The 284351-nt window shown below is 52.0% G+C and overlaps 4 protein-coding genes, 2 long non-coding RNA genes and 2 pseudogenes across 10 annotated transcripts; 3 read left to right on the top strand and 5 right to left on the bottom strand.

Moving 5' to 3' along the window:
* Window positions 1–42409: 42409 nt before the first annotated feature.
* GHRHR (growth hormone releasing hormone receptor) lies at window positions 42410–54907 on the bottom strand. Of its 2 annotated transcripts, XM_044775483.2 has the most exons (13): window positions 54620–54907; window positions 52682–52784; window positions 52454–52561; window positions 51608–51705; window positions 50372–50469; window positions 49467–49599; window positions 47874–48027; window positions 47513–47573; window positions 46880–46949; window positions 46144–46235; window positions 45437–45566; window positions 44900–44941; window positions 42410–43104 (listed from the first exon to the last, which is right to left on the bottom strand). In XM_044775483.2, exons 1-13 carry the CDS (start codon window positions 54674–54676, stop codon window positions 42979–42981), a joined length of 1272 nt encoding a protein of 423 aa, XP_044631418.2. In that variant the 5' UTR covers window positions 54677–54907; the 3' UTR covers window positions 42410–42978. The 2 variants fall into 2 exon arrangements, with proteins under 2 accessions (XP_044631418.2, XP_070367565.1); XM_070511464.1 differs by lacking the exon at window positions 52454–52561 and having other exon boundaries at window positions 54620–54805.
* A 24002-nt stretch (window positions 54908–78909) lies between these two features.
* Window positions 78910–93136, bottom strand: AQP1 (aquaporin 1 (Colton blood group)). Its single transcript, XM_014841067.3, has 4 exons — window positions 92330–93136; window positions 82243–82407; window positions 81852–81932; window positions 78910–81026 (listed from the first exon to the last, which is right to left on the bottom strand). Exons 1-4 carry the CDS (start codon window positions 92717–92719, stop codon window positions 80847–80849), a joined length of 816 nt encoding a protein of 271 aa, XP_014696553.1. The 5' UTR covers window positions 92720–93136; the 3' UTR covers window positions 78910–80846.
* Window positions 93137–96927: 3791 nt separating this feature from the next.
* Window positions 96928–226759, bottom strand: MINDY4 (MINDY lysine 48 deubiquitinase 4). 4 transcript variants are annotated; one of them, XR_011503769.1, is made up of 20 exons: window positions 226547–226759; window positions 220315–220434; window positions 217049–217284; window positions 213323–213569; window positions 208170–208591; window positions 172432–172490; window positions 167015–167121; window positions 164413–164529; window positions 163023–163111; window positions 153852–153953; window positions 152100–152163; window positions 150993–151058; window positions 144564–144631; window positions 131471–131534; window positions 128297–128458; window positions 123364–123544; window positions 122740–122812; window positions 113417–113477; window positions 97323–97424; window positions 96928–97054 (listed from the first exon to the last, which is right to left on the bottom strand). XR_011503769.1 is itself a non-coding variant. In XM_070511462.1 (19 exons), the coding sequence occupies exons 3-19, from the start codon at window positions 220408–220410 to the stop codon at window positions 113429–113431; spliced, it is 2202 nt and encodes a 733-aa protein (XP_070367563.1). In that variant the 5' UTR covers window positions 220411–220434; window positions 225893–225969; window positions 226547–226675; the 3' UTR covers window positions 113017–113428. The 4 variants fall into 4 exon arrangements, 3 of the variants coding, with proteins under 3 accessions (XP_070367563.1, XP_014696549.1, XP_070367561.1); XM_070511462.1 differs by lacking the exons at window positions 96928–97054; window positions 97323–97424 and adding an exon at window positions 225893–225969 and having other exon boundaries at window positions 113017–113477; window positions 226547–226675; XM_014841063.3 differs by lacking the exons at window positions 96928–97054; window positions 97323–97424 and having other exon boundaries at window positions 113017–113477.
* Window positions 114321–116488, bottom strand: LOC106831067 (oxysterol-binding protein-related protein 9 pseudogene; annotated as a pseudogene).
* On the top strand, window positions 161505–165104 carry LOC139045466 (uncharacterized). Its single transcript, XR_011503797.1, has 3 exons — window positions 161505–161615; window positions 163058–163560; window positions 164153–165104. It is a non-coding gene; the product is annotated as an uncharacterized lncRNA (long non-coding RNA).
* A 13142-nt stretch (window positions 226760–239901) lies between the features above and the next one.
* LOC106831065 (indolethylamine N-methyltransferase) lies at window positions 239902–244380 on the bottom strand. The gene is made up of 3 exons (XM_014841062.3): window positions 244177–244380; window positions 242661–242868; window positions 239902–241639 (listed from the first exon to the last, which is right to left on the bottom strand). Exons 1-3 carry the CDS (start codon window positions 244328–244330, stop codon window positions 241210–241212), a joined length of 792 nt encoding a protein of 263 aa, XP_014696548.2. The 5' UTR covers window positions 244331–244380; the 3' UTR covers window positions 239902–241209.
* Window positions 244381–249143: 4763 nt separating this feature from the next.
* Window positions 249144–259713, top strand: LOC106830978 (indolethylamine N-methyltransferase-like; annotated as a pseudogene).
* Window positions 259714–264859: 5146 nt separating this feature from the next.
* LOC139045445 (uncharacterized) lies at window positions 264860–278010 on the top strand. The gene is made up of 4 exons (XR_011503767.1): window positions 264860–264983; window positions 265593–265849; window positions 267613–269026; window positions 276506–278010. It is a non-coding gene; the product is annotated as an uncharacterized lncRNA (long non-coding RNA).
* The last annotated feature ends 6341 nt before the right edge of the window (window positions 278011–284351 follow it).

Raw genomic sequence — 284351 nt, 5'->3', positions numbered from 1 at the left:
GAGGAGGAAAGCTGCTCCACACGGCTACCGAGGGCCAGATGGCTCGTGGCTCCAGAGATGCCTCTCCCAGGGGCCACAACCTCATATACACCTTGCAGGGGTGTCTCCCAGACACCCATAAGGCAGATGGGAAAACTGAGGTGCCAAGGAGTGGAAGGTGTGACTTGTTGACACACTGAGGGTCGGTGGCGAGGAACCAAGGACAGACACAGAGGCCCTGCCTCCCAGCCCTGGGCTCTGCTGACCTCCTGGACCTGCAACTCAGGAACACACAGCCAGGGGGCGTGCTGGTCTCCATGGCCAGGGCTCCCACCCCTGCCCCTCTGGAAAGACCTGAGGCTCTGTTAAAGGCCGCTACTAAACCTTGCTCTCTGGAGCAGCGGGATGTGTAGCCACAGTCTGAGGAAAACTCCCAGCTCTGGATGCATGCACTGCAAGTGAATAAGCCAACACTGAGAGTTGGAAGCTGGGCTCTTGGCTGGGATGCCATCAAGGAGCCAGAACAGGGTGCTGAGATTGGGTGGCTGGGCCTTGGAGTTGGGGAAGTCCACCGTCTTCCTTCCACACAAGAGGAAATCGAAGTGTGTGTTGGGTGGGGGGAGAGTGCCAGTCGTTCAGAAAGGCTGCCTGGCCCGGTTCCCCTCCTCGAAGCTGGGAGAAGCAGGTATGGGGCCTCCCTCACACCTCTAGAGACCCACAGGGTTGGGGGGACCCACTATCCTCAAGGTGGGTGTGGCTGTTTTGCTGAAGGTGATTCTAAAATAGCCATTCCTCAGCTCGCCCGGCCCTGTTCAGTACTCAAGCCTTCCAGCCAAGTGCTTAGAAATGCTGAGCAGGACAGCCCTGGGTGCTGACCCTGGAAGAGAAGAGGAGCTCACCTCTGGCCTGCCCTCGGAGACCCCAAGGCTGGTGGGTGCCTCCCCTCGCCCTCCAGTTCATGCGTTGGTGAAGAGCGCATACCTGGCCTGGGCTGGAGTTTGAGGCTGGACCTCTCAGGGTTGTGGGGGCTGGTGGGGATGGGGCCATCAGCTGGGGATGGGGAAGCCTGGAAGTCTTCCCAGAGAAGGGGAGGGAGAGGGGACAGTCGGGCCCCCTCCCATGGAAGGTCGGGAAATACCCAGCACAGCTCCAAGCACAGATCTTAATGGGTCTCTTCTCTGGGAGCAGGGACATGGCTGTAGGCTTCTCAGCACTGACATTCAGGCATAAATTAAACAGGGAGACAGCCAGGCGGCTCTCCAGGTTCACGTAACCGAGCTAAATTGCCCCACAGCGCTCTCCTCCGTGGCACAAACAGAAACCACCCCCCTGCTGGAGGTTGTCGCCAGGCGGCCCAGCAGCGTCTGCTCAGAGAGCTGCCTGCAGCCCCGGGGCCTCCCGCCCCCAGCCCCTGCCTGCTGCCTGAGCTGTCAGCCCGACTCCCAAACAGGCTGATTATCCCTACCGAGGGAAAACAAAACATGTCAGCAGGCCCTGAGAAGAGGCCTGTCTTCTTAGGCAGAAGTAATCTGAGGAAAACTCCCCGCTCTGATCTGCAATAGGAGGTGAATGAGCTGAGCGCACGCGGCTTTACCAGCCCCGCTTTCTCCTGGCACCGGGGCAGCCTCTGCCAACATCACCTCCTCCGAGAAGCCTTCCGGGCCTACACTGACCCTGCCCAGGCTCCCTGCAGGCCTCCCTGACCGTCCCAGGGCCTGCGGCGAGTTCTCAGTCACTATTCCCCTGTGTAGCCCTGGAGTTTTGTGGACTCTTGGCTGTACAGTTTGTTATTTTGTAGGAATTTTGGAAATGGTTGTGGGCTAGAAGACTTGCTGACTCCTCCAGGAAGAATTCTCTTCCTGGTTGAACGGGGTGCCGTTCAGGTGAGAGGAAGGATGCCACAGAGTTTCAGATCTAGCTGCCTCTGTTTGGGAAGAAAAAAATCATGACTGAGACCCTCGCTCGGCCCATTGGACACCCCTCATGATTTCCCGCCCCTGTACTTGCCCTTGGGTTCCCTCCACCTGGGATGCCCTTCAGCCAGTCCTCTATCACAGCTGACCTGCAAACTCAGCCAAACAAACCAGACAAAACCCCAACCCTCCCCAGCTTCAAGGGGTCTCGGCCCCCAGGCCAGACTTTGTACCTCCACCCTGCCTGGTGTTCATCTGAGCAGACATCTCCACTCGCTCTCCCTGGGCTGGGAGCTCCTGTGGGCAGGGGTCATGCCAGCCACGTCTGCCCAGGACCCAGACCGTGGACCAGACACAGCTCACGTCCAGGAAACATGCTGAGTGAATGAAAAGGAAAGTTTCCTCTTCCCAGCCCGGCTTCTCTACCTCTTCCATCTATGTGAGCTGCCCATGCTGCTGCTGCCATCTCCTCCCAAACTCTAAGGAGGGTCCTTGTGTGATATTTACCCAGGGCCCTCCTGCCTGTCCTCTTGGGGAGGGAACTAACATTCTCGGAATGTCTCCGATGTGCTGGGTAAAGTGATAAGCATTTTACGCATGGATCTGGTCTAGCCCTCACAGCCCCACTGTGCGTTTGGTGTATTGTGCCCGACCCTACAGATGCAGAAAGTGAGGATCAGAGAACATACAGACCTGCCCCAGAACCTGGGTGGTAGAGCAAGGATCTGAGTTTCAAGGCTCTTGCTTCCATGCCAGGGGCTCTTTCCTCTGCGATAGACAGTTACTCCATTCACCTAGGGTTCCCATGACCAAGCCTCAGGCAAGAAGCGCTGCCGCGGGGTGGGGGTGGGGGGGAGCTCACACTGCCCCCAGGAAGGCTCACACTGCAGCTCCCCATCCCAGGGTGGACGCTCCGTCTGAGCCCATTTCAACCCAGTTATATCATCATTATCCTCAGCTAACTGTTAACGGGCATTTACCATACATGCCAGGTGCAATGCTAAGCGTTTTTGCAAATTGATACATGATAAATTTCACAACAACTCTTTGAGGTTTGTCATTTATAATCTCTACATTGCAGGTGAGGAAACTGAGGCACAGAGAGATTAGCAAACTCACCTAAGGTCACGGCTATTAAGTAACAGAGTCCACGTTCTTAATAGCATTCAGGCCGGAGGCGTAGGAAATGTGGATCACGTGCCTCTGCCCTGCAGCTAGCCAGAATGACGTTCTGGGGGCATCTAGCATGTTGCCCACCCCACCCCCGACCACCAAGTGGCACACAGGGGGCTGGGGCTGCCAACTTTCCTCCCCAGCCTGCCTGTAGCTCCGGAGAGTGGGCCCAGAATCTGCCACCTCTCTCCCTGACCACTCACCCCAACTGTGAGCTCATCAAGGGCCGGGGCCAGATTCATCCTCTTTTATTTCCTCCCACAGGAGAGCAGAGACCAGAGCTGAACAAAAAGGGAGCATAATGATTTTACATACGCATTTACGATGTTTACTCTGCCTGCTTCCAAAGCAGATGTAAGGTGGTTTCGAATATTGAAATGCATAATTAGGACAATACAATTATTCTTTAAAACAGAGCTGTTGGAATCCAATCAGCAGTCAGGAAGATGGAGCTCTTTGGGCAGCTGGGAGGCCCCAGGCTGGGATGCAGGAACCTGGGTTCATGTCCCTGGCTTGGCCACAAACAGCCTTACGTAAGTCATTCATCCTTCTTGGGTCTCAGCGTACCTATCTGTAGAACAGGCAGGTGGAATATGTCATGCGGAGATTGAAGTTGGTGGACAGCTTTTCATTCTGTGCTACCTGGAGCCCTAGGGGTTAGTTAAGGACAGTCCAGTGGCTGCTGTGGGTGGACAGGGAGGTTAGGGGTCAGGAGATGGGCCCCAGCCTGCCACTCCCACCACAATCAGAGTGACTACTTTCATGTATTTTAATCATTGAGCTTCTGCTAAAAATGTTTGAAAAACCACACCGGACAAGACATTCTCTCAGTCTCTCAGTGTGAAAAGCCCTCTCCTTCTGTCCACGCTGCTGGCCCACCCACCCACACCAAGCTCCATTCTGGGCATAGCTGGGGTTTCTCTGATCTCAAAGGATGCTTGAGGCCAGGCAGGGAGACGTGGGTGCCCCCTTAAGGAAGGGACTACAGTTCGGGGGTTCACACTTGGCAGGGGTTTCTAAAACAGAAGCTAGGGCCCCTTCTCTCCCTAGACAGGAGCTCACCCTGGGCCTCTAAGACCCAAGCCCTGTGCGTTGGTCCGGGAGCCGTGCACGTCAGGGGCCCTCCCTCACCCTGCCTCAGCCCAGCTGTGCAGGGCCTCCGTGCTGCAGGCAGGTGCCCAGGACACGGTCTCCTCGAGGAGATCACACCAGACATAGGTGGGCAGGCGGGTGGCCCAGATAAGCTCCTGTCCACAGCGGGACTGGACGTTCCAGCCACCGCAGCTTTGGGGATGACTCAGCCGCTGCCCAGATGGCCAGGTGCCTCCTATGTGGACCTCAGAGTCTGTGCTATCAGCTCCCTGGCACCCCAGTGCCCACTGCCTCCCTCTGTCATTGGCATGGCTGTGGCCGCTGATCTTTGATCACTGTGGTGGGGTGGGTGGCATGGAGCCATGCACTCTCTCAGCCAGTGCCCCTATGGCCAACTTGCTGGTGTACTTTGTCACCTTAAAGTCTGGTCCCAGCCTGAGCCTCCCCCAGAAGTCTAATCCCTCCTAAGCCCAGCCATGAGCGATTCATGCAATGGGAGATCTGAACTGCAGCGCGGAATTCAGGTTCAGTGTGCGTGGTACTCCTGCACCCCTTGAAAGGGAGAGTCCTGTGTCCCGAGAGTGGGGTGCAGGAATAGGTGCCGCACTCAGGCCTGTGGTGATCAATCCTCCGGCTCTGTGGTGGGAGGAAGAGAGGAAAGGCGATAGGAGAGCCAAAAGGACAGATGGCCAAGGCCCAGGACAAACGGGCCAGGGGAGGGTAGAGATGCTGGGGCAGCAACTTCCCCATCCCATGAGCACAAGATAGAGGGCCTCCCTGGGGTCTGGGGGCCCAGAGTAGCGCACCCCTACATTCCTGCAGGACAGCCTGCAGACTCCAGTATACCCAATGTGTGCCAGCCACGGCGGGTCTGACTTGGCTTCTGGGATCTGGGCTTTTCCATCAGCCGACCCCATGCTGTGACTCGGAAGCCCCACAACCTCCTGCCAGCTTCATGCCTCACTGCACCTGCCTCTGCTGCATGGGACACCTATGACCATGCCCCTCAGCTTCCTTGACCCAACCATCATCACCCCTCCTCGGCCTCCCATTAAATGATGGTGGTCCCCAGAGCTTGGGTCCTGACCCTCTTCTCACTCTTAGTGGCAACTCTTAGGCAGCACTTAGTGGGCTCGCAGCACAATCTCTGTGGGAGGAGACAGAGATGTCACCCACAGGCTCTGATACTCCCACCATCTCCCCACACCCACCCAGCTGAGCACCAGTCTCTGTGCACCAGCTAATTGCCAGGAGACCCAAATCCCTCGTTTGAGCCCCACCCCTGTCTAGCCAACCATCTGCTGGACTTCTCCACAGTGATGCCTCACAGATGCTTTGCAGTCAGCCAGTCCAAAACCAAGCTCATCCCTGTCTTCTAGGTCTTTGTAAAAGGTACCACCATCTCCCCAACTGCCCAAACCACAAACCTAAGTAGGAATAAGCCTCTTCTGCAGAGATCACTCCCATCTCGAGCTGGTCTGCCCCAGCCTGTCCCTCATCCACAGTAGGAAGGCAGTTAGTCCCTCCTTTCCAACCACACGGAAGTGCCCAAGCCAGGACATCATTGCCTTTTACCAGTTACAATATCCTCCCAACTGGTCACCAGACCTCTGCTCTCACCCACTCTGCAGTTGGGATAGAGTGAGTTTTGCCACCTGCTAATGTGACTAAGCCATTTCTTTGTTCCAGAATCCTCAGTGGCTCCCTATGTCCCTTTGTATCATGTCTAACACCCTCAGCCGAACTCTCTACAATCGGCTTCCAGGTCTATGTTTTCTCCTTCCTGACTTGCTCTCCACTCCAGCCTTCCCTGACCCACCGGCAGAGTTTTCCTTCCCCTGCCCCATCCTGTCTCCGTTCATTTTTAACTCTGCCCCAGCCAGAGCAAGAAAATACTTCCACCGGAGGGCTCTTCTTCCTCAATCCCCATGTCCAGGTCATGAAGGACCAGCTCCATCCACCCTCTTACAGGGGTCTCCCCAACTGCCTCGGCCCCCACCCACCTCCCTTTTCTGAGCTCCCCTGCCCCAGCCGGCGAGCCCTATGCACACTCCAGCTCGGCTCTCACTGCAGCCTGATTCTTCTCTGGCTGACTTCGGGGGGAGGCTGGTCTCCCCACCAGCCAGGGGCTTCCCGAGGGCAGGAGTCAGGCCTCCTACGCCAGTCCTTCCAGTAGGCCAAGCAGTGAAGACCAGGACGCAGGGGAAGGAGTGCAGAGCCTGGGGCCTTCTTCAATATCTGGAGGGGCCGCTCACACTCTCCACTCTTACCTGATCTGAACAACTGCTTTTATTTTCCTCAGGGAAAAACTCTGGGACCTCAGGGGTTCTGGGTGAGTTTTGCACCCAATTTTCTTGGGGGGAGGGGTTGAGGAGCCTACAATTTGCAGGGGGAGTCCTGGGTCTAGGCCCCCTGACCCCTGTCATTTATCCCCTCCCCGGGCATCGACCTGGGCCTGGGATGCAGCACAACCATCCTCAGACTCAGACGCTGCTCTCGTCCTCCCTGCCCATCACGCTGCTCATAGCCCTCCCTTCTCCTGAACCGTAGGCTGAAAGCTCCAGGCCATTTTAGTCCAATTTTCTCCTCAAATAGACAAGTGATGTGGCATTAAGACCTGGTATCTGCTGTTCAGAATCAGCAAAGAGCAGAACATGGGACAAATAATGAGGACTGTTGGACAGAGCTACACAGGAGCACTTTCTCCTCCTGGCCCCACCCCTCCACACCCCCTAACCACCCCCAACACACACCCCAGAGTCTGAATGGAGAGGAGCCCTCCCTGGCACAGGGGGTCCCGGCTTCCCCAGCTGGGCATGGGACCCTGGGCCAGCCACCTCTCCTCCCAACCTCGCTCTCCTCATCTGTACAATGGGCATTGCTATCTTCCCCAGAGGACTAGAGGAAGGTGAGAAGTACTTTAAAAAAGCCAAAGAGGAGACCAGTACCTGGAAACTGTTGCTGTTCTCATCCACTATCAGCCTGCACTCTCTCTCCATCTTTGGCAGGCTGTCTGAGCCAGGATCATTCTACCCAGTTCAGTGGATAAGAACACAGGTGTGCAGCCGCTAAATGTTACCTATTGTCCCCACATCCATTCAGAGGCCTAAGGAAGAATAGCACGTATTTATGGACGGGGGCTCCACTTGGATTATCTTATTCGAACCTAACAACGCCACCATGAAATGGTCCCATTATTATCCCTGGTTTACAGATGGGCAAATTAAGGCAGAGATCGGTTAAAGCAACTGGCCCAAAGAGACATTTTGTGAGCAGCGGGCAGGGATTTGAACCCAGGCTATCTGGTCCCTCATACGCACCGTGCAACACTCCTTCACGACCAAGTCCCCGAGTCTAAGGACTGAGGGAGTGAGCCTGGACGGCTCGGGTCAGCCACAACCCAGGGGTTGGATCGGAGACCCCCCCGAGAGCCCACAGACTCAGGAACTCCCTTCCATAGTCCTCACCCATTTTCAGAGGAGGTGGGCCGGATGTGTGAACCAGGAAGTCGGTCCTGAGGGGGCTACAGAAGCAGGTAGATTCTGCTTGTCGGGCCAAGGGATGTGGGGGGAGAGGAAACCCCTCCTGGATTGCCCATGCCTGCTTCAGTCTTCCTCCCTCCTGGTCTCTGTCTTTTCTTCAGGTCTCTACCCCTGCCTTCCTCCCTCTCCCATCCTCTTCTACCTGGTCCAGCCTCTGGCTCTCCCACCAAATCTCTGCATGTCTACCTGCCCCTCCCCTCCCCAAAGCAGCTCCCCATCCCAGACAAGGGCAGAAAGAGAGAAGTGTAGGGTAAGCTGCTCCCAGGAGGTTGCAGGCAGCTGCGTGCCCCCATTCCAGCGGGCAGATCTTATCTTGAGCACCTCTACCCCGCTCCCCGTATTTCCTGCTGTGGCAGAAATGAGCCCAGCTGGCCAGAGCTGGCACTCATACCCAGGCTTTCCTCCGGTACCTCTACCCCTGCTCTCTCTCCTCCCCTCTTCCCATCCTCCCTTCCTCCTGGATACAGTCAGTCATTCACTCAACAAACTCTGGTGGGATGCCTATTCTTTGTCAGGTGCAAGGCCCAGTGTTTGGGTCCAGATGTGAAAAGGACACTGCCTGGGCTCTGGGCCTCAAAGGAGGAGGTGGACACAGCAACCATTTCCCCACAGTGTGCAAAGGGCTGTGCCAGGGGCCTCTGGGAGCCTAGCTAACGGGGCTATTCTATGGGAGTAGGGCACAGGGGTCAAGGGGGCATTCCTAGACATTTCCTGGTTAACCTGACCTGCCCCATCTCATCTGAAAATCGGTGTGACTTCCCAACCTGAATGACATAGGTGCTGAAGCCTGAGGGAAGAGCAGGGACTCCCGGTAATGAGCCCACCCTCTCCCCAGTCTCTGCCCCGCCCCCACAGCCCTGTCCCCAGCCAGCAGGGCAGACCCCGAGGAGGTCAGGGCCACAGACACAGGGGTGGAAAGGAGGCACAGGGTCCCCAGGGCCTGATCCTATTCTGAGCTGGGAGACCTCCACCCACTCCCCTCCCTCCCACAGCAAACTCTCCCCCACACAAGACCAGCACTAGGCTCCAGCTGGGCCCCCACCCTGCACCCCTCACCCCACATCAGAGCACTGACTGGGCCTTCTGGGGTCCTCCCCCCTCCACGGCCCACTCCCCATCAGCAGGGCCTTGTGCTGGGTGACAGGATGGGGTCAGGAGATGGAGGACAAGGAGGAGCAGAAAGTCCAGGGACCCACCATGCGTCAACTCGTCCCCCTTCCTCACATCCCCCAGGCCTCCCCACCCTCACCCCGCAGCCAGCTGCCCCCCTGACCCACCATTGGTGCCAGGGAGGAAGTGTGGGTGAGGGCAGGAACAGGGACATTCTGGCAGCCCTCCCTGTGCATGGAGGGTGGGGGAGAACTCAGGGATTGGGAGGGCGTCTCAGGCAGGCAGCCGGGACTCTAAAGGCTCTGGTGGGGACAGGAACTCAGGGTCCTCGAGCAGCTGGCGAGTGGCTTTGCTCTCTGCATGGGAACCAGGTAGGACCCAGGAGAAAAGGTTTCCTCTCTTGCCAGTGCCTCTCAGAGGACCTGCCTGCTCCCTCCAAGAGGAAGGCAGCCTTATACAAGGTATGTAACCTCTTTATTTTACAGATGAGGACAACTACGGCCAAGAGAGTTTACCCGAGGTCCTTAACAGGGTCACAGGGCAAGTAAGGAGTCCAGGCAGAAGGCATCTGACACAGATCAAGGTCCCCGGGATGATCCAGTCGACGCAGGGCCCCTGTGACTGGAGGGTGGGTTGTGGGGTGGCTATTGCTACCTGTGATGGGTGCCATCTCCTTCCCTAGTCCACAGAATAGAGGTGGTCCCCACCCAGGTATGCAGAAGAGGAGTGGCTTTACCCGCCTCCCGGGCTCAGAGTGTGCAGCCAGCTCATGATGGCGGCAGTTGCAGCAAGACTTTTCCTGCTCTCACGGGCCCTTCTCTCACCTTCCTCCTGCCCCTCCCACACCCAGGAGGGGTCAGAAACTGGCTCTCAAGCTGGACAGCGGCTGAAGGGGGGAAGAAGCAAACCATATCCCCCCTTCCCACAGCAGACCCGAGCAAGGTAGGGGAAAGTGCTGTTAAATCAATTTCAGAGTTTTAATTAATAGCTTCTCTGTGGGCTAAGAGTGGGCAGGAAAGATATGGGACCTGCCTGAGTTTTCCTCTAAGAAAGGAGGAGGAGACTTCCCCAATAGTACCTTTCAAGGGAGCTGTGGGATACAAAACTAAAATTGTGTTTTCAATAGACACAAGCCCAGCTTGTTCGACATATACATGTAATGCGCCAAGATTGGTTCCTGTCCCAATAAATGTGAGCTAAAATGACTGTCACCCCCAGGTTCTCTCAGTTCCATCTGACCTTGATGGGGCAAAGGGCTCATCATGTGGTCCTAGCAGCACAGGTGTTCTTGGGTTATCTTTCTGTTTATCTGCCCTGGGTACCTTCAGTGGCAGCCCTGCCACCAACCCCTTCAATGCTTTTGGCCAGGAAGGTCTCTGCCCTATCTGGGCCCCAGTTTCCCTCTCTGTAGCAGGATGAGGCAAACGAGATCCTTTATAAAAGATTGGCCCATTTTAACTATTTAGGTGATGGCAGGGGTCCCCTCTTCAGTGATCTTGAGAAGTCCTGGGTCTACATGGGCATAGGACTATAGCGAGGAAAAAGGTAAAATTCAGGAAATGTCACATAATCTTGATTTCTGAGTCCTCCTGAGCAATTCAGCCAGCATGTCTGCATGGCAACAGTCAACTTAAGTGGGGAGGAGCAGTGTCCATCATCCAGAAAAAAAATCTCTCCATTTGGCCACAGTCCCCACCACTCCCTATTGACCTCCATTCCTAATGCCAGCTGCCATTTATCACTGAGCATGTGCTGTTGTTTTAGTAGAAAACTATTTCTTTGTCATTATGTTGCCTCAAAAGTAGAAAATTGAACTAGAAGGATATATGTTTTAAGAAAAAAATAGCAAAGGGGGACTATTTCCTTGGAAAGATGTTTAACCATCAAATGTCTGATCCTGCTTTCTTATTTGACTTCCCAGCCCAAGGCATGTAGCAGTTGAGTTCATCTTCTCAGGCCACCCAGCAGACCCCCTGGCCCTGCCCTGACAGGACTAAGGGATCAGCACAAGTCCCCAGCCCCTGGACATTTCTCTGGGGGAGCTCTCCCTCCTCTTTCTTCACCCACACTAAGACATCCTTCTCTAGACCCAGAACCTCATGCGGCAACAGGCCCAAAATGGAGAAGGCTTGCATGGTGCAGAAGCCAGCTTGGAGCCAGGTGGGGCAGGGATATGGGGGCGCCCACAGCGCCATTGTCTGGACCCTCAGTCTCCATGCTCTGCAGATCCTCACTTGGAGAACCAGCTGACAGTGGAATAAATTCACCCCCCTCAGGCCCTCTCCCTCCTTCCCTCTGCTGGAGTTGCCATGACAACCAGAGTTCATCCTCTCTGCCAAAAACTCTGCAAAAACAACTCCGCCCTGGGCTAGGAGGGAAGGGGCAACGGCCAGGCATCAGGGTAACCACAAGGAAGGCACGTGGGTCGGTGTCCTACCGATGGCCCCCGAAAGAAGTGCTGAGCTGGGAACTGGGAATTTGCAACCGGTCAGAGGCAGAGTCAGGTGGCGTGATAATAGTCCAAAAGGATTTTTCATTGTCCTCCATTTTCCGCATACTCACAGCTTACATCTGGCCCCGCAGTTTCTCCACAGTCTCCATCTAATCTGCCTCCATTCTGGGGTGATGGGCAGAGGACAGAGGGGTGTGGTACAGGGGCCCAGAGAACCAGCTGTAGCCTTGGAACATAGATCCAGGAGACCAGGCTCTCTATCTCTGCCTGGCCCATGCCGTGTGACCTCAGACAAAGGCATTTCCCTCTCTGGTGACCTGAATCCTCAGGCTCCATTTCCTACATCCCCAACTCCCATCATTAAAAGCGAATTCAGGAAGGAGTCAGGGTCTCATTCACACTGGGGTCTATGTGACTGAGAAGGTGTGAGCGGACGTCTTCCCAGGGAATGAGTGTTTTAGCACGGCTTCACCCTTCTGATGGTAGCATTTCAGGCCTCAAAGAGGCGGGCTGGGTTGGGAGCATTTTCTACTCCTCTGAGCTCCCATGAGGTGAGGGGGCCCACACTACTCCCTTCTGGGGAGACTCAAGGACAACCATGTTAACCCCACAGCGCTCTCCCACAGCACGGCCAGCCACAGGAATGGTCACCATTGCAGCTTGAGGACATCCTGCCCTCAGTGCCGTCCCCTCAGGGTGGACCAGGTTGTGATGAGCAGTGGCTGGCCGCAGAAGGGGCCCTGAATGTCTGTGGAGGGAGGAAGGGTGGGGACCGGTGGGTGATGGGAGAAGAGCAGAGGCCTGCCTTAGAGACCTCGTATTTGTTCATATCTGATCAGAGCTCCCCCCTCAGCTCACAATGTGTCCTTTAGAAAATTGTTTCTCCGCCCTGGGCCTCAGCCTCCTGGTTCTGAACAATGGGGGCACTGGGCAGGACAGTCATGGAGAGCATAGTCTGTGTGATGTTCCACCACCCTGGGGGCTTGATGGGGCAGGACATCTCCCCTTCACCTCTGACCCCTAGACCCTCAATTTGGGGGTGTGAAAGGGAGGAAGGGCTAGGAAGATGGTGGGTATGGAGGTCGTGAGCAGAGGCAGGCATGGTCCAGTCTTCCCCAAGGTGGCCGGGGCCCCAGACACCTGGGGCAGGTGAAAGAGCTGCTTCTGCCTGTGGGATCTGGCTGTCCCTGCTGCCTGTGCTGGGGTGGGAAGGAAGTCACTGGCCTGGGCGTTTAGATTCCGCCCTGAAGCCAGAGTGGAGGAGACTCACAGGCGAGCAGACAATTCCAGTTCCATGCAGCATCTGTGAGGATGGAGGGCTCCTCAGGAAGCTCCTGGCGGGAGGAACAAAGTAGCTGAGTGTGAAGACGGGCACATCTATTCTGAGTGCGAGGTAGCCGGGCAGGAAAGTCTTTCTGGAGCAGGCAATAACAGAGCCAAGGCCAGCGTGAGGACTGCAGGGGGCAAAAAGCAGGGCCAGAAGCTTGCAGGCACAGAGAGCCCTGTGAGCAAAAGCCTGGAGAGTGGGACCAGCCTGGTGCATGGGGGCCACAGGAAGGGCGTGTGTCTGCGTGCGCATGTGCACCTGTGTGGACTTGCAGGGGCAGACAAGGAGGCCAGCCCCAGCCTTGGCCATCCTGGAGTACAGAGGGCAGAGGGCAGAGGGAGGGGGTTAGCGGGAGGCAGAGAGACCAGCAGGGAGGTTGCTGTTGTCCAGAGAGGAGAGGACAGCCTACTCTCCAGCAGCCCTGACATGATTCCACTCCGCCAACTTTCCCGAGCATCTACTTAGTGATAATGTGCAACACTTTTGTAAGGCTTGTGTGCGCTGGGCACTATTCCAAGCACTTGACACGTGTTGCCTGGTGTAATCTTACAGCAATCCAGTGAGCTGGGGTCACTTTCACACACACTCTACAGATGAGAAAAGTGAGGCACGTGCAGTGAAGGCCTCTGGTTTCCGTCTCCAGGCAGCCCAGCCCCAGAGTCTCTGCTCTTAACCATCCCTGCCCTGTGCCCACCAGGGAGGCAATGTGCCAGATGTTAGAGACAAATAAAATATGCTCCCCACAAGTCACCAGGCCAGAGGAGATGAAGCCCAGCCTGTGGCAGGCAGGGGTCGTGGGGGTAGAAAGCAGGGGGTGTGTTGGGAGATACTGGGAGGTGATGTTTAGTTTAGAGACTGTGACGGGGGAAGAGGAAGGAGTCAAGGCCCCACCTCTTCCCAGCTCCCGTCTCTTCTTGGAGCTTCCCCCTGAGGTGGAGGCAGAGGAGCTGGCACACACGTGGTGACAGCCACCCCCAACCACCCAGGCCTGGATCTGCTTCCCAGCCCCTCCTGGGTCTCAGCTAGAGCTGCAGTGGGAGGGCTGTGAGGCAGAGGAGCAGCCCCAGCACCGCCTCCCTGGGGAGGGGGCAGGGCTTTGCAGACCCCCTCTTCTCTTTGCCCAAACCCTGACGGGCTGGGTCCCGCTGCAGCAAACACAGGGTGATTTATAGGGACTTCTCCAGCGGTTTCTCATGAACCACAGGCTCCCGAAGACACCCGAGGTGGCTCTCCTCAGACTGAAGACTAAATTGATTGATTAAATAAATATTTAATTTATATAAATATATAATTTACATATAGCTATAAGTTAACTATAACAGTGATTTATTAATATAACCAATTCAGCACCTGGCTTTATTCCAGGCTCCCGGCTGGGCTCTGGAGACAGGGCAGATAGGTATGCCCTGGAACAGGTCAGCCATGACCCTGCTTTCACAGAGCTTACAGCCTGTTGGGGAGACAGGACAGGTGAACAAGTAGGGACTTGGCAGAAAAATGAAGAGCAGAGAGTAGGGGGCACCTAGTCGATTTTGGTGGGGTAGGATGGGTGCAGAGTCATGGAAGGCTTCCTGGAGGCAGTGACATTTAAGCTGAAAGCTGGTAAATAGAGATGGGGCAAAGGAGAAGAGGCAGGGAGGAGGCATGGCGTGCCATATTTGAAGTATGGAGTACTCAGGGTAAGAGCAAGGGCTGGGGCTGAGGAGGTGGGCAGAGGCCAGATAGCAAGACTCATGGCCAAGTGATAGGGTTGAGCTTCATTTCAAGGGCAATGAGAAACTCTCAGATGTGATCAGATTGGGAGAGGTCTCTGAGCCAGACTAGGGAGGAGGAGAGGCATGAGGGGGCAGTCACAGTCCAGGAGAGAAATGATGCACGGACTAGACTGTCCAAGCTGCTGATAGAGACACATGAGCGGACTCCAGAGGTGAGGAGGAAGTGGTGTTCACAGTGTGTGATGGTTGACCCTCTTGGTGGGATGCAGAAGGACCTGTGGACTGGTTCCCTGGACCGCAGGGCAGAGGGCAGGAGTATTCACCAAGGTAGCACGCAGGAGGAAGAGCAGGTTTGGAGGGAGCAATGATGAGTTCAGCTTGAGGTATGCTGAATTTGAGGGGCCTGTGGTCCACACCAGAGGACACTTCTGAACCCCTGGGTGTGGGCTCATGGGAGAGAGCAGGGCTGGAGAGCAGAGTCAGGGATCGTCAGCATGTAGATGTGCCAGGAGGTCAGTGCAGCCCTGGCAGATGCCTTCAAAGGTAAGCCCTGTGGCTTGGCCACAGCCACTTACATTCCCTTCCCCGACTCCTGCAAAGCCCCACTAAAATGACAGAAAAAGACAAAGATGGCCAGAGAGGAGACAACAGGACACGACAAAATTTTGGAAAATGGTAAATGAATGGAGGAGCAGTAACTGCCTTGGCGGAATTGAGAAAGCAGAAACCTAAGTGCCTGTGGAGGCGGAAGGCAGCAAGAAGCAGGCCGGATTCCACTCCGATGCCTGGAAAGACTCAGGAAGGAGAGCTGCCAGACTCCCCTGAAAGCAGGAGTGAGGCTGAAAACAGAGGAGCAGTGTGAAAGTCTCCTTTAAAAAGCGGTCAGACCCGCCCTCCCCATCCCCATGCAAATTCCTTTCCCACCCAGCTGAGGATGAAATAGATCTCAGGAGAGATTCGACCTTGGTGACACTGGGACTGTGAAGTGGGGGATGGGAGATGAGGAATCATGCTGAAATGGGGGGTTTCATGCTGGAATGGGGGATTTCATACAGAAGGGTGGACCTCCAGCCCCCATCTACTACTCCACTTGCAGAAGGCTCAAGACCCCAGTAGGAAATTAGAGATCTCTCTGGAAAAACTGCCCAGCTCAAGAGGAAAGATGTAGAGACAGTGGCATTTGGGCTCACCACCTGATCGCCTCCAGGAAAGCCTATCCGTGGACAAGCCCTGTCTGTGCATACAGAGCTTCCTGTCAGATTGGTGGTACTCTGTCTGAAACAAGGATTGCCACCCAGGGTCCGCAGACATGTTAGAAATGCCTCCAACATGAAAGACACAAGACAGGGACGGGGGAAGCAAAAAAGGGGTTTGGCAGACAGAGAAAGAAACTTAGAGCAAACAGAGATAAGCAGGGAGGAAAAAACTAAAAATAGCTAATCTCCTTAGAAAATTAATAAAATATATTGCATACTCGGGAAAAATGATCAGAATGTTATTTTTTAAAGGAACATTAAAAAAATAAGCAAAAGAACTTGGAAAGGAAAAGGAAAAATTTGATAGCTGAAATTAAATATTCAGTGGAAGGGCTGAAAGATTAAGTTGAAAACCTCTTTTGGAAAATAAAACAAAATGGCAAGTTAGAAAATAAGAGAGAAAAGATAAGAAAGTGGAGGTTCAAATCATAAAGTCTACTATCTTACTAATGGGCATCCTGGAAAGTGCGAACAGAGGGACCCAAGGGGAGAAATTTTTCAAACAGATGAAACAGAAAGATTTTCTAGAACCAAAGGATGTGAGTCTCTACTTTGAAAGGACTCATGAGTACCCAGCAGCAATGAACTGTAGAAGATGCATAGCAAGGCACATTATCACCAAATTCAGAGTATCAGAGACAAGAAAAAACTGAAAATTTTAGGGGAAAGGGGGAGGATGGGTCACATATAAAAGATAAAGACTTCGAATGACATCAGACTTCTCAGGAACAAAACTGGAAAATAGAAAACAACAGAGCACACAAAAGTCTCCTGAGATTTCAAAATCATTGAGAGAAATTTATTTGTAACCTACCATTCCATACCTAGCCAAACTATCCATCATGTAGGTAAAATAAAAGGTAAAATAAATGCATATTCAGACACGAAAGGAGTCACACAATTTACCTACTGTGTGCATTTTCTTAGGAAATTACTGGAGAATATGCTACACCAAAACAAGGAAGTTAGCCAAGAAATAGGAAGGCATTGGGTCCAGGACACAGTGGAATCAACTAATGAGCAAGAAGGAAATCCTCAGGAAGACGGAGAAAGAAGGTTCTAGAAGGACAGCTAGGGAAGAGACGTGGATAGTGGCCCCTTCAGGTGGGGACTAGAGGCTCTAAGGGGCATGTCTGCAAAACAGAAAAAAATTTGAATTTATAGATTATCTGAGGAGGCTGACAGAATCAAAAGCAGTTTTAGGCTTTGTTAGAGAGTTTGGAAAGAATTCACGGTAGGTACATGAAAACTAAGTAAGCAACAAAAAAAATAACTTCAGGAAAAAACAAGTCCTGTGGATGCCACTTCTGACATCTCTCAGGGGTTTCCCCTCCACTTCTCCTGGATTCCAGAAGGTCCACAGCCCCCACTCAGGCAAGATGGTGGATTCTTCTCAGGAGAACTGAACAAGCCCATAAAGAAAGAAGAGCAAAATCTGACATTTGGGCATCCCCCAACAAAAAGGCAGGCTTGCCATCTGCCCACCTCCAGTGGAGCCCCTCAGTAGCCCAGCCCCGCCCAGTCACACAGGCTGCCAATCAGCATCTGAGGGGCTCCCTCAGTACAAACGAGCAGCCAAGGACCACCAGACATTTGAGAAAATCCTCCAACATTAAAGACCAAGGTCCAAACAAAGAAAACATGTGGTCCGAACTACAAGAAAGAAACAAAGAGAAAACAGAGACAACGCAGGGAACAGAAGAAAACTTCAACACCAGCACTAATGGTAACATGCTTAATGAAAAGAAAAATCACATTCAGACACAAGGGAATTTTGAAAAAAGAACAGAGAACAAAAATGAGCTTTAGGAAATTAAAATAAAAAGAGTAATAAATTTGAAAAATCAACAGAAAAGTGGAAGGTGAAATAGAAGGGCTCTATCAGGAAAAGGCTTTTTAAAAAAAGGAACACAGGAAAAAAATATTACAAGAAAGAATTAGAGATACATTCTAGGAAGTCCAACATCTGGCTAAAGGGAATTCAAGAAAGTGAGGACAAAAAAACTGGAGAAGAAGAAATTACACACAAAAACTTACCGGAATTGGACATGAATTTCCAGAATAAAAAGGTCCACCCAGGGCCCAGCACAATGGATGAAAACAGATTCGTAAATGAGGATGAGGAAGCTTATAAAGAGCTCTTAGGAGCTTCCAGGTAATGAAGCTGCTGCCCGGAGACCAGGAGTCAGAACGGCATGGGTTGCTCTCCAGCAGCTCTGGAATTGAGAAGCCAACGGGCCATGCTTAACAGGGGAAGATATTTCCAACCTGGGAATCCATGCTCTGGGAAGCCATCAACCAAGCGTGAGGCTAGATTAAAGACATTTTCAGAATAAAAAGACTGAAAATTTTACCCCCCGTGTCCCCTTTCTCAGGAAGCAATTGCAGGATGTACATCACCAACAGGGGAACAAACCCAGGAAGGGAAAGAAAAGAGGTTCTGGAAATAAGGACGTGAAGACAGAAGCACCCTGGAGCTGCGTCTCAGCATGAGGACAGAGAGGGCCCTAAGAGCACAGGTTGAGTATCAGGCCCCGCAGGCAACAAGTCCGGGTTAAAACAAGAGAACAGAGGGAAAAATGAAACCGATGCGTTTGATTGAATGGAAACCCTATTAATAGGCAAGCGGCAGAGACGTGGAACACTTAGAAAAAATTGACAATACATACCAGACGTCAGGCGAATAAAAAAGGCGGTTATTAACTCTGGAAAAAAGAAGGGTTATATAAAGAAGAATGCAGGTACAATGTACAACTGGGCTCAGCAGTGCTTTTGTTCAATGAAAAATTAGCAAATAACCTTGTTGGGAGGATGAAGGGAAAGGAAGCAGAAAAGAAGGGAGATTTACATCTTCATTTACCAAGGCAGCAAGTCAGAAGCTAACACCCAAAAGTGACAAATCAAAAAATATTGTGGAAAAAAAATATATTGTGTATGCATATATTTAGAAAAATGGAGTTAAATACAAGACGAAACACCCAAAAGAATTAAGGGTGATTAGAGCATAGAGGTGATACTGAACTTGGAGACCAGTGGACTGGAGATTGCCGCTTTTCATTCTAAACCTTCTAGTACCATTTAACTTTAACTACACGCTGGTATTGTTTTGAATTCCCCAAGTACAATGTTATTCAATCCTTGTATGTCCATAATCCAGCCGGGCGTATAGTCGGTTCTCAAATGTGTGCGTATGAAATGAATAGAGGGAGACATCCTGGAACTGGAGGGGTTTCCCGGGAGAAACAACTGGGCCTAAAAGGCTGGGGCATAGGATCTGGATGAACAGAGAGAAGGACCCTGGTATCTGGAGTGGAAATGGTGGAGCAGAGGGTCCTCCAAGACTGAACAGGCTGATGAACGGTATGGCTCGGTCATTCTGGGAGCCTCTGAATTCTAAAAGAGAACCCACAGAGAAAGCCCCAAAGGAATGAGGGTGCAGAAGCAGAGTTTCAGTGTCCTTGGCAGATGCGCCACTATTTGTCTATTTGCACAAAACTCTAACACAGTTGCAGCCCCTCGATAAGGGGCCACTAGTAGCCCCTTCCTTCCCCTCTGCACCCCTCAGACCTGCGTTCGCTCCTTCTTTCAGAGCGGGAGTACGAAACCCTCTGCACAGCAGGATTCCCTGCGGAGCTTTCCCCAAATAGCACCTCTGTCAGACCCAGTCCCTAAGAGTCTGATGCTTCTGGTCTGGGAAGGGACCTGAGCTTCAGGGAGGGGACCAGTGTGAGGCGAGTGAGGCACTCCCTCTCGGGGTCCTGCAGGGGCAGGTCCTGTCTTGGTTTAAAAGTGTGATATTTTGTTTATCGTGGATTTTTAAATTAATTTTAATGTTTTCAACTATTACATTAAAATATTTTTATCTTGATTACTGAGCTTGGGATCCCTCTTGAATTTTGCACTCCCGTCGAGTGCCTCGCTCTCCGCCCTCTAGTTCTGGCCCTAGTGAGCGTTAGCGTTTTTGCTTAACGCCTTGCCAGGGCCTGACCGTGGGGCATATGCATTGCACCGAAGCCCCCTGCGCTGTACCCTGCTCTGGGGAGATGGGCTGTAGGTCAGGGCAGCCCTGGGCTTCTGGACCCTCCAGAGGAGAACCAGCAGCGTCCTGACTCTGGCGGCTCCCTCTGCTCCCTGGGGCAGCCTCGAGATGAGGGGAGGACTGTCACCCCTGCTCTGGGCTGGGAGACTTCTATGGAGGGAAAGGCGACATCTGTGCAACCTTCTTTTTCTAGAAAAGCCGTCCAAACAGTCCCCTGACGCAGACCCTTCAGTCTTCCGAGGGAGTAAATTAAATGCCTGCACGTCGCTTGCATAGCTAACGCTCATTGCGGTTCACTGCAGTTTTATGCACGTTTTCGATCCAGTGGAGCCGAATGTTGCCTGAGAGCTAATAACCACTTACCACGTGCCGGGTGCTCTGCTGGGGCTTTGAGTGGATCATCCTAGTGCATTCTCACGCCACCTCATGAGGTGGAAACCATTGTCTTCTCCATTTTACAGGTGAGGAAATTGATGCCAGAGAGGTCAGTTAACTTGCCGGAGGTCACACAGCTGGCAGAGGGTAAAGCTGGAAATGGCACTCTGTCATCCTGACTCCCATGCTCAGAAGCACCCCACCATTCTAACTCCACCAGCAGAAATGTCTAGAGTCCAGACTGGAGTCAGGAAGCCGGGGTCTCGGGATGGAGTCACTGTGAGCCGGCGCAAACACGTCCTCCCATTTGCTGTCTCTGGGCCTCAATTTCCTCATTTGAACAGAAGGATTGGGCAGCTGGCCCATTCTGGCCCTGGCATGCAGGGATCCTGTGACTAGACCATCTGGCCCTATGTTCCAGCAGTCATATGTCCTGCCAGTATCATGGCTAAAAATGCTGTGGAAGAGAGTGACCTGCAAGTCAGCAGGTCAGCAGGTCAGCAGGTCAGCAGGTCAGCAGGTGCGGCTCCAAATTCGGAAGGAAAGGATGGTGGGGTTCTGGGCTGGGGTTGGAAACCACTCTGATCACCTTCTTCAGGACCTCCTGGTCCGAGTGTTCAGCAGCTGCCCCAAGCCCCGGGGGTGCCCTCCCCTCACCGGAGAATCTCCTGGCTCCGCAGGTAGAGAGGGGGTAGGGGGCAGAGGCCAGGCTTGGGTGGGGGGGGGATGGAGCTGGGGTGGAGTGAGAGAGGCTTGGAGTGTCCGGGCCAGAAGTGGACGGAGCTCCACGAATCGCCCAGGGATTCAGGAGAGAGGAGCCTCAGAAACTGCTGGCTGTGCGCCTTGCTGTGAGGCAGGAAGGGAAAGAGGGGAAGACGGGGCCATCTGGGGTCCCACCTGCCTGTGACTGGGGGTGGCAGAGGGGAGGGGTTCGGGAGCTGAGGCACAGCGAAGCCTCTAACAGGGGAAGCAGGCCAGTCTAGAGAGTTCAGGTCCCCTGTGGTCAGGCACAAGGAGCTTGGAGCTGCTGGGAGCCAAGCAGGTGGCCAAGAGGAAGCAGCAGCCCTCCCCAGGGAGTAGATGCTCTGTCCTCCAGAGCCCAGGGATGCTCCACAAGCTGTGAGCTCGTGGGAAGCCACTGCCAGGGCTGGGCTGCCAGAGAGGTCAGTCCCTGGTGACCAGTGGTTCTTCCCGGGATGCTTCCCGCCTCCTTGTGACCAGGTGTGAAGTCGGTAACAGGCCGGGGCCCTGCCCCTGACCCACTGCCTAGCCCCACGGTCTCTGTCTGTCCTGCCTTTCCCTGTATACGTGTGGGGAAGGGGAGGGAATGCAGCAGACAGCAGACGGGCAGGTGCGACTTCAGGTGGCCTCTGCTGGGTGGATGGAAGAGGCCCCCGAGCCTGCTAATGATGGCTGCTGGGGTCTCACTGTGATACTGCGCCCTCTCCCAAAGGGAACACAGGACAGCCAACACATTCCACGCTGAGCTGGAAATCAAGAGGCCTGCGCTTTGTCACCAACTCTTCTTTGCCTTCCTGGGAGACCAGGTGTGGTCCCCAAACAAGGGCGCTGCACTCAGATGTCTCAAAGGGTCTCAGTGCATCAAAAGCCATGACTCTGTGGGGCTCCTTGTGACTCTGCACAGAGACTAAAGGGGACCTCTCTGTGATGAGATCACGAGGGCTTATCCGGACCACCCTTCCCTGCCCCCAACTCTAGGGGGGTCCCATGACCTCTCATACTCTTTACAGTGGGACAGCGCCCACCTTGGTCACTCGTGGTTCGGAAACATTCAATTCTCATGCAACGTCAGGATGCCAGTCACATGAGAGATTTTGGAGAGAAGTGACTGGCCCTGTAGAAAGGGACATCCTGATCAAGATGAGAACACAGGCCCCACTGCCTTTGATCTGTAACCTCCTGACCATGCCAAGTTCCCAGCCCCCGGCCCGCCTCTCTCTCCTCTCCTTCCTGGCCCCTTCCTTCCAGAGTGTCTTGGTCCCCAATTACTCAGAGCTGCAGGAGGCCTGCCAGGAAAGAAATTAGAGCTACACATCAGCTAGTCTATATTTACCACCTGACGGCCGAGAAGGATCTATCTTCTGCACAATTAAATGAAAAGAGTTTTAATATCGGCAGGCAAAGGACTCGAGCATCAACGGAGAATTAGGTTAAAGCCAGCAATTGGATTAGCGCCCAGCTGCAAGTGAAATGAGGACTCGGACACCGGAGCGTTGTTCTTCTCCTGGTGACAGGCCCTTCCTTGTTGGGGGGCAGGGAGGCTGGGCTCCTGAGATTGGCCTGACCCCCTGCCCTGAGGACCAAAGACTAGAGGGGCCAACTTTCCAAGAACCCTCTGTGAAAAGGAAGCCCTCAGCCAGGTGTGGTAGATGAGGGGAAGCAGGTCCCCACAGCCAGTCAACCTCCACACCCCCTACTGAGAAGCAGACCTCATCGTGTCCCCTCATTCGTCTCCTCTCTTGCCTAGCTCAGGCCCCCACCTCCTTCCCTTGACTGGCTGCAGCCACCCACGGCCTCTTCTCTCCCCATCCAACCTGCAAGCACACGCTAACCGGTCTTCCCTAAGCCAGTTGCCTTCCCTAACGTGTAGCAAATGGATGCAGGGGCATATGTGCCCCCTGGGGCAGTCGTTGAGGCCACATCAAAGACACTACTCAAATAATTGTCCCTTCCCTTTTTTTTTCAACTTCACACCGAATTACTTTCTTTAGATTTATTAAATGTGAAATGCATGAATGCACGCTGGCTTTGCTATGGGTTTATCTGGGAGCAAATTCCAGCACAGCCTAGGGAGAGACAGCACACGCGTGTCACTTTGTTTCCGGTCTCTATCTCCCTTCGTTGCCCTGATGAAGCAAACCCAAATCCTTCCCGGGAAACAAAGGCAAGTCCTTCCCATCGGCTCCCTGAAGGTGGGTGTCATGTCCACCCTTCCAAACAGAGCACTGGGAGGCACACAGTCCAGCCCCGACTCATGAGAACATGCAAGCCCCATCCCGGTTGTGTGGACCTTCGGAAGGGCAGACTCCGCAGCCAACTGCATCTCTTCTGGCCGCGTTCCTCCTTTCGCACCAACAGTAAGTTCTTCCTTCCTCTTTCCTAAGCCTCTCTGGGAGGAGTCCAAGTTTGCTGGCCTCATCTCAAGAAAAGACAGAAATCAGCCGGTGATGACCGGAGAACGCCAGGCCTCTTCCCCCAGACTCCCAAACCTAACAGCCCCGAGCAGAACTGGGGGTCCCGGATTGTCGCTTCCATTGCAGAGTGGAAAGCTGAGGCCCCAGGAAGTCAAATGGCCACCAGAGAACTAGGCATGGAATAGACCGCCCTGAGACTCCCGGATGCCGAGCTCAGCGAGCGAGGAGTACATGTCCTCACTGCCCACGACGTGCCCAGTCCTGTGCTGAGCTGGGGTTGGGAGTGTCAAGAACAGTGCAGGGTCTGAGACTTTACCCCATTTACAAAATCACGGGTTAGCCTGCAGTATGGTGGGTGCTGCCAAAGATACCAGACTCCCGGGGTCAGGGACAAAGGACTTAGCTACTCATGGCAAAAGCAGCAGCCAGAGCTTCATGGTGGCTTGCTGTGGTTCTCCTGGGCCACCCAAGTCCCACAAAGGCCATGGGAGGGGCCCATTATGGGCAGGCCTCTCAGCGGGTTGTGTTACAGGAGAGAACACTGAGTTTGGAGGTTCCCCACTTTTGTAGAAAGTGGAAGGAAACCTGCTCTTTGCCTGGTGGGAGATGCTACCTCATCTGTCAAGGTTGCTCGTGGCGAAAATGACCCTGAGGAGTGGCCCAGGTAGAGGGTGATCAGGACCTTGCATTCTTGGCATGTCCAGCGGGAATTTCCAGCAATGCCCATGGCACATGGTGAATTGTCTCTCTCAAGAGGGGGCAGATCTAGGAGAAGGGGTGGGCATTGTTCCTGCCCTCAGGGTGCCCCAGATCACCATACTCATGGGTGCTGCCTTTGTGCATGCACAGTGGGTATCTCCTTGGAGCTGCACATTTTCACCACAGAAACAACATCGTGAATAAGGGCTGGGGTGCCTGGGTATCTCACAGTAACAGCAAATAGCTAGAAAGCATTGTTGTGAAATGAGGTCCGAGTGAGACCATACTAGAACCCTGGAGAAATAGATCTAAATACATCTCAAGGTCCTGACTAAGACTGGACTCCAATTACCTCCTGAACGTGTCAGGTGGGAGGAAATAGGCCAGGCTGCAGTGACAAATAATTCCCCAAACCTCAGTGGTTTGAAACCACACAGTGTTTTCTTCTTATTCATGCCCCGTGGCCGTCACGGTTAGCAGGGGCTCTGCTGCAGGCCCCAGACTGATGGTCCAGCCCATATCTGGACCTCTGCCAGGGACTGAGGCTGAAGGAAAAGATCCTGTGGTGAAGATGTGCTGGCTCTTAAAGTCTCTGCCCAGCAGTGGCCCCAACACTTCCTACATTCTGCCGGTCCAGGTAAGACCTACGGCCGCAACTAACCTCACGCGGACATGCAAGGGCCATCCCACTCTGTGCACAGAAAGAAAGAGAGCCGGAGACTGTGTCCCCAGCCCTTATGACACCCCAACAAGGGTCTCCAGGGTCTCATTACTCTATAAAGAAACCAGAACAGGAGACCAAAGATGAGGCACCATGGTTGTGGTTTACGAAAAAACAATAGACGAATTGAAATTCCAGTCAGCGGACTCCTGCTCAAAGAAGAAGCTTTGGCAATACACCAAGAGTGGGTAATGGATATATGTTTTGTTAAGTTGTCCCCCAATGTTGAAGATACGCGCACCATTGTTTATGATGCTCCACTTTGACATTTCTTATTATCTCGTTAATAGTCTTGTAGGGCTTATCTTCAGCTTACATACTCTCTGGGCCCCGATGAAGAGTTAAGTAGTTCTTTGTTGAAGGGTTCCAGTAAGTGTCCCAAAGTCCCTCCAAACTGGGGGGCAAGACTCCGAGACCAGCCCATGTGGCTGCTCCCTTGTGCCCTGACCTCTCCCTTCTCTTCTCTTCAAGTCTCTCCTCCACCTGACGTTGTTGCTCTTCCCTCTTACCAGGCGTGAAATCTTTGCCAAATCATGTAATCTCTCTGTGCCTTAGTTTTCCCATATGTAAAATGGGGGTGCCAATAGGGTCTACCTCACAGGGTTTTCATGAGGATTGATTAAGATGACACATGTAACATGCTTAGAACATACAGCCTGTCACTAATGTCTGAGATAGAAAAGGGTTCAGTATTGTAATTGTTCCACGGACACACACCCTTCCCCCAAGATTCAGAAGTTTCGGCACCCCACTGCATCCTAGAATTTTGTACATTGAGCTGTCTCAGGCATTTGCTAGACGTTTACGAATTCTTCTTCTTTGTAGACTTCCTGCTGACTCCGGGTGGGGAGAAGGTCCTCTATCCCCTACACGTTCACGAGGAAGGCAATGGCTGCTCCTCCTGGCTGCTCTCTCTGTTCTGGCAATGCTGTGTCTGGTTTTCTCCTACATTCCTAGAAGCAAATATAACTCACAATGAGAACTGATTTCCTGCCTTGTCTCTATGAAGAATATCAACCTCTCCAGCTGCCCCAGTTTTGACTCTAATCCATGGGAAGTAATAAACCAGGAGTATGATCCCAAAGGTGTGTTTGTCTGTTTCCTGGCAGAGCGTCTGGACAACGGGATCTCCATGGGAACTGAAAGGGCCCATGCTCGAGACAAAGGCGGGGCCGTGTGCAAACAGCTTTCCACCTGCATTCCTTCGCTCAAGGTGCTGTAATCAGTATCACAGACAGGGTGAGTTAAACAGCAGAAACTTACTTCTTCATGATCCTGGAGGCCAGGAACACTAGATCGAGGGGTTGACAGTGTTGCTTTCTTCTGAGGCCTCTCTCCTTGGAGTGTAGATGGCTGTCTTCTCCATGTGTCTTCACGTGGTCTTCCCTCTGTGTGTGTCCGTCGTCTTATGAGGACACCGCTCAGCTGGTTTAGGGTCCACTCTAATGACCTCATTTTGACTTAACGACCCCTGTGATGGCTCTATCTCCAGATACAGTCACACCCCGAGGTCCTGGGGGTTACGGCTTCAGCATACGAATTTGGGAGGACCCCATTCAGCCCATAACACTTCCCCTCCTCAAGTTTCAAGCCCAGGAGCAGGGCTGGGGGTAAGTTTCCGTCCATCTCAGCTCTGTTGTCTCCGCCTCAGCCATGTCCTGCATTGCCCTCTCCTGTTCGAGCTCCTCCCAGCCCTGACTTCTCCTGCAAGAGGCCTCCTCCTGCTCCGGCCCACACTCTAATCTCCCACAGCCCCGTTCCCGACTGTCCCCAGGGACTGAGCTCCCATGGGCTCAGCGGGTGCCCCTGCCCCTCAGCCTGGAGCTCCTCCAGCAGAGGCAACACGCCCACTGGGCCCTGCAGAAGGGGGTGCCCAGTGGGACTCGCCCACTCGCAGAGGCCAGAAGTGGCTGGAGGAATGAGAAGGGTCTTGTGGGGAGGCTGGGGAGGGGCCAGGCCGCCCCAGCTCTGGAAGTGATATCTGGGACGTAGGAGCAGGAAGAGGCCTGTGGGGCCTCCCACTGGATCGACTTGTCCTCCGTGGGCCCACCCCTGGCCCACACGAGCCCTGGCCCCATCTCCCTCAGTGGGAGAGGATGGCTAACAGATGTTCCAGATGTTCCTAAGGGCTCCTCGGCTTCCGAGTCCAGAAGAGGGTCAAGGGGCAACTTTGTAATTTCTTGGCAGGGGAACCGTAGCTAACCACAGGAGCCGGTGGTTTGTAAAGTTTCCACGCACCTCGTCACACTTCCGTTCTGAATCCTTTTTCTGGGTGTCTGTCCCGCTATTGCCTGGATAGTCCGCCCTGCTGGCTGTCGGCCTCACATCTGCTCGAGGCTCCGTGATGGGGATGGGGGTCTGAGTCAGGGACTGTTCAAGTCTTTCTTTGGTCTGATATATATGGGCGTTTTCATTAGTGTATCCGCAGTGCCTGGAACAGGACCTGGTAGGTAGGAAAACACGTGCTCAATAAAAACGTTTGAACAGATGAATGACAAGGAAGAGCAAACCGCGCCTTGGAGCCTAGTGTGCTGGTTAGAGTAGAGGGGCGGTGGTGCTAGGAGGACAGAGGTCCCCTCTGAAAACACAGATAGACGAGAAGCATGTGAGCGTCCTTAGGAGCATGAGCTGGGAGGGGAAGGAGGGTCAAAAGCAGGGAACTTGAACTCTAAAGCCTGGGTTCAGAGGTCAGAAGAACAGAAAATGGAGAGAGACCAAGAGAAAGTACCTATTGGGAGTGAGTCTCCTGTCACTGGCGGCATTCAAGGCTTGCTAGACACCAGGAGACCAGGATGCTGCCCAGAGGTCCCAAAAGAGCAGATATTCTCAGACTTGATAGTGACACAGAACTCTGACTCTGGACCTGGCCCTGCTTTTGGCCCTCTGGGACCTGGGCAGGCTCTGGCCTTCTCTGGGCCTCAGTTTCCTCCTCTGTAGTATGGCAGGGAGAGGTATGACTTTGAATTTCACGGCAGCCCCTCCAGCCCTGAAGATCAGTGCTCTTGAGCCTTGGGACTGTGGTCCCCCTCAGGGCTGCTCTCCAGAGAGGGGGGAGCAGGGCACGGAGGGGAAGGGCAGTGGGGAGTCCTGCCCATGGCGTGCAAAGACCTCAGTGAGAACGAGCTATACCCGGACTCCCACGCCTCCAGCCAACCCCATAGGCCCTCAGCCCTGAGTTTAGTGGCCCCAGGGGTGCTGGAGGAGTAGATGAAGGTTTAGCAGGGTCAGGGGTCGTGGCCTCCTCTAGGGGAGCGAGGCCAGAGGCAGGGGCTCCAGAGAACACATGTCTGGCAATGGAAGGGCCTCGGGCTGGGAGGCAGGAGGCCTGGGTCCCAGCCCCTGCCCAAACGCTGATTCTCTGTGTGACCATGGGCAAGTCGCTCTCCCTCTCTGAACCCCAATACCCAAATTTACCAAGGCTAGGTCTGGGCTCTGCCAAGATCTGGGCAGGAAGGAGGCAAAATGAAGCAGACAGGGTCGCAGGCTTCAGGAGCCCTGGATGTGACTGAAATTTGGCAAAAGAGGAGGAAGGGACACACAGGAAAGGACAAACATGGTAAAATCAGTAAAATGTGTTTACTAATCTCTGCTCTGCCTTCTGGCCTCTTTGTGAAGAGCAAAACTAAAAACCTGTGTCAGCGAGTCACTCAGTGCTGCCGTGTCCCCCAGCTCGTTGATCTCAGGTTGACCCAGAAGCTCAGCGTCACTGCGAGGAGACAGGCTCTGGGAGGTAAGTGACCCATGCGAGCCATTCTCCGACTAGGACACTATCCCCTCCTGCAGCCCCTGGAGCTCCCTGCCATCTTCTGTCATGGCTGCCTGTCCCTTGTCAGCCTCCCCACCAGCCTGTGAGCTCCAGGAGCGCAGGGTGCTGTCTCTGGTTCACGTCCGTATTCATGGCGCCTTGAACGGGGCCTGGCACCCAGGAGGGCAAGGAATCAGAGCCGGATCCCACCCAAAGAAAGGCCTAGAACGACACAGGAAGGTCAAAGGAAGATTTCTTTAGATGACTTTGATTTCAGAGAATTTGACACGGAAGCTTCAGGGAAGTCACGGGAGAAATCAGAACTCTGGACCTATTTACGCATTTTAATTCCATTTCAATTCATTTATACAAACTTTTTCCTAATGCCTTCTCTGTGTCAGGCGCTGTTGAAAAAACTAAACAGAAACCCCGCCCCCATGGAGCTTACATTCTAATGGAGAGAGAGAGAGAGAATAAACAAGATAGATAGATAAGTCATGCAGGATTTTAGTAGTCGGTGCCCTAGAGAATGTGAAGTGAGAAGGTGGCATAAGACGTGCTGTGGGCTGCGGCTGGGGCGGAAGCTGCCAGTGGGTCAGGGCCCCTCACTGAGGTGAGGGGGTGAGCCACGGGGGTTTCTGAGGGAAGACTTCTCCAGGCAGAGAGGATAAGTGCAAAGGCCCTGGGGCAGGAATAACAAGGAAGCCAGCACAGCTTGAGCCGAGAGAGTGAAGGAAAGAAGAAAAGAGTCCAGAGAGGCAGAGAACACAGGCCTTTGTACTCCTGTGTCGGCCATGGGGCCCCTGGCGTTTTACTTTGAGGAAAATGAGGAGCAACTGGAGAGTTTGGCAAATATTTGTGTTTATTTTGGATTACAGTGTTTGGGGATTGGGGGTAGAATAGCCGTCATATTCTTCTGTGAATCCCACCCTGGCATGAACCCAGGTCCGACTAACTCCAAACCCAGTGCTCACTCTGGTACCCCTGCCTCTGAGAAGGGAGAGGCTGGGAATGGACAGGACATTCTAGTGTTGAGGGCCGAGCCCTGGGCGGGGGAGCTTGGGCCAGAGCAGAGGGAGGGAAGCCAGAGGCTCCAGAGGCAGCCTTGCTGGGCTCCCAGCAGCTCTGGGAAGGAGCGTGGCTCCAGTGAGATAATTTTTCCTCCGCAGCACAGGGAATGTGGCGTTTGCCCTGCACGGCCAGCTGTGGGTTGTTTGGGGAAGAGGAAAAGGGAGAAACGACAGCCTGGCTGGGCCCATGTGCAGGCCCGAGGATTGCTCAACAAGCTCAGTGGAGTGGAGTCCAGGCTCTCCTCCGCTTGGTCCCCTCCCCACGCCCCAGCAAGCCTCACCCTGCCCTGGGGTCACAGAAGTCAGAAGCTGCTTCCAATTAGACCCGCAGAATCCCACAGGCCCTCAGGGAACGGGTTCGCAGGAGCTTGACGTCACCACCATTTGGGGTCCAGAAGCGGGGAGGAGGTGACCCCGGAGTTGAGTGGGAGGATCAAGGCACATAGCAATCACTGCTTACCTGGGTCCCCAGGGCCCAGAGGCAGCGCCGCAAGCAGGTGTGGAGAGGGTCCTTCAGACACGGATTTGAACCCACTTAGGATGTGCATGAGCTGCACGACCTTGAGCAAGCAGATGAAGCTCCCTGAGCCTCGGTTTCCTCATCCGTGGAATGGAGAGAATGCGCTACTGACTTCACGAGGCTTAAAAGATGATGCACCCCCAGGGCCTGGCACACAGGCAGCACACGTTACACAGTGGCCCCTCTCCTCATCACTCAACCAGTGAGGCGACTTCTCTCCCTGCGTGTCCCCCCACCCCGAGCTGGGCTTGGCTCAGCAGTGGGGGAGCAGGGGGTCCTCTGGGCTCAGCCTAATGGGGGATCCTGGGCTGGCTGGGGTTGATGCAGGAACCCAAATAGGACGTGAAAAGAGAGAAAGGTGACCTAGGGGACTGTTTCTCAAACTTGTTTTTACTGCCCCCGCGGCGAGAAAGACATCTTGCCTTGTGATTCCACATAAACGTGCATATATGCGTAAAATGGAAACGAAAGTTCCGTGAAACAATACTCACTCTCACTGGGCGTGATGCAGTCTGTTTTCTGTTCTCTTTCATTTCACTAAAAATGTTAAGTGCCGCTCACAACCCAAACACAAAAAAGATAACCAGCTAACGTGAAGCGCCGGCCCCGGGGCTGGCCGGAATGCAGTCCATGGTTGGGCTCACAGAGGGTTCATTCTGGCCTTTTCGAGAACGGCTCAGGGAGGGGAAGACTGGCTGGTGAGGATGCCCATCGCCATGTGACTGTCCTCTTCAGGTCCTCACAGGGCCACCCAGAGGCCTGGCAAGGAGACCCAAGAGGCAGATGCTCCCGAGAGGCTGCTCTGACCCTCTCCAGGGGGACCCTCTCCAGGGGGACCTTCCTGCCCAGCAGAGCCACCCACAGGGGACCATGGAAGATCATATTCAGACAGAGACCAGATGGCCACTAAGCGGACAGCCTCACTGTGTGTATCTGGCCTGGGAAGGACCAAGGAACCTTGGGGACCCAAGAGAGGCAACATAGTATAGTGGTTAGCACAGAGTCTTTACTGCCAGGTTGCCTGGGTCCAAATCCTGCTTCCATTACCTCTCAGCTATACGGCCACGGGCAAACTACTTAACCTCTTTGTGCCTCAGTTTCCTCCTCTGTAAAATGGGGAGGATAATTCCTCAAAGGGTTCGCACGTGTCACCCAGAACAGTCCCAGGCACTACTGTCATTTTTATTGCTCAGTCAGATGAAGGCGCTTACTGGCTGGAGGCCAGCCGGGTGGGGTGCCAACATATCCCATACGGGAGCTGTGGGTTGAGCTTTCTCTCTCCCTGGCCCCCATGTCAGTGAACCAGGTTGTTCTTGAGACCTGTGGGCTGGGAGGGCTGCTGCTCACCCAGAGGGGCCCGCCCAGACAGTATGGACCACCGTCCACCTCACTGCTGGCCTCTGCAGGAGTTCCCTGCCCTGGAAACTTGCCCTGCCTGATGCCCCCAACACATGCTGGTCCAGGGGAGTAGGGGGGCAGTTCTTCCTTCTAACATCGCAGACAGGTCCTTCTGGGGCCGGGGGCCTGTGCGGGGCCCCAGGGTGCAGGAAAAGGTCCTGAGCTGGGAATACAAGTCCGTGCCTGGTGCTACTTTCCGCTATCTTCCTTCAGGCCCCCCATATGAGCACAGGGTAGACCAGCCCCCATGATGTCAGGGGCTGTGCTTGGGGGAGGGGCCACCCCGTACCTGGAATGGAGTCCCAAAGACTCACTGTTCATGTGCTCGATTCACTGTGTTTCTCCTTGGAGGGCTACGTGGATTCGCACAGGGCCACCGTCACCCTGAAGTGTTCATGGGTGTACTGCAGACCACGTGACAGGTGGGGTGGAGGAGTATTTATGGATGCAGGTGCTTCTTTCTAGTGTTCCCTACACCAAATGCCAAATACTAGAAACCGGAAACTCAAACCTCTTGCGGGACCCGCCCCTACTTCGCCCCAGGGCTCCCCTTTCCCTGCCCGCAGTCTGGCCCTGGGGTCAGCCAGCCCTGCGTGCAGACCCCGGCTCTGCTAGTGACCCGATTCCTGACCTGCAGTTCGTTACTGCACCTCTGTGCGGCCAGGCTGGGCGTCAGTACAACCGGGACAAGGGCTGCTGCGAGGATTAAATCAAGTGAAGCATGGAATCAACCAGCACAGTGCTTGACCCTCCGTGGGTCCGTGACAAATACAAGAGGCTGTCCTCCTCCCTCGGTGGCCTCCCTGCCAAGTCCCCACCTCTGTCCTCCCCACAAGTCGCAACTCCCGGCACAGCCTCCACCCAAGGCTCTTCCGGGCGCTCGGCTTTGTAAACAGGTCTCGTGGCAGCAGCAGCAGCCTTAATTTTAGTTCTGGGCTCGGTAATTGCCCGTGATTACAGGCCTGTCAGCGCAGCGAGCGCTGCAGCTGCTAGGAAGCTGGTGGGCCTCGGCAGGGCCGGGCTGCAGCACATGCTCACACACGTGCCTGCGCACGAGGGGACACGACGCTCGTGTGCACACACACGCACTGGTCCTCCAGGACCAGGACCCCGAGGACGGACCTCAGCCAAGCTGCACGCACTCTGTATGTGCCCGAGTCAGCTCCTCCAGGAGGGGGTTTAACAACACACGTGCACGCACAGCCTTCCCCGTGATGGATGACAGGCTGACAGTAAGCAGAGGAGGACAGGGAAACAGAAGGTTTTAGGACAAGGACTCTCACCTACCCGCTCTTTCCAGAATCTTCCTTCTCTCCTCTGCCTGTGGGCCCCAAGGGAGGAACACCAGAAAGAGATGCCCCATCTTTTCTGCTTTGAGACACGTGTGTGAGTGTGTGGGTATGTGGGGCAGGCACAGAGTGTGTGGATGTGAGGCGGGTCAGTCAGTCGATAAACATTCACGAGACATCTACGGTGACTCTTGACCTTGACCCTGTTTGATCTGGGGGCACAGCGGTGAATAAGACAAAGAGGATCTCGACAATAAACATGAAAATATCTCGTAACCTGCTGTTGATGCTCATTTGTTGCAGGTTCCGTACTCATGAATTTGCCTCCTAGCTGACATTTATTCGTACCCCACAGTCACCACTCAAAGTGCTTCTGCTGTCCTTCTCAGAGATGCACAGAGTGGAGAAGAGCTTCGTGGCCCGATGCACAGGTTCCCAGCTGAGGTCCAACAAGGCCACGCTCTGCCTTCCTGTGTCAGCTCTCAGACTGTAAGCAAGTGTCCTTTTGGAAGTCCACCCAGTGCCACGTTTTTAACTTTTCTGTGCTTTTCCTTGGCGATTTGGCAGTTTACAAGGGCCCCCGAGCGTAGTGCTGTGTAGTGTTCCTAGGGCAGAGAGGCTGTGACGTCCTCCGGGTGCTCGAGTAGCTTCCTTCTATTGTGGGTTCCAGCGCTGTTGGCCGTGAGCTCAACGTCAATGAATCAACGAGATACATTAAATAAAAGGTCTACAAACAGAAACACACAGAAAACAAGGTTCTGTGTCAGTCGTTGACTAAATGCTGTGACGAGAGCCTCACGGGAGCCTAACCCCGTATTTCTCGTAGGAGCTGGGGTTCCTTATCTGCTAACTCAGCGTTCATGGGGACTTCATAGAACATAACTACCGTGAATAATGAGAATGGACTGCAATTACCGCTCAGTACCACGAAGGAAATAAAACAAGGAAATGCAATAGGACAGTGTGAGACATCACCAGGTGGTCAGGACGGGCCTCCCGGAGGAGGTGACGTTGCCCTGAATGGGGACTAAGTGAAGATGGCAGCCCTGGGCGGCACTGGGGGAAGAGTGTCCCAGCAGGAATGGTGCTGAAGCTAGCACAGGCTCCAGGCTCTGGGGACCCGAGAAGGCGGGTGTGGCCAGGGCCAGGCACGGCAGAGGAGGGCAGAAGATGAGGCTGGCGGGTGGGCAGGTCCAGGCCACACAGGGCCTCATAGGCCGCAGAAGGGAACGTGAATTCTTTTTCTAAGTCAAGTTAGAAAGCGGGCAGTGCCAGGATTGGCTTTATCCCCACTGTGTGGACCGTGTCCCATAAAGGCTAACAAGGCAACAGCAACTGGTCTGTGGCAGGAGCCCTGGGGTCGTAGCAGAGACATGGTGACAAGAGGATGGATTCGGAGATGTTGGGGAGGCTGAGGCTTCAGAATATCCTAATGGGATCCGGTGGGAACTGCTGGGCAGATGGGGTAGACACACAGAACTGGGAGACCAGCAGGAGGAGCTGGCCTGCAGCCCTACTAATTGCGAGATGCCCACACACAGCGGTCGGTCGAGGAGGCAGCTGGACCAGGGGTCTGGGGTTGGGTGGGGGCACACGCGTGTGAGTCTCACGTGTGCCCTGTGAGATCTTCCCACCCAGGCTGTGTTGGGGCCTTGGCTTTCACTGGGAGCTTTCACTGGGCCCCGCTGGCCTTCCTTCACCCTCTCCCCAGGACACTTCCTGTGGTCAAGCAACGCAGAGCCAAACCCAGAGAAACCTCTTCACACACACACACACGGATGGTCTCTGTTTGAAAGATCTAACTCAATCAAACAGGTCATGTGCTCTGGGCCGCCCCAACTTCATGTCAGCTGTTCCTCGTCCCCGGATCTTTCCCTTCTTCAAATCTCACTCATCCTTGTGGGCCCAAACCACCACGCCTCTCCCAGGAAGACTTCTCTGACTGCTCTGACCCCCAACTGACCTCTGACATTTGAACCCCCACAGCCCTGCTGGCCTGAGTCCCATAAGCCCCTGTTCTCAGCAAGCATACCCACTGCCCAAAGCAGGGTTGAGGTCTCCTAATCTTCCCCTCCACGCTGTGAGACCCCTAGGGCACAGCCCTAGTGCTAGGGGGTGCAGGAGGTCAGAAGACTGAGGCTGAGGTCAAGGTCAAAGTCAAGATTCCTGCAGGGCTCAGGTTGAAGGCTGAGGCTGTGCTTAGTTAGATTCCAGCTGGGCCCAAGTTCAGGCGGAGGAAGAGGCTGCAGAAAGGACTCAGGCTGTGGGCAGCGTCAGGGCTTGGCCTGGGTCAAGGCGGGGCCTCGGAGTCAGGTCTGCCTGTGCCAGGCTGGCTGGCATGTGCGGCGCTGGCTCCCATGACCACCCCACACCCCACGGAGCTCCGGCTGCTGGGCTGCGAGGCTGAGGGCCCTTCGGCCTTCCCCAGAGGCGGGCCCTGGGCTGTTTGCCTCCCACCCGACTCGCAGGCTGCTGGATGCCTGGGAGGGGCCCTGCCTGGTGGATATCTGTCCAGCGAGAGCCCAGAGCTGCTCTGTGCCAGCACCACGCCCACTGAGCTGTGGGCCACGCTGGTGCCATGGCGATGCCACCACTGCCAGCCTTTCCCAGCCCCGTCACCATGGGAATGTGTGCAGGGCTGCAGCTGCTTATGCAACACCGCTGAGGCAGGGACTGCCTGCCCATCAACCCCATCCTGCCTGCTGGCCTAACCTGCTCCCAGGGACACCCGCAGGGAGGGTCTGTGAACTTGGGTTATGTTGTCCCATCTGTCATTCCCCAGACTCCCCCATATACATACACACACAGCACCCTGTCTCTGGAAGGGACACATGGGTTAGAAGGGCCATGTGGGTCTTGGGGAAGATGGGGAGGAAAGAGAAAGAGACGCGGATGTGGGGGATGGGCAGAGGGAACTACAGAGGAGAATTCTGACAGATGGGAGCAGCAGGCCATCTGGATGCAAGTGAAAAGCTCCAGCACCTCCGGCCAGCCCCAGGCCCCAGATGTCTACTGCCATAGAGACAGGCCAGCTGCCCGACAGGCTGTTCTGTCACTTACCACAGCTGGAAGCTGGGGCCCAGTAAAGAGAAAGAAAAAGACAGGGAGAAAGACAGAGACAGAGATAGAAACAGAGAAATAGAGAGACAGGGACAAAGAGACAGAGAGAGAGACAGAGAAAGAGAGACAGAGAGAGAAAGGAGACAGAGAAAGAGAGATAGAGACAGAGACAGAGAGAGACAGAGACACAGAGAGACACATACAGAGGGAGACACAGAGTGGGAGAGCTCCAGAAGAGAAATACACACACAAAGATTCACACAGATGAGAGAGACAGAACAGACTGTCAAAAAAAAGTCCCAAACATCTGCACTTTATAGTTTCCTGCTGGTTTTCAAAGCCTGGCTCTGCCTCTGAAGGCAGCCCTGTTCCTAACGGTTCCAGGGCCCGGGCCCCAGGCAGCCCCAAAGTTTGGAGGGTGAGGCCGTCACAGGCTTGCTGGGCTGGACACACCAGGGCAATCGAGGGCAGGGAAGGGCTGGGTCTCCTTACGCCCCCTGCCGCCCGCCCGGGGCCTCTCCCCCGTGGCCTTGTCATGCGTCCCTCTCCAGCTTGCCTGTCCTCCTCACCCAGCGTCACCCCAACGCCGCCTGAGCCCCCTCCTTGCAGTCTCCAGCCTTCCGCAGGCTTCCCCTATCACTGGAGACTCTGGCTCCAAGTCCTCCTTTCCATCAAGCCCAGCCCTCATCCTGGGTGACCAGTCACCTCAGTGCCCAGGCCAAGGCCTTGCAGTCCCTTCCTGTCCTTCTCTCAGGGCCTTCTCCTGGACGCCCAGCAGCCACTCCCTCCCGCTCCAGCACAGGGCCAAGGCCAAGGCTAGAAACCTCACCAGCAATGGCAGATCCCCACTGAGCCCCTGGCCACACTCGCCTATCCCGCCAGGCCCTGATGCTTCCACATCCCAACCCCTTCCATGGGCCCCTCTGGCCTTGATCCTGGGTGATCAGCACAAGCTCTCGTTTGCAAATATGGCGAGGTCTCAGGGCTGGCCCAGGTGCTTTGGCGGTCCTGGGTTCGCTGGTTTGGATCCTGGGTGGGGACCTACACTCTGCATATCAAGCCATGCTGTGTCAGGTGTCTGTGGTAGGCATCCCACACATAAAGTAGAGGAAGACAGGCACAGATGTTAACTCAGGGCTAATCTTACTAAAAAAAAAAATATAGTGAGGTGTGAGTGCCTCTGTCTTCTGGGCCAAACCTCACCCTGAATAAGCTCAATATGGCCTTCTCTGTGCTGGACACTCCTCGCCCACCCCAGGGAGGTCACTCCAATTCATGCTCTCTGGGTGAGCTGGCCCGTTGGCTCTGCCTGACTGCTTCACTATATTTCTCCTCCCACCTTCTGTGGCTACTGTCTCCGACCTTCTCCATTCTCCCCAAGACCCCCACGCACTCTCCACTCCCACCCTGGCAGACAGCCGGCCTTCCCAGTGAATGCAGGAGCCCACAGCCGGCCCCCAGTACCTGCCCAGCCCCAGGCCCCCATACCTGCCTGCATCCCCCACCACCCCCTGGGGCAGAGACCCCTTTCCCAGGCCAGGGTGCCCCCATGTGAGTTCTGGGCCCACGTTCTCATTCTCCCCATCTCCTTCTCAGGGACCTCGCTCCACGCCTTGCCCTCCCCGGATCCTTCAGCGACCACCCGACGTCCATCACATCAGCATTTATTCAGGTTGGCTTCTTACAACAAAACCATTCCCCACTAGACCCCACATTGCCCTCCTGACACCCTCTCATCTCCCCTCCCAGACAAGCCTCAGTGAAGGGAGTGTCTACACAGCCTGCCTCCACTCTCCCACGGCCACTCCTTTTTCAGCGCCCTCTAGTCCGGCTTCTGCCTCCACCTTCTGCCACAGCCGCTCTTGCTGTGGGCTCAGCGGCCAAGTCCAGAGGCCGCTTTGCGAGGCTCATCTCACGGGCTGCAGGGGGTGCTGCCGCCAGCCGCCAGGCTTTCCCTCCACCATGTATGTGGCTCCCAGGAGCCCAGGTTCATCGAGATTTCCTCCCACCTCTTTGCTGCTCCCCCTTTGCGGGTCCTTCTCCTCCATCGGACTTGGGGATGTTTCAGTCCCTCGGGGCTTCCTGCCTCACTAGCTCTCACGCTGGATGGTGGAACAGCAAGGATGCTCCAACTCACGAATCCCACTTCCAACCCAGGCCTCTCTTCTCAGCCCCACTTGATCCCTGGCATCCAACCGAATGTCTCCCTTGCACACCAAACTCATCGTGCCCACACTGATCGTCCACTCTTCCCCCTACAACGGGCTCCTCTCCACCACCGCCCACCCCAGGACTCTTCCTAGAAACCTCCATCTTTCCATCTCATGCACTGACTCATCATCTCGTCAGGCATCTTTTCACTCTGTTCTAATCTGTCCTACCACCATCCCCGTGGTCACGCCTCCATTTTCAGTCTCCCTTCTTCCAGGTGAGGTCTCTGCCTGAAATTCAGTCTTCACATACCAATCAGAGGGATAATTTTAAAAACATAAGGTTCACTTTATCACACACTTTCAACAATTCTTGGGATGCAAACTTAATATGGCTTTCCCATCCCTGCGTGACCTGGGTGCCACCTGCCCCCACCCTCGTCTCAGGCTTCCCCTTTTCTCCATACAATCCAGCCATAGCAGCTGACTTTCAACAACCCCCCCCCAAAATTGCCAACTCCTTCCTGCCTCAGGGCCTTTGCACCTGCTGTTTCCTCTACCTGGGATTTCTATCCACTTCTTTATGCAGCCAACTCATACTCTTGGTTCTAATCTCAAATTAGATGTCACCCCTCCAGGAAGCCTTTTTTGTTACACCCCAGACTAGAGTTGGTCCTCCAAATATTGTTCTTTCGGCAACCTACTTCGCCTTTGTACACCTATCACCATTATTATGCAATTGTTTGAGGGGCATGATTGTCTCCCTGTACTAAACATCTGTCATGTCTGTGGCCAGCCAGCATACTCTGAATGTCCTTTGTGTGTCTGAGGAACTTGTCGGAGCACGTGGGCCCTCTCCAAGGCAGAAGTCAGAGCTGGCTTTCCCAGACCCCAGTGTAGCTAGTGGACAGGGTCAGGACCAAGGCTGTGCTGTCCACAGCAGCCCTGTGAGACCCAGGTTTGGAAGACAGCAATGAGAGGAAGCCAGCGCCAGGTGGAATTGGGTTTTTGGCAAGTGTGGCAGTGGTGTTTGGCTTTTCAGGACAGCCATGTGGTGTGTCTGGCATCCCGTCCCCAGGGTTACTCGTGTGAGCAGCAGCGTCTGTGACCAAAAGCGGTGGAGTGGGGAATTCGCCACAGTGGTCCAAGGGGGCTCCCCGGGACAGAGAATGGGTCCCTCATTTTCATCCTCGCCTCCCCCTCCCCAAGGTGTAGAGGAGCACAGGCCGGCCGCAACGGAGGGAAGTCCAAGTTTCTTCCTTCCCTTTAGGAAACCTCCTTTCTATTGGCTGGGAGGAAGATGCTGCAGTGGATGATGGGAAATTCTGCTTTTCCTGCACAAAACCAGGGGCCCAGGGAAACCCCCTTCTGGTCTGAACCCTGGACAGAGACTTCAATGAGCACCAGTTCTCCTGTCTCTTTAGTTCTCACTCTTCTTATCAGCTTCTTCCTCCTCAAAACTGGGGTCTGGAGGGGTTTGGGGGTGTCCCATTCCTCCTCCCCTCCAGGAGCCTTCTGACCTCCTATGCTGACCAGACCAGAATCCCCTTCTTCCACCTGCCCCGTAGGCTCACTAGGCTAGGCCCTGGGTATCCTGTGTCCATCTCCAGCCTCATCCAGGGTCTCATCCAGGGAGCAGGGTCAGCCCAGCCAGGGTTCTTGGCTGCAATTATTCTGCCACCTGGTGGCCAAGGTGAGCATTGCTCATCTCAGCTCATCTCATTGCCTGCAGTCAAACGTCCCTTTTGAAGAGCCCTCAGATGTCACCTAATGACCCCCTCCTTCCTGGTACAGATGGGGATGCTGAGGCTCTGAGAAGGGAAGGGCTTGCCAGTCAAAGGATCTGCCCAGGAACCCTCACCGTAGCCCCAGCCCAGGGATCCTTGCAGGGGAAGAGACTAGAAAAGTGATAGGAATTTGAGGCTCCAGTTGAGACTGGAAGGCAGCAAGGAATAGACGTCCAGCCACAGATGCTCTAGGGGAGCAGTGGACAGTTCACAGAGCGAGCTTCTGCTCCGACCACTGCTACCGCCACGAACTCACTGCTCACAGGAGCTGCGGTCAACCACCAACACCAACGCCTAACTAACAGCCAACACTAACGGCTAACAGCACCACCAACAGCAGGCAAACGCCGAGAGGCCTCTCTGACTATCCGGCTGACAAAGATACTATTAACGACAATAATGATGCAGAGAAACTGTCACGCTCATGCTGCTTGTGCAAGAACGCACTGGATCGACTTTTCTGGGAGGCAATTTGCCAATAGGAATTAAAAGACTTATCATGGGCATTGCGCTGGCTCCCAAATTCTAGGTCTGGGAGTTTATTCAGATGTTTTTATCTCTTTGCGATGTACACAAAGAACTGTATGCAAGAAGTTTGTCATCAACATTATTTACCAAAAAACTGGGAGCAATCTTCGAGAGAAGATTTGCTAAATAATTATTGGCTGAATAAAGAATATTAGATAGACTTTACAAATTACATAGCAGAAAAGAGGTTTGCAGCAATGACTGATTTACCATTTTTAGTAATAAATTTAGAGATATAATTCACATGATAATTCACGCTTTTAAAGTGTACAATTCAGTGGCTTTTAGTATATTCACAGTGTGCAGCCATCACCACTATCCAGTTTTAGAACATTTCATCACCCCTAAAAGGAACCCCAAACCATCAGCAATCAGTCCCCATTTCCCCCTCCCCCAGCCCCTGGAAACCTCTACTCTACTTTGTCTCTGTGGATTCACCCATTCTGGACATTTCATACAAACAGAATCATACAATAATGTGCCTTTTGTGACTGGTGTCTTTCACTTAGCATGTTTCCCGGGTTCATCCACGTCGTATCATGTATCAGGACTTCATTCCTTTTTATTACAGGATAATATTCCATTGTATGGATATACTTCATTTTGTTTATCCATTCACCAATTGATGGACATTTGGGTTGTTTCCATCTTTTGGGCATTATAATAATGTTGCTATGAACATTCATGTACAAGTTGTTATACAGATGTAGGTTTGCAATTCTCTTGCCTGCATCCCTAGGACTGGATTTGCTGGGTTATATGGTAACTCGATGTTGGACATTTGGAGGAGCTGCTGGAATTTTTGCCAAAAAATGGTCAGAAAATAAATAAATAAATAAATAACTGCACCATTTTACATTCCCACCAATAATGTATGATGGTTCTAATTTCTCCACATCCTCGCCAATACTTATCATCTGTTTTTTTCATTTTAGCCATTCTAATGGGTGTGAAACAGTATCTCATTGTAGTTTTGATTTGCATTTTCCCAGTGATTAATGATACTGAGCATCTTTTCATGTGCCTATGGGCCAATTTATATTGTGTATGTTAACTTTACGCATAAGAAACAAAATACGAATTTATAAATATAGATATGATCTCAAAATGTTTCAAAAATGCAGAGAAAAAACAGGAAACATACAAAATACCAATGGTGATTGTTTTGGGCTAATGAAATTATGGCTGATGTTTATTTTATTTTTTAACCCCTTTTCTCTCTCCCAAATGCCCTGCAATGAGTTTGAATTACTTTTATGATCTGAGACTAAAGGAAAGAATGCCTGATAGGGTTTTTAGACTGGGGCCACACCTTGACGTTTGTCTGACCAGGAGGGTGCTGGGCAGCAGGGCATTATGGCCAACAGTGTGACCATGGGTTTCCTATGGCTGCATTTCCTTTCACTGGACGCACTGAGTGCAAGGGAGGAGGGTGTCCACCAGAGAAGGAAGGGCGGGAAGGCTGGAGGAGTGAGGGAAGGCTCCCTGGAGGCAAGCAAATGGAGCTGAGTTCTGCAGGACCAATAGATCTGCTGTGGGCAGATAAAGAAGGGGAGAGATTTCGTTCTGACCTGCAGTGCCCATTTCTGCTGAAACCTCCCTCCATGCCCGTTAGTGGCCCACCAACATGTCCCCAAGGACAGCACCCAGTTCTCATTCTCCTCCCTCCTGCCAAGGAGTAGGGTGGGGGAGAAATGGACGGTGATGATGTGTTATATCAGGGGCCCTCACTTGGGTGTGGGGCAGCAGGCAGCAGGTGGGGAGCACAAGAAGGCACACAATGGAGAGGACATTAGGGAAAACTCTAGAATTGAGAAATCTCCACCCTAGAGTAAAACAGGGAAAGGGATCCAAGCAATTTCCAGAAGAACAAACCCAAAAGGCTAACAGGCACAGGAAGAGATGCTCACTCATTAGTTATCAGAGAATGCAAATTAAAACAACAATGAGATGTCACTTTACACCCATTTGACTTGCAAACATTGGCGGAGCTGCTGTGGGAGTGTTGACTTTGCAGGCATCCTGGAGGACAATCTGCGCTACTTTGTCACAATAAAAAAAGGCCTAACTGATGACCCGGCCCTTCCACCCCTGGGCATGTGTCCCAGAGAAAGGCTCGCTCACCCAGGTGCAGGAGGGGACAGGCATGTGAATGTTCACCTAGAGGGAGGAGGAGACAGGACGAGTCACACGTGGGCAATGACACCATGTGGCACCATACAGCAGTCAAAATAAGGGACCGGATGAGCACACAGCAACACCGGTGGATCTCTTCAAAGCATAGTGCCGAGGGGAAAAACATTAGAAGCAGGATGAGGCACAGAACCAACAGCATTTATGTAAATTACGAGTACACACCCACCAAACACTACATATTTTGCAAAAATACACAGAAACACAAATATTCACATTAAACACATCGGAATGTTGGCCTGTGGGAGGAGGGAAGTGGAAGTGGAGGTGGAGACAAAAGAGAACAAATTTTAAAAATAAATCAAACAAGAGGATCCTTGCACAGATGATGGTGATGCAACATGAACGGAGGATGATAAACGCACTCCTGAGCCAAATAAAAGCTATGGACCCCTCCCCCCGGGGGCCCGTGCACTCACTCAAACGACATCTGTTCATTTACAAGTTTATTAGCTGCGGCCCAGGCTCTCAGAGAAGGAACTGAGCAGAACAGACAGAGGAACGGAGGAGTCAGAGGCAGACACACAGGGACCCAGGTGCAGGATGGGAAGAAGGGCTGCCACTGCCTAGGGCTGGCCGCAGCTCAGAGGGGGCCTCTGGGGGGCACGGGCCCCATACCTCTGGAGGATGGTGGCCCCATTGCAGCTGCCCAAGTTTGGGTATGGACTTCAGTCGCATGAGGTGGCCAGCCTAGCACACAGATGTCAGCACATTTACCCCCGAGCGAGAAGGCATCGTCCACTTGGCGTGGGTCCTCCGGGCTGGCAGAAGCTCAGGGTCATGGCCGTGCCATCTCCGTGAGATCTCAGCCCTTACCTCCGGAGACAAGAGGGAGGACGTTAGGAAGGTCCTTTACTCAACTCCAGTGGGACTGAGGGTGCAGGGAGAGATCATATAGGAGAAACAGAGACAGGGGCTCCTGGGGCAAGAGAAGCTATGGTTGGCTATAGCCACTGCTAAGTACTGCCTCTACAGGCTACTACTTCCTCCTTCCTGTGAATATTTCTGGCCATTCCCTTTAGTGCCTTTCTCTCTTTTAGCACTGCCTTTGTCCAGGCCCAGTTAAAGATGTTCATGGGTGCTTTCTTGAGTTTCTGGCCAGACAACTACTGTCCTCCCTGAATAGCTTGGACCATCCCCTGCCCTGGGGTTCAATCTCGCCCCTGTCCACTGAGCTGAATGGTGGCCACTGGGAACCTGTCCAGAGGACATGACCTGAAGGGAGAGAGGACTCCAAACTCTCTCTGAGGAACTGCAGTTGAGGGGACTGAGAGTAACCAAAAAAGCAGCTTGGGAGGGGCAGGGGGGCAATGTCTGTATCTTCACCTCTCCAAGGGGCTCTCGGGGGCAGAGGGAGCTGAGAGGCTGTGACCTGCCTAGATGAGCTGAACTTAGGCCATGGTGAAAAACAAAAGGGAGGCAGATTTTTGCTCAACATAAAGTGAGCTGCCTGACAACAGAAAGAGCTATTCATAGGCAGTAAGCTCCCCATCACGAGAGGTATGTAACTATCTGGTTCCAAACACTGCTTCGTGGGACAGATCCCTTCACAACTCTCTGTGGAACTCCCTTTCCCAGGCGCCCCCAGTCTCAGCTGAGGCTGTTCCTCGCCCCTTCCGGCCTTCCCAGGGCCCATGAGCCACCATTCTCAGATACTGCTGTCCAGTGTCTGCACCTGGATACCAGAAAAGGCTGTGTGAGATTCAGAAAGGCTGAGAAGGCAACGAAGAGTGTCAGAGGGAAGGGAACCACTCAGAGACAGAGGTGGCAGGTGAGGCGGGAGCAACACTCCACAGCTCGGGGGACAGGCACATGCACCCAGGTCTCCAGCAGAACGCGGAGCCCACGGCAAATCCACGGCCGCTAGAGGGAGCCCATGACTGCCGGCACCGCACAGGGCTTGGTGGTCTGGGGCACCAAGTTAAATACTCCCACCTCTCCCCACAAAGCCAGTCTGTCCCAAGGGGAAAAGGCAAGTGCCTTCTGGGCGGATGTTTTAACCCGCTCCTCTCTGCCATCTTTCCGTATTCCTACATGTGCACCGAAACCATCTGTTCCGTCCCTTCCTGTGTATGTCCACCTTGTCTGGTTTGTTCTCATCTCTATCTCTTCCAGGTGCTCTCACTCAGTGTCCCTGGCTCTGCTCTCCACCATTCTCTACAGCTCTGCATCCCACGCTGTTTTCCTAGGTCCCCATATGTCTACCTCTGACTTTCTTGGTTCCTCTCTCTTCTCTGTTTCTCCCAGAGCTGGTTTATTCCCTCCTCCACACTCCTTTTTGTTCAATTTTAGGAACACAGAATCAATTTTAGGAGCACAGTTCAATTTTAGCCCACCCCTGGATCCCTCTTCTGATTCCTGAAAGGCCTCCTCCACCTCCAGCTAAATGGACAGTATACTTCACCCAGCCCAGAGGAGGGATGGATAAAGAATGTTTACAAGAAGCATTCAGGTTCAGCTTGATCCAGAAGCTCAGGACAGACACCCACATAGGATCACAGGACTCAAGGTTTGACCTGAGCTGGGATTTACAGGGCCTGGGCAGGAGAAGGGGGCCTTAGGACTGAGGGAGGGAAGCCTCGATGAGTAAGGATAGCCTGAGATCACATACCTCTTGGTTGAGGAAGCAGTACAGGATGGCAACAATGAAGCCCTGTGTGGCCAAGGAAGAAGGACCCCATCAGAATACCTTGGCCTGGCCTCAAGTTTCTACCACCTTTTCCCTTACCTACTCCCTAGGCTGTGGCTTGGGCCAGGCATTTGGGAAAAGGAAAAGTAGGTACATTCATCACTTACCATATGCTAGGCATACTGTCTCACATAACTGTCATAGCAAGCCTGCCAAAGCTGTACTGTTGGCCCCATTTCTCTGATATTCTTTACTTCTGCATGCCCAGTATTGAGCAGAGAGCCTGGCAGTAAGGTGCTCAGTAAATGTTGACTTGGTTGGATGGGTGGGTGGATGGGTGGATGGATGGATGGATGGATAGATAGATGGGTGCAGGGGTAGTTGAATGAATAGAGAGATGGATGGATGGAAGGTGGACAGACAGATGGACAATTGAATAGATGGATGAGTGACTGGAAGGAAGAATCCCCCCCCCCGCCCAAGGACTCAGAGGGAAGGAGCACCTGTGGGGACCCCCACCTGGAAGGAGCCCAGGCCCAGCTCCAGGGGCAGGCGAACGCCGAGGCCGGCACTATCAGGCAGGAAGTTGAAGATGATGTAGTGAATTCCAAACAACGGGATGAGGAGAAGGGTGGACTTGGAGAGCCGCCTACAGGAGAGGACAAGCCCTAGGCTCCCATGGCTGGAATCAGAAGCTCCACATGCCCCCGGCTTGCCTTCCCCTTCCGCCAGCTCCCCATATCGACTCTACGCATCAGCCACCCTGGAGAATCCATCCTCCCCACACGCACCCCGGGCTCCTGGATCCTGCTGCTCCTTCTGCCAAAACATCTTGTCTCAATTTATTCTGGTAAGTCTATGCATCTTTCAAAGTCTAGTTCAAAGACCACTTCTGCCAGGAAGCCTTCCCTGACCACACCCCACTCTAGCCCCCCCCCCCATTTAGAAAGGCATTCCTTCGGCAGGCTCCTGTAGAAATGGATCCCAGCACTCATCAGCCTATTTGGCCTGATAACTGGCTGTTTGCAACCTCCATCCTCCCCATATTGTGGTCTCCTGGAGGGCAGGGACCAGATTTATTCTCTCTCTGGGAACATGGGGAAGAGCACGGGGCCAGGATCATAAATGCCGGCTGGATGAAAGAGAACCACACCAACTCCCACTCCAGTTATGGCCCCAGAATCCCCCAACACACACACACACGCGTGCACACATACACACGTTACCAGTACTGAGGCTGGGTGTGAAGGCTGCCCTGAGCCGGCTCCAGTTTCCTCAGCAGGATGCGGATGATATTGAGAAACAGCCCAAAGTTCACCTGGAAATAGAGGTGCAGGAGGGCAAGGGTCACAGGGTGTCCCTGGTGACCTGGAGTGGGGTGTCTTTGGGGACTAGAAGCCTCAAGTCCCTGAGAGACGGGGATGTGCAGGTGGAGGCATGTACACATCGCTCCGGTACTTGGAGCCTGGAGACTGGGAGGTGCCACACGGAGCTCAGGGGCTCAGGGTCCCCCTCCCTCTCCAGTCTTGGGATCAAGGGTGGGAGGCCAGGCCTTGCCATCCTGCCTCCAGCACCTCCTAGAGCCTTCCCTGGCACAAAGCAGGTGGCGTTCACTTTGCATAATTGCTAAATTGGGGGAAACGTGCACGTTCAGCAAAGCCACGTAACCCAGCCCTGGCTGCCCTGTTCTCTGTGGGAGCGAGTGCTGGGTCTCAAGGACAGCACTCCTTCTATGTCCCCCTCCCCAGGTTCACGGCAGCAGCTGATGCTCTGCAGCGGGGACACCAGGTGGTCATCAGAACCCTGAGCTGGAACGGCTGAACGCGGAGCGAGGCCACCTGGTTTCATCAACGGGGCCTCACAGAACCCAGGCTGGAGTCTGTTTCCCGCTGTGGACGGTCCCTCGGTGGACCCAGGGAGGGTAGCTGAATAAAGCAGAGGACACTAGCCCCACAGACTGACCCCAACAGACAGGACGATGGGCCCTTTGATGATCCACCAGTAGGGGGAGCTGTTGTCCAGGTCCCAGCACCTAGGGAGAGGAGGGCCAGGACTGAGGCCGGATGCTCAGAACGCAGCGGGCCTTTTCTGCGGTCACCGTGCACCTCTCTCCTCTCTTGTCTCTACCCACCACCCTCCACACTCTACTCTGTGGCATTCGAGCCTTCCAGCCTCCCCGCGCTCCCGTCCAGCCTTCTCTCCACTCTCAGCGCCTGACGCCCCCTGCCGCAGGGCCGCCCAATCCATGCCGGGCTCAGCCTTTCTCTCCGCCTAGATGGATGAACTTCTCGAAAATCAGTCTGTCTGCTGCCTTCTTGCTGGCCCCAACGCTTCCCCGGTTCCAGGAGGCCCCCCACTTACAGCCCGCCACCCCCACCTCTCCCTGAGCCCGCAGGCCCGAGAATCGGAGCCCCTCCCGCCCCTTCGACGCATCCAGGGACAGCCTCCGACCCCGCCCAAGCCTGGGAGTTCCCTGCAGGCGGCCCGGGTCTTCTCTTCCTCTCCCCGCCTGGAGAACAGCCAGGTTCCCTGACTGTACAGTCCACGCCTCACGGGACCCTGTAAGGGTGTGGACAGTTGGCCACCCAGACTCACGCAACGTCCTCGAAGGCCAACTTGCAACCCACCCACGTGCCAGTGAAGAGCAGGGGAAGCCCTGTGGGGGTTCAGAGGAGACAGGAGTAAGGCGTCTGCATCTTGCGCACGGAGACCTGCCCCCCCCCTCCCACCGCCACCAACAGCCCCACAGTCACTGTGAGGACAGGCCCAGGCGAAAGCCCAAAGGCCAGGGACCTGGCCCCATTCTCCAACACTTGCTGTAGGACTACAGGCCGTCGCTTCCCCACTGTGGGCCTTGGGTCATCATAAGTGAGCTGAAGGGACCTTCGTGTGAGCTCCCTGGTATTCCTGGCCCTCCGCTTCCCCTACGGTGTGCAAACCAGCCTTCAGTGCTCACCCCAGCCGGCAAGAACCAGCCCCCAGAAGGCTCGCTTTGTGCTGGGGGATGTGGAGGCCAAGAGCCAGGTCAGGTAGACGGCTTCTGCCAACAGCCAGCTGAAGTTGGTCATGGTGGCGAAATGGGAGGTGGCCACAGAGACCTTGCACAGAACCTGTGGGTGGGGGACCTGGGTGCTTCAGAGCTGGGACACCCAGTGGAGCCCCACCCAAGTCCCCCGACTCCACTCAGGTCCCCTCCATCTTGGGCTGTACCAGAGAGGATAGGTAGTATAATGTGGTGGTTAGGAGCACAGATTTGGGATCCGGACAGCCTGGGGTCAAATTGACACCTATTAGCCCGGTAACTTCCCCACGCTTTAGCTTTTCATCTGTAGAAGGAGAACCTTCAATACCTAGCTCATGGCCTCTTCAGAAAGATTAAATGGAAACTGCGTATGAATTGCTGCTATTTTCACATTCATCCCATCCTTCCTGAGCTCAAGCCAATCCCTAGAGCTTGGATATGGAGCACTGCTTACTCATGGACAGCTCCCTCCAGCAAACACACACATGCGCCCAGGATTTCACTCATTCCCCGCCTGACTCTCCCATCTGTCAGGGTGAGGAGCACCCCTCTGAGCTCAGATGGCCCACACTTGGTCCCAGGCTCACCACTAAGCAGCCGGGTGACATTGCCAATTGTCCTTCATCTACAAATGGGACTAAAATGAAAATATAAGTAGGAAATAAAAGATGATAATGTATGTGAAGCATATAGTGTACTGCCTGGCACATAGGGACTCAGTCTATATATTATCATTCTTGCTTTCATTCATTCATTCAGGTCATCTGTTGGTTTGTTCGTTCATTTTTCTGTTCATTTCCAGCATGATTTTAGGGTTCCTGGTAAGTTCCTCCATACTCGGCCCAACTTCTTTTTATTGTCAGTCTCCACTCATGCTCCCATCTCCCACCCCATTATGACTTCCCAGGTTCTTGGACATGCACAGCTTCTCCTGTCTGGGAGAGTGTGTTCGCCCAGTCCCTCCACTTAACATGTCCTCTCTCTCCCTCTCCCCGTCATGAGTGCCCACCCTGCTCCAAAGCCATCTCCTCCCCAGAGCTCCCTCTTGTCCTCTCCCAGCTCTCAGCTCCCTCCACCTGGTGGTCCCATAAGCTGGTGCAATCTGCCCCCTAGGCACCCTGGGTGCTTGCTGAGGGAGGGACCCAGCCCCTCACATACCCACCCCCAGCCACAGACGGACGAGTGCTCAGGGGAGGGGTGGAGTGAAAAGTTGGCTGGAGTGAAATGTGGTCCAGGTTGAATATGGAATGGGGCATGGAAAGAGGAATACCGAATGTGGAGTGGAGAGGGCACTGGGAAATGACATTCATTGGCACCATGGTCCAGGAAACGGCATGAGGATTTAGGACCTGACTCTGGAGCTGGGCGGGAGGAGGGAGGGGTGATTTCCTGTTCTGTGATTGGCAATGCCAGAGCCCCAGGGTCAGCCCACAGGCCTGAGCAGGCTGGCAGGCATATCTAGGTCTCTAACCCAGCCCCTTCCCACCCCCCCGACCCACCCCGACACCCCCCAACCATGGCTGTTACAGTGGAGAAGCTGCAGTGGTCAGTGTTCTCGCCGTGAAAGAGGGCGGCATCCTTCAGGAACACAGCTCCCGCCTTGAGGATAAAAGTGGCGAACAGCTGGGTGTGGATGTAGTTCCTGGGACAGTGGAGCCTCCTGGAGGGGGCAAGGAGGGATAAGGAACAGAAGGCAAGGTGGGAGCCAGCTTCTAGTGTGCCTGCTGCAGGCTGTGGGAGGCTGAGCAGCGCTGGGGGGGGAGGGGGGTGGGGGGGGGACTGGATTGACTTGGATTGGACTGGATTGGATTGAGCAGAATTGGGGCTTCAGTTTTAGCCTTGCAGGACAGCAGACCAACCACTGCCCTGGGTTCAGTATAGGTGAGGGGCGGAGCATACCAGTCCCCGCCTTCAGAGAGCTCATAGTCTCTCGGACAGAGGCAGAAACAGCAGGGTACTGCCCAGGGGAGCCCCCTGGATGATCAGAGAGAGGAGGCACATCCCCATGAGCCAGAGAACAGCACAGGCCAGGTTGTGGGGCTCAAGCTCTGCAGTTTGGGGGGCCTTAAGAGGAACAATGGTCAAAGAGTTGGAACAGTCAAGAAGGGCTCCACGGAAGAAGCAAAGAGGATTCTTAAAGCAGGTGGGAGCTGGCCTTTGAATTTTGAAAGGTAGAAAGACCTTGAGAAGAAAGGAGGCAGGCATTGCAAGCAAATAGAATAAGTTCCATGTGAACGAAGGTGTAGAGGTGGGAGAGTCCTGGGGTGTGAAGAGAAGGGTCTACACGTGTAGAAAAAGACAGGAAATGGTAGAAATGGCCATGGTGCCTAGAGCTGGAAACCTGTTGAACATCCAGGCAAGGAAGCAGGCTTGGCATGGCGGACAATAGGGAGGTAAGGAAGGTTCTTGAGCAGGTGATGAGGATGGCAAACCTGAGAGCCACCAGGATGGCGATGGCCACAAAGAGGGCCACGCTGGAGATGCTGTGGCCCAGGGTGTAGATGATCTTCACGGTGGAGAAGTAAGATTTCTGGGGAGGGGGAGATGGAGAAAGGCTCAGCAACCGTACCCTTGGGGAAAGGCAGGCTTGACAGTCGAGTGGGTGCAGCTCTCAGCACTACCCCAAGACTCCCCATCTGGGGACAGGGGTGTCCGCGGGGACCACAGCAAGCTCCCTCCGGGAACAGAAGTGTTTGTTTACAGCCTGTCTTCCTCCAGACCCGCTGGGGAGGGAGGAGACCGTGACCGGAATGAGATGCTCACCTCTGCCTGCTGCTCTGAGGGCGGGGAGAGCCAGCAGCAGACACCATGTGTCTCCGGAGAATGACAAAAACTCAAGAGGAAATCAGGCTTGTTTATTGACATCCAGTTTTCTTATTGCCTTGGAAACAAGATGTCCCCAAATAAAGGGTACAGCCAGGGACAGTCGCAGGAAAAAGTTCTTTCCATGACCAAGTATTTGGATCAATCAAAGTCCAGCCTGGACCACAGAGATGGAGACGGGGGGTGTAGGCCGGGGGATGGGAGCAGGGGCCCAGCTCCCTGGAGGGATGCAGGCAATACCGCCCCTCTCTGACTCAGTTTTTTCATCTGAAAAATGGCCAGACTCATGCTTTCCCTTGCAGGGCTGAGGGGAAAGAGATATGGGATTGTGGGGGTGGAAGCACCTTGCAGAGGCCCCGCTCAGTTCTGAAGTGTGGGGTCTGCCGGCTAGATTAGGGGTCACTGCGATCACTTCTGGCCTGGAGTCTCCCTCACTTGCCCACATCACAGCCAGGCACACTACTTTACAGACTGAGGACCAGAGAGAGCAAGGAGTTTGCCCAGGACCTCGAGGACCCCTTGTTTCCCTGGAACCACTCAAAGCTTCCTGCCCTGGAGGCCTGGGCACAGAGAGGCTACTCCAAGGAGACAGTGGCCAGCACATCTTCCAGCCTGCCCTCTGTCTGCCCTCTCCCTCCTAGCAGCGTGGCCCACGTGTCACCCTTGAGCAAATTAGCAAAAGGTCCCCCCTCTCTTCCAGACACTGCCATCTTCTGGAAATCTGCTGTAATTAATATTCCAACTTGTTAGCTACAACGGAAATGGTGGCCCCTATGGTTGTGCAGTCCACCACTCATACAAACATCCATGGCAACCCTACCTCCAAGACACCAGGAGCCTCTTACCTCCTCAGTCAGCAGCTCCAGGGGCACAGGGCAGGCCACAGGGTAAGGTGGGAAGGGCTCTGACCAGCCCGTGATGGTACAATCCCGCTTCACGGACCCTGGGAAGGAAGTAGAGATGAGGAAGCAGAGAGCTGGTTATGGCTCCTCCCCTCTGCCCAGGAAGGTGGGGAGCCATGGCCCATGAAGTGACCTTGGCAGGATCTGCAGAGACAGCCCCTCTCAGGGGAAGAGAGAAGGGGTCCTTCCTTCAGAGGCCTGAGTTCCAGGTGCAGCCCACTGGGACACATTCCAGGGCCTTCCTCTTTGGCCTCAGAGTCACCGTTTGTTAAACGAAGAGAATCATTCCCTTGAGGGGCAGAGTAGTGTGTTGGGCCCCCAGCATCCTAAGGGCAGCGGGGAGAAAGGAGGCTTTCTCTGCCCCTGGAGGGACTGTCCACCCCAGGTACCCAGGCCAGGTAGCTGAGGCAGAGCAGCACGCTGCCCTTCCACCCTGCCCCCAGTAGGCAGCTGGCAGCATCTTAGCGGTCAGACAGGCTCTGGGCCCCGCCTGCTGACATCCAGAGAACATCCACTGGGTGCCAGGCCCTGGGTCCAGCGCTTCCAGGCTCTGCTCATGAATCCTCACTCCCTGTGAATTTGATGCTCTTGTTCTCGCCAAGTCACAGGTGAGGAAGCTGAGGGTCAGGGAGGTTGACTGACTTGCCCAAGGTCCCACCCAAAGAGAGGAAGTTGGTGTTCAAATCCAGGTCTGCCTGCCCCAAAGGCCAGGGATGTGTCTGCCATATCCTGGCACCACCAGATGAAACCACCTCTCCTCCCCTCCACCCCACTTCCAGGAACCCTCACCTGGCTCTGGGCTGAAGTGAGAGAAGAACTCTGGGCAGGGGAGAGTCACCCACTCGCCAGAGTCTGCCATAGGCCAGCAGAGCAGCCCATCCCAGGTCCAAGGGCAGCCTAGACAGAGATGGCAGCGGAGTAGACTCAGCCCGGGGGCAGCCCCTCCAGCATTCCGAGGAGAAGCTGGAGGAGATAAAGCCATCCGAGAAGCCGCCTCCTCCCTCCCAAGCCCCATACCCAGGGTGGTGTTGGGCATCTCCTCGGCCGCCCCGAGACAGGCATCCTCCTCCTTTCTCAGCTGGGTGAGGAAGTCACACTCTGGTTGCACGTGGCCCAGCACCTGCAGGAGAGAGTTAATGGTGAGCCCAGCCAGTGGGGTGCTCCTTCTGGGGTCTCTGGTCCAAATGACCTGAGGGCAGAGACAAAGCTGGAGTCATTTCTGTGCCCCTGCTCCCAAGCACAGAGCCTGCCTCACAGCATGTACAGGTGCACTTGATGGTGGGAGGGAAGGAAGAAGGAGGGAAGGAGAGATGGAGGTCAGATGGATGCCTCCCCTGTTCGTCTCATGGCAACGAGTGCTGACACTCATTACGCAAACATCCTCAGAAGGGCTCACGGAGACAATTAAGCATCCGTGTAGTGGCCTTTGCTGCTCCCTTGCTTTACTCCTGCGTCTGCACTCCTGCTTCCTGGGAGCAATTCTTCAAAAAAGCACCTTGGTAGACAGGATAACACCACCCCCTCAACAAAATAAATGTCCACATTTATTCTGGAAACCTGTGAATGTGCCACCTTGCATGGCAAGAGACTTGGCAGGTGTGGTTAATTTAAAGATCTTGAGATGGTGAGGTTATCCTGGATCATCTGGGTGGGCACGAGGCTCCTTATAAAAAGAGGCAGGAATGTCAGAGTCAGATGAGGAGATGTGATGATGGAAGGAGGGGTGCGTGTTGGGGGCAGTTGTAGTGTTGGGGTGTGTGTGAGAGAGAGAAAGCGAGACTTTACCGCTGGGGCACACACATGAGAGGGAGGAGGCTGCCATCTCTGCGGAGGGCAGGGCAGTAGAAGCTACCTGTATCGTACCTTATGCCCAGCCCTTGACGAGTCAGACCCTGCTCAATGCACAACAGCCCTGGCAAGCAGATATTATTTGCCTTTTTCACGAAAGAGACAAGCAAGGCTCAGGAGGGGTGAGGAACGTGCCCAGGTCACACAGCTAGGTTCAGGGGGCAGGATTTGAGCCGGAAAACCATGTGCCTAGGGGCAGCACCTGTACACGGTGCTTGGGAGGTGTGCCAGCCCCTCCAAGCCAGTGGAGGAAGAAGAAGGCCTCAGTCCACATGGGCTCTCAGGACACCCCCCCCCCCCACAGGAACCTGGGCTGCCCGTCCACTACCTTGCGCCTCCTGTCCTGGTCCCTGCGTCATTTGCAGTAACTCGTGGAGAAGATGCTGGGAGATTGCAGCTCATTCAGGGGGGACCCTGGTTCTGGCACCCTATTCTCCAACAGTCTAGACCTCCGGGCAATATTTGGTTGCCTAAAGCTTCTCTGCCTAAAGAGCATATCATAAGAGGAAGAGTCCTCTCAATACGGAGGGCAGCAGCTGTTCTCCACTAACCACTCAGGCCACTCAGTCCCCGGCCACACCCTCTTAAAAGGCAGCAGCCAAATGGGAGTGAGGCTCCAGGGGTTGTTGAGATGGGGAGGGGTCTGGAGATCTTAGAGGAGGAGTATGTGGAAGAACTGGGGGTGCGTAGCTTAGAGAAAGAGACAGGATGTGAAGGGGAGGGCCTGACTGCCTCCCGATGATCCAGAGGCACTGTCTGGGGGCAGACAGAGTCTCTGCGGCCCCGAGAGGACACAGACAGACCCTGGGGGGAGCGACAGGGAGGTGGACTTAGCTTAGCCCCGGCAAGGAGGTCTTGATAGCCAGAACTACCCCGAGACAAGCAGACTGCCTGGGAAAGGAAGGGATGGGAAGGGATGGAGGAGGCCTCGGGCATCGGGAGTTCTCTAGGCCACGGCCTGCTGCCTGCTTGGCAGACAGAGACTCCTGCACTGGGGAAGAGCAGGCGGGGTCCCCACCAGGCTCCAGCTGGACCTTCGGATGGCCCTGTGGCTCGCAGACCTGGAGCCCAGCAAGAGAGGCAGGAAGGTCTGGGCTGGCTACTCACCATGGGTAACGGGCTCAGTAAGCAGAGGATGCAGACACCCCACGCCCTACCATCCATGGCGGGGCCTCAGCAGCAGCTCCTCAGGCAGCCTCAGTGAACCTCAGCCCTCTTCCCTCCCCGACTGTCCCCTGCTGCTGCCGCTGCCACCACAGCCTCTGCGTCCCCTTCCCGGGTGGTTGTTTGCATAGGCAGGAGCCAGAAGAGGGCTCAGAACCACCTGAATATTTACCAGGACTGCAGGACACTGTGCCCAACTCAGCCCTGGCCCTGGAGCGGGACTCCGTGTCCCAGCAGGGAGGGGCTGAACCCCCTCCCCCGACTCCCTTCCACTCTGCCTGTAAGTCAGCCTGTTTGTCCTGATAGCAATGGGCCTGAGTGGTGACAGTCACAGGACACTTCTTGCTCCATGAGGTCAATATTCTTTCTCATTTTCTTCTCTTTTCTCATTTTCTAGTCCTCTACTGGCCCACACTGGAGAGAGACCCCCAGAAACGAAGGAGACTCAGAGAAGAAGAAGACCTGGGCTTGCCCTCAGGGAGCCCCCAGTTTGGGTGTTGGTCCCAGTCTCATCCACAGGGCTGGAGGGAGGGCTCAAAGGAGGTGGGGGTAGGGTCTCACAGGGGCTGGAGGGTAGGAATGAGCTGAGACAAGGAAGGGGGATCACGAAGCACCTGCATGGGCTGGGCGAGAAAATGTCGTATCTGCAGCTCCTCGTTTCTTTCCCAGGCAAGGACGCCAGCCTGGATGGCGAGCTAAAGTCTGCAGATACAAGGACATGGACTTCACGCAGGGGCTTCCCAAAGTCTCTCCAAAAGTCCTCAGGGCCACAGGGAGAGATGAGGCTGAACGGGAGGCGTGCAAGGGAATTCACGGAGCTGGGGCATCCTGAACGGACCAGGGCAGCTGTTATCAGTAGCAGACACGAGAGGACTTACACAGCCGCTCAAATTCTTTTAAATGTTCATTACTTGGTCATTTTTATTATAGTTTAGACTTTAAAAATGTGGAATCCCAATTGACCAGGCTAAAGAAAGTGTTCTAAATTACCCTGGATCTTGCACAGCATTTTGGGGTTTGAATGCACATTTCATCTCCGAGGGCCCCGAACACCCCAGGACCTGGTTGGTGCTGACATTTGTGCGTAGGTCTGCGCTCCCGGAGCTCGCTGGGCTGGACGCTGATGACAGCAGACATGTTTACAGCCTGACGCGAGTCATGAATGATGAAGGCGCCGCGCCCCCGCCACATCTGCATTGCGGAATCAGTTTACATCAGCACGGCTTTCTTTTTCCATTTGTATTCATCGCCAATAAAGTGTTGGAGAAAAATATTTTGAAAAGAAAACATGAGCCACCCCAAGCCCCAGACGCCCCCTGCCCTTGCAAAAGTGTTTTGGTGTGCTTCACAGTGAACAGTGCGAGTGGGCGGCACACACACTGAGCTCAGCAGGTTGTCAGGAGAAGCAGAGGTCCCCTGTCGGTAGGGAAGTGAGGGCAGGAGGGCGGAACACCGAGAAAGTGTAACTTAAAGAGAAAGCTAGAATTTCCCATCCTTCAACTACAAGAAGCAATGGCCCAAGGATAAACATCACAATTAATCAGTGTTGATAATTAGAGTCAATGTCATTAGCTTTAATGATGGTTAATAATTGATATTGATATGCAATAATAATTATTATTATCCAAATTAGTGATTCTTAACAGGAAGCAATTTTGTTCCCCAGGGAACATTTGGCAATGCCTAGAGAGGGTTTTCATTATCACAGCCAAGGGTCAGGAGTCAGAGGTAGGGAGAAAATGTGACGAGGTGCTATAGTATGTAATGGATGGAAACCAGGGATGCTGATAAACATCCGTCAATGCACAGGTATGCCCCACAGCCATACAAAGAATTATGCAGCCCCAAAGGTCAATAAGACTAAGGTTGAGAAACCCTGGTCTGAAACTCTGTTCATATTCCCCAGGCCTCCCCCAAGGCCCGTTGTCTGTTCTGAATAGACGGGCTCATTGAACTCCCATCTCTGACTATCTCTGTATCAAATTCTGCCTCCACCACTTGCCAGCTGTGTGACCTTGGGCAAGTTATTCAACCCTTCTGAACTTCAGTTTCCCCATCTGAAAAATGGGGATGATAGCTTCCTTGTAGGGTTGATGGGATCAGTAATCAGGGGAAGGCATGTAAAGTGCCTCGCACAGAGCCTGGCTCATAGTCATTAACGGCAGCATGAATAAGGACGGACTATCAGCAGATGAGGTTAGAATAATCGACTCTTTGTATGGAAAAATAAGATTAGCTCTCTAGCTCACATTTATAAATTCTAGAAAGTTTAAAGACCTAATTGTAAAACAACAAAATAATAAGATTTTTTTCCAATCATGGAAATTTCTTTTTATGACCTTAGAAGAAAGGAGATTTTCTTATATAAAAAATAAAAACCATTAAGAAAAGATTGATGTTTGACCACACCAACATTTTAAAAAAAGTATATTCAAGAAAGGACATCACTGATAAAACTATAAGCAAGTTATGGATTAAAAGAAATATCTGTGACCAATAAGGACAAAGACATGGTAACAAAAATATATTTTAAAAATACCTAAAAATCAAAATATAGAGAAAAATAACCCAATAGAAAAGTGAGCAAAGGATATAAAGAAGCAATTCAGAAAATAAGTAAAATATAGGACCAATAAACAGATGAGAGATGCTCGACATCACTAATACTCAAGAAAATGATAATTAAAATAATACTGAGCCACTCTTTTCACCTATCACATTGCTTAAAATATTAATGTCTGATAATACAATGTTTGGAAACTAATGAGAGGAAAGGTACTTTTATACTGTGCAGATTAGAATGAACACTGGTACCCCCACTTTGAAAAGCAATTTGAAGTGATCTATTGAATCTATAAATGAACAGACCCTATCAATCACAAGTTCTATTTCTGGACATGTGCCCCAGAGGGCGATGTTATTTATAATATGTAGTAAAAACCAGAAAACAACACAAATGTCCAATGATAATGGAATAGCTAAATAAAATGTGATATATTCGTACAATGGAATACAGTAGAGCATTAAATGGATGAACTAAATCTATTTGCATCAATATGGAGAGATTTCAAAAACATGTATTTGAGGAACTTCTGCTTCCAGCCAAGACACAGTAACAGGGACCACTTTACCTTCCTCTTGCCTTAACAGCAAGAAACTCAAACAAAATACACAAAACATTGAGTCTTAATAGATGAAGGAAAAAAAGCACATGATCCTCTCAACTGATGCAGAGAAAGCATTTGGCAAAATCTAACACCGTTTCAAGATAAAAACACTCAGTACTCTAAGAATAGAAGGGAGCTTCCCCAACATGATAAAGGCTGTGAATGAAAACTCACAGTTCCACCATGCTCAATGGTGAAAGACGGAAAGCTTTTTCGATAAGATGAGGAACAAGACAGGATGTCCGCTTTCTCCACTTCTGTTCAACGCAGTACTGGAAGTTCTAACCAGAATAATAAGGCAAGAAAAAGAAATAAAAGGCATCCAAATTGGAAGGGGAAAAAATTATCTCTGTTCACAGATGACATTATCTTATATATAGAAAATTCTAAAGAATCCACACGCCAAAAACAGGTTAATAAACAAATTCAGCAGAGTTGCAGGATACAAAATCGACATGCAAAAATCAGTTGTTTTTCTATACACTAACAATGAACAATCTGAAAAGCAAATTAAGAAAACCATTCTGTTTACAATAGGATCAAAAAGAAATATATATATATCTCTACAGTAATCATGATAGTGTGGTTTTGACAAAAGGGTAGACATACAGATCAACGAAACAATGTAGAGACGTCAGAAACAGACGCCCACAAAATAGTCAGCTGGCTTTTTATAAACGTGCGAAGGCAATTCAATGGAAAAAAATAGTCTTTTCAACAAATAGTGCTGAAATAATTGAACATCCATATGCAAAAGAAAAAAATGAACTTCAACACATTCCTCACACTTATGCAAACTGACTCAAATGAGATCGTAGACCTAAATTTAAACATAAAACAATAAATCACCCAGAAGAAAACAGAGGGAAAAATTTGCATGTCGTTGGGATTGGGAAAGGCTTGTTTCATATGATACTAAAAGCACAAACCATAAGAGAGAAAACCTTGTAGGGGCCGGCCCCGTGGCCCAGTGGTTAAGTTCGTGAGCTCCACTTCACGGCCCAAGGTTTCGATGGTTCGGATCCTGGGCGCCGACATGGCACCGCTCATCAGGCCATGATGAGGCAGCGTCCCACATGCCACAACTAGAAGGACCCACAACTACAATATACAACTATGTACTGGGGGGATTTGGGAAGAAAAAACAAAAAAAGAAGATTGGCAACAGTTTTTAGCTCAGGTGCCAATCTTTAAAAAAAAAAAAAACAGCAGGTTGCCCTTTAAAAAAAGTAACCTGGTAAATTAGACTCTATCAAAATTAAAAATTTTTGCTTTGCAAAGAGATTAAGAAGAGAAGCCAGAGACAGGGAGAAAATATTTGCAAACCACATATCTTATAAAGGACGTCTGTCTACAATATACAGTCGTGTGTTGCTTAATGATGAGGAAATGCTCTGAGAAATGCATCTTTCGGTGATTTCGTCGTTGTGTGCACACCATGGAGTGCACTTACACAAACCTAGATGGTATAGCCTACTACACACCCAGGCTGTGTGCGACTAATCCTGTGGGACCACCACTGTATACGCAGTTTGTTCTGGACCGAAATGTTGTTACGTGGTGCATGACTGCATAGAAAACACTCAAAACTCAACAATAAGAAAACAAACAACGTAACTTTTAAAAGGGACAAAAGAGCTGGACAGACACTTCATCAAAGAAAATAGAGGCATACCTCAAAGTGGATTTGGTTCCAGACCACCACAATAAAGCGAACATCACAACAAAGTGTATCATGCAAATTTTTTGGTTTCCCAGTGCATATAAAAATAACGTTTACATTATACTATAGTTTATTAAGTGTGCAATACCATTATATCAAAAAAGCAAGGTACATACCTTAATTAGAAAACACTTTATCGCTGGGGCTGGCCTGGCGGGATAATGGTTGGGTTCACACACTTTGCTTCAGCGCCCTGGGGTTCATGGGTTTGGATCCTGGGCACAGACTTATGCACTACTCATCAACCCATGCTGTGGCAGCATCCCACATACAAAATAGAGGAAGATTGGCACAGCTGTTAGCTCAGCGACAATCTTCCTCAAGCAAAAAGAGGAAGATTGGCAACAGATGTTAGCTCAGGGCCAATCTTCTTCACCAAAAGAAAAAAAAAACTTTATTGCTAAAGATGCTAACCATCATGTGAGCCTTCAGCGAGTTGTAATCTTTTTGCTAGTGGAGGGTCTTGTCTCAATGTTGGTGGCTGCTGACTGATCAGGGTGGTTGCTGAAGGTTGGGGTGGCTGTGGCAATTTCTTAAAATAAGACAACAATGAAGTTTGCTGCATCGATTAACTTTTCCCTTCACAAAGGATTTCTCTGTAGCATGTGATGCCATTTGATAGCATTTTACCCACAGTAGAACTTCTTTCAAAACTGGAGTCAGTCCTCTCAAATCCTGCCACTGCTTTATCAACTAAGTTTATGTAATGTTCTAAATCCTTTGTTGTCATTTCAACAGTCTTCACAGCATCTTCACCAGGAGTAGATTCCATCTCAAGAAACCACTTTCTTTGCTCATCCATAAGAAGCAAATCCTCATCTGTTAAATTTTTATCATGAGATTGCAGCCGTTCAGTCACATCTTCAGGCTCCACTTTTAATTCTAGTTCTCTTGCTATTTCCACCACATCTGCAGTTACTTCCTCCACTGAAGTCTTGAACCCCTCAAAGTCATCCATGAGGGTTGGAATCTACTTCTTCCAAACTCCCGTTCACGTTGATATTTTGACATCTTCCCATAAATCACAAATGCTCTTAATGGCATCTAGAATGGCAAATCCTTTCCAGAAGACTTTCAATTTACTTTGCCCTGATCCATCAGAGGAATCGCTATCTATGGCAGCTAGAGCCTTACCAAATGTATTTCTTAAATGATAAGTCTTGAAAGTTGAAATTACCCCTTGATCCATGGGCTGCAGAGTGGATGTTGGGTTAGCAACCATGGAAACAATATCAATCTCATCGTACGTCTCCATCAGAGCTCTTGGGTGACCTGGCACATTGTCAATGAGCAGTAATACTTTGAAAGGAATCTTTAACTCTGAGCAGTGGTTCTCAACAGTGAGCTTAAAATATTCAGTAAACCATGTTGTAAACAGATGTGCTGTCATCCAGCCTTTGTTTTTCCAATTATAGAGCACAGAAGGAGTAGATATAGCATAGTTCTCTAGGGCCCTAGAATTTTTGGAATGGCCAGTGAGCGTTGGCTTCAAGTTAAAGTCACCAGCTGCATGAGCCCCTAACAAGAGAGTCAGCCCGTCCTTTGAGCTTTGAAGCCAGGCACTGACTTCTCCTCTCTAGCTATGAAAGCCCTAGATGGCATCTTCTTCCAGTAGAAGTCTGTTTATCCTACACTGAAAATCTGTTGTCTAGTGTGGCCACCATCATTAATGATCTCAGGTAGATCTTCTGGAGAACTTGCTGCAGCTTCTCCATCAGCACTTGGTGCTTCACTGTCATTTTATGTTATGGAGATGGCTTCTTTCCTTAAATCTCATGAGCCAACCTCTGCTAGCTTCAGACTTTTCTTCTGCAGCTTCCTCACCTCTCTCAGCCTTCACAGAGTTGAAGAGAGTTAGGGCCTTGCTCTGGATTAGGCTTTGGCTGAAGGGAAGGTTGTGGCTGGTTTGACCTTCTATCCAGACCATTAAAACTTTGTCCACATCAGCAATAAGACTGTTTTGCTTTCTTATTATTTGTGTGTTCACTGGAGTAGCACTTTAATTTCCTTCAAGGACTTTTCCTTTGCATTCACAACTTGGCTAACTGTTTGGCACAAGAGGCCCAGCTTTCAGCCTGTCTCAGCTTTTGAAATGCCTTCCTCACTAAGCTTAATTGTTTCTAGCCTTTGATTTAAAGTGAGAGACGTGCGACTCTTCCTTTCATTTGAACACTTAGAGGCCATTGTAGGGTTATTAATTGGCCTAATTCCAATATTGTTGCATCTCATGGGATAAGGAGGCCCAAGGAGAGAGAGACGGGGAATGGCTGGTCCGTGGAGCAGTCAGAATACACAAAACATTTATGGATTAAGTTCGTTATGTTATATGGGCGCTGTTCATGGCACCCCAAAACAATTACAATAGTACCATCGAAGATCACTGATCACAGATCACCATAAAAAATAGAATAATAATGAAAAATTCTGAAATATTGCAAAAATTACCAAAATGTGACACAGAGACATGAAATGAGCAAATGCTGTTGGAAAAATGGTGCCGATAGACTTGCTCAAGGCACTGTTGCCACAAACCTTCAATTTGTAAAAAATGTAATATCCAGGAACTGCAATAAAGTGAAGTGCAATAAAACTAGGTATGTCTGTATACAAATGGCAAATAATATGTGAAAAGATGCTCAACATCATTAGTCATGAGGGAAATGCAAATTAAAACCACAGATGCTACAAACCACAAACTGCACACATATTAAAATGGCTGAGATTTAAAAGCCAACAAAACCAAGTGCTAGCAAAGATGCAGAGCCACTGGAACTTTCATATGTTGCTGGTGAGAATGTAAGATGGTACAACCACTTTGGAAAACAACTTAGTGGTTTCTTTTAGAGTTAAACATGCACTTACCATCAATCCTACTCCTAGTATTTACTCAAGTGATTGAACACTTGTGTGCCCCTGTATGCAAATGTTTATAGCAGCTTTACTTGCAATCAGCAGAAGCTGGAAACGACCGAGATGTCCTTCAACAGATGGATGGTAAACAAACTGTGGTGCATTCACACAACAGGACATTACTCATCAGTGAAATGGGACAGACTACTGATTCCTGCAACGCTATGGGTCAATCTCAAATTTACTTTGGCAGGTGAGAGAAAGAAGCCAACCCAAAGGCTACTTACTATATTATTCCATTTATATGCCATCCTAGGAAAGGTAAAGCTACAGGGGCAGAAAGCAGATCAGTAATTCCCCAGGGGTGAGAGCGAGAGAAGAGTTTGACTACAGAGGGACAGCACGAGGGAATTGGGGAGCCAAGGAACTTTCCTGGATTGTAATGTGGTGTTGGAAAAATGATTCCATACATTAGTCAAGACCCATGGAACTGTACCCCTCAAAAAGTGAATTTGACTGTGTGCAAATGCTTTTAAAAATCAACCAAGATGTCAGGGGTTCTCAGGATGTAATGTAGACTCTGACAAAAGAATCTGACAGTATTATAAATATAGGACATAACCACACTTAGGGAGTGGGGAAGAAAAGAGCTGACCTCAGTATTTTGCTGGATACTGTGAGGCTAAAGATAAAAAGAACCGTACACAAATTCTGTACTATTTGGTAAATTTCTTTTTCACTAAGTGTGAGTTAGCCATTCTGAAAATACTTCACATGTACAGTAGAGTGGAACAAATAAGTAAATATATTGTAGATAATAAGATCCGAAGAAAGGTATTGCAGTTAATGAGAGCTGAAGACGTTACAGATAAGTAAAGAAGAAATGCCAGAATGAACACACATGCTGGATTGGAGTCACAGGTATTAGCATAAAATGATGTTTTCCTTTAAGAGATGGGCAGACATAGATAGGTGTATAGGTGGGTAGATACATACATATATATGTGCACGTACGTGGTTATATATGTTCATATATTTTCTACCTCTGGCCCATCAGAGGGCCTGGAAGCTATGACACCCCTGTAGCAGCTAGCACTCAATGTTGGTATCTAAATACCACACCAGTTAAAGGAACCAGGGTCATTTGGAGAAGCATTTATTGTTTCCAGGGCTGGGGCAGTAATAACTCAAGATGAGCCTGGAGCATTTTGTGGTGCTAGTAAGTTACAAAGAAAAAAGGAAGAAAAGACAGAGAGGGCAGTGGGGAGGGAGGGAGAAGATGAGGACATGTCAAAGGACACAGGGACAAACCTAGAAGACACCCAAAGGCCAAGACTGGCGTTGAGCAACCAAATTAATAGCGATGGTATTGAATTATATTCCAAAGAGTGAAACAAATATCCAGGCATTCACACTCATACAAATAAATGATGGAGAATGGACAACTCTTCCTTACAAAATAATTCCAATTATTAAAGGTGGATGGAACGAGGGACAGAGAAAATCGCCATTACTACAACACAGTAATATTCACTGCAGGTAAATTCACCAAAGAATGCAAAAGTTTAAGAAAAAAACAGGATATTTGCCTAGTCTCAAAGTATCTCTCTCAAACTTTTATTTTAAGAAAAGAGAAAAAATAGTAACTTTTCAGTGGAAAAAACAGTAACTGTCAGACACCAAGTGATCAAGGTCACCACCCCTGTAATAAGTCACGTTGATGTGACATCCCCATGATGTGGTATAATGGGAACTGCATGTGGCATTTTTCCCCAAAACCCGTAACTTCCAGCTAAAGATGAGAAAACATCTGACAAACCCAAATTGAGAGAGACAGGACAAAATACCTAACTGTCACAGGTTAGAGGAGACCAAGGAGACGAGACAACTAAACGCGACGTGGTTCCTGGAACAGAAAAAGGACATCAGCGGAATCTGAATTAAGTCTGTGGTTTAGTTGTGGTGTTGCAGTTAATTTCTTAGTTTTGATCATTATACCATGGTTATGTAAGATGTTAAAATTATGGACCTCTCTGCACTATCTTTGCATTGTCCTGTAGATATAAAATTATTCTTAAAAAGCTAAAAAAATACACAGTGAAACTAAGAAAACAAAAAGCAAACCCCTAAATGAGAGAAAATATTTCTAAAACCTATATCTTATAAAGGACTTGAACCTAGAATATACAAAGAATTACCACAACTTCATAATAAGGAAACAACCTGATTTTAAAAGAATGGTTAAGATTTGAATAGTCACTTAACCAAAGAAGATATGCATGGCAAATAAGCACATTTAAAGTTACTTAGCACCATTAGCCATTATGGAAACATGAATTTCACCACGAGATACCACCACACATCCACTAGAGGAGCTTAAAGTGGAACAGCTGTCAACACAAGTCTTGGTGAGGATGAGGAGCCAACTGGGACTCTCACACGTTGCTGGCGGAAGCACAGAACGGCGCAGCTTCTCTAGAAAACAGTTTGGCAGTTGGATATAAAGTTAGACATACATGCAACCCAATAATCCTACTTCTAAATATTTACCCAAGAGAAACGAAAACACACGCTCATGCAAAGACTTGTACCCAAATGTTCGTACGAGCTTTATTCATAATAGCCACAATCTGGAAACACCCCAAATGTCCCTCACTGATGAATGGATAAGCAAATTATGCTACATGCATGTAACGGAATGTTACTTAGTAATAAAAAGGAACAGACACGCACATGCAGCTACTTGAATGAATCTCAGAAGCATTCAGCTAAGCGACAGAAGTCAGACTGAAAAACTCCACACAGTATGATCCATCTATATGAAATTCCAGAAAAAGTAAAACTATAGCAACAGAAAACAGATCAAAGGTTGCTGGAGCCCAGGGTGAGGGCTGCGAATTGACTGCAAAGGGACAGCCGGGAACGTTGGAAATTTCTATAGGGCGATTAGGATGGCCATTACACTATGCACTCATTTAAAATTCACCAAATTGTAAACGTAAATTGGTGAACTTTATTCTATGAAAAACTATTCCTCAATAAAGCTGATTTAAAATATACAGACTTTTAGTAGAAAAAACCAAGTTGCAAAATTTATTTCTTTTAATGAAAAAAACTATACTTGTGTATATAAATGTATTTTTTAATGTCTGGAAGTCCCCACATCAAAATCATAAAAATGGGGAAAAGAGGAAGGGGACAGGGGATGGAATGTGGAGAGTGGTCGAATGGGGCATTCATTTTAACTCCAATATTCCAGTTTTTAAGAAAAATGTATTCGGGCACTACTTGTACAATTAATATTAAATTTGAAAGACAGCAGAAGCTGGCGTTTAGTCTTTCCCTGCCCCCGGGCGGGTATTGGAGAATTCGGGGTCGAAGGTGTCCGCCCCACAAGCAGCGGGGTTCCGAGGACAGGGACAAATAGTCCTCAGAGAGCCCTCTGGCCGCAGCACAACGCGCAGCACCGAGCCGCGGAGGCTTTCGGGTCCAGCCAGCGTTTGGTGCCCCCTGGTGGTGATGCTGCGTCCTCCTGATGTTAGGCTGGCGGGGCAACGTGGGAAAGCAGCCCTCCGTCTTGGGTGGCTCCGGGCATGCCTGTACCCGCGGCCGGGGTCTTGAAGCTGGTGGGCAGGTCTCGGGAAGAAGCTATTTCTGGATGTTTGGCCCGGATCTCCCTTGCAGGGGTGGGCTGAGGCAGTGGCACTCAGGGCAAGTCCAGAGCCAGCCCTATCCCAGGCTGGGTTTCAGCCCCTCGTCCTGTTCCTGACTCTGTCCTTCCCTCACCGGCAGGAACACAGGGGCCCTGGGGCCTCAGAGTGGATCCCTTCAGACCGAAGTCCCATCCTTGGCCCTCTGAGAAGGCACCCTGCTTAGCTGGCGCTCCACAGGGGGCTGGCTGCCTGGAGCCACAGGAGGCTGTCACAGGGGCCCGTGACCCGCCACTGCATAGGGCCGGGTGAGAATTCAAGCTCGGCTCAGGAGCTCAGCCTGTGATCTCTTGGGGGTCTCATTTGGACTAGGGTTGAGGCTCAGTTTGGGGGTCAACCTCAGGGGTCAGTCTGGGGCCCGGGCCGGGCTCAGCCTCCGGCTAGGGTCAGGATCAGGAAGAGGGCCAGGGCCGAGTTTTCTTGGGGTACCATGAATGATGATGTTTAGATTCTTTGGGCTCTGAATGGCAAATCAGCTTCTGTTAAAAGGCCTTCAGGTCAATCTCACAGTCCCAAAGTGATTTTTTGCTGAAGCAGAATCGTGGCCCCGAAGGAGCACCTGCTGAATGAGGCACAGGGCAGGGTGGGGCAGGGCCAGGTGCAGACGGGCAGGGGTGCAGGAGGAGCACTGGCCTTCAGCCAGGCAATGTGAGAACAGTGTGACACTTTGTTTTCCTCCTACCGAAGACCGTGCTTTGATTTGTGCATGGAGAACTCATTTCTTTATAAACTTTAAACTTCTCCCTAGACTTTGCCCTCCTTCTCCTGGAACGGGCTTTCTGTAGCCAGGCCTGATGAGAGGGGCTACCTGGGAGGGATCGAGACCCAGCCGTCCCTCGCGTGCGCCCAGCGTGGATCAATGTCCTTATTTTGCAGAAGGAGAAACTGAGGCTCCCAAGGTCTCATGGGAAATTGTCCTCTGAGTCAGGACTGGGACCCGGGTCTCCAGGCTCCCAGCCCGCGCGCTGTCTGTGGCCCGAGTTGCGTGCTGTAATTCACTGTAGGAGTCTGATTCAGAATGTCAGTGGCTTGTTTTGGTGTTGAAGACGTTTTTACGCAACAATTCAATGTGCCAGGAGCAGCAGCCCCAGAGCGCTGGGAGAGCATCATGCAGAATGGTGTCCCCCCGCTCCTGTGAGAGGGCAGAGCAGGGCTGCACCCCACATCACTGTGCCACCTTGCACACACTCCCTGGACCTTCCGGATGAGGCAAGCACCACCTCCAGGCAGAGGAAGGATTGCCAGTTCACCTCCTCTCCCCACAAGTGGGGAGACAGAGACCCAAAGAGGGCGGGAGACCTCCCCAGGGTCGCACAGCCGGTCAGAAGCAAAGCTAGGGTGCTACTTGGCCAGCCACTCCTCCCAGAGCAACAGGAGAAGGGGCAGTGCTGATGGAATGTGGCCCTGGGTCCGACAGGGACAAAGCTGGGACGCCAGGGCTGGAGGGCTGCCGAGGACCGAGGGAAGCTGCAGGAGTAGGGTAGGAAGGCTCAAGGCTGGGGCCACCAGGCACAGCGTGGCCAGTGGTCAGGAGTGGGCAAGAGTGGCCAGGAGAAACCAGTGGTGGCCAGTTCCCCACAGTAAACAAACCCCTGCCACAGGGAACCAGAGGGATGAATGCCTGAAACCAAAGGTGGACAGAACATCCCAGAAAGCTACCCACAACAGGCTACTGTTCATTTAAAGCCCAAAAAGAGGAGCATTGAACAATTGCTTGATTAGGCATGTATACTTACATGGTCAAAATCTTTTCTTTTAAGCAAAGGAATGATAAACACAAAATTCAGGATATTAGATACCTCTAAGGGGTCTTCAGGGCATAGGCAGGTGCACAGAGCTAGATGTAAATTACTGGAAATGTTCCACGTCTTTGGTTGAGTGACAGGCTCATGGGTATTTATTATTTGTTATTTCACTCAACTTTATAATTTACCTCTGTAATAATTAACACTTACATGGAGCTGACTCCGTGCCAGGCCCTTTCATAAGCGCATTACATACATGAGCCCTTTAATCCTCACCACAGCTCCATGAGGCAGGGCCCCATTTACAGATGAGGAAACTGAGGCACCATTAGTCGGAGATCACACAGCTGATACGAGACCCCGGATTCCACCCGCCGCAGTCTGAGTCCAGAGCCCATGGTCTAAACCTCTCTGCCAAGCTACATGTGTTATTGTATAAGTGTGTTATTTATTAAGGTAATAGAAAATTTAAAGTGTACTGGGAGAGGTGGGAAAGGAGGCTGCCACTGTGTTCCAGGTGACATGCAGATGTCCCACCCAGCTGGCCCCTTCCCCAGGTAAAATCCCTCCCCTCCTCCCCTCCACCTACCCAGTTGCCCACCCCTGTCTTCTCTGGGCACCTAGCACTGATGATCCTGTGCTTCCATTTGCATACTGGGGTGGCCTGTAGTCAGATAGCTGGCCCAAGCCTGGAAGACCCATGGAGGAGGCGGCCCTGGGCTCCTCTGGGAGCACCTGGGGGCTGGGCCGGAGCTCCCGCTCCTTCAGGCCTCCCTCAGAGTTGCTGAGCCTGGGGCTGGCACAGGGGTGCTGGTGCTCAGTTCTGATCTGAGCAGGGCCTGCCCCTGGTGGGAAGGGATGGTGAGTGCAAGGGGGGGCTGGATGTCCCCTGAGGCCAACTCCTGGCCTCTCCCTGCAGCTCGATCCTCACCCTCCCCACCCGAACCATCTCGGCCCCACCCAGCCCCCTTATTTATAAACCATATGTCCTTGTGTCCCTGCCCGCCTGGACTGTTTGTCCAAAGCTTCAGCTGCTTCCCCTGATAACCCAAGGACCAGAGGTCCCAGGGAACTGGGAGGCGCCCAGAGCCAAGCAGAGTTCAAGGATGCTCTGCGGGGTCCCTCTCCTTACTCAGGAGCCGTCAGGGGCTCCCCATGGCCATCGCGGGGCCTGATGCATAGAATTTGCTCAAGAATCAGTAGTTGTTCCCATTTAAATGTTTAATTTCTGTTGTTGCCCCCAGGAGCAATTACAGACTACTTGGCCAAGCCCCTCAAAGACAACTGAGGAAATTTAGGCCCAGAGAGAGGAAATGATTTGCCGTCATTCACACAGCAAGGCATTCTGAAGTTCTCTCTATTTTACCTCACTGCCTTTCTACCCACCCCAAAGGAAAAAGGAATAGAACTCAGTCCCAGATCATGGCTCTGAATCCTAGCTCTGCCCTTCCTCGCTGTGCAACTTTGAATTGGTTGTCTAATCTCTCTGATTTATAGTTTCTTTGTCTATAAAACATAAGCATTGTCTGTTTTGTTCAATACCCACTGCCCAGGATAGTGCTTGACACATAGGAGGAGCTGAATAAATGTTTCTCTGATGAATGAACCAGTGACTCCCTAACTCTCAGCTCGTTTATGAGTATCAAGCGAAGTGATATACATGAGGTTCCTGCTCCGTGCTAAACGTGTGGCAGGACATTGCAAATGGGGATCCCCTTGTCCCTTCACTGACCACTCTGAGGGCTCCAGCCTCCCTTTTGACCCCAGCCCGGGAGCCCCAATCTCCAAAGCCCAGATACATCCTGAAATTCCCAGGCACCAAGAGCCTGGAGCCTAATGAATCTGTTCGGAGCGCGCAGGCCAGCCTCCTCCCCTGCAGCTCCTCCAGCCGTGCTCCCTACTTCTCTGCCTGCCCCATGGCCCCTCCACATGGTGCCTGGGGAAACAGCACCCCTGGCCACCCCTTGGGGTCCAGCCTGCAAGCCCTGGGTGCCCTGAACCCCACTCCCCTCTCTTCTCTTTCACCAGTGAATGTTCCCTCACCCCTGTCATCGGTGGAGGTGGACAGGCGGGCGGGGGGGGGGGGGGGGGGCGGTGATCAGAGCAGGGTGTCAGGTGAGCCTGTGCCCAGGGCAGTTCTGGGGCGGTGAAGGCCTTTGCAGAGATGGGTTAGGGCTGCCCCACAGGGACAGGGAAAGGCTGAGACAAGAAATGGCCTCAGTGAAATGCAACCCGAGATGAGGGCCCGAGCAAGCTAGGGGCAGCAGACCGGGCTCGAGTCCCAGCGCACAGGGAGCCCCCAGGTGATTTAGGGCAGGTCCCTTCTCTCTGGCCTCCATTTTCCCAGCTCTTTGATTGGGGAGTGTGGGGGAGGCATGGGGTTTTTGACCGATTCCCTGTCACCTCCACTCTTCTCTGGCTTCCTAGCATCATCACACCCAGGTCCCCACAGTCCCCACATGTAGACACAGCTGTCCCAGGACACCGAAGCAAACAGGCAGCTTCTACTCCCAGCCTGGCCTGCTAAGGAGCCCCACGCACCCCCATCTGACAACCTCCTCCACCCACTAAGCCCCAGCACCCGCCCTGCAGGGCCCACAAGGGATTAGCAGCCCACAGGAGGAGGGAAGGAGAGATGTGGGCATGCAGGCAGGGCTCTGGAAACAGGCCCCCCTGGGAGTGCTAAGCCCTGGGAAGGGGCCTCGCTGGCTTCCCTGAGAGTTGGGCTGAGGCACCCGGATGGTGATTCCACCTGGATGAGCCCCAGGGTGTGTGGTATGAGGGCCAGGCCTGTGAGTGTTGCCATAGACCTCCTCCTCCCGTGGGCAGGGGGCTGCGACCAGGCAGAGATGGGGGAATGAGGGCGCCGGGGGCCTGGCCTCAGTGAGAGCCTGCAGGGACCCACTGCAGGCCTTCCTCCCAGCACTGTGCTAGGGAAACTAAGTCAGGGGAGGGGTCCCAGCGTCCCACAGCACAGCAGGCAAGTGGGGAGGACAGACAGCAGGTGCAGCAGCTTCCCCATGTCCAGGGCAGGCCTGTACCTTCCATCGGGAGACAGACTCAATCCTGGCCGCAGAGGATGTCGGATCTCCCCAACCATCCTGGAGCTTCCGAGGAGAGGCCCAAGGCCTCAATCCCTGTGTGTGTCCCCCACAGCAAAGCTGAGCAAGCTCAGAGCCCAGGGGGCCTTAGGACAGAGCTGCAGAGATGTGAGCTGAAGTGTGAATGATAAACCCCCAAGGCCAGCACACGGGGAGAAGCTTCCAGGCTTGAGTTTTGAAAGGCTTTTGAGCAAAATCCTAGACCTGGGAGGGCCTTTCCAGTCTCTCAAATTCAATCCCCATTGTCTGGATGGTGAAACTGAGGCATGGAGAGGAGAAGGGACTGGTCCAAGGTGCCACAATAAGTCAGTGGCAGAGACAGGCCTAGAACTCTGGGCCCCGACTCCCAGCCCAGGGCTCATTCCCCTTCCACGGGCTGCCACCCTGCTCCAGTGTCAAGGGAGCCCTGGTGTGGGGGCCCGTCCTGGCCTCCCTGGATTGGCCTGTTTCCAGAGGCCCTGGGTGAGATGCGGCTCAGCTCGGGCTCACCCCCAGCCTGCGCCACCTTTGCCCACAGCTCCAGGAGCTTGGCATGGACACCGGCCCCAGCTGGTTCCAGCACAATGGAAGGCCAGTCAATGATTCATGAAGCTCCTTTCCTGGAGGCCTTCTCCGAGTGTACCCGGGCACCTGCGCTGGCTCCTGCACAAGCCCCCCAGGGTGGCAGGACAGGGATTAATCACTGATGGGCCCAGAGGAAGAGTCACTCCAAGGAGGAAGGTCCTCTTCACCATCACCCAGATGGTACACAGCTCCCCCCCCCAACCCCCAGCCCTCTCCTTCTCTCTCTCCCTCCCACTCTCCCTCTCTCTCTTTTTGTGTCTCTTTGCGATCTTCCTGTCCCTCTTGATCACTGGCTACTTCTATCCCTCACCAGGTCTCTCCTTCTGTCTCTCCCTCACACACATACGCACACCCCCCGACCTGCCTCCCCTTCCCCCCACCCCCCTAGCCCCCTCCCTCCGAGCTCAGAGCTTCTCTCTCCTCCCTCTTCCCTCACCTGCCCTCAGGAGAGGTTTTGATAAACTAAGCCACCTGAGGTTTAAAGAGGGACGCTCTGAAAGCTGAGGGGTCCTCAGAGATAATGCCCAGACCAACATTTACAATACGTGTTCCATAGAAAACCGATTCACTGAAATTATGTTAAGAGTTACTTCTAAAAGAAAGTTTTTTGGCCAAATAAGTTTGGTGAACCCCTGCCTAAAAAAGTGAGTGTTTTTTATTGCAGAGCTTGTCAGAGCCTCTACTATGGTTGAGTGTCCCAGAGGGTGATGTGGTTTCTGAACTTACCTCATCACCTGGGAAAATGAGTCGACAGCTCGAGGAGCTGGGGCTGTCACTCTGTGAGGATCACAGAGGGCAGGTGACCCACCGAAGCCCACCCCGCTGAGGATGGCGCCTGTTGGTAGAATCCCCATGGCTGCTGAGCTCTGTTTTAAACCTAACTCTCTAGGATTTCCCCTCCAGAAAATTTCGAGGGCGGCTTGGGCTGGCTTCACACTCAGGGAGAAGGAAGGAAACAGAGAGCAAGGAGTCCTCAGGATTTTCTGGAACGGAAGCTTCGGGCCCCAGGGAGGCATTCCTGGGCTTGGTGTCTCTAGGCCCCACATTCCTGGCGGCAGATGCAGCTGCTCCTCCCAGCCTGGGTGCCAGCAGTGGAAATTCTTGGAATTCGTGTCGGATGGAAGGTGCCACTGGCCCCTCAGTCACAATCCAGGCGCATCAGCCACTCCTGGAACTTCACGAACAGTTTAACAGAGTCACACCCTCCTTTGGGCCCAGCAAGACTCTCACAGGTGTGGAGCAGAAACACCTCTTCAAGTCTGGCGAGGAGGAAGGGGGTTAACCTGCGGCAGGAACAAAAAGACCCAGAAATACGGGTGAATTCACAGAACACTGGAACAGGTATTCACAGATGCTCATTGCAGAGTTGTAGGTGCATGCTGGGCAGCTGGCACATGCCAGGTGGCGGTTGAGATTAAGGGGCCACATGCCCTGTGACTACGGGAGAGGCTGCCTCCAAAACCAGCTTGAGTCAGTGACTTGACCTAGATACAAAACTAACTCCCTCCTCACTGCACCTTCTGGAAGGTGGAACTCACCTCCTGGTCTCTGACTTCACAAGGACTGTCGGCCGAAGAAGCTTGACACGTGAAAAGAGAGCTTGCCAGCATTCTTATCAAACGTATAATTTATTATGCATTTTTCTTCAGAAAAAAATTCTCACTGACGGAAAAAAATACACTCCCACCTCATGTGTCATCCGTCCAAGCAAGGAGACCTGATTCGGTGAGGGTGAAGCAGGGAGCCTGACCTCCAACTGACTCCCAGGAACTTGCTTTTCCCAGCAGGCAGACCCCCGTGGACAGCCTGGAGCTCAGCAAATGGCTGTCCACTCTGTGGGTCTGGGTAAAGTGCTCTGCTATTGTTCAAAGACTCAGGCTCGATTTAAGGGAGGTCTCCTGGGAGTTCAGACAAATAACAGTTGTGAGTCGGCCACGTCATCCACTGTGAGGCAGTAGCCTGCACAATCTAGAATATTCTGTTGTAGGTTCTATGGTCAACTCAGACATCACTGATTCCCACTTTACGAGTTTGACGTCACTCTTACACATACACACATACACACACACCAAAGTGATCGTCAACATATATTAACACCCTGCATGACATGGGCGCGACCCTCAGCCGTCGACTTTAAACTTAGATGATTAAAATTCTTTTATTGGTTTGTATAGGTTTAGTTTGTTTGGGTTTTCTATTTGAGTTCCTTAAAGGCATAAGTTATGTGTATCTATTTAAGTTGCACTGTGAAAAATACAAGCTAGGTTTAAAAAATAAATAAAGCTTATGTTAAATAAGGTACCAGGGATCTATCGGCCATTTCCAGAATGTTCGAGACTGCTGTGAATGGTGGGTGCCCATCCTTGAGAACTTTTTCATCTTCGTTAATTTTGGGGGGTTTGCTTTTCTTAGATAGGACTCATCTGTTCAATTCATTGAGAGTCTCTCTCTCTCCCTCCCTCCCTCCCTTTCACGTTTTTCCCCAAAAACCATACTTTTCTCCCTCCAAAGTATAGATTTACGTGCTTACTTAAGAGCTTGTAGAAAAAACAATGCCAACTCTGCCTTAATGAACACAAGGCAGGCCAGCCTTCTCAAACTAGTATTCCACATGGGGGGCAGGCTGGCTTTAGACAAACCAAGGATGGCACCTTGTGGTGGCATCCCTTAGTAACAACATGACTGTGGGCAGAGTGCATTTCTCCAGCCTGTGACTATGTGGCAGTCATCCGTCATGGCCTGGGCCGCAAGAGCTGGCAAAGCACTGGGTCTTTTAGGTACACAAAGCTGTGCCATGGCTCTCCCGTGAGGTTCTTAGGACAGATCAGAGGATGACTGCAGACAGAGTATTATAGGGCTGAGTTCTCCCCCAGCGCACACACACACGCACACGCACACACACACGTTTTTTCTAACTTGAACTTTACTGCACGGACATCTCTCTTACATATGTGAGTTGAATGCTTTCTTTCCCACCCAGAGGTGACGTGCAAACTACATAACAGCCGCATGTGGCAAGGGCACCAGTCCACCACAGTTTCCCACAACTGTAGTGCTGGACAGGGTCCTGGAGGGCCCTGATGATGACAGGCTTAACCCTTAAGTGCTGGGCTGTGGCAAGGCCACACGCCGGCCTCTTCTGGGGAGACTAGGGAAGGACAAGAGTAGCCAGCGTGGCCAGATGGGGGTTGGTGTATGAGAGGAGCTCCAAACAGGTGGAAGTATTGTAATTTTTAAGAACCTGTGAGGCCGTACTGACCCATATGGCTGAAGATCAGCTGTGCCCTCACTTCGTTCCCCATCAATACTCTGGAAAGAACAGAAAAATAAGCAAAATCCTATATGCAGAGAATGTGGTTTTATTGGAATGAGGCAGAGTCACCTGAGCAGAATGAGCTCATTAAAATTTCTGGGTACCCTTCACCAGCGGCCACTCTGCGCACCAGGCCCAAGGTGATGGTAGGGATTGTCTCTTGAGGGCTGGAGACAATGGCCCTGTAGGCAAAGGCCTCACCTGCCTTCATGACCTCCAGAATTGCCCCCTTTTCATCACTAAGGACAGTAAACATCACCACCTATGGGTCTGTGGCCCCCAAGAATGGCCCTGCCCTGGCCCCCAGCTCCTAGCAAATTCCACTCATCGCCCTCATTGTATTCTAAACCTAAAGAAAACAAGGCGTCATGCCCAGCAGCTGATCCATAAAACATTAATCACTATCACCCTCCTTGAGAGGCTCCTGAGCAGTGAAGGTGTGACCTCCAGGAGCGATGGAAAAATCCTAGTGGGTCAGCACGTGGCCGGGCCAAGCCAAGGGGGGGCCCTGGCACCAGTCCCTCCAGTGCTTTTCCAGACCGGCTCCAGGCTTTGGTTCCAAGGATACCGAGGACCAGACTGGGAACCCTAAAAGGGAGAGAACACTCCCTGCATCTAACAAATCCCCAAAAGGTGCCGTGGTCCTTGGGGCCAAGTGGCAAATGGCTGCCTTGAGCGACCCACATTCTTTCATTTGGGCCATCTTTGAGCCCACATGAGCTTTTGAGATGGATAATGATGCTGAGATCAGCGCCAGAGTTACAAACCGCTAGCCCCAATGAGGCTTCATGGCATCTACGTCAGACAGCTGACTGATCGCAGTCCCGGATAGCTTCAAAGATCAACTCTTCTCCCGTAGACATCTGAGGACCTCTCCAAGGCCTGGAGAGAGGAATCTCCTTGATCCGGGAGAAGAAAGGGAAATATCAAAGGAGAACTATGGGACTACAAGGATCCCAGATTCTTGGATGTTTAGAAAACCGGGACTTTTTGCCCCAATGGTTGAGGTCATATATGTATGGCTAAAAGGCAACCTCAAGTTGATCTGAACTTTCATCACAGGGCTCTGGCTGATGTTCCCGCTAAAGGGCTTTGGAAAATTGTGTAATCTGGGCCAGGGTTCCCAGGAGGCCTCAGAACAGGTGGGGCAACTGTGGAACCGTAACATTTTGCTCTTGTGAATTGAATGGAGGGACAAATATTCTAGGATTCAGTAACTGCTGGATTTTATCCTGCTTCCTTATGGGCCAAGTGCAGAGGGCACGACCTTCTGGGCCAGCTGAGCCACCTCTGTGTGCAAGTCTCCACTGGACCATGGGAGAGTCCAGTGGAGGAAGTGACCTGTTGTCTTGTCTCATCAGGGACCCAGCCAAAGGGGGGTGATAAGTGCTCCCGCCAAAGCACCTCATCTGTGCAGAGTGACCTGAATGCTCAGCAGCTGAGGAACTAAGGTTGAGTCATGGAATCTTCCAGGAAATTTACTCTCTCCATTAAAATTTGATGAACAAAACAGACAAGGGCTCTGGTTGCTCCAGAAGCCCCACTCCAGTTCCAATTATTCCCCCCAAAATCCCTCCTCTGTGCTGGACTGGATGGAACATGAACAGAGCAGAGTAAGGGTGACCCTTGGGAGACAGGGTCCCTGGAGCACTGAACCAGGGGCTGGACGTTGGGAGGGAATCTAGGAAAGACTGGCCCCAAAGCTTTTGCCCTCAGGTCTGAATGGGGGTCTGTGACCCCCTTCATGGTGCATTATTATTCCTCAGGGTGCAGCATTGCCCTTCTCCTTCTCATATACTCTGGTGAGAGAGGACACCCTCTGAATGAGCAAGTTTATCAGACATTTTCCTCTAGGGGGAAGTGAGGCCTGTAGGGCACTGAGGAGGCTGGGGTGGGACCAGTGCTAGGGGAGCAGCCTTGGGCCAGGGGGTGCCAAGGTATCTTAAGCAGACACCACATCCAGCTGGCCTGGGATGAACAGCTCTTCTCCTGGTGCTGGAGTCCCCTTCAACCAGTCGTTCCCCACTCTTCCTCCTCCCTCTAACACCCTGCAGGCAGAGGAAGCCAGGCTGCCTGCCTGGTCCAGAGCTAAACTTATTGGGGGTCATGACAAAATGGGCCAGCATCATATAGTGGGAAATAGCCTGATCTCTGAAGCCAGACAGAGCAGGTTCAAATCCTAATTCTTCCCCCAACCCACTGTGTGGTCTAGGACAAATCATTTTATCTTGAGGGACCCCAGCGTTCTTTATCAATGGGGGCAATCATCTCTGCCTTCCAAGGATTAGAAAGACTGTATCTGAATCCCCAGGGAAGCTCCTCACACATAGTAGGTGCTCAAGAAATACCAGCTCCTCGACTTCTTCTTCAGGTCCTGCCTCCTGGCACTAGGATTCTAGAAGTTATAGCTAAATAGTCAAAAAGAAAGGCTCTGCCCTAGAATGGCTAGGAGGTGGCAAAGAAGGAGCAGGGGCTGAGGTGGGGGTGGCCAGTGCCCCTAGTCAGGACTGAAAAGGCTTCATGCCTAAAAGGATGGGACAAGATAAGGACCCGTGTTGAGAAGGGCTGTGAGAGATAGCCTTGGTACACCCTCCCAGGTGGGCCTGGGTTGCAGTGAGCTAGCTCAGACCCTGTTCCCATACCCGCCTGTCCTCAAGGGCAGTTTGCATGGGCCGAGACAGCCTGGGTGCCACTCACAGTAGCCCAGTGCCCACTGGAACAAGAAAGCCTGTTCCCATAGCACTGACTCAGCCTTCACTGGTGATCTAGTCCCTGGCCCTCTGCAGGCCCGGCCACCCTGTATCACCATCAGCCAAGCCCTCCACCAGAGGGAGGCAGGAACCATGTGTCTCTTAGGAACAGTGTGGGGGTGCCAGGACCTTCCTAGTCTCCCCTTACCTTCACAGCGCACACTCATGGCAACATCTGCCCATGTGGTCCAGTGAGATTTCTAGAAGGTTGATGGTTCTCAGAGCCCCCCAGACTCTGGGCCTCTGTGGAAGGTGCAAGCCTGCCCATGGCCTGTTCCCTGTTCTCGGGCACTCAGTTTCCCCACATCGTTGTTCCTGTCCTGAGAAACTAGCCTTAAGTGTGTGTGCATGGGGGGGTGTCGGGGCCTGGGGTCAAGTGTCAGCTCTACATAGACTTATCCTGTAACTTTGGAGCATGTCTCTGAGTAGCCATCTCCCTTCCATTGAGTGAGGACACCCATGCCTGCTGTGCACCCAAGAGTGGGGGAGGCCATAGGTGGGAAGGGGTCTTGTGAGCTCGAGAGGCCTGGCCAGGGCCTTTTTCAGCCCACACTGGCCTCAGGCCTACAAGGGGAAGAGGCAGAAAGGCAGGAGCAGACAGAGGGGTCCTTCCATGGCTCCCTGTCACCCTCTGGCAGAGGCAAGCTCACTCTGACCTCTGTTCTCTTCCATGCTGGGCACACCCCTTGGGAATCTGATGAAAACCACAAACCCCTCCACAGAAAAATGCACATCCTCACTGAATGTGGCTTGTGGTTTCAGAGCAGAGGAGCCCTTTGGCCCAAAAGGGCTCAAGGGACTAAATTACTTTTCCCCTCTTAGCTACTGCACGTTGTCCTTCACATCCTTCATCAGCATCCCCAGTGCCTGGCGCTAACCTCACTCTGACGGGTGAGTCTGTGCTCTCAGTAGGGCTGAGTTCCCGGTCAGAGCCTGTGGGCCCCAGTACCCAGCCCAGGCATGGGTGGGGTCAGAAATGTGAGAGGGGGCACAGAGGGAAGAATGGCTGGGCAGTCCCTGGTGCTCCCTGGGCTCTGCTCTGATGGGTGCAGAGGGAACTAAAGGGGCTGTCATACTTCCATCCTGCTTCCCCCTCATTCACATTCCAGAATCAAAAATGGCCCCTATTAGGGGTGTCCCTCAGATGCAGTTCTGGGGTGGGGCTGTGTCCACCCTTTGAGGCCAGGGATCCTGAGAAGGGCAGGCAGTGGCTCTCCCTCAGACTAGGTCCCTAGGGGTGGACCCAATCTCTTAGACTTGGAGATCTCTTCTGGGAACACAGTGCCAAATGACGAAAAACTACAAGGAGCTTGGACAACCTGTATTATCCTTTATTTTCTTAACATATAGTGAAATTCCAACTCCAAAGAGACATATATGCAGAGCAGACAGAGGCAGGGTCCTGGTACGCAGCAGCCAGAACTGGGCAGTGGGCGGGTCTGCTCCCTTCTCCCCTCCAGCACAAGCCTCACCCCTCCTGGCCCCTGGCCATTGCCCAGGCAGAAACCAAGAAGCTGGGAATGACAGGAGCCATTCTCACAGTCCAGGGAGTAGCCAGAGGCTGGCCTCGGCTGCTAGGCCTGGCCAAATCATAATCTAGCCATGGGACCTTGAACCTTAGTTTCCTTGTCTGTTAAATGGGCTAGAAGTCCTTGCTAAGAAATGGAGAAGAGAGTGTGTGGATACCGTGATGCATCAGTGACCATTAGGGCCTCCTGGTCGTCCCACTGCTTCTAGATACCTATGTTGTGTCTCTCAGTTTTTGTTACTGTCGTGGCTACAGGCACGTAGGGGCACCTGCTCCGGCCCTGGTGGAGTTGAGTGGACTGTGTGTATAGCTGCCCCCAAAGCAGACTCTGGACTCTGAACTGTCCTTGGGCTGCAGTGGTAGCCACTTCACCAGGTCAAGGCTGCCTCTCCCCTCCAGGTAAAGGAGAAAGAGAAGGCTGTGGCCCAGGGTCACACAGGGAGCCTGTGCAGATCACCCAGCTGCTGAAATACCTCCAACCAGGAGCTCAGGAATAAGGGGGGAGTCTGCTCCTCCCCACCCCTCCCAGGACCAGCCAGGGGCTTGGAAGCCCCCCTAAGGGTCCAACAAGGGCATCTGCCTCCGTGAGCTGATCCACATCATGGTCATCTGTCCTCAGGCTTGGGGCTTCAGATAACCAGCTGCCCTTTAATAAACACACCTGCATAATGGTGACCTGTGTCTACGCTGGAGGAAGTGAAGAACCGAATAAAGAGCAAGATGATGCGACGACGGGTGGAAAATACCAGCTAGACTCAGTGAAGGGACGTGAGTATTCATCCTTCACCCTCCAAGGAGCCTTCCTTCTGCAACAGCAGACCCTGTCCGGGAAGCCCCTGCACAGGAATGAGCCCTGTTTGCCCAGGAACGGGAACTTCCGATGTTCTGTGCTATGTGTTGCTCTCTGCTTTGAACATGGATGCATATGTACACGTGTTCACATGGACGCTAGGTACAGCTATAAACTTGGGGAGAGAACCAGGGCAAATGGGAGAAGAAGCGCCAGTCCAGACTACATCTTGCCGAACCCGCGGTGTGTCTACACTTACAGAATCCTACAGAGGGGCCTCAGGCCCAGATAACTCTCCGTGTGCCTGCCACTTTACAGATGGAGTCACTGAGGCCCCGAGATGAGGATGATCCCAAGGTCATGCAGCAAGTCCAGTTGGGGGGCGGGGGGAGGACGGGGCTGGAAGCAAGCTGCACTGCAAGGACGAAGCTTTTCTGCCACTTGCACCCATCACTGCCCCTCGTGCGGGCTCTTCCCCTCAAAGCACCCTAAAGAGCAAAGTGCATGTTCTGAGAAGGAGGGCCACTCCCAAAGGCACAAAGCAATAACGGTGGAGCCCCAGGCACCGGCGGCAGGTGAGTTGGTGAGCAACTTGGAGATGAGGGGGATTTTCGGGCACACCTCCAGTCACACTCTGAGGGGACAACTTAGCAGGGCAGGTCCCTCTCTTTCACCTCCTCCGTGACTTCAAGGGAGTGAGTAATTGGTAAATCTGGGTCCCCAGGAAGCCCCGAGGCCAGGAAACAGAGAAAGAGAAAGAAAGTGATAGAAACAGCCCCAAATCAGGCTTGACCACGCAGTTCCTGCGGGTCTTTGGGAAGTGACATTGGCCAGCTTGTCAGAGTGTCTACAATATGGATTTCAGCCCTCCCCTCCCTCCGCCCGCCCCTGGCCCCGTGCCCCACGTGGGTGCCTGGGCTGGGTCGCCTCTATTTGGGCTTCATCTCCACCCTGGCGTGGATGTCGTCGCCATCCAGGTCGTACTCCTCCACCTGGCCGCTGGTCCACACCTTCACGCGGTCTGCGAGGTCGCTGCTGCGTGGGGCCAGGATGAAGTCATAGATGAGCACTGCCAGGGCTCCCCCGATGAATGGCCCCACCCAGAAAATCTAGGAACAGAGCAGGCGTGCTCAGGGGGTGTCTCATGGGGCCTTCCAGACTGTGCTGAAGGCCCCCTCTTCTGGCATGCTCTCCCTGAGTTCCCCACCCCTCACCCCATTGGATGGGTTCTCTTGCCCCTGTGCCTGGGACAGGGGCAGGCAGTGCTGAACCCCAACATCCTGATTCCAGTGCCCCCAGAACTGGCCCAAGCCATGAGTGAGGTAGTGGGCATCTCCCTGCCACTGTGTGGTCCAGCTCAGGGTGCCTAGTGTGGTCAGAACAGCCCCTTCCTGAGGGTGGCCACTGCCCCGCCCTCCCCAACTTTGGAGGGGCCACAGGAAAGTCTAGTCTGATAAAAGGTTGGCCTGGAATGGAAACCTCAACAGCAAGAACAGCTCAGTCCACTGAGCTCTTCCTCCATCCTGAGCTCAGCTTACAGGTGGTGAGGTCGTTCATGCTCCCGGCCATCCCGGGGGGCAGGTAGGTCCTTCCACACCCCACTTCACAGGCCGGGAAATGCAGGCAATGAGACGGCCAGCAGCCCACCCAAGGTCACGTTGAATGGGAAAGTGGCGGAGCCAAGATTCGGGCCTGGCTCTCGAACACACTGCTGGGAGGACGTGGGGCAGGTCTGAGCTGGGCAGGCAGAGGCCTGGCGTACACTGCCTGAGGTGTGGCCCCATCCGCCCCTCATCTCAGGCCTTGGTTCTCCCTCTGCCCTGGCTGTCTCCCAGAACCTCCATGATGAGAAAGGATGCTGCGAGGTGGGGTGGGGCCTACCATGGGCACCAAAGCCTCCCCCCCTCCTCCACGGGGAGCCTGCCACCCCTTACCCAGTGATCCTTGAAGTTGTGGGTGATCACCGAGGAGCCGAAGGACCGGGCGGGGTTAATACCGCAGCCAGTGTAGTCGATCTGTGAGAGAGAAGGGGCACGCGGGCGGAGAGGGGACAGAAAGGGAGAAAGTGACCCAGAGAGAAAAAACAAGGAGGTGACGATCAGACCCAGAAAGAGAGGGGCACACTGACCCAGAAAGATGGTCAGGAGGTCCCTGTGCTTCCCTCTCCTGGGTAAGACCCAGCCCCCCAGCCCCAAAGAGCTGATCCCCTCACCCCATGGCGTGAGCCCTGTCGGGGGTCCCATCCACTGCCCCTGACAGGGCACTCCGACAGCCCCTGCCTGGCCCTGCCCACCCCACCCCTACCTGGGAAGACTCCCCACTCACCGCCAGCAGGTGTCCAAGGGCCACAGAGAAGCCGATAGCAAGAGGGGCTGAGCCCCCGAGGTCACGGCGTCTCCGGTCAGTGGTGGCCAGCACACACAGCACCAGCTGCAGGGTGCCGATGATCTCGATGCCCAGGCCTTGGCCCGAGTTCACGCCAGAGGCCAGCTGTAGGGGAGAGGGATGGCAAGCCTCGGTGGGGACTGTGTCCCAGGCCCCCCAGGCCCAGGCACCAAGGGCCAGACCTTCAGTGCCCTGAGAGCCCATCGCATCAGCCCCTGGCTGAGCCTGGAGGGGCCTAGGCCCTGCCCAAGCACACACAGCTGATAGTGGGCGTTAGGCCTTGTCCTCTCCCATATCTGTTGAGGAAGCACCAGCTTGGCCCCTGGTACCTGCCTAGACCCTGCAGGCTCTGCCTAGAGGCCAGAGAGGCCTGGAGTGAGGTGGGTCATCTGCATCCAGCTACACTGAGGCCAGGATACCCTGGGGGTACTAAGGCCACAGGCAAGGGGTGAGCCCCAGGCATGGGAGGTGATGGTCAGGGACACTCATAGGAGAAGAGAAGCAAATGGGTGGCAGGGCCCAGCTGGAGACATTACTTCATGCCCCCAAAGTCCAGAACATTCCACCCCATCCTCTGCTGCATCCCAAACTCCCAAAGCTGGGAAGGGTCTTGCTCCGTTAGCTGGCCTGGCTCCCTTTGTGCCTCTCTCCTTTGTGCCTTCTCCCTTGCTGCCCCCACCCTCTGTCTCCTTCCCCACCTCTGTCTGTCTCTCCCCTGGTCCAGTGTCTCTCTCCTACTTCTTCCTGGCCCTGCCCTCCCTGTCTGCTCCCTCCCTCTTCCTCCTGGCCTGGCCCCCCTCCCTCTCTCTGGCCACATCGGCTCCGCCACCAGCATCTGGCTGCCACTTGCTCCTGGGCCACTTTTAGAAACATGACTCATGGAAAAAGAAGGGAATGGGACCTGCCATGAGGTCATCGAAGCCGTCCCCCTGCAGCTTCACCAGAAAGACCCCTCCCCAGGGAGTCCCTGCACCCCCCCCCCCCCCGCCATGTGGGGGTCCCAGGGGCCAGGTCCTACACGGGGGAGCTGGGCCACATTGGCAAAGGCCCACTCTCAAAGGTGCCTGGATGTGGCCACGTGGGCTGCCTTCTCCCAGGCAGGGCTAGTGTGTCCAAATAAGCCTGCACTTGAAGTCTCATCCTGAGGGTAGGGGGTGTCCCCAAGGCCGTAGGGCATTTTGCAAAATCCTAGAAAAACGGGCACTCCACTCTCCAGAGGTTTTCTCAGCCCCACCCTGAGGCCATCTTACAAGAACAATTCTCTTCCCGCCTTTGTCTGCTGCCCTGGGTCAGAGGGAAAGTGACTCACATCCCCTCCCCTGCTTTGCAACCCCAGTTCTGGGCCTTTCCTGGCCCACCCCAGAGCTTCGGCCCCTCAGCTCAGCCAGCCCTCTGGGCAATGCCCAGTTTCTTCCCACCCCGAGGTGGGGCGGTGGATGCAGGAGCCCTGTGTTCAGGTCCCGACTCTCCCACTTGCTGACCTGATGAGCATGCCCTTTTCCCTCTCTGGTCCTCAGTTTCCCCATCTGTAAAATGGATCTAATTTTCCCTGCCCACTCTCCAGACGGGTTCAAAGGCGGTGGGGGCTGTCTGGGGGCATTTGGAAAGGGCTGCAGAGGCAGGAGCGACCAGAACAGTTGCAGTTTTTTTCTGATTCTTCCAGGTCTTATCCCCAGGATTGGGGGACAGGCAGAAGGGGAAGGGGCCTGCAGCACAGGGGTGTGGAGAAGGGAGTGAGGCCTGCCGGGAGTCGGGACAAGCTCCACTGAGGCGAGGCTCGTACCGAGGCCCATCACACAGACACCTGCCACTCATCTCTGTGTCTGAGCGCTCAGGGAGCTCAGGGTTCCTCCTCCTCTTCTCTCCTCTGCTCTCCAGGGTCGGCCTAATTGCTAGTTGGCAGGAGTTCTAAAACCAGCCCTTCCAGGCTGATTAATGGAGCAATCGCTCTAAGTGGCTCCTGCCTCAACCTCCCGCATCCCCACCCCGACACTCACAGACGTGGCCTGGGTGAGCTCATCTCCTTCCCTGGTTCTTAATCAGGTCTGAGCATCCCAGCCTCTGCTTTGCCCCAAGGCACCACTTTTTAACGCAAGTGAGCAGAGCACAGGGCCCAGTGTCATACCCACAGCTCCAAGCCAATGGGAAGGGGTCACCTGCCCTGGGAACTTCGGGATATACACCTTCCTGGCAGTCCAGAGCCCTTAGAACCTGACTGCCCAGAACCACATGGGTTAGTAAACTTCCTCTCCCATTCCCGCCACCACCACCGTCAGGAAGCCTCCCCTGATTGCTTCAGTATCTACTGACCACCTCTCCTTCAACTGCCAATGCACTTGCATTACTTACACCTAGAAAAACTTGATAATTCAGAATTGGAAGGAGTAGTTAAAGGTCTGTTGAAACGTGATGTCCAGGAAAGAGCAGGTAAAAATTCAATACATATGTTACTATTTACAACCTATTAAAGTTGAAACAATTGCTTCAATAGGGCCAATCCCAGTTGTGGTCACTTGTTATTGGAAAAAAAAATCGATGTTTGCACGTCCCCAGGTAGTTTTGACTGGCTCAGGTCTTATATTTTACTGATTAAGTAATAAAAAAACAAAAAGTAACAGTTTTGTGAATGCAAGTATAAACAACAGAACAATCCACACAGTTAATCTGAAGCATCAGAAAGATACAAATTCTCCATTCATGAACCAAGCCCATTGATACCGACTCTCAAGGCCCATTTCAGACCCATCAACTCCAAAAAGCCTTCCCAGGCTCCTGGCTGGAATTAACTTCTGCCGTCGCCCCGTCTGCCCTCGCTGAACTGCCTGCAGCTGCTGTAGAGAAGCAATCCTCCCGCCTCCTGTGTGGGTGCTCGTCCCGCCTGGCCTGGGCGCTCAGGGAAGACACGTCACGGAGATCTTCCCATCTCCCTCCCCAGACCTTGGAGCAGACATTTGCTGTATGGTGACAGAAGTGGCAGGGGATGCTAATTTTCTAAGACTTCCACCCTCTCTGGAGGCCACCTGGCTCCAGGGAAGCTCTCTGGACCCAGGGCTGGCTTATTTGCTTTCTAGCAGGGAGACCACAGGCCAGTCACTAGTCTCCCTGGGCCTTAAAGGGCAGCCCATGCAAGGGCTCTGTGAGATGATGAATGAGGAGGCCAAGGCCCAGGGAGCAGAGAGCAAAGAGAGGACCCTTGCCCTGGGGCCTGTGCCTCCCACACTCCCAGGCTAAGGTGCTGGCTACCAACCCAGGGACCTGGCTATTCCCAGCTTGGACTGGGGAGCTGGCAGAAGATGGCCCTGTAGCTGCCAGTGTGTCCTGGGCTCCAGGGTGGTGGAAGGCTGACCTCTCCAGGAAAAGGGCCTCAAACCCTCCCCGTTGCCTATGAGCAGGCTGAGCAAGGTAGCTTCCAGGGCCCAGGGCCCCAGCTTGGCCTGGGCACCCTGGTGTCCCACTCTTGGGAATAGCAGGCTCCAGAGCCACGCCTGGCTGCAGCTCTGAGATCTGCTTTTTTTTTTTTTTTTTTGAGGAAGATTAGCCCTGAGCTAACTACTGCCAATCTTCCTCTTTTTGCCGAGGAAGACTGGCCCTGAGCTAACATCCATGCCCATCTTCCTCCACTTTTTTTTTATATGTGGGATGCCCACCACAGCATGGCTTTTGCCAAGTGGTGTCATGTCCACACCCAGGATCCAAACTGGCGAACCCCGGGCCACTGAGAAGTGGAACGTGCAAACCTAACCACTGCACCACCGGGCCGGCCCCTGAGATCTGCTCTTGAAGAACAGGGGATGGGAGACATTGAGGCCTGCCCCACCCACCCACTGAACTCCGCACTCACGGTGGGAGGGCCTCAGTGTCACCCCTCCATGGGTGTTCACATGTGCATGTGCCTCTGTGTCCACAGCTCTGTGCACCTCTGTGTGTCTGTATATATCAGTGTCTGCCTATCTGTGGGTGACCACGTATGACTCTCTCCTTTTCTTTTTTTGTTAGGTATTAAAAGATTTATTACATAATAAGTAAATGAAAAGTCTATCAAAGAGCTATAAAAATTCTCAATCTATATGCGCCAAACAATATAGCCTAAAAATAAATGATACAAAAATTGACAGAAATATAAGGAGCATCTGATCAACCCACTATCAGAGTGAAAGCATTTAAGGACCTTTTCTTAGGAACTGATGGAATGAGGCAGTCAAATATATAAATAACATGAGCAGGGAGGATTGGAACCGTATAATTAATGACTTTGATATAAGGAAAATATGTAAAACCCTGCACCTCCAAATTAGAGAATATACATTCTTTTCCAGGCCTGGTGGGACATTCAGACAAATGGGTCGTGTGTTGGCCAAATGTATCTCCACTGTCTCTGAGAATCCCTGTGACACAGGGTGTGTCTCTTACCAAGGTGGGCTCTGTGTACCAGGGGTCTCTGTGTGGCATGTGGCCCTGGATGGCCATACTGTGTATCTGATGGCATTTCTGAGTGTGTCACCATGCCCTGTGTGTCACACATCCACACACAGGTCCCAGCCACTACTGACTAGGGAGGGGGGAAGAGAAGAGAAGGAGGGCCCCTTGAGCAAGAGAGAGAAAAGAGCAGGTCTCAAAGCCTGTTTAGTTGCTCTCAGAAGCCATTTCATCTCCCAGACAAGAAACAATACATAAAGCAATGAGTTCCTCCTTCCCCCACTCCTTCCTTTCCTTACTCCAGGACAGACCCCACCCTCCTGCCAGGGGAAAGAAGGAGGCTTTACTGAGGAGCCCCCACCCCACTCTCCTGGAGTCCCAGGGCCTGAGTGGGACCAGCCAGACTTGAGAATGTGCTCCACGCCCACGTGTGTGTGCCCCCATGTACCATGTCCAGCGTGTGTGTGAGTGTGTATGCACGTGTGTGTTGGTACAGCATGGCCGTGTGCACGCTGGAGCAACAGGAATAATGAAAAGCTGGGAGGCAGGAGGCTGGGGGCATGGTCCTTCCCTGCCATGATCCTTTATGCAACCTAGACAAGGCTCCACACGCCTGTGGGCCTCAGTTTCCTCATTAGTAAAATGGCGGCCTTGGCCCAGATTCTAATCCCAGACCATCTCTAGAATTCCTCCCTTCCTGACTTGGGACCCCTGCCTCCAAGACCCACAGACATCCCCCCAGCTAAGGTCCAGAAACCCAAGTACAGGATTCCTTCCCACGAGGCCATCTGAACCGCTGGTCTCAACATGGCCCGAAGCCTGTGACGGGACCTCCCTGTACGCACCCTGCTGTACCCCCGCACAGCCAGACACCCCCAGAGCAGCCCGGCTGCAGATAGATTCTGCTTACACACCCCTAATGACAGGGAGCTCACTGACTTGAAGGCAGCCCCTTCCCAATTAAAAAAAAAAAACTCCTGCCTTACATGGAGCAGACATCCACCTCTCCAGTGGTCCTGACGGTGGGATTTCAGGCACTGAGAGGAACTGATGATGGGAGTGGGCCCTTTCCTGCCTCTTCTCCCACCTTTGGAGTCGGGGTTTTTAGCCTTCAAGTATGTGCACCCCACTGGACTGTGGATTCCTAGTTGCATGAAGACAGCCCCTCACTTTTCCCCCGGGAAGCACTGCGGGCAAGGAGCCCCTCTGGTCCTGGGGAGACCCCTGGCTGAGGGGACCCTGGCCATGACCACATTTTCCTGCCTACACCTATAGGGCTCAGCCCCAGACATTCGGGAGGCCCCAGACCCTTTGGCCCTCTCAAGGCCGTGATCATGACCCACAGGGAGGCTCTGCCAGCAAGAACAGAGGGCTCGCTGTGCCCCCAGGAGAGATTCCCCATGCCACTCCCCAAGGGGCGAACGGGGGGCATGTTTGGCCTGCCTGGGGAAAGCCCTGGTGGGCTAACACACCGGGAGCACCTGCCGGGTGGGGCCCTAGAGGAAGTGAGGAGCACCGTCTGGGCCCGAGCTCAAGTTGGGGAGGACTGCATGGAATTGGCCTGTGAGGAGCTAATGGCTCAAGGCATGAGGGGGGCTGTGGCCCGGGAGACAGAAGCGAGGCGAGTCCCCTCAACTGAGGCACCCCCTTCAGAGCATCGCCCCTTCCACCAAGGGTTTCCCAGGAGGGGTGAGGGCCAGGGTCAGGTGGGCAACCCGGGGCCGCCAGGGCTGATCCAAGGGCTCTAACGGGGGAAGCAGCTCAGACTTTTCCGTGGTGAAGGAAGTCTCCACCGCAAAGGTCTTGCCTCTCTTGGTGCCCTCCCCCTCATCGGGTTCTGGCTGGAAACAGTAATTATACGTCCCAGCTGTGGCACCACCACCCAGCCCCCAGCCCCCTCCCTGGGCAGGCGAGGCTGGGCATGGCCATCGGAAAACTCTGGCTTCCCCTTCCCCAGCCCACCCCCAGCCCTGGAGGAGGCAGGGGGTGCCTTCAACTGGGGGAGAAGTGATGGCAAGGAGTGGGGGGACTCTCACTCTGTGGTTGGGGAAACTGAGGCCCAAGAAACTGAGGAAGGGTAGGGCTGAAGTCAGGCCCCTGATGCAGCAGGCAGAAGCATCCCGCAGGGGATCAGGCCCAGAATCAGCAGGACTGAGAGAAGACCCCCAAAGAGGGGAGTTTGCCCTCTGCCTGAGCCCCCTAAGGGGCTGAAATCACAGGCTATGGGATGGCCAGGAATCCAGCCCCCTCCAGGATGCTGTCAGACACTGACCTGAATCATGAGCCTCACCACCCTCTGGAGCCCCAACCTCCCACTGTGACCCCAAGTCTGGCCACAACCCATGACCCCAGGCCTCGACATCCACTGCCCCTTTGCCTGTGTTCATGTACTTCCTCTGCCTAAAAGCCCCCTCCCTGGTGGGGTCTCCACATTCAGGCTTATGTGGCACTTCCTCCCTGAAGCCTTCCTGGTCTTCCCCAACCCTTAAGGTTAGAAGTTCTCTGGCTGCCCTGACATCTTTTATAACACCTGCCTTCTGGCCCCCATCACAGGGCAGCCATGCTTATCTTGCCCGGGCAGCTGTGCACACAGCTTATCTCGCCCGGGATCATGGGCTTCCCCAAGGCAGAGAGCCAACTGCTTCAGCCCCGCAGTCAGCCCGCTGCAGTCTCGCAGTCTCGCAGTCCTGGGTCGTGTCTGCGGGGAGCGTGGGGAGGGAGCCACCAAGGGGAAGAGTAAAAAAGTGGGCAAATGGTCAGGACTCCGAGGTTCACAAGCAAGCGAGCATCCTCCACTCCACGGAGCTCAGCCACACCCTGCTGTGTCCCTGTTTCACAGATGGGAACTGGGGCTACACAGGGAGCTCAGTTGCGTGAAGTCACACAGGGTATTGGTGGCTGAGCTAGGGCAGGGGAGGCTGCGGCACCAACCCCTGCCTCTGAGCCTCTCACCCTTGGCTGAAATTAGAACCAGCAGGGAATCCTGCAGGCTGGACGAAGGCCCATGGTCTCTCCAGGGCGCATCCTGAGCCCTGACTCAGTGGGAAGAAAGTTGTCCCCACCATGTCCCCGGGGGACACCCCCTGACTCACCCCAACCACTTCCTGCCACTTCTTTCCCTATTTTCCTTGAAAATCTCCAAGCCAACAACTGGCTCCACCCAAGTTTGGGTCAGGGTGGGGCCCCAGGCCCTAGGGGCTGCGGAAGCCTCCCGAAGGGCTGGAGGAAAGAGTGTGTCACCTGCTGGGTAGACTGGACTCTGCCCCTCTTGAGGCCCTGAGGCCACCCCCCAGGTCCCTTCAGATCCCAGGTCCAGTGTCTAATAGGCAGCCTTGGGGGGCACACTTTCTCTGTTTCTAGGACCACGATTTGTGCTTCTGGACACCAATCTCCCATCATGTGGACAGGGAGCGCCTGGGCCCCTACCACAGTGCTTGCAGCCCTCATGCTCAGCGCGGCCCGCCTGGGCTCCTCTCAGCCAAACCTCCCGGGAAGAGTCATAAACACCAGTGCATAGAGTGAGCTTGCTGGTGGTACGGGCGTGGCCCAGAGATAGCAGGAGACTGGGGCTCCTCTTAAAGCCTCAGGGTCCTCAGCTCCGAGGAAATTCAACAAGTCAGCAACAGAAAGGACCTGAGCCCAGTGTGCCCACCTCCTGGCCCAGGGCTGGCCCCGCACCAGGCTGCCCCTTTTCCTCCCCCATCTGCAACCTGTTCAGCCCAGGTGTTGGGGTGACTCTGGAAAATGGGGGCCAGGGAGGGGAAGAGACAGTGGAACAAGGCGTGGCCAGATCCAGATGGCACAGCGCTGCCCGCCCGCCCACACCTGCGTGGATGCCTGTGTTAGAGAATGTCAAGTGTGTTAGCAGATGCCCTGCCTGCCTGCTCCCTGAGAGGGAGGGTCAGCTGGTGGCCAGAAGGCCTGGGGACACTCCACTCCTCCCCTGTGAGGACCCTTTCCCTACCCCCATCATGCCCAACAGAGCCCAAATGTGAACCTGACCCTACCCAGTGGGCATTCCCTGAGGTCACCTGACTCTGCCCCCACTGAGAGACTAAGGCCTGGAGGGATGTGGCCTGCTGGAATGCTGTCCCTCACATCCACCATGGCCTCATCTTCCTCGACTAAAGTCTAAACTCCAGCCTGCAGGCTAATCTTCAATCTTAGGCTGGGCAGCAGTTGGCTCCACGAGGGGGCTGGGTGAGATCTCACTGTGACACGAGAAGTGCTAAGCCCCCCGTGTCAAGGCCATGCCAGCTGCCCTCTGCACCAGACCTTACCTCACCTCCCCAGCTGCAGCACCAGGGTCTGAACTTTGGCTGGGAAGCATGAGGACAGTTGCTGTGATCACCCTCTGCTACCTCTGAGGAGCCCTCAGCCAGCTCCCTTACTGTCCCCACACCCACCTGCCCGCCCGAGGCCCTACCAGCCTCCTTTCTCTAGATCTGATTCCACCTCTCGGCTCCTTTGCCTCTCTCCTTCCCTGCAGGGGACACGCTCAGAGACGTCCTTCAAACCTCGCTCAGCCTTTAGGGCCAAATTTCCCCTTGCTGTGGCCCAAGCCAGGTCTAAGTTTGCACTTGGCTGACGGGCTGGAAAGCCCAGGTTTGTGACAGCAGGCGACTACCGCCAACGCCAATTAGCTGTGCTAAACAGCCCTAGAGGAAATCTTTTCAGCAGCTGCCACCCAGATGCCAACATCTGCTTATCGTTAGTGCCCCAGCCTAGGCCCCAATCAAGCCAGGAGCGGTGGGCACATGCAGGTACGCCTTCACCTCCACCCACGCTCACACAGCAGCACTAACGTGCTCACAGACACACTTCCAGAAACAGACACACACGGGAGCACAGAGCTTACACAAGCTCAGAGAACCATGCCGGCATCCACGTGTACATTCATACACACACACACGCCACACCTCTCAGTGCCCGGCAACAGAGAGTAGAGCCCAGACAGGAGGCGAGATGTCCTCGCCCTAGCCCCACCCCGCACTGTAATCCAGGAAAACCACCTGCAAACAGCCAGAAAGTGTTCCCCCTCATCTTTGTCTGATTCCTGGGGGACAGAGGAGCGAGAGAGGCTTTTTCCTTGAAGGCAGCTTATTTGGGGACCTGTGTGAATGTGGGGGCTGCCGGGAGGCCTGTGTGGCCCCCCACGGGAGTCCTGCTCACACATTTGCAGACCTGGCCACAGACATGCCAGGCATCTGGCTCACGGTGGCTGGGGAGTGAGGGCAGAGTTTCCCCAGGGTCCAGGCTGCAGGAGGAGGGAGGCGGCTGCACAGGCAGGGCTGCCGAGGGCCAAGAAACTACAGCTGAGGGGTGAGGAGCTGCTGGCCCAACCACCAGCTGCCTCCAGAGCTTATTTCCCACAATAGATGCCCACAGGGGATATTGGCAAGACTATTATTCTCTGGGTCTCAGTGCCTGGCAGAAAACAGGCTCTGGGCTGCAGGCGGAGCTGAGTTCCAGCCCCAACTCTGCATGACCTCCAGCAACTTCTGTTCTCTCAGTTCCTCAGTGTCCCCATCTGCATAATGGGCAGAGGATGAGACCTGCGCTGTCTCAGTACCATCCTCGATTCCCCCACGCCTGAGGCCACCCCACTCACCTCGTTGCGGCCGAGCGAGTTGTCGGGCAGGGAGGAGGTGATGCCTGAGAGGATGGCAGTGGCGACGATGGCACCCACACACTGGGCAATGATGTACATGAGGGCCCGGAGGATGCTGATCTGGCAGCTGAGCAGCAGCCCCAGTGTGACGGCCGGGTTGAGGTGGGCGCCACTGATGTGGCCCACGCTCTGGGCCAGTGTGGCGATGCTCAGCCCAAAGGCCAGCGACACCTTCACGTTGTCCTGGGCCGCACCTGCTGTCTGGTTGCTCTTCACCGGGTATTGGAAGCCCAGGGCGGAACCAATGCTGATGAAGACGAAGAGGATCATAGCCAGGAACTCAGCCACCACTGCCCTCCAAAAGAGCTTCGTCTTGAACTCGCTGGCCATGCTGGCAGGGGGCTTGGCTGGAGACTGCTGCCTGGTGCTCAACTCCCTCCGAGAGCTGAGCCACAGCCCGGGCTGGGCCTATTTATAGGGCCCAGGGGGGAGGAGAGGAGGGGGGGCACAAAGGGAGGAAGGCCTCTCCTTGCTCCTGGCCCGCCCCACACCGCACGGGCCTCCTCTCAGCGATGGATGCAGACACAGCTCTGCTGTCGGCCTGCCAACTTTTTTTCCCTTCCTCCTCTCCCCCCTCCCTCCCTCTCTCCCTCCGCCCTCAGCCCTGCCCAGCCCGAGGAGGCAGGCAAGCGACAGCCACTGCTCTAATAGGCTTTGGGAAATTCCTCCAAGTTGGCCCCCCTCAGGGGGCCAGAGAAATCCAGGTGTCCCCACCCTGTGTGCAAAGCTCAGAGGGTGCCCAAGGGCAGAGCCGGGCACTCGGGATGGGGCAAGGTGGGCGGGTTGGACTTGGCGGGGTGGACGTTGCCCTCCCTGGGGGCAGGCACCATGACCCTGCTGGCCTGGCATCCCCATTCCACCCCAGAGTGGCGTTAGTCTGGAGTCCATGGGCCCAGGGGTCTAAAGGGGCAGTCTGAGCCTCCCACACTCCAGCTCAGGCCTGGCCACTGGATGTCACTTCAGGGATGTCCCCACGCCTCCAGCCCCACCCACCAGGCCTCAGTTGATGGGGACGTGGAGGTAACAGAAGGTGCACAAGCTGTCTGTGGCCCACGCTCCACTCTGTGGTCAAGGGCAGGCCTGAGATAGGCAAGGATCTGGGAAGCCCCACTCTGGGAGCCCTCAAGTTTCTAGGAAGCAGTTTGAACTAGTGATCTGGGGGCAGGTGGGGAAGGTGAGGGCAGTTCAGGACTTTCCTCTCAAAGGCTGTGGCAGACCTCTGGGGAGACTGAAGGAATAGCAGCCTGACCCAGAGACGAGAAGGCCCAGGAGGGAAAGAGGAGAGAAGGAGGGAGCAAGGGAGAAACGGAGAGGCAGACCCGAATGGAGAAGGGAAGAGGAGAGGAGACAGACAGACACACAGACAGACAGACAGAGAATGAAGCAGAGTAATAGGGAAGCGGAACCATCAAAAAAATGGAAGTGAACGAGACAATTCCCAGGCAGAGGCAGGGAGACAGGCTGGGGCTGAGAGAGAGACAGAGAGCACAGATGGAGAGAGACAAACCGGGAAGAGGGGAGACAGGCCTGGACCCAGAGGCCAGAAGGAAAGGGAAAGATTGGGGAGGGGCGGGCAAGTAAAGGGGGAGCGACCAGACAAGCACCCCACCTCTGCAGACTCCTACAGTCCAGCCTGTGACTGTACATCCCCCAGCCAGAGGCCTAATGGCAGCCAACAAGCTGAGCAAGAAACTGGTCTCCTGGGCCAGGAGGCCCATCGGGAGTCTGGGCTCAGTCCCTAGCCTGCTGCACATAGTGTGGGAATGGGAGCAGGCGAGTCCCTAGAGGCTGGGGCCTCAGGGGCCCTTTCCTCCCACCTCCCGCCTGCCCCGCCACAGTCCTACACGTGAGTGCTGGCTTCTCCCCATTTTATAGGTGGGAAACTGACGCCCAAGGAGAAGAAGCACTTCTCTGAGTTCTGTGTATGCCAGGGGCTGGGCAGGGGTGAACACATGACCTTGTGCCTCATGTCCAGGGGCCATCTGCAGAAGATGACGCCAGCCCCACTGGCCACCCTGCTGCCCAGCTGCAGCACACACCAGGGCCACACTGCCCCGGCGATCAACTGTCCAGGCATCAGCCTAGTGTTTGCGGGGGGCAAGAGGCTCACTGGGGGTGGAGGTGGGGAGCCGTGTTCCCCTAAGTGTCTGTAAGTACAGGATGGAGTGGCCACAAGGCAGGGAGTCAGCATGTAGCCAACAGGCCCTGCCTGCTCAGAGAGCCCGAGCAGCCGGAGGTAATCGGTGCCTTATTAACCATCCAAGAGAGGGAGCCAGCCCCACTGGGCCACTTCCAGGCACCTCCTCCACATCCTCCACCCTGGGCAGGCCTGGCTCAGCTCTCCGCGCCCCAGGAGGCTTCCTCGCGCTCTGGCTCCTGGCCCCTGGCCCTGTGGACTTGTGGCAACAATGCCCCACAGTGAGGGGTTCTCTGGCCAGTGCCAGGGCCTCCAACCAGAACTCCCTCTCCAGGGCTGGGTTTCCCTCACACCCAGGCCTCAGAGGACAGCCCTTTGTCGCCTCTATCCAGGCAGGACCATTTCCCTTCAGGCCACAGGCTCCATGTCCACTGAGAGACATCCGCACCATCCTCCTTCCCCCTCCATTTCCAGGTCCCGACAGGGCCTGCACCAGTCCTTGCCCTATGCTTGGTGAAGGGCAACTTCTGACACCGGTAGGTACTGGGACCCAGCCCTCGGTCCCTGGGAGGGCTTGCAGAAGGCAGCTGGGAGAGCTGGCATCGGGCCCACAGGGGCCACTGGACGCAAGCTGGTCTAGGGGTGCAACACCACAGGAGAGGGGCCTGCATGGGCCCGTGTGTGCTCTGGGTTCTGAACCCCTGTCTGCGGGTCAGTCAGGATCCAAGCAACTGAGGACACAGGGTATGCTACCAGGTGTGAGGGTGAGAGTCCACTGGGACGTACTAATTTATCTGACAAATGTTTACTTGGCACGTGCCAGACACCCTTCTGGGTGCCAGGAGACAGCTACGAACCCAAGGGCCCACTCCTTGTCCTCGTGAAGCTTGCATTCTAGCACGTGAGGCTGCAGGCCCTGTGTGGGCACTCTGGAGGCCAGAGCATGTGACTGTGGAGGGCATGTGTGTGCGTGTGTGTGTGTGTGTGTGCGTGTGCACTTGGCAGATGCCCATGTCCTTCAGAGCAGGGCGGGAGATAGGGACCCACGCATCACAGGGTAGGCAAAGCACTTTTGTCCAGGCAAATTAGGCACCTACCAATCTCAGAATGAGAGGAGGGTCCTCAGGGCAACACCTCCGCCACCCCTGCATCTCCCTGCATCTCCCGCCCCTCCTCCACACCAGCTGGCCTCCACCTCAAATGCCACCATCATAGCTCCATTCCTTTGGAGGAAGGCATTGCCATCACCAGGAGGCGCCATCAGAATGCAAGCATCTCCAGAATAATGCCCACCTCATTCACCCACCATCTCCCATAATGCCAAGGGGCCTCTGTGGCCATGACCTGACCACATGGATGGGAAGGGGGAAAGGTCTGCACTGGAGCTCCAGACCCAGGAAAGCCCCAAACTCTCCACTTCCTAATCTCTGGTCTGCCACAAATCCAGAGCAATCAGTAGAGGAAGGAAGGAAAGAGCAGCTGGCTGAGGGCCCGTCTTCCCCACATCCCTGGGAGGCTGGGATGGTAAGTGATTTGCCAATGAACAGCAGAGCTGGGATTAGAACTCAGGACCCCGGGGCTGGCCCGGTGGCACAGCAGTTAAGTTTGCACGTTCTGCTTCTCGGTGGCCCCGGGTTTGCCGGTTCGGATCCCAGGTGTGGACATGGCACCACTTGGCAAAAGCCATGCTGTGCTAGGTGTCCCACATATAAAGTGGAGGAAGATGGGCATGGACGTTAGCTCAGAGCCAGCCTTCCTTAGCAAAAAGAGGAGGATTGGGAGATGTTAGCTCAGGGCTAATCTTGCTCAGGAAAAAAAAAAAGAACTCAGGACCCCTCATTCCCAGAGCCCAAGTCTGGTTCTTGGCCTGCCCGTCAGGAAGGGCCCCTGATGGACCTGGTGACCAGAGGGACAGTCCAGTTCTGCTGGCTCAGGAGCAAGTACAAAGGCTGCGGATCCAGGCCCCAGAGGTCTAGGATGGGTAAGGAGTGGGCATGGGAGGACCGTCTCAGCTTTCCTGCATAACGGGGAGGAGATGGGGGAGGACGCACCGGGCTAAAAGCTGGGAGGGGCTAGAGTCACCCCTGCGGGCCCACTAGTCTGGGAGTTTGGGCTCTGAGATGGCGCTGCCTCCACCCCGGCTCCTCCTCCAGTGTGGCCTGACTTGGCGGGCTCCATGTCCCTCCCATGGACAGTGGCACGGGCTCAGCCTCCAGAGCCCACAGGCCTGAGCCAGGCTAAATAAGGGGAGACTGTCCCCCACCCTGGCTCCTGGGCCCTGGGCGGGGCTTGAGGCCACTCAGGCCTGGTCACCGTCTGGGCCTGCTGGAGCAACAGCTTCGGCAAACGCTTTTCCAGATGTGCCCTGTTCCTGACGTGCCCGGCGAGACCTGAATTCCAGTCAGAGCTGGCTGCTCACAGGACAGTCTGGGCTTTGTCGCCTTTGGGATCCAGCGGGAGAATCTCAGGCTTTGTCCCGAGGTGCGTGCAAAGAACCTCAGGTGTTGGCTAAGGGTCCGGACCTCGGGCTGTGTGGGGAGAAGACGCCCCACGGGTGTGGCCACAGCCCTCACTCTCTTAGCCAGAAGCTTCTGGGGAGCGCAGGGCAGAGGGGCTGAGGGTCACGGACCCTCCCTTCTGGGCCTGGCAGGGACTCCCCCGCCCCCCCTGCAAGCCGGGTTGTGGGGAAACAATGATTTCATTCCCTCCAGGAGGCCCACCAGGGAGGTGGAGCTCGGGGTGGGGAGGGACTCAGACAGCAGGCTGGCCGTGACCATCCAGGCACCATCGGCTCACCAGCAGTTTGGATGAATTTTCCGGAATGGCTCAGGCTTTCCTGAATCAAGGCAGAGAGCAGCACCAAAGGAGAGTGGGAAGACGACAATGTCCCTGAGGGTCCTGGAGAGGGATGGAGAAAATCAGAGACCACCCCTCCTGGAGAATCCCTCTGACCTTGATCTGGGACCTGCCAGCCCTGGTTCTTGGCTGCTCAGAGAGGGCCCATCTCCCTGACTCCCCACACTGGGGATTTGGCTCCAGGTGGAGTCATCCTCTCTGAGAGGCATAGCCATTCTCCTCTGAGGGGGAGCACAGGAAGGACCAGGCCCAGAGCACAAAGACCAAAAGGAAACGGGATGTCCCCTCAAACTCCTTGACCTAGTCCTCAAGGCTCTCCACTGGCCACCTTGTGCGGCACTCGCCACTACCCCTTCCCAACCCCAGACAAGGGCCGGGTTCCTGTGCCACCAGGCCCCCTGTGCCTGGATGTCGGTAAGCCACTCTTCCTCCTCTGCCACACCCTCCTTCCTCCTCCTTCCCAGGGACCCCTTGTCCACAGCAGCACCCACAGCAAAGGTCGGGGCTCACCCCAGCCTGGGCTGTCCCCCCACGCTCCATGGGGTGAGGCTGGGCCCGAGGGCAGGGCCTGGGTCTTCTCTTTCCCCATCCTCCGCGCCCCCAGGGGAGCTGAGCAGCGGGCTGAGCATAGCCAGAGACTCTGCTCTCTGGCCGTCTGATTCCCCAGAGAGACGGGGCACCCACCTTTCAAAGCAAGTGAATTCCTCTCTAACAGATAATTTAGGCGTCACACAATCTGCCTTAAATCAAAACCGGATTTAGCGGGTCACCAGTGATTCATCAGAAGCGGAACAATTTAGTAATTCTCTAAACTGCTGCCTCCCTTTCACTTCTCCTCTCACTGCCCTCACCCCCACCGCTGCCTGCCCTGAGCAATAGCCAGGCTATCATCGGAGCGGGGTGGAGAGGGTGGGGGGGGATGGACACAATGTCAAACCCATTTCTGGAAACCAGGATTTTCTATTTTGATGTTTTCCCAACGTGCCAGCAATAGCACGATTGGATGCCACAGAGGATGAGCCGGAGAGACAGGATGGGAAAAGTTGCCCAGCCCAGCCAGGCTCTATGAGAGCGTATCACACCGCATCCAGGGATGGGAGCGGAGATTCCAGAGTCAGGCTGGGCTCCCAGGCCTGAATGAGGGCGCTGTGAGGACGCGGGGCTGCCTCCATGCCCCCCTCCAACTCTGCTGGGACTGGAGGAGGTCCTCCAAGAGGGGAGTGAAGTCACCTTTTCCCCAGCCCTGCCCTGCGGGTGGGGAGGCATCCCTCACTTCCAGACAATGCTGGTGCTGGCATTTGTGCCGGGCTGCCAGCCACACCCTTGGGGCGGTGGGCCGGTGGTGCAGTGGGGCGGTGGAGCGGGGTGGTGGGGGGCGCAGGCAGGACAGGGGCCTCTGCCTGGAGCTGGCCTCTGTGCTGTGGGTCCCTGGAAGGGAAGTCGTGGCTTTATGTGGAAGTGGTTTGGGAGCAATTTCCTCACACTGGGCACACACATGGCACTTCCCCTGTCCCCTGGCCTGGCTGCCCCTGCGGCTTCCCGCTCTACTCTCCAAGCTCCCTACCTCCTCCTGCCCTGGACCCTCAAAAATCTCCTGTCTTTGCCTTCTTAGATCACAAAGCATCAAGATTGGGAGAAGGAGGTCAGATAGCACTGGATCTGATGCCCTCATTTTGGGCATGGGAAACTGAGGCTCAGAGAGGCAAGGTGATATCCCGGGGTTCTTTGGTAGGTCAGGGTGAAGCCAGGACTGGAGTCCTGGTCTCCTGGTTCCTGCCCAGGCCTGGTCTGCCAGCCACACCCTGCCTCTTCCTCCTCCCTTCTCTGCTTGACAGGAGGCCACCTCCTCCTGGACTCCAGCAAGAACTCAGAAAATTGCCCTCCCTGACCAGGAATCCAGAGGCCCGGGCAGTCAGAAGGTACCCGTAGGGGAGCCTGACTTTGACTCCCCCAGCCCCCAGGACCTGACATTTTCGTGTCTGCCAGCAGGCCTGAGCCAGCTAGAAGTGCTTCAATTCCCCAGCTATGCTGTATCCCCAGAACCTCTGCTCCCACGGCTCCTGGCATTCTGCTCACCTTGTGAGGTTTCTCATGCTCTCCTGCCCCTGTCCCACCCCTCACCTATGGCCAATGTCCCCATAGGGAGTGTCCGAGTGCTCACAGCAGGCCCTGCAGGCAGGGACTCTGGGCTCCCTTTCCTCTTGCTCCAGCCCTTCTCCTGGACGCCCCATGCTTCTGGCCACCTGGCCTCACTGCCCTCTGTGGGTCCCACTGCCTCTGGCACTCCTCACTACGTCTTCCTTGGCTCTATGTCCTCCTGAGAACCGCCATGGCTGCTGGACCCTGCTTCAGCTGCCCCTGGGTCCCATCACACGTGCCAGGTGCCCTTGCTTCCCGTGGGCTCTACTGCTGGGACAAGCTGGGTGCTTCACAGGGCCAAAGCCTGGGGGCCTCTTCAGCGTTTCCAGCAAGCAAAGCCCAGCTGGATTCCAGCAGCGGGAGCAGGTACCCACCCATATGCCACGTCACGCTCCCTCCAGGCCCTACAGCAGGACCGCTTAGATGCTACTGGGTATCAGAACTTTAGGGAAACTCCTCTTTCATTGTGCTCGCAGCCATTCTCACACACCTCACCACCAGGATCAATATATTTATCATTTTACCAATGCAGTCGCAAAATTTAATTTTTAATATTTTTTATGGAGGAAGAGCATAGGGCCCACAAAAATCATAATGTGGTGCTGAGCACCACCATGGCCACCACCACCACCACCACCAGACAGAAGTATACAGGACGGGGCCGGAGATGGGCAGGCTCAGCTGTGCTCAGACTGACCCCTCCAACAAGTAAGGCGGATTCCTGGGCTGAGCTGTGTCGCCAAATCTTTCCTCCTTCATCATGAGTCCTCCATCCTTCTTGCCTGCCCTTGCAGAGTCACACCTGGCCAGGGTGCCACCATAGCTGTCCCTCCCTCTTCCCCAGACAGCGAGTGGGATTGCACGCATGCATGTGTGCACACACACAGGGCGTGTGCTTGTACATGTATACACACATACACGTGGACAGTACGCGTGTGCACACATGCATATACATGCAATGCACACACATTGGTTTGCATGCACAAAACACATGTTGCACACATGCAAACACATGTGCTTGTCCAAACATATACACACGCAAGTGCACACACATCCTCACATGTACACATGCATGCAAACACACAGAGTAAAGATATGCATTGTGGCCACAAACCCCTGCAGCTCCAAGACCCTCTGCCATGCAGACTGTGGCCTCTGCTGCCTGCACCCTGAGCTCCGGGACCTCTGCACGGTCTCTCTGGCACCTCTGAGCACCATAGCTGGACCATTTGTTCTGCTCATAATCCAGGGGCCTCCCTCATCTCATCTCTTTATCATGGAGCCGAATTTAAATGTTGGAGGGAAGGAGCCGTGGCCAAGAGGAAAGCAGCGGTGGGCATTTCTGTAGCTGCCTGGCTTTGTGGTTTCTCTCTTGGGAATTCTACATCTGTTTCAATGTGTGTCCTAGTCTCTCTTCATCTCCAAACTGAACCCTCCACCCTGAGTGGGGACAGGGACTGAGTCTGACCCAGCTCTCTGCTCACAGCCAGGTAGGTAGCAGCCTCAGTGCACAGAGCTGCTCAGGAAAGATTTTAAAGGTGAACAGAACCAGCCGTCTGCCAGCCCACCAACCAGTGTCTGGAGGGCTGTGCTGGGCCCCCACAGAGCAGGGACAGGCAGGGCCACCTATGAGACCACCCCCTTTCTCTCTTTGGCTGTCTAGGATGTCTTGATGCTGTGGGTTGGGGCTGGTGGGGGTGAGTCCAGGAGGGTGGGAGGAAGGGTGGGCAGGGCCCGCCCTGGTCTCCATCCACCGGTGACCCCTCCCTCTGTGGTCCTGTCTGGGGATTCTATTCATGTGAAGCCAACATTCCTGGAGCCCACAGGGCCAGCAAGATCATCTCACACAAGCGGATCGCTGTCTCGCCTAATGAGAAAATGATGACATGGCCCCCTGCCCTGGGCCCCCGGGCCCAGCCAGGCCCTGGCTCCCCAGCCCCCTGTGCCACCGCCGGCAGCCTCACAAGTGTGCACACACCTCCTGCTTTGTGCTATTGTTCTACAGGTATGCCCGCTGGTCCTGGGAAGTCAACTCACAGGCCCCCACGCCACCCCTCCAGAGGGTGACCTCCTGTCCCCAGGAGTGAGCACCTCTGAACTCCTAGGACATTAGACCGTTAGGACAGGGGGGCCTTCAGGTCATCAAGACCCTATTGCACAAACGTAAAGGAAGGCCCCGGGCTACAGCGGCTTCTCTAATGTCTGCACTGTGAACCAGTCTCAGCTCCCTCCCTACCAGCAGAGCGGCACACAGCCCACTAGGAAGGGCTTGCTACAAGAGCCAGGCAGAGCTCCCTTCCCCACCCCTCACCCCGCATCCTCCCTGCACATTGCCCTCCCCGCCCCCACTCTGGACCTCTGAAGAGCCAAGGCTGGAGGGGTTGGGGCTGCAGGGTCTAGAACTCAGGAAGCCCAGGACCTTCACGTCCATCGATCCTGCCTCTGCCCAGGCCAGGCCTAGGCCTAAAGAGGATAAACACAATGTTGGCAGCAGCCTAGGGCCTGGTGAGAGGCTTTCCCGGAATCCCTCCACATTTCAGAGCCGGAAGCCCTCGGAGGGGCCATTTTTAGAGCCAACTGGGAAAGAGGGACCTGCCAGGCCTGCATCAGCTGCCTGCCTGCATCTCCCACTCATCCTCACCCCGCCAGTCAGAGGACAGGTGAGCAGAGGAGGAGACCCGGGCCCTCGGTTCCCAGGCTGGTTGGGAGTCCCAGACTCACAAAGACAAGGCAGTCAGAGAAGAGCCCAGGCAAGGTTATGCGCTGGGGGAGGGAGGGATCGGCGAGGGGGCATAGTCACAGAAGCCTTCCTGGAGGAGGCAGGACTTTGACTCATAGAATCTTGGGATCTGAAGGGATCACAAAGGCTGCCTACAGTTGCACATCATCAGACCCAGGAAGCTCCTTGATACATCCCTTCCAGGGGGCTATGATCCCCTACGTGGGTACCTCCCTCACTGGGGACCCCTTATCTTCTCATCGTGGGACAGCTTAGATGGTTAGAGAGTCGCTTCTTATCTGTCACTTTCCAGCAACGCTGCCACCTTTCCCAGTGCTGCCCTTTGGGGGCCTCAGACCAAGTGGGTCCCATGTGTCCACCCCCCACCAGTGACAGCTCTTTGGAGCAGACGCGTGGACAGAAGGACCCATATTCCAAGGGCTGCCAATTCTCAGTCAAGTCATCCCCAGGTATCTCGGGCCCTCTGTGCTCCTGCTTCATCCTGGTGGCAGTGGACCCAAGCTGCGCACAGTCACATCAGGGCAACCCCATTACCCCAGGAGTGGCCAGAAGCAGTTGCTGCCGAGAGCCCAGCACCGGAGGAGGACGTCCATGGTCCGTGAGGGAGCAGACAGTTGGCCCAACGAGGCCCCCCTGTCCCAGGGCGCATGCTCACCACCTGCCTCATCCCTACAGATGACGACACAAGAGGGCTCCCACACCCCTCAGCGGCCTGACCCTGCCAGAGAGAAGAACTGAGGGACAAAACTGCAGCCAGGGTCGGTTTGCAGGGCTGGGGTCAGGCCTGGGCAGGGCTGCCACAGAGGTCAGTTTTCCTGTAGAGAAATCAGGGCAGGAAGGGGAATCTTCCCAGGCCCTGTCTCGCGCACTTCCGACATCTGTTCCAAAAGCATCTGAGGATGTCTTCAGCGCTTCTCAGACTCTAACGTGAACGTGAATCCTCTGGGGAGCCTGTTAGAATGCAGATTCTTGGGGCCAGCCTTGTGGCACAGTAGTTAACTCTTCACTTCCACAGCTCGAGTTCCTGGGTTCCAATCCCAGGCACAGACCTACACACCACTCATCAAGTCACGCTGTGGCGGCGACCCACATACAGTGGAGGAAGATAGGCACAGATGATTGCTCTCAGGGCCAATCTTCTTCAAGTGAAAAAAGAGGAAGATTGGCAACAGGTGTTAGCTGAGAGCTAATCTTCCTCAGGAGGAAAAGAAAAACGCAGATTCTGATTCAATAGGTCTGGGTAGGCCCAAGATTCTGCTTTTCTAACAAGCTCCTAGGTGGTGCCAATGCTGCTGGTCTCAGGACTTTGAGCAGCAAGGGGCTGAATTACAAAAGCAAAAAGCTCTGGATCACAGTCTAGTTAAAACAAAAACACAGAGAGGGAGGAAGCTGCTCCTGATACCAGAGAGAGATTGCAACGGAGCATCGCTTTCCCTCTGAGCTTTCCGAAAACCGTGGCAAGAAAGGAAAGAAGCGTTTACCAACTCTTACGCCATGATAGAAGAGACAACTGCAGGCATGGAGAGAAAGCCCTTCCCCGGTCTGGCTGCCCAGGAAACTGATGAAGCAGACCTTATTCTCAGGAGAGTGGAGAAGCAGGCTGTTTTAGGGGTACTGCCAGCCTTTCTATGAGAAGCACTGAGCCTGGGCACCTCAGTGGGGTGCATCTGTGATGGAGAGTCACGGTTTACACGCCAGTGCCCCTGGTGCCCCACCTGGGCCAGCGCCAGGGTCAGCGCCCATAGGAGACCATCCTTCTCCCACTTTTTGGCTCAGACACTAGCTGGCTTAACCATCCCTGACAACAGAGTGGAAACCTGGACTCAGATGCTTCGCCATGCAGCACCCCGCAAGGTGTTCAGGGGAGGGCAGCTGAGGCCCAGGCCTGAGCCTCAGGAAGGGGTGAGGTGGATCTGTGGGCAGCGGAAGAGCCCCACCTCTTTCCAGTAATCAGGAAAGGCTTCCTGGAGGAGGGCACATGGCGGGCAGACTTGTTTATGTAAAGGAAGGGAGGTGGTTTGGGGAAAGGAAAGTCCAAGCAGAAGGAGGGATGGGATGGGGTGGGCATCCAGCCACAGTGGGGGTGGGGAGGTTCCCTCACTGCCCCTCTCTCCATGGCTGGCTCAGACCCTCAGAGACGGGCTGGTGGAGGTGGGATGGCACATGGCTCTCCTGCCACCCCCACGCCCAGGATGTCCAGTATAAGTCTATCTCCTCTTTACACCCTGAATCTCTGCTCCCCCTCCTGGCTCTGCCTGCCTCGAGGAGCACCCAGGTTGGGGCACGGAGGCTCTGGCCTGGGGGCATCCCACACCCAGACCAGTGTGGGTGGGAACTGGAGCTGAGTGAGGGCTTTGGCCAATGAGGCCTCTGAACATGACCGTGGGCACAGCCACAGGCAGGACACAGGAGAGGAGAGACTGGTCAGCCTTCTGCCACGAGGCCTTGGGATGTCATAGTCAGTCGAGGTCTTCACTCTTAGACGGCTACGTTCCTACGAAACGCCAACCCGAGTGGTCACCTTGGCCTGAAGGGGGTCACACGGGTGTTGACTTCTCAGCCATCCTCACTCCTTCCTGGGGTGACCCGGGACACATCCCTCTCTTCCCAGCATCCTTTGTGACAACAGGGACGTGCAGGACCCTGATGATTTCCCAGAGAAGGAAATGGAAAATTCTCAGATAAAAAAAGCCAAGGTGTGTCTGTGTTAGAGGGGAAAAAAGGAAAAGCGCTTGGCATTTTCTATGATGACCAAAGCCGCTGGGGGCCAGTTGGAAGTGGGGTCTGCCGGGGACGCTGGGCTGGAAGGCTGTTCCTGCCTTGGTGAGCCAGGCCTCCTTCTGGGCACGGCCAGATGGGGTTGTGACCCATCCTTCTCTCCACCACTCGCGGGGAGAGGTCTGAATTGAAGGAAAGGCTGGGCTCCCACACAATGGCTTCGGGTGTAGAAACCAGGACACTGGTGGCTATTTCCAGATTCCCCAAAGTCTCAGGCCGGGGCTGGTGGCTGGGGAGGAAATCAGGGGAGATAGGAGAAGGGGCTCCAGGAAGCCCCCCTGGCGCCACCATCCCGCTTGGGGGCCTTCCAGAAGGCGGGGGAGCAAGTAGGAAGAACTTGGCACCTGCCGTCTGTTAGCTTGGAGGCCCAGTGTGAGTGCCTGGCTCTCTAAGACTCAGTTTCCTCATCTGGAAGTGGGAGGTTGGAGGGAGAGGCCCGTCAGCTGCTGTACGCCGTACCTGCCACGGTGACCCCGGTCTCAGCCTCAGGAGTGGCCACTACAGAGAATGCGGGCCCAGCTATGCAGGGCCACCTGGTCCAGTCACCTCATTTTACATATGGGGGACCGAAGTCCAGAGTGGGGAGGGAGGGCCTTGTGGGGGCAACTTCTCCAGCTGACCCTGGAGCAGCTGTGGGACTGGGAGAGAGGCAGGGGAGGGAGGGGGGGACTGCCATCTTGGGGCAGGCTTGGAAATGGAGGGGGAAAGGGACTGACCTCCAGGGGTCAGTCAACACGCTAAGGTCCAGCTGGCCGCACTGCATCACAGCACTCAGCATGGTCACATTTCTTGTCTCTTAGTGAGTTAGACCTGCCCCGGTTCCTGCACCTGCCCATCCAGCTCCCAGAAAACAGCCAACATCCACTGGGTGCAGGCTGGGTGCTAGACCCTGTTCCAAGCACAGTCTACTCACTGCTCACACCAGCTGTAAGAGGTGCAGGATATGATTATTCCCATCTCACAGATAGAGAAACTGAGGCTCAGAGAGGTGTTTGTTTTGTAACTTAACTTACATGACCCAACTGAGAAGTTGGAGCTAAGATCGAAACCCAGGTAGTCAAACGCCAGGTAAGAACTCACTCCACTCCGCCAAGCTGCCAGGCCCCTTTCTCCCAGTGCACACCCCATACTGGGTGCAGCACGGATCCCCAAACCCCAGAGACAGAACAGCAGAGGGACAGCCTTGAACCTTTTGACCTACAGGTCCGGGAGAGCCAGGATCCCTGACAACAGCAGACACGGTGGAGGATGAACGGGCCTCGGACCAGGGCCTGGGAGCTCTCTGTCCGCTCTCCCACCTGAGAGAGTCCTGGTCCTCGGGAGATGAGCAGTTTCCATAATGCCCATGGATACCCCAAATGGCCAGAGCTGGGGGTCCCAGACTCTGAGAACACAGAGGGGCACTGAGAACCCCCATGGGCAAAGGCCCTTCCCAAGGCCACGGAGGGACTGAGAGCCATCCTGCCAGCCTGCCTGGCTGTCTTCCATATGCGCTTGGAGGTGGCCAGACCCAAGGGAGCCAGACGGTCCCGTCCAGCTGGCCCAAGGTCACCAACAGCTTCGAAAACAATAGGCAGTGGGTCCAGCCGTGGCTGGGGCCAGAACAAAGGCCTAGGCACTTCCTCGAATTGAGGCCCCCTCCTTCATGGTTTGCCAAGGCCGGGGACGAAGGAAACCTTCATCGGGAGGTAGGGATGTTTTGCAAAAAACTGTTCCCCGGAGAGCTCCAGCCGCCAGGGCTGACAGGGGAGCAGACAGAGGGAACGGCTGCCCAAAGCCGAGATCCGTCTGCCAGGAGGCAGGGGAGGGAGCCTTGACTCCAGCTCCACGTGCCCCCCACCTTGCTCCCCAGGCTGAATCACTAAGATCTCCCACCTGCTCCTCCTTTCCATGGCCCTAGCTCAGAAGTTGACATCTTCTCTCTGATCCACCCTCCACAGTGTTGCAGTATCCGTCTTCTAAAACAGCTCGGACCCGCTAGTGTCCTGTTCTGAAACCCCCCATGGCTCCCCAGTGCTCACAGGAGGCACTGTGACATGCAAGGCCCTTCAGGGATCCAACCCTAATATACTTAACCTTCCTGCCACCCCAGGTTCCCCAGGCCTCTTTCCCCTGGCAGCTCTGCCCTTGCCCGTCCCTCCTGGAGTGCCTCTGCCCCTCCTCCTCCCCTACCCTCCTTCAGGATCCAGCTTCAGTCTTCCCCCTCCAAGAAGCCTCCCTGATTGCTCCAGCCCATACACACTCCCTTCCTCTGAACCCTATGCCCCCAATAAAACCCAAGAAGGATCTGAGCCCAGGGTTTGGAGAATAGGGCGTCAGGAGATCAAGCAATATTAGGACAATCCTTCCTTAGACTAAGGTTCCCCTTACGTAGCACCGTCTGTTTACACAGTTGTCCTGACGCAATTATTATCAGCACCCCCTCAGCTTCACGGGGCCGGGGAGGGGTGAGGCAGAGGGGGCAGGGCCCAGAGGCAGTGCTGACAACCAGTTTCCCAAGTGCCCCGAGGGTGTCTACACTTGACACCCTGAGGTGAGTGCTTATCGCCCAGGGCTCCCCTCCGCAGGGGGGAGCGACTTCGCTGAACCTCGCAGATCTAATGGGCCTGAAAACAGAACATGCCAGATAAGCACCCAGGATCGCCCTTATCGGGGCCACAGAAAAGCCGCCAGGTTTAATCTCAGAGCCACACCCGGAATCAACAGTCTAGAGACCTCAGGCAGCGCGTGCCCTCCCTAGCACCCCAGTGACTGGGCCGTTATGGTGGGAGGGAGGGGCAGTGCAGGTATGTGGTGGGGGCCTTCTTCAAAGAAGGGGAATGAACCTTGGGCTTCATCCCCCAGGATGGGAAAGTATATGGGGGAAGGGAGAACAGGGGTATCTGGAAATCTGTAGCTGGGTGACCAACATCTACTAACTGGGATCTGGGCTTGTGAGAGAGGAGCTGATCAAGGGTGCTCAGAGGGTAGGGCCTGCACTTTTAGCTGGGTAATCCTGGAGGGCTTCCTGGAGAAAGGGCCTTGGAGCTAAGCTTTGAGGGATGGGTAGGATTTAACACATGGACATGGAGAGCGGAAGGGCAGGGACCCAGGTGCAGCAAAGAGCACTAGCAAAGGCTTCAGGCAGCAAGAGGCTCTTTGGCCTGGGTGGGTGGAGCATGGAGCCGGAGGAGGGAGGAAGGGCGGAGGCAGAATGAGAGGCAGATTGGAATCAACTCCTTGGCCCGCCTATCAGAGGTATTCCTCTCAGTCCAAAGACCCTCTGGAGGTCTGGTCTCCAAGAGACCTCCATGAAGGAGAAATGTCCCAGGAGGGCTCTAAACTAAGGATTGCTATCTGGGCCTCAGTTTCCCATCTGTAAAGAGAAGGCCTTCAGTGACTTCCCAGGGAATAGGACATGGGATGGGTATTTTGTGGGAATGTGGGCAAGACAGTGGGGTGAAGCACCACGATCTAGAAATGGCATGAAAGGAGGGACAGGAGAGGCCAGCCTCAGGCTTCAGAAGTCACAGAGCACCCGGCCAGTGGATTCTGACCCCCCTCCTGGGAAGGGCAGGTCGGCTGGAGCAATGTTCCTGAGCGGTGGGCAGGCACTGGCTAGGTGCCGCCGCCTGCCCACTCCCCCGCCCACCTGCCGGCCCACCCCTGAGTTAAGCAATCTCCATTATCACAGATGCCTGGCATTTTTGCCTGGTAATTACAGCTCCAGCAGCCCCACGAGGATTAGGGCGCGATTAGGGAGCAGGGAGGACTCTGGTGGGTGGAGCAAAATACCTGCAAATAGACTTGGCAGCCTGATTACCTCCTGCAAGTTTCAGGATCCTGTAAGGGCTCGATGGCCGATGGCTGGTAAGGATGGTAAGGGCCTCCAGCAGCAAAGGCCCTCAGCGTCTGTCACCTCCAGCCCCTCCTCGCCTTTCCACTCATGCTGCCCTCCCCGGGAGAACCACAGCAGCCCTCCAATGTGCCCCTGCCTCCACTGCACATGCAGAGAGAAGTCTGAAGCAGAGCTCTCAGCAGCCCTTGTCTCTGGGAAACATCCCAGCCCCAGGCCCCTGTCTAAGGCCTCCCCTACCCGCCACTGCCTCCTCTCCCAATCCTCCGCCCTTCCCACTCTCCGGTCGCCCCCATGAGACCTACAGACATCATGGACTTCCGTGGTCTCTTGGCTCTCAGGGTTCCCTCCACTTGGAATGATCTTCCACCCAAGTCTCCACTTGTCAAACCCTGCCCATCCTTCAAGGCCCCAGGTCAGACCCTGCCACCTCCGAGGAGCCTCTCCTAGCCCCCATGGGAAATATCAAGAGCAAACACATATCAATGCGCCAGGCCCTATTCTGCACGCTTCACAATATCGATTCACTTAATCCTCCTGCCAGCTCTAGGAGGTGGTAATTTCATAGATGAGGAAACTGAGGCCCAGACAGCTTGTGTCAAGTGTTCATGGCCACCCAGGCAGGAGGCAGTGGGTCAGGACTAAACTCAGGCCCTTTGTCTCGACACAGCTTCTTCCTCGGCACGCCCACCTGGCACCTCTCTCACACGTCCCTTCAGGATCTCCTGACAGAGATGACTTCTGTTCTCCCACACTGTCACCCCACAAGATCAAGCTCTGGAGCAGAGCTTCTCCAACGTTAATCTGATTTGCCTGAGGGTTTCCTTAAAACGCAGATTTTAATCCAGTGGGTCTGGGGTGGAGCCTGAGGTTCCGCATTTCTAAGAAGCTCTTGGATGTTGTAGATGCTGCGGTGGAAGGACCACATGTGGAGTAGCGAGGCAAGAGTCTGGACTAGAGCAGGAAAGCGCTCCTGGTGCCATCAGTTGCTTAGCAGAGCTGAGGGCCTGTGGGAGCCTAAGACTGCCCTTCACGGCTCCCAGGAGGATGGGCCCACGTCTGCCTCTTTTCCACCGCTGGTGCTCCGAATGGGCTGGGCCCCAATCCCTGACTTCCCTTCAGCCCACATATGGCAATCTGGGGAGCAGTCAGGTGGGGTCTGTACGCATCCCTACCTTAGGATAACCCCCAACGCCCTTCCAAGCCGTGGCCCAGCTCTGTCCCCCAGAGAATTCTTGCAGCTCTTCTGGAAACTGCTGTTACCTGTGCCTCCGCCACGTAGAACTTACAGAGAGTGATGCAAATGGTTCTGCCAACATTGGCCCATTACACCCTCTCGCCATGAAAGAAGGTGAAGGAAGCTGACGGGGGGAGGCCAGTAGCTGTTGAGGGCTTTCTGGAGAGAGGCTTCAGTGTGCTGGGATCCCCATCTCCCAGCCATGGGGCCAGGAGGGTGCATCTCGTCTCCTAAAGCCAAGTGAGGGAGGCTTTAGGCAAACCGCCTGAAAGCTTGTCATGTGTACCCCACAGTGTGGGATGGTCCCTGACTCCCATCTGGGGACAGTGGGATGTTGCTGCTCCCAATGGGTGGCTGAGCAGACAGACAGGCTGAGGTGGGAAAGGTCTGACCTCCAGAATTTGGGAGGCACAGATGTGTTGGTGCTTTGTGTGGTTCAAATGTGTATCCTACAGAAGGAAGACTCCGGTCTTCTTAAAAGGGGAAGGAGGGAGACATACTCCAGCAGAAGCTGGGTGGTGGCAGGTGCTGGGAGCTGCCATAAGCAGCAACCAGAGGATGAGTCGCCTGACTGGGGAGAGATCCCTAGTGATCCCTGGAGATCCTCAGCGACCCCCCTAAGAGCAGAGGGAGGGGGAACTTTCCGGTGATGAGCTGATGAGCGAATGGAGTTAAGTGGCCATGAGACCGGTCTTACTGTTCACAGTGCAGAAAAAGCAATGGACCCAGCCTGCTCTTTCATCCAGAAACCAAGAGACAGCCAAGGGAAAGAGAGAACCTAGTGGAAAGTAAGAAAGAATAAAGCTGCTTCTGCCTCTTACCCCACCGAGGTCTGCTCGTTCAATAAACTGCACCCTGGCGCTGTGTCTGTGGTGGGCAGAGGTGGAGCTGCCGAGCCCAGGTGCAGCCCTAGAGGCCACTCAACTATAGGCATGGGTCTGAACCTTTTTGACGGACAGCAGGAGGGGCGGTCATTCCAAGCCCAATGCTATGAGGACAGCTATAGACCCTCTCCCCAGAAAGTTACACATATGCACATGTACACAAAGATTTCAATATAAGTGGAGGGGCTATGGACCCTCTGAAGCCCACCCCAGTCTCCCCAAAGAACCATGCACCCCAATGGAGAACGCTCACGTGCAAGGAGGCACGGGCCTGCGTTTCGTTCTTGCAGGCTTGGCGCCAGCACCGTGGGTTCATTCTAGTTTCTGGGTCTGGGAGAGGGCGGTGCTGGGATTTGCTCATCTTAAATTCCAGGAAACCCAGGCGAGGGGCGTCAGACGGCACGTGTACCTGCGTCTTGGCTTCGAGAATAATGCTTTTGTAATTTGTTGGAACCAGTCTTCTCAAGCAACGCTGGGAATATTTTGATTTCTCCAGCCCTGCCAATGGGACTCTGGTCAGGAGGTTAAGTGAGTTTCATTGAAAAGACACACTTTTCCTTCCCGGGCTGATAAACAAGGTTGCTGCGGGGAAACCGGCTTCCTCCCCCGGGCGCTCAGCTGGAGCAGCCGGGTCCCGGCCAAGGAAAACAAATGCATAAACATTTTGGGGACATATAGGAAGCATTTCTGCTGGACGCCTGCTGTGTGAATGGCCACTGGCGTTTACAGAGCAAACCCCGCTGGGGCCTCGGCACAGCCTGGACAAAGCACTGCCGGCCCACTCACTTCCCTCGCGGCTCCTCCCTGCCTCTCCCCAAAGACCTGCTGTCGTCGGGCCACGAGAGCACAAAACAGTCTCTACAGTTGTCACCTCCAAAAGCCAGCTTGCCCGCTGCATGCCTAGCACTTAAAGAGAAGGGGTCCCCCTTTTAGCCAGCGCTGCCGAGGGAACATAGACCCCCAGCTGCTTGTGTCCTGAGCCCAAGGGGCACACACAGAGGCTGTGGACCAGCTGCCGTCCAGGGTTAATGACTCTCCGGGGCCTCTCCTTAGGCCAGGGCAGACTTGGGAGGAGCACACGCCCTGGTCCCCGTGTGAAAACACCCACCACTGCAGAGCCACTCAGAGTCACAGCCCCAGCGCTCACTGGGCACGGCAGGGGCAGGCGCCGGATGGGGCTCCTGAGGGCTCTGCCATTACGTTGCTCGTAGCTTCTCACAAGGACAGCCATGTGACAGAGGCTCCTGGAGGCCAGTGCTGACTCTGGGCACCCTGGCCCAGCCCCTCTGTTGGCAGCCCTATGCAGAGGGGTCCTTAACTTTGGTTTCTGACATGACTCTTTCCTTCTCTGGTCGTCTTCTTCTTCACCAGCCTCCCCTTGCATTTCTACACTTCCTCATCTTCCTTTTTGAAACGTGTAGGATATAAATTAGTGGAATGAAGGGGGCTCCAGCTGCACAATTTCCCTTCACGAGTGATTGTTTTTCCGTTCCCACCTATCCCATCCTTGCTCTGGAATGCGAGGGTCTCCACAGGCCTGGCCCACCCACGTTTTCAGCCAGTTCTCTTGGCATGTGCCCCACTGCAGCCACATGGGGGGACAACACCCAGTCCCTCTGCTCATCTCCATCATACTGCCCTACGGGGCCAAAAGGCCCCTCCCTAGAAGGTTCTTTCCCCCATATCCACTTGCCCAGGTCCTGCCTACCCTTCAGAGCCTCATGACCATCCTCTTGGGGCCTCGCAGGGGGTCTGCCCTGTGGGTTTGCAGGGGGGCCTGAGTTACTCCTGGTCAGCACAGCTTATGGATCCTGGTGCCTTAGACCTGGGGCTGATCCATAGAAGTTGGGCTAGACCAGAAGTCTAGCCAGGGACACCACGGGCTCAGGGTGATGCCCTAGCCCACAGGTCTCCAGGGCTCTGGGGCCCCTCCACCCATCATCGTCCCCACCCAGCCATGAATCTCGCAGAACCCCTGCTTCCTTTGTGGCAACAGAACAAATGAGTCTTGGCCCTCAGCATGGGTTTGACTCCTGTTTTATAGAAAGCCAACTGCCAGAAATAATGAGTGCTCAGGGTCCCTGCGCCGAGGGTCCCTGGGCCGACTGTATCAGAGGCTCGGCAAGGGGACAGCCCAGTGGGGTACAAAGGAGGGAGGCAGACAAAAGGTGGCAAAGGCCCTGCTGGCCAGCCTCCTTCCAGTCCTTGGCAGTCACAGCTCAGCCAGGAGGGAGCTGCACCTCAGCACCCCCGACCTTCACCACAGTCCAGGGGGACCCTTCGTGGAGGCAGCAGGGAGGTGCTGGATGCTTCTGCAGCAGTGCGGGCCCAGGTGAGGTGACACTCTTCTGAGAGACTTGTCCCTGACACCTGGGGCTCAGCTGTCACCTGCAGTGATGAGTGGTGAGCCATAGGGCTTACCCACATGAAGGGTCACAGGATGGGGTCTGAGCCGTTCCAGTTCACCGACGCCCCCTTCCACCTGAGAGCAGAGGAGCACAGAAAGGGAGTCAGAGCTGCAGGGCCCATGAGGGAGCCATCACCTGAAGTTCCTGTCTCAGTGGCTTTGAGATGTCAGGTTCCACCCTCCCCACCTCGCCCCAGCCCACTCACACACAAACCTGCACACCAGGCTCTTATGAAACACAAATGCACCCAAGACCCTGGAGAGCAATGGAGGAGACAGAAGTAACAGGTCATTCATTTATTCCTTCCTTCATGCCACAAGAGTTCACTGAGAATCTCATTTGCGCCTGGCATGGCAGGGCCCTCAGCCGACGTGAGTGATGCACACACATCAGAATCCAGCTGCTTTCCAGGGGTGCCTAATGGGGGTACTGTAAAGGCACATGGGAAGACCTAAATACGGAGACACCCTGGAGTGTTCAAGGTGCAGAAGGAGGTCCAGGCACTGGAGCCTAGACAAGTAAGGAGAGAGGTGCAGCACAGGGTGGGCAGCGGATGCGAGCGGCGCTGCACGGAACCTGGGGGGCCTGGTAAGGGTTCTGGGCTTTGCTCCAAGAGCTAGTGAAGGGCTGTGAGCAGTTCAGCAAAACACAGATTTGCATTTTTTTAAAAATTACTTTATGAAGCCTTAAGAAGCACGGAGTATAATTAAACTGTAGTCCAGGGTTAGATACAATTTAATAATAGTTCCATTGCAAAATGAAAGTTATTACAGGTGAGACCATGAAATTTCCCAACACTTGAGTTTAATACATGGCACTGTTTCCTAAAACAACTCAGAGCAATCACATTTATAGAGGAGGGAATATTTCTGTAAAATCTGGCATTAGGTGTATTACACATTACCATATATCCTCAGACTGTATGAACTAGGAAACACGCATTGCATACCTCACAGCAGGACTAGGGAGCAGAGGCTGAGCTGGTGTTTAGAAATGCTTTTCAACGTGTGGGGTTTGGGGAGGGAGAAGATGTTTTCAAAACCTGAGGTTTTTCTTCAGGACTGAAGTGAAAATGGTAACTGTCACAGACGAGGAAGGGAAAAGGGAGGTTTTTCTCACTTTAACTGTGTCTGCATTGGAAAGTCTAGTAGCCCTGAGGCTGGAACTGCAAGAAGGGCGTGAACAAGGTCTCCCAAAGTAACACTGTCCGTTTCCCAGCTGAATGTTGGAAGTACCAAGAGGTTTCAGCAGTGGTTCATCGTAAACCCAACATTCTCCGTCTTCGTGAGTAACCTAGACGCCCTGTGAATGTCCTTCTTCTCCCTTCCTTCCTCAGGCTTCTGCTCTTTGCCTTTCTCCACGTCTGTGCCTTGCTTCAGTGGCAGCATCAATGTCTCTGATTTCTGGGTTGAGATGGGCAGCCTTCCAGAGGCAGCGCGATTCATACTCATCCTCTTCTTCAACTTACTTTCCTCTTGATTACAGGCAACTTCTTGGTATCTGTAAAGACTGGATGTTCCCCTGTTGAATATTTTGCACACTTTACACCATTCAAATTGCCTTCAAATGAGACAAAAGATTTCTTGTCATTCGGAAAAAAAAAAAAATCTTAGTGGTAATTCTGTGCTTCTTGCTCCTATAGAAGGTTTGGTGCGTGAGATGATATTCGTATATGGCCCGTTTTGGGATAATGAATAATGCATTCTCCTCCTAGCTCCACCCAGGGAACTGTGAGGACAGACTTTCCATAACCACTGGGGAATGTGAGAATGTACTGTTTGTCATGGTCTAGACACAAGACACAGCCCTGCCCTGTGCTTTGCACGCCAACTGAGATCGCAAGGAACTTTAATCTGGTCCATATATGAATGCTGAATTGTGTCTTCTTGCTAAAACATTCAGCATAAAAGGCTGAGATGGGAGGAAGATGGAAAACCTGCTTGGCCGTGAGCGTTACACTGTTTTCAGGAAGTGGTCTTTCCAAACCCAGCTCTGCGTTCTCTTTAGTGTCATTTGGTAACGCCTGTGATGCTGAGAGATCTCACTCCCAATGCAGTTGTATGGCTTTTTGGCAACCGATCCTTTCCTCCCTGTGTGAAAGGTCGAGAAGCACCATTTCACCAACTGAACCATTTGGTCTCTGGGATCCTTCTGGTCACAAATGCTCAGAAGCAGGTCTGCATGTGCAAAAAAGTCTGCATACGTTTCTAGAAAAGGTCTTCTCTCAAGAGTAACTCTTGGAAGAACATCTTAGTAAGGTCCATTCCAAGCCTAACCTGTGACAAGAGAAGCGTGATGACGCTCCTGCGCTCGGCCACGGATCCTGCCTCCCCTTCGTCATCAGTCACATCATGTGAACCAATATGGTCGACATCACTTGTTCCATTGGATGTAGAAGAATTAAGTGACTCTGTGGCATCTGGGTGCTTTAGACTATTTCCTGAGCTTCTGTGTGTCAGCACTGAGGCGAATCTGGAGGAATCTATTAGACACTCTGATGTTGAGACACTCTGATGGAATCCATCGACATCATAACATTTGTCGCAGTTTGAAGAAGAAACACTGGGACAGTGTCTGGAGACAACTTGACATGGCTAGGAGAAGCTGGGCTGCTCCTAGATGGTCAGTGCCCACTGCCTGCATAGCCTGGTACTGGAGCCTGATGATGTCCTGGGGTAGCTAATATTGGTCCAGTCGGTAGGGGAAATGGATACAGCTCTGACTTGCACCACTGAGCAGGTTCTGGAGGTAAGACAGGCTGGGAAGGCACTGTGCTGATGACAGGTTCTAAGGTAAGAGGTCGATCTACTGGGTTAACAGCACTTTAGCAATCCGTAGCAACACAATGCCGGGCTTAATTGATTCTACCATGCAACGTGAGATTTTCAATTTTCTTTCTCTGTTCAACATCTTTGCAGTTTTGAAGCATGTCATTAAAAAGCTCTTATTGTTCTATTAATATTTGTAGGCAAGTATCAGCCTCTGTTAGTATCTTATCAAAGTCTTAGGCACTAGGGGCACATCCTGAATCTAAATGGCGGCAGAAGGGAGGTAGGGAGGAGAGCAATATCCTGGCCCACAGCCTGGCTCCAGACAGGCATCAGGGACCCAGATTTACAAAGGGGAAACTCCTGCCCAGAGCAGGGTGGTTTCCTGTCCCCATCACAGAGAGAAGGAGGGGAAGAGTCAAAAGTAGACCAGATTTCCTATCTCCCTCTAGGATCCACCCTCAGCCTGGCCCTTCTGCCATCCCTCTCCACCCCTCCCAGCCTTGGCCCTCCCCACCCTGACAGGCAGACAGAAGTACCTCCTAGGAGCTCCCAATTTGCAAACCCCTCAGATCCTGGCAAAATGGGGTTTGGATTCAGGGCAGGGGTGAGTCATACTCATCTACTGCTGGCATCCATGTCATACCAACAGGCACGGAGTTCCAAGGTCAGGCCGTGGGGTTTATGTTTACAGAGGTAACTAACCCACCCCATCCCGGCCAATAGGTGCCAATGCAGGGAAAGTACTGGAAGCATCGGAGAGAAGCAGTTTTCAACTATGACAGACAATCCAAGCAGAGACTTTTAAAAATGGAAAGGGCTGGGATGGGAAGGATGCTATGCTTCTGCAGAGGATGAACAGTTCCCTGGGAGGAATGGTTCTGAAAGTCCATGAGTCCACAAATAAGAAGAGCTCCGCATATGCAATTAGGGACAGGAGGAGAACAGGGCAGGATGAAAGGGAAAGGCTTCTGAGGGTGCGGCAGCATCAAAGCTCACTCACCCAGTGGGGATGCAGGAGGAGGCTGAGAGCGTGAGAGTTTACAGCAGGGTTTCTCAACCTTGGCACAGCCGCCATTTTCGACTAGAGAATTCTGCTGTGGGGGCTGTCTTGTGCATTGTACAATGTTTAGCATCCTCCCTCCCCCAAGCTGTGACAACAAAAAAATGTCCCCAGATGTTGCTAAATATCCCCTGGCGTGTAAAATTGCCCCCCGTTGAGGACCACTGGCTTAAAGGTTGAGCTCGGTGAAGATGCTGTGGTCCCTGGAGCTCAAGTCAGCTCAGCATCATGGAGTGGGTGCACCTCATGGACACAAGGCCTTTCCTCCCTAGGGGGTCATCACCACGACAGAGGGGGAGCTACCTGCCTCCACCAATTTCAACATTGATGAACTGGTGTCTTTCATGGGGAAGGGATGCCTGATAGAGCCTGGGTCAGCGAGGAGAAGAAGGCAGGCCGTTTTAAAGCCTCCAGAGCTGATTCCAGAGTAGAAACGCCCCCTGGAACAACTCTTCCTCACTTTGGATCCAGACCAGTATCCTCTGTGCAAGTTCCACTTCCTGTGCTCCAGCCACCAGAAGCCAGCACGGCTCTGGAATGTGCCCCATGGGCTGTCTCTCACCTGTGGGCTTGGCCTGTGCTGTGCCCTGCACCTGGAACAACCACCCTCCTCCCCTCGACCTCCATCCTTCAGGATCAGATCCAGGACTCCTCCCTCCAGTAGTATTCTCTGACCTCCTGGCCACCCGGGGGTCCTTTCTCAGCACCACCCTCAGGCTGTCCTGGCCATATTGTCATGATATCTGCCTGCCCTGCTAGACTGTGAGCGGAGGGCAGAGCTGGTCCCATTCATCTGTTCCATCTGTAATCTCCAGCAGCTGACCGAAGCATGGGCTCCAGGGGTGCTGCTGAATGAACACACCCCCTCCACACCCGCTGCTCCTCCTGGGGCCACAGGCACCCAGCAGGGAAACCTCAGTCTTCATTCCCACCTCACTCTCCCTTCCCTTTGACCCAGGCAGTCACAAAGCCCTGCCCATGGCCCACTGCCCTTCTCGTGTCCCTTCCCCTCTGCCTCCCTCTCATTCTTCCTGCACCCCCGACACTTGTGCCAGCCCTTTACGGTCTCTGAGGAAAAGGGAACACTTCTGCAATCTCCTCTCTCAACCTCACAACAGCTCAGGGAAGGGATCATTATATCACATCAACAGATGGGGAAACCGAGATCTGGAGCAGAACCAGACCTTCTGGAGGTCAAGTGACATGACAGCAGCAGAGACAGGACTCAGCTGAGGTCCAGACTCCTGTTCGGTGCTCTTTCCCTGCATCATGGCATTGAGTGTTCTGTAAACCCAAGCAGGGCAACACCATGGGTGGATGTGCATGCAGGCTGCAGAGCGGGGAGTCAGAAGAGGGAGGTCAGGGCAGCGTGGGTCCCCAGGCAACCCTCCTTTGATGGGTGGGAGGTGCTCTGAACAGGGCGCCTACACAAGAAGGATGTCCGTGGAGGCGTGAAGGCTGGAACAGGCCCCTCAGACGGGCGGGGTCACAGCTGAGGGAGGTGGGTGCTCTGCTGTAGCCCCTCGAGGGCACCATTTCCAGTGAAATTACATTTTCAATTTCTTGTCTGAGCCTCCAAACAGAAACATCTGTGGCCCAGCCCCAGGCCCCGGTTATGAGTTCTTTCCTCTTTTCTCTGGACTGTTGACAACCGTTTCATTCTCTCTCACTGGAGCTAGGCTGGAAGCTTGAGAGAGGTCACTGCGTGTGTCTTGTTTGGAAATGACCATAAATGAGTCTGTTTTGCTGTGATGGTTAGAGAACAGTGGGGGGAGCGGGCGGGGGACAGACCCCACATTCCTCACACAAGCGAAGGTAACGGGAGACTCTCTGAGACGGAGACATGCGTCACACCAAGACTGGGGACGGCACGGGACCCGCAGATGGTTCAAATTAGGATGCTCTTCTCTGAAGGCAAAACCAGCAGTCTGATCTTGTGCAACGTTGCTGTGGCAACAAAGCCAGGTGGCGGGAAGTCACACGGCCCTCTGGGTGACCTTTCAGTGGGGTGGGATGGCATGGGCTTAGGCACCAGGCCCTGTACTGCTTGTGACTCGAGGTGTGGCTAGGGCACAGACCTCTGCTCTGGAGACCCCTGTCTGTAAAAGGAAGGGCCACCTTGAGCGGTGTCCAAGGGTCTGTCTGTGGATCCACACGAGTGGCCAGACAGCCAGGTGTGTGGTGTGCTCCGTGCTCAGTCAGGGTGACGTCAGAGGTTCTCACAGGTTCTTAGAGAGCTGGGCTTGAGGGCAGGCTGTGCATCTCTCCCTGGATCAGAAGAGTCGATTCTGAACTTGACTTCTATCTGACTGTGAACTCTCTGAGAGCAAGAACCAAGTCTTATCCAGCTGTTTTTCCCATAGAGTCCAGCCCAGGGATTCCAAGAGGGTTGAAGTGATGGGAGGAAACCTCACTGCCCGCCAGGTTGGTCTATCCTGCCCTGAGCACTCAGCCACATCTCAGCAGGTGCTTGGAACCTGACTGGCCTTACCAATGCCCTGAGTGCAGGGCGCAGACCCCGTGTTCCCCCTTCCTGTCAAGGCAGGGACCTCCTACAGGCTGCAGGACTTATCCCCCAAGAGGCGGAGCCCCATCTCCAGCAGGTCCTCGCTGACCTCGAAAGTCACCTTTCCAATTTTCTCCCTTTGAGTGGTTTGAGAATCTGGGATGAAAACACAATGCGAAGTCTTTGTAATCCAATCCCTTGGAACAGGATTCCAGGAGGCCGGGCCTGCTGTTTCCCATTACTGTGGTCTGTTATCTGATGGGTACAGAGGGGAAAACACCCCGCGTTCCCACTCTTCGCTCACCCTCTCAGCTTTTCCGGGGAAAATACTGGGAAAAGTCTCACCGTCCTAACTGCCCAGGTGGACCCAGCATGGTGGGGCAAGTGAGGGGGCAAGAGGCAGGCAGCTGGTTCCAGGAAAGTCCTAGCAGAGGACGGAGCACTCATACCCAAAGGGCGGGGGGCCAGGAGGACAGTCAATGGAGCCAGGAAGAAAGGACCCCTGGCCCGGTGTGTTAGAGGCCAGATGCAGGAGGGAAGCACCCCACTGACATCTGCCTCTCACCAGGCAACCAGCGAGGCCAAGGGAGGGTGGGCATATCCCTTCCCAGGGACTGGAACAGCAGTTTTCAAAGTGTAGTCCTGGGACAGCAGTGCCAGCAGCACCTGGGAACTCCTCAGAAATGCAAATTCTCGGGCCCCACCCAGACCTGTGTTTCACCACGCCCTGCAGGCTGTGTCGGCTAAGGCCTGAGGATCAGGCCCGAGAGCAAATCTTCCCAACAGTGAGCGGTAGATGGATACAGGTGTGCCAAAACATTGACCCCTCAGCCATCAGGGAGCTGGCTGGGGTCTGGGCCAACCAGAGTCCCCAGGCCAGTTGTCACTAACTCTGAACAAATATGATGATTTTCCACCTGTGACAAGGACTAGGAAGTGCCACTGGGGGAGATGTTAGGGCTCAGCCTTCCCCAAGTTCCTCCCGTGACAGCGAGCAGGGGCCAGGGCAGGACAGGGACTTGGCCTGGACCATCCGCCCCCAGCCGAGGACTCCCTCCTTGATGCATGCGGCCTCTCCGGCTTCCCACATCATTTCACCGTCACCTGCCAGCACATGGCTGGGGCAGGGGTTAGGTCCTGGGAGAAGGGGACAGCTGACATCATACTCAGTTGTCTGTGGACTCAGCTCCCTGTCACGCCAGCTCTGGGCGAGGGGCTGCCTCGGGGACAGACCAGAGTCCCGAGTCATTCTCAAGCAATTGCCAAATAGAGCCGAGCCCCAGAAGTCCAACCCTTGGGCCCACGGAGGTGCCTGGTGAGTCCTGCAGAGGAGCCGTTCTTGGGGCAAGAGGAATTATGCCAGATGCGGCAGCTGGAGAGGGTCGGGTGGTGGGCTGCCCGTGGGGTGCACAGACAGATGGAGGCTCACAGCGAGAACCCAGGAGTCTGGACAGGGTGTGCCCAGGGGCGGTCCCCAGCCCTGCTTGGCAGGCCTGCCTGCAGGAAGGATGCCCTGTGGCCTCCCACCCTGTCCTGCAGAAGGTGCCAAGGCCAGTGTCACCTCCTTTCTCTGCTGCTGCCCTTCTCTCATCACTTGGAATGAGTGGCTCTTTGTACATGAAAGGAAAGCGGCTTGCGTGTGCCTTTAATCCTCCCGACGAAAGAAGCACAGGCACATGACCCCACAGGAATGCTTCATCCCTGGCCCAGTGGGCAGGCAGGTGGACGGATGAACAGACAGACACCAGGATGGGGCGTAATGAGGACATCCTCTCCCACGTCCTCTCCCTGGTGTTTGCACCGTGTGTGTGGAGTCCTCTCTCTCTCTGTGGCTCCTCTCAAGGGCTCACTTGCCGTGGGTGGGCAGTGTCCCTAGGCTCCAGGTAAGCCCCCTGGGTCTCAGGCAGCCAGGGCCGCAGGGCCTCGGCCATCGTCCACGTCTCTCTGTCCCAGTCCCAGTCATTTCACAAACAGGGAGGTGGAGGTTCCGCCCAGCGTCACACTGAGTCATGAGTGGCCAAGACGCTAATAACAAGAGCTTGGTAATGTCCCGGGCACTGTTCACGACTGTGAGCCAGGCACTTCCGTCATCCCCATTTTACAAATGACAAAGTGACGTCCAGATAGGTGAAGCCCAATGGCTCATAGCCAGAAAGTGGCAAGGTCAGGATTCAAACTCCAGAACCCACACTCATAACACCTGCAAGTTCTGCTTCCCCAAAGAAGGCACTGGAACCCAGGTCTCCTCCCTCCCTGGCCAGCTCCTCCCACTGCACCCTCAGGCCTCCACATCATTACCCAAAGGCTCTGTGAAGGGCCTGCCTGCGGGTCCCCAGTGAACTTGGGAGTGAAGTGAGCCCCACTCACCCCGGAGTCTGGGCAACCCCCTTCCCTAACATACAGACGGGCTGAGTTAGAGGAGCTGAGGACCCCACACTGCCTCCGAGGCCAGGGGGCACCTCTGCTCAGTGTTCACAGGGCCCAACCCGCGCCAGCAGAATGACAGAGGCTGTCCTCCCAGGCACAGAGGGTGCCGCTGCTCCAGAAGTCACCTCTGAGCTACCCCCTGGCAGGCCAGGTCTTCCCCCTTCCGATCCTGCTCGAGCCCCAGCCCGCCCCACCAGGTAACCTCACCTGTCTCTCCTTTGGGCCTAATAGCACTTACCACACCTGGCAGCTGCTGCCTTGAGGGAGGCGGGGCCTTGAGAAGCAGCCCTTTATCCCCTACCCCCGCCACAGGGACATCCTCACAAACTGAAGACACGTCACTGCTGCAAAGCACACATTTCTCCACTTGGGCCACAGTGACCACAAAATGCTGCATCTGCACAAGCCCAGGCACTGTGTCCTTCCAGGCTGTGGGATCCCACCTCACCACACCGCTCTGAGTTGGGGTGATCCCAGAACCCATCCTCCTTTCTGCAGGCCTGACCACCCCACCCACTGCACCTCCCGGCCGCTCAAGCAAAGTTCCAAAGCCAGAGATGGCCCCGACTCACTTGGTTCTGATGCAGAGCTCGAGAGGTGGGACGAGGTCATTGTTTCTGTCCTCAGGGACTGTCTGGGTGGTGTCTGGGGAGCGGGGAGAGGCACACGCTCGTTAGCCCAGGACCCACGCTCACCCTGAGGTCAGCACCGACACCCCAACTCCCTACCCAACTCTGCTGGTACCTGCCCCTCTTCTCATCTCGACTGGACCACTCTTGTTCCTGCCCATGGGTTCTCCCAGACATCACAGCACCCTCCTCGCTGGCCTCGTACCTCCAGTCTCCACTCCACCCTCCTGTGCCCTCCAGGTACAGAATAATTCTTTCTAAAAACACATCTGATCCCATCACTTCCCTGTTCCAAAACCTTTCGTGGCTCCCTACTGCCTAAAGAATAAAACCCAAACATGTGAGCATTGTATTTGGGGCTCTCTACTACGTGGTCTCAACTGCACCTTACACACTCTTAACACCATCAGTTTCTCAAGGCCCTCTTCTGGCCCCTCCTGCAGAGAGACCTGCAAACACTCGCCGGCTGATCCCTGAGTCCTGAGGCTTGAGTCTGCAGTGTTCTCTGGCTGCACCGAGCGGGTGTGCTAAGCTAGGGTACGGGGACAGGGTGGGGAGGCAACACACCAACAGTCAGCCGGATCTGCTCCTGCTGGTTGGCCAGGCCGTCGTAGTAGTACAGGTCAAAGAGCCTCTCTGTCCTCCAGTCTCGCAGGAGCTCCGGCTGCAGGCTGAAGAGGACGCTGAAGTGGCTCTCGCTGCACACCACCCAGATAGGGAACCTCGGGGTCTTCAGGAAGCAGCCGACCTGCAGGAGGAAGAGGGAGCAGACAGAGATGCCTGACGCAACCGGCCATCCCCAGGGAAAGGGGCCAGGGCATCTTCTGCCCAACCCCAGGACCGGGCTGACCTCAGAGAGACCCTGTTGGGGATACAGGATGCTGGGCGCCCCTCGTGGTGCTGCTCGCAGGGCCTCTGCCTCACAGATAGTCCTACCCCTGGAGATACCCCAGCCTGAAATCCAGCAGCCTCCATCCCCGTCATCTCCCACATCTCACTGGTTCACCGTGCTGCCCATCCTGCTTCTAAAAGCTCCCTCACGCCCCGCCTCTCCTCCCAATGACCTCCTCACTGGTTCTTCCACACCCTCCCCTCCCCCTCACAGCCACAAAGAACCTCTCACAAGTCCTCAGACTAACCCAGCACGGCGAGCATTCACTGTCCACCAGTCTAGAGCGCTGGTATACCTCTCCTCTCCTTCAACCACCTGCATCACCCAAGTTACCCAGTCAGGGAGCACGAATCACTTCTTCCTTCTAGCTCCCGGGGTGGCGGGTACAAGGTACTAGGCACTAGGTACTAAGTACCTGCCCTCTTCTATGGCAGAGCATCACTCTGCCTCACGATGATGCATTTTGTGCCTCTTGCATGCTGGACTATACCCTTAGCACCAAGAACAGGGGTACAAGTCACCATAAGCAAATGTTTGACAAATGAAGATCCTCAAGAATGAAGCGGAACTTGAACTAGGACTTCACCTTGAAGACAGGTGGGACTTGGGGCCACAGGGAGAAAGGAGGGAGGGCCTCTGGGTGAGCAGTCTGTGGGTGATGGTGAATGTCCCAAGACATTCAGGGAAGAGCGGGGCGTTCGGGAACGAGCAGGGGAAGCAGAGGACAGGAGCTGGGACCTCCTTCTGAGGAGGGACTCCCTTGGAGAGCTCCCAGCAGACGACGTTCACGGTGGAGGTGTGTCAGGGAAGGTAGACGCCAAGGAACACGCATCAGGGCCCTCAGTGCTGCTGTTGCTCTGCCTGCAAAGGGAGAGCGTGGCCAGGGCCCTCTGCGAAGACCTGCTCACAGGTCTGGCTGGCTCTGGCCCTCGGGTTGGCCAGCCCTCTGCACGCTCCCTCCCTGTCACCTGTGACTCCCTTGGGCAGCACCTCCCCACCCCTGACGCTGGTTTATTCAACTCCATACACCATGGGCCAGGGTGATTCCAGCCTAATCCCCACCAGCCCCAGGGAGATGTTTGCAAGCTCAGGTATTTACAGCCGCAGCCTGTGGATTAAGGAAAGAATGGGAATTATTTTTCCAGTGGGGAGAAGGGCATACTTTCTCTAGGGCCCGTCACGGGAGAGTGGCTGGGCAGCTTCCTCGGCCCCTCAGAGCCCACCTGGGAGCTGCCTCTGGGCTGGGGTGTCTGGGACAGAAGGTTGTGCTCAGAAGGCCCTGAACGAGGTCCCTGTGGAAAGACTTGCCCACCGACAGCTTCCTCTTCCAGAGGGCAGCAGGGTCATCTTTACGTGTGTTCATTTTCTCATTTTCCCAGCGCCCCACCCCCACCTGGCTGGTGGGTCCCTCACCCCAGCTCCGTGTGACGTTGAAACGTGACGGCAGAGCTCGCTCCTCAGTGAGACGTGGGGGAATTAGATGTTTTACAGGACGTGGCTGGACGTGCCTAAACCCGACTGCAAACTTGGCTTCCATGCCAGGCTCAAAAGAGGCTTTTCTGGTGAGGGCATCGCCTCAAACAGGGAGCCCTGAAGCCTGGAGACCCCGCTCATTCACTGTGGTCGGGGGGCGGGGGTGGGGGGGGGCGGGACAGGGAGAACCACGAAGCCTGCCAGGAAGAGGGCGTCTGCATAATCGGATGCCCTGAATTTTCCAGCAGAGGGACCAAAGGGCAGCTTGCCATTTATACAATGGTCAAAAGATTAAGGGCAAAGAAGCTGCCCAGAGAGTTTATAAATGAGTTTTCTCATTCAGGAGCCGCTTCCAAGTGGGAGACATTTTCCAAAGATGAAATTTGCTTCCTTTGGGTTCTCGGGTAGCTGACCAAAGGCCTGGGGCGAGGAGGGAACGTAGGGGTACCTTTTCTCCAGCACAGTCGGAGGCTTTCTCCTAGCGGGTGGAGGGGCAGCACGAGTAGGGATTACCTTTAAATGGGGACTCTTCCATCTTCTGGGAGGAGGAGGGTGGAGTGAATGCCCCCAGCCCATCTGTGACTGCCAGCTTAGAAGCCCTAATTTAAAAGGATCAACATCTGATTGCTGGCAGAGTTACAGTCTGTCATCTCCAAGGATAACATCCATTTAACATGACTTATACTTTTGTCCCAGGCACCATGCTAGGCGATGAGGACACAGCCAGGCTAGGGCAGGGGGCTGGTTCCTTATGGCCGGGGGCGCATTTCTCAGCCCAGCATTTCCTCTGCTTCACCAAGGCATACCCATAGTGGAGCATGGGTCATCTGAGAAGCTCGCTGATAGGCAGCACCGCCCCACTGCCCGCCCCTACAGACTCAGCGAAGGCCCCAGAAGCCCAGCTCTGGTCAGAGGCTGCAGCCAGAAGCTGGAGACAGGCTGTGAGTGAGAGACAGGTCTGGATCCGCCCTCTATGTGAAAGAAAGCCTCAGCCTTACAGGAACAGCCCCACCATGGACACCATGACCCAGGCTGCCCCAAATGCCAGATCTTCCCCATGACCACGGCTATGCTGCCCAACGGCGGGGCACTGGGCCAGGGCAGAGCGGAACCCCCCCCCGCACCAGGGAGAGTCCTAAACCTCCCTGGATTCCTTCCACGTCCAACGTGGCCAATCATGTAGGCCCCAGGAACTCAGGGACAGAGGGCACAGAGGGGACGGCAGGTGGTGTTAAGGGAGAGGAAAGCACTTTGTCTACACTGGCAGGCCTCTGCCTTCTCCTGCAGAGCCCAGGCCACCAGTGAGCGCCGGGGAGAAGGAGAGGAGGCCCCGTCCCCACCAAGCACACAACTGCAGAGGTGGTCCGTGCAGACTCAAGGGTTTAGGTCATTGTAGGGCCTGAATTTCTTCAACCGACATTTCATTCCAAGGCAAAGATGACCCCCAACTGATGTTCCCATCAACTACCCTCAACAGACTGCAGGAAAATAGTTTACTTTTTGACCAACACCCTCGACACAAGAATGAAACCAGGGCTCACGGTAAGCCCGGGGATTCCGCGTGCCTGGCCAAGGTTGCTGTGGAATTTCGGGCTGAATGCTTCCAGAGCCCACCCAGGGTCTGATGCTCAGGGCCCTGCTGCTTCTCACGGGCCACGTGGCCACATTCCTGGGCTTCCTCCTGACACCAGCACATCAGGAAAGGAGCCACTATCATTCCTTTCTTTGTCTTTGGAACCCACAAGTCAGCTTCCCATACGTGGGGGTAGGGGTGTCACCCAGAGAGGGCGTCTGGGGACGGGGCCACACCAGGTGGCCCAGGAGCAACAGGATAGCACCCCTAAACATTTAATCCTGCAGGAAGGGCACCATGAAACTTGAGTCCTGCCTTAAAATTCCAGTCTCCACCCACCCTGCAAATCCATTGGCCTAGTACTGTCTGAGTCCCCTTAGGCCAGTCTCTGTTCCCGGTTCTGGGCCTACATGATGAATGAGGCCTCATCCAGACCTTCCAAGAATCTTTGCCAGGGGGCCACCATGAAAAAAGCTCCTGCTACCCCCTCAGGACAACACTTTCCAGGGACTCAACCACAGAACAGTGTCTCCTCTGAAAACATGACAATCAAGACTCAGAGATGATTCAGTGGCAGGCTGGGGCGAGAACACAGGGCCCATGCACCCCTGCCCGTGCTGCCCCAAGACACAGTCACCCTATCCCATGTCCAGCTTCACCTGGGGATCCAGTCCTTTCCGAGACCCTGGATGCAGTGAGAGAGGAGGTAGAGGGACCGACACACTAGCAAACAGACTGAGTGAGGCCTGTTATGGGTTAAACTGTGTACCTCAAAAAGATATGCTGAAGTCCTCGTTCCCAGTACCTCAGAATGTGACCTCATTTGGAAATAGGGTTGTTGTAGATGTAACTAGTTAAGTTGAGGTTAGTGGAGTAGGGTGAACCCTAATCCAACATGACTGACATCCTTCTAAGAAAAGGAGACGACACACAGGGAGAAGATAGCCACTTGACAATGGAGGCAGAGACTGGGGTGGTGCACCTGCAAGCCCTGGAACACCCAAGATTGCCGGAAAGCACCAAAAGCTAGACGAGACGAGGCAGGACTCTGCCTGTGGGTTTCAGAGGGAGCACTGCCCTGCCAACACCTTGGTTTTGGACTTCCGCTATGAGAACATCTGCTCCAGTACTATGAGACAATACACTTCTGTTGTTTCAAGACAGCCAGTTTGTGGTGCTTTGTTGAGACAGCTCTAGGAACAAACACAAGGCCCAAGACCCAGGTCCCCGTTCCTGGAGAAGATGCCCCAACACACACATACACACACACACACACACACACACACACACACAAAGAGGACAGCTGCAGCCACTCGAACCCACAATCACACTATAAATTCCTTCCAGACAACCTTTCCCAGAACACAGTACCAGCCGGCTTTGGGTATGAATTACTCAAGAGCAGTGAAGCTGCACTTCTCCCCAAACCCTCTGTGATTGACACTGGACCCGAATTCCGCCCGGCTCTGGGGACTGGAGTTGGCCTTTCCTTCCCCCGCCCTCCTTCTCGTTGGTCCCAGGGAGCCGGTCTCCTTGTCTCTGGGGATCTGCTCTCCTGGTACCTGGCACACGTTGTAGTGCTCAAAGAGAGACAAGAAGCCAATGTCGCTGCGCGCAGCAATGCCTTTGAGGAGTGTGATGTTCCCGTTTCCAGAATCCAGCTCAATCACGTCGTTGAAAACATTGGACACGGCTTTCCCGGTCAGGAGCAGATTGACAAGTTCCTGTTGATGAGAGAAAGGGAAAAGCTTGTCAAGGGGAGATCAGGAACAAGAGAAAAAGGGTGGAGAAGGAAGGAAAGCAGGGGGGGGGAGACCGAAATCAGAGGGGCTGTGACTTCACCGTCCCCACGGCCCTCAGGGGAGGCTGCCCACTCTTCTCATCAAAGCGACTCCAGGCACTCATCAGTCTTTATTCCCCGAGCATTCATTGAGCACCAAGTGTACACAGGAACCTGTCCTAAGCCCTGGGCTCCAGAGGGTGGCGGGGAGGGGGGACTGCTGGAGGGAAAGAATGGCTCCTGACCTCAGGCGTCCAGGTCCAGAGTGGGGAAAAATGTGTGCACGGGGCATTCGGGGCCCAGGCGGACACGAGACCGCATGCCTGAGTCAGAGGCGCTTTGTGGAGAAGCGACATTTGGGTGGGTCTCAAAGGAGGGTATTTTTTTTCATAGCCTTTTGTATTTTGAGACAATTTCAGACTCAAAAGAAGAAGTAAAAATAGTACAGAGAGTTCCTGTGTACCCTTCACCCAGCTTCCCCCAATAACATCTTACATAACCAGGGCACATTCTCAACACCAGGAAACTGACAGTGGTGCAATACCAATAACTCAATTCCAGGCCTTATTCGGACTTCACCGGTGACGGTGGGGTCTCTAGGTGCGGAGGGAGAGTAGAGGACAGCAGAAGCAGAGAGGCGGAGGCAGAGAAGCCCAAGGTCGGGTTCTAGCTCTGTCTCTGCCCTCGACGGCTACATGGCATCGGGCAGCAGCTGCGTGACTCGAGCCGCACACCTGAGAGTGCAACAGGCTGCCATCCCCAGAATCACGTGGTGACATGTGGAACATGGTTTCTCTGACCGTCTCCTTCAGCCAGTGCCTCCTGCATTGGGGTGGCTGGAAGGGCCCTCCCTTATACAAGCCATCTAGGGGTCCAACCTCCTGTTAGGAATGGGGAAACTGAGGCTCACAGATGAAAAAGGATGGCCCAAGCCACACAGCTGGTTAGTGACTGAGCTGGACTTCCACCCACATTTTCCAGCTCCCTGTCTGGTGTCCCTTCCCTCTCCCCTCACTTGTTACCCTCCAGGTACCACCTGGCTGGCCAAAGATTCGAGATGAAGGATGGCCGTTGCTCTGCTAGGTGCCCGCTGCTCCGCTGAGGAAGGACACAAGCGAGCACTGCGTTGGCACCAGGGCAGGCAGGACCCTCTATTTAACACAACTTCTGCCAGGGCTGGCACACGTGGGAGGCCAGCAGGCAGGACTCTCCCCCACAGCACGTAACAGCCCTTTCTCTGCAGGGCAGAGGTCATAGAAGTGTTTTCCCCTGAACTGTGAGAACAACGCCTGGAGTCAATAAATACCTCCGTCAGCACCAAGACCCCTGCTCCAGTGACAGTAAAAGAAGCCTCCTCTAATGGCCGCAGAGGGAACCCCATTGGAGGGAGATACCGAAGGGGCCTCATTGTGTCCTTGCAGAGGAAACGAGAAAGAATTTGGAGGAAATGCCTGCTCTGAGATGCCATACCTCAGCGGTAGTGGCTGCTAAGAAAGGCCCGGCCTTTTTCGGATGCGTTTGAGTTTTCCCATCTAGGTTTCAAGGGGAGAAAAAGGCTCCAGTTCCCCATCTGGGGTATGTCTCAAACCCTCCTCAGAGAGGGAAGCCTTCTCGCAACAGGGGAGAAGGGGCGACGGGCTGCTCCCTGCCCCTAGACTCAAAGTCAACATCATGGCAAAGCTCAGTGGTCATCTAGGCCCTTGCTTCTCAAAGTGTGGTCCATGGACCAGCAGCATCACCCTCCTTGGGGACCCTGTTAGAAATTCAGAATCTCATGTGCCAGTCTGGACCCACTGAATCTGAGCCTGCTTGTCAACCAGACCCCTGGGGAATTCATGTGCACAATGAAGTTTGAGAAGCAGAGGTCTAGTCCAAACATCTCATTCTACAGGGAAGAAAACGAGTCTTGGGAAGAGGAAGAACCTCACCCCAGCTCATTCTGCAAGTGAAACAGCCAACCCAGCTCAGAAGCTGGACCCAGACTCTGGCCTGGCACCCTCTGCACACACTTGACTGCCCATCCCTGGACCGCACTGCTCTCTGCCTGCCGAGGGGGAAGCTCCTGCAGGGAAGACAGCACCAGAGTGGGAGATGAGCCACAGGCGGCCAGAAAGGCAGCCACTCACCCTGAGGCCTTCCTCTAGGAAGGTGGGCAGCAGCCAACCCCACAGTCCCTTGGGTGCCCTGGACAAACTGTGGGCCCCAAGCTGGCCCCTGCAGGTGCTCAGTATGTACTCAGAGCTGGCACAAGTGAGCCAGGGCCCCCAGGACAATTCGGTGCTCAGCTGGGCCCAGCACACTGAGCAGCTCTGCCCAGCCTGTCTGTGCTACACCTGCTGCCCCTGTATGTTGCCCCCGTATACACTGAAGGTCAGATGTAACTGCGGCCCGGTGGCCACTCTGGGAGGCCTTACTGTGTGAGAAAGGTACAGACAGAAGCCAGGTGGGACGTTCAGCTCCCAGTTCCGATGCTCACTGATCTTGGACAGATCCCTTCCCTGGTATCACAAGGTGAATGGGAGCATCTATGAACAGCAATTGTGCTAAGGGTTCCCCTGCCGCCCCATGAGGCCCCTTGAGGGCCCCTTTTTGAAGATGCAGAGGGGAGGGTGGTGTAAAGACAATGCCCTGTGCAAACACAAAGGGTGCCAAGGCTGTTGTCTCCCCAGCTGGACCCAGGGCCGCAGCCTGTGCCCAGGTTCTGGGCTGGGCAGTGCCTGGGCCTGCCACTGGTCCTTTTGCAGCCCGTGCAGCACCAAGCTAGCAGAGTGGGCACAGCAAGCTCTCCAGACATGAAAGCTAACCTGAGTTCCTTTTCTAGGTGCCCACGACGGTAAAGCCCAGCAGAGGCCGGCATGTGAAAGCCGCGTGGAGAGGGCTGGCAGGGGCAAAGAAAGAAGAGAAGAGGCAGAGAAAGAAGCGCCTGGCTGCCCCAGGCCCCACTGTGCCCCCTGACCTGTGTGCAGTATCCATGTGCTCCAATCAGGTGGCTGGTGGGGACATCGAAGTCCTGGCGGACGCTGGAAAACACAGAAGAAGCGGTGTTACCACGTCTCCACCTGACTCGAGCTGCCTGAGCAACCTCACTGGGTGACCAAGGCTCCCCTTGAGCTCCAGGTTGAGCTCCAGCACTGCAGATTTGGTGAGAATATGAGCGCTCTGGGTTCTGCATCCTCCCTTGTGGCTGGAGCCCGGGGCTCCCCGACTCTCGCCCACTCTGTTCTGGGCAATGGCCTCCACTCCAACTTGGGGACAGAACCGTGACGCAGCAGAAAGGCCCCTGGGTTTGGAATCCAGCATCCTGCATTCACATCCCAAGTGTCATTTATGAATGGTGGGGACTGGGACATCCACTGCCATCTCTGGGCCTCGGTCTATGAGTCTGTTAAACGGGAGGAATGGTCTAAAATAATAGCTGCCACCACTAGGCACAGACCTCATACCAGGCCCCGCACACACATTATTTCCTAAAGCCTGAGAGAACACCAGGGCTCAGAGAAGGGCTGACTTGCCCAGGGTGCTTGGCTGGTGGGCCATGGAGCTGCAGGGGACCCAGTAGCCAGTCTCAGAGGCCCGTGCTCTCCCCAGCTCAGATTACCACTGTGGCTCCACCCTCGGAATAGGGCTCCCTAAAAGGTACAAAGTGAAAAGCCCGTTTGCCAAAAGAAATCCCTCAAACCAAAAGAAACAGGTTTCTGGGGCTGTACAGTGCTGGGGACCAGAACAACTCAGGGCGTTGTACCAGCAACGGTCCTGTCACATGTGAAGTTGGCACCAGGAGGCAAACCTCTCCCCACCGCATCTCAAAACCCTCCTACCGTCTAGAAAGCCCACCATTAGGACGCTGTTCCTTTTACCGACCCAAAGTGAATCCCTCGGGAGACTAAGCGTTATTGCTGAACGGAGCCATCGGACAAGTAAACAGGAAAGAAGCTCCTATCTACGGACACGCACAGAGGATGGGAATGACAGCTTGCCAGCCTCCCAGGAAGGTGAGACTTACTATATTTTATAGACGTGAAAGATGTTCAGAGAGGTGACGCCAGGGGGGCCATGTGAGGCCAGAGACTGGCTCCCTCTGCCACTGCACATGGCCTTGGGGACACACCGCCCACCAGTCCTGTGCCCGAGGCCTGGCCTGCAGCCTTCATCCCCACCCCAGAGAGCACCGAGATGCAGCCCAGAGGGAAGAAGGGCTCAGCAACCACGATGTTTGTTTTTCCTTTTAGTGGAAGAGAAGAGAAACCTGGTCTCAATTTTATGCTTTAAATCTAAGATCTGCCATAAGTTTGCAAACCTAAAACACACACCCTGGCCACTGTGTCCTTTACAAATGAGTTTAGAAACTCCGGTCCCAGGACCTCTGCAGGAAAAATGCTTTCTTGTGGTTTTTAATAACCATGGCCAGATGGGGACGGTTTGTGGTTCACGCAGAGAAGACGGGCTGGGATTGGCACAGCAGGGCCCAGCTGAGAACCAAGGCGGCCAGGGGTCGCCTTGGAGGCTGGCCCACCAGAGACAGCCCAGCAGGCCTGGGAATGAGCGGGCTGGGGCACGAACGGCCGAAGGCAGAGCTTCACTGGCAGGAGCTCAGGCAGAAGAATTAATGGAAACGCTGTCTGAGGCATAGACAGGCATCTTCTGGAAAGAAGAAAATAACCTCAAAGGAGCCCTGCGAGGGCTGATAAGCATCGCTGGCCCCGAGCCTGCCCGCAGCTTTCAGAAGGAGTCTGATCTTCGTAATCTCACATTCTCGTGTTCGCCCAGCGGGTTTGAGCGCCTGCGTCAGCTGAGGGCAGGGGGACGGTCAGAGGGGACAATGGGAGGAAATGGTAATTGCATCCTTAGGTGCAAACACGGTTGGAAATTCAGCAGCGGGCTCCGAGTTAAAAAGGAGAAACATCTGTATTTCACATCAGGGCATTCAGGAGATGCCAAGGCGCGGCTTATGGCTTACGAGATTTACAACTTTGGCAAATCTAGATGCGCAGACCTGGTCTAGGGGGATTCCCCGGAGAGCGGGGTGTCAGGAGGCCTTGAGCAAAGGAACAGGCTGTGCTCTGCCTGCAGGGAAGACAATTCACGCGGCAGGGCCCCCACCAGGCCTGGGTTCTAGCCCCAGCTTGCTACGTGGCCACAAAGCTCTCCTCTCTGAGCCTCAGTCTCCCCTTTTGCAACATAAGGGGCTTGTGCAAAGACGAGTGATGCTATGGGCTGAATTGTGCCCTCCAGAAGTCCTATGTTGAGGCCCTAACCCCCGTACCTCAGAATGTGAGTACAGTCGGAGACAGGGCTTTTAACTCGGTGATTAAGTTTAATGAGGCCGTTAGGCTGGGCCCTCATCCAATCTGACTAGTGTCCTTATAAGAAGAGGAGATCAGGACACACAGAGGCACACGGGGGATGCGTGCACACAGAGGAAGGACCCTGTGAGGACACAGTGAGAAGGCGTCTGTGTGCAAACCGAGGAGAGAAGCCTCAGAAGAGACCAACCCTGCCAGCACCTTGATCTTGGGCTTCCACACTCCAGAACTGTGAGACAATTAATTTCTGTTGCTTAAGCCCCCTGGCTTAAGACCCAGGCTGTGGTACTTTGTCACAGCAGCCCTAGCAGACGAATACAAGCCAGCTCCAACATCTTTTTAGACTCAGAGCCCTTTCTTCAAATGAAACCTTACATGCAGAAGCCCAACATATGAAATATAAAGGCAGAGCTGCTCCGGCTGAAGATGGTGCAGGTCCTGGGCCCATCCTTTCCCCTCCACCAGGCCCTGCGGCCCCTCTGGGGAACCCCTGGGTCTCCAAGGTCATGCAGTGTCCTGGGAGCAGGGGCTGAATCTGTGGAGGGGTTGCCTGAGCTCTGAGGTTCCTAGACTTTTCCGGGCTTCTGAGCTATAAGCTGTAATGGGCCCTTCCCTGGGACTGATAACCACTCCTGTCCAAAAGGTAGGTTGTCCCTTCCATGGTCCTCCTGGAGGCTAGACACAAGTAGGCCCCAGGAAAATGCTGGACAGCCTGAGGAACCAGGCACCAGGCTGGGTGACGGGAGGCAGGAGGAGCCAGGGCCTGAGGAAGCATGCCCTCCTGAGGCTGTCCTGCACCGAGACCCCTTCAGGGAGCAGGAGCTTGCCTGGATTCTGGGTTCTAAGAAGCACAGAGTGGAGGGAGCCTGAATGCATTTGCTCAGGGCATGGAAACTTACCAGGAGGGGCTTGGCCTTGGCTGCCCTGCCACCACCCTCTTCAGCATTCTGGGAGCAAAGGGCCAGAACCTGGACCAACAGACTAGGGTGACAGCCCAGCCTCAGGGATGTCCAGTTCACTCACTGACAGAGGAGAGGGGCCTGAGAGACTGGAACTGCTCCTCCCAGCTCTGACCCCATCAGGAGGTCCTAGGGACACTGCAGTGACTAAGAAACAGGAGAAAGAGGATGCCAGGGCTGGCAGAGCCCTCAGGGCTCAGCATTTCCCAGACTGGAAAAAGGATGGCCGGAGAAAGAACACAACTGGCCCAGGATAGTGACAGATGCCAGCCCAAATGCAGTGCCCAAAGCCTAGCGCTCCACTGCCTCTCTCCAGTCTGCCCTTCGTCACACGTCCCTGAGGGGCAGAGGCTCTGCCGCTGAGCAGCTGACAAGCATGAGCCTCAAACCTGCAGCTTCAGACACTTGCAAGTACATTGTCCTCTCTAAAGCCTTGTGAGGCCAGGACGGCAAGAACCGCCATCTCCATTTCACTGATGGGGAAACTGAGGCCCAGAAAGGAGAAGGACTTGCAGTCTGTGGTCACACAGAGAGTCAGTGGGCCAGGACTGTGTCCCCATCACCAACATCACAGTGTCTACTATGGCCAGCTCCAGGCAGGCCCCAGAGCCCTGAAGCCCCACTCCTGGTCCCCACCCTCCCTGGCTGGGTGCAGCTTGTCCCTTTACCCTAAAACCATTCCCACAGGCATCGGAACATCTGAATGAAAGAACCTGAACAACTCACTTGAACAATGAATCTGGGCATTTTCTCCAGAAGTTTCTGAATAAGAAAGAAAATATGTCCAAGTGGCCCAGCGACATGGTTCCAATCTATGGTCACAGCCATTCACCTAAAATCAATGTCCACAAGGCAGGGCAGTGGCCAGCTTGGCCTCAGACTAGCTAAGTGACCTCCGCCAAGTCCCTGCCTCTCTTTCAGCCTGATTGGTCATTTATAAAACCAGAGGACTGGAACAAGGGGCCTCCGGGAACCTTCTGGGATGTGAACAAGTGTACCTGGTCCACGACGCTGATATTTAAAACATCACCCCTAAAACAGGTAGTAATTAACATGGGAGGACCCGACCAGCCACCTCCCCTCCACCTGACCTCTGGGGTACCAGGCCCCCGGGCCACCACCACATCCCGCGGGGCCAGCTCCTGCCCGTCTCTCCCAGTCGGCCCCTCCCCAGGGACTGCACCACCCACCACCTGCAGTGGCCTCCAGAGACCACAACCTTTCGTTTGGTGGGAATTCTATTGACTTTTGAGGGCGATATCAGTAGAGCAAAGGGCAAGCTGTGCAACAACTAAGAGAACCTGGGCTGGGAAGTCAGGGAGCCCTGGATTCAAATCCACTGTTGTTCCCCTCCGAGCCTCAGTTTCCCCACTTGCAATACGGTATGCTAATGCCTCCTTCTGGTACGGATGGCTGTGAGAACTGAATGAGAGGAGCTATATAAAGCATTTGGCATTCAATAAACATCGCTTCCTTTTTCCTACGATAGCAACAATAACAACAACATCAATAAACAATGAGATCATGATTCCTGCAACCCCAAACATTCGTTTCACAGCCAACAACCCAGAATAAACGGAGGCCTCCAAGCGGTTGAAACGCAGCCATGAATATATGAAAAGAATTTGGAGAGAGCGGATATTGACTTTTTTCCCAGGAAGGCCAAGAAGGAGTGGACAATGAGTTAGAACACCTGGGTGTCAGGCCCCCTCTGACACCTGCACTGTGTGACCTTCATCAAACTGCTTGCCACCTCTGAGTCTCAGGTATATCATCCTCTGATGGTGACAACAATTATCACCACAAAGGGTTGTTGCAATAAGGGCCGAGGCCATAAAAAGGCCTTGCAAACTGCAAACAGGCCCACAGGTTGGAGGGAACAGCTATGATTTCCAGGGGCCTGGAGAGGAAGGAGCTAGATGGGGGCCCATGAGGCGGGGCAAGGTGTGTGGAGGAGAGAGAGGGACCTGCCTGGAGGAAGGAAGAGAAGCTAGAGATGTCCAAGCCCTTTCCGAGCTGCCTTCCCCCTCACCACCCACCAGTCCTCTCCCCACGTGCCAGCACCTTCCTCCCCAACCAGACCTCGTGTGATTACTCCCTGCAAACCCCACCACTGGCCTGTGCCTACTCTGTCCTTGCCGCCTGCCAAAACCCTTCCCACGTACCCCTCCGAGCCCTGCCGAATCTCGCCTCCTCCATCCGACATGCCGCATCTCTCCTGGACGTCCTTTCCTAAGAGCACCACCAACTGCTCTTCGTGCATCTGCCGGGCCCCTCCTTGCAGTAAGGACGTTAGGGCCAGGGACATGTTGTGTCCGTCTGGCCCCCTGGTACCCAGAACTGAGCTCTAACCCTGCAGGTACATGGCAAATGGGCTCTAAATTATGTGAGCCTGCCCACACTCATCCCAGTGTGGAGGCTGCAAGGAAGGCCTGGTGGGGCGGCTTCCAGAAGCTGGATCCCAGGAGGGGTGCAGAGGCAGGCGGAAGGAAGCTTCCCACCCAAGCAGCGGGGGCTGGCCTGGAGCAGAAGATTCCTCCACGAGGTTAACTGCCTCTCCCTCCTCCCAAGGCCTGTCCTCTTTATCTGGGCGCCCAAGGCCTTCGTGGAACAAGGAGGTGCAGCACTTGGGTGAATGGGTCCGGGTGCTAGGTGCATAGAGGCTCAGGAGGCCCTTCCAGCACTGCCATTAACCCGGGTGTGGCCTGGGCTTGGTTGCTCTTCTCTGCTGTGGGAGGTGGCCCCCCAAACTCGTCCTCAGGCTCAGTGTCCATGGGCAGACCCACTGCCCTCAGCCACGCCCCACTGGTGCTCCCTGGCCATGACCTGCCACCTCAGCAGCCTGGCACCAGGCTTGCTTTGGCCCAGACCATGCCAGCTGAAATTAAACGGAGAGGGAGGCAGGGGGACAAGCAGCTGGTTTGCTATGGACCTCCCCGGGGGTCTTGTCTTCCACTTCTCCCTCTAAGTTGGAAGATACAGCCAAACAGCACCTGTCACTCCTCGCCCAGCCCAAGGAGGGCAAGCAGGAACAGGGTCTTAGACTGGGAGCCAGCAGACTTGGGTGATGGTGTCAGCTATGCCACCAACCTGCCCTTAACTTCTCGGAGCCTCGGTCCCTACCTCTGTAAAATGGGATAATGGCCCCAGGCTCTGAACCTGCCCCTTGGGTTGCCATAAGCCCCAAAGTGCAGGGTGTCAGTGAGGGAGCCTGCCTCCCCGCTCCAGCACCTGCCTTCCACAGGGTGAGGGGGCCTCACGGGACCCCAGAGAGAGCCAGTCAGAGATCTACCGGACAGGCCCCTGGTCACTGCACAGGAGCTGGGGGACACGGGAGCTGGGGGCTCCCAGAAAAGAAGGCAGGGAGGGGAATGAGGTCAGTTGAAGAAGGAGGGTCTGGATGGAGCGTCTGCTGTTTCCAGTGACAAAGGTAGCCACAGGCCCTTTGGGTCTGCCTCCACCCGCACCCTGGTCCCTTCAGACGTATTTGCTGAGAGAGCTCAGCAGCATGGCCTCCAGCCTACTCTGAATGGAGGCTGAAGTTGGCTGGAGTTGCTTGAGGAAGTTCCTCTCGTCCTGTTTCCCAGCTAAAGTCGAAAGATCTTGGCATGTCGGGCGGGAAGGCCCTGCGCCCTCCTGTCTGGTCTCTCGTGTTCCACAGGGAGGACCCAGGTGAGAGAGGCTGCGGGCTTTGTTCAGGCTGCAAAGCAGCTGCTGTCCGTGTGGACTCGGGGCGCCCAGTCTGGGTGGTTCTGTGTGCGTCTCGTTATCCTGGGCTGCAAGAGGTGACGTGGGTGCAACAGGAGGGTGGAGGAGAGCACTGACGCGTATCCCATCTGTCCCCCCACCCCCATCAGGGCAGCACAGCTGGGACCTGGGACTCTCAACAAGAACAGCCCCCCACTCAAATCCATACGCTGCAAACCACAGGCCCAGCCAGCTTCCCTGAGGTGGCCTCTGGTCAGGGAGCTCTGCCAGAACAAGAAGCTTTGTCAGTGCATTTCTTCATCTCTGAGAGGAGCCTGTGGGGCCTCTGTCAAGGCCCAGATCTGACCCACCCTAAACTCACAGCTGCTCTCCTGTTCCTTGATGCATCCCAAACTTCCAGTTCCTGATTATAGGCACCCCCCTTTCCCAGCCTGTGTGGTAGACCTTGTGGGTCCTCACTGCCTTCTGAGTGTTCACATGCCCCATGATGGGGGCAGCCCAGGCCTGGCCACCGTGAGGCATCAGGAGCAGGCTGAGGAGTGCTGGAGCAAGGGCTCCCTCTCCACCGGGATCTCCATGCAGGAGGGCCCTCCTGAGAACACGGCTAAGACAAGGAAAGAAGAGTGAAGACACAGAAGGAGGGACAACAAGTCCCAAAGACACTGTCGGGGTTCCTGGAGCTAGCCACTCCGAAAGCCCTGGGATGAGTTGATTAATAGTGTTGTTTTCTACTCACACTGGCTAAGAACGGACTGTCTGTCGCTTGCCTTTGCATTACTAACATTCATGGTTGGCTTTCATTTCAGGGCTATTTCCACAAAGAAATAAACTAGTGCTTGTTGTTTTTACTCTCTTGGAGAGAGACACAGAGAGTGACAGGGCCAGCACGGTGTGGGTGCTGCCCCTCGCCCTCAGTGCCTGGCTAGTGCTATTCAGAAACTACTTCAGCAAATGGCAAACCACCACCGACAGTGGACTTTCAAGATTGCCTTTGGGCAGCCAAAGTTGCGCTGTAATGAATGCCAAGGGTCCCCTGCATGCAAAGGTTTGCTTCACAAGCTGTCGCCCCCCACCGCCCAGGCCTGAGCTCCCAGGTGGGCATTACCCAAGCCCTCCCCTGTGCAGGCCCCGGCTCAGCGCCAGCTCCCTGGGGGCTGGAGCACCCCTGCACAGCGCGGCACAGGCCTGGCTCGGAGCTGGCCCTCACCCCAGGTGCTGAGCATCTCTGGGGTTTGAGAGCATGCTGGGGAAGGTTCTAGGTTGTGTGACTGGGAAAGCAGTGGAGCTGGGAGAGCGTGAAAGCTTGTATGAGATTTACTGTAAGCAACTCGAAATCTTAGGAAAGAAAATAGGTAGATGGCTGGAAATCAAGTGGAGAAGAATAAAACCTTCTCAAAGCTTTGCAGTCGGCCCAGGGTAAACCAAACTCAACGGCTAGCTTCGCTCCTGTTCTTTCGGCCTCTGAGGGTGAAGTGGCCAGGCTGTGCTCTGCTGCGTTTGCATCTGCCAGTGGTTCCCTCCCCCTGGCTGCATTGGGCTTGGGAACAGCCGATGGACAGGAGGCATTGACTTTGGTGCAAGGGTTGCCCATGAGCCTCAGGCATGAGTCTGAGAGCCCTGGCTAGGGGGGACGGACAGCCATGCCCTCAGCCACACACACACGCATACACACACACACACAATCAAGTCGCCCTTTGCACAATCTTGGACACAGCCAACAATACCCACATCATCTCAGCCAGCCCCGCAGCCTCGCTGACTCTCACCCATGCACACACCATCACGAATGTACCCAGACACACACTGTTTGTAAAGGACCGGGGAGGTTTCCCAGCCCCCCACTCCGCTTCTCCCTGGCTGAACAGCCTAAGATTTGAGAGCCTCTGCTCTCTCTCTGGGCTACCAGGACACGTTTCCAACTGCCCAAAGCAGTGACAGATCACCCCAAAACGGCAATGGGATGGCACGCTGAATCTGAACCCAGAGCAGGAAACCCCGGGCATCATCCGCTCCTGCGGATTCTCAGCTGTGTTTGCAGAGCCAGGCCTTCTCCAAGGAGGGGTCTCCAGGACAGGGCGGGGAGATGCGGAGGGGGAGCTGGGCTCTCTGCTTCCCAATCCCGCTGCTCTACTCCCAGCGGTCCTGCTGCATCTGCTTTATATAGTGAGCTTCTGGATACGGTTTATTTGGAAAAAATCAGATTTCGTTTCACTACAAAAAGAGTTTAAAAGCACTGGTCTGACCCCCTCCTGTTAGAGATAAACAGCTGAAGGCACAGGTTGGGTCCGCCACACAGCTTGCTGGCAGCAGAGATGGGGACCCAGGTGTCCTGAAGCTACATTGTAGCCACCAGGTGGGAGGCTGTCGTGTGACCTGTCACCCACTGGGCTGCCCTGGACAAGCCTCTCAGCTCAGGCTGACAAATGGTGCCTGTGTTGGTGACATTGGCCCCCAGATGCCCAAATGTCCATAAAGAAAGGCCTTTGAGAGTTGCCTACCCCAGAGAGAGGCCGGGATGAGGCGCGTTTTCACAGTCCCAGGACCATTATCACTGCCAAGCGAATCACAACAAACCCTCAGCCTGGCCTGGCATCCCACCCGAGGATGGGGATTGGAGGCTCCAGGAGCCGAGGGAAGCAACACTGGAGCGCAGCATGACTGGCAGGGAGAGGGAGCAGACCGTCCTGCAGCTCCCCTTCCGAAGGCAAGGCGAGAAAACGGCTCCTTCAAGGAGTCCCCAGAAACGCCAGGAATGCTAACACGTTCTCCTAAATAATTTCAGCGTGACTCTCACAGGGTCCAGGCAGCATCTCAACAGGCTGTTCCTGTCCTTGCTGTCAGGTCTGTCCTTCCTCCTCACAGGTGCCACCCCTTATAGGAAGCCCCGCCAGACCACGTAGACAACAGGTCAACTCCACTGCAATGCTCAGGTCCCGGCAGCCCCATGCGAGCATGGAGGGTCAGGCAGCCAGCCTGGGCCTGCCCGGGTCAGAAGAGTGTGTGGGTCCGGAGAGGCCCCCAGAGGCGGCACAGGCTGCCCCAGGCCTGCACCATTCCTCACCTGAAGTCCTCAGTCTAACTAGAAGTTTCCTTGAAGCTCAAAGACTAAGAGTGAGTTGGCGTCTTCGCAAGCACACCTCTGGGCGGCTCACTCCCAGGACAGGGATTGGCCCTGCCGCTGTCCTTTCTCCTGTCTCCTCCGAGCAAGGGCACGCAGTGCCCCCAGGCTGCTCAAGACATGCCTGCCAAGGGGAAGCGCTGCCACAAGTGGACACATCTCCAACTGCAGGACGCCCCTGTGGCCCTGTCTCCACCACAGGGCACCAAGCCAAGACTGAGGGCATGACAAGACAGGACGGGACACAAGAGGTGTGTGAGCACAGCTGGATGAGATTGGACCAGCAGCGGCCATCATCCAAGGCTGGCTGCCCAGCGGGAGTCGCGCTGAGCACACGACATGTATTTCTTCATTTGATCTACGAGGCAGGGATTCCCATCCCCACTTCACAGAGCAAGAAACTCAGGACCAAAGGAGGATGGAGACAGGAAACTGAGTTGGTTTTACTGCCAAGTTCGGGTCGTTAAACCGCAAACCCCAAGAGCCCTCCCTGGGGCCAGGATGCCTGGGCAGAGCTGTGTGACCTGGGGCGGGCCACTCCCCTCTCACAGTCTCCCTTCCTCATCTGAGAGCCAGGGATGGGGACAGTCATCACAGCAGTGCCACCTAACAGGGCAGCTGTGGCGATGAAAGGAGCTTCACATGTACAACATTACAACAGAGGATCTGGCACAGGGGAAGCTTATGAGGCGCCCGCTGCTCTTGTTCTTACTGCCATGGGAATGTCCTCTGTGCAGTCTTCCTAAAGAAGGAAAGGGGGGCCATAGGAGCAAGACAAACCCCACTGGTGCCCTTCTGGTTCCAAGGCTAAAGCGGGTCTCCCCTGGTCCTCCTGGAAGGCGGGCCAGGGCTGGCCAAGGTGCCTTGGGGGGCAGGTTTTGACACCATTGCCTCCAGGGCCTGGGAAGGTCCTCAGGGGCCCCGAGGGGCATGGAGACTGTCTACACACTCTCTCTCCCCAGCCCTGGGAACAAGGGGAAGGAGGTGAGTCCACCAAATCGTGTGTGTCTGTGTGTCTGTGTCTATATGTGTGTGTCTGTGTGTGTGTCTGTGTATGTCTGTGTGTTTCTCTATAAGTGTGTGTCTGTGTGTGTCTATATGTGTGTGTCTCTGTGTGTGTCTGTGTATGTCTGTGTGTTTCTCTATAAGTGTGTGTCTCTGTGTGTGTCTGTGTATGTCTGTAAGTCTGTATGTGTGTCTGTCTGTGTTTATGTCTCTGTGTCTATGTGCATCTGTGCACCTGTGTGTGCGTCTCTGAGTATCTGTGTGTGTTTGTGTATGTGTGTGGTGGAGGGGAGAGGGGTGACAGGGCTGTGACTTCAGGCCCATTAGCACAAGGCTGTGCAGGTCCAGCAGGGCAGCCTTCCTCACACAGATGCCCCACAGGTGCCACGGCCTGGGCAGGAACTGACCCCCTCCAGGCTTGGCTGGATGGGGAGGGGAGGGGCCAGAAGCAGCCCCCGTCCTCCAGCTCTGGACAGCGTGAAGAGTGGCCTGGCTGTGGAGCCCTGCTGGCCCCTGCAGATGGGGTGGGCTGCCAGAGCCGCTCCCTACAGGCTCAGGCGTGTAAACGCGGTGCCCAGCTCCTGGGCTGGTGAGTGGGGTCTACGGCAGCTGCCGCTCCAAGCAGAGTCCTAGACCCCCAGAGCCAGAGGGCCCCCTGTACAAATGAGGAAACTGAGGCTGAGAGGATCACACAGCCAGACATCACCCAGCCTGGCCATTCTGAGAACTCAGCATCTCCTCAGGCATCTCACCCACCCACCCGGAGATCCCCACCCAACCCCGTGAGCCCAGGGATTAGCAGATGCAGGCCTGGGGAGAAGGTGGTGCAGCTTATGGTCTCCATGCACGTGAGCCAGGCCAGGAATGAAACATATCATTATGGCAGGATTAGAAGAAAAACACTGTTAGAAAACGCCGTGCGCACACACGCATTTAATAAGGTCAGCAGCAGTGAGCTGCAGGCAGGCCAGCAGCATGAGGCCACGGAACCCCTGCCCTCCTCCTCTCACCCAGGCCAGAGGCCACGGGAGACATGGACAGGGCCAGGCCCAGGCCTAGCTGTGGGGAGCAAGAGTTCCCGTCTCCCAGGGCCTGCCCAGCCTGGGTGTACCACCTCCCGACTTCCCAGGGCCACCAGCTTAGACTGGTTCCCAACCTCCAATGTGGAAATTCATTCCCCAGGTCCCCACGCCCTCTGGGGTCTGCTCTCTGCCTGCAATGGATGGGCAATGGATCTACTTTACCAAACTATTAATGTGCTATTAATATGCTACCCTCTCTGGAGACATAATGCCCAGGTGACACATACAGTAAGAGGCAGGAAACCTCCAAGGGAACAAGCGAGCGAGTGTGATGGAGGAACTCCAGCCCTCAGGAAGCCCAGGGGCGAGGGGTGTTGGGGGAGGGCACGTCCTCCCCGCTCCCCTTGCCTCCAAGGCCCCAGGCCTCCCCGCCACTCATCTCCTCTGGGCTGGCCCTACACCCGAACTTTGCAGCCTGTGTGACTGCTTTGGCCTACAGTGAATCCCCCTTCCCTGAGTTCATGGGGGCCCTCAGTCATTCCCCAGGCCTCAGCCTCAGCTGTGCATCCCCACACATGCCCCGGGGAGCCCACAGTGTACTCAACGATGCACACACTGCAGTCCCACGGGGGCGCTGCGGCACCCAGGATGGGGAAGAAGAGTTCTCTGTGGGTGGGTGTCTCTCAGATCACCCCCCGCCACCCATGCCCCAGCACACGTGGGGAGACCAAGGAGAAGGTAGGGTGTAGGCAGAATGTAACGTGTCTCCCCCACCAGCCAACCGAGCATCCCCTACTCCGCTGCTTCATTCATCCTTTCAACCACGCTCACTACGCACCCACCAGGCGCCAAGCCCTGTCCGGGGCTCTGGGGAGGCGGCAGCGAAGCAGACAGACAGGCCGAGCCCCAGGAGTCGAGGGAGGAAGATACTCACAGCTCCGTGGACCTGGACAAGATGGCCGACACGGTGAGCAGGACGCATCCGTGGGGGCCCGCTTCAAACTGGGAAGAGGAGAAGGGAATGAGCCCCCATCAGGTCTGCTCCCCGCTCCTCTCCCCTCCTCGCAGGCCACACCCTAGGGAGCAGCCTGACCCTGAGCCAGCTGCCTCCAGCCGGGTCCCAGAGGATGGCAGGTGGCCCCAATGGCAGACCCCACGCAGGTCTCACCAACCAGATGCTCTAAAGGATGGGGAGCACACCAGCCTGAGTGACCCTGGGAGCAGATGCAGTGCCCACCAAGGGGCACGCACGCGACTGCTGAGTCCTGGAAGCTCACAGCAGCAGGCAGGGCAGGTGCCTTTCAAGTGCAAGTGTCTCGCGCACTTCATCCCACTAAAACTCTCACAGGCTCACAGGAGAAGCACTTATTGCTGCCCTCTGCCATGCAAAGGCCCTGGGGCTCAGAAGTTAAGCGACTGGCCGGAGGTCCCCCAGCTGGTAAGAGGCCCGGTGGGATTCCTGGGGCTCCTCCTGATTGCACATTCCTTCCTTTGAGGAACTATGCTGTGCTGAGAGCCCAGAGAGCAGGTTTGGAGCACAGTCGGGTGGGAGGGCATAGTGAGGTGAGCAAGGGCAGATCCTGTCTCTTTAAAATTTTTCATATTTTATCCATCATGGATTTTTTTGGGTGGATACTTTTTAAATATTGCATTAAACTATTATTTATGCTGATTACTGAGGTTTTCCAGACGCCCCTTGAATTTTGCGCCCAAGGCGAGCACCTCACTCATCTCCCCCTGGTCCAGACCCCAGTGTGGAGCCCAGAGCCTGGAGCTTGGCTGCCTGGGTTTAAGTCCTGGCTCTACCACTCCCACAGGACATTTCTTAACTCCTCTGTCCCCAGTCTTCTCATCTGTCAAACAAGAACAATAATAATAGGACCCACCTACCCTCCTCAGGTTGTTGTGAAGATTAAGTGAGAGCATCCTTGTACAGCCCTTAGAACAGGGCCCAGCACCCGTGTTAGCTGTCAGTATGATGCTGGCTCCTCACCGCCTACCTGTTCAGCGAGCCCAGCAAGCCACAGCCTAGTGGGATGGACTATGTCACTTTCACTCCCTGGAGAAATGCCATCCCCCAGCTGCAAATCAGTGTGAAGACCTTACTCATCCCTTTTTGGAGATGATACCACTTCTTGTGAACTGCTGTTAAGGATGCTGCCTATTAAAATAGCCCATGTTGAAAAAATATTTGCAAGTCATATATCTGACAAAGGCTTAATTAATATCCATAATATATAAAGAACTCTCGCAACTCAACAACAAAACATCAAACAACCCAATCAAAAAATGGGCAGGAGACATGAACAGACATTTCTCCAAAGAAGATATACGGATGACCAATAGGCACATGAAAAGATGCTCATCGTCGCTGATCATCAGGGAAATGCAAATCAAAACTACACTAAGATATCACCTTACACCCATTAGAATGACAAAAATATCTAAAACTAATAGTAACAAATGTTGGAGAGGTTGCGGAGAAAAAGGAACCCTCATACACTGCTGGTGGGAATGCAAACTGGTGCAGCCACTATGGAAAACAGTATGGAGATTCCTCAAAAAATTAAAAATAGAACTACCATACGATCCAGCCATCCCACTACTGGGTATTTATCCAAAGAGCTTGAAGTCAGCAATCCCAAAAGTCCTATGCACCCCAATGTTCATTGCAACATTATTTACAATAGCCAAGACGTGGAAGCAACCTAAGTGCCCAGCAACAGATGAATGGATAAAGAAGATGTGGTATATATATACAATGGAATACTACTCAGCTGTAAAACAGAACAAAATCATTCCATTTGCAATAACATGGATGGACCTTGAGGGAATTATGTTAAGTGAAATAAGCCAGTTAGAGAAGGATAATCTGTGTGTGACTCCACTCATATGAGGAATTTAAAATTATGGACTAAGAACAGTTTAGTGGATACCAGGGGAAAGGTGGGGTGGGGGGTGGGCACAAAGGGTGAAGTGGTGCACCTACAACATGACTGACACACATTAATGTACAACTGAAATTTCACAAGATTGTAACCTATCATTAACTCAATTAAAAAAAAATAGCCCATGTTCCTTATGTGTGATCAGTTTCTTTTTGTGCATAAAACCAGGAAAAAAAGCTCACTTTCCTAGAACAATGAGAATAATATAACTTATCATGTTTCCATGTTTGCTGTGGCTGCCGGGAAGCTCAGAGACCAAACACAGTATTCAACTGTGGTAACTATTTCAGCTCAAGCTTCTGATAAAATTATCTTTTCTTTTCCTCAAAATTATTTTCATCCAGTAATTCAATTAGTCAGTCACTCAAAAAAAAATTACTGAGTGAAATTTCTGTGCCAAGAGGATGCTCCTTGCTAAGGCTATACTTGTGAACAAGGTGGACACAGATCCGCCCTCACGGGGAGTAACTCAGTGAAGAAAGAACAATAAGCACCTTGAAAAGGGTGAGGAAGCTCTGCTCTGATGGGAAACACACAAGAAGGGCCTTCAACAGACTTGGGGTATGGGGAGGAAGGGGTATCATGAAAGGCTTTCTGGAGGAAGTGGTGTCTAAATAGAAACCCAAGGGACATGGAGGAATCAGAAGAGAAAGGAACACTATTGCAGATAAGACAAAAGGCATGTGCAAAGGCCCAGAGGCAAGCGAGGGCAAGTTTACTATGGTTGAACACAGAAGAGCCCTGAGGTATGTCATTTTTCGTAAGCAACTTCAAATCTTTTTTTGGAAGTAGAAATGGAATGAATGAATCAACCACAAGCTTCCATCAACCTTAGCTTAATTCTGTGATCTCAGGCTAGGCACTTCACTTCTGTGGTCCTCAGTTTCCCCATTTGTAAAACAAGGTTAATGAATACCTACTTTGCATATTTCATGGGCTCCATGTCTGTAGAAGTGTTCTGATAACTGCAAAGAGTAATGCTGATGTCCCTGCACAGGGGGACATTGGCCCAGGAGGACCTGAGCCACCAGCACCCTTGTCACAGCTCCACTACACACCTGCATGTCACCCTAGGGAGTGGCAAAGCTCTCTTAGTCTCAGCTTCCCCTTCTGGACTTTCATCTCACCTTGGGGAAGTCACGGACTTGCATGTCGCCTTAGGGAAGTCACAAATCTCTCTTAGTCTCACTTTCCCCTTCTGGAATGCCTACCTGCTTCTGCCATGGACTTGCGCCCTGTCGTGGGGCAGCCAGGCAGTTTTGAGGTCTGCCTCCCCTCTGCCGTGCCTGCAATGCCTACCCACTTGCAGGACTGCAATGAAATAAGGGACACGAGCTCTTACATGAGTAAGCTCTAACTCTCTCTGTCAATGTGGAGAATTCTTGTTACTGCTTGGACCAGCATTTCCAGTCCTTGGAGCACCTTCAAGGGGGTCTCACTGCGGGCCCTGGATATGCCCCTCCACGTGGTCTGGTTAGGTGAGACTGCAGACGAGAGGGAAGGAGCCCTGGCCCTTGCAGGAACACAACTGAATGGCACCAATATTCCATTTTGTTTTAAAAAACATTTATTAAAATTATTTCATCAGATTCAAGCTGCCAAGACATGGGAGGCCACAGGGCAAGGCGCCTGCATTGAAAGGCGAGCTCAAGCAGACAACCGGGCAGGAAACCATCGTTAGGGTCTGGAAAAATGTCTGGTGCCGCTTGGGAAGAAGGGGCCATTCTCCTGTGCGGCTGGGGCCCTGGAGAGACCTCAGTCCACGAAGGACCTCCAATTGGAGGCAGGGGCAGGGGCACCCCAGCTCGCGGGGCAGGGGGCCCTCCAGACACCTCGCCCAGAGGGTGAGCGGTAATGAAAACACCGCGAGGAGTCTATTTATTCTGGGCAGAGAAGTTCGGTGTTCATTTCCAGGCCTGGCACGAGGAGCCCCACTTAGGCCCAGGCCATGAAAAATGGATTTGGTAAGAGTAGTGCTGAGGCAGCTCAATGCCTTCCAGCAAAAACATAAATTAAACTGCAGGGGGAAAACATGGCCTTCCAGAAGGAGGCGGGCCGGATATTGACTGCTTGTACCCAGGGACTAAAGTCGGGGAGGCGGGGACCTGCTCTGAGCCCAGAGGCAGGACAGAAGGAAAGCGGCTGCTTCCCCTGGTGGAGGCTCCACCCTTGACCTCTTTCACGGTCTCTATCTTGCTTGGGCTCCACCAAAACCCTGGGGGTACAGGCCCGGAGGATGGAGTCCCCATCTGACAGACAGGATACACAAGGCCTTTGTGCAGAGGGGCCACCTTGGGGCCATGAGTGGGCAGTGATGCAGCCTCAGAATCTGGGGCCTCTGAGAATCACCCCGGGCCCCTCCTTTGCCCCCTAGAAACCTCCCAGGGCACTTCCCTCTCCCGGCCTCAGTGGCTCCACGCTCTGCTTCCCCTGATGTGGGAACACAGGTGCCCCCCAGTCCCCACCTCCTGGTCAGATGGCACTCATGGACGCTATCAGGCTTTGCTCGTCTCTCAGATGCGCTGCTGTATTCTCACAGCTCTCTGGGTGGATTTAATTGTAGGGTCCTCTCTGTGTATTTAGAAAGGCTGGTACTTAGTTTGGAAAACCTTCTTTCCCATGTGTTTAAGTTTCTTTTTAAGAACCACAGTTAGACTGTAAAGGGTTAGAAGTACTTAGATAACTGCTCCATCCTCCATTTTCCAGATGAGGCAACTGAGGCCCAGTGACCTACCTGAGGCCACAGGTGACCAAGAAATAGGCCAGAGGAGGTCCCCGGGCCCCTGCTCAGCAGCCCGCTCCCCAGGATACCTTGGCCTGGCCCCTCTCTGACACCAGAGCCCTCCCACACACCTCCTAGACAGGCCAGCAGAGCAGCCAGAGCAGAAGGCAGCATCCTACGTTGGGCATCCAGGCCAGGCGCTGGGCCTCTCCTTGGGCTGAGTCCACCCTGAGGCCCCAGGTCTGGGGGATCAGCACCCCAGTGACCACACACCTGCCTCCCGGGGTCTCAGGGTAGGCCCTGTCTTCCAACACGACGGCATGCGTGCTGTCAGGGACGGGGCCCCCCCGCAGTCCTCGGGGAATTGTCGCGGGGGAGGGTCGTCTGACAGCAGGAGTGTCAGGCCTGGTCCCACATCTGGCAAGTTCTCTCACCCTCCAGGCTCACCACCAAATCCTCTAACGCCCTCCTGAGGCCTCAAAGTCCCCACGGCCCAGAAGGCCGAAGGGAAGGCCAAGAGGAGGCACGAGAGCGTGCATGCCGGCACATGGAGAGAGACGGGCTCGGCCCTCTGCTTGCCTACACCCCTGACACACAGACGAACTGTCAGCCCTGTAGCCGGGGACTCCAGAGGCCATCAGTCTCATGGCCTCGGCTCACGCTGCACCCTCTCTCTCTAATGCTTCCCTCTCATTCCCAGTCTACAAGCAACCCATCTCATGGTTGCCCGAAATAATGATGACGATGGTGGCCACGGTTTCCACCACAACAGTGAGCAATCACTGAGAACATGGAGCAGGGCACGTGGCGCCAGGCCCTCGGCACAGCACTTCTGAGGTGGGCCTTTATTATCACTCGCATTTCACAGGTGAGGAAACTGAGGCACAAAGGGATTAAGTAAGTTGCCCAAGGTCACAGAGCTCCTCAGGGGTGTAACGTAGAAGCAAACCAAGGCCCATGGCTCCAGAGACCGTGTTCTTTACCCCGGAAGCATTCAACTCCCTCCTCTGCAAAGCCAGCGAGGCTGCAGCCCTACCCTGAGTTCCCTCGGCCCTTTGATGGGGCTGTTCCCAGGCCCCAGCGCATTCCGCCCCATCTCACAGCCAGGAGGGGATGCACAGCTCCCCTCCAGCAGACACGGTGCTCCAGAGGCCCCACCTGGCCTGCCCTGCCTCCTGGGACACCAAACGAGGTCTCCATCATTGGTGCTCAGACCTCCAACCCAGCCCAGGAATTGAGATTCTAGTCCCCTCTCCAGTTGGTGCTGGACCCCCTCACTGACGAAGGGTTCTTTACTTCCAGAGGGGCTGCTTCCCCTGGGACAGAGAGAAAGCTCTCATACCACAGGCTGATGGCTGCATCCCTTCACTAGGACCCCGCTCGAGCCCAGCCCTGCTTTCCCAGCCCCCACTGTGGCAGCACCCTTTGCCTTGTAGTCATGGCCGGCCCTCAAGGATGCAATGGCAGAGACTGGATCCCTTGCTCCCCAAGCCCACTCTTCTCCAGCCTAAATCACCCCGCTGCCCTCGGCCACGGTACCCAGGGCCAGCACCAGCTCCTTCCCAGCCTCTCCACCCCTCACCCCACCAGAAGGGGATGTGGGGGGGACAACTCCCGTTCACCAGCATCTCTTCTACAAAGAAAGTAGAAGGCTTACCAATGCACATCCCGCAAAATAGACCACTGTTCATACCTGATGGATGCTCTGTTGAAGAAAAGTCACCAGCTCCTCATAGCAGGTCAAACTATGGAGTATGAGCTGGGAAGACACAAACACACAAGGTGAACGGCCCAAGCCCTGTGGACGGTGCCCTGTCCTGGCTCAGCTTCTGCGGCCCTGGTTTCAGCAGATACAAAATCCCACTTAGGAATGTCCCTGCAGAGTGGCGACCTCAGGACCCTGTTGGGGTCTCTGGGGTTAAGTCTGTCCTGTGGCAGCACTGGGCCTACCTTTAGAGGCCCCAGGATTGGAGTCATCATGGGACTAAAGCCAAGGAGCCAGCACCGTGCGTGAATTAGGCTATCTGAGAAGCCCCTGGAGTGGGGGGAGCAAGGGGTACAGGGCGGGTATCCCATCCAAACTGCCATCGCCAGGCCAGTTCCAAGCCCAGCAGGCAGCGTCCTGAGTTCAGCGGGAAGCAGTGGTTACGAGGCTACTTCACTTTCTCAGGTGGGTCAGGAAAAAACACATTTAGAGAAAACATCCAATGGAGTGAGACCCTTCATTAGGATCCCGGGGCCTCGCGTGCCCAAACCTAGGTCAAATGAAACAACCTAGGTAAAACAAAAATGAAGTGAAGAGGAGGCTAATTTATGGAAAATGTTGCTGTTTCTGTATTTTCGCACATCTCTCATTTATTCCCCCTTTCTTCATCTGTCTGAGGTTTAGCTTTGTGGCTGGTGCTCTATCCTATCAAAGCTCTTCTCTACCTTCTAACATCCTCTCCCCTCCAGACCACCCTCTCAAAACAATCCCAGAGAGGATGCTGAAGACATACAAAGAGGGACACAGAGAAGGCTGGGGTTGAGCCAAAAGGCTTTATGTATGGACCACAGGGGGAACTTCAGGCTCTGTACAACCTCGACGTGACAGGGCATCCATCAGCCTTTTGGCCATAAAGCCAGTTCTGGCAACAGCCCCTCCACCGCCCATCCCCGCCCCGCCCCAGGTGGAGGGCACTGCTGGTCTGGGATGCAGTTAGGGCTGGCCCATCCCAGCTGAGGAAGGATTTACTTATATGAAAGGAGACCGTTCCCCAACAAAGCCAAGGTTGCGTGATAATTTTCCAGAAAGCCGTACTGTTTCTAAGACTCCATCTGCTTTGTATTTCCCTGTTGGACTGAACTGCTGTGCTCCTGAAGCCCTAAAAAGGAAAGGGAGATGCATGAGGCCTCCGCAGGAAGAGAAGACATGCCCTCGAGCCAGGGCGAAACCACATGTGCGTTCAGGGAGGACAAATCAAAGGTGGCTCCCGAGGAAAGGAAGTGGCCAAGGGTTTCTTGCTTTTACCCACTTTGAACTCACCCTCTAGGCTGGGTCTACAGAACTCCACCAACAGGAGGGGAAAAAAGGAATGGAGGGCAGCAGACGGAGGGCCCAAGACAGTGAGACCCAAGTCCTGCAGTCGGGAGCCTGCCTCTTACCCACAGCCGACAGGCATTCCCAGACCGAGGAATGCTGACTCGCCCTTCGTTGTCTGGCATGTGAGGAACCCTGGCCTCCGTCCTCTCTGAGGCTCCCCACCCCGTCAGCATCTGTTCACACAGCACCCTCAGTGTGCAGCCCAGTGAGGCATGGACCACAAGTGGGGGTTGGGGTTGGGGCCCATGGTGCCATTAGCCCGCTGTGTAGCCTGGGAACAGCCACTGCCTCTCTCTGGGCTTCTGTTTCCTGGTCTGTAAAACAGGGAGAAACTGAAGTTTTGCCCCATGTGCTCTCAGGGCTGCCCTGCAGATCCTAATGGCTGGGGTCAGTAAGTTAACTGGAACACCGGTCCCAAGGACAAGCAGCCAATAGGAACAATAACAATCATCATGATAACGCCCAACATCCACATGATACTCAGTATGTGTCAGACATTGTCCTAGGTGCCTCACGCTTATCATCTATCATTTATTTATACGGATAAGTGATTTAAACTGATAGATAATATTATCATTTATTATGTACCATTTTATTTATAGACTCATTTAATTCTCATAATCACCCGATTAAGTAATCATCATCCCCATTTTCCAGATGAGTAAGCAGATGAGGCGCAGAGAGGTTGAGTCAATTGTCCAAGGTCACACGCCCAATAAGCAGTGGTGTTGAAGTCAGCCTCTAGACTCCATTCTCTTAAGTACTGTGCTCTACTGACCACTGTGCCCACCAGAGTGTGGCCCTTGGCCCCAAAAGCACCCCCTTTACTAAAGCTTAGCCACATGGCTGGGATGAAGTGATGCTTCCATTCTGAAGGGTCAGGCTGAAGAGCGGGCAAACCATCCGTGTGGACTACAAGGATGGCATCCTCCATCTGGGGTAGGACAGAGGCAGCAGGGAAAAGCACCCTCCACCACCGGCCGCTCACCTCTCTGGGTCTCCTCCTCACTGGAACGGGGATCCATGTGACAGAGCAAACGGGAACATGCTCTGGGGACTGGGGAGAGCAGTATAGATCGGCGGGGTGACCAAGTCAACTGAGAGGCTGTTTCGGAGGCCTCCGGATCAGAGAAATACTGAGGAGAGCAGGCTTCCCGGGCCAGAGGTTTTCTGGGGCAGGTGACGTCCCTGAGTTCCCCAAGGAGGAGGCAGGGCAAATCTAACCCCATCCCGAGATGAGCGCGGAGCTGTGTGGAGGACCTGAGCCCTCTCCCAGTGCGGGGCTGCCCACCACAGCAGGCTGACTCTCTGGGCTCGTCCCAGCACAGGGCCCAGGGCAGGGGTCTGAGAGGACACACAGATGTGGTCCCTAACCCCGATGTCCCAGGACAGGAAAGCACACAGCCAGCTTGCCTGCAGCTCTGCCAGCCCGCAGTTGAGCGGCAGCACACAGCCCTCAGAAGCACTTACAGTGTGACCACGGCTCTCTCGTGGCCCCCAGCCCGCCACACAATGTCCGCAATGGCCAGGGCGAGGCAGTGGGTCCTGTGGGTGTTTGAAGGCTGCAGCTGCCTGGGGAGAAAAAAGGGAATGTGTTTACGTCTATGGGGACACCAGCCAGGGAGGCCGCAGCCCTGCAGCAGACAGCTGTCCCTTCCTCTGCCACCCAGAGGGGCCCCTGTGGCCTGGGACTCCAGCAACGTGTGGGAGGAGCGGTCTCCTCACAGGAGAACCCAAGGAAGAGCCTGGAGGGAGGGTTTGGGTGGGGCTGGAGGAGGAGCAGGCCAGGAAACCCCACAGGGAGCAAAGGGGACTCCGGAGGCTTGGCCGGGCCTGAGGTGTGCGTCAGACAGGGCCCGGCGTTCTGACAGAGCCCAGGGGGCCAAGCCGACGTGCTTCAGAACTGCTGCCATCCCGAAGAGAGAAAGTCATCCCAGGCAGAGGCACCCCACTGCCCTGCCCCGGGCTCGGCCAGTCCCACGTCTGGGCCCCCAGAGACAATGGCTCCTGCAAGCAGGTGCCCTTCACTCCCACCAGCCGGTAGAAAATGAGACCACAGGTGGGAGGGGAAAGCAGCCTGGTTACCTAGATACAGGGCGTGGGGGTGCGGGAGAGGAAGGATTCAGGATGACCTCCGGGTGGGCTCATGGTGGTACAGCCAACTGAAATGAGGAAGACAGGGTGGGGAGGAGAACTGGGGCAGGCAGCTGGGGGTGCACTGGGACCCCCAGGAGAAGCTGCTGGACACACCGAAGCCCCAGGAGAGCTGTCAGGGCTGAGTATAGGTTTACTAGCCACCAGCATGTGAGGAGTCGGCACTCTGAGAGGCTAAGATTTCCCAGAGAGAAGATGAGAAAGGGGAGAGGGGGCGGCCAAGGACGGAGCTCCGGAGAACTCCAGCGTTTGGGGGAGGTGGAGGAAGGCAGGAAGAGGCAGAACTGGGGGACAGTGCCGATGCACAGATTTAGGAGCAAAAGGGCTCTGAGGACGGGCAGTCAGCAGTGTCAAAAATGGCAGAGAGATCTCTTTCGATAAAAACGGTAACAGAGAGGCCCCTGGGGCGTGAAGTGAACGAGAGAGAAGAGGCAACTGGCAAACAGGCTTCTTTCAGTTTCACATTCCAGGGCCCCTTAGAGCTGAACTTCTGGCCTTCTCCTCTGAAATTTTTCTAAATTCACACAAAAGCAGGCAGAGTGTTTCCCTTCCTAAGAAACAAAAAGGCCTTGATGAAGACCCTGCTGGGGCTCAAAGGAATACAGAGAGGAGTTTCCATGTTTCCAATCACCAAGCTGAGCTGCGGAGGGGCAGAAAGAAAACTGGAGTTTTGCCCCTCCTCTTCAGGGGAGGAAAATGGGAACCAGGAGATCAGGACACAGGTCACCGTGGTAGGCAGCATGCGGTCACCGCCAAGTGCCTGGGACACAGAGCCGGCGGTCTGCACCCAGGCTCTTGTGGTCCAATGACTTTAAAATGGGAGGCGACGTGACACAGCGGTCCCTCAGTTTCCCCATCCATAAGCTGGCGATGACAATACTACCTCCTTCATAATGTTGGGAGCTTTAAACGAGACGATGTTTGTAAGGCCCACGGCCCAGCGCCTGGCACGTGGTGAATGTTCAATAAAGGGGACCTATTACTACTGTCTTCATGGAAACGTCAGGGTCCCACTTGGGCTGCGGTGACGGGAAGGTGAACCCCAACATCTGATGTGAAAGTGACAGCAAGGGCCTGGCACCAGGGATTCCTTCCAACCCAACGAGACAACAACAAGCACTCGACCCCTGGAACCATGACACGGCAGGCTGCCGGGTATTTCTGCAGCCGCGGGAAGCCTGCCATGCTCCTCGAGGAGTCGGTTACCATGCCATCACCAAACCGAGCCTCCCGGGCTATGGGAGCACTGGCCCGGGTCACCGCCAACTATGAAAACAAAGGTGAGGAAACTGGGTTTCAGAAGAGGACAGGCCGAGGACTAGGGGGCCAGGAAAGCAGGGCTTGTCAGACAAAGGAGAAAGCATTGAGTGTTTTTCTCTTTGGACTCAGAACCCAGGAACGTGAACTCCATCATCCCCACACCCCGTTTCCATCCCTTCCAGATGACCACCATGTCCTGTCAATCGCATCCCACCTCCTGAGTACCCACACCCACCCCCTTCCTGCCCCTCTCTGGGACCTGGGTGCCCTGCTCCTCTGCTGAGCTGTTACGGCCAGTGCCTGACAGGCGCTTCCGCTCCATCTGGTCCCTCTCTCTAACCCTCATTGCACATACTCACCAAGGACTGTGCCTACAACACAGATGTGAGCTGGGTACTCCCCAGTTAAGACCCTTACCATGGGTAGGGGTTGTACAAAATTATGCCTGGATTGTACACTCTGCCTAGAACACCTATGCTGGAAAACCTCCAGACGTGGAACTAAGAGGCCACCTTTCAAACATTCACTGCATTCTACACTAACTGACTGAAGCCGGTAATGCTCGATGGAAAGCTTCTCAGCGCAGCCACAAGTAAGACTTTAAAAGCTGACATATCCTGGGTACTCACCATGTGCCAGGCACCATGAGAAGCACTTCACATGCATCATTTCATTAACTGTTAAAACCACCCTATGAAGGAGGTACTATTATTGTCCCCTTTTAAAATGGGGAAACTGAGGCACAGAGACTCAATGATTCACCCAAGGTCACAGTTAGTAAAAACTGGAAAAATTAAAACAGGATTAAGGGAGGAAGGAGAACTTGGAGAGGTGGAACCGCCTGGAGCTCTTGGCTCTAGGAACAAGCATCCCTCTGCCTTCAAGCTTATCTTTCCGGCACCATGCAACACGACCAAGGGCCCTGGCTTCTGGGCCCGGCCTGTCTTCCTCATCTCACAGGCTCTAATACAGACCCCTGAACCTCCGGGTTTCTACACAAACTAAGATGATGTGTGTAAGGTCCACAGCCCAGGTCCATAGTCTACATTCTTTTCACTGGTTTCCATTTAGTAACTCTGCCAGTCTCTCCACCCTTCCCTGGGGCTTCTCTGCATGCTCTTTTGAGATACAACTTTTCAAACAACACAGAGGTAAGGCCTAGGTCACAGGCCTGGGGAAGCCCCTTGCCCTCACTGGCCTTCACCTCCCCACCTGTAAATGCGGGCGCTGGGCCAGATGCTCCTCAGCACCATTCCAGTCCTGCCATTCTGCCATTTAACCAGCCCCAGGGTAGACAGGGCTGAGCGCTCGTGCAGACAAGAGGAAGGGCTGCTGTGTGAATCACCCAGACTCCACCTTCACCAGACAACTCAGTGTCTGCTTTTACTAGCCACACCTCGGTGACCAAGATGGTCCTGCACTGCCTTGATCAGTCAGACCACATTTATCAAACTCCTACCATGACTCTAGCACTTGGCCAGGCTCTTAAACCAAGAGAAGTTTCCTTAGGAGTCTAGCTCCTCGCAGAAGTGCAGGCTGCCTAGGGATGGCAGTGGGCATGCGGAAGCAATATAACCTGTGTTTGCCTAAATTACCCAAGTCTTTCAGGTTAAAGAGATGTTTCTACCCTAATTATCTCAAAACAGCCTCACCTGTCCACTCTGACATGCCCACGAGTTGGAATTTATAGAAAATTCAGAGGAAAGCTGGACAATGACTGGAGGTCGGTTAGTCCATCCTGTCGGCTCCCTCTCAGGATCAAAAGCCGCTGGAGAGGGGTGGACAGAAGGCTGGCCTGAGGAACACTGGACCTGGGTTCCAAGCCTGGCTCTGTTACTGTTGTCCAGAGAAAGCTTGGGCAAGTGCCCCTCCATCTCTGGGCCTTGAATCCCCCAATTTCAGAAGGGAAGTGGAGGTGAGAAGACAGCCCTTTGTCTCTGGCTCACTGGAGGTCTGCAGGGGAATGAGGCTCGTCATCTCTTCCCATGAGAAGAGCCTCAGGTGGAAAATCACTGAGTCCTCCTTCCCGGCTCTGTCGTTCCCGATGAGGAGAGGCCGGCTGCCGGCCTGATGGAATGAGTCTTAATGAAGCCAGGCAGTCCTGCAGAAAAAACAGCCCCCTGCCAAGAAGCTTTTATTTCAGCATGACTTCCCTGGAGGGCGCATCACACCCTCCATGCCGCTTTCACGGAACCACTTCCCCATCGGTCCAGGGAGAGTGAGGAGGGAGCCCCCAGCACCCAGGCCTACAGACCCAACGTAGGGAGGCCCACAGGTCCTGGAGGCCTGCGAGGGCCCGGAGGACAACAGCTGCCGAGCTGTGGCATGCCAGGCCATTGCGGTGTTCCTGAAGAGAACAGGAGGTTGCCTACTTGTTTTTTTTTTTTTGTTTTAAACTGGATCATTTCTGAAATCCTGGAATTACAGAGTCAAAAGGGAGTACCGAGGCTCAAACCCAACTCAGTACACACGGCCCGCGCAAAAACATCAACAACTCAGTCAATTGACGACTGAGCAGTCCTGTCAAGATGGCAGTGTCCCGTTGGCTCATGGGAAGCACTGGGTCCCCAGGTGTTTGCTGTGTTAGTCTCTGTACTCTTCTGTGTTGATTTCTTCCAAAGTAGGAAAAAAAGGAAGGTTCTCCCCAGAAGCCCTTCGTAAAATACCAAGCCACACCTTGGTCACTGAGAGTCTGTCTGGGTGTGCAGCACTTGGGTCTTTCAAACCCATGACACTCTGCCTGCCAGCGCCGGTCCTTCTGGCCTCTCTGGCTCTCCCATTGCTCAGGGTCTCCTCTAGGGCACAGCAGCAATGTGTGACCAACATGGCATCAGGTACCAGGCTTTGCTCTGCCACGGATGCCGGTGTGACCCTGGGCAAGCATCTTTCCCTCTCTGAGCCTCAATTTCCCCATATGTACCACTGCAGGAGACTTCTATGGTCTTACCCGCTTGCACAGCCCTCGACGATTTACAAAGGACTTGTGTGCATTTCCTCACTGAGTCAGACTTAGGCAGGACCAAGACCCACAAATGGAGGAAGTAAGGCACTGCTCCCCTGCACTGCAATCGGGGTCTCTGACGTGGTCCAGCATTCTCTTCAGCACCTCCTGCCCCGCGACGAGCTAAGGAGTGCAGAGCCAGGCACTCCCCCACCCTCAGCCTCAGCACAGGGCACTTATAGGCTACCCCAATGCCCACCTGGCAAGGACGACTCTCTGTGGCCTCTGACCTGCTGGTCCTCACCTCAGCAAAGCAGCAACCCAGACTGGCTCTTGTTTCCTCCTCTGCTAACAGCTCTGAGCTCTGGACTCCACTGGTCTTTGCTTGAGGCAAGTCCTAGCCTGAACCCAGGAGGGCTCTCCCCTCCCACCCTACTCGCCCCCCAGTCCCCAAGGCAGGCTCATGACCCCCAAAGCCAGGGCAAGGGAAGTAGGAGGAGGAGACACAGGATGGGAGGGGCATGGAGGCATCTGGTGCCCCTTGCTCATGGCCCATCACCACTGGAACCACCTCCAGCTTGTGCCCCTCAGAGCCACCTCTTCCTAAGTCCCCTGGGGCATTTTCAGCAGCCCTGGCTGGACAAGAGAGCCCAGGTCACTGAGCCAAGTGGCACTCTCTTCCTTCTCTGAGGAGTATGAAGAATGCGCACTCTCAGGCCTGCTCTGCAGTCTGTGGGAGAAGTGAGCTGGCCCACTATGCTCAGCCTGCATGGAAAGCCGCTCTGTGTGCAGGGCCTGGGGCAGCAGGGGGTGGGTGTGCAAGAGGAGAGGGATTTACAAGGACCACCCACAGTTGTGGGCCTCCAAAGAAAGGTGAGGTCACTCTTTTGCAGCATGAATCCTTCCATGCTTCCTGGAGGAGGGGGCCGTGGCCAGCAGGCCAACCTCTCCCAGCTATTTGGCACAGACCTCCTCTGGTCCAGCCAGGCAGCTTTCCCCCCAGAGTGGGGCTCCTTCCCACAGGTACATCCCTACACAGAATCCCCAGCAGCTACTTCTCCCCTCTTCTCCCTCTTCCCACCCCACCACTGCCCCCAGAACCCAGCTCAGTCTCATGAGGCCGGCCTCCAAGGGCCTTCAATCCAGGCTGGCCCCAACTCCTCTCTCAGGGTCCCAGTTGACGGGGAGCCTGGAGCCAAGGCTGCATTCCCTCCTCCCCTCCCCCGCAGGAGAGCTTTGGCAGAACTCTCCATCTAGTTGATGCTTAGATAGACACATGTCAATATAAACTGGGCCCAAGTCAGTGCCTGGCCAGTGGCTGACTGGCAGGCAGCGAGAGGTGGCTGAGAACCTCACTTCCCACAGCCAGCACAGATTCCTTTCTACTCAGAGCCTGCCTTAGCCCCCAACGTGCCTGGCCTTCTGCCTGCCAAGCCCTGGCTCCCCTCTCTGGTGTGGAGAGCAGAGCTCTCCCCCAGGGATGTGCCTGGGGATCCAGGCCTCTCACATCCCTTAGTCCAGGTGTTGGGTGGGTGACAAGGAACCAAGTCTGCCCTGTGCCCCAGGCAGAAATAGCCCTTCCTGGAACCAACTTAAAACGCCCTGTCTTGACTGTTGGGAAATGATCCACAACTTCCCCCAAGAAGTCCAAAGTCCAAGTTCAAAAGCAGCTCTGAAGGGGCACAGGGCTGAAATGAGTTATGAGCCCTCTCCCACTAGGGCCAAGGCCAAGGCTTGCCCTGAGCAGGCGGCCAGGCCCGAGGCCCCTCTGGCAGCCTAGCTGACCCATCTCCCAGCCCCGGTCTCACCCTGTCCCTCCAAACTCTGCCCTGGCCACCCCAGGCAACTGTCTACTCCTCTCCTGGCCCTGTTCTCGCTGACCTTGGGCCTCTGCACACACTGTTCTCCTTACTGGAATGCCGTTCATTCCCCTCCCCTCCGTTAGACTGGATAACTAATGTATTTGTCCATGCGTTCACGCCACAAAAATTCTGAGGGCCTCTTCTGTGGGCTGGATGCCAGGGACGGGCTCTGAACCAGGCAGCCCAGGAAAGCCCCTGTTCCATGGTGCTGGTGTTCTCAGGGGACGGGTGGGGGCAGACAGTGACAGGTAACAACGCTGATGAACAAGGGCACCAACCGGTGGGGAGGCCTTGAAGCAGGCCGGGTTTGTCTCCAGTGGGGAGGTCAGGTAAGGCCTCCCTAAAGTCATGGCCTCTGCACAGTGAGGAGCCAGCACCCAGAGCCTAGTGGGCCCAGGGAGGAGTTTGAGGGATCTGCTGGGAAGGAGGAAACTGAGGGAGGAACAAGCTTGCACAAGGATGTGTGTACAGGGGAATCAGGAGTCCTATTTATCCTCCAGATCTCAGTGAGATTAAAATGCTACTCCTCGAGGAAGCCTGCCCAACCCTCTTCAGGTCAGGTGAACCCTTAGCATCCTGCACAACCCCTCTAAGCTCCTGTCTATTTGTCTGGCTCTCGTGTTGAATCATAGGTGTCATGAAGGCAAGGCCACAGCTGTCTCAAGCCTGCTATTCCCTGTCAAGCACCTGCTAAGCACTTCCTGCCTGCTCCTTTTCCCTGCAAGCAGGGAAGGCAGGCAGCTGGGTGTACGTGTGCTCGGAGTCCGGGCAGCCTTTGAGGGCAGCCAGAGGTCCCTCACTTAGCGAGTTCCACCCAGTCAGGAGTGTTCCTGAAATGGAGCACTGTGCCGGCCTCTCCGGGAGAGTCGATGGCAAGGTCTCCGCCCATGACGTAAACCCAAACCTCTCAGCACTTTGCTGGGCTGGCCTTCCAGAGCGGGCGGTGGGGGATGGTCCTGCACAGACAGGAGCAGCAATGGATGGAGCCGGCGGGGCAGCAAGAAGAGCAAGGGCAAGGTGAGATCACGCTGTGGAAATGTTATGTCGCTGTGCCTCTGGTTACGGTGATGCCGCGCTTCTCGTTAGCATCTTTGGCTTGAGAGGAAACACCTTGACTATTACTTTGTCAAGCAATTAGACAAATTATATTATTAGATAAATTATAAAATGCCAAGCATGAAAAGCTACCTTACTTAGACCTTGTCGAAGGCAAAATCCTTTACGCTGGCAAAATGTGTTTCATTTGTACCGAGCTTGGCTGGATGTATGGGGACCAGGGTCTCTCCCGGGAATCTGAACATGAATAAATGGGGAATGAGCCTCGTCTTTACTACACCTAAGCTTAAAAAAAAGGAGGGGGACACTGAAATGCCCATGTCAAAGAGCAAGTCCCTTTAATTAAAGTTCAGGAACTGGCAAAACTAAGCTGCGGTTTTAGAATCCATTTAATTACAACTTATGGGAGGAGAATGGAGGTATCTACTGGACAAGAGGATTCTCCCAGGGTGCTGGAAATATTTTCTTTCTTGACCTGGGTGATGTGTTCCCGAGTGTGTGATTCCTTGAGCAGAACACATATGAGCTGTACACTTTTTTGAGTTGTGCACTTTTCCGTATGTAAGTTACATTTCAACTTTTAAAAAAAGGACAAGTGCCAGAAGTTCTGTAGCTCTGAGGACAACGCAGTACAAGCTAGTAACTGGGCGGGCAGGGAGGGTAAGAAGGCTGCCTCCTGAAATTGGCTGTGCTGGCCTGACCCCAGCCAGCACCCTGCCAATCCTTCTATCTCAGCACAACAGTGGTGTGGGATTATGGTTTTTTATCCATCCCTCAACCTCATAGACCATTATGCAGGATAGAGAATGGATCTATTTCTCTCCGTATCACTTGTGCTTGCACAGAGATATTCCAGAAATATCTGTTGAGTGAGTGAGAATGCGAATGAGGTGCCCATGTGCAAACACTTCATGTGTGAGACGGAAAATAAATGGCCGGAGGGAGTGGAAGCAATGCCCTGTGGGGCTGGCTGGAATGTGTGGTAATGGCTGTTGGCAGAGGTGAGGTAACACGGGGAGGGAGAGGAGGCCTGGACTCAGTCAAAGGGTCAGCAGGGTGACGTGGGTGTGGACGGGATTAGGGCAGCTGTTGTGTTCAGCTTCTGAGGAGGGGGGTGGGCTCAGTTTCGATGCCACTCCAGCACCCTCTTACCACATGGCACAGGACTTACCACCCTCCCTGCTTTTGGAAACACATTCACACAGGTCATTTCAACTGGTCAGTACCGGCCCTGTTAGCCAGGCGCCATTTCCCTTTCCAGAAGACGGGAAATATCAGGGAACACACACGCTTCCTTGCTTGTTTTTTCTGGACACTGCGGAGAAGCCTTGGGAAAAGAAGATATTGCCAGAATGAGCGTTAACTTACCCCGCATAGTCAGCTCTGCTATCTCCTTCAAACAGGAGTTTCTGTAGGACACAGCCTTGGACAGCTGCCAGAACCCCACAGGGACCCCCCTGCAAAGAAGACGTGCATTAGTGCCAGTGAGAACAGACCCAGGGCAGAGCTGTCTGTTCCTCCAGAACCAGCCACCGACCATAGGGTACAGAGCACAGGGGCCCGCCGAGCCTCTCCAACAGGGGTCTCCAACGTGGCAACTATTCTATGGAGCGCTGACCCTGAGTCACATAGAGGGGGCGACAAAGGCCCCGGTGCCCATCGCTGGAGGAAGGAGCGAGCCTGCAATATCTGATGGCAGGAAAGCAACTCTTCACATCCAGTCATTTGTGAAGGTGTGATGCCATCGACACCACCACCGGTTTCCAGGGAAATGTCTCTATGTCCACAGGCTGAGGATGTCAACTGTCTACCCAGCCTTCAAGGCCCATCCTGAAGGCCTCCTCCTTCAGGAAGCCTCCCCCAACGGTCTCAGCTAGAAGTGAGCCCTTTGGCAGCCTCCACTGATGTGAGCAACCTTCTGCCCGGCTTGCTGTCTGCCTCAGCACCCATTAGGTGATCTTTGTCCCCTCCCACACTGGAGTGATAAGGCTCCTTGAGAAGCTCATCCCTGTAGGCATCAACAAGTACAAGGACCTGTCCAAGCAGTGGGCCACGGGTGCCCTTGAATGGGGGGTGCAAGGGACATGCTGAGCTTGGCCATTCCAGGGACAGAGCTGGTGGTCCTGGGGTTCTTCCTCAGGCAGTGTGGGGCAGAGGGAGGCCCCTGGGGCTTGAAACATGAACCCAGTTGAGCCGCAGGATTTAGAGTGTCTTCTGGCCCTTAAAGTGTACATCTTAGGAAATGTGTATAACCATGTTCAAATCCCGCCACGATCCATCTAGATTTCCCTGTCCTATGTCACACCGCCTCCTGCTGCTCCTCATGCTTGATACCTTTGCCATTTCCTGGGGCCCCAGGACTTCTATATGGCCTCCCCTTTGTTCATGCTGTCACCTGCCTCAAGTGTCCTTTCTCTAGCTCTACCTGCAAAATTTCTCAGTCCTCAGTGCATTTCTCAATCCTCAGCCTAAGAACCCTCTCTGGTGCCCCTCACCAGATGCAAGGCCTCCTGCTCCCTCTAAGAGAGGATTCCAGCACCATGCACCACTCACAGTAGGGGTTGCGTGCCCCAGCTCTTGCTCCACCGGCCACACGCGGAGTTCCTGCACTTGGCGACAATTCAGCAAACGTGGGGCTGGCCAGCGCTGGACAGCCCAGGTAATGCGAACAGGATTTACCAGGCTGGGGGACGCCCCACTCCTATTCATGATGGGCTCCCCACAGAAAGGTCCCTTGGGAAATGTAAAAGCTACCTACCTTGTTCTGAACAATGCCATACTTTAACGAGGCTGCGTCACTAAAGGAAAAACTCTGAAGTTTCCATTCTTCATTGAAACAGCAAAAGCTGGAACCAAACAGAAGGGTCTTTAGGTCCTGTCAAAACGAGAGAGTTTTATTGGTTGTTTTAAAAGCAAACAATATACTGCTCGGTGTATATATTCCCACAGGAGCTGGTCTTGAATTCTAGCACGACAGAATGTTTTTCAGAGGGTCATCTATTTTCTGTTTATTTTGCAAACCCATTCTTCTCATAACTGAGGAAAGAGTAAAATCGACCCTGAGGGTCTTACCTCCGGAACATCTGTAAACCCAACTAGCCTGTGCTGACTCAGACAAGGATCTTTTTAGGTTCCTTAGAGGAATCTAAATTTTTGAAACACAAAATTTTAGTTTTATAAGGGATCTTGGAGGTTCTTGACTGTACCTTAGTTAGAATAATCTATGGAGCTCCTAACAATCCTGATGCTCAGACCACATGCCAGGCCAATGAAATCAGAAACCCTGGGCATCAGGCTCTGGTATCTGTAGTTTTAAATGCTCCCCAGGTGATTCCAATGTGCAGCCTAGTTTGAGAATTGATGCTCTAGGATAAGCTTAGCAAGCTGTGACCCACAGGCCAAATCCGGCCCCCCACTTGTTTTGCAAATAAAGTTTTATTGAAACACAGCAATGCCCATTTGTTTACATATTGTCTATGTTTGCTTTTCATTACAATGGCAGAGCTGAACGGTTGCAAGAAAGCCAAAATACACTACCTGGCCTTTTACAGAAGAAGTTTGCCAACCCTGCTCTAGTATAATCTCTTACTACAAGGAAGAACCTCCTCATGACATCACCCACGAGTGGTCCCCCCACAAACTCAGCTTGAACACCCCAACCATCCAGTGAAGGGGTTCCACCACCTCTAAAGGCAGCCCCTCCGTTTTCTCACAGCTTATTCTCTAAACTTCTGGCTGATATTCAGCTCACTGTTCATCTCCCATCAACCAAAGCCCCACCCCACCAGAGCCCCAGAACGTGCCAACACCTCCCCACTGACCACCCCTTGGGCCTCGGACAGGAAGGCAGAACCTCTCCCTGGATGCCCCCTCCCCATGCCGGCTACCTTCTCTCTCCACCATGATTTTACATCCCAGGGTCTCTGAAGGGCCAACACGTGGACTCTGTTGCCACCTCCCCAGACTCCCTCTCCTAGCCAGATCTTTCTTACAGACTCAGATTATTTCCCTCTAGAATCAGCTCTTTTTTTCTTTTCATTAAGTACAAGGAGAATCTCTGTGACAGAGGCATGTGTCTACGTGTCATCAAATGTAAGCTGGTGGCACACAGGAGAGATGGGGGGTGAATGCACCTGTCAGGGCTTGGTTCCTCTTGTGCCAAGTACAACCATCCACGTATGTGAACTGAGTTTGCCGAGAGCCTAGAAACTACAGGGAGACTTGAGTCTTCTGGCTGATGCCCATGTCTGCTCTCTTAACAACAGGATGACAGCTCCCAGCCAGGCACAGAATAGTCTCCAGGTCAGAGGGTCATGAGCCTGGAAACCTGGGTTCCACTTGCCGAGGATGCTCTGAGGCCTGGGCCCTCCTTTCCTCTGTGTGGGCCTCAGGTTTTCCACTGCTTTTAGGGATGCTACCACTGGGTGGTCTCTAGGGGCCTCTAAGGACCCTTCCCACAATGTGAGTACCCACTGCAAAGAATCCAAGCCCTGTGGCTACAGATAGCCAGAGCACCTACTCCTGGGTTTGGGGCCACTTAAATGTGTCTGACCCCCTGTGGTTTCAAAAGAAGGAAAGGAAAGGGAGGGGAGGAATGAGGAGGGAGAAAACTTCTAGAAAAATCTTTGGCTGTTTTTATCTGTGTGCTGAGTAAATACTTGGTAAGTAGGAAGAGAAGGGGGTCAGTTGTGTCCCCAGGAGTTTTATTTTTTCCTCTTGGATCCTGGCCGAAAAGCCAGTGGAGGACAGTGGGAGCAGCATTCCATCCCATAGGAACCACTGGCCACGGGGAGAGGTGAGGCCATCTGGCAGCTGAGGATGGTGAGGAATCCAGGACATCCCTGCAGAGGAGGCTGCTGAGGCCAGGAACCTGCTCCCTGAGTCCTGTGACCTCAAGTCCCTCCAGGAGGCCCTTGGAGGGAACCCAGATGGTGCTAAAGAATTGTTAATGCTTCCCCATCCTTCCCTCACTGCAACCCAGCCTGAGCCCAGCTTAGGAGACTAGCAGGAGCAGAGCCAGTCTAAGGAGGACAATTGTTCCTTTGCCATCACAATTCTGGAGTTGCCCATTGCAGATGTGGTGAAGTGGCTCTGGGCCAAAAGAAGAACTAGATGCTGGAATGTTGGAATGGGAGGATGTCATATCCTCACCTTTTGTCTCGGACAGGGAAGGGGAGTGGCCAGGACTAGGTCCCCGTTTTCCTGACTCTCAGTTAAGGTTTTCTTCTACACCACACCCAAATTTCCATTTTAACCATGACCCAGAGATTATAACGAGATGGATGGGACCAGAAAGATCAAAATCACCTCATCCACACCAATTCAAATCAAGATATAGCAACTTGTAACTTGACACCTACCTTTGCCACTGAGAGGTCTATTGGCTTTGACACTGTCTGCAGCTTGAGCAGGGATGGGACTGGAGACAGGAGGACTTCTTCCCTTACCAGTTCATCCTCCACATCCTCTGAAAGAAAACCATGGTTGTGTGAGCTCCTCGTTACGACTCACAGAGAATAAAATATGAAGTCATTTAACACCGAGGACTCCGCTGACTTTGGAGGTGGTGTGAATGAAAAGAGGGCTCCCCACCATCCACCTCTCTCCCCTTTGGGACTCCCAGGCCTTCATCAGAAGGAAAAAACGCAGAGCAAGAAACCCCTTGCTTCTTGTCGCAGCCCCACGCTGGTCCACACCACAAGGATGCTGGCGAGTGGGACTTGGCTATTGGTCCACTAGAAAGTTCTGCTTGTAAACCTGCAGTGAAACAAATGCCCAGGGCCTAAGCCATTGAGTCAGGCCCAGAAAAGCCTCCCTCAGACACATTTCTTACAAAAGGTGGGCAGGACATGCAAATCCGTCCTCCTGAGGGTACAAACATGAAGAGGGCAGAAGGAGAAAAGAAAACGCCACCATTTCTGATAAAATTGCAATAATAATAGATTATCACTATTGTGGCTTTCATTTATTAACCATCTGTGTTTTATCCCCCTAACAGCCCCACTGGGGAGCACTTATCATTACTCTCGTTTACAGTTGAGGAAACTGAGGCTTAAGAGAAGTTAAGTGACTGGCCTAAAGTCACGCAGAAGGGAAGTGGCAGTGACAGGATACAAACCCAGGCCGACTCCTAATCGCTCTGCCATCCTGCCAGCCAGACCTCCCCGGACCTCCAGCCAGAGGGTCACTAAGTGTCATTCCGGATATTGTCCTCTCACAGCTGGGGCGGCTGAGGTCCAGAGAGGGGCCGAGCACGACTCTAGGCAGCACCAGCCTGTGTCTTCCCAGCCGGCCGAGGCTCCCTCTCACCATTACACCCACTGCCACAGCATTTCCCAAAACAGTCAGACAAAGGACCCAAGTGAAAACAACCGAGAGCAATTATGCTCACAAAGCTGAGCAGGCCAGTCTCCAGAGAGCCTCTGTTTCCCACTTTCCCAAGACTAAATGATTATTTAAAAAGCATGCCACACTCTGTAGAAATCAACATGCTTTCCCACAATTCTGTGTATCAGGGCCTATAGAAATGTCACTATCCCTGCCCCACATCTTCTGGAGATGGTGTCCAAAGGCCGACGTCCCCAGGACATGTGTCTTATATCTTATTCTACAGCCTCCTCTTCTCCCCTGGGAGAGGAGCAGGCACAGCACGAGGCCGACTCCTAGAGGCTGAGTCCACTGAAAAGGAGGCAGATTCTACCTCCAGGCTGGAAATAATTTAAAAATAAGTCTGGAATTTAATTGAGAACCTGAATTTAAAAGAGAACCTTTCTGGGCTGGCCCCGTGGCCGAGTGGTTAAGTTTGCGCGCTCCGCTGCAGGCGGCCCAGTGTTTCGTTGGTTCGAATCCTGGGCGCGGACATGGCACTGCTCATCAGACCACGCTGAGGCAGCGTCCCACATGCCACAACTAGAAGAACCCACAACGAAGAATACACAACTATGTACCGGGGGGCTTTGGGGAGAAAAAGGAAAAAATAAAATCTTTAAAAAATAAAAATAAAAAAAAAACTGATTCAGTAACTCTTCTCTTTAAAAAAAAAAAAAAAAAGAGAACCTTTCTTAGTCAGGGTCTCTGAAAAAACCACCCTGTGACCAGGGCCTTAAAAATATACCTTGAAATAAAGACCAGATGTTCACCCAGCAACATGCATGGGTCTTAAAAGCATGGTGTTGGGTAGAGAAAGTAAGAAAGCAAATGAGATCTAGAACACAATACGATTTACATCCATTACAAATAGCTGCACGCAGAACAACACGACACATTTTGCAAGAACATACACATGCAAAAAGATATCAACTAAACACATGAGAATGGTTGCTTACGGACAGGAGGGTCATGGAAGTGTGGGATGGGGCTAAAGGGAGACTAGGAAGGAAAGGCAAGAGGGAGGAAGGAGGAAGGATGAGGGAGGGAGGGAGGGAGGAGACGAGAAGGGAGAGAGGAGGAGCAAAGGGAGGAAGGGAAGGAGGGAAGAAGGCCAACGGTCAGGCTTTGCAAAGATCAATACTGAGAATGTTCACTGGAGGAATAGAGATGGGTGATTAATTCAACCATAGGTAACTGAGGCCCAAAACCGAGGGGGAGAGTAACCTGAGTGATCCCACCAGGGCTCCTTTCAATGCCTCAGGCCAGACTGTTTCCTGGAGGCACAGAAGGGGCAGGATTTACGCCTATTTGGTGGCTTCTGTTTAGTATGAGTTTGTCCAGGAGGGAGCGGGGCTGAACCATGCTCTGCTGGGGCCCCATGAAGCAAGCCTGAGGATGGAGGCTGGGGGCCAGGGGAAGGGACCCAGTGGAGTCCCAGGGGGACGCAGCCTCCCTGGGCTTCCGCCAGGAGGAAGTTGGCCGCTGTGCAGGGAGTTGGTTCAGGACCACATAGCAGGCCTCGGGCCCAGATGTGGCGGGACCACCATGCAAGGGAAAAACAAAGCACTCAGAATGACATGTTGGCCCAGCAGACAAAACCTTCTGCAAATGCCAGTGGTTTGAGAACGCTATTTTTAAGGCCCTGGTATAAATGTCTGGTTGAAAAGAAGCAAGGAATTTTGTTTCCCATACCATTTTATTTACCCTTTGGAAAAACTATATATATGTTTTCAGACATAACATATATTAGAATACATAATAGAGGCCCATATACTTCTTTTTCCAGATGCCTGCTCAGTATTACCTACTGAGTATAAGATATCTTCTCCGGGAAGCGCCCGAATGCCCCAGACTCAGGAATCTCAGAAAGGTGCCCCTCCAGGATTCGGTTCTGATAACAGACTCCATCTCCCCAGCCCTCCACCAGAGACCAAGGCTGAAACCTCAACCCTCTCCCACACACCACATTGCTCCAGCCTCCAGAAAGTCTCAGCCCTTGCCCCCGCCCTTTCCCTCTCCACTGTTACAATAATATGCCATTATTCTCTATTTGTTCATCAAGCAGTTTATTGACCACTCATGATGTGCTATGGGTTATGTGGGACAGAGGAGGTCCAGAAATGATTAAAACACCACCACTCCTGTCTTCAAGGATCTCACTGCCTAGAAGAGGGGACAGAGCCCTGAAGAAATAACATAACACAAGTGCTAAAATAGAGACAAGTCCAAAGGTTTTAAGAGCCGAGTGGAAGAGGCAAATAATTCTGCCTTAAACGGTCAGAGAAACTCCTCGTAAGAGGTAAATATTTGAGCAGGGTCTTGAAATGCTCATAGGATTTCCCCAGATAGAACAGGAGTCCAATCGCCTCTTTTCTGGACTATTCCAAGAGCCCCCTCACCAGTCTCCCAATGTCCAGGCTCTTATTCCTAAAATCCATCCTCCACACACACGCAGAGAGCCCCGGACACATGGCTCACAGCAGAGAATCTTCAAGTGCTCCTTACTGGCTAATGACCTACACTCAAACCCTTAGCACTCAAGACCATCCTTGCCCGGCCACAGCTTCCTGCCCAGCCCCGTCTCCCCCTGACCCCACACCTTCCCCTACAGGCCAGTCGCCTCAAACCAATCTCTCTCTCACACTCCAAACCTTTGACCATGTGGTTCCTCTCACATCTCTACTGGGCAAGACCTTGCCCATCCTTCAAAGCCCAGTCTAAATACCACCTCACCATGGGAACTTCCAGAACCCACCACAGAACTTGGCTTACACGCCCCTTGAAGCAGTGAGGAACTGCTGATCATCTGCTCTATGTGTTGCTACCAGAGGACACCTCTTCTCCTTTGTCCCACCCAACCCTGCCCTCAAAGAAGGCAAGCCCACTTTTTATTCACCTTGATCTGCTTTCAATAGTCCTGCATATGCCCTGGCAGGTAACTGCTGACAAAATTTGCTGAACTGAACCAAATGAAAAGGAATAGAGGTGGGGAAGGGAATGTCATTCCTCCAACCAAATTTTACTCCTTGTTTCTGCCCCCCACACCAAAACTTCTCTTTCCCGTACTCTTGGTGACTGGGTTCCATGATCTCTTCTCTTTCATCTCCTTCTCCTTTTCTAAGTCGTTAGCTGAGCCACTAGCAAAGAGGGGTTTGCCTCCCTCTGGAAAACACACAGCCACAGACACACACACACTTCAAACAGCTGGGTTCTGAGGGAACTTCCTTCCAGTCGAAGCCTGCTGGGTTCTGAAGGATGGAAACTGATTTGCCTCGTGTTCAGACAGGAGTGGCTTTCACTGCAAAATCTTCAAGTGCAGCACTTTACGGAGCGGCTTCAGATGCCAGCGTCTCCTGGCTCCGCACTGCATCCTGCGTGGCCACGTGCAGAATCCTGACCCCTCCCAGGCAGGCCAAACGATCCCCACCGGCCACGTCTGATGATTCAGACTCGAGGAACTGTTACCTCTGAAGGGAGCTAAGCAGAATAAACAATCCTGCCTCCATCATTCAAGGGCCTGCCCCTGCGCTTTCTACTTCATCTAAGCAAACTGTCAGACTGCACGCCTCACACGAGAAGCTTCTAAAGGGCGAACTGCTTGCTTCCTTCGCTTTGAAAGGGAGCACTTAAAAGGAGAGGAAAAGCATGCGAATAACTCTTAGATCTCAAAGTGGTGCAACAGGTAAACTGCCGGCTTCCAGAAGAAGAGCAAATGTCAACGGCACTTTCATGTCTGCTCGTTGGTTCGTCATCCTCTGTTCTCCTGCTGCTTTTGACAAGCCCTGCAACACTCAGTCTTTGGAGAGTAGAGAATTATAGAAAAAGAGATAAAGAAAGATTCCTTCAACACTACAGAGTGGGTAGGTGGACACGTTCTCCACCTTGATCCCGGAGAGAAGTCACACAGATGTAAACATATGTGAAGACACACCGAGGCACGCTAAAGTTCTGTGCACTGATGCACTTCACAGCTTGTATTTTACACCTCAATAATATGTTGATAAATATTTTTAAAAGGATGGATTTCCCCAGGCAGAGCTGTACCACTGTTTTGACTGAGAACTGTCTTCTGGAGACCTTAGTAGGCTCTAAATGACCCTAAAAGAACCTCCAAATGCAGCAGAAAAGTCTCCTCTGGCCACCCAGTGTGGATCCAGAAACACCCAGACTTCTTACAAGGATTTCTCCAGGAGAGAAAGACAGTCGGTGGAAGAAGACATCAACCCAAAAGAGAGAAGCCTGCTCTAGTCTCCCGGCCAGCCTCTCCTTCCTGAGGTCAGGTGGGAAGAAAGAAGCCCCTACCCCAGCCAGCAGAGAGCCCCACCATGGACCCAGGACCTCCCAGACAGAGCAAATGAAGCCGCCTGCACCCTGATGGGCACAGCACAGAGGCACCAGCTGCACCTACCGAGCTGCAGGACTCCCAACTCATCATCGGCCTTGTTGGACACTGGCAGCTGATTTTTCCTAGAAAAAAAGAGAACGTCAATGTACCAGAGGAGCATGACAGAGAAGTACAAACAGCAGAGAAGAATGGTAAGAGTACCGGCTAGGGGTTCAGGAGACGGGTTCCCTCCAGCCCTGGCCCTGCCACTCTGTGTGGGCCTTGCCCCACTCCCTCTCTGAGCCACCAAGAGGTTCCATACCAGATGGGACCAAATGGCCTCCAAGGTGCCTTTCAAGTCTGTGTTCTTAAGACACACACAAACAAATCAAGTCCTTGCAATCACTGCACAGATTTTTTCATCTCATCTCTCTGTATATTGTTTTTGTTCGCCTTCTTACAAAGCTATCAGTAGCTATTTATAAGAAACCTCTGAAATGCACCAAAGAACCTGTCCTGTATCCTTCTATTACCTGAAAAAATTGCCCCATGATTCTGATTTGTAAATTCAGGTATGTGTATGCAGAACTTTCTTAAAATGATCTACCTGTATTTTAGCCCTCTTTAGGTTCTTTTTGTTTCCTCCAGCATGCATATATGTGAACTAAAGTAAAATCATTTTTTTAAAAGGCTGTATTAAAAATAACAATATTACATCACTCTCTGAAAACCCATTTACTATATTAAAAAATGACAGCTCTTTTGAACGTGGCATTGAAATATATTTTCCTCCAAGATCCTTGCAGGGTAAGATAGGATTGAAGTAACAATCGTAATCTTGCTGTGGTCCCTTCTATTGAATTGGCTTCCTCCTGAAGATGTATGAAGGGGCGTGAGTGGAAGACCGCGGAGGACACACAGTACCAAAGCCACGAGCACGCACGTACGGCTCTGGATCCCAGGCTTCTTTCTTGCGCGCTGGAACGTGGAGCTGCTTCCCCGCCCCTCCCAGGCAGCCCTAATCCTCCCCTTGTCCTCCCGCACTCAGTCAAGCCCATTTCTTCCATTTGAAACTGTAAAATTCCTATACCCCTACGCTACCAGGATTCTGCAAGTGTTCTCGGGGGAATGGTGAAAGAAGGAACTGCAAAGAGGAGCTAAGGCATAGGGGAGCAGCAGAAGGGTGTAAAAGAGGGAGGCGATGCAGAGACTGTGTCAGAGCCACCCCTCCCTGGCCCCAGCAATGAGGGACTGTGCTTTCATAAGAACCCTCTGCCAGCCATGCCTCTGCCATCCCCACCAGCTCTGCCACTAACGGCTGAGGACCTGGGTCCTACCTCTATCTATCCCTTCTGTCACTATTTCATCCAGAAACTAATGCAAGGTGCCTTCCTCTGGCTGTGCCTCTGAGTCCCTGTCTGAAAAATGAGGACCGAGACATGGGTACTAGATGGCCTCTAAAATCCGCGTTGAACCATTTCAAGCAGGGCACAGCAGCAGCAAAAACATCTCTGGAACATCCCGGAGGCAACACATCTCTCTTGTACCCATCTCTGCTCTCTGCCTCTTTGTCTCTTACCCAGATCATTGCAACAGCCTCCTAACTGGTTTCCTGACCCCCAGTGTGATGCCCCCCCCCCATACCAGCCCCCACATCTTCACACAGTTGTCAAAGGCATCTTTGTAAACGGCAAATCTGACCATGCCATGGCCTGGCTGAAATTCTTCAAAGGTTCCCCACCATCATCATCATCATCAACAGCAATAATCATATTTGTAATGATGACAGAAATAAGAACAGCAAAGCCTTTCTGACTCCTTTGACTGTTCCAGGCACTGTGCTGCGTGCTTTGCAAGTATCAAGAGCCATCTGCTTCTTAGAACAGCCTTATGAAGTAGTTATTGCACTGAGCGTCAGAGAGGTCCAGTAACTTTCCCAGAGTTACACAGCAAGTAAGTGGCAGCACAGGAATCTTAACCTAGGCAATGACTCCAAAGATAATGGCTGCAACCATCACATATAATACTTCCTTATAAAATAAAATCCAGTCCCATTAGGGTGCCCTATGAGCTATCTATGACCTGGCCACCTACCGCCCCAGCCTGACCTCCCTCTGTACCCTCACGCTCCCCCTGCATTCCTCCATGCTGAACTTCTCCAGCTATGCCTCTATACCTTTCTCCTAAGCTATTCAATCAGCTAGAACATCCTTTGGCAAACTCATACTAACCCTATAAAGCCCTGGTGAGACGTCACCTCCTTCTCAACTCCAAAGCATGCATTCATTCACTTCTCCATTCACTCATCCAGCAAACACATGACAGTTACCTGGTAGGCCTGGTTCCCTGAGGGAACCTCAGCCAGGAAAAACGGACAGACATAAGTCACAATATGATATGGCATCAGAGGCTGAATAATGACCCTAAAGATACCCATGCCTTGGAATCTGTGAATGGTACCTTAAACAGCAAAAAGGACTTTGCAATTGGGACTAAGTTACGGATCTTGAGATGGAAGAGAGTATCCTGGATTATCCAGGTGAAACCAATGTAATTCTAAGCATCTTTATAACAGAGAAGCAGAAGGACGTCTGACACAGAAGAAGAGAGGTGATGTGATGACAGAAGCAGAGGTTGAAGTGATGCGCCTTGAAGATGGAGGAAGGAGCCACAAGTCATGGAATGTGGGTGGCTCCTAGAAGCTGAAAAAGCAAAGAAACAGATTCTCCCCAGGCACCTTCTGAAAGAACTAGCCCTGCCAACAACTTGACTTCAGCCCCGTGGAACTGATTTCACACTTTGGTCCTCCAGAACAGTGAGGTAACAAATCCACGTTGTTTTAAGCCATTAAGTTGCGGTAATTTGTTACAGCAGCTGCAGGAAACTAATACACATGGGGAGAGACATAACCAAGGAGGAACAAAGGATGGCAAGATTCTCTTGGTTGCCTCTGTATCCCGCGTGCCCAGCACCTAGTCAGTGCTCTGTAAACACGTGCCAAGTACTGGAGTGACCCTCACAGAAGCTAGGTAACTCACACAAGGTCACACAACTTAGAAGCGCCAGAGCCAGCTCTCAAACCCAGGCTGCTGGCTCCAAATGCTCTATCTTGCTCCTTCTTCCATTTTATGCTTCTTTCCACTGCCCAGGAACCTCCATGGCTTCCTGGGGACCATGGGACAGAGTCCAGACCTCCCAAGTGACCCCCCTGGGCTCCCGAAGGCACATGGGTGGCCACGAGCCATGGTGAGAGCAGGAATGATGTTCCTGCTGCGTAGGGTACAGCGGGGCCTCTCCTGGGTCATGGGACTTCCACCAGAGCGCCATCCATCAGCTGCAGGAGCCCAGCTCCGATGCTTTGTGCCCATTTCCCACAGATCTCATCACCAGAGGAGACTTCAATCACGCTCACACTTAGGGAATGTGCTCATTGTTCCTTTCATGTGTCCCTTTGTGGCACAAAGCATTACAGAGTTTAAAAGGTCAGTTTAAAAGCATGTTCTTGCCTTTGAATGAAAACTATTATGAAAAACAATGTCAAAAAAAGATAAATCAGGGATTCAAAACATTTTTTCAAAATGCGATTGTGCAGATAACCCAGAGACGTGTGTCAAAGTGTGCACCTAATAAATCCATGGGAGCCAGGCTGTAGACACTCAGCTTGCTTGCTATGTCTGAGGCCTCCACTTGCCACCCAAGCTCTTTTTCCTGCCCCCACGGGAGACGCAAGGGACAGGGCACTGCGGGTGTTGGGGGGGACATGGCACCAGGACTCAACCCCTGGACTGAATTTTGGCTGGTGCAAGGAGCCACTCAGAGACTTGAGTTCTTGCCCCTGCTCCCCACATTCTGCATGACTGTGGGCAAGTCACTTACCCTCTGTGGGCATCAGATGTCTCACCTGCACCTTGGGGGAAGCCTGAGCATGCCTACTTACCGAGGGACATGAGCAGGTGCCGGGGCTATGAGAGGACTGAAGTACCCAGGTCACACTATTCTCGAAGATTCTCTACGGCTTCTGCATCCCAGCACTCAGAATATCCCACTAGGTCTGAACATAAAGACAGAGACAAGGAGATGCTCCTTCCTGTATGTTTGGTACTAGAAACCTGGCTAAATTAGTTATGGATTACAAAAGAAAGGCATTCCATGACGGGCTGGCCAAGTGGCGTAGCAGTTAAGTTTGCATGCTCTGCTTTGGCAGCCCAGGGATCACCAGTTCAGATCCAGGGCACGGACCTATACACTGCTTATCAAGCTGTGCTGTGGCAGGCATCCCACATATAAAATAGGGGAAGATGGGCACGGATGTTAGCTCAGGGCCAATCTTCCTCAGCAAAAAGAGGAGAATTGGCAGTGGATGTTAGGTCAGGGCTAATCTTCCTCAAAAAAAAAAAAAAAGAAAAAAGAAAAGTGTCCCGTGAGAAGAAAGATATTTATCACTTACTATACATTCTATTTGATGAAAACTCAGAATCCAGCATGAATGGAGTCCTACTCATATAGCACAAGAATCCAGAAGATAAGGAGTTAACATAAAATTTTCCCAAGCCAGTGCTACCCCAGCACACCTATCAGAAGCGAAGTAAAATTCTCTGGAGGGGCAGTTCAACAAAGCAGGTCACACCAGATTCCCTGGGGGAGAGAGAGATTTTTCTAAAGCCCCACTGGAAAATATGCTCAGAACAAAAAACTATTAAATATATGAGAAAATGATGTACCATAAATGAAAGCCAGCTGACACAACAAATAGGACTCCCAAGAACTTGAGATAAGAGAACAACAATCTAAAAGAGTCTGTAATTAGAGTGGAGAAAGTTTTAAAAGGAATGGAAATCATAAGGAAAGAGACACTTGAGAAAAGAATGGGCAGCTTTGAAAAGTAAATACAGTCATAGAAATAAAAAACTTATGGGCACGTAATGATGGTGATAGATAATAACATAGTAAATCTATTTTTTAAAAATCCATGAGTCAGCAACTGGAAGAATGAGGAATGGAGGGAGGGAAAGGGCAGGCGTGGATCATAGGAAGTTCTTCTCTATAGAACACCATCAACCAATAAATGTAAAAAACATGATAAAATGATAAAAACTAGAAAATTACCATTTTATAAACTCCTGCTATGGTAAAAGATCATCAACAGACGCTAAGACCACTGGTTGAAATGTTTTTGATGCACAGGATACTCATATAATCTGAAAGTTACAGATTCTATATTAATTGCAAAAGGGAAAGTTATCTTTAGAATGATGGAGAGATTGCCAGAAACCACCTTAAGAGAGGGATACAACTGAGCATCACCGAAAATAAACTGACATTCTGTGCTCCTGATGTGGCCTAATGGGAAGGACATAACAACACGCATGCATTGTTCTTGCCAGAAAATGTTCAGCATAAATCTAGTAACGAAACAGACATATTTAGAATGTGGTCACTGTGTGAGACAACCAGATGGCACTCATCATAATAACTAAAAATGGAGGGGAAATAGTTTGAGATTAAAAGAAACTAGAGACATGGCAACAAAATATGACTGAACTTTGACTGGATGCTGGATTGAAAAGACCAAAGCCTAAAAGAAAGATTTTGGAGGAAGTCAGTCATGGGCTTTATGTTAGCTGATGCTATGGAATCAGTGTGAAATGTCTCAGGTGTGATAATGGTACTGTGGTTATCTAGGAGAATGTTCTTGTCCTTAGGACATGCAAGCTGAAATATTTAGGGGTGAAATGCCACGATATCTGAATTCACTTTCAAATGGATTGTCAAAAATGTGCGTGTTACAAATGTATATAATATATATGGGGAGGGGAGAAGAGAAGAGAAAGAAAGAGAGAGAAAAAAAACAAGGGCAATAAAATCTTAGAATTGCTGAATGTAGGTGAAGGTTATATAGGTGTTCACTGTACTGTTCAACTTTTCTACAGGTTAGAACATTTTTAAAGTTGGGGAAAAAACTTCCAGTAAGCTTAAACAGGTGACCAAATACAGTGAAGAGATAAATGACTAGAAGTTATCAGATGCCATTACCCAGAATGCAACTTAATCAGAAGAGAGACAAAATATATGAAAGAGCAAATAAGAGACATAGAAGAGAAAAAATTTAAGTTTGATATATATCTAAAAGGAGTTCCAGAAGGAAAGAATAAAGAGAATGTGAGAAAGGAAATTAGTGAAAGATAATTGCTAAGAACTTACCAGACGTGAATCCTAGCAGAAACATACTAAGCCTCACACGGTACATGCGAGAATAAATGCAGATCTGGATATGTCATATGGAAACTACCAGCATGCCAAAGACAAGGAGAAAAATCTTAGAGAAAAGGTAGATGAGCTATAAACAACAATTACTTTAACAAAAGACATCTTTAACATTCAAAATATTAAAGGTAAGGACAAAATGAAGACATTTTCAGACAAACACTAAAAAAGTTTACCATCGAAGCCCTTCACTGAATGAACTACTAAAAGACTTCCTCCAGGAAGCAGGAAACTGAACCCAGAAGGAAAGAGGAGGATGAGAGCAACGGTGGGAAAAGAAATCCGTAAACATTTAGATAAACCTAAACGAGAGCCGACAATAAAAATATTAACAATAGCAACTAATCTGGGAGTAGCTAAAAACAAAGGGGTAATCCTAGACAATAACAAACAGAGAACATGGGAAGGGGAAATGATCACAGTGAAAGCTTTCTAAAAATCTAAATTCCTCGCATTTTTTGAGGGGGTAGAGAGATTGATGAAACTTAAACTTTAAGTCAATTATGATCAAAAATTTAAGAGTAACCACTGAAACAGTAAAAACATCATGGCTAACTTCCAAATCAGAAAGCAGAAGAAGGAAAAATATACATATCAGTTAATTCCTAAGAAAGCGCCACTGCGGAAAACAGTTTGGCAGTTCCTCAGAAATCTAAACATAGAATTACCAAACGACGCTGCAACTCCACTCCTAGGTCTATATCCAAAAGAACTGAAAACAGGGACACATGTCCAAGTCAGCTCTATTCCCAATAGCCAAAATGTGGCAGCCACCCAAATGTCCACCAATGGAGGAGCGGATAAACAAAACGTTATCTATTCATACGATGGATTATTTTTATACTGTAAAAAGGAATGAAGTACTGATACGTGCTACAACATGGGTGAACCTGGAAAACACTACGCTGAGTGAAAAAGCCAGAGACAACAAATCACACATTACATGATTCTATTTACGTGAACTATCATAGGTTGGTGATTGCCAGGGGCGAGGGGCTGGGAGGAATGGGGAGAAACTGCTTAACAGGAAGATATTTTACTCTGAAGAGAAGAAAATGTTTTAGAACTTGAGGTGGCGGTTACACAACATCGTGAATGTAATAAATGCCACTGAATTGTTCACTTTAAAATTGTTAATTGAAAAAAAGAAAGGAAGAGGGGGCAGCCCCATGGCCTAGTGGTTAAGTTTGGCACAATCCACTTCGGTGGGGCCAGAGTTTGTTCCCAGGTGCAAACCTACACCACTCACCAGCAGCCATGCTGTGGCAGCGATCCCCATACAAAATAGTGGATGACTGGCACAGATGTTAGCTCAGGGCAAATCTTCCTCAGCAAAAAAGAAAACAAAAGAAAAGAAAAGGAAGAACAAATAAAAGTGTGGCAAACTGAAAGCATAAAATATAACAGCATGAATGAATTCAAAAAATATAGCAGGATGAATGAATTCAAGTATATCAGTAATTACAATAAAGGTGAACAAATTAAAGTTACCAGTAAAAGACAGAGGCACTCAAATTGATTTTTTAAATTAGCTATATGCTGTTTCACAAGATATATAACACAAAAGGTGAACAGTAAAGCATAGGAAAAAAATATGTTACTTGTTTGCCAACCATTTAAAAGCTAATGTACTAAATACTATCAGATAAAAACAGACTTTGGAATAAAAAGTATTATTAGTGATAAACCTACTTGTTATGGAAAAACAAAAGGAACAATTCAATAGGAAAATTGAGCCATCATGAACCTCTATTAAGTGGAGTTAATAACAGTCCTACCTCAAAAGATCATGGTGAGAATTAATCGAGTTAATATATCAAGTACTGAGAATAGTACCCAACACACAGTAACCATTACAGGTTAGCTGAGAGGATGATTAACGAGGCTAGCATAACCTTGATTCCAAAAACCTAACACTTGTAAATATAAGTGCAAAAATGTGAAATAAGATAATAGAAAACTGCATCAGCCATGAGTTTGAAGAAAACTGTGGCTAAGCAAGGACGCAAGAATATTTTAATACTGAAGAATCTAATAATATAATTCACACCAACAGAGCGAAGAAATGCAAAATAATCTCAATAGATGTAGAAAAATCATTTAATAAAAATAAACTCATATATACTCAAAAATAAAAACTTAGCAAGCTCAAGAGACGGAAAGGGTTTTGCTTTACTTGATATATATATATATTTTTTTTTTTTTTTGAACCCCACAGAACATCCTAACACTGAAGCATGAAAAGCATCCCTACTGGAGGCAGTAGCCAGACGAGGATGTCCAGTATCCCACAAGATTCAAATTTATACTACAAATTGTATAGTAACACACCAGATTCATATTTATCCTAGAATTACACTAGAGCACTGGAACAAGACAGGTGAAATTGACAACCCCGGGGCCAGAGTCCAGGTTTCCTGATGCAGGTTCAGCACTCATTACTATTCTGCTTCAAACAGAACATCCTTTTGGAATAAACGAGAAGAGAGAGTAACGAAGCAGAGTGTTGTTCAGTTGTCAGTGGACACATAGGAACTGGAGAGAGAAGCCACAGGACCAGCCTGTGCCAGAAAAGATTGGCATCACCTGACAACAAACTAATAAAACTTCTCTTTGGCCAGATTCATCTTTAGGAGGCTGCAAGGATCATGACATCCAGCGATTCTGGGCTTCAGCTCTTCAGACCCACACCATCCCCACCCGCAGGCACTTCTCGGTGTGTGTGTGCATGAAGCAAGCACTTAGAGGTGCCCTCTGAGGGGTGGCTGTGTTGTGTTCGGTTCCTGCCTTCCCAGCAGTAACTCTGAACAGCACTTGTGTTTAAAGGCTCTTGTTAAGGACTGATCTTCGGGAGGAAGCCTCAGTGAGGCGGATCCCTGAGGGCAAGCTGACTTAAAAAGACATTTTTAAAAAATCGAAGTCCTCCATAGAAGAAAAGACTGTTTGCTTTCACTTTCCTACCCTCCATTTCTCTGTGGCTTCCTACAGAGGCTCAGGCCAAGCTCCCCACATAAAGACAAGGTACAGACTTGCAGTGGGTCAGACTTGGAAGATGCTCAGGGGTCACTCGGCATAAGCTCTGGTTTTACAGATGAGGAAACTGAGCTCTGACAGAGAAAGGGAACTCCTCAGGTATCTTCACCTCCCAGGTGCTCAGCCTGTTGGGATTCGGGTCCCATCTCAGGAAGCACTTCTCCACCCTGGGCCGCCAGATTGGCAAGCATTTTTAAAATTAATCCATAAAGAACAAGAGGTCTCATTAAGGCTGAGTTATCAAGAAGTCATCATGTGCACCAACCACTGCGACGTGTAGTGACTTTAACAGATCTCAGTTTTAACACTCTGCAGTTGCCAGTTCTTGGACTGCTGACCTTCAGCACATAAAAGGAATCTTTTTTTGTTCCTCTCTCTTTTCTTTTCTCTTAAGGATGTGGAAAAGCTGACTAGAATTGCCCGGTCTGACATTTCCTGTGAGAAAGCACTCTGTTTGGAAAGCAATCTGCCTTAACAATTCAACCCAAATAGATTATCTTCCTGACACTAGTAAAAAACCTTAATTGGGAATTGGGCTGCATACCCAATTCTCTCTCATCCGGGTCCACAATGACGAAGATTGGACAAAGATAGGGATCGCCCGGTGAGGACAGATTTGGCGGGGGCAGGGGGAGGCACTGATAGCCCTGCATCCTCCTGGAAAAGCCATCGGCTCTGCCTGTCTGGGTGGAGAGAACACACGTTGTACTCCAACCTCCTGAACCATTGTTCTTTGGGGGTGATAATTTCTCAGCTTAACTATCTTTCCGTATGCGTGCCTCCCCAAGGGCTCTGGCACACACCCTTGACGAGAAGTGTGAGGAGCCAGAGCAAGATCTGAAAGTCAGTCCAACGTTTCTCCTTCCTTGAGTCAGGCTGGATCAGGCACATTCCAGGAACAGGGAAGAAATTTACTCTGGTCACCAAGACATCAGACTAGGAGAGTTCCTTCAAGGACATACAATTCGCAAAACAAAACCGTACCAGATGCAACCTTCCCTTATATTACTCTCCCAATCTCCCAATTTGGCACAAAGCCTTGCCATACAGCTGGTGTTTAATGGATGCTCCCTCTGGAAGCTGAGGAGTACTCAGAGTTCACCCAGATACAGCTCGTCCATCTGGAGAGGCTGGGAAAGCCAATCCAGACCATCTAGTCTAATTAAGTAGCCCTGTCAGGGGAAGGGGAAGGGCGCAGAGTTTCTGCCAAGGTCCCCTGGGTCATAGGCAAAGCCAGAAATAGAATTTTAGGCTCCAGACTCTCATCTTGGTTCATTTCCATCTATCCCATGCTGGACGTTGGAGGCACCAATTGCGTTTTCTTAAGACCCAAGATGCCTTAGGACAGGCTGGTTGCTCTTCCCTTAAGGGGCACAAGCTAGCAGGGCTTTGAGGCTCTCTGAAGTCCCATCTCCTGCTCTTGTCACAGGCTGCAGTTTCCCGGGTGTGGCTGAGCTCAGCTCCACAAGGTGACTGATGCCAAGAGGGAGGTGCTGCTCAACAGGCAGTAAAAAGCTGGGTAGAGATGATGTTACTCCCCAGAAAGAAAAATATCCTATTGAAGGGAAAGCGGTCTCTAGGGAGCACCTCTCTGGCACATGGTCAATCCACTGAGTAACCCTTCACTCACCTGAGCTGTGCAGTTCACCAAGCACAATGTTGCTAGCCCATGATCTTCCTTCCTCTTGGTCTTGCCTCCTCCCCTCTGTCCACTGGCAAGCGGCTGCATGGCTCAGCCAAGCCCAACCATCCCGAGATGCTGGATGAGACCAATGACTAGGGTCAGAGCTAGAGACGTGACATGGTACCCGGCCTAACCCATGAGGGCTCCCCGGTATGAGCCCCAGACTGCAAACCCAGCAGGGGGCATCACTAAGGCTGCGCTGATTAGGGCTCCTGGCATTAGAATGAGGATCCAGTGGGATGAATCTACCCAAGACAAAGAATCCCCCTGGCCCTGCCCTCCCCAAGGCTGGTGTGAGAGCCCGGGATGGAAAGGATTGACTTGGCCCCGTCTCGAGGAGTCTACAGTCACCCTTGGAGTTATAAAAGGGAAGGCCTACACAAAGACATTACATCAGAGTTGTCACCGGTTTCCATAGAGGACTGGAAAGCTGTGAGGAGATGTTTACTTAGCTGCTAGGAGAAGCTGCTGTTTGGCACCATTGCTGCCCTTTACTGTCCTAATAAAGGCCCAGAGATCCAGGGAAGGACCTGCCCCAATGGCAGAGGCCAGCTCTCTCCGAGTCCCATTAAACATTAAATCCACTTAGGTTCTGTTTGGTTAAATATGCCAAAGGGCAGCTTGAAACAACTGCTGGGATGAAATATTTCCATTTTGAACTCACACAACATTCCCCTGCGTAAGCACTAACAAAAGAGCCACGAGCAGCAAGTCTGAAACCACATTGTCAGGGTCCGAGGTTAACTTCATTACCGACTTGAAAATAAAGAAATTTGGATTCACTCACTTTCAGAAAAGGTGAGGAGGCTTACCTTGAATACTACTTAGTTCTGGAGCTCCTGTCTTTCCCCAAGTGTCCCTGGGCAAACGGTCCCTTTTTCTACTTTACCAAGCACTTGCAAAAGCATGCTTTTTAATTTCACTCTCACAAAAGGCCTGCGTGGGAGGCGGCATGGGACTTCTTAGCCCTATTTTCACAAATGAGGACACTGAGGCTTAGAAAACTGGAAATTGTCCAACACAAAACCAGTACGTGACATACAGGTCCATGGTGAAATGAGGAAAAAGAGCAACATAAAGTGAATCTTTCACAAGGCTTAATTTGTTCCCTAAGGTTGGACTTTTATTTCAAGATTGTATCTATATTTAAATTTTATGAAATTATTTTAATGTTCTCACTTAGCCAGGAAAATAATAATAATAACAACAACCTGAATAGGGTCTGATTTGCCATGAAGTTAACGGGGCTTAAGCCTCAGGGACCCTCGCTGGCACAGGCCCCTTCCAAGAGGACCTAGCAATGTGTTGGCATGGTCTTCTATTTTTGTAAAATTTGAAAAAATGAGAAACTTTTATATTCTTTGTCTTAAAGGGGCCGCCCAAACTGTGTAAGTTTCAGGCCCACAAAGTCTGGATCTGAACCTGGAGTTGGTCCCCCCGGGGTTTTGGTTTTTGATTTCGTTTTTATTTTGCTGACCCATGAGTTGCCAGTGACCCACTGTACCAGGGGGATGACCCAACGTCTCCTCTGACCCAGAGACCCTGGCACTGTCTTGCCCAAGTCCCTACAGAGAAAGGCCCGGCAAAGACTGGCTCCTGGAGCTCCTCTTTCTTCTATCCCACATTGCCCCATCACAAAAAAGGAATCTCTAGGAAATTCTGACCAACTCCAAAAGCAGAGAGGAATGATTGTTTCCTGGACATTTCTTATTAAAAAGAGAAAGAAACATGTTGCTTTAAGCCCAGGTTAGCTTTGCAAACTTTGAGCATTATACCACTCACACACAAAAAAACACAGAGCTGTGGAATTTCCATGGGTGAGCCAGCCCCAACTCAGGACAAGCACACCCTGGCTAAAATTAGATGTGTCCCTGTGCCAGATAGGCGGCCTCCCCGTGCCTCTCCTGGGAGCCATTTTCACTTGAAATGGGGTGTGAGGGTCCTTGGGTACCAACCAGAGTGGGGGACCCCTCCCTCCCCACTCCTCCAGAGGTACCACTTCTGCCCCTAATGAGGGTTCCCAGCTATTCAGCACAGATGGCTCATGGATGAGGGGCCTGGCAGGTGGGGGTATTCAGTGGGGAGCTGGGATGTGGCTGAGAACAGCTGCTCAAAGATGGGGAATCTATGCTGGAACTTTCCATGAGCCCCAAAGCAGGAGAGCAGAGGGCCCACCTCACAAAGAAGTCAGGAAGTGGGAAATTAGAATTGTAGCCCAGGGCAAGTATTCCCTCCCAGATCCTTAAGAGGTAAAAATATTTCATGTGAGTTTGTAAGAGAGGGAAAAAAAAAATCAAAGCAGCACAATCTCTTTTCTCCTTAATAGTGAAACTTCTGCAGAAGCGGAATGAAGCCCTTTGGCAAGGCTCTGTCTTCCCTGGTTTCTAGGGATCTGAATCCAAACACCCAGGCACGAGACGGAGAGCACAGGCCTTCCGGAGCCCTGGAGTGCTCACTTCTCCAGGCTGCGCCCTTCTGCCACAGTCACCTGTCCCCAGCGGGGCAGACATGCAAGGGCCTATAGACTGCAGCCCCTTCTGGATTGTGTGGGCAAGAAACAGACCCAGCAAAGTGGCCAACAGGAAGAGCTTTGACCAAAAGCATCTGGAGCTTTTTCCAGAACAAATATAAGAACCATGTGAAGCAGCTGGACCCATGTCAGGCAGTCTCCTGTTGGAAATGTCACGTTGAGCCTCATGATGTGGGTGTACTCAAAAGATTGGGGGTTTCGAGTCTTTTCAACAAATGGTGCTGGGAAAACTGGAAAGCCACATGTAAAAGAATGAAAATTGACCATTCTTTTTCACCATTCACCAAAATAAACTCAAAATGGATTAAAGACTTGAAATGGGGTGTGAGGGTCCTTGGGTACCAACCAGAGTGGGGGACCCCTCCCTCCCCACTCCTCCAGAGGTACCACTTCTGCCCCTAATGAGGGTTCCCAGCTATTCAGCACAGATGGCTCATGGATGAGGGGCCTGGCAGGTGGGGGTATTCAGTGGGGAGCTGGGATGTGGCTGAGAACAGAAACCATAAGGCTTCTGAAAGAAAACGTAGGCAGTACACTCTTTGACATCAGTATTAAAAGGATCTTTTCGGACACCATGCCTTCTCAGAGAAGGGAAACAATAGAAAGAATAAACAAATGGGACTTCATCAGATTAAAGAGCTTCTTCAAGGCAAATGAAAACAGGATTGAAACAAAACAACAACCCACTAACTGGGAAAAAATATTTGCAAGTCATATATCTGACAAAGGCTTAATATCCGTAATATATAAAGAACTCTCACAACTCAATCACAAAACATCAAACAACCCAATCAAAAAATGGGCTGGAGACATGAACAGACATTTCTCCAAAGAAGATATACTGATGGCCAATAGACACATGAAAAGATGCTCATCATCGCTGATCATCAGGGAAATGCAAATCAAAACTACACTAAGATATCACCTTACACCCGCTAGAATGACAAAAATATCTAAAACTAATAGCAACAAATGTTGGAGAGGTTGCGGAGAAAAAGGAACCCTCATACACTGCTGGTGGGAATGCAAACTGGTGCAGCCACTATGGAAACAGTATGGAGATTCCTCAAAAAACTAAAAATATAACTACCATACGATCCAGCCATCCCACTACTGGGTATTTATCCAAAGAGCCTGAAGTCAGCAATCCCAAAAGTCCTGTGCACCCCAATGTTTATTGCAGCACTGTTTACAACAGCCAAGACGTGGAAGCAACCTAAGTGCCCAGCAACAGACGAATGGATAAAGAAGATGTGGTACATATATACAATGGAACACTACTCAGCTGCAAAACAGAACAAAATCATTCCATTTGCAATAACATGGATGGACCTTGAGAGAATTATGTTAAGTGAAATAAGCCAGCAAGAGAAAGATAATCTGTGTATGACTCCACTCATATGAGGAATTTAAAACTATGGACCAAGAACAGTTTAGTGGATACCAGGGGAAAGGTGGGGTGGGGGGTGGGCACAAAGGGTGAAGTGGTGCACCTACAACATGACTGACAAACATTAATGTACAATTGAAATTTCACAAGATTGTAACCTATCAATAACTCAATAAAAAAAAAAAAAAAAAAAAGAAGAGATTCCCACCAAAAAAAAAAAGATTGGGGGTTTCGAGACAACATCCAGAGAGTCGAGAGAGGGCAAGAGAGGGACGACGCAGCCAGCCTCGACCGCCAGGCTGTGGGGGTGTGGATTCCAGTCTCAGCAGCGCTGGTGTAGGAGGATGGATCTGGTGAGGGAGGATAGGAATCTGCTTTGCAGTGGCCACCAGGATACCCCTGGAAGAGGCAGCTTTCTGTGCATCTGGAAAACATGTGTAAGCTATAGTTTCTGTAACAGCCACCCATTCCTTGGAGGTTAAAGGGCTTGAGGAGGCCCATCCATAACAAGGATGGGGCTACCACACTCCACCCCGAGCTGTGCTGGGTATTTCCTTGGTGCTTGTGTTTTATACTGCCACCTCACCCAGATTCCAGCATTTCGTGACACGCTATGACCTTGTTACACTTCTTTACGATCTTTACTGAAAGACAAAAGATGGATTCTATTGACTATTCGCTTTTCCTTTTTGTTCCATGTGTATTTTCCCTTTCTATTTTGAAAAATGTTGAACTTACAGGAAGATTGAAAGAATAATACAATGAACATCAGTATGTACACCCTTCATTTATAGGGACAAATTGTTAACATTTTGCCATATTTGCCTTCCCTCTCTCTTTCTCTCTTTTTCTCTCCAAACACAGATATACCCACAAATACACACATTTTTTTTTTTTTTTCTGCTGATCCATCTGAAAGCAAGTTGCAGCTACCACAAACCATCATCCATAAAAGCTTCAGCTTGGATCTCCTGAGAACAAGGACAGCTCCTGCAAAACCCATGCGGGGTTTATTTGTATGACAACACTCTTCAAAACCAACATTCTCCTTTAAGCTCTCCCAGATCCTTGCATCTGGTAAGTGCACTCTTCTGGAGTTATTTTCTTTAAAAAGAAGGATAATAAATCAGTCATAATGTCTTTATTAAATATTAAATGGGCCAGATCCACTTTCGGTTTTTATCTAAAATGGATACTTTCAACTTCTCTTTTCTCCTCTTAATACACTCCTAGGAGTGTAGTGGACTTAAGGATGCCTGCTCGCCTGCATCTAGGCTAGAAAGTGACTTGAGGAAGCTGACAGGGGCTGGGGCGGGAGGGACTCTGGGCTGTAGAAGTCTGTGTGGATGGATTTTCTTGGCAGTTCCTGGCATCGGTTCCTAGACACTTGTCAAATGCCCTTATAAGTTCATCGGCCCTCTACACAGTAGCTTCTGGAACGTGAATACTCAATATGTCACTGCTCCATAAGGTGGTGAATGTGAAATAAGGGAGTTGGCTCTAAGCCGTGCAAAAGAGCCTCCAGTCTCAGAGGGTGCCAGAGTACTTGTTCTTGGTTTCTATCAGTGACTTTTTTAGTTTGCTTGATTGTCTTTTTGTCTCATTCAAAAGAAATCTTATCTGAAGGGTGAAAGGCTGAACAAAGTGACCCTGGGACCAAAGGAAGCAACATCATCAATTATAGGAACACCATCTGCCTCTCATGGACTTCCCATTTCTCTTTACTCCTTCACAGAAGCTCATGAAGCCCTGGGCCAGGGCAGAAGCTGTGAGGTGGAGGACCACAGCCACGTGGGCCCAGGCAAGGGCAGCTCATGGTGCCAGCCCACTGCCCAGGCCTGGACCCCAGAGAACTCTGGAAGAGAAAAGCAGGGCGTACATCTATGTCAACCTCCAGAGCTTTAAAATGGACCAGCCTCACCTTGGCTTCAGTGCAAAGGGGAAGAAATGCCTATGGAAGGCAATTCAATCCACAAATGCTCCCCGGAGGGCCTACTATGTGCCTGGCCCCTTGGTACAGACTCGCCCTGAATCCCAGGCACCCAGGCCATGCTCTGATCTTCACTTCCCTCAGCCACAGTCCACACAATGGATGTGAACATTTCTCTTTGACCATCATAACCTTCACGATCTGGCTCTAACCTTACTTCCCATCACTTTCTCACAAAATTTCCATTTATTCAGGAATACATCCACTCTTTTAAGAAATGGGGTGTTCATCTAACCAAATGGTAGAAAAGAAAGTATTTATTAAAGTAACCATTGTGGGCCAAATATTTCATATACATTATTTCACTTATTCTTCATAACAATGCCATAAAAGGTGGCTATATCATCCCATTTTTTAGATGAAGAAATTAAGCTGCAAAGAGATTTAAAAAAAAAAAAAACACTGTGCCCCAGGTCACCCTGTTTATAAGGGGCAGATCTGTTCAATCCTAAATCTCAGGCCCTTTCAACCTCCCCAGGCTGAGAGTTACTAAACATGTTAAAGATCGACAGCCGCGTTTCAAAGTCTCTGAATACAATAAAATGCAGTGTTTCCCTAATAGCAGTCCTCAATAACTTCACAAAGCTTTGCTTAATTGGAATAAATTTCAAATAACTCAAAAACTCTGCCAAACAGAAGTGGCTCTTTCACTGGGGATTTAAAAGGTACTTTAGAAACTTGTAATGCCCGGGGCCATCATTATGGACATCCATTGTCATCTTCGACTGCGGCAGAAACTGAATCTGGCTGCTGTCAGCGCTGCCTGCTCCCGACCCCACCCAGCACACACTTCCTGCCTCCTCAGTTTCTGCGAATGATCAGTCTCTCCTCTCAGCTGCCACGCCCAGCCCCCAGTTTACAAACACGCTCACAGCTCTTCTGTCCTGGGAAAAGGACCCTGTTCCCTAACGCTCTACCCTCGTGAGCTGCCATCCTGTCCCCATGCTTCCCTTCATCTCTAACTTTCTACAAAGCTCCGTCCTCTGTGTATGTCCTCGCCCCACCACCATTCCTCAACCCAGTACAGTTGACCTCCTGCTACCAGAACCCTACTGAATGCGCTCTCTCCAAAGCCACTCCTGTCACCAGACTTAGCGACCTTCCTCAACCCCACAAGAGTCAAAGCTGCCAACCTCCTGCTTCCTAGAGACCCTCTCTTACCTCACCTCTCCCCCACCCCAGTCCTTCTTCTGCTCTGACCACTCCTTTTCTTTCCCACCAAACATGTGGCTCTCCCACTACAGGATTCTGACCTGGGTGCCTTTATCATGCGCCCTTGGCAATGTCCACCCCTCTGAGGACTTCACCTTTTGGGCCCATGCCAGCACCTCCCAAATGCCTCTCTCCCAACCTCTCCCCCAACATTTCCCAGGATCTGCATGTCTACCCCACGCCTCACCGTGCAATCAAAAGCTCTAGCGGACGTGTCTAGGAACAGACTCCTCATCCATGTCCTGATGCAGCCAGTGCCTCCCGCTGCAGGTCCCCTACCTCTGCTATCACATTCCCAGCCTCCTGGTCCTCCAGGCCCACAACCTCCCTGCACACCCAGTCCTGGGTCCTCCTCTCAGAGCCCCTGTTCCTCATCCCTCTGGTACAGTCAGGTCATCCTGGTCAGTCCTGCAGCAACCCTGGACCAATCTTCCTGAAGCACAGTTCCAACTCGTTAAAAAATAACAACTGCATCACCAAAAATGTGAGAGACCTTTCTACATGTCTCTCTTGCGCTCTAGCCCATCTCTCAAGGCACAGTCCAGTCCTCCAGTCTCCCCAGCCCCTCGTCTCCGCACACGCTCTGCATTCCAGATACACCAGCTTGACCTCCTCTTTGCCTATGCTCACATTGGTGGGGATGCTTCCACTCCCCGAATTACCAGACTGGCCCTCTACATCCTTGCCAATGTCAGCTCCCCAAGAGCCCTTCTTCCCCAGACAGGGGCCAGAGGACAGTGGTTAAGGCTGAGGACCCTCGAGCCAGACTGCTCGCATGAACTCAGGCTGGTTGGTCGTTCTGTGCTTCAGTTTCCCCACCTGTGAAATGGAGCCCATAACCCTCCTGGTGTTGCTGTTAGGATCAAATGAGGTAACACATCTAAAGCTCTTGCAACGGACCCGTCTTGCAGGGAGGACTCAGTAAACACCAGCAGCTTAACTATCCCTGAAAGAATCCAGACTCCAGCTCCATGGCGCTCTGCTCTTGTCCCCTCATCACTCTTGTGTTTTTTTGTTTTTTTAATCCTGCAGAACAGTTATGTGTATGGATGTCTCAGTTTCTTTGGGCAGGACCCTCATCTTCAGCATCTCTCTCCCCAGCACTATTTGAACGAGCAAGAGGAACTCCATAAATGTTTTGTTGAACTGAATAAAACTAAATAACATGTATTTCGATTGAGATCAAAAACTGTTTATTGGGAAAAGGCTCCGCTTCTCAGGGACCCATGGCCGTGAAACCGGCCTCAACAGGAAATGGAAGGAATCCCATGGCTTTAGTAACTTCTTGTGGAATGAGCAGAGAAAACAAAATAGAATTTTCTGGAATGAGGCACACACACGGAATCCAGCTATACAGGAAACCGCCCTGGCAGGTCATCTTTGTGATTTGAAGAACTCTGCCCAAAATGCCCCTGACAGAACTCAGCATCAAAGGCCATCTTTCCAAGGTGGGGGCACTAGCCCGCGTGAGTCAGAGCAGCAGTTCATCCTACGGCCGCCATTTGGGAAAACCAGCTGGGGAACCACGAGGGAAGGCCCACTCCAGCAGGATGGGATGGGATTCGGCAGGAGAAAGATTTCAGCTCTCTCTACCCCCGCCCCTAAGGTAGCCAAGGTAGCCAGCCCATCAGAGTTTTACTCAGAGTGGGAACAAGGAGACCCATCCACTCCCTAAGTCACTGCCCCTCCCTAATCCTTAGGGAAGCTTAGGCTGTTTCTCCACGAGCCACCCTAAGTGCACATCATCCAAAAATGTCTGCAAATGCAGCAGAACCCAATGCAGGCCCCAGAAAAAAAGGGCTGAGGAAGAGTAAGACAGCTACTTTAGTCTTTAGGAATGAGACCCCAGGGACACCAGCAAACTTTTTCCTAAAACATCTTAGGCCCGGAGGAAGATGACGGAAGAGAGAAGAGTATGTCCAGGCACAGCAGTGAGGCCCTTAGCTGGCCCCCAAGAGGGCTATTCCAACCTTGCTCAGCCTTCAAGGCCCAGCCCAGGAACAGCCCCCTCCTCTAAGATCCTACAGCACCTCAATGGCCACCATTCAATGCTGCCTCCTATTTTTAGGTGACGTCTCCTATTTGCTAAATCACTAATCCCACTCCTCTGTGTGCTCCTTGAGTGAAGGGAAGACCTCACACTTCACTTCCCCCTCCCCCAAGGCAAAGCCAATAATCCAGCGCCAGCTCCATCCAATAAGTGTGGAACAATTCTGAGCAGAACTGAAGGAGGTAGGGTCACAGACAATGCGCCCTCATACTCAGGCAGCCGACAGGCCAGCAGGAGAAACAAGGCAGCCCGTCAGCTCTCTCTATTGTGACATGTGCTGTGAGAGGAATGAGAAGGGGACCATGTCCAGACACGGGAGCAGGGAAGAGATGGGGAAAGACTTCCTAAAGCAAGCAACAGTCAAGATGACTTAAAAACAGGACAGCACAGTTGTGATGGGTTGGTGGGTTGGTGGATTGGATGGATGGCTGGTCGCTTGGATGATTAGTTGGTTAAATAAATATACTAATAATGAAGGAGTGAATGAATGAATGCCAACAAGTGAAGTTGAAGGTAAAGTTTGGATTGTTCCAATTCTGTTAAAGATTATCACTTTAAGCTTCATGACACTATCCTAAACAGATCAGCGTAATTTTCCCTTCCATTCTCCTTATTAAGTACAGTCTCTCATTTGCTCAATATTTACTGCCAGGTCCAGGAATATAGCTAGAAAGAAAGAAGGCCCACTCCAGCCCTCAAGGAGTTTTCATGGAACTAAAGATAAGTCCTCACTATATTGAGGGTTATCCATTATACTGAGGAGCAGAAGAGAAGCACCAGACTCTAGAGACCAGGCCAGGATTAGGGTGAGACGTGCAAGGTGCGCAGGGTGCAAAATTTAAGGAGGCACTCGCTCTCAGGTTCATACGGGCACCTACGATACACTTGAACCACCTTGAGAGTGAGTGCCTCCTTAAATTTTGCATCCTAGATGCCTCACTTGCTTCACTCTTAGCCTGTCCCTGTCGTTGACCTCTACATGGGCCTCTCTATGGGGTTCTGGTAGCCAGGATCTGCAGGAAGCTAGCTGGCAGATCAGCAGATAAATGCATCTTGGATTGAGGAAAAAAAGAACCACCCAGGAAAGAAGACTCTCCATACACCTCCCCCGCTCCCTGACACTCTTCTCCAAAAAATTATCCCTGAGCCTTAACAGCCTCATTCCGTCTAGCAGCAGCTGCTTCCCCTGCATGGGACATCTTCCCAGCCTGCATGCCATGGACTTGGGCCTAGGGCAGAGCTGGCAAGACCCAGGTGTGGTCAGAAGGAGGATCTCAGAGCTGGAAATCTGATGTCCAGAGATGGACAAAATGAGATCATTCACCCTTTCAGGGAGAGGTGTGGACACTATCTCACCTCTTTAGCCATACTTTCTTGATCTCAAAGGAAATCTGAGTCATGGGAAGTCTCTTTCCCCTGGGAGATGCGTTGGATCAAAGACTCGGAAACCCTGGCACTAAAGGTATCCAGCAGCTATAATTACCACACAGGGCAGGGGTATCGACTCATTCCTGGAGGTCTCCACGTGGCCTGTAATGTGCACTGGAGCCATTTCTCATGTTTAATCTCCTGCACAAGCTAGGAAGAGGCCAGCATTCAGCAGGAGCGAGAACTGGCGTTCCGCCATGGACTGGCAGCGTACATGTAGGGTAAATGTGGGTAAGAAGCGGGAAGAGAACCAGCTGAGCACAGGGCGCCGACGGCGGGTGTGGAGGGCAGCTGCACCCGCCACAGAAGAGAGGTCCCTGGAGGCAGTTATGAAGGTGAAGCTGGACCGGCGCAGGAGCCCCAGGCAGGCCACATGTCCACACGGGGCTTCTGGCACACAGGAAAGCAACTGTGTGTTGTTTCACGAGTCAGCTAATTTTGAACCTCTCTAGTCTGACATAAAGTCCAAATCATGTGCAGAGACAAATTAAAATGGAAATTCTCCCCATTACTCGTCCCAGGTGGTGCAGACGCTGTCAGGCTTGGGATGCTGGGATATGGGGAACAGTCAATAAACCGCAAGCGCCACATCCTCTCCAAACCCCGCCAGGCCCCAGATGGCATTATTCACTCCCTCTCAGAACGCAGCCAGGCATCTGTGTGCCTGCTGGCCTCTGCTCCTGATCCCAGGAGGGGCTGGGGACCCAGGAGGGATTGGGATTCACTCATCTCTCTCCCCCGAGGGCATCCTCTACGGTAGGGGCCTGGCGAGTGTCTGCTGAGCGAAATCCCACAAGGCCAATCAAGGTCCCTGGGGTCCTGAAGATTGATAAAGATCTGCTGCCACCTGCTGCCCATTCTCCTGCAAAGCCCAAAGATCTGATAGAGACACCCCCAATGTCAGAGTTGCTGGATCCCTGGCATTGACTACTTACTGGCTTTAACACAGAGGCAAGGACACCAATGCTTTGGAGTCATGGCTGTGTCCATGCTGTAGAGACCCTGCCGAACAAGGCAGGTTAATCACAGCCATTCCTCGCCCGAAGTGACTGGTTCAGCATGAAGTCTCTCCAAGCCCAGGGCCCTCCTGCCCTGTCAACAGCGCCCCCTAACTGCTCCCCGATCTTTCACTCCTCTGGGAGGGCCACAATTTAGCACCCAATTTCCTGCAGCCTCAAGGCAGGTCCTGGGCTTCGGAGGCAGGGAGGTGTCTCATCCTTCCACATCCCCAGAGCCTAATCTGGGCACCGAGGGGGCTCAAGAGACACCTCCCATCTGATTGATACCACAGGATATTACCCAGCCAGGAAGCCAGTGACGAGTTAACAGGGCGCTCTTGCAATGAGGGCTGTGGGTGTCATGATGGGAGGGGCTGGCTGCGGGCCTCTATCGGGCTTCATTCCAGTCTCCCCGTCTGGGGTCTGCATCCTCACCTGTAAACGATCCCTGCTTGGCCTGCCCCGTTAGAGCATGCTACGCACCAGAGGCGATGTCCATGAGCAGGCTTTGCAGCTTGTCTATTTTTACTTTAACACTGGGAGCTGGTGACTGTAAAAGAAGCCATGAGAACTGATGTGGAAGACACTGGTGACCTGCCTGGATGCCCTTGACTGGGCACACCCATCCCAGCTGCTGTCCATGTTGGCTGCTAAGGGCTCACAGCTGCACCTTCTCCAAAGAATTGCCCTTTACCAAACTCGCCCCAGAGGTGGCACACCGCCCACCCAACCCCAGGATGGGCAACCCATAGCCAATGACTGACAGGAAAAGAAAAGCCCACTCCCGGCTTTAAGGTGGGACCAGCTCTGGAACAAGTCACACTCTCGTCTCGCTGCAGGATTAGACTGAGATCACACATCCTTGCTGAGACGTTTCTCTGCCCCGTCCTGCTCCCCTCACTGCCCCTCTCCTGAGAGCACCCCCCCAATAAATGACACGCACATGACCCTCCATCTCAGGCTGCACTTACAGGGCACTGCTTCCCACACCTTGGCCTGCAGCTCATCACCTGAGGGCTGGTTAAAGACCCTGCTGGGCTTCACCCCCAAAGTTCCGATTGAGTCAGGTAGATAAGTTGTGTTTCTAACAAGTACCCAGGTGATGCAGATGCTGCCGGTCCAGGGATCATGGTTTCAGAGCCACTGCTCTTTTTTGTCTTTTTAAAGATTGACACCTGAGCTAACAACTGTTGCCAATCTTCTTTTTTTTTTATTCTTCTCCCCAAAGCCCCCCAGTACATAGTTGTAGATTCTAGTTGTGAGTGCCTCTGGTTGTGATATGTGGGACGCCGCCTCAGCGTGGCCTGATGAACGGTGCCATGTCTGCACCCAGAATCCAAACTGGCGAAACCCTGGGCCACCAAAGCAGAGGGTGTGAACTTAACCACTTGGCCACAGGGCCAGTGCCAGAACCACAGTTCTTGGGAACCTCCCGTAACACAGACAGCATTCAACAAGTAACAGGCAAAGGGGTTAGAATGGCAGGATTTAACCAGGCAGCAGCTAGGCTGCCTCCCCACCCCAAACCCTGCAGCCAGGACCAGTAGGTCAGCAGGCCTCCAGCTATAGACCCTCGTGCTCGGGGCTGGGGGTGACTCCAGGTTGCTGAGCCCTAAACCATTCTACTATGCACCTATAGGAGGCCACAGTCTAGGAGGGACTCCACAGGCACAGGGCCCTGGTTTATACGCTCATCTTTTACCCAGACGAGTCTCAGAGGTCGGCCGAACAGACTGTGCTTCTTGGATCACAGAGAAGGCAGAAGTTCAGTCTGGGCACACCCAAGGCCATGTGGAGAATGTAGGATGGGGAGGTATCCGAGATGGAGGAACCCCTAAAGAGCAGTCCATCCAGCCCCTTCCCTTACAGACAGGAGCACAGAGGCCCAGAGAGGGCTAGAGATCTGACCTAGGCAGAAATTCCACCTGCAAACATGGGAAAAATAAGTGCTCAACTTAAAGCCAAGACAGATGCTTTTACTGTCATCAGAGAATAGCTGTGAGCAATCCTATTAACTTGGGCTCTAGTAATAGTCCTGGTATGAGAGATAATCTCTTAACAGCTTCAGTAAGACCTCAAGGCCAGAAAAGAATTGTCCTGTCACAACAGCAGCAACAGGGCCTGAAATGAGACCCACAGGACAGCTGACTGGCCACATTTGTGCATTCCAGGCACATGGCCCCTGACTCACAGGCCACAGGGAGGCCAGTCAACAAAGAAACACCACTGGCCTGACAGAAAGTATCACAGCAGGCCAGGGATATGGACTGTGGCCCCATGACCACGACCCAAACCTGCTTCTCCCACATTCTTCTTCATTTCAGGGAATGGCAACCCCATCTTATAGTTGTTCAGCCAAAAACTTTGGAGTCATCCTTGCCTGCTCTCTTTCTCTAATACAGCACATCTAACCCATGGGCAAATCCTGTTGACTCTACCATATATGTGTGTGTGTGTGTTTGTGTTATATATGTAACCCAGCTCACATCTCGCCACCTTAATTGCCACTGCCCTGATTCAAGCCACCCCAGCTCTCTCTAGTCCACTGCAGTCGCCTCCTGACTGGTCTCCTTGCTTCCATTCTTGCCTCCTTGAGTCATTCTCAACCCAGCAGCCAGAGGGATCCTACTGAAACACAAGTCAGCTCATTCCACGCCTCTGCTCGACCTCCCAAGGCTCCAGTGTCTCCTAGAGAAAAAGCCAGTGTGTTCAGCAGCCTCCAGGCCCTCACTCCCTCCGCCCCCCCCCCCCTTCCACTCCAGCCTTGACTAAGCAACATGCTCCCACCGCAGGGCCTACGCACAGCTGCTCTCTCTTTGCATTTGCTCCCAGGGATCAAGGGGCTGGTTCCCCGTCTTCTGTCTGGTCTCCTCTCAAGTGTCACCTTCTCAGAAAGGTTTTCCCTGGCTACCCCTTTGTAAAATAGCAGCCCCCAACCCAGGGCTCCCTATCACTCTTCCTCGGTTTATGTGTCCTCACAGCACTCAGATATGGCATCTATTTAGTTGTTTGGGTGTTGTTAGGGGCTGCTTCTCCCCATCAGAAGCGAAAGCTCCCAGAGGGCAGAGACTTGGTCTGCTTCATTCACACGGAATCCCCAGCGGCTAGAACTGTGTCTGGCACATAGTAGGCCATCACAGGTGGCGTGGTGGTAGACATTAACAACTGGCTCTCCAGGGAGGGGGACACTCATGTGCAGCATTTGCCAATTTCCATGGTGCCAATATTCCCACCGTGACCAATTTCAAGCTACCACCTCGATGTCACGAACGCAGAGTGGGGAAGAGATGCTAACGACCAGCTCTCTGAGCCGGTAGGGGCCAGCTCTCACACCCTACAGCCATTACTAAACAGCTGTTAATAAATTGAACGAGTAAATGGATATTTTTGTGAATTGACAGAGTTTTTTTGAGGATGTCACTCTAGGAACTCAGGGTCTGAAATCAAGTCTCTCCTAAACCATGAGGAACAGGACGTCATATGTTGGTTGGTGACAACTGTGCTGGAGGTTCATACCGAACACAGGAAGGACCATACCTGTTTAAGGTAAATGCTCTAAACACAGCTAGACAGTGAAAACAGAGGTTATGAAAGGACTTTACGACACCTGCAAGAGCTCACGTGAGTCATTTCCCCTCTGCTCTCTGGGCCCTGTCCCCTGACTGCCAAATGAAGGGCTTGGATTCTAAGGATCTTTCCAGCCCTGACAGTCTACGAGGTTAAGAACTGAGATGGGTCCTAAAGGAGCATCTATTCCACCCTGCTTTTTAAAACACCCAATTGAAAATATCTTTTAAAAAGTCCAACTAAACCTCCATTTCTATCATACTTTAAGCTTGTATTCTGGGAAGACACCCCCTTTCCCCAGAGTGAAATCCATTAATGCTCATGAAATAAACAACTACCCTGAGCCCCCTGGAGCCACCAAGGCAGGCCCCACAGCCAGGCACCCTCTGCACACCTAATCCTGCTGCTCCCTGGGACCACATATCCATGGGTTTTTCCAGTTCCCTTCCCACACATGCCCCACATGAAAAAAAGAGACACAGATAGACAGACAGGGGAGAACGCCTAGAAAAGGTGAAAATAACAACAATTCTCCTGGGAGTGATAGAAAGGGAGACTGAGAGGATAAAGGTGAACACTTTCATAGTTGCAATGAGACCAGAAAAGATTTTAAATGCTGCAGGAAAAAACCAGTTGCCTTCTGTGGCAGGCAGAGAAGGCCTCCCACCTCCCAAAGATGTCCACATCCCAATCCCCGGAACCTGCAAAAGCGCTGAGTTACTGACAAGGAGGAATAAGGTTGCGGAAGGAGACACGGTTGCTAATCAGCTGATCTGGATATGGGGTGATTAGCCTGGCTTATGCAGGTGGGCCCAGTGTAATCACAGGGCTCCTTAAAAGGGGAAGAGGGCGGCAGAAAAAGGAGAACCAGAGAGACGGCAGCCTGAGAAGGACTGGGCTCAACATTGCTGGCTTTGAAGATGGAAGACGGGAGCCACAAACCAAGGAAGGTGGGTGGCTCCTAGAAGCTGACAAAGACAAGGAAACGGGTTCTCCTCTAGAGGCCCCAGATGGAACACAGCCCTGCCAACACCTTGATTTTAGCCCAGTGAGACCCAATTCTGACCTCTACCTTCCAGAACTGTAAGGTAACAAATTTGTGTGGTTTCCAAGCCACTAAGTTTATGATAATTTGTTACACCAACAATTAGGAACTAATAGACCTTCATATTGGCCCACACTGTCAGGCCATCTGATCCCTGATCCTAACAAGGAACTGTGTGACCCTGAGGAGGCCCATGCCCCTCTCCGGGCCTCAGCATCCCCATCTATACCATGAGCCTTCCCATCTTGGTGCTCCTGGTTCCCAAGGCCCCATGGCTCAAGCTGCTTGAGGGGACACACGTTTGCTTGGTGGCTCTGGCACCTGGCTACTGCTGCTGTGGCCACTGCCATGGGCTGAATTCCCAAGGGAGGGCAACGACCCTTCTCAATTTCATGACCATGATTACATCCACGTTTCCAAAGAAGACGGGGCAAAAAGTGAGTGGCCGGAGCCTCTGCAGCCCACACACACCTGGAAATCACAAGCTGAAGCCAGTTCCTGTTGCCAGATGCCCGGCATGACATGTTTTGAGCTAATATGCAGAAAATCAACCACAGCAGGGTCCATGTGGCTATCAGCAGGCCCAGAGATTCACTCTGAGGGACTCTCAGACAAATGACAGGCCAGCATGCCCCGAGAGAGGGCTGTACGCACCACAAGGGAGGTCGCCTCCAACCAGACTATCAACCTCCACAAAGTGCCACCCGGGGAGCCACCAGGCTTGGAACACCTAGCTCTGGGGGCTTGTAATGAAGAATTACCTCTCTCGTGCTCTTAGTCCTGCATCTGAGGTTTCTCGAGGGGCTACTTGGGGCCAGGAGCGTGGGTGACAGCAAGACAGGAGAACGTGCAGAGGAAGGCCCTACCCGGGACACAGCGCAGGCAGGAGGTAGAGGGAGGCATGGGTTGGAGACCGTCCGCGTCAGGGCCAGAGTCCCAGCAGATCTGATGGATCGTGAGCGGAACCCAACAAGCGCAGCCCTGACAAGCCAGTGACAAAGGACGGACAGCCCCAAACAACCACGACCTCCACAATGGGAGCCCAGACGACATATTTTCTAAGCATCTTCTAAAATCAGAGGACACAGGAAAGAAACAAAAGTCAAAGCAGAAAAGAGTCCCTTCAGCAACAGAGTCAGATTTAAGGAGCCATAGTTAGAAAGGCCTGACTGCGCAGATATTCTTGTGCCCTAATATCTCAGTAAGTCACGTCCTCCACCCGCCCCCTCTCTCCCAGGACACACGCTCACTCCCCCTGCCCATGTCCCTGGTCCCTGGGTGTGACGTCATGGCCATCCCTGAACCTGACACTATGAGGCCCAGAGGAGGCTCCAGTAGCCACCTTCCCTCCAGCTTCATCAGGGCTGAGTGATGGAGCATGTGCTGGCATCTCACTGTCCTTTGTCATGTTTTAAAAGAATCACATATGCACACGTCTCTGTCAGCTTGAGGAGCTCGCAGGATCTGATACACATGAGGACTCAGACCCATGTTTACTGAACTGAATGAAATGAAAGGGAGGACGGCAGGCAGGACTGATGAAGGCGGGGGTGCTGGGAAGGGCAGGGGCTGCAGTTAGGTTTAGCAAGTGGGATTACTCTGGCCCCAGTTTCAAATCAAGGGGACTGCATACAGTTATGCAGTATGTGCACTGCACAAGATGCCCAGCTGAGGGGATGAGAGGCCGCTGAAATCCAACCCATATGCCATTCTCCAAACTGTGAGCCCTGGACATGCATCTACTCAGAACCTTGACAGGTCCCTTAAATTCTCTGTGCCTCGGTTTCCTCATCTGTGAAGTGGGGATAATATTCACTGGGGTGGGAGGATGCTTGTTGTCAACTCCCACTGTCCTCTGGGATTTGGAGGGAGCCCTTCTGGTCTCCCCTCCTCTAGACCTCTACTCTCCTCCCCTTTACTCACCCCATCCCGAGGGAGGAAGTGTGACTTGTCTGATTGGTTAATTTGGGAAAGAAAACAAAGGGGAGTATTAGGTTCAGCTGCACCCTTTCTCCTCTTGGGCGTGAGCTGCTTCCTCCAGGGGCCAGCCCCTCCTGCCATGTGGCCATGTGAGATGACCTGCCCTGGGCCCGAGATGAGGTGGGAGGTCTGTCTGCTCTGGGCTCCCCAGGCCTCAGGACTGGCTGTGTCTTCTACCTTCCCCTTATCAACACAGAGATGATACGTATTTTACTCCAATCTAACTGATACCCTTTGTTTTATTTTTCAGTTTGTTCAGAACTTAAGAGGAGAAGAACTTAATGAGAACTAAAAAAAAAAACCCCACAATAATACATCTCAATGGATTATTATAAAGAGCAAAAGAGATAACATACACAAGTGCTTAGCATGGTGCCCAGCAAATAGGGGAAAGTGGTAGGTAAACAACAAGGCCCCCAAAATGTCTGTTGATTGATCTATACAAAGGTCAACACTGGTAAACACATGTAAAGACCCCAGGTTCTACTTCTCCTGTACTGGGGGGAGGGGCTGTGGAAGCACCTTTACCTGCTACCCTCTTCCTATAAGACAAAGGCCATCCCATCTTTCAAGGGTTTAATAACTGGTCCGAGGCCACAGCAGTTAGAAAGGGCAGAGTTGGTTTGCCAGTCCAGGTCGTCAGACTCCCAGAATCCCCGTGCCATACCGCCTAAGTGCCCTGTAAACAGTAGGTACTCAATAAATATCCAATGATTGAAGCAGAGGGTCCAGAATAACTCTGAAAGTAAGAATCATAGGCCAGCAGAATGTGTGAGCTGGAAGGACACTTGGAAGCCATCTACCTAGTGGCCACCTTTTACAGTCAGGGATACTGAAGTCCAGAGACAAAATGACCCACCCAGGTCAGCCAGGACAAGGCGAGGACTAGAACCCAGGCTTCCTGATACTCCAGCCACTCCTCTTTCTCCTTAACCCACCGTCTCTCCCAGGCCACTGCAGCCTAAGAATGCTCCCCTCCATTAGGTTTGAAGCATTGTTCCCTTTTCCAGCCCTGGAAACATGTTATGGCACTGGAAGGCAAAATATGGCCATCTGCATCAAACTATAGGCGAGCAGATTTTAACTCAATGTGAAGAAGAATTTTCTAACAGTCAGAATCATGCCAAAGTGCTGTGGGACGAAGGGAGCTCCCCATCACTGCAGGTGTTCAAGCTGAAGCCAGTCACCATCTAAAGGCTGCGGAAAGGATTTCTCCTCAAGCGGAGAGATTGCACCATTCATTCATGTATTCATGTATTCACTAGATTCTGGAGCTGGCTTCCTGGGTTCAAACCCCTGCTGCCTCTTGGTATATAAACTTGGGCAAGTAATTCAACATCTCCGAGTGAGATCCCTCATCTGTAAAATGGGGATTATAATAGTATTTCCCTCATAGAACTTTTCCGAGAATTAAAAAAATAAATTTACATAAAATACTTATAACAGGTGTTTTGCACAAAATATCAAAAGCTTATTTTGTTATCGTCGTTGTTAGTAATAGTATGAAACCAATATTCATCGAGTGCCTTCTGTGTACCAGGCACTATTCCAGGTACAGGGAATAGGAGGGTCCCTGCTCTTGTGAAACTTATATTCTATTGTGGGGGAGACAAATAAGGCATAATAAGTAAAATAGTTTCGGGTAATGATAGGTGCCGTGATGACAATAAAGCAGGCTAGAGATGACGGGGTGGAGGCGAAGTGAGTCAAAGAAAACCACTCTGAGTACAGAACATCTGACTGACAGTCACAAGACGATTTGGGAGCAGGGCCCTTAGGGCAAGGGGACAAGGCGGTTCTCCCTCATGTAGGAATAAGCTAGACATGCTGGGTGAACAGAAAAAAAAGGGCTGTAGAATGAATAAAGATCTGTACACAGCTACGCCAGTCCTACACGAAAGGAGAAGGGGGACCGGCCCTAACAAGATAAGCTACAACTACAAAGCCATAGTAATAAAAGCTATGGCCATGTGGCTTTAGCCAAAAAAAGACAAAAGACCAATGAAACACAATAGAGAGCTCAAAGACAGACCCATGTCTACCTGGGAACATAGTACAGCATAAAGGTGGCTTCATAAATCAGTGGGGCTAAAGAACTGACTGTAGAGTACAGGGTACTGGGAAAACTCTCTTCCTATAAAGGGAAAAATAAAAGTGGATCTTTTCATCCTAACAAATACAAAAGGGTAAATCCCTAAAGGTAAAAGCTAAAACTACAAAGTTAATGCAAAAAGTATAGAAGAATATCATTGAAACCTACAAGCAAGAAAGAACTTAATAAAGAAAGCTTCAAAAATGCAAATCAAACATCACTAATCATTAGGGAAATGCAAATCAAAACTACAGTGAGCTATCACCTTACACCAGTCAGAAAGGCTGTAATTACCAAGACAAAAAACCACAAGCGTTGGAGAGGGTATGGAGAGAAGGGAACCCTCATACACTGCTGGTGGGAATGCAAACTGGTGCAGCCACTTTGGAAAACAGTATGGAGTATCCTCAAAAAACTAAAAGCAGAAATACCATACGACCCAGCTATCCCACTACTGGGTATCTACCCAAACCACTTGAAATCAACAATCCAAAGTAACATATGTACCTCTATGTTCATTGCAGCACTATTCACAATAGCCAAGACACAGAAACAACCAAAATGCCCATCAACTGATGATTGGATAAAGATGATGTGGTATATATATACAATGGAATACTACTCAGCCATAAAAAAGACAAAATCATCCCATTTGCAATAACATGGAAGGACCTGAAGGGTATTATGCTAAGTGAAATAAGCCAGACTGAGAAAGACAAACACCACATGATTTCACTCATATGTGGAATATAAACAAACACACGGACAAAGAAAACAGTTCAGTGGTTACCAGGGGAAGGGAGTGGGGAGGCACACAGGGGGTGAAGAGGAGTACTCATGTGGTGACAGGCAAGAAATAATGTACAACTGAAATTTCACAATGATGTAAACTATTATGAATCTCAATTTTTAAAAATTGAAATTAAAAAAATATAAATGCAAATTATATGCCAAACAAGAGATTGATTACACCAAAATGAAGGATTTCCATTCAACAAAGGAGATAATGGACAAAGTTAGACAAATAACAGAAGGATAGAAGATATTTACAAAGTCTAAAACTAACAAGAGATTAATATCTTCCAAAATAAAATTAAACTCTCTTTGGAAGAAGGTAACTAACAAGAGATTAATATCTACCAAAGGAAAATTAAGTTCTCTTTTGGAAGAGGGTAGCCTATACAATTATTCATAAACAACATCTGGAATTCAATCAAAATGATCAGAAATGCAAAGGAATAGGACAAAATGACCAAAACCCGAAAGAAAAACAGATAATAGCAATAGACCCATAGATGATCCAAGATATGGAAGTTACTAGACAGGGACTTTAAAATGACTATGAATAATATGCTCAAGAAAATAAAGGAAGAGATGGAAAATTTCAAAAAAAGACTGAAATCTATTTTTTAAAAAGAAATAGAAATACTAAAACTAAAAACTAAAATAACTAAAATTAAGAATTTATTATATTTATTTAATAGCATGGCAGAAGAGAAGTAACATGAACTGGAAGATAGATCAAGAGAAAATATCTAGGGGCCAGCCCTGTGGCCGAGTAGTTAAGTTTGTGCACTACACTTCAGCAGCCCAGGATTCACCAGTTTGGATCCTGGGTGCAGATCTACACACCACTCATCAAGCCATGTTATAGCAGCATCCCACATAGAACTAGAATGACTTACAACTAGGATATACAACTACGTACTGGTGCTTTGGGGAGAGGGAAAAAAAAGAGAGATTGGCAACAGATGTTAGCTCAGGGCCAATCTTCCTCACCAAAAAAGCAAAAGAAAAAAGAGAAACTATCTAGATTGAAGTACAGAGAGAAAAAAAAGATGGTAAATCTAGGAAAGAATATTTTTTAAAAACCCTATAGAACACAATGAAAATATCTAGTATATGAATAACTGGAGTCCCAGGAGAGAAAAGAGAGGATGGGACAAAAGCAATATTTGAAAAGATAATAGGCAATAGTTTTCAAAACTGATGAAAGGTGTCAACCCAAAACTTCAAGAAACTCTACGTATCACAAGTAGAATCACCAAAGAAGACCAGGCCTAGACACATCATAGGAACACTGTTGAAAATCAAAGAGAAAATCTTAAAAGAAGCCAAGAAGAAAAAAAAAACAGCCAGAAGTTAAAAAAAGACACATTACCTTCAAAAGAGTAACAATAAAAACATCAACTGATTTATCAACAGAGATGACGAAAACCTAAGGCAATGGAATGACGTAATTAAAGTGTTGGGGGAAAAACCCCACCAATCTAGAATTCTATACCTATTGAAAACATCTTTCAAATATAAAGGTAAATACAGACATTTCCAAACAAAAGCTGAAAACAAAGTTATTGTGGCACACCTGCTAAAGAAACACTAAAAGGAGTTCTTCAAGCTAAAGGAAAATATAAGTACCATAATCATTCCAACTAAACTAAAAAACTATCAGACTAGATTAAAAATTCCAAATATATGCTGCTTATAAGAGATAAGCTTAAATATATACTGGACCATAAAGAAATCTTAAAAAATATCAAAGGATTGAAATCATACAGGGTATATATCACCAAAGTAGAAATAAGCTAGAAATCAAAAACAAAAACATAACTAGAAAAATAGCCTAAATGTTTTGAATTAGTCCATACATGTCTAAATAACCCATGGGTCAAAAGAAGAAATCACAGAGGAAATCAGAAAATATTTAAACTAAATTATATATAACATGTTAACTTGTGGGATGCAGACAAAGCATTGCTTAGAGGGACATTTGTAGCCTTAAAAAATATTGCAGGGGCAAACCCCATGGCATAGTGGTTGGGTTCACGCACTCTGCTTCAGTGGCCCAGGGTTTGCAGGTTTGGATTCCAGGTGCAAAGCTACACACCTCTTGTCAAGCCACGCTGTGGCTGTGTCCCATATATAAAGAAGAGGAAGACTGGCACAGATGTTAGCTCAGCAACAATCTTCCTCAAGCAACAAGAAGAGGATTGACCACAGATGTTAGCTCAGGGCAAATCTTCCTCACACACACACAAAAAATTACAAAAATAGAAGGCTGAGGGGGATAGGGGTGGGAGAAATAGGTGAACTGTTTTTGTTTTTTTCACTTAAATAAATTATAATAATAAAAAATAGAGGGAAGGATCCTGGTAAACCCCACAGGCTTTTGGTTGGCACCCCTAAGTATACGGCTACAGAAGGGAGGAAAGTAAAAGGATGGAAAAACATATACCATGAAGACATTAATCAATGGAAGACTGGGGTAGCCATACCTAAATAGACACCAAGGCAGCAAGCTCTACTAGAGATAGAGATTTCATGATAGAAAAGTCTGCCCAACAGGAAGCTATAAGAATTCTATATGTATATGCAGCAAATAGCCACAAAGTGTATTAAGCAAAGTAAGCCCAGCTTATTGATGATCACAAAGGGAATTAACGGATTATAGCTGTTTTGCACCATCAGTGCCTAAGGGCCTGGCACATATTAGGTGCACAGTAAATGACTAAAAATGCCAGTATTACAAACCAGGATGCCCAGTATTTCTACTAATACCCACCCCTGTAGAAATTCGAATGTACATATTACCAGTGCTTAAAATATACACAACACACACACATACAAACACACACAACAACCGAACTAGTACAAGATGGCGCTTACAGGCACGGTGGGCTTTGGACTCAGAAAGGCCTGGGTTCATATCCCAGCTCCTTCGATTACCAGGTATGTGACCTTGGGAGCATAGCCCCTATTAGCCTGTATTTCTTCATCTGTAAATTGAGGAATAATAATACCTCCTTTCAGGTTTTTTCAAGTATGAAACAGAATAATCCATGAAAAGTGCCTGGCATAGTGTCAGGCGCTAAGTAAACACTCAATTAATGGTAGCAATTAATAGTAAGAATCATATGTAAGAAATTTTGAAAATAACCCCAGAATAGCAGTTAAGAAGAGAATAGAAAAAAGAGGGACCAGTTCTAGCATACCTTAGATACCAGAATCTGGCAAGGCTGTTGCAAGAAGGGAAATCTGCCAGCCAATCTCCTTCATGAACTTATAGACAAAAACCCTACACAGAATATTAATAAATTGAATCCAACAACATATAAAAAGATAATATAGCCAAGTGGGGTTTATTCCAAGAATGTACAGTGGGTTTAACATTCAAAAATCAGTGTAGGAATCATCAAGGAGAAAGAATAAGGATGGGGTAAAAAAAAAAAACGGCCCCAAAGGAGCCTTGTGGGAGCTGATTCACCCCCATATCCCCAGCCTCCCACAGGAAACGTCTCTCACATCGCATCAGCCTGACCATGCTGCTGCAGGCTCATACGGGGACCACCTGCCAACACCTTGTTGACTTTGTAAGAATTAAGAGAGACTCAGGAGACCTCCCCAGAAGCTTCCCGGGTGTGTGAGCTCCAGGCTGATCTCCCCCCGACAGTGACCACGATAACCTTCCCTACTTCACAGGCTTGCTCTGAGAGCCAAGGAGCGGCTAGGAACTGAACGGTTCTCTAGGAAAAGCCGTCACCTGGGCACAGCATGCTCACCTGAGGGGCGGGGGCTGGCTCCCCTGCCGTTTGAATGCTCTTTCCAGCCTCTCCTGGGTTGTCCTGGCATTCCCGCCGGGCAAGGAGAACTTCAAGGGCGTCCTGTCGGCCTCTGAGTCCACAGCGGGGCTGTCCTCTGGAGGGTCTCTGCCCCTGCCGCTCCCCCTCTGGGGCAGCCCTTTGCTCGGCAGGTGAGGAGGGCTGCTAGGCGCCGTTCTCCGCTTCTCTGGGATCAGCTCACTGAGCGGGCCCTGGGGGCTCCTGGAGTTGGAGCCGGGGCTGGACGCCAGGCCCTCCTGTGGGGCAGGACAGGCTGGGGTGCGGTGGGAGAGCTCGGGCGCTTTGGGGCTCTCTTCCTCGTGGGGGTGGGTGATGCTGCTCAAGGCGGGGGACCGCCTCAGGGAGCGTTTGCGGAGGGGATCCTGAAAGGGGCAAGGACAAAAGCAGTGAGGAACCGCTTCAAGGGGGGTGGGGAAATACTGGATCCCACATCAAGCATTTGCCCATGCTGTTCCCTCCCCCAGGGAAGTCTTTCCCCATCCCCAACTCCTTCTCTTTAAAATCCTACCTATTCTTTGTGGAGATGCTCAACGGCTACCACCTCTGTAACACTGCCACGGAGCCCCAGCCACAGAACCCAAGAGCATGCCTCAGTCCCTACACAGAGCAGGCTCCAGGAGCAGGTGAAGCTGTAGGCCCTGGGTCAGACCGGGGTGCTAACTCCCACGTCACCACCTCCCAGCTGTGACCCCTGTGAGCTCCCCACCCTCCACTTCCCTCACCTGTGATATACCTCTCCACGATCCACTGTCATTTCTAAATCCCCAAACCTCCAAAAGCAAAAGTTTCTTTTGGAATCCCACAACAAATTCTTTTTAACTGTTATGAGGCTGCTTACAGTCTTTCTGTAAGTGTGAATATTCATATATTTAGTTGCAGAAATGTTAACGTTTTTGCTTATGAGGTGCTACCCCAAACACTACTACAGGTGTTATGTGGTTTGTGGTTTATGCACTGTATTTCTTTTCTGAAAAAAAAAAAAAAAAAGAAATTCGAAATTCCAAAACACACCTGGTCCAAAGGTTTTGGATGAGAGACTGGGGACCTGTAGTCCTGTCTCCCACAAGACTGTGATGAGGATTCAAGGAGAGACCCACAGCAGTCAACAATATTAGCCACAGCTATGCATCTTTTCCCCTGGTGCCTCTTATGTATGGGCTTAACCCCTCCTGCTGGCAGACCAGGAATGGCAGAGGCCATTCTTTGATCATCTCTGTCACCACAGAGCTCCCAGCTCAGTGACCTATACCTAGTAAGCACTCAAGATTTGCTTAGTTTTTGAAATGAAGGAATTCCAAAGGAGTCAACTGAAATGTCCTCACTCACTATCAATGATGAAGTGATTAAATGAAATGTCCTCGCTCACTATCAATGATGAACTGATGAAATGGGAACTCACATTCTTACCAATCGGGGGCGGGGTGGGGAGTGGAGGTGGAAGGGTCAAAAATAGACCTGCTGGGCTTTTCTCAGCATTTCCAGAAATAATCTCAAACCAAATGGTAAAGCCCGTGCTGGAATAGGAACAGCTAATTCCATAGTGTTCTTGCCCAGTGGAAATTACTAGGCACTATAAACCGCCTCCAAAAGCCACCCAGGGCATCCCCCACCACAAAGCAAGGAAAACATGAGTCACCAGCCCAAGGGGACCCAAACTTCCGGCCAAGGGCAGGGAACCCAGTCTCTTACTCATCCTTCATAAGTGCATAAGTGGAACACTACTAGATGATGAAATACCTTGCAAAGCTTGCTCTTTTCTCTTGAGAAACCGATAAGTATGGCCAAGGTACTCAAAGGCCCATAAAACATCTTCCAGAAAACCTGGGGAAATTCTACAGCAACCCGTCCTTTCATGTCCTTCACGGGATCAGATACCCCAGGGGAAAAGCGCACCTCCCAAGACAATCACTAAAAGGAGACGTTTGCCGCAACCTCTTGGCGGGAAAGCAGATCCCAGTCCTCTCCCTCATACTTCAGTTGTGAAGGGGTCTCAACCGCACGGACTTGACAATCAGAACGTCATGGTAGGGCAGGACCCTGGTGTTCCACTGGTTGACTTGTTCTCAAAGTGTGGTCTGCCAACCTCAGGGGTCCCCACTCCCTTTTAGGGAGCTCAAAGCTATTTTCATAGTAATAATATGACATGATTTGCCTTTTTTACTGTGTTGACATTCGTGGTGATTGTGCAAAAGCAGTGGTGGGAAAAGCTGCAGGCCTTCAGCACAAATCAAGGCAGTGGCACCAAGCTTTACTAGTACTCAAGTATTTACCAGAACTTGCAATCAAAATAAATAGCGACATGCTAATTTCACTTAAGAACGTCCATGCTGAAGTATAAAAATTATTAATTTCCTGCAGTCTCACCCATGTGGTACACATCTCTTTAATATTCTGTGCGACAAAACTGGAGGCATATATAAGCCCTCTGCTGGATGCGGAGGATGGCTGCTGTCTCAAGGAAAAGCCCTTGAGCAACCACCTGAATTGTGAGCTGACCTTGCTATGTTTTTGATGGAACAACTCTCAAATGAACTATGGTTATTCAGACTCTGGTACTGGGCAGGCATTTTCTTGAAAATAAATTGGGCCTGTCTCTTCAAGGGAAACAAGTGATGTATTGTCATCAGTGATAAAATATAAGTTGTCAGGTAAAAATTAGAATTTGGGGAAACTTGTAGTATCTGCCACGGTGAGCACAGGGGCCTTTCAATACTTAACAACTTTTCTGGTGAGCTGGGTGGTGATATCAACAAATGTGATGTTTTTTAATGTTTTCTTGTTGTATAATGAAATGTCTCAACATTTGGAAGATCTGCATAACTCAGTAAACCAATATTTTCCAAATGACCAAACATCATGTTACTATACCACGTAGTGGGAAAAAAGTCATTCAAAGCACAAGACAGACCGACAGAAATCAATAGAATACGAAAACTTCGTTGGTAGGGTTTCAGATTCCACATTAAGAAACTACAAGTTGTCTAGTTTGGGTGTAGAATTAAAGAATATCCCTAGTTTTCTGAAAAAACTATTAAAATACTTTTCCCTTTTCCAACTGCATGTCTGTGTGAGGCCAAATTTTCTTCATCTACTTCAACCAAACTACCCGAACACAACAGACTGAATCCAGAAGCAAATATGAGATTTGAAATATCTTCTACTATGCCAGACATTAAAGAGATCTATAAAAATATAAAACAATGCTACTTATCGCAATATTTTTGTTGATTTAGAAAAAATGGGGTTTTTTGTTTAAAAACATATTATTTGTATTAAATATAATGGGTTTACTATTGTTAATGATTTAGTAAGTAAATATTATTTAATTTCTCAGTTTTAATTTCTAATATGGTAAATCTCAGTAGACAAAACCCACACAAGCCAAAGTTCTTTGGGCTCCTCAATAATTTTAAGAGTATAAAGAGATCCTGAGACTACAGCTTGAGAACCACTGATGTGGTCTAAACTCTCAACCAAATAGGAACCCCATCTACAATGTTCCCAGCAGATGGGGTACCTGGCTTCCCCCAACACAACTAGTCTAGTCCCTTCCAAAATGGCCTGTTCTACTGCTGAGGTGGCTCTGACACACAGCTCCTCACACCAGCCTCCACCCACTGGTCCCACTGGTGCTCTCTGGAGCTACCAGGCAAGTCTACATCACTCAATCCAACAAACCGCCAGCAGGCATACACCATGCTCTACACAGAAACATGGCGGAGTCTCTGCTCTTGAGCTTACAGCCTAAGTTCAAAACAGCCAATAGGGTTCATCTCACTCACCACTCCAATCCATCCATTGGCAGTAACTGCCCAAGATGCCCAAGGTGTCTGAAGTCACGTCCAGGCTTGACAGGAAAAAGAGTACCAAGATCAACTAGCAATGTCTGCCACAGGCATGGCGTGGAGTGGCAGGAAGTGGCAGCCACCTATTTGTCACCCTGGGAGTAGACTATTCCTACCTCCATCTTTCATAAAATCTCTTACATTCTGCCCCACCTCCCACAAGCCTTCTCTTCCCAAGATCAAACATTCTCAAATCTTTCCCTTTCCTCCAAACTCTTCACCTTCCTAGTTCCTTTCCTCTAGGCATAGTCCAGTTTACGAATGTTCTGCTTCAAGTACAAGATGCCCAGATGGGACATGATGTCGACGTGTGGTCTGAACCACACAGAGGGGAGCAGACTCTGGTCTCCTTTGATCTGGACACCAAGACCACATGACCGTCTCCAAACCATGAAATCCCAGAGCTCGAAGGAGCCTTGGATACCTGGTCTAACAAACGAGACCACAGCCAAGAGGAATAAAGACCTTGTCCGAAAATTTCACAAGATGCAGGCAGAGGCAGGGAGGGGTCCACTTCTTTCTGGCCTAATTGCAAATGAGTTGGAAGAACCATTGCTGGCATCTACAGCTACAGCCCACAGCTAAACACGCAGCATGTGAGAGCAGAGGTGACCAGCCAGGGACACAGACGACCAACGTTTGGTTTGCTCAAGCTTCCCGATCTGACTGATACTACACTTTGAGTTCTAAGTTTGATTTTCTTTTGTTGCTTTACAAGCTCCTTTTACACTCATTCTCTCACTGGGTTTCTTCCCCACTACAGCCCTTCCTTAAGCCACACTATAAAACAATCATGTTAAATTTTTAGAATTTTTTTTAAAGCAAAACAAATCAAGCAATAAGGATTGGGATTCCTTTTTCCCTTTTAACTATCATGTTTTTAAAAATTAAAAAGATGCTCTCTAGACTCGGACGGGGCTCCCTACCCCACTCCTGAATTGCAAAGATAAAGCTGGGTAGATATGTTCTCAGTAGGCAAAGGAATCTAAAACCATGACAACCACCTCATTGACAAAATGGGTAAACTGAGGGCAGGGAAGGAGAGGAGGTGTGCCCACGGTCCCACAGGGGTTGATGGTAGAACTGGGGAGAAAAAGAGGCAGGAGTTCTTCCCATCCCACCACACAGATCCCCCCCCCCTTCTTTGGCTGTCTTGAAGGGTACTCCCAAATAAACCCAGGCAGCCCTCCAGCCCTACCCGGTGCTCACTGTCCACTCTCATAACAACAGTGAGAGCAACAACCCCACCTGCGGGGAGCTGGCGATGGGCCCGGCCATCATGCCTCGGACAATCAGGCCAGGTTTCGGCCTGACCTTCTCTCCCATCCTCTTCGTATCCAAGGCAGGCTCCGACGACTGAAGCTTTTCCATCTTCTCCCACGCAGGGCCCACAGCAGGGCTTCCACCTGGAACAGTCTGCATGGGCCTACTCTTGTGTGGGGGCCTTTTGGATGACACGAAGTTACCAAGCATATCCCCATCAAGATCATCGTGTCTGCGAAAAAGGGTATTTCCATTAAAACAGGTTCCCCACAAGGAATCGCTAGCGACAATAATAAATTCCACACTCAACAGGCCCTCAGAGCAAGCCCATTCACAAATCTATGGTGATTTCTCACCAGCCAGCGTTTAATCATTAAAGGGAAGGAATAGAAAATACTTTTGCATCAGGGCAAGTCTGGCCTACAAATGGCGACCAGGAAACAAGAAACAAAATCAGAGTTGATGGTCCATGATAGGATCCCTCAAATCCTCAATATAAAGAGCATCCTTGTTTCTTCCAGACCCCAGTGATTAAGGGAACCGGCAGCCCTTCGATACAGTCCTGAGATGTGTGGAGCCAGTCTTACTGCACGCCACGGAGGCCAGTGGGGAGAGACCTGAAGCAAGCTCGGCGCTCCCCCACTGTTAAGGTTCAGTTAGGTCAGGCATGCCAACGGCTTCTTTTCTTGGGTTGTTTGGCACTAAAATAGAGAAAAAGAGTAGGAGAGATAGAAAGAGGGTGTGTGCGAGAGAGAGAGAGAATAAGAGAGCAAGAGAGAACAAAAAAAGGGTGAGAGGCAAAGAGTGAGAAAGAATAACAAGGAAGAGACAGAGCAAGGACCCAAGTCAAGAGGAATCTCCCCTGGGAGCACTCAGGGCCCAGCACTCCTCTGACACAGCCTGGGATGCTTCCTACCACTGGACTCTGGCATGAAGGGGCAGTGACACCTTCCCTGTGCCAAGCTGCTTACCAAGCACTGGGTCACTCATGAGAAAGCAGTCGTGCGTGCTATGGCTGGGCATGTCAAGCAGAGGAAGGGTCTGGAACCAGCCTGGGGAAATCCAGAAGGACTCCCAGAGAAGGCAGCACCTGAGTCTGGAAGAATGAGTAGGCAAGAGATGACCGGGAAAAGGCCCAGGCACCAGAAAGGAGGCCCTTGAAAGCAGGACACGCCCAGGTGAGCCATGGCAGCTGATCGTGGAAAGGGCTTTGCAAGTTATCCTAAGGAGTTAGGATTTTATCCTGGAAGCTATGGGGAGTTTCTGAAGGCCTTTCAGCAGGGGAGCAGCACGGCCAGAGTTTTTTGGAGGAAAGCTCACACCCTCTTAGGTCAAAGGTGGATTTGAGGAGAAGACCACTAGAGGCCTGGAGCCCAGGGAAGAGCTGGGGGAGTCAGCAAGGGAAGGAAGTGAGGGCGTGAACTGAGGCTGGTGCTATCAGGGCAGAGAGAATGGCAGAGTCTAGCGTCATTCAGGACTCACAGATGCAAAAATGATAGACAAGGAGGAGTCAAGGATAACACCCAAGTTTGCAGCTTGGGCTATTGGGTATAACTGAGGAGCCTCAACTACTGTATTGCTGGTTTTTTATCATTTCAGAAATATTTAATCTCCCAGCCAGGCAGTAAGCACCTTTGAAGGAGGGACCTCCTTGCCTTTCACATTTTGAGCCTTGAATTAATTCTTTTAGTGCTCCCCGTCTTTTGGCAGCTTGACACCCAGACCCTAAGCTTTGCTTATCCTCAGAAAAGGAAATGCTTTTCAACAGAGCTGGAAGAATATCCATTCCCAGAAAGTTAGACTCACTATTAGCTACTGCATGCAGTGTGTTAAGGTTGTAATTTAACCTGTTTTCCAAGTAACAGAGGTTCCATCAAGAATGCCAAGTCATTCTCTTCCTGGGAGTTCTAAAAGGCCTTATTTTTCAGATTTCTCCATCTCTATAGTGTTTCATTGCCTTTTAGAATGCTATACTCCTGGTTTTTATGTTTTTTTGTGTATTTTTAAAGATTGTCACATAATGGTGGGAACAGTAAGACAACGTTTTGTTTTTTTTTAAAGATTGGCACCTGAGCTAACATCTGCTGCCAATCTTCTTTTTTTCCTTCTTCTTCTTCGTCTTCTCCCAAAAGCCCCCCAGTACATAGTTGTATATTCTAGTTGTAGGTCCTTCTGGTTGTGCTATGTGGGACGATGCGTCAGCATGGCTTGATGAGCAGTGTTAGGTCCATGCCCATGCTCTGAACCAGTGAAACCCTGAGCCACCAAAGTGGTGTGTGCGAACTTAACCACTCAGCCACAGGGCCAGCCCCAGAAGGATTTTCTTTTTTCTTTTTTTCTTTCTTTCTTTTTTTTTTTTTTTTTGGTGAGGAAGATTGGCCCTGAGCTAACATCTGTTGCTAATCCTCCTCCTTTTATTTTCCTCCCCATAGCCCCAGTACATAGTTGTATATCCTAGTTGTAAGTCCTTCTAGTTCTTCTATGTGGGATGCTGCCACAACATGGCTTGATGAGGGTGTGTAGGTCCACACCCAGAATCCAAACCAGTGAACCCTGGGCCACTGAAGCAGAGCCCTGTTTTTAATAAAATGGAAACAAAGCAAGCTCCTGAACCTTACAAATCATGGAATTTAAATTAAACATTTTGAATCATAAGCACCCTCCACCAAAGAGGGGTCCATTCCCATGCCTCTAGAGAAAAATTACAGTGCTCCACAACAGGGATTTTGGAAGCAGAGAATGTGGGAGGCTGAATAATGGTCTCCCAAAGATGTCCGTGTCCCAACCCCTGGAACCTGTGAATATGTCACCTTACACAGCAAAAGAAACTTTGCAGACGTGATTAAGTTAAGGATCTTGAGATGAGGAGATTATTCTGGGTTATCCGAGTGGGCCCAATGCAGTCACAAGAGTCCCCGTTAGAGGGAGACAGGAGGATCAGAGTCAGTGGTAGGAGATGTGATGACAGAAGCAGAGGTTGTACTGATGAGCTCTGAAGATGGAGGAAGCAGCCACGAGCCAAGGGATGCAGGTGACCTCTAGAAGCCGAAAAAAGAAAGGAAACAGATTCTCCTCTCAAAGCCTCTAGAAGGAACCAGCCCTACTGAAACCTTACCATTAGCCCAGTGAGACCAATTTTGGACATCTGACCTCTAGAAGTGTAAGATAATAAATTGGTGTTGCTAGAAGACACTGTGATGGTTATATTTTATATGTCAACTTAGCTAAGCTGTGGTGCCCCAATGTTTGGTCAAACACTAGTCTAGATGTTGCCGTGAAGGTATTTTTTTAGATGTGATTAACATCTATAATCAATTGACTTTAAGTAAAGGAAATTACCGTAGAAAATATGGGTGGGCCTCATTCAATCAGTTGAAGGCCTTAAGAGCAAAAACTGAGGTTTCCCAGAGAAGAAGGAATTCTGCCTCAATACGGTAACACAGAAATCTTGCCCTACAGATTGCAGGCTTGCCAGCCCCCACAACTGTGTGAGCCAATTCCTTAAAAAAAAAATCTCTTTATTTATATATATAACATTTATACATATATATGTATATATATTAATACATATATACACATACACATATATCCTATTGTTTCCTATTGGTTCTGTTTCTCTGGAGAACTCTGACTGTTACAGCCACTGAGCTTATAGTACCTTGTTACAGCAGCAATAGGAATCTAATCCACAGTATAAATGGGAAGAGATACCTGGCTTTGCTTGTTTCTGACAACGAAGTTCTCCATCCTGCATCTTCATCTGCAAGGTCATATATATTCACCAGCGTGGTCTCTGAGCATCTCAATGGCAATCTGTTATTTTTCTTTGGAATCGAGAGTGCAGGTATTGCTGTTTCTTGAGTGAAATTGATGGCAGTATTTCCAAAGTGATCCAGAAAGTATCTGGTAATGAGTTCAAGGTTTGTCTTTAGAGGATTTTCCTTTGCCTATCATTGCGGAAAAAAAAATCATTAATTGTACATACAGCTTCAGGGGAAGAGTGGAAAAGACAGCTATTCCGATTCTTTCACAAAAGTTTATCAACTTCTCACTCCTTCATACAGTCTTTCAGCAAACGTTCACTGACTGCCTATTCTATGTCAGGTACTGTGTTAGGTAGCAACACAGAGATGAAGATAAAATTTGTACCTGAAAAGACCTAGGATGCAATGCATGAGTCAGGCGATTCCATGAACATTTGTAATAAAATGTGATATGAATAGAGAGATACCCAAACAAATTTCTTCTTGTTTTTTTTCTCCTAGGAACAACTTTATAAAATGCATATCCTTTCCTTAAAAAACAATTATGCTGTTAGGGATCACTAACTCTACAAGTTTACAAATATTTGGGACCTGAGCATTTTCTTAGTTTGTGCACTCTGCATTTAACACCGGATATGAAAGATTACAGAGACAATGCAGCTGAAGGTTACTGCAGAGAACACAGACAGGCAGTCAGGACTGACTCAGTTTATACCCCAACCTTAAAAAAAAAATAATACAGATAAAATGAAACTTTTCAGTGGTAGGTTTTGGAAATAAATGACACCAGTATTTCCCAACCCTGACGGCACTAAATGTTACCTTTGGTGATTTTTTTAAAATACAGATTCCCAGGCTCCATTAAGTATACCTTAGATAAACTCAGATAACGACTGCCTGATAAATCTGTTGAATTTGGTCATAAGCCACGTGGCTGTGGGTCTTGGTCCCAGAGTTCTGCCGTGTAGATCAGGGGAATAGAAAGGGACAAGGACTGGATGCACCCGAGGGTCCCCTCTGTGCCAGGCCGTCTGTCAAGTGCTTTTCCACTCTGATCACAAACTCACCAAATGCCCGCATCTGCTCACAGTTCCAAAGGGCCTGGGTGTTCCTGGGCAAGTGGAGTGGGGACTGACACGGTCACATGTTAGTCAAAATCAGAGGACAGATTTATCTTATTTTTCTAGCACGGGACCAAAAAACTGTCTTGTCTGAGTCTAAGTGAAATTTACAAGGAAGACAGTTGGGGGGAAGATGTTATATAATTTATTTCCACCTTCTTGTTTTTCCTTTTAATAAAGAGATTTAGGGCCCAGGATTACCTGAATTATACTTTGTGGCTTTTCACATCACTTTGCTCATAATAGAAACAGCCTTTATTTGAATCTAGATACATTTTTCAAAACCTCAATTTCACATAGACATTTTTATCTATCATATACCTAATAGGGAAAAACAAGTTACTGGAATTAACGTTAAATTGCAGGGCTTTCCTAGCATCACGCTAGCTTTGGGCTGAGCGAATGTCAAAATCATTATGCAACAGATAAATTAATAAGGATATTTTTCTGTAAAATATAAGCTCTAATTCATTGTATAACATCTAATAACAACTGCGTAAATCAAATCATCAGGGCACTTATCAAGATCTAAGGAAAATATTTTAAGTATCTTAAGATAACAGTTACCTTAGGGAGACGACATTAGGAAGAAATTTGAAAAAATAGTGAAGAAATAAAAAGAACTTGAATGGCAAAGATACTTATGGGAAATTGGGTAAAGATGCATCTACATAAAAATGCTACAGTACCAGAATGGTTAACTGAATTTCCTGGTTAACTCTCTCACTCTTCACAGAAAAATCTTTCTAAAATGTACACACCATGGGCCTGCCTGGTGGCAGAGTAGTTAAATTCGTGTGCTCCATTTCAATGGCCCCAGGTTGGCCAGTTCTCAGGTGTGAACCTATGCACCACTTATCAAGCCATGCTGTTGCAGGCATCCCACATATAAAGCAGAGGAAGAAGGGCATGGATGTTCGTTCAGGGCCACTCTTCTTCAGCAAACAAAAAAAAAAAAAAGGAGGAAGATTGGCAGTGGATGTTAGCTCAGGGCTAATCTTCCTCAAAAAAATAAATAAATAAAATGTACACACCACTCTCCTGCCTTAAAGTGCAGCAGATGGAGGTTTTGGAAATATCTGCTGCCTGGGTCAACAGTCCTCTTTCTGAAGGACTTCAACTAGAGCGTACAGGAGATGGAGGGGCCCCAGTGTCACCCCAGGACCCAGAGGACGAAGGTCATCTATTTGAAGTCTTTACTGAGCCTGTGATAGGCCTTTCCCTGGCTGCCATTTGTGATAAATGCCAAAATACATGATCATTAGGTTCTTTCCAACTCTGACACTATATCCTACCACAAGGCACACCTGCGGGAGAGCCCATTCTTACATCAAATTAGAAGATTCTGTCTTTTCAACAGAAAGAGCAATTAAGTCAGAATGGCAGCTTCACTCATTCACATATTCCACAAATACACATTGACTATTTACTCTCATCAGGCAACGTGTTAAGTATGGGGATACAACAGTGAACAAAAGAGACCATCTCTGGCCCTTGCAGCATCCAAGATGCGAATTAAACAACCACACAAACATTCTATTGTCAGCCTGATGAGCACGACAAAGGATGCCATGAAGGGCGGGGTGGGATGGGGGGGGGCGGTCAGGGAAGCACCCCCACCACCAAGGGGGTGCCGTTCCATTTGCTATCTCAGCTCCAACGCACCCCGGTTAGCTGAAAGCGAGCCCCGCTTCTGCCTGAATTAGATGTCACAGTAGACTTAAGAATAAGGTATTACTCAGAACTGAAGAAGGAAAGTCTTGCGCAGGCAGGGGATGGAAAGTTTTAGTATAACTCAAGACTATATCCTTAAGTACAGTCTTACTAAAAATAGCCTCACGGAGGAGGAGGGAGCACAGGGAGTAACCGCTACAGGCTCGGGTTCAAAAGGAGCCTCAGAGCTGCGCACGCGCAAGACGTGGGTGGGACGGCCCCAGAAACCTGACACACGCGCGGGATCTGTCAGCACCCGGCCCGGTCTGATTCTCCAGACCTCCTGCCACCTGTCTCTGATGGCTTGGCAGGCCCCGTGAGTGCTCTGACTTTGCCAAACTCGGTTCCAGAACTTCACGCCACACCTCAAAGCACTTACTTTGTTCTCCTTGTAGAGAAATTCAAGATGCAAAACCTTGCGGAGGTCGTTTCTGCTGTTTATGCTGAGATCAGAGCGCGGGCGTTCCTGGTCCATGATCACACACGTCTTCTTTAAGCCCTGAGGGAAGAAATCTGGATCACTATTTACCATTTTAAATCAAAACCTTCCTTTCTCCGACACAGTATAAACAAAGACTGTTGACGTTCTTCGTGGTCATATTCTTATCCTGCCCTCCTGACAAGGATAAGGCAAAGACCAAACACTGACTCAAGGACTTATTTTTATATAACCTTTAGGCTTGACAGCATCTTCACGATTATCACCATGAATCTTACAACGACCCCGTGGGCTGAGCTAAGGAAGGCTGGAGTGGTCAGGCCATTGTATAGATGAGGAAAATGAAATTCAGGTGACTGACTAACCCAAGGCTGACCCAGGAGCCCTGGGTTTGGCCTTAGATTTGGGGCTATACAATATGAAGATTTAAAAATAAACAAAAACAAAAGGCCAATATTCATTCCCTTCTTTTCTCAGATGGGGAGCCAGGGTTGATCTACCCAAGATAACAACACAGTGGAATCACATGGCGGGGGGTTCTGACCATCCCAGCCTGTGAGTCCATGATGTCGTGACCCAGGCCCACCAGAAGCAATTGGTAAATGCTGCTGAACCCCCAGTAAAACCGCTTTCCACCATTCAGCCCTGAACTCCCAGAAGACCCGGCTAAGACACACTCTGGCAATGGGAAGTGCTGGTCCCGATACGAGCCTGGCTTCTTCATTTGAAAAACAACCACAGCTGCTGTGGCCTGCACAGAGGGCTCAGCTGCTGCTAAGGGAGCCCCTGGCTCTTGATGGATCCAGACCCCAGTGCTAGACAGGCCTCAACTTCTCCCCTCGCCTTTGTGTGTGGGCTCTCACTGCTTGGAAAACAAGACAAAACCTGCTGCCTGCCATGAATTGAGGCAAGAGGAATGTGAAACAAGACGTATGAATACAGCCTTGAACTGAAGAGAATAAAAAGGAAGTCTTAGAGATGGGGGAACAGAAAGCAATGGATATATACGTTGGGGAAAAAGTAGGGATGTGCTTGGGTGCATTAGGGAGAGTCACCTGGAAGGAGAGGTGGGACTCAAGAGGTACCTACAATTCATCTGGGCTTAACCATGTCTTCCCCAATCAAAGTGATGTGGAAACCTCTATAATGAGGGTCCCTCTCTGCTGGATAACTCCTTACATTTGTGAACAGTTCAGATCAGCAAGTCTTGGTACATGTAAGAAACTCTCCAGGACTGTAGTGCACACTGGCATCTGAAAACCACTGGGGTAGTGGATGAGGACGCCCTCGAGAATCAGCCGGTCCTTGGTCCCATCCAGCCCACTTAATCTTCATTCACTCAACAAACCTCCGTCATGCACCTACTGTGTGCCAGGCTCTGTTCTAGATGCAGGAGATACAGAAGGAATAAGACCAAACACTGCCCCTCCCCCCCCACCACCGCCACCCTGTCATGGAACTGACATTCTGTTGGGGAAGTCAACCATAGACAAAGGGTTGAACGTACAGTAGGGCGGCTTCTAACATGCCCCACTGGAGACAGGGAGAGCAGAGATGAAGATGAAGGACTCTATGTTAGACAGTCAGCTACTTACTGAGCATCATCCACATGCTCACTCCTATCTTCCGGTTTCCCCCATCTGTGAAAGGGAACGAACTGCTAATCTACTAGTTCAGCTGCTAGAGGCAGAGGAGTGAACAGATCCAAGTCCTGGCCCTCAGGGAGCTTACATTCTATCAGGGGAAAGCCAACAAGAATATACTATGGGGAAAAAATACAGCAGACTCAGGAGACAGAGAGGTGGGGGGGTGGGGGCAGGGAAGGGGGATTATTTTATAAAAGGTGGTCAGGAAAGGCTTCATGATTCGCTGACATTAGAGCAGAGATGTGAGGGAAGTAAGGAAGCAGGCCGTGCAGACACTTGGAGGAAGAGCGTTCTAGGCTAGGAACAGCAAGGGCAAAGGCCCTGTGGCAGTCACAGGAGGCCAGTGCAGCTAGAGCCACGTGACCAGGGGAAAGTGGTAGGAGATGAAGTCAGAGACGTTACCCAGAGCCTGCTAAGGAAAGACCTTGTCGGTTTTTGTGAAATGGGGGCGCTACTGGAGGATCTGAAAAGAGGAGCATCCTGGACTGACTTATATTTGGACAGGATCACCTAGCTGCTAGGTCAGGAACAGATTGTTGAAGGCAGGGGATTAAAGAGAAACCAGTTAGGAGGCTAGCAAACCATTCACATGAAAGATGGCGGTGGCTTGGACTAGGGTGGTTGCAGCAGAAGTGGAAAGAGGGGGCGACATTCTCTATGTGTTCCGACGGTAAAGCCAACAGATTTACAGATGGACTGGGTGTGAGGTGCACAAGAAGAAAAAGAGGCAGAAATGATTCCAGAGGTTTTGGCCCAAGCAACCAGAAGGATGGTGATACTACTTAATGAAGTGGGGAAAACTGTGGGAGGTAGAGGAAATCAGGAATTGAACTCAGGATGTGTTGAGTTGAGACGTTTTTAGATATCCAAGTGGAAATGTAAAACAGGCAGTTGGAAAGGATGTTAGAGTTCAAGGAGAGGTCTTGGCTGGGGAGAGACAATTGGGAATTGTCAGCAGATCGATGGGACTAGAATCCACAAGACTGGGGGCGGTGCCTGGAAAATGAATGGAAAAGAGGAGAGAAGAGGGCCATAGACCGAGTCTTTGAGCCCACCAGCATGCACAGCTCAGGGAAATGAGGGGGACCAGAAAAGAACCTGAGAAGGAGTGACTAGGGAGGTATAGGAGGAAAGCCCAGAGGAGGTGGCCTCCAGAAGCCAAGCAGAATGAGTTTCCAGGAAGAAGGATGTAATTAGCTGTGCCAAACACAATTGTTAGATCATGAAGTATGAGGACTGAAAATTAAAGGTCATTGACAAATGTGACAAAGAGTCTTTTCCAGGGGTTGGTGGGGACAAAAGCCTGATTAAAGTGGGTTTAAGAAAGTATGGAGAAGAATTAGAATCAGAGCATGCATAACTTTTTCATGAGCCTTTGCCATAAAAAGGAGAAGCAAATGGACTAGTAGCTGGAGGGGCTTGGGGGCCAAGACGGGATTCACAGGAGCCCGTCTATATGTTGACAGGAAAAATCCAGTAGAGAAGACAAAATGGATGATGCACTAGAGAGAGATGATGATAACTGCAGCCGTGTCCCTGAGCACGCAGGGGGACAGGCACCCAGGGAGGGGTGGCCTTACCCAGGAGCCTAGAGAATTCACCATGAGGACAGGAGGGACGGCGAGGTGAGTGGTTCGGGCCCAGGAAGGTTACGTGTGGTGGTGGGAGCCTGCGGGAGTTTTCTCATGACTGCTTCTACGTTCTCAGTGACATCAGACGGGGAAGGAGCTTTGCGGTTTGAGGAGAGAGAAGGTGTGAAATGGTCATCCACAATCAGGGAGTCAACGGGCTGGAGAGGTCTCACCAGGTGGGCAGGCATCCCTGAGGCATCACAGGGTGAGTAGCCATGAATTCAGGGCGGTCAACATGGTGGTGCGTTTTTCTCCAGCTCCATTCAGCTCTGCGGTGCAGGCACGGAGTGGGCCCAGCCGACTTTTCAACATTGGGGGAGTATGATGAAGGGAGAGAAGGACAAGGGAGTCAAACATGTTGCTGAGGGTGTGATTATAGTGACGGGTAGGTAAGAAGTGGCGGGAGGTCAGGATAGGGCTGAGGGACTGTGAAAAGGTGACAGGGACGATGGAATGGAGATGTGAGTGAGGTTGAAGAATAGTTTATGTGGGCTACTAAGGGAGGTGAGGTGGAAATGAGGACAGTGGGATGCTTGGACCTAAAATTATGGAAAGGGTGCAGTATTGGTAATGATAAGCCTAGGTCAGGACTACGGGAAAGGGTGGTGGAGGTAGGAGAGGGCCCACGGACCTGGGATGCTGGGGTACCAGGAGAGGCCCCTTGGTGGACCCTGACACCACCAAGAAACTGTACGACTCTCCCTGAGGGGAGATCACACTTGGTGAGTTCACGGAGGCCAATGCAGCTGAGTACGAGACAGGGTCAAGGGTGGAGAAGGCAGTAGTGGAAGATGAGGTCCAAGGGGGAGCCGGGAGCCAGGTCACAGAGAGCTTGCAGGCCCTGGAAGGCCTTCCCTTCGAATTTATTCCCACTGGAATAGGAAGCCCATGGAGGGTTTTGAGCTGAGCAGTGACATGATCTGACCTGCTCACCCTAGGCAAGTTTATTCGCCTCCTCGTCTCATAATTCATAGTCTTACGTGCGAGGGCATCATTATACCTGCCTTTCAGGACTGACGTGAGGATCTGGGGAGAAAACGAATAGGCACCTAGAAGGTACCCGTGCCATCATGGGAACTCTCTTGGTTATAGCTGCTGGGTGCCTACCTTGTGCCAAGTCCTGAGGGGAGGACATGGTCTCTGCCCCACAGCAGAAGGCGATGAGAAAAGCAGTTGACCTGGGCTGCAGTCCCAGCTCTCCATGACTTTCTGAGTGACTATGGACCACTCCTTTCTCCTCTGGGCCTTTGTGTGCCCAGATAAAAATCACGAGGGAAAGGAGGCCAGGCAAACCAGACGACTGCCAGGGTCCCACCCAGGTCAGGTGTCGGCTCTGTGGACCCGTCTAGTAGGTAACAGGCAAATGTATCAACTATAACATGAGCATCAGTGAGCAAACCCCAGGCAGGATGGGTCAGTCATCCTAACTGGAGTCATCTGAGAAGACCTCCTGAAGAACGTGGGACTTGAGGGGACCACGGTGGAACAAGGAAAAGCATGTGGGAGAAGCTGGAAATGAGATTGGGAGGGTAAGCCGGGCTCAAGCTAGAGGGCAGCCTTGGACATCAGGCGATGACTTCAGATTTCGTTTGTACTCAGGCAAGGAAAGGCATGAGGGAAACTCTCCGAGGGGTTTGCTTGGTGGCCCAGTCTTAAAAGAATGATGGCAGTGGTCAGCCTCATGGGTGTGTCACTGACATGCAACTGCAGCCAGGACTTGGTGATGAAAGGTCAATTTGCCATAGACACAGAGCAGATACAATGAAGCCACATGTATTTTTTTTTAATTTAAATAAAAACACATTTTTAAAAAGCAAAGAAGGACACTTTCAAAACAGGTGCACATCAGAGATGGGGGAGAAGCCATGCAGCAGATACAATGCTTGGGAGCTGCCCACATATTACTATTAACCCTCATTATAAATCTGCAAAGGGTAGGTCTTCTTATTCCTGTTGTACAGGGAGGGGAATCGAGGCAGGAGTAACATAAGTTCACACTGCTAACTAGTAGCAGATATTTGAACTCCTCCATCTGATTCCAAAGCCCTTCTCTTTTCCTCGATTCAAACAATTGTTTGTTTGTATGTTTTAATCCCAGACAAGTGCCCACCGCCCCATCCAACATGACACCAAACACAACACACAGCATGTGGCCAGCCCTCAGTCACTGTGTGTAGAATGAGTAATGGGTGCTCCCCCCACACCCGCGTTCCCCTTGACCCCCATCGACTTATTTCCCACCGTGTCCTCGTGTCCTGTCTCCACCGTAAGGGCAGAGGAGAGCTGAGGACGTCACGACTCGGACTACTTCGGAAACTCTGCTGGGACAAGACGGTAGGAGAACTTAAAACCAGAAACAACTGAACTTCCCACTGTTGATGGACACGACCAAGGGGTTGAACCGTCAAGAACTTCTTTAAGACTTTTAGCTTCCCTCTTGGGGCAAGTGGGGGAAGTTCTTTCCCAGTGGGGTGTAAGTCTCGGGATTGGTTATGTGGACGGGCGGCCAGGCTGGCCAAAGGCCTGCCCGCTGGGCTGCTGGGGCCTCAAGAACGCAGCTGCGCTTTAGAGAAAACGGGAGGGGGAAACCCCCAACCACTCCGCCGTCAGCCCGCCGCCCGCCACCCGGGCGGCGAGATGCCAGAGGCTGGCGGCGGTCCGCGATCCCGCCCTGCTTTGCGGGAAGTGCGCGGTGACAGAAATGGCTCCTGGGAAATGTAGTTTCCCCAGGCCCGGGAAAGTGGCGCTTTTGTCGGGCATCACTGGGCCAGGCAGCAGGCAGGGGAAGATCTCCCTCCTCGAAGGTGCAGCGGTTGCAGGGGAACCCCCAGACTGCCTCCCCCCCACGCCAAATTAGAGCAACTACCCAGAACTGTGGAGGGCGGCGCGACGTACCTTTCTGCTGAGGAACTCCCTGACCAGGGAGGCGGCCACCTCCTCCACGAAGAGGCTGTCCATGCTGCCGGTTCTGCCCACGAGGCCGCAGCCAGCGCAGCCCCAGGCCCCCGGGTCCGTTGGGGCCAGTATGGCCGCGTTGCCGTGGCGACGGTGTCATCAGAGCCGGCGAGAACTCCTCCTCTTCCCTGGGAGCCGGCGGCTGGGCCGGGAAGGTGGGAGGGAAGGGGAGGAGCGTCCTCAAACTCGCTTCTGGGAGCGGGAGGCAGAACTAGTAAGTCTAAGCCCCGTGTAGCCCAGCGGCCGAGCCGTGGTCCTGGCTCTGGTCCTGTCCATCTGGGTGGCCTGGAACAAGTCACTGCCCCAATCTGAGTACCCATTTCCCAAGATGTGAAATGGGGAGGGGGCCTGCCTCCTTATTCCTGGAGGAGGAAACCCACGTGAAGTGGCCCCTAGAGGTCGACTTGCAGCACCGCAGCCCGCTCCTGGGCTCCCTGAGGCCCGCTGAGCTTGGCTGGCCTGGGGCAGGGAGGCCCAGGACTCTGCTTACTTGGCGCCGAACTTCAAGGACAAGTCCCTCCCGGCCTTGGTGCCTGCTTTCCCACGAGGAGACTGCCAGTTATTGAGCATCGGGCATTTTACACACATTATTACATCTCTAACCTCAAAACTTCCAAGCAAAGTGGTTACTATTGTCCAATTCTTTAAAACAAGACAGAGATTCAGGAAGGTTAAAATTGTGCTGAAGGCCACACAGTTAGGAATTGGCAAAGCTGGGGCTCCAGCCAAGCCCATGTCTTTGCCCTGTACCAGCTCCCCCAAACTCGGTCACTTAGGTACCATCTTCAGTCTCAGCCCCATCTGCACAGCACCTAGTGTGTTAGTTTGCTAGGGCTGCCATACAAAGTACCATAGACAGGGTAGCTTAAACAACAGAAATGTACGTTCTCACAACTCTGGAGGTTAGAAGTACAAGATCAAGATGTTGGCAGGTTTGGCATCTTCTGAGGCCTCTCTCCTTGGCTTGGAGATGGCTGTCTTCTCCCTGTGTGTCCACGTGATTTTCCCTCTGTATATATCTGCATCATCTCTTTTTCTTACAAGGATACTAATCATATTGGATTAGGGCCCACCCTAATGAAACCATTTTAACTTAATTACCTCTTTAATGGCGCTATCTCCAAATACAGTCACATTCTGAGATGCTGGGAGTTAGGACTTCAATATATGGATTTGCAGGGACACCCATCAACCCATAATACCTATACAGTTACTTATGTATTATTTTTTTTAAGTTAACATACATGTTCTTAAATTTATGTTCAAAGGTAAGTGTTTCCAATCAGTAATATCCACAAAATCATAGGTTGGGTGTGCTTGTTAAATCTCTAATGCACATTAAAACAAATATGTAACCAGAAAGTTGTGTGTTCCTCTAAAACCATCTTGCGACCACACATGGGAAGCCATGGTACCACACTATTCAGATGCCCTAGGAAATCGTTGTAATGTGGCAGATCGCGTTATAATTTCTAGGTGTCTTCCTCCTCCAGCGTGCAATGGTTCGTGGAGAAGCCACTTTTGGACACTTAGTGCTATGTGACAGCGAGTGAGTATAGAGTAGGCAGAGCTGCAGAAGCCCACATGATCCTCTGTCAAGGGGACCTCGTGTGCCAGCTACGAAGACACACTAAAGGATGTGTAATAATAGGAAACAGCACAAGACAGATTTGTGCTCCGGTAAGAGATTGTGTATCACAGATAGTAAGTGTCATGTGGTCAGTCAGAGGGAAGAGAGACCCCTCCTGGAGGAAGATCAGGGTGAAATGAAGGCAAAGAGTAAAAAATCCCTTCCTTCATCATTCATTTATTCATTGATACATATTTATTGAGCCCTTGCCACATGCCTGGTGGACAGGCGCCATGGACTTAGCACTGTAAAATATGTGCCCTCTTGGAGGAAGAGAAGTTGGTAGGAGTGGGGAATGAGGAGATAGACAAGAAGCAAATAACTGAAACACATGGAAAATACACACAGAGCATAGCAGGTGGGTTTACGATGTCATAGATTTAAAAAGAAAAAAAGCACAGGAGGAGTATATATAGGAGGGCTTTTGATGGAGAACAGAGACCACAATTTTTTAAAAGGTGATCACATAATCATATTGGATTAGGGTTACATCTCTAACCTCAAAACTTCTGCTGTAACAGAATACCATGGACTAGGTGGCTTGTAAACAGAAATTTATTTCTTACAATTCTGGAGGCTGGAAGTCCAAGATCAAGGTGCCTGCAGGTGCAGTGTCTGGTGAGGGCCCACTTCCGGGTTCCTAGATGGCCATCCTCAATGGGCAGAAAGGGCAACAGAGCTCTCAGGGGTCTCTTTTAGAAGTGCACTAATCCTTCCTTGAGGGCTCCACCCTCATGACCTAAGCACCTCCAAAGTTCCCATCACACTGGGGTTTAGGATTTCAACATATGAATTTGGAGGCGGGGGGACACAAACATTCAAACCATAATGATTACTTAGTAATATTTCAGCAAAGACCTGAAGAAGAGAGGATGAGAGCCACACACATACTTAGAGGAAGAGCCCTCTAGGCAGAGGAAACAGTGAGCGCAAAGGTGCTGAGACAGCGTCCAACCTGAGTGCCTGTGAACCAGAGAGGCCAGAGGACTGGGGAGAGAATGAGGCATCAGGGCCCCACTGTGAAGGCCTGTGGCCATTGGAAGGACTGGCTTTTACTGACTTGAGTTTTGAGCAGAGGAGAGACAGGATCTGACCTAGGTTTTGACTGGATCCCTCTGGCTTTTGTGTTGAGAATAGACTGTAGAGGGGCGAGTATGGAACAGAGAGACTGATTAGGAGACAGTCACAACAAGCCGTAATCCGGGTAAAATCTAGGCTAGACATATTCAGTGTGTGTGAATGTGTGTGTGTGCACTACACTTTCCTGACTATGGGACTTTTTTACCACATTTGGAATGGAACAGTTAAGCAAGAGAAGCACAGGAATGCATTCTTTTTCTAGACGCGTAGCTAGCTCCTGGGGATACAATAACCTTAAGATAACCTTAAGGTGTCAAGTAAAAGGGAACAACCTGGTAAACATGGGAAGGGCGAAGGATGTCCTGCCAGCCATCCAGGGGAGAGACTAGATTGCATCATACATCCCATTCTTTGCCACAGATCCCTGGCAGTCATCCTGCTTTCTCTGGATCATGCTCCTGTGAGTTGGAGAATCTCACAGAGCGCTGTAAGGGAGCCCGGCTCTCCCGCTAGAATGTGGATGGTGGCTGGGGTCCTCAAAAATGACTCCTTTATAATAAACATGCAGAGATGTGACAACAATGCCATCAAAAGAAGGACCTGATCATTCTTTCCAAGTTCCATAAAACAGAGATAAATGCTTGGAGATGCTAAATTAGCAAGAGCTATGGAGCCTGCCTGCCCAGGACCCAGCAAACACAATCTCTCTGTGCCACATGCTGACCTAAAACCAGCGTGAGCCGAGAGGGATGTCAGCATCACTGGTGATTGGCAGTCATTTCAGCCGCCTGCTCAGAAATTCAATGGGCTACTCACTGAGCTCAGCAATGGAATTGTGAGGAAAAAGTTAACTCCCAAAAGATTACATACAGCATATCTTTGTGCAAACTTAAAACAACTTAAATCAAAAAATCATAATTTGTGGGAAAATATAGCTTCAGTAAAGATATATTCATAAGCTATATTTATTAAAAAGCTATATTTATAAAAATAAACGTGAGGGAGTGAAGACCACATGATTCAAGACAACAGTTCCTCAGGAGGGGTTGGGGGGCAGGGGGACAGGGCAGGGGAGAACCACATGGGTAAATATAATTAATTGTCAGTGTTCTGGGTGTCCTCAGGGCATTTGTTTCATAAGCGTTTGTTACAGTACTCCTATTGTTAATAAAAGGAGGCCTTGCTGGGACCAGTGATGAGAGGAGGTCGTGAGGCAAGGTGTATTATTAGTTAAGGGAAATTCAGTGGACCTTACACTGGAGAAGCAATTTAGATGGCCTTGCCTCATAACACAGAAAGGGTTCTGCAGGCGTGTGTTTGTGTGCGTACATACATGCGTGCGCGTGCATGTATGCGTGTAAAAATCACACACATTGCTATATGTGATAGCAATGCACACAGCAGTGGCTCTATGCATCTATGAGTCCGTGAGCTCCCGTATTTGTGTGAGTCTAACCACAGGAGTTTATGGGGTCCCTTGATTCTGCCTGCTGCCCTGTTGGGCGCTGCAGCAGACACGGGATGGGCCTCGGAACAGGGAGGTGGGCCTGCCGCGTTGTTTGCAAGAGTCGAGGGTCATGTGGTGCCTCCTCCAGGATGCTCCAGGGAGGGGACTGACCGAATGGATACCCCTCCAACCTAGGGATCCCTGAAGGCAGGGTAGGGCTGGGCATTTACCTGGGTCGGGGGGTTCCAAAGAACAGAAGCATGCATGTTTGTCTCCATAACCATGTCCTCCCCAGGGACCTGCTATCCAGGGTCAGGGAGGTGGGAGCATGGATCTGACCAGGTGCAACTTGTCTGAAACAGCTGAGTTGGAAGAACATGGTGAAAGTCCTTCTAATGATGTGAACTCCAGTCTTTCCCAGCTGTCTGGCCACCACTCCCAGTGGCCAGGACAAGGAGTCCAGCCCAGGCCACTGTCCTTGGCAACATGAAGGAACAATTCACCCACACACCCTCCACATGGCCCTGTGTCATTGGCCACCTCCCAGTCTCTACTCCACATGGCTGCCAACATGAGACTGGAGATGGAGGAAAGACCGAAGTGCCAGCCAGGCTCCAGCAGGATGAACTGGGACAGCCACAACCCTGGTGAGGCTCTTGGCCTTTCACTGAGCCCAAAGCATCCCAGACCTCCTCAGTTTCAGGAGTGATGGGGTCCAGCGTCCATGCAGTTCCATGCAGCAGGGCCATCCACAAGCCTGTGTAGCAGGGCTGCCCAGGCAGAAGATGAGTGGGAAGGAGAGGCACCCAGTGAGATTTTGAGAATATATCCATTTTAACTAAAAGTGTATATAATCTCCTCCACCTCTGTGATGGTTAATTTTATGTGTCAACTTGCCTAGACCACAGTACCCCAATATTTAGTCAAACATGAGTCTAGATGTTGCTGTGAAGGCATTTTTTTAGATGACATTACCATTTAAATCATTTTACCTTGAATAAGACATATTACCCTCTATAATGGGGTGGGCCTCGTCCAATCAGTTGAAGACCTTAGGAGGAAAAGATGGAAGCACCCCCAAGGAAGAAGGTATTCTGTCTCCCAACTGCATTTGGACTCAAACTGCAACATTACCTCTTCCTTGGGTGTCCAGCCTGCCAGCCTGCCCTGCAAATTTTAGTCTCTCAATAGATAGATAGATGAGAGATAGAGAGATAGACAGACAGATGATAGAGAGAGAAAGATGACAGATAAAGAGATAGAGACACAGATAGACAGATATCTCCTATTGGTTCTGTTTCTTTGGAGAACTCTGACAATACACTGCTCAACCCACCTTCCTGAATGCTCACCCTGGAACAATCCTAGAAAATTCTTGAGCAAAGCTCCTTAGACACAGTCCAGATAAAAAGATGCCTTCTCTGGGGCAAGCTGAGACCTTTGGCAGTTATTCCATATCCTCGTGTTTTCACCATCAAGTGCAGACTCCAGATCCCCAGATGTCACTGTCAATGCCTCCTTGTGAGTAATTCCTGATTTAAATAATATGATGTCACTCTTTGCAAATCATAATATGATATCCCCCAAGAAAGCATTCTGCATGAAAATTCTGGTCCAAGTAAATGAATGGAAAGTGCCCCCAAAGCACTATGGGGAATTCCACGGAGTGCCCCACAGAATCCATTCTTTCCTTCATTAATAATAATATATTTGGAGTTGGGTAAGCGGTTTTCTAGCCACACTATATTCCCCACCCTCCCCTGCAGTTGAATGTGGCCATGGAGCTAAGTTGTCACCAATGGAACGAGAAGGCCAGCATTTTAAGACGGGCCCACATCTTCCATACTCTTTTACTCCAGTCAGCCAGGCGCTGCTGCACCTATGGGTGTGTGCTGTGACCATAAAGGCAAAGATGACACCCTTGGACAGTAATTCTCAAAGGGTGGCCCCCAAAACACCAGCATCAGCATCACCCAAGAACTTGTTAGAAATGCAAATTCTTCATCTCTACATCAGATCTACTGAATCAGAAACTCTAATGGGGTGCCCCATCTGCATTTAACCAGACCTCAATGTAATTCTGCTGTGCACCTAAGGCTGAGCCTGCTTCTCTAGGGGTGGCAGAAACAATATGGAAGGAACCTGGTTCCCTGAAGGACTGCATGGAGCAGGGTCACCGGTGACCTGGAATTCAGAAGATTACAAGTAAGAGGAATAAACTTCCATCTGGTTTGGGCTTTGGCTTTTTATTTATTTTTATTATTATTTTTTTGAAAGTGGAGATGGGACTGTCTTTTGTTACAGCAGCTTGTCTTTTCAACCTCAGCAATACAAACCTCTAGGAAGGAATGAAACCCCAACTGTGGGTGGTGCTCCCTTCTCCAGGGTTTGCTGCACCAGAGCTTCCCCACTGAGCGTCCACACTGGCATGTTGCAAATTGGTTACAGGTGTGCTGAGATCACGCCCTCATTGGGCAGCTGGATGAGGCTGTCTGGGCAGAGACCACAGGCCCTTACTGCCGTGAGCAGCTTTCATTTACCCCAACACATTGCACAGCAATTATCATTTTCTATGTATGCCCTGACATGAAAACTGCCCCAGAGAGACCTCCAACTTTCTATCTTCTGCTTCTTGCTCTCCCCTCCCCTAGATCTCTGACCTCTTAGTCCACAGCTCTGGACAAGCCTGGATCTCTTGCTCCACTGGCCTGATCTGGGCACCTTCCTCTAGGTTAACTATCTGAATGTTCCAACTCAGTGCTCCTGAGCTGATGTTCATAGGAACTTTCCCTTCTACTTCAGTCTCCCTAAAGCCAGGGTGACCCACTCTCACTTTAAGGCCATGCTTGGGGATAGTTGTAGGATTTCTTTTCAGCCAGGTTTCCTGGCCTGAGTCCTTTGCTCCAAAGGAGGCTGTTTGGAGCAGGCCGCCATCGGCACCTCCCCAAGTCAACTCTGGCTCAGGGTGGTTGCTTCACGGACCACCCGGTGCCCTGGCAGGCAAAGTGCTGGGCCTCTGGGACCAGAGTGAAAGAAGGCAGCCACAGTCCTCACTCCTTTGTTCTACTCTCATGCCTGATTATATTGGTTAGCATTAGGTTCAGTTGAGCAACAGAAAACGCCAAACAAGAGTGACTTAGTAAGGAAGTACTCAAAGAATGATGTCAAAAGAACATAGAAGCCAGCTTAAAGAGGCTCCTACTGGCCAAATCCGTGCATCAAAGTAAGTAATGATAGTAATATAGATTACAACCCATTGACTAAAATAAGAATCCATGAGTCCATATTTATAGAAAGAAGGAAAGAAAGAAAGAAAGAAAGCCCCTCCTTACATTTGTATGTCAACCAATAAACATTGAAAGAAACGTGGAATTAGCAAATCACCATTTAGCAACTGGCATAATAATAATTCACTCAGGCAAGAAGCACCAGTGGATGCTAAAGCTGCTGGGTAAAAGTTTGATGATAAACAGGATATTTATATAGTCTCAAAGTATCTCTCCATAAGATATTTCTGAATTACAAAGGGAAAATGGTCATTTCACAGTAAAGAAAGTTGGCTGACATGCTATTCACCGAATGATGGAGCTACCATCACCAGCAATGGGACAATCAACATCGTGTGCCTCCTTACACCCTGACAGAGACTCACACCGTTGCTGTGGTGTTCCTGCCAAGATAATAACAATAACAATAGGACAACAACATCAGTGACATAAACAAGATCAAATTTTATGTCTCTCACCTAAAAGTTCAGGGCTCATGCAGTGCCACACATTATGAGGTTTCCAGTTTCCTTCCCTCTTGTTTCTCCACCATGTGTGGCCTTGACCTCACAGCCCAAGATGGCAGCATTCACGTTCAAGGTAGCAGGATGGAGTAAAGGAGGAAGAATAAAAGGCAAGGAGTCCATGTGTACCACATCTTAGGGAAGGTTTCCAGAAGCTGGCACAGAACGGTCTGCTTACATCCCTTTAGTCAGAACTCACTTGCTTGGTCGCACCTAGCTGCTGGGAAGTGTGGTCTCTGTTTTGGATGGCCATATGCTCAGCTAAAAAATTCTATTACTGTGAACGAGATAAAGGGTATAACCTATATGGGAGGACACCTAACAATCTCTGGAACACTGCTATTCTTTCATTTCAAAACGGCACATTTCTACACCTCCAGTTCTTTTCCCTAGGATCTCAAATCATGGCACCCTCTCCATCCCAAACACTTACTGCAGACACAACACGCCCGTGTGTGCGCCCAGACGTGGAGGGAGCTCAGAGCCCACATCCTTCAGACCTTGATCCCCAAAGATGCTCTGGCCTATTCCGCTTCTGAGACTGTGCACAGCTTTACGTCTCAACATCATTTCTTAGGAGTAGGGCAGTTACCCACGGAAACGCCCCCATGGAGTTCTATGCTCACATTGAAGCTGATTTAAGCTGAGATGAACAGAATGACCAACCTTTGTTCCTTTCCTTTCTAGATAAGCAAATTAAAATGCCTCTGGTAAACAAACATTTCTCCTGACCTTAGGTTTGTGGATCTAAAACAAACAGCCAGTTATTTTACCAGCAGAATGAGTTTACTCAGGAATGGCAAAGAATTGTAATTTGGGATATGCAGTCTATGGGAACCACAGGGAAGCCAAAAGAAATAAAGCAGAAAAACGTTCTTTTACAAAGTTAGGAGGGGGTATTGTAAAGGAAGAGCCCACTGGAGGAGAGGGGGGGCGTTTGAAGTACAGTGGCTTTTCATTGGCTGAGTTATAGCTGTCTCTCATTGGCTGAGCTGTTGCTGGGCAACAAGGAATTTCTTCCTCCCTTCTGCTGGAGGAGTATCACTTCCCGGCAGAAATGCAAGGTACCGTCTCTTCCTGTCAGGGTCAGTAGCCTGCACTGAGTGACCCGTGCATGGGTGAAAGTGCTCTCTTCTGGCCTCCTGGCTCCATTTTAAGTGAGGATTCTGTTTATTAATTTTCACAGGCTTTTACAGAGCTCTAGGAAGAAGAGTAGATTTGGGGCTTTTGAGATTAGTGTGGGGTCGCAAGATGTGCAGGACTTCCCAGCGTTCCAGGTGGAGCCCGAGGACCGCCACTTGCCAAGAGTGCACGAGGACAAGATAGGTCTGCACTTGCCGGGCAAGAAGGGCTGCAGTGACAGCTCACGTCTCCTCACCAGCTTTCTCCTCCCCTGCTCCACTCCACCCGCCGCCTCCAGCTCCACCACTGCAAGAATGAGGGGTGCTGCAGTCTTGGGGTGCGAGGAGATTGGGAAGTTCCTATGCTTTTGGAGCCTATAAGTCTTTGTGGAAGCCCCTCTCCAAGTCTTGTTTGGCCAGGGGTGTTGCTTGATTCCCATAATGTGGTAGGGGTGGTGGGGTGGGCAGAGGGGGACTACACAGATAGTGAAGTCTCCTGAGAGCCTGCAACCAAGAGCCACATTCTTATTTGTGTCATTTCAGGACCTCAGGGGCCACAACTGTGAAGTAGCGATGGTCCTTGTATGCTTAGCCACAACACGCAAGGTGTTCCCTCTGCTGGGAAGGGCTGGCCCTTCTCCTCTTTGTTAGACATTAGTGAACGGCTCACTCTCAAAACACAGCTCAAAGGTTAGTGCCCTGAAGCCTTCCTGGAATGGCCCCAGGCCCAGCTCCACATCTTTCTGGTTCGCTATGAGATGAGTGTGGGCTGCAGGTTAACCTCTTAGGCTCTTGAGCTAGACTGCCTGGATCTAGAAGCCTGGTTCAGCTACTTTGTAGCTGTGTGACTTTGACAAGTATTTTAACCTCTCTGCCTCAGTTTCCCTGCCTGTAAAATGAGGATTAAAAATAATACCTTCCGGGGCCAGCCCTCTGGCCTAGTGGTCAAGTTCCTGCATTGTGCTTAGGCGGCCCAGGGTTTCACTGGCCCAGATCCTGGGCACGGACATGGCACCGCTCATTAGGCCATGCTGAGGGGGCCTCCCACATAGCACAACCAGAAGGACCTACAACTAGAATACACAACTATGTACTGGGGGGCTTTGGGGAGAAGAAGAAGAAGAGAAAGAAGAAGACTGGCAACAGATGTTAGCTCAGGTGCCGATCTTCAAAAGGAAAAAAATGCCCAAGAAGACACTGTGTAGGGTCTACAATTTTTTTTAAAAATTAAGTAAAAATAATACCTTCCACATGAACCTGTTGTGAGAATTAAATGAGTTTTACATGTTTTTAAAAGTGGCTGACCTCATAGCAGCATTATTCTCAATAGCCAAAAGGTGGAAACAATCTAAACGTCCATGGATGGATGAACGGATAAACAAAATGTGGTACATACATACGAGGGACTATTATTCAGCCTTAAAAAGGAAGGAAGTTCTGACCCATGCTACAACATGGACGAACCTTGAGGACGTTACGCTAAGGGAAATAAACCAGTCACAAAAAGACAAATACTGTGTGGTTCCCCTCATATGAGGTACCCAGAGCAGTCAAATTCATAGAGACAGAAAGAATGGTGGTTGCCAGGGGCTGGGGGAGAGAGGAATGGGGAGTTGCTTTTTGATGGGTGCAGAGTTTCAGTTTGGGAAGTTGAAAAGTGTCTTGTGGACAGATGGTGGTGAGGGTTGCACAACAGTGTGCTTGTACTTCATGCCGCTGAACTGTTCACTTGAAATGGTTAAGAGGGTAAATTTTATTTATGTATATTTTACCACAATTTAAAAAATTAAAAAAAATTTTTAAGAGGCTGGCATTTAATTGATGTTAATGTTAGCACATGATCTGTGTGTTTCTTGTCTATTCCTCTCCTCCAGGGAGGGCACTGAAGAGTTCAACCCTGGTATGGTGAGCACCCTGAAAAGAGCAGGGGGTGCCGAATCTGCAGAACTCATGCAGACGATCCTGCAGGGTCAGACGGCATTGTGGGAGGAGGCGGGCGTGGGACAAGGCAGGGAAGAGCCTACTACGCCCAAGGAGAGGTGGCAAGGCGCAAAACTTGCCCCAGGAGGAGCCTAATGAGACAGAGTTCACGGCACTGGGAGGGCCCAAGGAGAGCCAGGAGCTCCCTCCTCCTCAGGGCTTGTGGAGGGGTGCCTGCAACCAGCCTGCTGGACACACCTTCTCTTAAGCTTCCCGCACCGGTTTCACAGGGAGGGGTGGGGGACAGAGCCAACTAGAAATGGCGCTGGGAGAGAGGAGAAACTGAGTCACTGACTTCTAAGAATAGGCCGTCACCCAGCTCCCAGCAGACCCCACCCAGGAACACGTGAAAGAAGCCTGAGGCATTAGGGTGGGTGCAGAGGGAGCCCCCTGGTGTCCAGCTGGGTCCCGGCAGGGCCTGCCGGGCCATGCTCCATTGGTCACGCACATGCTCTGCCTGGGGATGAGGGTGCTGCCTCCAGGCCAGGGGAGCTTATACTGGGGGGAGGACTCATCCACCAGAAGTCTCACGCACTGACCAGTCGTCTCCTGCTTTCTTGTGCCTGCTGAGCCCAGGGCTCTCCTGAAGCTGCGGTGGAGAACGGAACGGAGGAAGCAGAGGGCTCCAGACCACCAGCTTTGGAGTAAAGGATCAAAGGCTGGGGTCGGCTCTGCTTGACGCAAAAAGAATGTGGCAGAGGCTGGCGGCTGGCTAACCCATCCCCTGCCGCCGTACTTCTCCCCAGCCCGCCTCCACCATAGAGATTAGAAAAGCAGTATGCTTCCTTTCCCAGCCTACCTTGCAGCTAGTGGAGGGCCACATGACACAAGTGGAGTCTGCTAGAATCCTTCTGCAGTGGCTTTTGCTTTCCTCATAAAAGGGCCAGAGACTACCGATGAAGTCTCCTTTTCCTCCATTTCCCTGTCTTGAACCTAGGAATGATGCCTGGAGCTATAGCAGCCATCTTGTAACCATGAGGAAAGGCGAAGTTAATCACAGAGATGCCAGCTCTATTACCATTGAGTCACGGAACCAATATGTCACATCATTATATGAGAAGTCAAAGAGAAATTGGTGAAGCCACCATAGTTGGGTTTTATACTATTTGCACTCCCAATAAAGCAGGAGAGCTACCCCATCACCTCAGGGAGGTCACAGTTTAGTAAATTACTACACAAAAGGAGTCTTGCCCCAAACGGCCACCTCCCCTGCCCCCAAACAGAAGGTTCCTTTCTCCAGCTACAAAGGGGCTTTCTTCTCTAAAGACCCCTTTCCCCCAGGCTGGACAGCATATCACAGGTTCTGCCCACTGGTTAGGGTACACAAATGTTTCATTAAAGCGTGTGGAGAGTACAAGTTATCTGCGGGTGGACACACGGCAGGTGCTTAGCACAGTCACTCAGTAATGAGCTGGGCAGCCTTCACAAGCCCTCCCTCACACCCTTGCCCACCCTCTTCCCCAAGGCAGCCAGCCAGCAGCTCTGCATGCTGAGCTGTCCTAGGAGCGAGGCCCCCGGTTTGCATGCTCTGTGTCTTTTGCCTGTGTTTAGGCCAGATCGCACTCTACGGGAGGTCCTGAGCTGTAAGAAGGGACACATTTGTAGCTCCCTCTCCTTAGCAATCTCCTCTCCTGGACATTGCCTGTCTTCCCCTTGCAGGAACCATCCCCTTTTTAAATGCCTCAAAACATCTGAGTTGCCAGGGTCCATTTTCCCTCCTCGTTGCAGCCCCTCACCCTCCCCGTTCCTAGACACGGGTTTGCAGAGTCTTCATGTCTGCTGGGCACCCCACCTGCCTCTGCCTGGTGATCATCCCGACATGAGCGTTTCTAAAACCTACTCATATATGACGTGTCTCCAGACAAGTCCAGAGAGGGTCAGACAGAGACACGTTTCGGGAGTAGCTGGGGTCTGTAAGTCCCCTGGAGTGGAGTGTGACCTGGGAAGTGAGCTCTGCTGATAGGACTGCCATTGCTGACCAAGCCGGTGCTAGGGGAGACCCAAGGCGAAGAGGGGCTTCCGAGCCCCTCCAAGCCTGTGGGGACACCTAGTGGCTTGGAGGGCACACTGGACCAGACGTCAGGAAACCTGCTTCTCCAACTCTGTCACCAGGTTTCTGTGTGTCTTTGGGAAAGTCACTTACCCTCTCTGGACCTCAGCTTTCTGGGCTATAGAACAAAGGAATTGGACAAGGTCATTTCAAAGGGCTGTTCCAGCTCTCCTTTGGGGAAGTAATGTCAATCGTCATTTGCGCAAAGCCTTTTACTTTTCAAAGTGCTTTCACATCAATGATGTCCTGCTTCTAGAGTTTTCTTGCAGGTTATTTGATTAGGTCCCATTTCCCTGACTTCACAGAAAGGAAATAGGAGGCCCAGAGAAGGGAAAAGACACTCAAGGTCACCCAGCCAATTAGCGGCAGGGCTGGGACTAGAATCCAGGTCTCCTGACTCTCATCGGGGCTGCTGTGTCCAGCTCTGCTGGGTGCACCCCACACAAAGGTACAGGTTTGAGGGGAAGGGAGGCTGAAAGGTGCTCAGGGGTGGGACCAAGTCAGCCTTAAGGAAAGGGCACCTTTCTCTAATTGGTCTGCCAGAAGGGCCACCTTGTTCTCATCGTCCATCCAGAGGAAGAAGGAATACTTTTTCAATTAATCAGTGCAGAGGGCACCTTTCTGCAGTTTGTCCATCTGTAGGAATGATTTTCCTAGTCCACACAAGGCACCTGATGTTCTAGCAACAGCCTGACTCCCAGACTGTGCCTCTTCCCCCTTGGGGCTGGATGACCAGGGCTGGCGTAGGGCCGCCGGATGAAATACAGGACACCCAGTTAAATCTGAATTTCAGATAAACAATTAATACTCGTTTTGGATAAGAATGTCTTGTGCCATTTTGGGGACACACAGCCTAGAAGAAATTTATTTTGGTCATCTGAAGTTCAATTAACTGGGCATCCTGTATTTTTATTTGCTAAATCTGCCAACCCTAGTCTGGAGGCAGTGGTGTGCTCAGGCTGGCTTGTATCAGTTCATGAGAGCCAATGGTTAATTTTTTAGGAATTTTGTGGTCCAGTTATTAAACCACTGGGCACTTGAAAGCAATCACGGTGGGAGCATTCGCACCATGGAAATAGGCAACGCCACAAATTATCCATCCATCCACTGTTTTTTTTTTTGCTTTGCTTTTTTTAGAGCTGATTGTGAAACGTTTACCAATACGCCACTGTCTAGAGGTTTCCTTGTCTTAAATGTACTGGGTGAAGACTCTGAAACTATGTGGCCGGGTGCACTACCATCGCACGGGAGTCAGATAGCATCTGAGGGTAGCTGTCAGACTTAGTATATTAGAAAACGGAAAATTCCACTCGTGTGATCCTAGAACTAGGTATGTTGGAAACTTAGGATTCTAAAATGAGGACGTTAAAATCTCAAGATTTCAGAAGATGGACTATTAGTGTTGATAGCAGGGGCTGTTACACACTACCCATTCCTAACCCCTCTCTAGAGTGTAGACGGGCCGAGGCCTGAGCCTGGCCCCATCCCTGGCTGGCCCTCCTGGCTCAGGGCCCAGGCCGCTTGCGGGCCACGATGAAACAGAGCCCTGTGTTGGCAGCAAGGCTGACGGTGTAGCTCCTGGGGCTGTGCAGGAGCTGCTCGATGTCAAAGCCGGCGTCCAGGACAGCCTGCTCCACCTCCTCCTTCTCCAGGGGCACGCAGGAGAACTGGCGCTTCCCCACCATGTAGGACTTGAGCCGCAGCGTGACGATGGTCACCAGGTGGCCGCCCGGCTTGAGCAGTGAGGCAAGGTTGCGCAGCGCGGCGCGGTAGGCGTCCAGGCTGCAGCAGGCACACTCCATGGCCAGCAGCGTGAGCACACAGTCGGCCAGGGGCAGTACAACTGGGGCCAGCGGGTTGCCCAGGTTGGCATCGCACTTGAGCACCCGCTTTACCACAGCCCGCAGCTTCTCCTCCTTCTCCCGCCACCGGTCGCTGAGGAGAGAGGGCAGGGCTCGGGGGAGGTGCATCAAGGTCCCGAAGGGAACTCCCACCCCACTGGGACCAGCAGATGGTCAAAGGATTGCTGCCCCAGCTCCCCCAGCAGGAAAACGGTCAGGGGAATGGGACCAGATCAATTGAGGGGCCTTCTTCTCTCTGATTCCATCTGGGTCCGCTCCCTGGGACCCCCCCCCCCAGAGATGGATTGAGCCCCAAGCATGGATTGAGCTTTCACTAAATGTTATTGGATAGATGGATGAATTAATGAATTAGCAACAGATAATGCATGGATGTGGCTATCTTAAAAATATAATATTGAGTGATGAAAAGCAAATCCTAGAAGAAAATATAGAGGAAATTACTCTGTTATAAAGTTCATAGATGACTAGAACTAAACAATAGGCTGCTTAGACATACATAAATATGTGACAAAAGTTATTTTTAAAAAGGAAGGAAATGTTAAATATAAAATTCATATGAGTGATTACCTTCAGTGGGGAAGGTAGCGGGCAAGAGGAGAAGCACCTGTAAGTCCTCATCGCATCTGAATACTCAGGCTGGGTGGGGGGTTCATGCCACTACGTGTAATATTCTCACAACAGGTATAGACAATAGAGGGAAGAAGGAAAAATGATAGATGATAGAGAGGTAGAAAGATAGATAGACAGACAGAAAGATGATCAATAGATAGAGGCAGACAGGCAAGAAGGAAGGAAGGAGGGAAAGATGGAAGGAAGGAAGGAAGGAAGGAAATGCCCTCCATCTGCTCTTCAGTGGTCATTCCTGGCTGGATCCCATCTCAATACAGTCCTGTAATCAGAAACTTGCCCCAAATGAGCTGTAATCCTGAAACTCAAGGGCCCGTCTACTATCCTACCCAAAGCATCTGGTCCCATCCTTGAGGGACCTACTGTCCTGAAAATGTCAGGGACAACAGAGAGGGCAGAGAGCCCTCTGAGGGGAGCCACTGATGTCCAGCCCCCAGGGAACGCCCTCCCCCACCCCTGAGCCCTACCTGTTCCCTTCTAGCTCACAGGCGAATCTCACAGCCGGGGTCCAGTCGTAGGCCCCAGGCTCCTTCTTCAGCCACTTTTCCAGCTCCTCCCGGTTGCGGTCAGTGAAGTCAGAGAGAGTGATGTCTTTGAAGGACTCACAGGCGGCAAGCACTTGGTAGATGGTAGGGCCTGAGCCGATGTCGATCAGCGTGTCCCCTTGGAGGCCCCCTGACAGAGGGAGAGAGGTCACTAAGACTGATAAGAGGCAGATGAAAGAACTGAGACCTGAGACCAACAAACACCCTGTTCCAGCCCACAGGGGATGCAGCGCCAACCATGACCATTATCATGGATACGCCAAGCACCGTGCTAAAGGCTGTATATGCATTAATTTCCGTGTACACTTCAGAACTACCCCATGCAGAAACTGCTACTTTTATTTCCATTTTAAAGATTAGAAAATTGTGTCTCAGAAAGGATAAACAATTAGCGCAATGTCTTTCAGCCAAGAGTGTAACCACTACCCTCCTGGACAGAGAACATGGGTCCCAAGCCCTGCTCTGAAGAAGATTCTGTTCAGGCTGCCTGGGAGCCTCCATGGGTGTCCAGCCCTGTCTAGCTAGCTTCCTCTGGGGAGGGCGGGCAGGAACAGGAAGCCGGGCTTGCCAAGGAGCTGACCTGGGAAGATGGCCCAGGAGTGCGTTGAGGTTACCCGGAAGCTGAAATGAAGCATGATTTCCAGCATTCTGCCTGGAGGACGGGCCTGTGGGGTCACAGCTGCCAGGTTGTTCTCTGATCCCTGCCTCCCCAACCCACCCACTCCTCCAGGCTCAGCAGCCCTTAACCCCCTCCTGTCCTCCTCACCAAGGGACTCCCCAGTTTCCTATCCCTTCCCCCAGTGCAGCAGCCAGAGTGAGGACACTGCCACAAGAGCCAGGAAGGACATGGCCAGCTCACTGTGTCACCAGGGGGAGAGTAGTTATCATTGGGAGGTAGGCCATTTACAGACGGCTCAGTTGAGTCCCTTGGAGACTGAGGGCCCTGCCAGCAGGTGTGTGACAGGACTGAGACCTCTCCCAGCTCTCTCAACTCCCCGAGTAGGGCTTTTCCAGACTCTCGTGACAGCCACATCCCACTATCCCACTGTTTGCCCTTGGCCTTCTTGGGGTCTCTGAGGCCTGACTGTGCAGGAGCTGGGCTGGGCTTGACGACCTTGAGAGCCTTCCCTGCCCCACCCCAAAGATCTAGGGGCTAACGGAGAGCGTTTGGGAACTACAAGATACTCTACTCTCCCTACCAGATTTCCTGGTCCCTACTCCCTGTGAGGAGACAGACCCCACCTCCTGCCTCACATCTGATCAAAGAGAGCGGCAGGGCCCACCAGCTCCCCACCTCAACCCCCACACCCTGTAGCCCCTAGACAGGACCAGGCTTCCACCCCGGTGGGCCACGCCAGGCACCTTCCCTTATTCCCTCTCCAGGGTCCCTGGAGAGAGGCTCAAGGGGCTGCAGGAATGAGGATCCCCCTCTGCTCACCCGGGCCGAAGGTCTTGTGGAGACACTCCAGATTAAACTTGAGCATCTCAGCCTCGGGGACGGGACCACTGTCGAAGCTGTAGAAGGTGGCCAGGTAGTCCCTGGGCAGGAAGTGTTTCTGGTACTCATCGCCCCCGGTGAAGCTGCCCTCCATGGTGGCCCTGAGTGTGTGCCGTCCTGTCTGCCCAGGTCTTATGAGGGCTCAGGATGCTCCTGGCCCCGCCCTCAGAATTTTGTCCCATCCCCTCACTCCTCCCATGCTGGCCTCTGCTTGAGCTGCCCTTCTGGAGAGATGCCCATGGACCCTCCCTCCGCCCAGCACACCAACAAACCTTAGCTGAAACTGCTCTAAACCCAGAGCCCTGACAGCTGAGGCTGCAGCCGCCCTGGTCCTGCTTCCTCGAGGGATGGACCCAGGTCCATCGATGGTGCCCAGTCCTGGGTCCTCCTCTCAGCTCTGCCAGCCACGTGCTGCTATGTGACCTTGGGCAGGTGTCAAACCTCAGTTTCCCCATGAGCATACTCATTTCACAGGCTGTAAGAACCAAAGTCACTCCCCTAAGTCACAGATATCATGAGCCTGAGGGCACAGTGAGGTCCCCATCAGTCCCCTGGTGGTCAGAGGGGCCCAGTGGCTCTCCCCAGGCCAGGTAGTGGGCATGCCAGCCCTTCTGGAGGACATTGTTCAGACCCCAGGGGGCAGAACAGGATGGCTGACTGCATCACCACGCAGGCCACTGTGTGATCAGAAATTAGCCACCACCCTCCACGAATGGGACAAGGGAGCCCCATCATGAAGCATAGCCTGTCAGAGGAGTCGGGGCTTCTTGGCTGCTGACTCGCCATGTGACCCCAGGTAAGTCACCCCCCTGGCCTCAGTCTTCCTCCTTTTAAAGGGGGAATGGCTTATAAAACCTCCCACAGACAGGAAAAGCTTGGCCTCCTTTCCTTTCCAGGAGAGAGCTCTGACTTGGCCACAAACCAGACAGAAATGGATCTGCTGCCCTTGGGGTCTGGGCCTGCTGCCCTGGAAGTGAGAAGGACAAGAACGACCTGTTCTGGCTTTAAGTAAATAAACAATGCTGACCCTGTAGGGCCTGACAAACTGAGGCTTCCACAGAGGCAGGAAAACCCAGTGGTCATTCAGGGCCTGATTTCCAAGGGGTGGGTACACGGTCAGCCTCCAGGGAGGCTTGGGGCCATGGTCCCAGCCCACAGAAGGCACTCAGAGCAGGCAGGGAGCTGGAGCTCTCACGTTATGTAATTTGAGTGTTTAATAAAGGGACAGCATTAGCAAAGGTTTGGGCAGGGTTGAGGGAAGCCACAAAGGACCTGTTACTCAGGGCTCTCCAAAGAAACAGACCAAAAGCGGGTATGTGGGTGTGTGCGTGTGTGTGTGTGTATGTATGTATGTAAAGAGGCTTATTTTAAGAAACTGGCTCACACAATTATGAAGGCAGCAAGTCCAAATCTGCAGGGTGGACCCAAAATCTGTTGGAGACCCAGGAAGACGGGAAGCTGCTCTTCTGATCTGAAGGCTGTCAGGCTGGAGAAGCAGAAAGAGCCAACTCAAGAGCCAGTGCAAGTCCAAAGGCCATCTGCTGGCAGAATCCCCTCTTGTTTAGGCGAAGGTCATCTTTGTTCTGTTTGGGATTTCAACTGATCGGATGAGGCCCACCCACATTATGGAGGGCAATTTGCTTTACTGAATGTCCACCAAGTTAAATGTTAATCACATCCAAAACTTCACAGAAACATCCAGGATAATGATTGACCACATATCTGGGCACCATGGCCCAGCTAAATTGACACAGAAAATTAACCATCACCATACTCCAGGGCTAGTGGCAGGGACCATTATCTGCCCTAGACCCAGGACAGAGAGCTGTATGGAGAAGGCCACCTGCAGCAGCCAACAGCAAAGGAGCTGAAGAATAAATACCCAGACCTCACTCTCCTCCCTCCCTCCTATATCCTGCCAAACCCGCTGAAATGCGGAAAACAATGGAACCGCTAATACAGTCCACATAGGTCAGCCTCTGGGGGCCCACAAGGACCTGAGAAGGATGGAGAGTGGATACTGAGGGACACATGGAAGGTGCCCCACACAGAATCCCATTAACATTTACAGAATTGAACTGTGGACAACTATGTACCATCCAGGGGAGACCCAGAGCCCCTCCAGGGGGATGTGGGCATCCAGGGGTCTGCCCAAGCCGGGTGGGGGGATCATTCTCCCTGGAACCGTTCACTCTGCTGCAATTGGACATCTTTGGATGAGCTGGGGAGGCCCGTCCAACTCAGAGCCCCCAGTGCCTCCTGCTACCCAGGGGAATGAATCCACAGCCCCCGGCATAGCCTCTTGCCTCACACACCTCTCCACCAGTTCCACCCTCTCCACCCCAGGGCACATCCTGACTGTGGCCTGGCCAGGGGTCTTTGCAGCACCAGGGTAATCTGCTCAAAGTCAAGTCTTGTATGGATAGATTCTAAGGAAAGGTTTCTCAACCTCAGCACCACTGACATTTCAGGCCAGATAACTGTCTATTGGGATGGGGGGCAGAACCGTGCACGGAAGGATAACTAGCCGCATCCCTGGCCTCTACCCAGTGGATGCCAGTAGCACCCAGTTCCCAGTGGTGACAACCTACAGTGTCTCCAGACATAGCCAGATGTCCCCTGAGGGGCAAAGCTTCCCCCAGTTGAGAGCCACAGTCCTGAGGTTTGCCTTCACCCAGTTGACAACATTTTGTTCATGCCAGGGCGGTTTCAGTCCCTTTTAAGAATGTCTGCATCATCTTAAGCATCTTTCCCTACTCTGACTTTTAAATAGCTCAAGGAAGTTTCCATTCCAGGGGACTTTTGCCTAATTTCAAGCAAATGAGTAAATGTCAAGCTACCTATAAAGAAAATAAGGCCACTTGCGAGCAGACCAGATAAAGAAACGGTGAATCTCCTTATCAAGATAGGAAAACTACCATCAGCACCCCACGCTCTCTGATGCCCCTGTTATCTTGCTTCTGCCTGACCCTGTGGAGTGAAGGACGAGCCCAGAGAACAAGAGAGGAGCTTGCCCATGTCAACACGACTTCTCTCTGATAAGCCACGAGCAGCCACGCAGAGCCTCGTCTCACACCAAACACCAAAATAAAGGCTACACATCTTATAACAATCAGTCACAGAAGCTATCATAATTGAATAGCAATCAAACCTCTGCATAGGGAAGGATTTCGGAAGCCTAGACAGAAGAAAGCCCAAAGGAAAAAAATAGCACACTTTATTAAAGAAAAATTAATTTGTTTATCCTGAAAAAAATTAAACGGCAAAAAAACACTGTTTTCCTTTTGGAAAAATAATTTGGCAATTATTTGCCTAAATTATTTGCCTAAATAATTTGTACTAAACGTTTTAAAACCTTGACCCAGTAATCTCACACCTGGGAATCCAGCCTAAAGCCAGAATCCAAAATACGGAAAAAGCTTAATGTGCGAGGCTATTGATTACAAGGTTATTTACAACGATGAAAATTTGCAGGTCTTACCTGTGAGCCACTAGGGAAGCAGTTAAGTCAATCTTACCTAAACCTCTCTGTGTGCTATTTACGAGGCAGCACTAAAAACTGACATTTCCAGAGGCTTTATGGTGACTTGGAGAATGATGCTGACCCAGCACTGGGGGAACCAGCAGGTGCAGATGGGCACACACAGCACAATTACAGCCCTGCAAAGACATTTCAGACGCAAGTGTCCAGAGGCAAATTGCTATATAAGAAACCCTGGGGGCCAGCCCTGTAGCCTAGTGGTTAAGTTCGGTGCTCAACTTCAGCAGCCCAGGTTTGGATCCCAGGTGCAGACCTATACTACTTGTCAGTGGCCATGCTGTGGCAGTGACCCATATGCAAAATAAAGGAAGATTGGCACAGACATTAGCTCAGGGACAACCTTCCTCAAGCAAAAAGAGGAAGATTGGCAACAGATGTTAGCTCAGAGCTAATCTTCCTCACCAAAAAAAAAAAAAATAGAGGAAGATTGGCATAGATGTTAGCTCAGGGTGAACCTTCCTCAGCAAAAAAAAAAGAAAGAAATCCTGCGACAAATATGACACACTCAATGTCACCAGTCATTTTAATCCACCTAGCATGTATGTCAATTGGATGTTAAGATGAAATTCTTTTTTAATAAATTGGATAGAGGTCTAACTTTATTTTCTTCCAACTGGATAGGCAGATGTGCTATCACCATTTATTATTTAACAGGCCCTTTTCTCAGTGCATGGATAGTACAGCTTCTATTCATTTCAGAAAAGGGGGAAATTTACATTTAACACAATAAAATTAAAGTTTATATTCTGTTGAAATCCAAAACCCTGAAAAATAAATGTTGACTGTCTTTGATTCTGGGTGGTGGGACTGAGGGGCTTTACTGCTCAGAGTGTGGTGGCCTCAGTGTCACCGGGGATCTGTTAGAAACGCAGAATCTCAGAACCAGAATCTGCTTTCTCAGTGAGTGGGACAGCATAGTGCGATGGGTGGCGAATAAGGTTTGCAGTCGGTCTTTATTTTGGCTTTGGACACAGGCCTTGAATTGGAACCTAGACGCCACCACTTGCTGGCGGGGCCACTGTGGAAAAGGCACGTCACCTTCAGCTTCCTCATCTCCCCGGGGGGGTGGGGTGTCAATGTCGACTTTGCAGGTTGTTATGAAGATGGTAGAGGACGGGGGATGCCTGGCACACAGTAGGTGCTCTGTAGGCGTTAGGGACCTTTCTAGGTATCCTCTGTGGTCCTGCTCCTTCAACATCCATGGGAGGGCCAGCCCACTACAGGCCCAGGCTTGCCCATCTGCAAAATATGCTTGAGTTTGCTGCCTGGACTCTCTGCTCTCAGGTGAACATTTGAAAGAGATTTGGCAATGCTTTTTTGAATATAAAACTTTTTATTTCGAGATCATTGTAGATTCACATGCAGTTGTAGGAAATAATACAGAGAGATCCACGTCCCCTTTACCTAGTTTCCCCCACGATAACATCTTTCAAAGCAAAAGCAAATATCACAACCAGGATGCGACATTGACCCAATCCGCTGCTCTAATTCAGCTTTCCCAGCATCACTGTACTTGTGTGTGCGTGCATGGGCGTGCATGTAAGTTGTGTGCAATTTTATTACATATTCTGTTTATCTACAGCATGTAGATAACGATGACAATGATGTAAATCGTTTGTCCAAACACAGGCATCCCAGATTCTCAGGGGTCCTGACTAAGTTTACTTCTGCCCTAAGCAAAAAGAAAGGATGGATTAAGCAAATGCAGAGCATAAATAGGACTGAAAACAAGGCGATATTTAATTAAGTTCAGGACAAACTGTTTTCAAGAGCAAGCTCACTGACCTCCTCAGGGAACCTTGGCCATCTAGGGATCTCGGGGATCCTGTTTCCTCAGCCTCAGGGGCCTCTCCACTCTGGTTCTCATTTTCCCACCAAACCCAAAGAAGGAAGCATTCTTGACCCTCTGTCTGTCTGTGCTTTTGTCTCTCTCTCTGCCCATCTGTCTCTCTCTGTGTTCTCACTGTGCCCCTGTCCCTCTGTTTTCTCTCCCTCCTCCATTCTCTCCCCAGCAGCACCTACACTCAAAACACTGCCTCTTGGGACCCGAGAACATGGAGCGCATGTTGGTGACCCTGTTGCATCCGCACATTCTTGATGATTATCAGCCAGAAAAACTAACACCGTGGCGCGGCTCCTTGTGTGTGGAATCTGAGCTCCTCCCGGAGAGGGAGGGCCTGGTCTGAGGAGATCAGGACACTGCCAGAGGGAGGAAGCTGGGGAGGGGCGGGGGGGCAGGGGAGGACACATCGGCACTGCAGGAGTCGGGAGATGCAGGGGGCGCCCAGCTGAACGGAGGTGAGGAGACTTCCTGAAGCAGGCACCTTGGCAGCAGGCCTTGAGAAATGGATAGGTAGGTGTTAATGGAGAAGGGAGGAGGGAGAAAGCAGGGAGAAGAAGGCAGTGCACTTGGTTTTAACATGAGGCGAAGATCCTTTCCACCTAACTCATCGCCATGTCCCCCTGCCTTCCCTGATTGGCTGAGACACTTACAAACCACTGGCTCGGGGACCTGATGTGTGCCAGGCTGTGTCCCACCCTCCAGCTGTCACTCACCTGCACCCCGGGTGAGTCTGGGGGTTCACAGCCTAGGGGCTACCCAGAGGCAGGGTCGTGTCTCCTGTGTGGCATGTCCTGGGGAAGGGCAGAGCCTGGAGTCCTTCTTCTCCATCTACCATAGCTGGGCGTGGCATTGGGGTGCCCCCCCCAACACCTGGCAGATGCGTCTCCTGCAGGAGGAATGGGAGGCGACATCCTGATCAACATTGGCCCAGGGCCTCACCATCTACCTGCTGCTCTCGGCCTGTGAGGCCTTCCAGGAGGTCATGGCCACAGACTACACGGAGCAGAACCTCCAGGAGCTGGAGAAGTGGCTGAGGAAGGAGCCAGGGGCTGACGACTGGTCTCCAGCCATGCAATACGTGTGTGAGCTTGAAGGAAACAGGTCCCCAAAGGTCACCATCCCTCTCAGACAAGGTCCCCCCATCCCCCACCAAGCAGAGTGTGAGCCCACCACCGCTTCACCCACGTCTTCCTACACTTCCTCCTGACCACTTGGGCCTCATCAGCCCAAATGCCCTCCCTTTGAGTGAGTCCCTCCTCTAGTCTTAGAGCTGCCTGTGCTCTTTGCTTCAGTTGCCCTACTCTGCGCTCCACGACATTGTATTCCACCCATCCTGTGGGGCCAGCTTCAGTCCCACCTCCTCCTGGAAGCCTCCTCAGATTGCTCCAGCCCACACATCTCACTTTCCTCTGAAAACCAGTGGTTCAGCTTCTCCTTTAACCTAATGCTGGAGGGGCACTCATCATGGAAAGACACAGCTTCAGGGAATCCCCCGAATTTGTCCCTTCAGTGCTGTGGCCACACCCCACAGACCAACAGCATTAACTCCCTCCAGGCACTCACCCCATCTGGGTCACAGAGAGCGAATGCATCTCCTGGAGCCCCAGCGGGGCCAGGCGGGATTCTGGTCCTGAAGCTACAGCCAAGGAAACTGAGGCCCAAACCTGGAGAGTGACCTCTAGGCCACCTTAAAGCCAGGACAAAGACCAGAGTTTAAGACTCCTGCCCTAACTCTGGGCCACGGGGGCCTGACCTGGCCACAGGTAGGGTCAGCCTGTAGAGGGGCAGGGCCAGAGGGCCTCTGAGTGCAGGGCCTCTGCGGCAGCCCGGCCTGCACTTCCTTGGCTCCTGCCGCCCTTCGTGGGGCAATACTGAGGTCCGGGCCTCCCTCTTCTGGGGGCTGGGGATGCTGCAGTGAACCAGACAAGGTCTTGTGCCCATGAGCTCACCTTCTAGTGGGGAAGACTACAACCGAGTCAGAGAAGAGATTCAGGTAAAGACAGCTGTTCTGGAGAGACAGCTTCAGCTGGGTAGGGGCCTCGAGAGAGGTGGGGGTGCTGTGTTAGGTAGGACCATGTCTACAACACCTTGGGCTGCCATCGCAAAATACCACAGCCTGGGGCCTTAAACAACAGCCGCTTATTTCTCACAGTTCTGGAGGCCGGGAGCCTGATATCAGGGTGCCAGCAGGTGGGGTTCCATCGAGGCCTCTTCTAGCTTGTAAGTGGCTACCTTCAGCTGTGCCCTCCCACGGGAGAGATGGAGAGAGAGCAAGAGCTCCAGTGTCTCTTCTTTTAAGAGGTTCTCATCCCGAGATTGTGTACGGGAGGCGGAGCAAAATGGCAGGGTAAGCTGACCCAGGACTCTCTCCCCTCCAAAATAAAACCAAAGAAATGGAAAAACTGAATTTCAACCAACGACCCCTAATGCCAAGACTGTCAGAGACCTATGGAGTAAGAAGACAGAGAACAGAGAGGCTGTAGCCACCCTGGGAGGAGCTGGAACAGGGTAGGAGAGACCTTTACTCCTCCCCTAGAGACTGGGATCACTGCCGTGGGTGCAGGAAGGAGCCGGGGAGGGGCCTCGCGACCAGGGGATCGTCCAGGACACCTTCCACTGGTGCAGTGGAAACCCGCTGATGGGGGAAAGCTTCCATGTGCGGGGACCCCATCAAGCCAGGGCCCTGAGAGACCAGAGAACAGAGCTGATCCGAATCCAGATCGGCTTGCGAGAAAAACCACCCCTCCTCCCCCAACCCGCACTGGGCGCTGCCATCTTGCCTGAAGGCATGGGGCTCAGAATGTGTGGTGCTCGACCCCCCCCCCCATCTAGTGGCAACAGGCTGTAAGCTCCAGACCACAAGGAAAACAATAAAAGCACAAAATTAAGTCCTGAGGACTTGGAAATAAGTAAACTAAGTGAAAATGAGTTCAGAGCAGCTATCATCAAAAAACTCAATGAGGTAGAGAGAAAGATAGAGTAAGAAGCCAACGAGTTCTGGAGTTACTTCACAAAAGAGATTGAAATTATAAAGAAGAATCAAACAGAATTACTAGAGATGAAAAACACAATGGACCAGATAAAACAGAATATGGATTCCCTGAATGCCCGTGTAGACACCATAGAGGAGCAAATTAGCATAATCAAAGATAGGCTGAATGGCTCCAGATAGAGGAAGAAAGAGAACTAAGAATTAAAAAGAATGAGGAAAATATTAGAGAGATAGCAGATTCAATGAGGAGAAAGAATTTAAGAACCATAGGAATTCCCGAGAACGTGGAAAAGGAAAATGGAGCAGAAAGTGTGCTTAATGAAATTATTGAAGAGAACTTCCCAAATCTAGGGATCGACGGAGAAATGTGTGTGGAGGAAGCTTTCAGATCTCCTAGATGTGTCAATGTAAAAAGACCTACTGCAAGGCATATAGTAGTAAAAATGGCAAAAATGAAAGACAAAGAAAGAATACTCAGGGCAACAAGACAGAAGAAGAAAACCTACAAAGGAACTCCTATCAGAGTTTCAGCAGATTTCTCTACAGAAACCTTACAAGCTAGGAGAGAATGGAGTGACATATTCAAAACTTTAAAAGATAAAAATCTTCAGCCAAGAATACTCTATCCAGCAAGAATATCCTTCAGCTATGAGGGAGAAATTAAATCTTTTCCAGACAAACAAAAGTTAAGGGAATTTGTAACCAAAAGTCCTCCACTACAAGAAATCCTCAAGAAGGCTCTCATACCTGAAAAAAGAAAAAAGGGAGAAAGGGGTCACAAACCACAGAGTAGGGAGACAGATAGATAGAACCAGAATAGGATAGCAAATATTCAACTATAACATAAGGATAAAGGTAAGGAAACTACCAAATCAAAGACGATCTTATCACTCTAACTACAAACTCATAACATGAGTTGGAATAAGAAATGAAAATAATAATTTAGGAGGGGAAGAGCAAAGGGACTAAATCAGTCTAGGACAAGTAAGAGAGCACCAGAGAATAGACTATATTATACACGAGATTCTAAATGCAAACTTCAGGGTAGCCACTAAACTAAAAAACAGAACAGAGCCACAAAACATAAATAAGGAAAAATCTAAGAAACCCAGCATAAGAAATTGCCGTAGTCAATGGGTAGGCTAAAACATACAGGACGAGAAACAAAGGTAAAGCGGGAAATCCAGATAACGAGCGACAGATTGACAGCATTAAGTCCGCATGCATCAATGAACACCCTCAATGTAAACGGATTGAACTCTCCAATAAAAAGACACAGAGTGGCAAAATGGATTAAAGAACAAGATCCAACAATCTGTTGCCTCCAGGAAACACACCTCAGCCCCAAGGACAAACACAGGCTCAGAGTGAAGGGGTGGAGGACAATACTTCAAGCTAATAGCAAGCAAAAGAAAGCAGGTGTTGCAATTATTATATCAGACAAAATGGATTTCAAAATAAGGCAGGTAAAGAGAGACACAGAGGGACAATATATAATGATCAAAGGGACACTTCATCAAGAAGAAATACCGCTTATAAATATCTATGCACCCAACATAGGAGCACCAAAGTTCATAAAGCAACTATTAACAGACCTAAAGGAAGATGTTAAAAACAACACAATAATAGTAGGGGACCTCAACATCCCACTCACATCAATGGACAGCTCATCCAGACAGAAAATCAACAAGGAAACAGTGGAGCTAAATGAAAAACTAAAACAATTGGACTTAATAGACATATATAGATCACTTCATCCTAAAACAGCAGAATACACATTTTTCTCACGTGCACATGGGACATTCTCAAGGATAGATCATGTGTTGGGAAACAAGACAAGCCTCTACAAATATTAAAAAATTGAAACAATAAGAAGCATCTTCTCCAATCATAATGCTATAAGGCTAGAAATTAATTACAAGAAAAAAGCTGAGAAAGGCACAAGGATGTGGAGACTAAACAATATGCTACTGAACAAGCAATGGATCATTGAAGAAATTAAAGAAGAAATCAAAAAATACCTGGAAACAAATGAAAATGATAACACGCCATACCAACTCATATGGGATACAGCAAAAGCTGTATTAAGAGGAAAATTCATCGCAATACAGGCACATCTTAACAAACAAGAAAAATCTCAAATAAGCAATCTTAAACTACACCAAACTGAACTAAAGAAAGAAGAACAAATAAAGCCCAAAGTCAGCAGAAGGAGAGAAATAATAAAAATCAGAGCAGAAATAAATGCTATTGAAACGAAAAAGGCGGTAGAAAGGATCAATGAAACAAAGAGCTTGTTCTTTGAGAAGATAAATAAAATTGACAAACCCATAGCCAGACTTACAAAGGAAAAAAGGGAGAAAGCTCAAATAAACAAAATCAGAAATTAAAGAGGAGAAATAACAACAGACTCTGCAGAAATACAATGGATTGTAAGAGAATACTACGAAAAACTATATGCCAACAAAATGGAAACGTAGAGGAAATGGATAAATTCTTGGACTCCTACAATCTCCCAAAGCTCACTCAAGAAGAAGCAGACAATTTGAACAGACCAATCACAAGGAAAGAGATTGAAACAGCAATCAAAAACATCCCAAGGAATAAAACCCCAGGACCAGATGGCTTTCCTGGGGAATTCTACCAAACTTTCAGAGAGGATTTAATACCTATCCTTTTCAAGCTATTCCAAAAAATTAGGGAGGATGGAACACTTCCTAACACATACTATGAGGCCAACATCATGCTGATACCAAAGCCTGACAAGGACACCATGAAAAAAGAGAACCACAGGCCAATATCACTGACGAACATAGATGCAAAAATTCTAAACAAAATTTTGGCAACCAGAATTCAGCAATTCATCAAAAGAATCATACATCAGGATCAGGTGGGATTCATACCAGGGACACAAGGATGGTTCAACATCCACAAATCAATCAATGTGATACACCACATCAAGAAACTGAGGAATAAAAACCACATGATCATCTCAATAGATGCAGAGAAAGCATTTGACAAGATCCAAAAGCCACTTATGATAAAAACTCTGAACAAAATGGGCATAGAAGGAAACTACCTCAACACAATAAAGGCCGTATATGACAAACCCACAGCCAACATCATACTCAACGGGCAAAAACTGAGCGCCATCCCCCTGAAAACAGGAACAAGACAAGGATGCCCTCTATCACCACTCTTATTTAACATAGTACTGGAGGTCCTGGCCAGAGCAATCAGGCAAGCAAAAGGAATAAAAGGAATCCAAATAGGGAGGGAAGAAGTGAAACTCTCGCTGTTTGCAGGTGACATGATCTTATATATGGAAAACCCCAAAGAATCCATTGGAAAACTCTTAGAAGTAATCAACAACTACAGCAAAGTTGCAGGGTATAAAATCAATTTGCATAAATCAGTAGCATTTCTATATTCTAATAACTAGCTAACAGAAAAAGAACTCAAGAACACAATACCATTCACAATCGCAACAAAAAGAATAAAATACCTCAGGGTAAATTTAACTAAGGAAGTGAAGGACCTATATAATGAAAATTACAAGGCCTTTCTGAGAGAATTGGATGATGACATAAGGAGATGGAAAGACATTCCATGCACATGGATTGGAAGAATAAACATAGTTAAAATGTCCGTTCTACCTAAAGCAATCCACAGATTCAACGCTATCCCAATCAGAATTCCAATGACATTCTTTACAGAATTAGAACAAAGAATCCTAAAATTCGTATGGGGCAACAAAAGACCCCAAATTGCTAAAGCAATCCTGAGAAAAAAGAACAAAACGGGAGGCATCACAATCCCTGACTTCAAAACATACTATAAAGCTACAGTAATCAAAACAGCATGGTACTGGTACAAAAACAGGCACACAGATCAATGGAACAGAATTGAAAGCCCAGAAATAAAACCACACATGGATGGACAGCTTATCTTCGACAAAAGAGCAGAGGGCATACAATGGAGAAAAGAAAGCCTTTTCAACAAATGGTGCTGGGAAAACTGGAAAGCCATATGTAAAAGAATGAAAATTGACCATTCTTTTTCACCATTCACCAAAATAAACTCAAAATGGATCAAAGACCTAAAGGTGAGACCTGAAACTATAAGGCTTCTAGAAGAAAATGTAGGCAGTACACTCTTTGACATCAGTATTAAAAGGATCTTTTCAGACACTATGTCTTCTCAGAGAAGGGAAACAATAGAAAGAATAAACAAATGGGACTTCATCAGACTAAAGAGCTTCTTCAATGCAAATGAAAACAGGATTGAAACAAAAAAACAACCCACTAACTGGGAAAAAATATTTGCAAGTCATATATCTGACAAAGGCTTAATATCCATAATATATAAAGAACTCTCACAACTCAACAACAAAAAGTCAAACAACCCGATCAAAAAATGGGCTGGAGACATGAACAGACATTTCTCCAAAGAAGATATACGGATGGCCAATAGGCACATGAAAAGATGCTCATCATCGCTGATCATCAAGGAAATGCAAATCAAAACTACACTAAGATATCACCTTACACCCATTAGAATGACAAAAATATCGAAAACTAATAGTAACAAATGTTGGAGAGGTTGTGGAGAAAAAGGAACCCTCATACACTGCTGGTGGGAATGCAAACTGGTGCAGCCACTATGGAAAAAAGTATGGAGATTCCTCAAAAAATTAAAAATAGAACTACCATACGACCCAGCTATTCCACTACTGGGTATCTATCCAAAGAGCTTGAAGTCAGCAATTCCAAAAGTACTATGCACCCCAATGTTCATTGCAACATTATTTACAATAGCCAAAGACATGGAAGCAACCTAAGTGCCCATCAACAGATGATTGGATAAAGAAGATGTGATATATGTATACAACGGAATACTACTCAGCTGTAAAACAGAACAAAATCATTCCATTTGCAGTAACATGGATGGACCTTGAGGGAATTATGTTAAGTGAAATAAGCCAGTTAGAGAAGGATAATCTCTGTATGACTCCACTCATATGAGGAATTTAAAAATGTGGACAAAGAGAACAGATTAGTGGCTACTAGGGGAAAGGTGGGGTGGGGGGTGGGCACAAAGGGTGAAGTTGTGCACTGACAAACATTAATGTACAACTGAAATTTCACAAGATTGTAACCTATCATTAACTCAATAAAAAAAAATTATATTGTACAGGGCCGGCCCCATGGCCTAGTGGTTAAGATCATGCGCTCCACTGCAGGCGGCCCAGCGTTTCGTCAGTTCGAATCCTGGTGCGGACATAGCACCGCTCATCAAGTCATGCTGAGGCAGCGTCCCACATGCCACAACTAGAAGGACCCACAACTAAGAATATACAACTATGTACCGGGGGGCTTTGGGGAGAAAAAGGAAAAAAATAAAAATCTTAAAATTTAAAAAAAAGAAAAAAGGCACTCATCCCATGACCTCACCTAACCCTAATCACCTCCCCAAGGCCCCTCTCCCTTGGGGGTTCGGGCTTCAGCACATGAAGGGTGAGGGGGGCACATTCAGTCCAGAGCAGAGGGAAGAGAAGGCCTCTCCAGGGAGGAGCCCTGGGGGCAGCTGCCTGGGTGAGGCGAGTGCGGGAGGACGGGAAGATCTGGGCGAAGGGAGTCAGGCACAGGGCACAGCAAGGGCAAAGCCCCGGCAGCAGAAAAGAGCTGGCCACAGGCTGGAGGCCCAGCAGGAAGGTCCGAGTGCATGGTGCGGAGTGAAGGAGTCAGGTATCTGGGAGGGCAGCCGAGGCCACACCCCACAGGGCCCGTGGGGAGGAGTGCACACTGTAGGATGAGTCTCCTGGCCACCAGAGTGTGAAGGGACATGGGAGGATCTGTGTGTTTAAAGAGCCAGGGGCTGCAGGCAGGGGGAATGGGGAGTTACTGCTTAATGGGTACAGAGTTTCTGTACGGGGTGAGAAAAGTAGATAGTGATGATGGCTGCACAACACTGCGAATGCAAGTAATGCCTCTGAATTGTATGCGTAAAAATGGCTTAAATGTCAAATTTTTTGTTATATGTGTTTTACAACTGAAAAAATTAATAATGTAATATTCCAAAAATTGAATTATTAAAAAGAAAGAGGAGGGGCTGGCCCCATGGCCAAGTGATTAAAGTTCCACGGGCTCCACTTTGGTAGCCCAGGTTCACGGGTTCAGATCCCAGACGTGGACCTGCTCCACTCATCAGCCATGCTGTGGAGGTGTCCCACATACAAAGGAGAGAAAGACTGGGACAGATGTTAGCTCAGGGCTAATCTTCCTCAGAAAAAAAAAAAAGAGGAAGATTGGCAATGGATGTTAGCTCAGGGTGAATCTTCCACATCAAAAAAAAAAAGAAGGAGGAGGAAGAGGAGCATGAAGGAGTAACCAATGTCAAATCCACTGTCACCTACCAGCTGTGTAGCCTTGAACATGTCACTCAACCTCCCTGTGCCTTAGTTTCCACATCTGTATGATGGGGGAAATACTATCGCCCTCAAAGAACTGCTGAGCCGGATAGATCACTGGCCTTGTCCACAGGAAGCACCCTGGATGGCAGTGAGGGGCGGGGGCCCTGCTCATAATTTTCATCACCACCGCTGTGACCCTCCCCATAGAAGCAGGTTGCCGAGAAGGAGGCTTGGCTCGGAAGGACAGTCACGCGGTGGCTGAAGGGCACTGTGACCCAGCCAGACCCGCTGGGGCCGGCCCAGGTGCCGTCAGCCAACTGTGTGCTGTCCCTGCTGGCCTTGGAGAGCGCCTGTCCCCATGTGGACACTCACTGGGCAGCCGGGTGGAGCTTGGCCAGTCTGCTAAAGCCAGGCGGGCACCTGGTCACCATGGCGGCCCTGCGCTCCTGGCCCTACATGCTGGGCTCCGAGAAGTTCTTCGGGCTCTGCCTGGGGAAGCAGACGGTGGAGAGGGCCATGCAGGAGGCCAGCTGCCAGGTGCTGAGGTGCCACTACCACCCCATCAGCTACTCAGAGGCTTACTCCAGCAGCGAGGTCACCGGCAGGGGCCCGGGTGCCTGAGGCCAGCCTGCTGGAGGAGGCCTGCCCCAGAGGAGAAGTCAGGACCAGCGTTTCTAGAGTCTCACCCCGCAGGCCCCCTGAACTCCAGCCCTTCACTCTGATTCCTTCGTCCCAAGGTCCCAAGTGCAAAGCAAGGGTCTGCCCCGTGCCCAGCCCAGGGATCTGCCCCCCACTCCCCTGCCCTATTCATCCTGCACCACAGCTCAGGAAAATAAAGTGGCTCAGCTGGATGCTGTCTTGAGTTATGTTCCCCCAGAAGCAGACCCCGAGACAAGGATTTGAGTGCAAGTAGTTTATTTGAGAGGGAAGCCCAGGAAACACCAGCAGGAGCATGGCAAGGAAAGGGTGAAGGCAGGCAGTCCATAAAGGGTGTGTCATCACTGGAGCAACTGGAGCAATTGGCTGGGGGCCTCGGGGGACAGGCACATGCCTCAGAGTCACCCTAGCTGAGGGAGCTGGCGCCTTTGTCCACCCACTCCCTCAGTTGAGGTCTGCCCGGGGCATTCGTCGGCCAGCATTTTCAGCCTATCTGCTCCCGGGCAATCGGGGAGAGAACCTTGGGCACAGACTTGCAGGCGCTGGCCGCTAGAAGGTGGGCCAAGCAGGCCAAGGGGGTAGGGAGACCCCGAGAGCATCTGCAACAGACACAAATGTCCCACTGACTGCAGTGTGGGACCGATTCAGGCAGCCGGGCCCTTCTGCTGGAGGAGCAGGACCTCGGGTTCTCAAAGCCCAAAGGCGTCTGCCAGAACTAGGTGATTTCTAGGCCGAACTCCTGGGCCTCCTCCGGTAGTGAAACTGAGGTCTGTGAGGGGAGAGGCCTGGCTCCTGAAGGCTCAGTGAGTCAGCTGCAGCCTGGGTCCACGTTGTGATGGATCTGGGGGAGATGGAGCTGACAGGGAGTGGGGTGCAAGGTGGGACCTGGAAGGCTCCAGGGCGGGCAGGGGCCTGCATCCAGCCTGTGGACCCTGTGCCTTGCTGAGGTCATCCCATGTGCCCAGCAACCCCGCGCTTAGGAGGGGAACCAGAGGTTCCAGGGCAGCTCCACGAGTACGTGTGAGTCCAGGTTACTATGGACCTGGCAGGTGATGGAGCCTCAGGGAATGGTCAGCTGAACCAGGCCCTGCGGGGCAGGGAGTCAGCCTGCTCCACCCACGTGGCCAAGAACATGAGCTCTCGGTCCTTTGGGAAGGCCTACGGTCACGTCTCTAGAAGAACCTTCCCCAAGTCCTGTGTCTTTCAAGACCTTCCTTGTCCACACAGACAGTCAGCTCACACTGTAGTCAGCTCCCGTCACTGGGCTGACATGTCCTCTCTGGGATGTGGGAGGGCCATCCGCCTTTCTCCCCCCAAGCCCGGCTCACAGGATGTCCTTAACACTCTCTGAACTGTGGCACAGGCCCCTCGCTGGGTTTTCAGTTCCCAATGTTCCAATCCCCGTCCATCCTCCACCGAGCCGCCTCCCAAAGCAAATGCAGTCATGTCTCTACCCTGTTGGAACCTCGGCCTGCAGGATGAGGTCCTGACACAAAACAGACCAGCAGGCCCCCCACCACCTGGCTGCTACCTGGGGCCCTGCAGCCACCACGCAGGCCTCTCTGAACCAGTCCAGCGAGCTCCTCATTGCATGCCCTTGCTGCACAGGGCTCTTTCTCTCCCCTCCAGCCCATGCTACAGCTCTGAGCAGCTTCCAACAAGGTGTGCAGGAGAGGGTAGTGATGGGGAGAAGGGCTGAGCCAGGACCCCTCGCGGGGGGGAAAAGGCAGCCTCCATTGGCCATCCCACTGCTAAAGCCTAGTGTTTTTCAAACTGCTTCCATTGTGTTCTTGGGGGTCCCTAAGCCTTCTGTCAGAGGTCAGCGACAGATGTGTCCTCCTCTTTCCACCATCAGCTGGGTCTTGGGGTCCCTGCTGTATAAACAGAGGAATGTGTGATGGCCATGGCTCACCATGGACACCAGAGGGCAGTGCAGGGCAGAAAGCTGCCAGCAGAGGTGCAGGGAGGCAGAAGTCAGAGGCCTCCTTGGGAAAGAAAACTCTGCTCTTGAGCCACCTTTTGGCCCACTGAGGTTCTGCCAGGCCTCGCAAAGCAAGAAGCCGTGAGCTGGCTCACCCAAAGGAGCCTGGAAACCCTTGGACAGGCAGGGCTTCCACGGAGCCAGAACCCTCCTGTCTTGGTGGGTCCCGGACGCTGCATTTCAGCGAGGGCCCAGGAGACCAGGGCTTTCCAAACTAACATGTGTGTGAGTCACTTGGGGAGCTTGTTAAATAGTGAACTCTGATCTTATAAGTCTGATCCACCAGGGCCCGAGATTCTGATTCCCAAACAGCTTCCAAGTGATGCTGATGCTGCTGGTCTGGCCAGCCTTTGAGTGGCACAAGGCACAAGGAATTTATCTGGAATTCTGACTTTTCCCTGAAAAGTCACACCCTGGAGCGGGCACACCTAACTTCTCTGGCTCCTGTCTCCAGGTGAGAGAAGGAGGAGGGCCCTGCACTCTGCCCAGAAAACATCCCCCATTCCCCTTCTCTTACCCAACATGTGGCGGGCTCTCCGCCCTCTGGTCTTTGATGATCTTTTCCACCTGACGGAAGTCCTCCAGGGTAGGGATGGGGTGCCCCCAGACTCCTCACCTCAACAGTTTCCTGTCTGGCAGGCAGGAAGTAGACACCTGGGGAAGGTTTGCTGCTGCTGAGCCTGGATTTCAAACAACTATGTGGCTGCCAGCCAGCTCTTCACGGTTATGGAGCCCTCCCGCATCACCTGCCCTCCTCTGAGCTTCTGCCAGGCAGAGGGTACAGGATGGATTTTGTTGCAGATTTCCAACCTGAGGCCCAAAGATGCGAAGTGATTTCTACAAAGTCACTCACTTTCAACCTTTCCAAGCTGGGTAGCGGATTGGGCTCGGGTTCTCACCCTGAATGTGCGTTAGAATCACCCAGGGAGCGGTACACATCCTGCAGCCTGGGCCTCACCCCAGATCAAGCAGATCAGAAGCTCTGGGGGTGGGAGCCAGTATTTCATGACGCTTTCCTGGTGATTCAAATGTGTAGCCAAGAGTGAAAACTCTGGGCCCGGGCCAGGGCTTCTGAAATCCTATTTTGCTCATGAACCACTTGGGGGTCTATTAAAATGCAGTAGGCCTGAGGTGGGCTGAGAATTCGCATTTCTAACATGTTCCCAGATGCTGCTGCTGCTGAGCCAAGAACCAGGCTGGGTAAGAAGACGACAGAGAGGGGGCACCTCCTCTCTACCCACCCCCAGCCTGGGTGCCAGCTGGTTGGGGGCAGGGGAGTGAGGAACACAATAAAGTGGTCCAAGTGTGGACTAATGACCCCTGATGTCCCGTATCCTTCAGGACCCGGGTCTTGAATCATTCGGAAAAGCCGGCTAAATCGTCAAAGACAGATCTCTCTGTGCTGCCTCTACCGATATGTCACTGGGAGCAACCAAGAATCACTCCTTACTTCTAGAAGTTCATCCACAGAGCAACTGTCTGTATTTTGGCCCTGCTCACTCTCTTGCCCTCCTGACTGCAGGGTCCAGCTGCCCCCAATTGCCTGGCCCACAGCCCCTCTAATTTAGGAGGTCTAAAGGCAAACTCCCCATCCCCCCAACCTGCTCCTCCTCCCATGTTCCCACCACAGGGAGGACAATTCGGTCCACGCCCTCCCCCGGGCCTCTGGACGTTACCTCCTAAACAGCTCTCACAGCCGCCCTCCTGTCCTCCTTGCCCCGTCACTGCCCCGATTCCAGCTGTATCATCTTCTCTTCAGTTCTGCAGTGGTTTCCTGACCAGACCCCCAGCCTCACCGTCCGCCATTTTGTGTATGTTTCCATCTTCTCCACCAGCTAATGAACTCCTTGAGCGCCGTGGCTCTAAACCGTGCTCAGGGGCTGCCCCACAGTAGGCGTTTAATCAATGCTCTCTGTGTGAAGGAATGAGTGAGGAGCCATGATGTCCAGACCTGGTTCTGTTGACTCACTCACTGATCTTGCTGAGCTCTTTCTCCTCCCTGGCCTCACTCTGCTTATCCGAAATGGTACCCAAAGATCCTCAAACATCAGGTTTGAGATCCTATGAGGGGAGTAAGATACTCCCCCGCGTACCACTCCCTCAGGGGCCAGGTGGAACGGCTGAGTGTCCCAGGAGAGAACTGCCCTGCGGCTCTCCTAAGCACAGGGTGACGGGTGAACTGAGATTAGACCCTTTTTTCCCTCCCTCTCTCCTCACCCCCAGCTTGTGCCCTTCCCAGAACCTGGAATCCCTGGGTCTGAGAAAGGTCAGCGCCTACCCCCCCCACCTCCAGACTCTTGGCAGCAGCATCGGCTCCCCCCCTCCCCCCCCACCCCCCACCCCCCCGGAGCTTGTTAGAAATGCAGAATCTCAGGTCTAGCCCTGCCTGGCCAAAGCGCCTGCATTTTAACAAGATCCCCAGGCGATTCTCATGCACAGCGCAGTCTGGAAAGCACTGATCTAGAAATGGAGATGAAGACAGGAAGCAAAGGGGGAGCAGGGAGCAGAAGAGAGGAGCAAGGGCTCCTTCAAAGCAGCCTGCTTGCTGGGCCCTCCTCAGGCTCCACGTTGCTCCGTTGTTCCCTGTCCCTGCCCTTCCCACCCAGGGTAGAGCCTCCACCCTCCCCACCTCATTTGCTACCTCGTCACCCCTTTGGTTTCCTTCATCTCACATGGTCTTGTGCTTTCCATCTCTATCCCCCTTCTTCCCCAGAAAAGACATTCTCTCCGTTTCCCTGCTGTATCCCCAGGGCTGAGCATGTCATAGGCGCTCAACAAGTATCTGTTGAATAAATAAATTGAACACGTGAAACTTATCATGATGAACTTCTGGCTGCGGCAGCCTTCACCCTTTGAACTTGGAAGTTTCTGAAGCTAGTGATGCAACAGCTTTGTTTCATTCTTTACATTTCAAATGAGGCATGGTCAGACAACTTGGCACTTCAGGCAGGACATCAAGAGTTCAAAAAGCAGGGACCAAAGTGGGGTAGATTGCAAAAATGATCATCATTCCAGGAGGCGTGTATCTTTGCAATACGACTTTGCTCTCCTCCCCCCAAGAGGTAGAGCCTATTTCTCTCCATCACCCCACTTTCCAAATCTGGGCTTGGCCGCGTGACATGTTTTGGCCAATGCAATGTTAGCAAAAGTGATGCTGATAGAGGCTTGAAAAATGCTTGCACACTGGGGTTTGTTCCGTCTTTTGCTCTTTTGGATTTACCCATAAGTTGAAAACTTATGTCCACACAGAAACCTGCACACAGACGTCTATACCAGTTTCGTTCATAATTGCCGAAACTTGGAGGCAATGTCCTTCAGCAGGTGAGTGGATAAATAAAGTGTGGTACGTCCAGATGATGGAATACTATTCAGCTCTGAAAAATAATGATCTCGCAAGCCGTGAAAGACACAGAGGAAACTTAAATGCATGTTACTAAGTGAAAAAAGCCAATCAGAAAAGGCTACATACTGTATGATTCCCACTAAAGGACATTCTGGAAAAGACAAAACTATGGAGACAGTAGAAGGATCCATGTCTGCAGGGGGTGGGGCCAAGGGAGGGAAGAATAGGGTGAGCACAGAGGATCTGTAGGGCAGTGAAACTACTCTGTATGACACTATAATAGTGGACACAGGTCATCATGCACATTTGCCAAAATCCATAGAATGTACAACACCGAGAGGGAATGGTGACACAAACGGTGGACTTGGAGTGACAATGACGTGTCAATGTCGATTCAGTGATTGCCACAAATATACTCCTCTGGTGGGGGATGTTGATGGTGAGGAAGGCTATAGGAGGGGAGGGGGTGCATCTCCGTACTTTCTGTTCAGTTTCACTGTGAACCTAAAACTACTCTAAAAAATGAAGTCTACTTTTTAAAAAAGTGTTTGTACCCTGGAACTTGTTCCCTCCCTTGCTGCTCTCAGGAACCCTGTGACCCCCAGCATGTGGCAAAGCCCAGGTGGCCTGCTGGATACTGATGGCCGTGTCATGCCTATTGCCCCGGCTGACGTCAAGCCAACTGCCAGACATGTGAGTGAGGGCATCCAGAGCATCAGCCCAGCCAAGACGCCAGCTGAGTGCAAAGAGCAGCCAGACCAGCCCTGACCAGCAGCACTGCCCAGCCGGCTCCCTGGAGCATGAGAATAATAAAGGCTTCTTGTTTCGAGCCTCTCATTTTGGGGTGAGTTGCTCCCACTCAAAAAATACCTGAAAGACACATAGACTTTTTGGTTAAAGACGGCAGGTTGAACACATGTTGTAGCTCTGGGTCTCCTGAAACCCCAATAAAATGACAGTAAACAGAACGTTTAAAGCCATAAACCCGCAAGGACAAATGGGGGAGGAGACAACAGCAGTAAAATTTTGAAAGCTGGGGAGCAGACTGATGAGCAGTTCCTGACAGCAGATCCAAGACAGCTGCATCGAAAGCCGCAGTGGCTTGATCTGCTTTAGGGAAGCTCCGAGATTGGGCTGGCTGCCTCTGGAATGCGTGAGGGTGGGCTGATGGTGGGCCCACGACAGGAGGGCTGTTGAACGCTGGTAGGACGAGGCCAGGCTCTCATGCCCTGCCCATCACCCCAATGCAGCTGGTGGCCCCAGACATCCAGGACTGCTGGGAGCCGTGGCTACATCATTTGATCGGCTGTTTGACAGGGTCCAGCCAATTAACGCCGAGGGGTGCAGGGTCGCCCCTTGGTGAAGAATAACCGGCCAGCCCCTCACATAGTTCTGAAACCTGTGCTGCTTCTAATTGCCCTTCATTCCTTTTCCTTTCTTAACCTCCAGTTTTCACTCCTTTGGGTGGCTGCTTGGGAGGCACTACCTCCCGGGAAAATTAAATATAGTAAGAGAATGTGACCACCTGCAGGTAACTTTCAAGATATTCTTCGGTTAATTATTGGAGGAGCACACAGTCCCATTTGAGACAATCAGAAAGGAATCCTGCCCAGATAAGATGTTGAATTAGGTTTATGGCCTCTATCTGGTTAATGTTTCCTTCTCCCTCCAGTTCTTTGTCTAAATATATATATATGCATCGTCCTTCTAAGTTTGCTGGTTAATTGGATGATCAAGAAGTATCTATATATTATTCTTAACCTTCTGCTTTCTGTTAAAATGTTATAGAGGTTTTCTCCGAAAAGCAATAAATAATAAATAATTGATGAGTGGAAGGGCCAAGGGGTGTAGGGATGCCCCTTGGTGAAGAATGGCCGGCCGACACCCCTGATATTTTCTGAATTATATGCACGCTTTCTAGCAAGGTTATGTCTATACTTATTTCTGTTTTTTATTCTTGAAGATATACAGTTTAGCTTAGCTTTTCAGCCCTTTACTTTACTAACAAAGTGATACTTTCTCCGGCAGTGTGCTTACGGGACTGTTAGCTCCACAATCTAAAAGACAAAGGAATGCTTCCACCCCCTAAAGGGCGCAAAAAAGTAAAGATGTTTAACTGCCCGCTGAGAATGCAGATAGCCCTGGGGATAAGATACCCTGGAGTCGCCTTTTGTTCCCATTAACCATCTACACTAATGGCGTAAATGATTGAGGGAGGCAGGGATGGCTCCACCAGGATGTAACCAGACGGACTGCTGTCCTGTCCGGAGGCCTGGACCTTCTCTCTTTGATTTAACTTTACCATGAATTACAACAGATGCCTAGGTACCTATCTCCTTTAGCTTAGAGACAACAAACACTAGTTAATTGCGGAGAAGACCACCATTAACCTTATGCTATATAGAATGGAATGCTAATAAATATTCTTGTGCTCAATTTTTTTACTTCCTTATCTCTCTGAGAATATTTGTAGAACCATTTCTGTACTAATCCTGAAAAATATATAAACGACACTTGTGCACAGTAAAGTCAGACTTGCTAACACCATCCCAAGTCTCACGTCCCCTTTATTTTCCCCTCATCGCGCCGACGCCGTCCATCCCTCAGGAACCTGGACTCCGCCGGGGCGGGACACCGGCACAGGACCAAAGGCGACTTCCTTACAGAGGGCCAAACGAGGGTGGCTAGACCAAAGACCACACGGCACAGTCGATGGCAGAAGCGTCGCCATGAAAATAAAAGAATTATGAAGACTTATATGCTGAATATCCAGCCCAGGCCCTGCCCTGGCCTTCTTCCCTCTCACTCAGCTCCCAGAATGCTGACCACTAGGTGTTTTATCCTCCAGCAGGAGGCTGGGAAAGTTTTCTTTACAGAATCTGACCAGCCCATGAGAAATGACCTAAGAAACTGACGTCAAGTGTCCCCCAACAAATAGCCCAACCAGACTGGTCCCCTATGAGTGTGGAGCGTCCAGCCTCTGTAGTGCTCCATTCCAAGACTGAGCAGACAGCCAAGGATCGCCATAAATGTCAGGAAAGCCTAAGAGGAGGAGAATAAAATCAGGAAAAAAGCAACATGGAAGAAACGAACTGTGTAGGGAGAAGAAAAATTTTAAAAACAATCATCAATATCCTTGTAGAGATAGGAGAGGATGTTGCACACCTGAAACAAGAACAGGATGCATAGCACTGGCGCTGGTGCCCGCATCACCTCCCTGGCCACCTCCACTGCAGCCATGATGGGCAGTCCTGTGCTTGCAGACCATCAGCTGTGTCCCACCTCAAGCCAGAGCCTGCACTTGTCTCTGCACTTGCCTGCCTCAGGACTTGCTCCCAAACTACAGCAGACGCCACCACCCACTGCAGGCCCAGCCTTGAAGTGTGGGGCTCAACACCCAGTGAGAGATGAGCCCGTCCCGAGGGTCCACAAACCTTCCTCTCAATGTGGCATCCCTCTTCTTGGTAAGGAACAAAACAGGCTCTGTCCTGCTGGAGCCAAATCAGGGCTTAAATTAGCAGGAAATATAGAGATCCAGGAAAGGCAAATGCAAGCTTCGGCTGAGGCAGCTGGAATTCAGGAAGGGAGGGTAGCTCCCCCCAAGACCCCCCACCCCAGACAGGCAGGGATTCCTCCAAACTTCCTTAGGGGTCACCCCACATGCATACTCCAACACTCCAGCCACGCTGACTTTATTGTCCCCAAACCTAGCCCTCCCAGCCTCAGGGTCTTTGCACATGCTGTTTGCTCTGTTGTGCATGTCTTTGGCCTCAGCTGTGGCCATACTTGGCCTATCCTCTTCTCCCTTCTAAATTCAGATAATTTATCAGTTCCACCTAGAGCCAACTTCTCTTGCCTCTTCACCACCCCCGTGGTGCCACATGGTTTTGCAAGGCTCTGTTGACACTTCGTCTTGTTTACTGACAAGCCTGTGAGCTCCATTGGGTTGGGGACAGGTCTTAGTTGCTTCTGTACACTGCAGGACTGGAACATGGTGGTGTCAACAGGGGAATCTGCAGAAGTGAGTATGCCCCTCAGTTAGCCAGTGTCCAATCAGCACATTGTCAGTGGCCACAGGGCCCCTGCTCCAGGAGGGGCCCCTGGAGACCCCAGCCCTCAACAGTACATCCCATGACTACAGCACAGGGGGCAGCCGAGGTCAAAGTCCTCCCTGCCCGCGTCTCAGTCGTGACCCTGACACTCAGGTGTGCGAAACCTGGCAACTTACTTAAGCTCTCCTTGCCGCCTCTCATCATGGACAAAATGAGGGCGACGGTGGAGATTCCATGAGTTCGCGTATGTTAAGTGCTCAGCACTGTGCCTGGCCCCAGGCAAGTGCTCTGAAGTGCTGGCTATTGTTAGGACTCGTTCCCTTTAATTCAGTAAGCGTCCAGCGAGTACAGAGGAGCAGCCCCCACAGCTAGGGTGTCCAGGGACCAGTCAGAGGTGGGCTGCAGTGGGGGCCAGTGAGGACTTACAGCCCTGAGGAGGTCAGGGGGGGACTTAGGGAGCCCCAAAGAGATCAGTGAGGTCTGGGGAGCCCTCTGAAGGCATGGGGAGAGCACAGAGCTCCTCTCTGAAGAAGGAAGACAAGGCGGGCATTACAGGTTCCCAGAATGACACGACCATAAGGAAGGAGGGGGAAAGTACCTGGCATACAGGGGTGAGGCGACGCCACAGGGAGATGATAAGAGAGGAAGCTGAGGCATGAGGGGGCACAAAGCCCAACTGATTGGGTCCTCGGGTTGGCCTGGCAGGGTGGGGATGCCCCTCTGGTGGACGGCACCATGCAGGCAGCCCTGGGCTCTTGCTTCTGTGGCTGCCCTGATCACACAGAGCCTCCCAGTGGCCAGCAACCTCTCTGAGGAGACGCACCGTGTATGGGAAGTGGAGCCGGGCATCCTGCTCCCACCCCACCTCTAGGATTACTGAATTTTGAATCCAGACTGGGAGCATCAAATATTCATGCAATATCTGGCGAGAGTCTTAGAATCCAACCTACAGGTTCACAGAAGCCAAGCATTCTGCAAACTTGTAGAAAACAGGAATATTCTAGGTTGGCCCAATTCTTTCCCAGCTTTAGCCTGTGTGGTAGGAACCTGTCTGGCTTTCAGATGCTTCTGAGGACCAGAGGAACCTAGGGGAGGATAGGCTCTGAGGTCCCACCCTCCTCACACACCTGGATGATGGTGGGTGGGCTCTTCACCACCCGCTGAGTGAGTCTCTCCACCTGCTGGCCTGTGCTGAGCTCCATCTCAGGGCAACAGCTCAAGGCAAGTCAGGGAGGCCCCAGGGTGTCTGCAGCCGAGACCATGTTGCTGTCAGAGGGTCTGAGCAAAGGACAAGGGTGGTGAAGATCCGGTCAGAACCCCCTGCCCTGGTCTGGCTATGAGGGCAACGACCTCCTGCCCTGCTTGCTCTCCCGGCAGATGGTAACCACCCCCCAACTGTAACTGTTGGGATGTCAGGGTCAGGAGGGGCTCAGGTGGCAGGAATCGTCCCTGGAGGAGACTGATGAGGTCTTAACACAAGGAAGGACGCCGCAGTCACCCACTGGGGAGGCCAGTGGGCGAGTGTGTGAGTGCATATGGGAGGCAGAGACTGAGCTCTCTGCCTGTGTGCAAGCAGAAGCTGAGACCTCCTGCAGGATGGTGAAGAGGGGCTCCTGCAGCCAGCATGTGGTGGGAAGTTGGTCAAGAGGGGGTAACTGCTGGGCTTCCCTTTAGTCCTGAAGACCGGGACGTTCAGGCCAAGGGTGGGGGTGTGATGTGGGTGTGGTGGCTGCCTCTGGGAGGGGGCACAGCCAGGACAAGCACTGAGAGAGAGGGAAAGGAGCAGGGATGCTGGGAGAGTCTGCGAGGGCTCCTGCAGCGGCTGGTGAGGGCTTGGACAGGTTTCCACAGGTGGTGGTGCTGGAGGGGTTGAAGGTGGGGACAGGGGCAGTGGGGAGGGGGCTGAGGGACTGGCAGAGGCACTGCTGTGATCAAAGCCAGTGGGAAGGGGGATAGGAGGCTGGAGAATCAGGGAGGCTCCGAATAAGTAGGCTCTGGCATGTCTGGACTCCCCATGCCTCTTCCTTGGGAGGGGAAGGCCAGGAGCAGAGGAGGAGAGATGCTTCTCTGTGGCTGTGGAGGAGGGAGGGGCACGCTTTTGGGAACATAGAAGACTTTCTGGTGGAGGCGACAGCCAGCAATCGGCCTGAGCCTGGGTGGACAGGCAAGACTTGTGGGGGGGCGTCAGGAAGAGGGTAAGGAACGGGGGCTTTCCCAGAGGGAACATGGCCTGGAAATACTGCACAGAGGCTGCTGCTCCTGCGGGAGGGGGCAGACGGGCTTAGATGCGACGGGGGCCCACAGGGTTGCAGACAGAGCCAGCACACGTCTGTAATTAAGTGATAAATCCATTTCCCACTGTTGTTAGACTACCCAATAGGCTGAAAAGAAAGCGATGCATTTTCCTTTGTAATGATAACTTCTGGATATAAGAAAAATGTCAGCTGTCAATTCTGCAGGCCGGACAAATGCCTGCTTCGCCTCTCCCTGGAGTGATGGTGCCCGTTTTAGACCTCAAAATGCTTAACTGCTTGTTTATCCTTCAATACCACAGAGGAGGAAGTCTTTTTTCACTGAGACAGCAGAGGCAGAAAGCTTCTGCAAATCCATTAAGAGAGCCCAACCATTAGGCTTTCAGATGGCCGAACAAATCCCATAATGCCTGCATTGCGGCGATGGTGGCAGGGAGTGGAAAGATGTGAGGGAATCCCAGAGTGGTTGGGAGAAGGACACCATGGATGGAACCTGCCACTGTCCGCGCTTCCCAAGAGCTGGCAGGAAAGGGCAGTCTCAGTGCAGGCAGGACCCTCGAAGACCAGGGAGTCAACCACCCAACTCATGGATGGGGAAACTGAGACTCCGAGAGACAGGGAGCAGCCAGAGGGCTCGAAGCTCAGTGGTAACCCCATGCAGTGGAGTTTTAGCTAGGAGTTGGGAACCCTGGATTCTAGCCCAGCTGAGCCTCTCATCAGCTGTGTGGCCTGGAGTGGGTCACGCCCTCTCTGATGCGCAGGTGGTAGAAGGATGGTGTTGCACAGGGGTCTCCTCTGAGGATTCTGTGCTCCATCTCAGCACATCTCCCACCCAGACGAAGTCCAAGGCTCTGGGAAGCGGAGGTGGGTAAATGCCAAGGACGGCAGGAATGTGGTCAGCAGCCATCTGTTCACCAGGTCCCGGGGTCCCTCCTTGCCACACCAAGGCAGCAAGAATAGGCATGACCTAGAACACAAGGAGTCTTGGCAAAAATGAGGTGCTGATGGGGAGGTAAGCTGTGCAGCCGTCTTGGGTTGGGCTGGAGCAGCAGCTCCTCCCGTCCTAACGTTCGCTGCTTCTGGGTTCTTGTTGTGGAGCTGGATCTCTGCTCCTTTCACTCACCTCTTAGCTCCCCTCCCTTTTATGGGGCAGGTTTGTAAGGGAGAAGGCACCTACCTCGCACTGAGGCCCCCGTGCGGGGGTCAGCTCACATCTCCCCTAAGCCATGTGACTCACAAACAAGGCCATGAGTGCTCTGTGTTAGGCTCCAGTGATGGTTTACTCATTTGGAGGTGTTTGTTCCACGTCAGCCTTTCCCACTAGACGACATGCTCCACAAGGGCAAGACTGTATCTCTATCTGATTCTGTATCCCCAACGCCTAGCACAGAGCCTGGCACATCCTAGGTGCTTGATAAGTTATTGCCAAGTGAATCAAAGTATCCCCATTTTACAGTTCTGGGAGCTGAGGCTCAGAGAGGATAAGGAACCTGCCTAGGACAACACAGTAAGTAGCAGACTGGGATTCCACCCTAGCTGTGCCTGGCTGCTAAACCATCACTCCTACAAAGCCAGATGGGGTGGTGGTGAGTGCAGGTGGCTCTCGTGCTCGACACTCAGATGATGTTCTGTACACCAGGGTGGAGTGCCAGAGTCTGCATAGCTCCACAGACAGGCAGACAGACCTGGATTTGAATCCTGGCTCTGTGGTGCAAGCCTCATAACTGAGCTTTCAGATTCTGTGTCTATAAAATGTGGAAGATCATAAGATCGCTCCCCGTTGAGTTGTGTGAGGATTGAATGAGAGGCTGCTCGGCAGTGTGCAGCCCAGGCCCTAGGGCACAGGCAGGGGCGCTCAGTGAATCTCTTGCCTGGGATTGTCCTAGGTCTGGGGACAGAATGCTGTTGGCAAAAGAGCTTGTCTTCCTTCCCTCCCACTTCTGAAAACTCCCTCTGCCACTATGGCAGGAGAGATGCCCTTTCAGAAGCATCCTGTGCAGTTTTCAGCATAGGAGACTTTGCAACGGGACAGGCTAAAGGCCCTGGCGCCCCTACAGCTCTTCCCTCACCTTTCACCCGCCGGGCCACTTGGTTCCGGGAAAGCCCTGCATGCAGCCCCACCTCGAGGCCTCTGCTCCCATCACTGCCCCTCGCCTGGCCTTCCTCCTCTTCCCCCTCCTGCAGCTAGACCGTATAGACCCCCAGACTGGTCCTGTCCCGTCCCCACGGGGAAGACTTCCCTGGACCTGGCCCCTGGTGGGACCCTGTCCTCTGACTGCCCACGGCACTCACAGCTGTAACAGTGCCCACTCCAGGCATTCATTCACTTATTATTGAGCACCTACTATGTGCAGGCAGTGAACGGAGAGAAGGAAACAAAATCCCTGCCTTCTAAGTTGGGACAAAACTTAGAAGACGTTGCCTTCTAAGTTGGGACAAAACTTAGAAGACTTTGCCTTCTAAGTTGGGACAAAAAACAGAAAACAGAAGAAATAAGTAAAGTTCAATATTAGAAGGTGATAAGTTAGGAACAATGAAGCAGGGAGTCCAACGGGGAGTGGAGGGGATGCAGGTGAGCGATGGGGTCCCAGTCCCCTGGAGTAGAGACTGTGATGAAGATCCATGTCTGGTGTATTGAGGGTTACGGGGAAGTCAGCACGAGCCTGGCTTGAACCTCATCCCCCAGAAGATCTGGGCTGTGCACAGTCGGCCCCTTTTGACACCTTCGTGCCCCGTGTCCATCAGCCAATGGCTGTGGGCTGTCCCAGAGGTGGAAGAGGGGAAGCAGAGAAATATTCCAGGCTGGGCAGCTCTCCTTCTGCAAGGGCAATGCCTGCAGGAGGTGGAAGCTGGGAAATGGTGCATCAGCTTAAAGGAACGGGGCTGGGGCGGGGGCACCCAGCATCCACTGGAGGGTGACCAGGGAAGGCCTGGCAGTGACGTTTGAGGCAGGAGGTGAGGGAGTGAGCCAGGCAGAGATCTGGGTAAGTGCCCTCTAGGCAGAGGGAGCAGCCGGTGTGAAGGCCCTGAATGGGGGAGCACCTGGCAAGTTCCGGGAACAGTATGTGCACGTGTGTGTGGGTGTGCATTGTTCATGCAGACATCTGTGTATGCGCGCAAGGATCTGTGTGTGTGCTCCCAGGGGACTTGTTTGCCTGCAAGCATGTGTGTAAATGGTGAGTGTGTCGTTCGCTAGGCCTGTGTGTGCAGGTTGTGTGCATGCCGATGTGTGTGAAGAGCCTTGTGGGCTACTGTCAGGCCCAGGTTCTTACTCTGAGTGAAGTGGGAGCCACTGGAAGCACTTGAGCAGAGGAGCGGCATGATCAGACTCAGCCCTCAAGGCCCACTGAGGGGGCGAGTGTGGAAGCGGCTCCCCGGTGAACTCGCGCCTCCGCATGAGCGTCTGGCTGCCGGCCCGAGCGCCACCTCGACCCGTGCCTAGGACTGTGCTCAGCCATGCTTACCAAGGCTCTGTGCCCAGGCATGAAGCAGGAGGATGCAAAGAGAAGGGGAGGGTGTGACAGCAGAGCAGGCAGGAAGGGGTCTGGCTCAGCCTGAGCCCCAGACAATTTCTTGGGCGTGCAGTTGTGGAAGAGCCTTGAGAAGGACCTCGCTGGAGATCAGAATCCCCCTCAGGCCCGGCCTCAGCTCAGAGGGCTTTGTAAATAATGCCACAAATAATTAAAAAGAGATCGTGAGCTCCCCCTCCTCCTACCTCTGGGGAGGGATTTTCATCTGCAAATAAATTAAAATGAAATCCAGCAATGTGCATGACCCCAGTGCTCAGGCTGGAAGACGCCTGTGGAGCACCGGGTGGTTAAGCTAACCTGCCGCTTCAGGTGCAGCCTGGGCCGGTGGTTCATCTTCCCCAGCAGAATCTCTCTCTGCCCTGAGCTTACTCTCTGGACCTGGAGCTCCGTCCACAGATTATGGGGACAGTGAGGGCCCATCCATCACTGAGTCGTGTTTCCCTGGGGTGGGGGCTATCTATATGGACCACTCAGTGTGCCTCAGGCTCCTCTGACTTTCAGAGTAGCCTGGGAAGCCTCAGTTTACATGTGGGGAACAGGAAGAAGGCTTTGACAGTTCTACATCGTGGGAAGAGGTGCTGGCATTGAATGGGTTGATGTGGCGGGGCTTCAAAAAAAAAAAAAACTGGCTATGCAAATTCAAGGTAGAATTACATAACGCAGCCTAAAAACATCAGTAGACACCAGGCCGAGCCTTGCTTCTGGACAGCTGGGAAACCATCGGAAGTCCCAAATTTATTGGCCCTCGGCAGCCATGCTTTTTGAGGAGAAGTGCCATTTTGGTGAGCATTGACAGGAGTCCTGACTCCAGAAGGGCCTCTGAGAGGCCAGGGGGTCCAGGCCCCCACCTCTGACAGGACCCCGTGGGCTCTGCCCCAGGTGAGCTGGTGGCAGTGGCTCTGGCCCAATTGCTGGTTACCTAAGGTCAAGACACATCGTGAAAGAAGCCAGGGGAACTCTCATCCCTAGAAGGCCAAGTCCTCATCTGCAGGCTCTCCAGGTAGTGCCCTCACCTTGCTGAGAACCAGGGTACCCCCCATTGTCCCAGCAGAGGCCCAAGGAGGAGAAGGAGTTGGAACTCTCTGTCTCTCTCTCTCTCACACTCACACACACACACACACACCCCACCCCCCACACACACACGAAAGAGGACCCATGCCTCCCTCTCAGCTCAGAGCTCCAGAAACCTTGCTCTGTGCACCCCACACACAGAACCCTCCATCCCCAGAGGTTGTGACTTCCCCATCTGGCAGCCAAAACCCCTTACTGGCACCCGGTTAATCAACTCTTCCCAGACAATAACTCACAGCAGAGGGGCAGGGGGTGGCCGGGGTGCTGGGGCCTGCCTGGATGCACAAAAGGGAGTTGGTTGAAGTGTTCTGAGCTGGGGGGCTACAGAGGCACATTTATCTCCCAGCTCATCTGCTTAAAGGGACAGAACCCTCTAGAATTCTGTGCCCCTGCCAGGGAGCTGGAATCTGCTCAGATGGAGTTGCTCCCCACGACCTGCCCAGGCAAACGTTGCTTTCACATTCTTGTTGGCGGGCAACGGAGGGACCGTAGTAGTAACAGCTGTCATCATGAAGCACCTACTATGTACCAGGCACTGAATTTCCATTACCCATAATCCCCACTTGAGTTAGGTGCTATTGTTCTGATTTTACAGACAAGGCAACTAAACATTGGTGACATGAAGAAAGTTGCTAAAACTCACACAGCTGGAGAGTGACCTGTCCACGTTGGAATGTAGCCCTCACCCCACATTATCATTACTACAATGGAACCTTCAGGTGTTCCTTTCCTGGGGCTGCTGTGACAAATCAGCACTAGCTTTGTGGCTTAAAACAACAGAAATTTACTCCCTCACAGTTGTAAAGCGTTGTAGAGAGTCAGAAATCAGGCGTCAGCCCAGCTGTGCTCCCCAAGGCTCCTTCCTTGCCTCTTCCGGGTTTGACGGCTGCTGGCGATCCTCCCTGCGTGGCAACATAGTTACAATCCTGCCTCGGTCTGCACAGGCCTTCCCCTCTGGGTGTCGGTGTCTTCTCTTCTCCTCTGTGTCTTATGACACGCATCACTGGAATTAGGGCCCCTCCCGGCAATCCAGGACAATCTCAGCGTGAGGTCTGTGCCTTAATTACATTCACAAAGACCCCATTTCCAAATAAGGTCAAATTCAGAGGTTCCAGGGGCTGCTACTCAACTCACTACGCTTACAAGGGTGAGGATCTTGCCTCTTGATCAGCGATACATCCCGGGAGACGGGCACAGGGCTGGATTCATCGTCGGCATTCCATACAGACTTCCTGAACGAGCGAATGAGTGTGAATAAGTGACAAACTGAGAATCGAACCTGAACTGCCAGACTCTAAACCTCTTACGTGAGGCTTCCTCGATTTCTTAGAGTCCTAGGCTTCAACAACTCACCATTTTTACTTTTGAAAATGACTTATTTCCTGAATCTAATCATGAGGAAACATCAGACAGGTCCAGCTGGGGCACATCCTACAGAATGACCGACCTGGGCTCTACAAAAGTGTGAAGTTCAAGAAAGACGAGAGAAGGCCGAGGGACGGCCCTGATGGAAGGAGAATGGAGAGACAGGACGGTTAAGGCAGCACGTGACCCTGGATTGGATGCTGGACAGGGAAAAGCAGCTCTAAGAGACATTACTGGGACATCTGGTAAAATGGGAATATAGAACACACGGATTAGTTAATAGTACTATGTCCGTGTTACAGTTACGTTTCCTGATTTTAATAACTGCCCTGTGGTTATGTAAAAGAATGTCCTTGTTTTTAGGAAATGCAGGCTGAAGTATTTGGGGCATAATGTACACAAATATGTATGGATATATGTAACATGTAATGTACATATGTGTATTTGTAGGTGTATACACACAAGGATGAATGATAACATAAATACGGCAAAATGTTAACGTTTGACGAATCTTAGTAAAGGGTATATGGGAGTTCTTTGTACTTTTCTCAACTCTTCTGTAATTTGAAATTATTTTTTAAATGATAATAAATTTAAATGTCACATGTGAACATGTAACAAAACTCCAAAGGTAGAAGGGACCCCTTGCAGTCTGTCGCCTCCACTTGGCCCTGACTCACTCTCTGACACCCAATAGGAGAATCCTCGGTAACAGCAGGGGCGGCTTCTCCAGGAGGGAAGAAGGGAAGGCCCAGCCCTGGAGGAGGCTGAGAAGGCCGCTGCTGCGGTTCTGGGAGTCAGAGGAGCACACGGGACAGGACACGGGACACGGGACCCGGCACAGCTCCTTGCCTGGCTCCAGGCCCTGCCCGGGTCCTGCCCACCACCCCCAGCCCCTGCTCCCACTGCTCCCCGAGGCAGCCAGCCCCTCCCAGCATGCCACTTACAGTTCCTCATCTGTGGTCCTCCACTTGGGTGGCACTCCCCGCTCCGTGGGGGTTTTCTCACTATCAAAATGCCTAGGGAGTGCTACTGGCATTTAGTGGGCAGGGCAAGAGATGCAGAAAGTCCTGAATTATTTGGGAAGATTTGCTCCCTGACTCTCACTCCATGTGAGCCCTTCAGAAACATAGTAACTACAGTCAGTCACTCCTTTGCATGGGCTATGCCCTCTGCCAAGAGTGACTTCCCTCCCTGCCGGCCTGCTTCTCCTGAACCCCCTTGCATGCACAGGAGGATTTCCGACACAGTCTACCAGCAGTTGGGAGCCATTGACAATCCTGGATCTTGGTGAGAGAAGGGGAGAGCCCAGCAGACTGTGGCCCAAAGTGTCTGCCCTTGGCTTTCCTGGCCCAGGCCCTTTGTCCTGGAAGCTGAGTCTCAGAAGGAGGAATTTTCATGAAAAGCTCACGGCCTCTCCCGGTTGTCTTTTGCTGAGTGGCCACAGTGTGGGCTCCGAGTCAATAAACTGCACAGGAAAGCCTTTCCAGGGAAAAAGCTCCATGAATCAGGGAAGTCTGCCAAATGGAAAACAAACAGAGTAACCTTTACCTGGGGCTCATTGTGTGTTCAGCCCTGTTTTTAGCCTATATATGTATCTCATTTAAGCATCACAGTGCTGGGGGTAAATACAAACAGATACATAGGATAATAATCCCACCATGGGGCCCCACCCTCCTGACCCCATCTAAATCTAAATCTAACCACCTCCCAAAGGCCTCATCTCCTAATACCATCACATTGAGGGTATCACACTGAACACGTGAATTTTGGGGGACACAAACATTCAGTCCATAGCAGTGTGTGTGCAATCCTTCGTTACCCTTCTGGCTGTCTCATGGGATTTCTCCAAGGAGGGAAAATGTGAGCAGGGCTTTAAAGGGCGGGCAGGGCCATGAGCTGGGCTGGGAAGTCAGGGCAACATCTCTTCCTTCTCCACAAATCCATCATTCTGTCCCCAGTAGGCGGAACCCCCACATTGGCTAGAGCAACCCCTAGCTGCTGTCAAGTCCCATCTCTGCCTACCTGGGCAGCCTCATGCCACATAGGCCCCTGGGCAGGGCTGAGCTCCCCATGCAGGGGTCGGGTGGGGGTGAATACAAAGCTCCTCTCCATGCTAGGTCTCGTTTCTATGGCATTGGGCTGGTGCCCCCATCCAGGGCTCACACAAAGGGAAGGTGGCAGGGAACAGGCTCACGGTTCCCTACGCAAAGAGCAGAACAAAAACGTCTTTGTTGAACACAACAAAGTGCCTTCACCCACCCGGGCCTCCAGAAGGGGCCTGAGCTCCGTATGCAGCTGGGCTCCTCCCCAGAGCCCACCCGCAGGCAGCAGCAGCAGCGCGGGGGCACCTGCTCCCTGCCAGGCTCTTTCCCCAAAGAACCTCGCGGCTCACTCCCTCACCCCCTCAAGTCTTTGCTCAAGGGTCTCCTTCTTGGTGTGGCCTTCCCTCATCGCTTTTAAACCTGCACCTCCTGCCTGTGCCTGGCACTCTCATCTCTCTCCCCTGCTTCATTTCACCCCATAGCACCCATCTCCACGCAACTTACCACCCCTTGACTTCACCATCTTGTTTACTGCCTGCCTCCCCCAACAGAATCTCAGGTGCATGAGGGCAGGGGTTCCCCCCTTTCTGTTCCCCAGTGCTACCACAGTACCTGACACACAGTAGGCACTCAGTAAGTAGTTGTTGAATGAATAAATAATGTGTTTGAGGATGTGCCAGGCCTTACCGCCTACATCCAAAATCCCAGTGATCTAAGTGGAAAGGAGACAGATGTCCAGATGGAGGTGGAAACAGTTCTCATGGGAACCTGAAGACGACGTCGTGGAGGAGGTGGCCTCTGCCCCAAGCCTTGAAGGATGGGAGGATATGCTTACGTAGAGCCAGGGAAGGGGGACATTCCAGGCTGTGGGTCAACACCAGCCAAGGCCCTGCAGAGCAGAGGAGGGGCTGGGGACCTGAAGCACGAAAGTCCACTGAAGCAGGCTCACCCCTGGGGAGGGGTGACTGCGGGACTACAAACCAGGTTTCTGCACAGAACTGTAGGGGAAGGTACGAGGTCAGAGGCAGCCCTGGGGAGTCCCATCCCAGCCAGGCAGCCAGACCCCAGGGAGATATATATAAGCCGTGTCATCAGAGCTGCCAGAAAGATGGATTGCCTTCCCTGAGGAGGCTCAGAAGTGAGCATCACTACGTGCCCTCTTCTCAGAAACTCCGAGTTCTCAGCCCACGCTGGAGCTAGAGCAGGAAGGCAGAAAGCCTGCTGGGATGATTGAAGCCCTTCACCGGCAATGAATTGCACCTGTAAGTGGCCCCCCAGCCACCCTGCATGGCAGGGTGCCACCCTCTCTGAGCAGGGACCAGAGGAGGCTGCTGATTAGGACAAGGCCTGGCTGTCAGGCCCAGCCCCACTCAGCTCCCACAACTCTGAGTTTGGTGGGGGGCACAGTGGGAGGGTGGCGCTCAGGAGCAGCCCAGCATGAGCCCTGGCTGTGGAGTCAGATAGAGGTCCCGGGGTTCTGAACTTGGCTCTGCCACTTACTGGTCCTGGGCAACACCTGCAAAGTCCCTGAGCCTCGTCTTCCACATCTGGGAGGAAACCTGTCCAGGGCTGGACCACTCGGACCCTCTGGATTTGGAATTGAGATTCACAAGAACTTCGGGCAGCTGAGGACGTGGGGGCTGAGAGGGCCATCCTGGGGCAGCCTCGTGGAGTCCATGAACACTCGAAAGCAGGAAAAGCCGGTGTGCACAGGAGACCACGGTGTTCCCAGGGAGGCCAGGGGGACACAGCCTAAGTTTTTGATGGGTTTGCCAATCCGGACCTTCCCTCTGCTGCTTTCCCTGGCCTGGGGTTCTCTGAGACACCCCGTGTCCTTATAACAAATTCTCCTCTTCTTTCTCAGTCTGGTTGGAGAGGATTTCGGTTGTGGGAGATGGTCTTTCTGAGGCACAACAATCTCTCCAGCCCATCATGCTCTTCTGCAATGGGCCCTCACCTCTCCCCCTCCAAGAGGGTCAGTCGTTTGCCCTTCCCCCGCCCTGGGCCTGGTTTAGCCAATGGAGTGAGGTGTCAACAATATTTTGGGGCTTCCAGGAACAGGTGCTAAGAAGACCTGACAGCCTCCACTTTTGCATTCTGGGGGCAGCCAGCTGCCATGTAAAAAATGTCACCTTCCAGGCCTGCTGGCCGGGTCGGGTAGTGGTTAAGTTTGCATACTCCACTTTGGCAGCCCGGGGTGGTCAGTTTGGATGCCAGGCACCGACCTACACACCATTTATCAAGCCATGCTGTGGCGATGTCCCACATACAAAGTGGAGGAAGACTGGCACAGATGGTAGTTCAGGACCAATCTTCCTCACAAAAAAAAAGAGTCACTTCCCTGAAACCACCATCCTCTGAGGAAGGCTGACCTGAGCCACTTGGAGAGGCCCCAGAGAGATGCCCATCCAGAGCCCAGCTGATCCCACCAGCCCAGCCCAGGCTCCACACAGGTGCATGAAGAAGCCTTCTTGAATGTTCCATGAGCGGACAGCTCATGGAGCTGACCATTGACAGCTGAGCTGTCCCAGTTGAGCCCTGCCCAAATCGCAGAAGCATGAGAAAAAAAATGATTGTTGTTTTGGGGATGTGCATTACGCAACAATAGATAACTGAAACAAGTTGCCAGCAAAAGACTCGACTCCTCACTACACCCATCTATTGGATCCCTGAGTTCAGATTGTGACAGTTCCAAGAGTGAGGGACACCCAGTTAGAGAGAGACCCCATGAGCTGAAGAGGTCTTGGGTTCAGGTCCCAGCCTCATCTCTGATGGGCTGACTCTACTGTTCTAAGCATCAGAAACGCCTTCCTCACCCTGCACCCCACTCCCCAGGTCCCTTGAGCATCACTCCTGGACCAGCCCAGTGATCCAGAACCTCACAGAACAATCTCCCCAGAGCTACATTACTCTTCTCCTCCTTTAGCAGTATTTTGACTAAGCACCTAGTTCTTTCAAGGAGCATTTCCTCTACAATGGCCAATAACCATGTGAAAACATGCTCAGCCTCCTGAGTAATCAGGGAAAAGCAAATTAAAGCAAGAATGAGATTCACCTTCCTGTTTATCAGATTGGCAAAAGGAAGACGGATCCTGACTGCTCCAGACACAGGGGAGGACGTGTTGGGGGGGCGTTCTCAGGTGCCGGGGAAACGAGCAATCAGGAGGGCAGTTAGCAGCATCTATTAAAATACAAAACATCTGTGCCTCCAGTTCAGCAATCCCACTTCAGAGTTTGCACCCCAGGGAAACACTTGCACATATTACACAAAGAGGCATGTGCAAAACGTTCTCGGCAGCGTTGTCAATAACTGAAATTCTGGAAGTGCAGCACCCCTCCATTAACAAGAGCACAGTACCCTTGCCCTGTGGCACAGGCTGCCATTATCGCAACTGATGTCTTATGCCACATTTATGCCAGAGCATAGATGACACACAGATGACATACATAAATGACGCACAGCACAAAAGTGCTGACACTGAAAGTCTCTAAGACACGTTGCTAAGTGAAAGAGCATCCGTACAGTGTATGTGTGTAAACAACCTCACAAAAAATAGAAATATAAAAATTCAATGTAAATGCAAAATTTAAGGTGTGGAAAGGAACTCAGGAAATGGATAAAAAGTGTTCTCTGGGGAGGCTGACGGTATGGGAAGGGTCAAGAGGGATGTCTGTCTCTCTTATTTTAATTTCTTAATAATGATAATGTATTTGTGTGTTTCTTATATTATTAAACATATTTTTTAAGGTAAGTATTTATGAATGCCCATGGGTGCTTCTAAGTTGTTGGGGGCGGCTGAGAAGAGTCCAGGCTGGGGAGAGGAAGGGCTGGAGGATGAGGCTCAGACTTGGGGGGCTATGGGAGCACAGAAGTGGGGAGATCTCAGGGGGCTAGAATGGTCAAGGAAGGACTCCCCCTACAAAGGCTGGTCAGACCTGGGTGGCTGAAGAGGAGGAGCTGTCCAAGGAGAAGGTGGGTGCCCAGCCGCCAAGGAGCTACATAGGGAGCTTCCAGCCGGGCAAGAAATGGAATTGGGAACCTTGGAGAGTTGGTCCTGCCCCGGGCCTCTCCCGTGCTCTGATTTCTTGGGCTGCCCAGAAGTCCCTGATTGTTCTGAGGCTAGGGCGCCAGGGCACAGGACAGCAGAGATGTAGGACTTGATGTGTCCCAGTTGCTCAAGCCTCAGGACAATACACATGCACACACACACACACACACACAGGCACGCCACCTCTCCTGCCTCACTGGAAGGGTTCCTGCTCATCCTCATATCCCCATGTTGGTTCATCTGTTCATTTGCATATTCTTTATTAGATCATCCATCATTTCCCACCCATCCAATAATGACTGAGGACTCACATGTGCCTAGGGGCCCAGCACCCTGCCTCAGCCACCTGCCCTCCTTCAGAAGTCTAAGCCCCTAGAGCTGGAAGGGCCCTCAGAGTTCATCTAGTCCTCACTTCACCCACTTTATAGATAAGAAGAGGAGAGTGACTTGCCCAGAGGCGCCCAGAAAGAAAGGACCAGAACGAGGACAAGGAAAGTGTCACGCCCACCCCACCCCAACCCCCTGGCCATCTGCATCTTCCCTTCAACTCTGTATCCCAGCACCCACACTGCACCTGCACACAGAGAGAGATTGAAATGCTCTGGTTCAACGAATGATGGAATAAATGAATGAAGGAGCATGGACCAAGTGAAACAGAGGCAGTGCTGGAGTTCTCATCAGGCAGAAAGGAGGAGAGAGAGGCTGTCTTCTCTGCGGTGGTAGAGAGGAGACTTCTGCCCTCCTCTTCAGCCTGATGAAGCCTGGGCAGTGTGCCTGGACAAGTGGGGCCATGCTGGGAGGTGAGCAGACCCTTACCTGAAGGAACTTAGTTGAAGTCAATAGTTCCCAAACTTGAGCATGCTTCAGTATAACCTGGAGGACTTCTAAAGATGCAGATTGCTGCACATACACGCCCCACCCCCCAGGCTTTCTGATTCAGTAGGTCTGGAGTGGGGCGGAAAGTCTACATTTCTAACAGGTT

The sequence above is a fragment of the Equus asinus genome, chromosome 1 (assembly GCF_041296235.1).
Source record: "Equus asinus isolate D_3611 breed Donkey chromosome 1, EquAss-T2T_v2, whole genome shotgun sequence".
Classification (NCBI taxonomy): domain Eukaryota; kingdom Metazoa; phylum Chordata; class Mammalia; order Perissodactyla; family Equidae; genus Equus; species Equus asinus.
Note: the sequence above shows the minus strand (reverse complement) of the source record. Positions and strands in the feature narration are given on the sequence as shown.

Bases quoted from the DNA above. Each gene is read 5' to 3' on its own strand.
- GHRHR (XM_044775483.2), bottom strand. From the start codon at position 54,676: ATGGATGGTAGGGCGTGGGGTGTCTGCATCCTCTGCTTACTGAGCCCG. The intron at 47,574-47,873 runs GTGAGCACTGAA...GAACCCCCACAG, and splicing joins GCTGGTTCTTGCCGGCTGGG to GGCTTCCCCTGCTCTTCACT. The intron at 46,950-47,512 runs GTGAGTCTGGGT...TCCTCTCCCTAG, and splicing joins TTGGCCTTCGAGGACGTTGC to GTGCTGGGACCTGGACAACA.
- AQP1 (XM_014841067.3), bottom strand. From the start codon at position 92,719: ATGGCCAGCGAGTTCAAGACGAAGCTCTTTTGGAGGGCAGTGGTGGCT. The intron at 82,408-92,329 runs GTGAGTGGGGTG...TCTCCCCTACAG, and splicing joins ACTCGCTCGGCCGCAACGAG to CTGGCCTCTGGCGTGAACTC. The intron at 81,027-81,851 runs GTAAGGGGTGGC...CTCTGTTCCTAG, and splicing joins ACAACTTCAAGGATCACTGG to ATTTTCTGGGTGGGGCCATT.
- MINDY4 (XM_014841063.3), bottom strand. From the start codon at position 226,609: ATGGACAGCCTCTTCGTGGAGGAGGTGGCCGCCTCCCTGGTCAGGGAG. The intron at 128,459-131,470 runs GTCAGGGGGCAC...TCTCATCAACAG, and splicing joins CACATGGATACTGCACACAG to GAACTTGTCAATCTGCTCCT. The intron at 123,545-128,296 runs GTACCAGGAGAG...TTCCTCCTGCAG, and splicing joins AGCACTACAACGTGTGCCAG to GTCGGCTGCTTCCTGAAGAC.
- LOC106831065 (XM_014841062.3), bottom strand. From the start codon at position 244,330: ATGGAGGGCAGCTTCACCGGGGGCGATGAGTACCAGAAACACTTCCTG. The intron at 242,869-244,176 runs GTGAGCAGAGGG...TCCCTCTGTCAG, and splicing joins CCACAAGACCTTCGGCCCGG to GGGGCCTCCAAGGGGACACG. The intron at 241,640-242,660 runs GTAGGGCTCAGG...CTCTCTCCTCAG, and splicing joins TGTGAGCTAGAAGGGAACAG to CGACCGGTGGCGGGAGAAGG.